This window comes from Parambassis ranga, chromosome 19 (genome assembly GCF_900634625.1).
Source record: "Parambassis ranga chromosome 19, fParRan2.1, whole genome shotgun sequence".
In the NCBI taxonomy this organism is placed as follows: Eukaryota; Metazoa; Chordata; class Actinopteri; family Ambassidae; genus Parambassis; species Parambassis ranga.
In genome coordinates, this window is record NC_041039.1 from 11,697,399 (window position 1) to 11,963,007 (window position 265,609).

General features: G+C 42.2%; 36 protein-coding genes across 56 annotated transcripts; 20 read left to right on the plus strand and 16 right to left on the minus strand.

The window, feature by feature from the left end:
* The first annotated feature begins 2,257 nt into the window (after positions 1-2,257).
* On the plus strand, positions 2,258-8,946 carry LOC114451636 (carbonic anhydrase-like). The gene is made up of 15 exons (XM_028430407.1): positions 2,258-2,312; positions 2,504-2,674; positions 2,757-2,911; positions 2,997-3,041; positions 3,311-3,371; positions 3,660-3,826; positions 6,197-6,296; positions 6,408-6,437; positions 6,517-6,693; positions 6,770-6,918; positions 6,993-7,082; positions 7,635-7,682; positions 7,759-7,834; positions 7,946-8,109; positions 8,791-8,946. Exons 1-15 carry the CDS (start codon positions 2,258-2,260, stop codon positions 8,944-8,946), a joined length of 1,644 nt encoding a protein of 547 aa, XP_028286208.1.
* A 1,809-nt stretch (positions 8,947-10,755) lies between these two features.
* LOC114452000 (carbonic anhydrase 4-like) lies at positions 10,756-13,131 on the plus strand. 2 transcript variants are annotated; one of them, XM_028431054.1, is made up of 9 exons: positions 10,756-10,849; positions 11,020-11,095; positions 11,187-11,213; positions 11,303-11,473; positions 11,586-11,734; positions 11,824-11,919; positions 12,005-12,080; positions 12,173-12,336; positions 12,413-13,131. In XM_028431054.1, exons 1-9 carry the CDS (start codon positions 10,808-10,810, stop codon positions 12,593-12,595), a joined length of 984 nt encoding a protein of 327 aa, XP_028286855.1. In that variant the 5' UTR covers positions 10,756-10,807; the 3' UTR covers positions 12,596-13,131. The 2 variants fall into 2 exon arrangements, with proteins under 2 accessions (XP_028286855.1, XP_028286856.1); XM_028431055.1 differs by lacking the exon at positions 10,756-10,849 and adding an exon at positions 10,854-10,921.
* A 1,595-nt stretch (positions 13,132-14,726) lies between these two features.
* mmp25b (matrix metallopeptidase 25b) lies at positions 14,727-18,861 on the minus strand. The gene is made up of 11 exons (XM_028431343.1): positions 18,759-18,861; positions 18,542-18,633; positions 17,592-17,724; positions 17,358-17,502; positions 16,861-17,168; positions 16,599-16,778; positions 16,384-16,447; positions 16,106-16,188; positions 15,817-15,969; positions 15,310-15,606; positions 14,727-15,230 (listed from the first exon to the last, which is right to left on the minus strand). Exons 2-11 carry the CDS (start codon positions 18,623-18,625, stop codon positions 14,983-14,985), a joined length of 1,695 nt encoding a protein of 564 aa, XP_028287144.1. The 5' UTR covers positions 18,626-18,633; positions 18,759-18,861; the 3' UTR covers positions 14,727-14,982.
* A 2,677-nt stretch (positions 18,862-21,538) lies between these two features.
* On the minus strand, positions 21,539-26,324 carry pax10 (paired box 10). Its single transcript, XM_028431806.1, has 8 exons — positions 26,216-26,324; positions 25,254-25,502; positions 24,873-25,070; positions 23,462-23,544; positions 23,226-23,382; positions 22,840-22,913; positions 21,753-21,885; positions 21,539-21,657 (listed from the first exon to the last, which is right to left on the minus strand). Exons 2-8 carry the CDS (start codon positions 25,357-25,359, stop codon positions 21,557-21,559), a joined length of 852 nt encoding a protein of 283 aa, XP_028287607.1. The 5' UTR covers positions 25,360-25,502; positions 26,216-26,324; the 3' UTR covers positions 21,539-21,556.
* A 3,994-nt stretch (positions 26,325-30,318) lies between these two features.
* LOC114452419 (serine protease 27) lies at positions 30,319-32,976 on the plus strand. Its single transcript, XM_028431732.1, has 6 exons — positions 30,319-30,618; positions 30,788-30,900; positions 31,076-31,155; positions 31,563-31,834; positions 32,241-32,401; positions 32,535-32,976. The coding sequence occupies exons 1-6, from the start codon at positions 30,573-30,575 to the stop codon at positions 32,787-32,789; spliced, it is 927 nt and encodes a 308-aa protein (XP_028287533.1). The 5' UTR covers positions 30,319-30,572; the 3' UTR covers positions 32,790-32,976.
* A 230-nt stretch (positions 32,977-33,206) lies between these two features.
* Positions 33,207-38,259, minus strand: mapk7 (mitogen-activated protein kinase 7). Of its 2 annotated transcripts, none has more exons than XM_028431729.1 (7): positions 38,168-38,259; positions 37,129-37,403; positions 36,860-37,025; positions 35,204-36,717; positions 34,038-35,125; positions 33,748-33,878; positions 33,207-33,419 (listed from the first exon to the last, which is right to left on the minus strand). In XM_028431729.1, exons 2-7 carry the CDS (start codon positions 37,397-37,399, stop codon positions 33,272-33,274), a joined length of 3,318 nt encoding a protein of 1,105 aa, XP_028287530.1. In that variant the 5' UTR covers positions 37,400-37,403; positions 38,168-38,259; the 3' UTR covers positions 33,207-33,271. The 2 variants fall into 2 exon arrangements, with proteins under 2 accessions (XP_028287530.1, XP_028287532.1); XM_028431731.1 differs by having other exon boundaries at positions 38,162-38,259.
* A 696-nt stretch (positions 38,260-38,955) lies between these two features.
* On the plus strand, positions 38,956-40,314 carry vkorc1 (vitamin K epoxide reductase complex, subunit 1). The gene is made up of 3 exons (XM_028431733.1): positions 38,956-39,291; positions 39,558-39,667; positions 39,905-40,314. Exons 1-3 carry the CDS (start codon positions 39,110-39,112, stop codon positions 40,114-40,116), a joined length of 504 nt encoding a protein of 167 aa, XP_028287534.1. The 5' UTR covers positions 38,956-39,109; the 3' UTR covers positions 40,117-40,314.
* A 3,220-nt stretch (positions 40,315-43,534) lies between these two features.
* Positions 43,535-49,488, plus strand: LOC114452416 (transmembrane protease serine 9-like). 2 transcript variants are annotated; one of them, XM_028431726.1, is made up of 18 exons: positions 43,535-43,605; positions 44,010-44,030; positions 44,106-44,268; positions 44,516-44,790; positions 44,895-45,040; positions 45,112-45,421; positions 45,560-45,722; positions 45,808-46,082; positions 46,187-46,332; positions 46,404-46,713; positions 46,852-47,014; positions 47,100-47,374; positions 47,479-47,624; positions 47,696-47,918; positions 48,031-48,202; positions 48,279-48,544; positions 48,637-48,743; positions 48,841-49,488. In XM_028431726.1, exons 1-18 carry the CDS (start codon positions 43,551-43,553, stop codon positions 49,105-49,107), a joined length of 3,483 nt encoding a protein of 1,160 aa, XP_028287527.1. In that variant the 5' UTR covers positions 43,535-43,550; the 3' UTR covers positions 49,108-49,488. The 2 variants fall into 2 exon arrangements, with proteins under 2 accessions (XP_028287527.1, XP_028287528.1); XM_028431727.1 differs by having other exon boundaries at positions 48,034-48,202.
* Positions 49,422-58,006, minus strand: LOC114452417 (integrin alpha-M-like). The gene is made up of 30 exons (XM_028431728.1): positions 57,846-58,006; positions 56,756-56,858; positions 56,513-56,619; positions 56,270-56,340; positions 56,084-56,198; positions 55,497-55,624; positions 55,274-55,419; positions 54,798-54,948; positions 54,540-54,690; positions 54,338-54,411; positions 54,142-54,253; positions 53,934-54,067; positions 53,700-53,852; positions 53,397-53,612; positions 52,672-52,805; positions 52,446-52,588; positions 52,191-52,348; positions 51,966-52,091; positions 51,792-51,865; positions 51,501-51,639; positions 51,324-51,422; positions 51,163-51,242; positions 51,003-51,089; positions 50,855-50,924; positions 50,672-50,770; positions 50,519-50,599; positions 50,326-50,436; positions 50,081-50,194; positions 49,881-49,991; positions 49,422-49,795 (listed from the first exon to the last, which is right to left on the minus strand). The coding sequence occupies exons 1-30, from the start codon at positions 57,880-57,882 to the stop codon at positions 49,694-49,696; spliced, it is 3,426 nt and encodes a 1,141-aa protein (XP_028287529.1). The 5' UTR covers positions 57,883-58,006; the 3' UTR covers positions 49,422-49,693.
* A 1,372-nt stretch (positions 58,007-59,378) lies between these two features.
* aldoab (aldolase a, fructose-bisphosphate, b) lies at positions 59,379-62,645 on the plus strand. Its single transcript, XM_028431098.1, has 7 exons — positions 59,379-59,492; positions 60,626-60,744; positions 60,837-61,103; positions 61,191-61,351; positions 61,560-61,818; positions 61,915-62,114; positions 62,210-62,645. Exons 2-7 carry the CDS (start codon positions 60,633-60,635, stop codon positions 62,300-62,302), a joined length of 1,092 nt encoding a protein of 363 aa, XP_028286899.1. The 5' UTR covers positions 59,379-59,492; positions 60,626-60,632; the 3' UTR covers positions 62,303-62,645.
* Positions 62,646-63,231: 586 nt separating this feature from the next.
* On the minus strand, positions 63,232-67,523 carry LOC114451723 (mast cell tryptase). The gene is made up of 6 exons (XM_028430532.1): positions 67,462-67,523; positions 65,552-65,566; positions 65,288-65,456; positions 64,497-64,765; positions 64,275-64,420; positions 63,232-64,149 (listed from the first exon to the last, which is right to left on the minus strand). The coding sequence occupies exons 1-6, from the start codon at positions 67,514-67,516 to the stop codon at positions 63,829-63,831; spliced, it is 975 nt and encodes a 324-aa protein (XP_028286333.1). The 5' UTR covers positions 67,517-67,523; the 3' UTR covers positions 63,232-63,828.
* Positions 67,524-69,421: 1,898 nt separating this feature from the next.
* LOC114451722 (uncharacterized) lies at positions 69,422-75,541 on the plus strand. Of its 2 annotated transcripts, none has more exons than XM_028430530.1 (13): positions 69,422-69,769; positions 71,087-71,398; positions 71,483-71,776; positions 71,851-72,156; positions 72,340-72,450; positions 72,638-72,799; positions 73,087-73,401; positions 73,485-73,535; positions 73,618-73,872; positions 73,972-74,319; positions 74,398-74,670; positions 74,871-75,149; positions 75,288-75,541. In XM_028430530.1, the coding sequence occupies exons 1-13, from the start codon at positions 69,718-69,720 to the stop codon at positions 75,317-75,319; spliced, it is 2,790 nt and encodes a 929-aa protein (XP_028286331.1). In that variant the 5' UTR covers positions 69,422-69,717; the 3' UTR covers positions 75,320-75,541. The 2 variants fall into 2 exon arrangements, with proteins under 2 accessions (XP_028286331.1, XP_028286332.1); XM_028430531.1 differs by having other exon boundaries at positions 69,423-69,769; positions 73,171-73,401.
* An 800-nt stretch (positions 75,542-76,341) lies between these two features.
* Positions 76,342-81,705, plus strand: LOC114451720 (uncharacterized). 2 transcript variants are annotated; one of them, XM_028430528.1, is made up of 6 exons: positions 76,342-76,584; positions 77,947-80,739; positions 80,824-81,019; positions 81,129-81,205; positions 81,278-81,372; positions 81,455-81,705. In XM_028430528.1, exons 1-6 carry the CDS (start codon positions 76,531-76,533, stop codon positions 81,513-81,515), a joined length of 3,276 nt encoding a protein of 1,091 aa, XP_028286329.1. In that variant the 5' UTR covers positions 76,342-76,530; the 3' UTR covers positions 81,516-81,705. The 2 variants fall into 2 exon arrangements, with proteins under 2 accessions (XP_028286329.1, XP_028286330.1); XM_028430529.1 differs by having other exon boundaries at positions 81,281-81,372.
* Positions 81,706-85,171: 3,466 nt separating this feature from the next.
* Positions 85,172-87,490, plus strand: LOC114452047 (uncharacterized). Its single transcript, XM_028431130.1, has 8 exons — positions 85,172-85,313; positions 85,535-85,684; positions 85,846-85,935; positions 86,025-86,144; positions 86,228-86,347; positions 86,715-86,831; positions 86,981-87,052; positions 87,453-87,490. The coding sequence occupies exons 1-8, from the start codon at positions 85,277-85,279 to the stop codon at positions 87,488-87,490; spliced, it is 744 nt and encodes a 247-aa protein (XP_028286931.1). The 5' UTR covers positions 85,172-85,276.
* Positions 87,491-88,417: 927 nt separating this feature from the next.
* eif3c (eukaryotic translation initiation factor 3, subunit C) lies at positions 88,418-94,652 on the plus strand. 2 transcript variants are annotated; one of them, XM_028431848.1, is made up of 23 exons: positions 88,418-88,553; positions 89,377-89,491; positions 89,587-89,652; positions 89,733-89,922; positions 89,991-90,116; positions 90,235-90,286; positions 90,492-90,616; positions 90,707-90,837; positions 90,929-91,079; positions 91,164-91,267; positions 91,354-91,495; positions 91,598-91,723; positions 91,918-92,011; positions 92,150-92,337; positions 92,425-92,649; positions 92,749-92,940; positions 93,051-93,222; positions 93,304-93,463; positions 93,575-93,640; positions 93,726-93,813; positions 93,931-94,096; positions 94,201-94,242; positions 94,326-94,652. In XM_028431848.1, the coding sequence occupies exons 2-23, from the start codon at positions 89,394-89,396 to the stop codon at positions 94,403-94,405; spliced, it is 2,784 nt and encodes a 927-aa protein (XP_028287649.1). In that variant the 5' UTR covers positions 88,418-88,553; positions 89,377-89,393; the 3' UTR covers positions 94,406-94,652. The 2 variants fall into 2 exon arrangements, with proteins under 2 accessions (XP_028287649.1, XP_028287650.1); XM_028431849.1 differs by having other exon boundaries at positions 88,428-88,553; positions 89,362-89,491.
* A 407-nt stretch (positions 94,653-95,059) lies between these two features.
* Positions 95,060-96,328, plus strand: harbi2 (harbinger transposase derived 2). Its single transcript, XM_028431743.1, has 4 exons — positions 95,060-95,498; positions 95,563-95,678; positions 95,767-95,878; positions 95,953-96,328. Exons 1-4 carry the CDS (start codon positions 95,060-95,062, stop codon positions 96,324-96,326), a joined length of 1,041 nt encoding a protein of 346 aa, XP_028287544.1. The 3' UTR covers positions 96,327-96,328.
* Positions 96,329-96,912: 584 nt separating this feature from the next.
* On the minus strand, positions 96,913-99,922 carry prodh2 (proline dehydrogenase 2). Of its 2 annotated transcripts, none has more exons than XM_028431895.1 (11): positions 99,872-99,922; positions 99,431-99,788; positions 99,148-99,338; positions 98,857-98,983; positions 98,444-98,518; positions 98,285-98,365; positions 98,057-98,200; positions 97,809-97,975; positions 97,621-97,731; positions 97,391-97,479; positions 96,913-97,285 (listed from the first exon to the last, which is right to left on the minus strand). In XM_028431895.1, the coding sequence occupies exons 2-11, from the start codon at positions 99,659-99,661 to the stop codon at positions 97,104-97,106; spliced, it is 1,398 nt and encodes a 465-aa protein (XP_028287696.1). In that variant the 5' UTR covers positions 99,662-99,788; positions 99,872-99,922; the 3' UTR covers positions 96,913-97,103. The 2 variants fall into 2 exon arrangements, with proteins under 2 accessions (XP_028287696.1, XP_028287697.1); XM_028431896.1 differs by having other exon boundaries at positions 99,867-99,902.
* Positions 99,923-100,869: 947 nt separating this feature from the next.
* Positions 100,870-106,331, minus strand: tbx6 (T-box transcription factor 6). The gene is made up of 9 exons (XM_028431894.1): positions 106,263-106,331; positions 103,912-104,089; positions 103,516-103,729; positions 103,165-103,432; positions 102,917-103,060; positions 102,690-102,760; positions 102,550-102,608; positions 102,178-102,457; positions 100,870-102,061 (listed from the first exon to the last, which is right to left on the minus strand). The coding sequence occupies exons 2-9, from the start codon at positions 103,979-103,981 to the stop codon at positions 100,870-100,872; spliced, it is 2,298 nt and encodes a 765-aa protein (XP_028287695.1). The 5' UTR covers positions 103,982-104,089; positions 106,263-106,331.
* On the minus strand, positions 105,987-108,886 carry nif3l1 (NIF3 NGG1 interacting factor 3-like 1 (S. cerevisiae)). 2 transcript variants are annotated; one of them, XM_028431898.1, is made up of 7 exons: positions 108,843-108,886; positions 107,543-108,141; positions 107,288-107,444; positions 107,068-107,191; positions 106,830-106,968; positions 106,412-106,495; positions 105,987-106,337 (listed from the first exon to the last, which is right to left on the minus strand). In XM_028431898.1, the coding sequence occupies exons 2-7, from the start codon at positions 108,129-108,131 to the stop codon at positions 106,153-106,155; spliced, it is 1,278 nt and encodes a 425-aa protein (XP_028287699.1). In that variant the 5' UTR covers positions 108,132-108,141; positions 108,843-108,886; the 3' UTR covers positions 105,987-106,152. The 2 variants fall into 2 exon arrangements, with proteins under 2 accessions (XP_028287699.1, XP_028287698.1); XM_028431897.1 differs by having other exon boundaries at positions 108,776-108,853.
* Positions 108,887-117,872: 8,986 nt separating this feature from the next.
* Positions 117,873-119,254, minus strand: cabp5a (calcium binding protein 5a). Its single transcript, XM_028430408.1, has 7 exons — positions 119,209-119,254; positions 118,891-118,940; positions 118,652-118,682; positions 118,427-118,570; positions 118,236-118,345; positions 117,996-118,143; positions 117,873-117,901 (listed from the first exon to the last, which is right to left on the minus strand). The coding sequence occupies exons 1-7, from the start codon at positions 119,252-119,254 to the stop codon at positions 117,873-117,875; spliced, it is 558 nt and encodes a 185-aa protein (XP_028286209.1).
* A 2,481-nt stretch (positions 119,255-121,735) lies between these two features.
* taok2b (TAO kinase 2b) lies at positions 121,736-138,833 on the plus strand. 2 transcript variants are annotated; one of them, XM_028430540.1, is made up of 20 exons: positions 121,736-122,272; positions 124,153-124,293; positions 125,119-125,190; positions 125,279-125,380; positions 125,840-125,885; positions 125,968-126,064; positions 126,352-126,465; positions 127,004-127,095; positions 127,224-127,317; positions 127,543-127,624; positions 127,714-127,881; positions 128,361-128,567; positions 128,845-129,047; positions 129,144-129,321; positions 129,493-129,621; positions 129,760-129,963; positions 130,087-130,326; positions 134,338-134,550; positions 135,471-135,653; positions 136,021-138,833. In XM_028430540.1, the coding sequence occupies exons 2-20, from the start codon at positions 124,162-124,164 to the stop codon at positions 136,954-136,956; spliced, it is 3,492 nt and encodes a 1,163-aa protein (XP_028286341.1). In that variant the 5' UTR covers positions 121,736-122,272; positions 124,153-124,161; the 3' UTR covers positions 136,957-138,833. The 2 variants fall into 2 exon arrangements, with proteins under 2 accessions (XP_028286341.1, XP_028286340.1); XM_028430539.1 differs by lacking the exons at positions 134,338-134,550; positions 135,471-135,653; positions 136,021-138,833 and having other exon boundaries at positions 130,087-133,860.
* Positions 138,834-141,083: 2,250 nt separating this feature from the next.
* Positions 141,084-146,375, plus strand: mazb (MYC-associated zinc finger protein b (purine-binding transcription factor)). The gene is made up of 7 exons (XM_028431744.1): positions 141,084-141,223; positions 141,413-141,563; positions 141,908-142,335; positions 142,841-143,088; positions 143,181-143,244; positions 143,821-143,992; positions 144,088-146,375. The coding sequence occupies exons 1-7, from the start codon at positions 141,191-141,193 to the stop codon at positions 144,429-144,431; spliced, it is 1,440 nt and encodes a 479-aa protein (XP_028287545.1). The 5' UTR covers positions 141,084-141,190; the 3' UTR covers positions 144,432-146,375.
* Positions 146,376-147,545: 1,170 nt separating this feature from the next.
* Positions 147,546-153,669, plus strand: tlcd3bb (TLC domain containing 3Bb). 2 transcript variants are annotated; one of them, XM_028431529.1, is made up of 7 exons: positions 147,546-147,944; positions 149,268-149,471; positions 149,642-149,725; positions 150,077-150,302; positions 150,488-150,583; positions 151,467-151,576; positions 151,711-153,669. In XM_028431529.1, exons 2-7 carry the CDS (start codon positions 149,347-149,349, stop codon positions 151,976-151,978), a joined length of 909 nt encoding a protein of 302 aa, XP_028287330.1. In that variant the 5' UTR covers positions 147,546-147,944; positions 149,268-149,346; the 3' UTR covers positions 151,979-153,669. The 2 variants fall into 2 exon arrangements, with proteins under 2 accessions (XP_028287330.1, XP_028287331.1); XM_028431530.1 differs by lacking the exon at positions 147,546-147,944 and adding an exon at positions 147,989-148,339.
* A 184-nt stretch (positions 153,670-153,853) lies between these two features.
* Positions 153,854-155,570, minus strand: pagr1 (PAXIP1 associated glutamate-rich protein 1). The gene is made up of 5 exons (XM_028431531.1): positions 155,346-155,570; positions 154,917-155,129; positions 154,511-154,844; positions 154,339-154,427; positions 153,854-154,229 (listed from the first exon to the last, which is right to left on the minus strand). The coding sequence occupies exons 2-5, from the start codon at positions 155,092-155,094 to the stop codon at positions 153,994-153,996; spliced, it is 837 nt and encodes a 278-aa protein (XP_028287332.1). The 5' UTR covers positions 155,095-155,129; positions 155,346-155,570; the 3' UTR covers positions 153,854-153,993.
* Positions 155,571-156,186: 616 nt separating this feature from the next.
* kif22 (kinesin family member 22) lies at positions 156,187-162,415 on the plus strand. Of its 2 annotated transcripts, none has more exons than XM_028431107.1 (13): positions 156,187-156,326; positions 156,621-156,815; positions 156,915-157,042; positions 157,255-157,406; positions 158,250-158,459; positions 158,815-159,211; positions 159,556-159,676; positions 159,949-160,069; positions 160,256-160,436; positions 160,887-160,981; positions 161,207-161,407; positions 161,493-161,552; positions 162,270-162,415. In XM_028431107.1, the coding sequence occupies exons 2-13, from the start codon at positions 156,628-156,630 to the stop codon at positions 162,297-162,299; spliced, it is 1,884 nt and encodes a 627-aa protein (XP_028286908.1). In that variant the 5' UTR covers positions 156,187-156,326; positions 156,621-156,627; the 3' UTR covers positions 162,300-162,415. The 2 variants fall into 2 exon arrangements, with proteins under 2 accessions (XP_028286908.1, XP_028286909.1); XM_028431108.1 differs by having other exon boundaries at positions 156,210-156,326; positions 156,601-156,815.
* A 441-nt stretch (positions 162,416-162,856) lies between these two features.
* Positions 162,857-167,331, plus strand: prrt2 (proline-rich transmembrane protein 2). Of its 2 annotated transcripts, none has more exons than XM_028431533.1 (5): positions 162,857-163,049; positions 164,271-164,563; positions 164,777-165,078; positions 165,167-165,296; positions 166,075-167,331. In XM_028431533.1, exons 2-5 carry the CDS (start codon positions 164,335-164,337, stop codon positions 166,089-166,091), a joined length of 678 nt encoding a protein of 225 aa, XP_028287334.1. In that variant the 5' UTR covers positions 162,857-163,049; positions 164,271-164,334; the 3' UTR covers positions 166,092-167,331. The 2 variants fall into 2 exon arrangements, with proteins under 2 accessions (XP_028287334.1, XP_028287335.1); XM_028431534.1 differs by having other exon boundaries at positions 164,783-165,078.
* A 4,887-nt stretch (positions 167,332-172,218) lies between these two features.
* Positions 172,219-189,576, minus strand: LOC114452212 (double C2-like domain-containing protein alpha). Its single transcript, XM_028431401.1, has 11 exons — positions 189,250-189,576; positions 185,325-185,684; positions 184,942-185,021; positions 184,513-184,587; positions 184,145-184,254; positions 181,071-181,197; positions 179,554-179,613; positions 177,424-177,623; positions 174,840-174,921; positions 174,467-174,563; positions 172,219-173,284 (listed from the first exon to the last, which is right to left on the minus strand). The coding sequence occupies exons 2-11, from the start codon at positions 185,677-185,679 to the stop codon at positions 173,151-173,153; spliced, it is 1,320 nt and encodes a 439-aa protein (XP_028287202.1). The 5' UTR covers positions 185,680-185,684; positions 189,250-189,576; the 3' UTR covers positions 172,219-173,150.
* A 10,403-nt stretch (positions 189,577-199,979) lies between these two features.
* On the plus strand, positions 199,980-204,493 carry adprh (ADP-ribosylarginine hydrolase). Its single transcript, XM_028430916.1, has 8 exons — positions 199,980-200,275; positions 200,501-200,615; positions 200,868-200,976; positions 201,302-201,400; positions 201,473-201,578; positions 202,551-202,817; positions 203,176-203,390; positions 203,853-204,493. The coding sequence occupies exons 1-8, from the start codon at positions 200,268-200,270 to the stop codon at positions 203,999-204,001; spliced, it is 1,068 nt and encodes a 355-aa protein (XP_028286717.1). The 5' UTR covers positions 199,980-200,267; the 3' UTR covers positions 204,002-204,493.
* Positions 204,494-204,511: 18 nt separating this feature from the next.
* On the minus strand, positions 204,512-213,041 carry LOC114451922 (ataxin-2-like protein). Of its 3 annotated transcripts, none has more exons than XM_028430915.1 (24): positions 212,961-213,041; positions 212,305-212,414; positions 211,499-211,538; positions 211,087-211,143; positions 210,782-210,853; positions 210,442-210,598; positions 210,139-210,260; positions 209,926-210,017; positions 209,492-209,740; positions 208,918-209,357; positions 208,749-208,835; positions 208,539-208,652; positions 208,354-208,434; positions 208,199-208,260; positions 207,715-208,076; positions 207,561-207,630; positions 207,308-207,442; positions 206,991-207,054; positions 206,274-206,455; positions 206,053-206,194; positions 205,861-205,970; positions 205,544-205,723; positions 205,264-205,432; positions 204,512-205,175 (listed from the first exon to the last, which is right to left on the minus strand). In XM_028430915.1, the coding sequence occupies exons 2-24, from the start codon at positions 212,355-212,357 to the stop codon at positions 205,126-205,128; spliced, it is 3,090 nt and encodes a 1,029-aa protein (XP_028286716.1). In that variant the 5' UTR covers positions 212,358-212,414; positions 212,961-213,041; the 3' UTR covers positions 204,512-205,125. The 3 variants fall into 3 exon arrangements, with proteins under 3 accessions (XP_028286716.1, XP_028286715.1, XP_028286714.1); XM_028430914.1 differs by having other exon boundaries at positions 212,817-213,039; XM_028430913.1 differs by having other exon boundaries at positions 212,305-213,039.
* A 366-nt stretch (positions 213,042-213,407) lies between these two features.
* On the plus strand, positions 213,408-217,081 carry mto1 (mitochondrial tRNA translation optimization 1). 4 transcript variants are annotated; one of them, XM_028431996.1, is made up of 13 exons: positions 213,408-213,554; positions 213,903-214,105; positions 214,187-214,386; positions 214,462-214,579; positions 214,666-214,961; positions 215,040-215,152; positions 215,233-215,423; positions 215,489-215,619; positions 215,812-216,016; positions 216,123-216,294; positions 216,381-216,490; positions 216,571-216,728; positions 216,804-217,081. In XM_028431996.1, the coding sequence occupies exons 2-13, from the start codon at positions 213,916-213,918 to the stop codon at positions 216,939-216,941; spliced, it is 2,022 nt and encodes a 673-aa protein (XP_028287797.1). In that variant the 5' UTR covers positions 213,408-213,554; positions 213,903-213,915; the 3' UTR covers positions 216,942-217,081. The 4 variants fall into 4 exon arrangements, with proteins under 4 accessions (XP_028287797.1, XP_028287798.1, XP_028287795.1 ...); XM_028431997.1 differs by having other exon boundaries at positions 213,946-214,105; positions 214,663-214,961; XM_028431994.1 differs by having other exon boundaries at positions 214,663-214,961; positions 216,804-216,941.
* Positions 217,032-220,719, minus strand: LOC114452609 (tectonic-3-like). Of its 2 annotated transcripts, none has more exons than XM_028431999.1 (14): positions 220,154-220,719; positions 219,934-220,048; positions 219,755-219,852; positions 219,534-219,646; positions 219,339-219,447; positions 219,077-219,189; positions 218,942-218,980; positions 218,725-218,799; positions 218,527-218,646; positions 218,348-218,446; positions 218,112-218,215; positions 217,885-218,032; positions 217,473-217,607; positions 217,032-217,400 (listed from the first exon to the last, which is right to left on the minus strand). In XM_028431999.1, the coding sequence occupies exons 1-14, from the start codon at positions 220,452-220,454 to the stop codon at positions 217,155-217,157; spliced, it is 1,815 nt and encodes a 604-aa protein (XP_028287800.1). In that variant the 5' UTR covers positions 220,455-220,719; the 3' UTR covers positions 217,032-217,154. The 2 variants fall into 2 exon arrangements, with proteins under 2 accessions (XP_028287800.1, XP_028287799.1); XM_028431998.1 differs by having other exon boundaries at positions 219,534-219,649.
* Positions 220,720-222,838: 2,119 nt separating this feature from the next.
* sult1st6 (sulfotransferase family 1, cytosolic sulfotransferase 6) lies at positions 222,839-226,081 on the plus strand. The gene is made up of 7 exons (XM_028431844.1): positions 222,839-223,563; positions 223,859-223,987; positions 224,378-224,475; positions 224,673-224,799; positions 225,176-225,270; positions 225,359-225,539; positions 225,761-226,081. The coding sequence occupies exons 1-7, from the start codon at positions 223,377-223,379 to the stop codon at positions 225,871-225,873; spliced, it is 930 nt and encodes a 309-aa protein (XP_028287645.1). The 5' UTR covers positions 222,839-223,376; the 3' UTR covers positions 225,874-226,081.
* A 357-nt stretch (positions 226,082-226,438) lies between these two features.
* atp2a1l (ATPase sarcoplasmic/endoplasmic reticulum Ca2+ transporting 1, like) lies at positions 226,439-235,008 on the minus strand. Of its 3 annotated transcripts, XM_028431843.1 has the most exons (24): positions 234,725-235,008; positions 234,001-234,018; positions 233,787-233,869; positions 232,884-232,988; positions 232,208-232,346; positions 231,651-231,731; positions 231,487-231,572; positions 231,101-231,398; positions 230,842-231,008; positions 230,674-230,762; positions 230,481-230,583; positions 230,270-230,401; positions 230,076-230,192; positions 229,775-229,993; positions 229,590-229,701; positions 229,254-229,477; positions 228,942-229,162; positions 228,648-228,850; positions 228,475-228,560; positions 228,253-228,386; positions 228,057-228,174; positions 227,832-227,949; positions 227,530-227,575; positions 226,439-226,743 (listed from the first exon to the last, which is right to left on the minus strand). In XM_028431843.1, exons 1-23 carry the CDS (start codon positions 234,840-234,842, stop codon positions 227,571-227,573), a joined length of 2,976 nt encoding a protein of 991 aa, XP_028287644.1. In that variant the 5' UTR covers positions 234,843-235,008; the 3' UTR covers positions 226,439-226,743; positions 227,530-227,570. The 3 variants fall into 3 exon arrangements, with proteins under 3 accessions (XP_028287644.1, XP_028287641.1, XP_028287643.1); XM_028431840.1 differs by lacking the exon at positions 227,530-227,575; XM_028431842.1 differs by lacking the exons at positions 226,439-226,743; positions 227,530-227,575 and having other exon boundaries at positions 227,824-227,949.
* Positions 235,009-240,552: 5,544 nt separating this feature from the next.
* On the minus strand, positions 240,553-245,575 carry LOC114451580 (serine/threonine-protein phosphatase alpha-2 isoform-like). The gene is made up of 7 exons (XM_028430320.1): positions 245,157-245,575; positions 244,148-244,279; positions 243,468-243,698; positions 242,936-243,040; positions 241,775-241,998; positions 241,507-241,641; positions 240,553-241,424 (listed from the first exon to the last, which is right to left on the minus strand). The coding sequence occupies exons 1-7, from the start codon at positions 245,209-245,211 to the stop codon at positions 241,329-241,331; spliced, it is 978 nt and encodes a 325-aa protein (XP_028286121.1). The 5' UTR covers positions 245,212-245,575; the 3' UTR covers positions 240,553-241,328.
* A 336-nt stretch (positions 245,576-245,911) lies between these two features.
* On the plus strand, positions 245,912-249,758 carry pelo (pelota mRNA surveillance and ribosome rescue factor). The gene is made up of 13 exons (XM_028430319.1): positions 245,912-246,130; positions 246,497-246,589; positions 246,691-246,841; positions 247,081-247,171; positions 247,423-247,586; positions 247,775-247,835; positions 248,001-248,162; positions 248,246-248,292; positions 248,565-248,638; positions 248,720-248,791; positions 248,911-248,985; positions 249,123-249,154; positions 249,304-249,758. The coding sequence occupies exons 1-13, from the start codon at positions 246,090-246,092 to the stop codon at positions 249,396-249,398; spliced, it is 1,158 nt and encodes a 385-aa protein (XP_028286120.1). The 5' UTR covers positions 245,912-246,089; the 3' UTR covers positions 249,399-249,758.
* Positions 249,759-249,835: 77 nt separating this feature from the next.
* Positions 249,836-252,341, minus strand: LOC114451581 (progestin and adipoQ receptor family member 4-like). The gene is made up of 3 exons (XM_028430321.1): positions 251,936-252,341; positions 250,842-251,060; positions 249,836-250,582 (listed from the first exon to the last, which is right to left on the minus strand). The coding sequence occupies exons 1-3, from the start codon at positions 252,099-252,101 to the stop codon at positions 250,152-250,154; spliced, it is 816 nt and encodes a 271-aa protein (XP_028286122.1). The 5' UTR covers positions 252,102-252,341; the 3' UTR covers positions 249,836-250,151.
* Between the last annotated feature and the right edge of the window lie 13,268 nt (positions 252,342-265,609).

Here is a 265,609-nt window from a genome sequence, read left to right on the forward strand (position 1 = left end):
GACGTCACCTCACGTCTAGCCTGAGGGGGGGGAAGCAGTGATGGCCCTGATTGACCCATAGCTGGCCATCAGTTTGATGTGCCTACATAAATACATAAGTATGTATTACTGCTCATGCATTTTTTTTTATGGTGTTTTTTTTTGTAGAGTTGATTTTTTATTGGTGGCATGAAATCAGAGCGCCAACTTCCCAGTAGAGAGGCATTCATGTGAGGTCTTGTGTCAAAGTAAAACAAAGTTCTTATTTATTTGTGAGTCAGTTGGCAAAATAAGATGGAAAAATCTCATGAGTGTATCAACACAGACAGAGCCAGGACTTTGTGTAGATGAGCTTTCACGCAGCGTCCTTCATATTTTTATGACTTGTTTTCGCTTTTTGTGCAAACAGTTCCTTCCCTCGTTCCTCCGTGCCTTGGGCTTGTGGTTATTTCGGAAGTGGCGGCACCGCTCTTTGTGGTTTTAAGTATTACTGATTTTTTCTTGCGTAGGATAAACAGAAAACTAATGATATGTGACGATGTACATGAGGACATGAGGACATGAGGTGAAGGACATGAAAATCTGTTGTGCTGGATCATTTACCGGGCCGATGTATGTATGTATAAACACAGGAGCCATCATATGCAACAGAACCTAGTACAAAGAAACAAGAAAGTGACTGTCTCATATTTAAGTGTCAATATATCCACAGTAAATACAGTCAGTATTGATTACAATTAATAGTTTTAGGTCAGTGGTCACAAAAGAAAGTAGAAAGGAGATACCAGGACATGTGGAGGGGGCCAAAGGGGGGCAACAACCCAACATCGTGCAGGGTGAGTGGCATTTGACCACCAAGATTGGCAGATTTACCATTGGTGCCCTGTGCTCTTCATGGATGAGAGCAGATTCACACTGAGCACATGTGACAGACGTGACAGAGTCTGGAGACGCCGTGGAGAACGTTCTGCTGCCTGCAACATCCTCCAGCATGAGCGGTTTGACAGTAGTAATGGTGTGGGGAGACATTTCTTCGGAGGGCCGCACAGCCCTCCATGTGCGAGCCAGAGGTACCCTGACTGCCATCAGGTACCGGAGTGAGATACTCAGACCCATTGTAAGACCATAGGCTGGTGCAGTGGGCCCTGGGTTCCTTCTGATGCATGACAGTGCTAGGTCTCATGTGGCTGAAGTGTGTCAGCAGTTCCTGCATGATGAAGGCATTGATGCTATGGACTGGCCTGCCCGTTCCCCCGACCTGAATCCAATCCACCACATCTGGGACATCATGTCGCGTTTCATCCACCAACACCACGTTGCACCACAGACTGGAATATTTCATTCATTGAGATCCAGGATGTGTTTTTAGTGTTACCACCAAACACCACTTTTTCTTCTCAGGGTTTAATACATTTTGTTTTGAGGGAGTGTGCAGTTTAAAATGAGATGTTTGCAGCTAATCTCATATCATTTTTTTCTAGCTTGTAAATCATGGCCAATTATTTCTACTCACACTTTGAATTAGCTCAGAGATCTACATTTCTATAACACCTCTATTTAGATGCAGATGTGTTTTCTCCATGAAGCTTTGTGTTGTATATACACTGGGCCCCCTCCCATTGCATGCCCCTCCTCATCTATATCACCACTGTCAAACACACATTTTTGTCCTTTCCTCATTGATGGGCTCATTTGGAAGTGGATGCGTGTGACACCTTAGACCTACAGTGAACCATTTTAGACTTTCTGGGGGACTCTGGGAAAGAAAGGTAGGATGATCTGTCAAAGATTGAGACCTGAACGCCAGGATTTGATGGATTCACTTGGGTTACGTTCAGATTACTAGGCTGAAACGAGTCATATCTGATTTATTTATTTTGGTTAAGGTGAGCCAGGTCTGATTTTTTTTTTAGTTCTGTATGGACATATGATGTCAGGATGTGGTTCCAAATTGGATATCTATATCCAATTAAATATATATAATTAAATATATATATTTAATTAATGGTAAAAAAACTGTCAAGATGGATTAATATGATATGATCAAAGAATAACATTTTATAACAAAGCTTGTGGTGGTGGTGTAATTAACTGAATTATTAGCAGGTTTGTCCAGATTTAGCTCAGCTCAGAGCAGAGAAAGAGAGAGAGAGAGAGAGAATGAGTGAAATCTTACAGCTTCTTAATTGAGGGCTACAATAGGCCAGCTCAAAGTCTGATGAAACCAACGAGCAGCTTGATGAAAGCAGGGTCACTACTATGTCTTTTCTTCCTGAAGATGCATTTCCCCCCTCTTGTGCCGTACCTGTGTCTGGGAGCTTTGGTGCAATATGGTGAGTAAAATCTTGTTGACCAAATCTTTCATTTTGTGTGTGGACACCACTCAGTGCTTCTGATATTTGCCTGTTTCAGCTGCTGCAGGTGATTGGTGCTACCAAGGCTGCTGTAAGTAGACTCAGTGAATGCTTTGGATCATTAGTCTGCATTAGACTGTGGTAATAAACACACCTGTTCATTCTCATAGATGAAACACCAAGCAGGTGGAAAGACTTTGCCACTGCTTGTGGAGCACAGCGGCAGTCTCCCATTGATATCATCACCAGCAACGTTGAAACTGATGAAACGCTGGTAAACTTTATTTTCAACTTCTCCTCTAAAAACGTCATAAAGTCTTTCAAGAACACCGGACACACGGGTATGTTTTTATTTTCGTTTTTTTAGGCCATGCATGTGTCACCATGCGTGCTGACTGTAGCTTCTTCTGCTTTACCATCTAGTGCAATACATGCTGGAAACAGATGGAGTTGAAGTGAGTGGAGGTGGACTTGATGGAACATATACTCCTATTCAGTTTCACTTTCACTGGGGAGGATCGACTGACCATCAACTGGGCTCGGAGCACACCATAGACGGAAACAGATATCCCATGGAGGTACGGCAGTGTTTATAATCATTTGAAATCTACATCTCTTTTTCATTGTGTTCCTTAGTTTTTCTGTTATCTTTTATTTTTGTAGATGCACATAGTCAGCTTGAAGAAAGGCCTTAATGTGACGGAAGCCGTGAATGAAACAGACGGAATAGCTGTTTTTGCATTCTTCATAAATGTATGTTCCAAACTACACACAAACTACAGACTGACACCTTTAACCAGTCATAACAAGCCATATTCCACACTGTAGCTTTAAATTGCATTGCAAACTCTACCTGAGGGCACCATTTTTACACCTATACTCCAAAATTCAGGGCTTTCTGAGCACATTAGATGGTTAGTATCTAACACAATATGCTGACTGTTACCACTGAAATGACAAATGCATTCTCCTTGAAGGCAGCCGAAGAAGTAAATATGTCACAACCATGGCACTACCTCACAGAAAAACTCCCCAAAGGTAAGATTGCTATTTGTGTTACACACACAAACACACACTCGGCCAGTCATCTGCTATAAACAGACATATTTTGCCCTGGGTCACACATGCATAGTTTCTTAGTATCACACTATGGTAAGTTGCCAGTCTTGTTAGTGAGAAGCATTGTTGTCATACCTGATCATGGATGGATCATGGGAGGGAAGTTTTGTAACGCCAATCCTCAGATTATCATCTTTTATGGCACTTCCTGTAGCTTTTTTTTTTGTTTTGTTTAAATGTTACTACAGCGTTTACATCTCTCCACAGATGATGAAAAGTATACACTAAACCATAACATCTCTATCGATGAGCTGATCGGAGGTGTAGATCTCACAAAGTTTTATCGCTACAATGGCTCCCTGACCACTCCTGACTGCAATGAAGCAGTTGTGTGGACTGTCTTTCATGAGCCAATCATCGTCAGCAAGGAGCTGGTGAGTTTTTCTTTCAAGAAGGGGGGGCGGGGGGGGGGGGGGTGTTTGGTAAAGGACTGTAAAGGACTTGCATGTATTTTTGAAATACAAATAAAAAGTCTCTTCTTGCATTTACCACACAGGCTGACTGGATAAGAAGTGTAACCAGTCTGAGCTGTGGGAGGAAATGGAAAGTGCTTCCTTCTGTTCTTTAGGATGAGGGTTCATTGTATCGTAGTCTTCAGGAAATGACCCGTGATCACTGAATTGCAACAAAATGTTACACAAGCAGACACAGATGTGTCACCAGATAACAGACAGTGGCAATGACAGTGCATGCTGGTGTCTGGTTTGATAACCAGCCTTCTTTTACTTTCTGTTGACTGTAACAACAGGTGGAAAAATGTTGTTTTCTTTTAGACTGTGCTGTCCCTTGTCTATCCATCAGCACCCTGCATGTATGTAAGGGGCATGTGTTTTTTGCATGTGACCTCTGGTTGTTGTTTTTACCTCAGCATGTGCATAACATGTTTGACAGGTGCATGTCTGCCTGGATCCAGAAGAACAGCAGCCTTTATGATGGATTTTTGTAACCAAACTGGTTGGTGGGTTTAAACAATGCTATATACAGAGTCCAATTTTTGTCATAGGCTGGAAATAAAGGGGGACAAATTTTCCCATAAGCGTAGAGAAGATTGAAGCAAGGCATCTGGACTTGTAGAGTTTTCTTGAAGATGTTTCGCTGCTCATCCAAGCAGCTTCATCAGTTCTAACTGTTTGGTGGGAAACAGTTTTTATGTGGTTGCAGACCTCAGTGGGTGGGTCTGGGTAAAAATCACAAACAATAGTACTAAATGTTTCTGTAATTAGGGCTGGGGGGGACTGGTAGACAGCCATTTGTTCTTGCTGTGAGTATGTGCAAACTTACTGGGAACCTAGGAATGGATGGAAGATGCATTGTATGTGGTAGAAAGATGATGTCTGATGCCACCACCTCTGTTTAGGTTTTCCAGTAAAACCTTCCTCTGGAGCTTATGGCTGACACTATAAAAGGATGTCCTCCACTGTGATTTCTTTTCTTGTTTTTATTGAACTCATGAACAAAACGCGGATCCAACAAAGCCCAAAAAACCATAACTTGCTGCTTGCCAGCTCCACAAAAATGTAACGAAAACTTAATGGTATCACATCCCACCACACGGTCAGAAAACCATGCGCTCCTCTCGGCTCCTAAAGCCACACTCTTCCTCCTGCCTGAATCTCCTCAACTCCTATGCCATCCGCCCCCCCTTCCCCTCGTTAACCTACACGCCCTATTTTCTTCTGACCATGTAACTAATAACAATCGTATAAATTTGACTAAATTATAATCATGCACATTGCTTACTTCTTACTTAAATAATATCAAACCCAAATTACTAGTCTTAAATGTCAATGTCAAATCACATTACCATAAAATATATGGCTCCTACAACCTCTGTTAAGGGAAGGTTTTTCCAGCTTAACATAGATGGCTTCCTTGACTCCTCTTTCAAACCGCCTTTCCTCTCTAAGATGTAAACATTGTTGTCCTTAAAGGAGTGTCCTTTCTCTGTTTGAGGTGGAGGTGAACAGCTGAGTCTTGTCCTGAGGAGGCGGCTCTCCTGTGCTGAGCCATTCTTCTGTGGAGTGGTTGTTTAGTTTCTCCAATGTACAGATCAGAGCATTCCTCACTGCACTGGACTGCATATATCACATTGCTGTGTTTCTCCCTGGGAATCTTGTCCTTTGGGTGAACCAGTCTCTGTCTCAGTGTTGTCATCGGTTTGAAATAGACCGGGATGATTGGATGAGCAGTGAAATGTCTTCAAGAAAACTCTACAAGTCCAGACGCCTTGCTTCAATCTTCTCTATGTATTATGACCTGGATGACTGAGAATCTTCATCAAAATGTTTCCCATAAGCCTGTTTCTAATCTCTGCTTAGGGACACTGGTCATCACACCCACTACATTAGACTGAACATTCCAGTTTAGTGCAAGTAATGTAGGACAAACTAATTATCCATCTGTAGTTCTGCTGCAAGCAGTCTTTCTGTCCACCCTATCATTGTACGCTTTAAATCTAACTGAGAAATGTTGTTGAAACGTCACACAGAGCAGAAGGGCTATAGCTGGAGGAAAACGACACAAAAGGTGTCATGGGAACAAAAGGAGTTTTAAAGTGAGTGTGTAGGTTATCTTTACAGCCTGTAGAGCTGACATCAAAGAGTGACCCTGTTTGAATCTGCTACCGGCGGTTGTCATGATCACTTAACTGCTGTAGGCATGGTAACGAGCATGAGTAACTTTGCTTTCATTAATCAGCTGATTTAAAATGTGTGATTCATTCATTCATTTATTGATTTTTTTAGATCAAACTTTTTCCTGAAAGGACAGACATCTCTGACACCTATCGACCTACACAAGATCTCAATGGCCGTAAAGTGCTGGCCTCCCCTGCACTTCTACCTAGTGAGTCAAAATGTCCAACAGACATGATTCATATGATTTATTTATCATTCATTTATCATTCATTTATCTCTTGAGTTAATGTTAAATATGACAGTTTTTTCTTCTTCTCAGACCATCATTGGTGCTACGATGATCACTGTGGTATGTATCTGTAACCTTTTCAAAACTCAAGAGTGATAGTGAGCCTCATCATGTAAACAGTTCCCTTTCTGCCCCCCAGAGTACAGTCCAAACCTTTGGCCATCTCTGCCCGACTCTAAATGTGGAGGTCAGAGTCAGTCACCCATCATCATCACCACAGACGATGTTCAGGAGGACAGCAGCCTCAATTCTTTCACATTTACCAACTTTAATGACAAGCATGCCATCGAGTCCATCATCAACACAGGCCACACAGGTTTAAAGGTTTTACCAGAGTAGGTAGACCAACCAGTTTCTCTTTATATTATATTACGTTGTGATTCATTTCTCAGTGATGTGTGTGCTGAAGGCTGACACGGTGGAGGTGTCAGGGGGCGCTTTGGGCCACATCTACTCCACCTTGCAGTTCCACTTCCATTGGGGCTCACGTAGCTCAGATGGCTCAGAGCACATGGTGAATTCAAAGAGATATCCCATGGAGGTAGTTACAACCTGCTGGAGGTGCATTTTTTTATTTGCCAGCCTTCACTAAATGCTGTTAATTGTGTCTTTCAGATTCACATAGTGAGCAAGAGGAAAGATTTAACCCTGGAAGACGCAATACAGATAGCTGATGGTCTTGCAGTGCTGGGATTCTTTATTGAGGTAACGTTTAGAAGTGGAACAATATATGTGGCATTGATTCAAGTATCCATAGGTTCACATCTCATGACATTTAGAGACCAGAAGAGAAACATTCTGACGTGATGTTCTCGAGATATCAAAGAAAAAAGGCTTATTTTAAGTGCAGGCCCTAAAGGAATGATGCACAGTATAATGTACAGCAGCACAGACAGAGGGAGAAGCAGAGCTGAAAATGACAAGTTTGTTACGTCCCAGGTTTAGGGGCAACAAGGATGCAGGTAGTGACGGGTTCTTACATAACAAGCACCTTCCCTCACTATCGGCTTTTCATCTACAGAAGTAGCAAGAATGTCACGAGCTCATCTATCATTGGGCATTCTAGCCATTTACTTGCATGTCATAAGGTTTATGTCTAGATGGCACATCTCGCCCCTATAAATAACATTCTTTTAGTTTATCAGATTTTCAGAGAGTTGAGGCATACGCCCGATGTCTGCTAATGAAAATGGAATGAAAACCTTTGAAACCTGTAACTTGTAACAGTGAGTTTTCTTTTTAACGTCCATTTTGCAGTCTACAGAAACGACCAAAGGCAGCGCTAACAGCTCAGGATTTGGCGGCGTAAGTTGCTAAAATGTTTTCAATTTGTTTACAGTCAGTTGAGTTCAGTTCTAATTATCCAAAGTTGTTCCAATAGACAAGTTCCCTGTCAAACTCAACATCTGATGCCTGGAATAAACTGACTGCATATCTCACACGAATTAAAGATATCAGTGAGTGCATGTCTGCGTTGATATAAAATGATAAATACTTCAACACAAACGAAATTGTGTTTAGTGAAATTCTTCAACAGTTGCTACATTTACATTTCTGCTTCGTCATAGATGACAAAGCTAACTTCACAGATGAGATATCTATCGACGACTTGCTTGGCATCGTGAACCGACACGAATACTACCGCTACAATGGCTCCCTGACCACCCCAACGTGCAATGAAGCTGTGGTTTGGACAGTCTTTAAAGAGCCTATCAAGGTGGACAACAACCTGGTATGCGCAGAATCATCCTATTCACCAGATAGCTCTTTGTATCGATGAAAAATAAGTTACTTTGAGATGAGGTTGGATAACATTCCACGTGATGAACAGATAGCTGAGATTATACTGAAAGGCACGTGTCATCATATTTCTGTGATGCTTCTGTCAGTTTGGAATCTGTTACACACACATGGTTGCACGTCACTGGATTTGAAGTGATACAATGAACGGGATCAAATTTGAGTCAACCTTGCAATGTTGTTTACATTAACAAAGAAAATGACGTACACTCACTTTCAAATAAGTATTTTTATGCAGTTTTGCTTTTATAGAAGTTTTACAGCTTGGCGTCTGAGGAAGTTTTTTGTTGTTTTTAAAGATGGCTACATCACATGCCTTCATGCCTTTGTGTAGTCTGTCTGCTGTCATCCAGAGACATTTTGGTTTGCAATAATCTAAAAATCAGCTGTTCCCATTTTTTTTCTTTTATCACCACTCGATAAGGAACAATGCAACGCAGCACAGCACACTCATTACCATCTGGAAGGTAATCACCCACATTATAACCTCGATGTGATGGGTGATTGCTCGTGGTCACCCACATTGTACATACTGTACATGACGTCATAACAGGTTACACTGTGTATGTGTTTATTTATTTTTTTAATGGTGCTTACATTTTCCCCCTGCCAGATAATGATGTTTCCGGATGAGCTCAAATACCACGATGTGTTCAGACCCACACAACCTCACAATGACAGAAAAATATACTCCACATCAGCATCCTGCAGCCCTGCACCCGTCTTATGGCCTCTGCTGCTGACGAGTCTCTGTGCCTTCTGGCTGTAACATATATATGTGTGTGTGTGTGTTATAGAATTATAACAAAGAGAAGTGCTTTAGTGAAATTAAACAATCACATCTGCTTTTTGCTGGCAAATGTTTTCTGATAATTGAAATAAAATTGCAACACATTGATGGTTCTTTAGAAAAATGCCTCTGAATTATATAGAGAGCCAACAGATCACATTTATCCTGAATGGATCACCAAATTTGACTTCATAACCTGAATGTTTACTTTCCTCTATCACATGATCTGTTTCATGGTCTCATGTCAACTGTATGCTGCCTGCCGAGCAAAAACAGATAGTAAACTGTACACCTACCGGGGAAACTTGTACGTTTATATAACTCTGGTGCACTTATGTGGTTTTAAGAACAACATTTATGAGTCGATCACTCATATTTTGTGTGTTAAAAAATGTAACATTTTAAACAGTGTAGAATCTTCATGATAAGTATAAAACAAACAAACAGAATAAAAAGTTATGATGTGAGAAGGAGCCAGGACCAGAATGGGTTCTTCAATTCTTGCTTTGACCTGTGATGACTTTCCTATTTGTGTCACACAGGCTTTGATCACAAGACTCATATTTCAGTGATATATGAGTCCTGTGTGACAGGAAGGTGTGACACACCTTCGACATGCCACTGAGGTTGAAACACATATACACTTACCTTCCAGATTTGGAGCTAGAGGCAATTAAGCTGGCATATTATGCACATAAAAGCTTGAGGGTCCTTTGCAGAATCTTTTGATTTAACTCTTTCTTCTCTGTTTACTGGTAACTGCAACACTGCAGATATGACTGATAAAGCTGGCATTATGTGCCCAACAGTTTACGTGGCATTATAGTATTATGGCACAGTGCCTGTCAATAAAACTGTCACTATGTAATTAAGAAAATGAAAGAAAGAAGAAGACACACTTGAAGCAGGTCCTCCTGGGTGTTGTCACTGAAACCATTATCTATAACAATTAAATACATAACAAATGTGGGTCATTACAAATGGTACTCACCTCTATGAAGAATGTAGTCTGACACTAAGAAACAGCTCGTGCTGAAGCAATTAGAGCATTTAAATGTCCAAAATAAGATAATCAGTTGAATCTTACTACCATATTTGTGTATGCTGTTACCATGAACAAACACTAATACATATTTTTAGCCCTAAGGTGGCATTTAGACACTCATTTTTGTTTTTTGTATATATTATCAGAGGCGTGGCTGCACTTTGAAGAGAATACCACTTTTGCTTATGGGTAAACTGAGACACAAAAGAAGAAAACAGCCTGTTTTCCAGAAAGATCTGATGTACTATTGTAGTAATTTCCTAGAAATTAACATATTAACATACATACATGGCCCACAGGCAGAATTCCCTGAATGTCACTGAAGCTCTGAACTTTTTAAAATATTTTGATGATGCTGGTGTCCACTTTAACTTGAGTGATATATAGCTTAACAGCAGTTGTGTAAAAGAATGTTATGACCGAGTGTAAATATGCCTCTGCTTCTGTATGGCTATCTGTACATATGTATATTTTTGTAATCATTATTTTAACTAATAAATCTCTTTACACTGTTTCAAAGTGAAGTTCCAAACTTAGCATAGGAATGTTTGTGATCGATTGGCCAACAATTTTACAGTTTGACACTTTATTTAATTATTGCCTTTTAGTTTGAATCCACCTGTATGTGGTCGTTTACCTGGGCTAATCTGTGGCTTTAAATAGCTTTGAACAATTTAATGCAACCACGTGACCTAAAGTATGTGACAGGGTTACAACATCCTCAGCCACACATGTCAGGTGGAGGCGGATTCAGATCAGCTGCTGCTGGACTCGGTGGATATAAAGGGAGGGGGGATGCCACAGCTGTTAGCTGATAGAGGCACAGGTGCGTCAAAGGTAAGGCACTCAGATCAGCTGGACTCAGCTGCTGCATCGGACTTTTCCGGAGCAGACAATTTTTTTTCTTGAGTATAATTTTTTTTTCCTTATCCTTATTTTCATTTGGAGGATTTAGTATTTTTCTTCCTTTAACGTGTTAACTGTTAACTGAGTTTTGTCTGTTGCAGATGAACTGGCTTGCTGCAGCTGCATATGCTCTGTGCGTCCTCGCGCACAGCGCGCACTGTGCCACTAACTCCATCGGTATGTATGTGTGGAATCCTTTCATTTCTACATTTGAAGTCGTAGCTACTCTTTAAGTTTAACACTTCTCGCTTTTCTTTCATGCATCCAGCCTGGTGTTATCACAACCCAAACTGCAGTAAGTGAGCAGGAATGTTCTCTTCATCCATTATCTGAGCTTCTTGATACTTCTTCAGCAGCTAAAAAGCCTCCATTCTGTTTTTAAAGATGACAATACCTGGCCATCCATTGCGCCTAAACAATGCAATGGCACCCGCCAGTCACCCATTGACATCGTCACGGCAAACGTAGCGGTCAACCCCAACCTGACTGCCTTCACCTTTAATAACTTCAGCAGCACCTCCGCTATGAAGGAGATCAAAAACACGGGCAATACAGGTGAGGAGAGGAGAGGAGTGGCCAGAAATTTACTTCAAATATATATTTATATATCATTTTTAATTCAGCATGTAGCTGCACTGATTTGTGTTTTTTTTCTTCCCTCTTTCAGTCCAAGTGACATTTGATAGCGGTATTAGAGTTTCAGGAGGAGATCTCTCCGAGGCTTATGACAGCCTGCAGTTCCACTTGCACTGGGGTAATGGTACCACCATCCCCGGCTCTGAACACACTGTGGATGGCAAGCGCTATCCCATGGAGGTACACAAGCAAACAGTTTGTTTAATGATGGATCTCTAAATTTATCTTTCTTTAGTATGTTTTTTTTTAAAAATCTTAATTTCCTGTAGCTGCACATTGTAAACATCAAGTCATCCCACAATGGGAACATAACTCAAGCTCTTGGAGACCCCACAGGTCTTGCTGCTCTGGGTTTCTTCATTGAGGTAAGGAGGAAATGCAGATAAATCCACTAACACACTGACTTCAGCCTAATTTATGACTTTAAATAAATCAATTGTACATTTGTAGGAGTTGCCAGGTACAACAGACCAACCTGCAAGCTGGAAAAACTTGACCTCGTATTTGGCACACATCACAAATGCCAGTAAGACTTGCTCCTCCTTGTTTTTGTGGAAAAATGAATCTGATCCATTTAAATGAAGCGTGCCAGCTACAATTAATATTTCTGTTCTGTAGGCAGCTCTGTGGATATAGCACCTGGGTATTCATTGGATGATCTCCTGGCTGGGGTGAATCGTACCAGATACTACCGATACCTAGGCTCCTTGACCACCCCCACTTGTAATGAGGCCGTGGTTTGGACTGTGTTCAAGGAACCCATTAAAGTCAGCAAAAATCTGGTGAGTTTGTTGTGCTCGTCAATCACAGATGTCCAGCTTTTACAGCGCTTCTAATATTACACCATTTCTTTTCCAGATTGACCTCTTTAGCAACACAGTACGCCTCACCAACAGCACGTCACCTCTTATGATTAACGTCTACAGAAACATCCAGCCGGCGCAAGCGGTCTCGACACAGGTCGCAACCGCCAGCTCTGCCTCTAAAACCTGCTTCTCTCTGGGTCTGATGGGACTCGGTGTACTGCTGGGAAGGCATTAAAAACAAAATAAGACTGCCGCTGCTGTGATTTGCCATAACAAGCTGGTCAACCTGTTTGGCAATGAGCAGCACCATTTTTTTACATAACGCCTTTCTATCCCTAATCCGTTTAGGTATGCACTGATATAATGTGTCTTTTGCAGTCTTCAAACATCACACATTGAGCCACTTTATCATGTATGTAGGCTGCTGCCTATGATTTAATAATGTCTCTGATTTCTTTTTAGGGTTCTGATTTAGTAATACAGATGTATTCTTCTACACCATTTATAAGGACACACTTGTAGATGTTTACTAATATAAATAATAATAAAATCCAGCAACCTAAAATGGTTGTTGGATGCATTGATATGCCTTAATATTTGGCATGTATAAAGTGAAATGTATACATAATATATCAAATGTTATATTGTCTGATGCTACAGAACTGCAGCCTGTTGGTGTAATTAACTTTTTAATAGAAGGAACACCATTCTTTATCACAACCCCACACGTGCACCTGTATCTCTTGATTAAATTAAATTATTCTGAAATTACTTGGTGTTGGATCACCTTTTTTCTGCAGAACAAAAAATGAATCCTTGTTCTGTGACGTGCAAGATCTTTGACTCATACTTCACAAAACATTAGGTAACTTTAAGGCCTCCCTTATCAGGTCTGCTTTCTTACAACTCGAGGCAACAGAATAAACACTTTTGTGCAAACTTCCTTGAATGTATTGACCTTGTCCTTAAACAAAATGGTAATGGTTAACTAGAAAAGTAAACATACAACAACAATACAACATACAATCGACAGTTCAATCAGAAGAGACCAGTAACAGAACATACAAGTTTATTCGATTATCTACAATAAGAATGTGCTTTGGCGTATACATAGACCCCGACGTGACATAATCCGAGGAGGGAGAAGAAAGGGAGGTGAAGCCGAAGAAAGATACGTTCCACCTGTGTGTCCTTAATGAAACAATCACTCAGAGATCTTGGTCTACACATAGGGGAATGTCACTGTAGAATGATAAGCATCTGTTCTATTGTTAAAAAAAAAATACAAAAAAAATTGGCACCATATGTGAGTAGTATGACAGGAGACACGTGAGCACTGAAACAACGTAGGTTCACTTTAGATGAGGAGATAAAACTTTTTGAATGTGAAGTCCAGGACACAAAAGAAACTTATGTCAAGACATTTTAATATTATGTTTGGATTGTCCCTTTTTGTCGCACTAAAGCAGTATATCATACTTGTATAGTGACTGAAACATTACATTTTGATAGAAATCATGATAAAGTGTTTGTTTGGTATCCAAATAAAACATGACAACACTCAAAAACACAAAATAAAGATATCAAATAAATGATTGATATGATTTACAATACAGAGACCAACACTGTTTTTGTACCATGGCTGCAGATTTGCAGCCAAACTCTAAAAGGCAGCACCATCTGGAAGTACCTGAGCAATAAAATTATTATTTATTTTTATATTATAAAAAGAAGTGCAACATTTGCAATTGAAAAATAGAATGCAAAACAATCCTCACTCTTGAAAATGAGCTGCTCTTAACCAGGAAGTTGCTTTGAAAATTTGCATCACTCCTCATTTTTCATTTCATTATTTGCAAGACAATGACTCACATTTAACTACATGCACAATTCTATAGTAAGGAGTCTGCTTTACCACCCAAAGGTTCATCGGAGGGTTGTACACTGATCAATAAAACATAAAGGGAACACTTAAAGAACACAATGTAACTCCAAGTCAGTCACACTTCTGTGAAATCAGCCTGTCCAGTTAGGAAGCAACACTGATTGTGAATCATTTGCTGTTGTGCAAATGGAACAGACAACAGGTGGAAATGAGAGGCAGTTATCAAGACAAGCCCTATAAAGCCAGACTATTTCTCTGTCTCTCATCCTTTCTGCCTGATGTTTTGCTCACTTTTGCATTTTGTCAGTGCTCTCACCCCTAGAGGTCGCATGAGGCGGTGTCTACAACCCACAGAAGCTGCTCAGGCAGTGCAATCCAGGATGGCACATCAATGAGAGCTGTGGCAAGAAGGCTTGCTGTGTCTGTCAGCACAGTGTCCAGAGCATGGAGGAGATAACAGGAGACAGGCCAGTACACCAGGAGACGTGGAGGGGGCTGTAGGTGGGCAACAACCCAGCAGCAGGACTGCTACCTCCTCCTTTGTGCAATGGAGGAGCAGGAGGAGCACTGCCAGATCTAATACTTTGATATGAATATGAATGAATATGAGAAGGCACAAAAGCTACGAATTTAACCAAAAAAATAGAAGTATTTACATTAAAAGTATGGATTTGGAGTTTAACACTGGTTGAAATTCTGTGTGTATACAATACAAAGCCTTTCTGTAATATAAAAACTCACAAACTTCTAACAAACTCACGAGTTACAAGCATAAGAGAGATGAGGAGGAGCCAGCTGCTCATCACCAGTGCTGACGCTCCCCCTAAGTTACAGCTGCATTTTGGGGAATCAGGAACCACCGGAGTGCTTGCAGGAGGACATCTGAGCCAGTCCACTGCAATGGATTTAGGAGTGGAGAATGCTTGGTTGAGGCTTCCTTTCTGGATCACCCAGTAGAAGTTGTCTTTAAAAAAATAGGCGTCTCCTGAGGAGGAACAGCAGCAACAATCAATACAATGTCAAAGATTTCACACTTTAAGTCTTATAAAGAAATAAAGTGTCACCTTCTCCCCAGCTCATGATGTCGTCCACGTGGTACGGCATTCCTTCCCAGAGGCTGTTGTCCTTTGGGTAGCCCGTGTCGGGCTGCCTGACCATCACCCCTGCATCTTTGCGGCTCTCGTCAAACCTCCAGAACTCGCCTTCGCTGAACAAGTAGGTCTTGCCATTGTGGGCCCAGATGAAGGCTGCGTCCACCCTGTTCACCAGCGCCCCGCTCTTTGTTCTCATGCCCCAGTCAGAGAGGGGCCGAGGGTACCCGCTCATGGCCACTGTGTCTTTAAAGACCCAGTACTGAGGCCCTGCACAGGTGGAGCGTTCAAGAGGAAGTTCAATAATATTATTATATATATACTTGTCATGTTGATTCTGATACCAATTTAGCAACTTTTTTTCTTCTACCACCCACACAACCACCACCACTTTCAAAAATAAACCCTGTTCACACCTTTTATTCTGACTCACAGCTGCTAAAGTTACACAAAATGACATATAAGCACACAGTTTCATACCAATGAAGAAGATAATGTGGCTGTCACTCTTCCGCTCGTACACAGCGTCTATCTTGTTCGTGCCCGGTGGAAGGCCCATCCAGAAGTTTTTGATCTTTGCAGGATTAAAAGACACCAAAGAGCCGTCGCGTTTAGTTCTCCAGAAATGTTCGCCTTTCCGGGAAAAGAGAGCAAATGAACTGTTTGTTCAGAAACACTGCAGCTGATGAGGGGGATTACTGAGAGTATTTGACAACAATGTTTTTATATCAACAACAATTAACGTGTTTTTTTTTTTAATTCTTTTTACCTTTAAAAAAGAAGACCTCTCCCCTGATGTTTGCGATTGCATCAAAACCTCCCTGACACCTCTCATGGAACGAGGGCTCAGAGCTGGGACAGAGAAGACTTCATGTCAAAGCTTTACTCTAATTGTAGTTTGAAGAAATGCTCACTAGAGGGTGCAACAAGACTACCAAGACCAGGCTTCCATACAAGGCTTTTATCTTTGTGTTAATGCCTGAGCCTTGTCATTCATTTGCCCATAAATAAAGAGAGTAAACTGAACAAATTTATAGTTCAACTCACGGCTGTGTTGGTCTCGGTGGAGGCGGGCTGGGCAGGTGTGGGGGATAAGATGCTTCTTTCTCTCCTATAATAAAACAGTGACATGATACACGTCGAGGAAACAGTGGGAGTTGATGAATGCAGAAATATGTTTTCCCCCAGATATAATTACAGTTTCCGTATGTCTCATATTTAAACTGAGGTGAAGCTCTGAAGGCGGATTGGTGGTGACTGACCGTAAAGCTGCTGGATGGCCTGTATGTCATCCAGGGCCATCCTAAACTTTCTGATGTCCCCCACAGAACCCTGGTAGTACGGCCTCATGATGGACGGATCAGAGGAGGAGTGAGAAAGGCCCAGTGCGTGGCCAAACTCATGCACTGCAACTGTGAACAAGTCTGTGCTGCTGCTGTCACCTGACGAAGTGTGAAGCAGAAATGTTACCAAAATAAATAAAAAAAAACAGCTAGCACTCGTCCATCCAATCAATAAATATACCTTCAAAGCTCCAGATCTCATCATTATCGAAGTGTGTGTCACCCGCCACTTCGTCCCTGCCGGGAAAAAAGGCGTGTGCCAGGGTGCCGCCTTGCCCGTCAAATGGGTACCCATCATCATGGAGCGAGCGGGCAAAAGACACTCTGATGTCGCCCTCGGCTGCACCTGCCCCCCTGTCGTCACTCTGCAGCCGACGGAAATTTAAGGGGGCCACATCACTCCAGGCTTTAAAGGCATGAACCAGGATGTTGTCCACCAAACTGTTAGGCAGGCGGGGTGAGATCGACGGGTTTGGATAGCTGTCGACACTGCATGAAAACAAAACAATTCAGGGCTTATTATTCTTCACTACATCACATTTGATCTAATTTTCAATTCTTACACTATGTTGAAATCTTGTTTGGCATGTCTGAATGGTAAATAACTAATGCAATCATGGATCATGATGCTATGAGTTATCCAGACACATGACAAAACCACAATGACAGGAAACACACCTCCATGTGAGGTCTGTCTTATGCCACTTAAGGCCTGACAGCGCATATCTCCTCCTCCTCTTCCTCTTCCTCAGCATGTCCTCACTTCCAACAATATCAGGCAGAGAGCACCGAGGGGTGGACATGAGCTTTAACGTTTCACTGTCTGGAAGAGAAGTAAGTCACACATGTTAAAACATAAGACCAGCTCATGGAAAGTCTGAGTCCTCATGTGACATGTGAAGTGTGATGTACCAAGCACGCCAGTTTCCTGGACGCCCCCGAATCTCTGCATGACACGGATGGCTTTCTCAATCCCCTCTGTGGTTTGCAGTTTACTTGTGCGGGGATCGGCAGGAGGAAGATAGCCATATCTGCTCAACCAGTCCTGAAATACAGAGACAGAACCAACAGGGCTTTGATGTCATGGAGGCTACACCCCTGCATTTATGACTATGGTGTATCATCCGGACCCTCTGTGTCCCTCACAAGGCCGTGTGTGTGTCAGCCACTCTTTTCTCATTTATATTGCATGACCCTGCTTGACAGAGTGAAGGCTGTGCATCGCTGATTGATAGACTCACATACACAACAAGCTGTTTCTTAAAAACTTTTGAAACATGCACATCTTCCTGTTTCCACCCTGAAAGCCACAGAAAAAGGTGTTGGCCCATCAACAGACTGTTTTGTGAGTTTTTACACTGTAAACACACTTTAAGTTCACTGTCTCGTACATCTAAGAAAAACACATTTATTTGCTGTTGTTTTGTTTAATTTTTTCATTATTATTTTTTGCCACACAAATACACTGTATTTGTTAAGCTTCAGCTACCAGCAATATAGGATAGCTTTTTGTGGTTAGGGAAGTGAAACAATTTAGTTTTTTTTCCCATGAATCACTCATAATCAGACCTAGCACTATAGGCCCTCGCTTCACCATATGTTTCCTCTGCACTGTGACAACATATGGATGTGCACTCTGTAAAGAGGCCACATCTATATGTACAATATGAAAAAGTATTCAAATAAATTGTGATTTGTGAATATAGGCTATACAAAAATGTAACTAAAAATGTACAAGATACAAGATATGATGCTAATTAAAAATGGCACCTAATTACCCACCACTGCCTGACGCCAAACATTAAAGCTTATATAATATAAAATATAATATATAATATAAAAGCATTGTAACACTAACTCACCACCGCTTTGCTGTATTGCTCAGGCGCTGCTGATGTTCTCCTCAACAGGGTAAAACTCACACACAGCAGAAGAACCAGCTCCATTCCAGACACTGCAAGAGAACGCTCCATAATTAACAGGATGTTTATCAGGCGGAGTAAACACAGACATTTCTCGGTTCTTGTTGCAGAAGCTTCTTTTTTTTCTCAAATTCAAGAGAAAGCAGACAAAGCTCACCGTTGTTTCTCCTCTGAAGCGTCAATCTCTCCTGAGACCAGACTGGGAGGATCGATTATATCTCTGCTCTCTCTCTCTCTCTCTCTCTCTCGCTCTAACGGATCTATACATGTGCGTAATGCAGCCAATGCGCACGGTGAGCAGAGGGGAAATGACTCTATATAGAAACTGAAAAGATAGTTTCTGAGAAACAATATATATAGTCTACTATATATGGTCATTATTCTAGTGGCACCTATTACACTCTAATCATAGTTGCATATGTAACCGTGCAGCCAAATATGGGAGCTGATCAGTGCCAAAAATAGATAGAAAAATAGTGATTCATTTTATCATATTTTAATGAACAGTTGAAAACAAGTTAAACTTGGTCGTCAATGCGACTAATTATGAATGAGAGCTTTTTTGCTTGTGTTGTTGGGCACAAATAAAAATGTTTGAAGGGAACAGATGCATTAAGCTGAGTGAATCAAAGTGCTCTGGCATCTCACATCCCATCTTCCCATTATGTTTGTGGGTCTACATTTTCATTCTCCCTGGGAAGCTTCACTGTATCATCTTTCCCTCCTCCCCCTTCTTCCTCTCTTCTCGTCTTTAATTTCTGCTCATCCTCCTGGGTCCCAGTGAGTCATGCCATTAGCACAAAACGCAACTCTCCTAACAGCTGACCAGTTTCCATTGTGTCCACTTCATGTCGCTGCTTTGTGGGAAATGAACATGTCTTTTAGCTGCTCAGCATTATTATGAGATAATGATGACTCTGTTGCCCCTCTACCTAACTGTTGTATCATATTTGATATCATAAACATCACCTTTAGATATTCATTTACTTTTTTTCTGTGAGTAAAAAAATGCAGACCTTTGACTTTATATTCATTACACACAGTTTTATTTTCATTAAAGGGATCCAAGGCCTTCACAAAAAGGGTTGACTCTTGGTAGCTATACAGTACTAACACAACACACAACAACAACAAAAACAACACAAAGGACTTATGTGAACGAGTGAAAAGACAAATAAATAAGAGCTTAAAGACATTTCATATGAGATGCATCAACAAAACCAGCAGTCAGAGGAAAAAAAAGTGAGCAGAGGTGAAAACTCTCTCTGCAAAGTACAGTAACAGCTTCTGTACAATATTTGATGTTTTATTGATTGTCTACAGCGGTTTGTTTTGGTCATGCACAGTAGTGTTGCAGTTAATTCACAGTTTATCCATTTTGATCTTCTCCTACACCCAGTTTGATTGTCAGTCTCTTTGAAGGCAGCCTCTTTTCATTTGGCGTGTAAGGACCATTGATTGTCACGGGGTGAAAAGTGTCGTTTAGTGATGAAAAAAAAATAATCCCTGCCAATCCACGTATGTCATATAATCCATATGGAATTGTCTGATTGTATATATAAAAAATGTCCACGCATATATACATATAAAATAAAGAGAAATTTTGGTTTTTAGTCAAACCTGTAATGTATTTATTCATATTTATATTAATTCTTATGATCAGCCTAGTGTTGGACGTTATATTAATTATACCAATAATGACAAATTAAACTTGTGCTTCAAGGATTATTTGAGTCCACAGAGTGCTACATTCTTCCCCCATAACATCTGACAATATTCCACAGTTTATCCTTATCGTACACGGACATCTGTACAAAAATATGCAGTCTCAGTGTAACGTTGCTGGCAGGATATACGCAGGATTTACACTTTTTATGGTAAGTTTTTTTTTCATACAAGTGATTGCCATAAGCAAAAATCCTCACAGTAGCCTCACACAGCTTAACGCTTAGGGAACAACCTATAGCTCATAATCATAATATCATAGAGCTGCTCAAGTAACAAGAAACTATGGTTACACTTCACAATACACCCGACATCCGCTGGCATTTACTTAGTGCTGCTGCTTGACTGCAGCTAAAACTGTACGCTCAAGAGCTAAAAAAAAAACATGGCAGGTTGTTTTGATGTCATCAAAATACACAGACATAACATTGTAAATAATTCATTTAGGTGGCAATAATTTAGTTTTAATGCTTACTTGCCAAATACTTGCAGACGAATAAAAAGCAGTAAACAGCTGGATATATCCTCCAGCACCGTGTTTGGCTACTACTTCTGAGAACATGTTGGAGGATAATGGTTAGCTCACCCCCAGTGTCACCAGAGAATTTGGCATTCTGCAATTTAAAAAAAGACAGTGTGCAGGAAACACCATCAACCTGCTCCTCCATCACCCTTCAGACTTCTACCGTTATCGAAGTCATAATACTGTGATAATCCTGTAATATTTTAGAGATTATGCTTCAAGCCAGGATGTCAGATTAAACTACCTCTGTCCTTTATAATTTAAACCCCAAAACAATCTTCTACTTATCTTGAGCTTTAGATAGACATGTATCGTTCCATTTTTTAAAACAACACGTTAAAATATGATAAAAGGCTAATCAATTCTGACTCTACTTTAATCCTAAACAAACCTCAAACTGATCCTCCTAACCCTGACCTCAGCCCTATCATTAAAAAAACTGTGCAACCTGATAATACTAAGACGACACCAGTATGAGCAGAGTACTGTTAAGTGCAACCAAAGCTGCTTTTGGCTGAATTTGTAAACATTTAATGCATTTCAGGGTATTCCACCCACAAAGCCAGTCTGAAGCTCAGCCCTGTGCCTCCTTAAAGCCTGTATCCCAATATTGTTTGTTTTGTTTTTTTTACATACCCTTACCCCCCCCCCCCCCCCCCCCCCCCCCCCTCCCCTTCATCCTCTATTATGCCGTGATTGTCTGTTGTTCACTGTAATCTGGCCCAGTATTGACCCAGGTTCTGACTCATGCTCTGCGGCTCAGCTCCTGGGACCTGGACTGGCACTGACACCCCAGGCGATATGAGCCCTGCACAGCAGAGAAAAGAAAATTACTCAGTTTACACTCCAACTTCAGTAATCAGTCACACACACACACAAACGTAAAGACAAACAGGCACTCACCTGTGTTAGAATTTGCTGAGGGCGGACTCTGCAGATGAGGCGAGGAATACGCAGAAGAGTCAAAGCTGCGCGGTGCAGAGGGGGATGGAGGTAACATGCAGGAGTAGGATGAAGCTGACTGGGGAGGAATTGACTGAGAGCGGACACAGAAAAGAGGGCCAGTTACACTCATATGAAGGCATCATAGTGCACCACAGTAAAGGCAATTAGAAGCAGTAACACTAGAGTGACCACAAGGGGGTGCTAGAGCAGTTTAAGAGCATAAGCATAGTAGTGGGAGCACCAGCTACACATTCTTTGTATCACATATGCTACATCATCTATACCTTAACTTACTCTTAAATCCAATACATTGCACAAAATAATACTTTCTGCATGACTAGCCTCCATGAAAATATGTGTACAATAGTGCTGAAATAATCATTTGTTACAATGTCAAAGCAACATGAATAATGCGAAGTGCTGCATCTCTCACAGAGTAACCCCAGGAAAAATATCTGTCACTCTGATCATACAGGGTTTTAAAAATGTATTTTAATTAAGTGCTGCTTTTGTCAAAAAATGCCTCCAGGACGTGCAGAACTCTGCAAACCAATACAATTCCGAACATTGGGAACGACTGCCACGACCTTGGATCCCACAAAGCATTTGCATTAACAGCATCATGTTTAATCAACACTACAAGCAGTCAGATATGATCGGATTGATAAATAAGAGGCTGTTGGGGGGTTCATTTGCACATGTTTGTTTTGGTTGCCTTGCATCAGCAAATAGTAATCAAACTGTTTGATTATCAGTTAATTTTCCATTATTGTATCTTTACATTTCTTTTTTTAATTATTATTGTTATTGTTATTATTAGTAGTAGTAGTACTAATTTGACGGGACAGCAGCCAAATATAATAGCTATAGAAATAATAAGAATAAATATGTGTAAATTAGTGTTTAATCATTAATATCAGACGTTGTATTTATTATTTACATGTTTACAATAATTATCAGAGTTTTTAGGGCCTACACAGGTCAAGCTTGCTGTGGTATGGTTTGGATGGTGCTGATGATGAATGATTGATGATGAATATCCAACCTGGACTCCAGATGAGAAAACTGACAGGGAGCTGTAGCTGGGCAGGGACGACTCAGCCTGACTCAACATGGACCCTGGAGAGAGAGAGAGACACACACACACACATTCACAGAGCAGAGCGAGACATTGAACAGACACACACACACACAGACAGACATTTACTCACATGAGATGGAAGCATCTCACAGTGGAAATGCTTTAATATAGATGCGCTCTAATGGAGAAACTCTAATGGTTTGGCTTCCTGCAAAATGTCAAGCAGGGGACCTCTGAGGGTGGTAATTATAAACTAGTAAAATATATCAATCAGAGGGGAGCAAATGTAAACTCATGAGTGGAGGCTAACAAATATAATTAAAGAGAGTAATTGTAATGAAGCTGTTTACCTGAACTGCTGCCGTGCTGCTGATGATAGACAGACGTGTTGAAGGAAGTGCTCAGAGGCGCTTGGCTTTGTGAACAGGAAGTCACACCACCTGACCTCCTTTGATTGCGCAGCTTCTCCTCCCTCCTCCACTTAGCTCTTCGGTTTGAAAACCACACCTGTCAATCAAATTATCCTGTTAGGCCTGTTCATCAATTCATGCTGCATTTGTGCATCATGTGTGTGACTCGTCCCTACCTGTATCCTGGCCTCAGGTAGATCGATCTTGTTTGCCAATCTCTCCCTTGCAAAAACATCTGGATAGTGCGTCCTTTCAAACTCTAGGAAAGATAATGTCAAACACACAATGTTAGTAGGATGACGGGGCTACAGCAGAAAGCAGCTTGTCTGGTCGGCCTCGCTGTGCCCTGTTCACATCAGAATTCATTTGTACATTTCTGTAGATATTGAGAGCTGATTACTGCTTAATATCAGCATCGCTAATTATGGTTCCATGTAACATATAAATCCAGGAAGCCAAGCTGTACCCTTACAACTATATTTGAAATATTTATCTGTTGCACTTTGTATAAATTATTTATCATTATGGAACAGGCAGAAAGTTCAAATGAAAGGATTCAAGTTGAGAAGCTGCCTAAGCACTTTATTTCAAAGAAGGCTGACTAAACCTTAAGTGAAGAAACATCCATGTAGGTTTTTACTCTGTCATTATGTATGGTGGTTGCTTTTGTATCGTGTCTCACTTACTAGTGCTCTGAACTCATCAATGAGACTTTCTCAATCATGGCAGTTAATTTATCGTTGACAAACTGCTGACATTTTTGCAGCTGACAGGTTGAAATGACAACATGCCTCATCCTGTGTGTGACAGTCTGAGTCATCCTGATGAACTCTAAAGGTTTCAGGTCTAGCAACGGAGACGTCTCAATAGATCAAAGTGTCTGCACTTATAAAACCAGTGCATCTGTAACGATGGTGCACATGGCTAGCAGATTCTTATTTCACAGAGATACTCAGGGCTCTTTAAATTAACTCACAAATTGTTATAATTGGCTTGGTTATAATTGGCGTCTGTGTCAACACATGATTGTTATTGTGCCTTGGCTGTGCACTGAGGTCACTGTACCTCATTAATGTCATTTGCACAGACTGACCACAGTGATACATTTCCACTCGGCTGCACAGTGGACATTGCGTCCTTATTTAGCTCAAGGGCCTTCTTCAGCCATATCCAGTCAAGGATGGCTTTCTGATCCCTCCCAGTGGATATCTGGCAACAAGGGCCACATCACTGTGCATAATACAACCATAGTAATGATGCATTATCAAAAGCCATGCTGCCAGAGGCTGTTTGGAGCAGTTTAGGAATATTTGTGAAGTTAAGACTGTGGATAATTTGCCTCTGGAAGTGATTGTGCTCTCTGGTGCAGGGATTAATTAAAAAAAACCTAAATAAAAACATTCATGTTTCATGTTTATGCTCCCTAACAAGGTGTAAAGACTATGATCCAATAACAAAGATGTTGGCAGGGGAGTAAAGCAGCAGGACAAGCTGCGTCATGACACACTCTGTTCTGGCTTGCGCCCACGGAGGCCGGCTATTGGCTGAAAAGCGAGGAGAGAGCTGTGCGTGCTTGCACGGCCTGACCTTTCTCCAGAGCCTCGATCTGCTCCTGCGTGAAGCTGGTCCTGTTCCTCTGTAGCTTCCTCTTGAGCTGCAGCCTCAGCTGAGACTCCTCACCCTCGTCCCTCTCCACGGGGACTCCTCCCCCTCTGCCCGCTCCTCCGCCTCCCCCTGCCTCTCCTCCCATGCTGCCCTCAGTGTCCAGCAGACAGCCCTCAGACACTGGCAGCCAGGAAGGTGACAAAACATATGTGTGTGTGTGTGTCAAGAAAATTCCTTCAACAGGGAGTTTAAGGTTGCACAATAGGAATAAGCAGAGGGTTGGTGAAAAGCCACAAGTGTTCATATACTTTTAATTTCTATGTGCTGACATTTATCTGATGATGGTGTGTTCGTTTGCGTTACCTGTGCTGTGTTGCGTCTGAACACCGGTGGGGTCATGGTACCAGTTGTTAGGCCCACTCCAGTTTGAGCCGCTCTGCAGGTTCAGCATGGTTAACTTCTCATACATACTACGAGTGTCCAGACCACCATGAAGAGAAATGAAGGAGTCCTGTCCGCTGTGCGTGTGTTTGTGTGTAAGTGTGTGAGTTCGCCCCTGTTTACTGTCACCTTGGCTCTTCGCTCCTTCCTTCAAACCCCCAATCCTTCCTCCTGTGGGGTGGGTGGGGGTTTAGGGGGGTAGGGAGGAAGAAGAAGGAGGGGTTCATATCGCACGAGTTCACACATGGTTGGCATTGTGGTGAATTAGCCTCACGATGACAGACAGAAATGGAGTTAGTTACATGCTCGCTGCCATAACGTGTGTGTTATACATTGCAATGCTAGTATACCATGGGGACATAAGGCACATTAGAACCCACTCTGAAAGCCATGATATCCATGATGCTACTTGCTTTTAGCTGTTTTTTTTTTAAACCCAACCTTGCATTAACAACGATTGCGTGAGGAGACGTTGAATTCTATCTGCACACACAGCGGCTTCACGAGCAAGCTCTCCTATAAAACAACCTAATTCACTTTAAGTACTTCCACAAGTGCACTCTGTTTTTATCTGAATAAACACGAGCCCAACTGTGACATGAATGAAAGCTATTTTCTCCGTATCTCATGTCAAATTCCTCCAAAGGTATGTCGAGACTGAGCCAAATCTCACAAGGTTCCACAGCGACACAATGTCAAAGGTCAAACATGATTTAGTTAGATGAAGAAGCCTCGGGACAACAATCCATTCATACAATTTTCAGCTAAATTTCCAGAAAATACTGATGACGTTCATCTCAGAGCCTGCATTAAAGTCCCTATTAAATACCAGCAGCACCAAAACACACAAACTCACATTGAAGGCAGAATTTTGGCAAACTTACCAAGTGTCCAGGTGAAATGGGCTCCAGTGTGTTACTCTCCTCCTCTGTGGACCTTTATTCCCCTGTTCCCCACACGTCCCTTGTTCTCCAGCTTTGTTGACAATACTGTGTGTGCGTAAAGGAGAGAGTAGGAGAGAGATGGAGAGAGTTAGACAGGGTGAGAGAGAGTGAAAGAGGGAGAGGGGGGGCTCTGGAGAGAAATGCGTCTGCGGGCACTCTTGTCCTCCAAGCGATGGGGAGAGAGAGAGAGAGAGAGAGAGGGAGAGAGGGAGAGAGAGAGAGAGAGAGAATGAGGGAGAGAGGGAGAGGGAGCCACCGAGGGGTGACAAAGTGAGTCAACATCAGTGTCAAGTTTGAACTTAATGCCAGAGAGAGGAGGAGGGGAGGCCGAGAGAGTAGAGCATAAAGCACAGATAATGGAAAGATAGTGGATGATAAATAGATGATGGAATTCAATTTTAGCCATAAATTACACATAAATGTTGAGGACGATTGGCAGTCAAGTGTGTTGTAAGCAGACAACCGACATTATCAGATCAAAGTCACTTTTCACAGGACTAATTTTTAATCATTGGATACATAAAAGATGGGATCAATAAAACTTTGATAAAGCTTAGACACCTACTGTGTCACAGCTTTCTGTGAAATCTGTGCAATATTACACAATCTGACAGATTATTGATTAATATAATTCAATAAAATGTGATAAATCTGTTAGAAAAACTTAAGTGATCTTTTGTTTTACGATCTTTACAGTAGGACGAATGTTCTGTATATAATTAACAGAGCTCTTTGTGACTAACTGTATTCTCTAATGTCGTGTTAAACCAAATAAAATAAAACAATAAATGACATGACTAGATAATGATTAGTCATATTACAATAAAGAACTCAATCTTTGAGACCCAATATTGGGTAATTGTGAACAACAGATTTTTGTCTGTACTAATTTTTTGTATTATCACCTGATAATTGATTTTAAAAATCATATTTTTAACTGTTTTAACAGATATTTTTTAGATTAATTTTCTGAGTAATGTATACAGTGAAAAGTTAGGTTACAGCTTTATTTTACCTGATAATTTCTTTAATAATCTGCTATTTTCTCCTCTAAGTGAACTGATTCTTTTTTTTATTTGAAATTTATAGCAGGACAATGAAAAATCATACAAATTGACCCTCTTCAGTGGGTATTTAACACCATGTAAATATAAAAATGCTGAGTTATTTCATCTTGGAGCAGAGTTTGAGGCCTGTGTGTGTGATGTGAAGGTGGGCAGGAGCTGAAATCTGAGTTATAGCCTCACTGAGAACACACAGGTATTGTTCTCCTGCTTCAAGCTATGGAGCAGTAAACAAAGGCATTGTCTGGGCCTAGAGCAGCTTAGAGGGGAACCATACAGAAACCTCTGGCCATAGGCACACAAGGTCTGATGTGAGGCGCAAGTACTGACGCAGGTATGACGGTATGTATGGTTGAGTCAAAGAGCGAGAGCAGAGTAGAACCGGGGGTTTAAATTTATCTCTTTGCAAGCGGAAGAGAGAGCTGGAAGATGGAAGCAGGGAGAGATAGAGGGAGTGAAGAGGAAGTATGTGACTTTGGGGTGGGTGTAGGGGCTTGGGGATGGGGAGGGTGCCAGCTTGTTTTATTTCCGGTTGACAAGACTTTGCGCTCCCTTTCTCTCTGTCGCTCCCTCTCTCTTTCATACTCTGCTATTCTTTCTCCGCTGCCCCCATTGCTCCGTCCTCCCCTCCAACCCACCCACCCGCCCGCCTGCCTGCCGCCCTCTTTCTCTGTTACTTTCCTCCAAGATGTGCCTTGGAGAAAGGAAAGGACTTGACAAGTTCAAAGGTAAAAACAAGCAGGAACGGTAGTGGAGGAAGCATTTAGATGTCATGTTTTTATTTCTACTTTTTTTTTTAAGATTTTCACTAAAGACTAAAAGTATCAAATTACACATTAAGCACAAAATTTGCATACATTACATTTTGTATATCATGTTGGTAGATGTGGGTGTCATTTAGGCTACTTTGTATGATATTGGTGGCTTTAATAGTTTTACAGTTCTAAATGTAGGTTAATAAATTCATGTGTTGTGTCTTGAATTTAGGGTAACACCAGAACAAATGTACAACATATACAACCATGTGTGTTGTTTGAATTTTTTCCCTACTGTGTACAGAATGAGATACAAAGTTGAGTCATAAAACTGCTTTGTCAATTTTGAAAGTAAATCTAAAAGCATGCTATTAACACACACTAACACACACACACTGCTGTTTCTGATCGGTCACCCTTTTGTTTTCCCCTAATTCCGAAGTCATAGTCTCTTCTTATTGTGTTCCAGTTGTCGGAATGTGGCTCAACCTATGTGATACCTATGCACACCGAGTGCAGTGTGTGTGTATGTGTGTGTGTGTGAGCATGTGAGTTTGCGTGTGTGTGTGAGACGGCGCGTGCTTCACTGCAAAGATTCATGTAGCTCCAGGACATGCATTTTTTTAGTGCATCTTGTTAGTTCATTCCTGTCACCTCTCTCTCTCTCTCTCTCTCTCTCACCATCCCTTGCTTTTTCAGCGCTGAAGGGGGGATGGGGAAGGGGGGTGGTGGTGGTGGGGGTGGTGGTGGTGGTTAGAAGCGGACGGGGCTTGGAGGGGAGGGAAAGGGGAGGCGGTGGCGGTGGAGGCAGTCACCATGGTTACAATGCCACGACAAATATTCATCAAGTTGTTAAAATAAAAACAAACGGGAGTGCATTATAATTGCTCTTACTGACTGGATCCAATAATGCGTTCATATATTATGAGTGAGGGGAGCAGAGTGGAAGAGCTCACACACACTCACACAAAAAGGCTCATAAGAAAAAGTGAATAAGTGTCGGCCTGCTGGCAAACTTATGTGACACCCTTGCACACATTTCAGCTCTTTCTGTGAAACTTTGTTTTCCTATTTACCTGCTTATGGAATTCCCTATGAGTACTTTCGTGAGACTCTCCTCTCTTTTCTCTTTGTCCCTCCATCTCTCGCTCTTCCTCTACTGTTGTGTAGCCTCAGGCGATACTGTGATGTGTCCTCCCTCTGTCCCTCCCTCCCTCTCCCTCTCTCTCTGTCCCTGTCACCTTCAATTGCTCTGTGAAACTAGACACACTGCCTGGGGCAGGGAGAGAGGAAGGGAGGGAGGGAGGGATACAGGGAGGGAAGAGAGGAAAAGAGAGAGAGAGAGACAGACAGACAGCTTTATAGACACACGGAAGGAATAAACATTTGGTGTCATGAGAAAAAAAAGAAAGACAAATAGAGCTGCTTTCGGTGTAGATGTGTGGATAAATATAATCAATTGACGTTTATAGTCACAAATGATGCAGTGGTGCAAAGAACAGGAAGAAACATCTGCCCAAATTAGGGCAGCGTTTGACCTTTGACCTGACTGTGTGGATTTTTAATCAGCGCATCTGCATATTACGTTATTTGTCCTCAGACAGGCACCTGTTAAACATGTTTCAACTTAACACCTCACATCCACAATCAATATAAACACACTGCAAAAGATTCCTATACGGAACATCCACATGAACCAGTTTGTGAGTTGTTTTGTTTAGACAGGCTGTTTATCCTGCATGTTTTCAGCTTGTTGTGTGGACCGGGCCTGTGTCCCTCAGCAGCACCTAATGCTGGAGGCCTGGTGAGCAAAATACCAGGAAATGAAAAGCCAAGGAAGAATGTAGTGTGTACACAGTTAAAAACAAATAAACAACCCTGACAAAGTGCTTTTTAAAGTACATAAAACAATGAGTAGATGCTGTTTACATTCATCAATCAAAACCAACATAATGATGTACCAAATGTAGCCTCTTAAAACCCAAAAAGTGCACAACAAACATTTGAATTGTTTACATCTGTGTCCGAGTATTTAGAAAAAGTAGGAAAATGCAAACCTGAAAAGCCAACTTCTTTGTATATTCTTAGAATTCAAGGAATCATCTTATTCGAAGAAAACCTGTAACCTTACACTGAGGAGAGCGTGATTGGTCGGCTGCTGCATTTCTTTAATTTCATTGGCTCAGGTGAAGCCGGAGTCGGGATCAGACCTCGGTTAGGGTGTGTTAGTGTTGAGCACACAGGTAGGCAGCTGATGGATAGCGAAACGTTAGTCAAGAATTTAATCGATACAGCTGTTTGGCAAATACCTGAGCGCGGTGGCAGAGTTTGTCGACGAGAATACTCCTAATGCTTTTAATTTAATGTACAGAGCAAGTAAGGTTAGAAGTGCAACTAGAATATATTCTTTTTTTAACATTTAGTTTATCGACTATTAGTAGTGCTTAAAAACACTGCTGCGCACGCGAAACCGTTCAAATGTTGCCGGAATTACGATTTTGTGCCGTTTTTCTGTGCGTAACAGGTGAGTATCGCTTCCCATGTGTCCTCTCCTCCGCTCGCCATTTTTCTTTGTCAACACGAAAATCACAATTTCTGAACTATAAGCTGATGAAATCAATTCAAATGTTTGTTTCGTGTTGTAAAAAAACAATGTGCTTTGACAATGTAATGTAATTTGTATTTATGTTTAGGTATTTTGCCCTCTTACGCACAAAAATGTGGTCGACCTCCTCTAAAGGAGGACAGGATTGTGGGAGGGACGGAAGCCGCAGATGGTGTTTGGCCGTGGCAGGTGGATATACAGGTATGCCCCCTCTGTAACAAGCCTCTCCAATGTTTGGTTCCACTGTTCGACCCTGTGGGTGGTTATACAATGCGTGGTTTAAGTCTGTGTTGTGTTTATCAGACTGACCTGCTGAGATAGGGGTTTGCCTGTGATGCTGAGGTGACTCACTCCTTTTCTCCCCCATGGCATCCAGATACGCTCTCAGGGTCATATCTGTGGTGGCTCCATCATCACGGAGAGCTGGGTCCTATCAGCCGCACATTGTTTTCCCAAGTAAGAAAGCTCTCCTCAGACACAAATCAGCAGGTAAACTCACAGCCTAGATCCTGTCTGCAGGGGCTGTGGGTCCGTGTGAGTCACTTTATTTGAATTCTTGGCTCAACACACTCCCATTTTATTCAAAGCCTTCAGAATATGTTAAATATTCATGATATGTATCTAATATATTCAGTTAAGAAGAGATTTATAAACAGATAACACTTCCAAAGTGCACCGTTCACTCCAGGCACAAATGTCTCAGATTACTTCTCCAAATTCAAACTATATTTCACCTAGAATATGATCATAGTTCCTATTTGGGTTATAACATGTAGTATTACCTGCCTCTTAGTCACCACAAAATGATCAGGTTTTACATTTCCAGTCTTGCAGGTTTCATTTGGTGCTCTTCCTTCTTTCAGTCCGTCTGACGTCAGCTTTTACGTCATCTACATTGGCCGGTATCAGCTGAATGGCAAGAACCCACATGAGTCGAGTCACAATGTAAGGCAAGTGGTGATACCGCACGGTTATGACGGGCCTCACAATGGAAAAGATGTGGCTCTGGTGGAGCTGTCCAGCCCAATAACCTGGTCGGAATATGTCCATCCTGTCTGCTTGCCCGCCTCTGGCACCCTGTTCCCAAGTGACTTGATGTGCTATGTCACCGGCTGGGGTAACACCCGGGAAAATGGTAAGGCTTATAATTATTATTTAGCAGCTATATGTTCAACAATCAGTCTGTTTATTCAAATGAGCACAACTGACTTCTCAAATTATGTAAAAGACAAATCTTGTGCTTCTTTTGAAGTTATAATAATAAGTGTAGGCCCAAGTGTCAGAAAGTATTCTGAAAACTAAACTTGGGTTTCCTTGGGTTTAAATTACTGTCCATTGCCTGAATAACAATGTGGAACAGATGATAAAATGATCATTTTCACTTTATTGGAGGCAGTTATTTGAGATTGAAACCCTGTTTTCTAAAGAGTGCATTTTTGCAGACAAATTATTTGACTGAAAACCAAACATTTTTTTCACTGGATACGCACTTATTTTGTTGCTTTTTGCTCCTCCTCTGTCTGTCCTCGTTTCCCCTTCAGTCCAACTGACAGGACCAGGAACTCTGCGGCAAGTGCAGGTGCCAATCATCTCCCAGAGTTCATGTCAGGAGATGTACCAAATAGACCCACTGGAGCAGGTGGACATCCTGTATGACATGATCTGCGCTGGATACCAGGATGGTGGCAAGGACTCCTGCCAGGTACTGTTGGATCAGCTGTTTGTGCTGTTTACATTCACAAAAAAAGCCCCTGCATTGGAAATAACTCTAGTTTGTAAGGCTTTGATACCTCCCAGGGGTGAAAGCTGAATGAGTCTGTTGTCGTCCTTCTCAGGGTGATTCAGGAGGACCCCTTGTCTGCCAGATGGTAAACGGGACGTGGGTCCAGGCTGGGGTGGTGAGTTTTGGACAGGGCTGTGCTGAAAAAAACAAGCCAGGTGTGTATGCCAGGGTGACCAGCTACTCACACTTCATCAGCAACACTATACCAGAGATCCGACTGTACGGCCGAGCGGATCAGAACTGGAGTGTGTGGGTTGTTGTGTCGGTCAGCTGTCTGTCTTCTCTACTGACACTGCTTCAGAGATGAAAGACTGTGAGGAAGTGAAGGAGACTGAAGTCCAAAGTGATCCACAGATCCAAATCTGTAATTTGTGCACAAGAAGCCATACTGAACTATATCTTGAATTTTAGAATTGGTACTCTGTGCTCTGATTCAAAGTAGTTTTGATAAATAATGTATTTTGTATTTTGAATAAAATAATTGATTCTTAAAATCTGCTTTTTAAATTGCTTCCTTTAGATGAAATTAAGTGTACCACAAACTTGCACTTAAGTACAGTACTTGAGTAAATATACTTGTATAAAGATACTATAGTTCAAATATCCAGAGGCAAGACGGGCAATGACAGTTTCCTTTATTATAAAGAAAGCACAGCATGTCATTATGGTGAAAAACAGCTTTCTAATACCTTTTAAAGAAGCTAGCATTAAATTAATTCGATGAGTCTTTAATGATAAAAAACAGAACAATTACTCAAATCCAAGAGTTGTTTTCCAGTACAGGGTGGGTCAGGCGTCTGGGGGAATGCTATCGGAGAGAATCATGGGAGAGCCAAGCTGCAGCTCCTGCTGCAAAGACTCTAGATCAGCTGGAGTCATGCGGTGAACCTCATTCCAATCAGATAAGAGGGAGGCCGAGAGGGGTGCCGAGTCATAACTGATGGAGAAGACGAAAAGGATAAGCCAAGAGCCTGGAATTCTCATTAAATGCAGAGTATTTAGTCGTATTTTAAGCCAAAAAGTTTAAAGTTAACCCAGTTGTTTTCCAGTATTTGGTTACAGTTAAATACTCAAATTTGCTGCTTTGACACTTGCAGAGGGGTAACATTAGCTAAATCATTTACTAAAATGAAACAAAAAGACTTGATTAACTTTTACTTTTGAATTCTGTTTGCAGATCAAGATCGTTTACACTTGTATATAACACGCGGTACATTGTATACAGTGGAATGGTGACTTTGTTGTCTTGTTGCATTACACCTCACCTGTCTCGGTCACAATGTTGCAGGTCTGTAAGAGACTGGTCCAAAAGGTCGTCAAGGTCAAAGCCCACGCCGTAGCCAGCTCCACTGCCTTTAGGGGTTACAGAGAACACAGGAGGTAAAACGTCCTCTACCTGATGGAGGAAAAGTAAAAAACAATGGGTCAAGTTAACGATATGTTCTTTAAATCATTTCACAGCAAGCAGGAGATTGTGAGTTTTACATGTTTAGTAAAAATTTACAAGATCATATTTTATGTAGTTAGTTTTAGAGAAAAAAATACAGATGCACACCTGGGACTTTGACAGCTGCAGTGTTACTGTGTGGATATCAGGGGCAGTGGAGGGTCCTTGCTGTCCAGTATCAGTGAAGCCTAAGCTGGGATGAGGCTGAGCGGGGACCCCTAAAGCCCCGCAGAGAGGGTTTGTGGTCTGTGGTCCACTTTTCTCTCCTACAGAGGGACAAAGCTTCTCCATTGGTCCAGCACCTGAGGTCAAAGGGTTCGGGTGGGAGTTGAGGCTATTCTGACCTCTAATATCCACATTCCCATTGGTTTCTCTGGCTTTTGACAAAAAACTATCCAGAGGAAGCAGCTGTGCCTGAGGCTGAGGATCAGACTGGGTTTGACTCTGAGGTTGAAGGAAGGTGGACGGTGGAGGCTGTGATGTTCTGTTTGGTTGTTGACCTGGCCTTGTCTCTAACTGCTGCCCGCTCCAGTTCCCCAAACAGTTGAATCCGCTTTGCCCATTGCTCTCATTGTGAGGTTTAAGTGTGTTGTTTTTAACAAAGCCGCTTGTGACAGTCATTATATCTATGCCTCCGCTTACAGCAACAACAATATCAGCTGGAGTCTTCCTCTGGCTCATGGAGAAAAGTAATGAAGGTTGCTGGGCACTGGGAGGCTGAAACAACCCCGGCTGGTTAGGTTTAACTTGAGAGATTAACGGTTCATTAGACTGAATCTTCCTTGCCTCTTTGTCTGTTTTATTGTTCTGTGCTCCTATGTTATTGTCACCAATAATCACACCTCTGTGTGAGTTCACATTACAGTCCTTATTCTTAGCTCCTTCATTATTAGATGTCTGGGACTTCTCGTTGCGGCTGTCCATCATCTTTGTCCAGCGCTGCAGAAGGCTTTTATCGTTGTCACTCAGAAGAACCCCACCCAGCGAATCCCCCTGTTTTCCCTCCCTTCTTTCCTTTTCCTTCATTTTTCTCTCCCTCTCTCTCGCTCGTTCCTGCCTCTTTCTTCTTTTCTCCTCCCGTTCTCTTTGACGCTCCTGGGCTGTGACAGGCCGACGAGACTCTGGCACAGAAGACAGGTGGGATGACACACTTCCTCCTGCACCAGTGTCCATTCCCAGAGTAGAGGCACTCCCATCTGCAAACAAGATATCAAATTCAGATGAAGGCTATTGAGTTATTGTTGGGGATAAAAGCAGAAAACAATAAGACTTACCACCCCTGGCTTTATGTCTGAGTGCTGATTTCATCAAAGCCGCTTTAAGTGCAGCTTTAGTGTCCTCTGAAATGGCTCCTTCTTTTCGGGTACCCTCTGCTGTACATGGAGGAGGCCTGGCATTCTTGGACAGTGACTGTGAAAGGGACTGAGAAAGTGACTGGGCCTGTGCCACAGAGAGAGAAAGAGAAGGCACAGTGGTGGGTAGGGGCGTCATGGTCTGTGCTGGTGTTGCAGGAATGGAGGTGGGGGCCTGGCTCATGGACTGGCTCTGGGTGTTTTGAGGCTGACTCCTTGTTAGCTGCTCCTGTGTGTCGCTGTCTCTCATCATTTCTGATGAAGCGTCCTGACTAGACACTGGTGTTGTTAAGTCTATAGTCTCTGGTTGACCATTGTCGGAGTTGGCACTGGGCATGTCCACATCAAGTGGTCCACTTTCACTTTTAGAGAGAAGAGGCAAATTATGGGTCACATGAGGCGGGGCTACTTCTAAAAGGGATTCAGGTTTACTAAAGGTCTTTATCTGATTTGTAAACCCATGGTTCAAATCTGCTGGTGTGTGCTCTTGTGATTTCACTTCTTGTTGTGCCTGTGCTGGCTGAGGATGTTGTGCTATGGGAACCAAGGTTGACTTGGTGAGGTTGACAGTCACATTACACTGGTTACTGCTTTGTGCTGCAGCTCCACCATTCATCCTTGCCAAGGGCTTGAACTGCAGTCTCTGACGACAGGTCTGTTTCTTTCTGTGAAAGTCCTGGATCTCCATCAGTATTGCCTCTTTTATTTGTTCCCTGTTCATGGGGAGTTTGTCAAACTCAAAGTCAAAAGCTGGCACACAAATTGGCTCATCATCTGGATCATGGTACTTTGAAAGGTAAGGGTGCTCCAATGCTTCTGTGACACCGATTCGTTCCCGAGGGTCAAAGCGCAACATGGCTGCCAGCAGGTCTAAAGCCTCTGGTTCAGCTTGTGGGTACAGTTTGGCCAAAGGTACAGCAGATCGTGATGGAAGACTCTGAACATAGGAGCGCACCCTGTCTGCCCTAATAGCACCAATTAACCCCTCAGGAGGAGTGCCTAACACGCTCAAAATAAGCTGGAGCTGGTGAACATAGTGCTTCCCAGGAAAAATCTGCTTTCGCCCTAACATCTCTGCAAAGATGCAGCCCACAGACCACAAGTCAATAGCCAGACTGTAGTGGTTCAGAGATAGCAGGAGCTCAGGAGCACGGTACCATCGAGTTGCCACATATTCCGTCATGAAAGAATGAGACTCCTCTGGGTGTGAGCTGAGACCCCTCGCCATGCCAAAGTCTCCAATTTTTAGCTCACAGTTTTCGTTTACTAACAGGTTGGAGGGTTTGAGGTCACGGTGGATGACGTTGGCAGAGTGCACATACTTAAGGCCGCGGAGGAGCTGATATAGAAAGTACCGCGTGTGCTCTGGGGTCAGCATCTGGACAGAATGAATGATCTGATGCAAGTCACTCTCCATGAGGTCCAACACCACATACCTGCAGTTAGACAAAGACGAAAGGTGAGATTTAAAAGCTATCTTAATTTACATGGTTTTATAATGAATTGGCTCAGGCACTATAAAGCAATGCCTAAAAAGATGTGATGCACACATGTCTATTGCCACTAAGTTATACATACACAGACTTGAAGGCAGAATGAGGAAGGTTGGGCTGCAGGATGTCTTTGATAGCAATAATGTTGTCATGTTTAAAGTGCTTCAGAATCTTCAGCTCTCGTAACGTGCGTTTGGCATTTGTCACCACTTCAAAAGCATTGGAGATCTTCTTTATTGCCACCTGCTGGCCTGTGAAGAATAGAACAGAGATTTAAAGCCATTGAGAAGAGTTTAAAAGAAAAATTCAGATTTAAAAATGACTCAAAATGGTAGAACACACAGAATGACTTACCATTGTCCCGTCTCCTGGCAGATGAAACAACACCATAGGCCCCTGTGCCAATGGTCTCTATAATGTCGTACTCCTCTCCGACATCAAACTTCACATCCAGGGAGTGTGCTTTAAGCAAAGCCAGGTTTTTTGCTGCAGTGCTGGTGTCTGTATTGCTGCCCGTTGCCTCAACTTCATGCTGGTTCTGGTTTTCTCTGCTTTTATCAGTGGCCATTCTTTCAGGGGATGCCACAGGTTGACCATTTTTACCCTCTCCTACCTCCTTGGACATTTCTCTGTGAAGAATCAAAAATAGTTAAAGATACTTGTTTGTATTGTTTAGAATGTGTTTATTACAGCTAAAGTTATTATCAGTATGTACAGTGTCAACACATTCTTTATCTTGATATTATACAGATTTAGTCCAATGTTATAAAATAATGTAGACCAAAACTGAAAATAAAAAACAGGATGTAAAAGTACGAAATGTCTTCAAAATGTGTTTGTTAATTCACATTATGCATTTTTTAGTTTTAGTTTATTAGAAAAAGAATAAGAACCTGCCCCTTCACTATCAGATCAGCTATCAGTGCCTAGGGGCCCCCTAGAAGCCACACTTTTTAAGGTAAACCAGTTTTTAACAGATAACACTTAGCTTGTGTCATCAAAATAACATTTTACGTTTGCATACCGTTACACTGATTGTGTGACTAAAAACTAGGCGTGACCAACACGCTGCCCAGCAACTTCATACTTGTGAGGCCTGGCAATCAAGTGACCAAAACCTGTGGCTCGCTGGCGTCTTTGTGTAAATGGCTGGACAATCCGGCGAGAAGCCTTCTACAAGAACACGCTACTTTTATGCTAAACATTGATCATGAACCAACTATATGATACAGACGCTGTCTTACACACCTCTGACGCATGGGCGTATGCTAGTTATCGTTACCTGAATTTCTCTTTCTAGAAACCTAAATCTCTTAAAGCCTGCCTTCCTCGGTTATATGAGCAAACGGGACAACCCAGAAACATGTTTAGAGATTAAGCAACATACTTTTACCTTTCAGGCCAACCACAACATCTGTAGTTTTGCTTTTAATCCCCGGCACGTATATCTCTTGTTTTTGTCTGCAGCTTCCTCGTGCACTTCCGTATTGGGTTTGAGTGAAAAGCGAGGGACCAATGAGGTGAAGGAACGGCCAAGGCGATGTCCAATAGGAGCAGAGGACTTGGGGAGTGAGGCGGGACTTGCACATAGTAGGGTCTCTGTTTTATTGTTTGTTTATTTATTTTTGGGTGGCGCCGTATTTCCACAGTTTAATTGCCATAAAAGGAGCCAGATTTGGGGAAAATTGCCTCTACTTGATGCATACGTTACACCAATAAGAACCACTACAACTACTGTTAATAGATTTTTAATAACATTAAATCATGATGTTTCAAAATAGGATGAAAAAATGCGCACAACCAAAACGTTACAATCCAACTTCATAATAATACAAACATAACTGCTCAAACATTAAACACACATTATTATTGATTCTTAATCATGTTTTCTTATCTGAGAAGTGAACATTTTTCACATTATCATATAAGTAATATAAGTAATGAGCTAATCATGACTATTAAAATCAAACAAAAGAGTAGATTATAAAGAGATTATTATTAAATCGAGTTGTTTCTAATATTGTCTAAATCAAAGTTCTTCCTTACTGCCAGCAAATTGTACAGAAAAAGACCTGCAGTGGCGTGGAGTGAACACTGAGGGCGGTTGCTGCATTTTCCCCAAAAGACTGAAGTCCACAGTAAACACACAGATATCTGGATGGCTCCACATCGGTTCCCCGCTGTCCAATGACAGGCAGTCACAAAACTGGACCAGACCAATCAAAAGTAAGACCTTGACTTTTAACACGTCACCTTGAGGAGGTGGGACAGTTCAGTGAAGTTTGTCAGGAAACCGACGCGTCTTGAAGAGATTTAAGCAAAAAAAGTGTCCACAATGGCTGCAGCTCAAGGTTTGCCAACATGGGAGCGAAAGGTGCGCGTATTTTTGTGTGTTTTCGGTTTGTTTTTGTCAGTTTACGCGCTTCACGTGGAGCTGTCCCGAGAGAGAAACCCAGATTACAGAGCGATGTGCGACCTGGGGGAGTCTGTGAGCTGCTCCAAAGTTTTCACATCCAGGTATGATGTTATTCCTCCTCATGTGCAGAGTCAATACCTGTACTCAAGCCACCATTAACGCATTATCCACCATTAGTTCTCAGTTTGAATGTAAACAGAAACTGGCATCTTTTATGGAAAATCCCATTTCTTTTCTTTGCCACGTGTTCTAAATTCCTCTGGAAATAGCTGTAGGCTATATTTTACATTTGGGATACAGTGCCTGATTTTTTTCCTCTCATTTTCTTTTCAGGAATGTAATTGTTACCATTTTTTCTTTTTGGCAGATGGGGACGTGGTTTTGGTTTGCTGGAGTTCTTTGTGGACAAACATAGCCCTCTGAACCAACCCAACAGCGTGCTTGGAATCATATTTTACACTCTGCAGATGGGCACTGGTTAGTCTGCTGTCTTCTGTAAATTGCAGTGCAATTTTAAGTGAATTAAAGCAGAATATTCTTCTGAACAACTGCAAAGCTTGGAGTTTAGCTATACCAGGGCTTTTGTCTGTAAAACAGTTATTTTTACACAATTATCTCTGATTATGTATGTATTTGTGTATGTATTTAATTGAATCATTTTATGCTAATCCAATTTTATCATCCAGGGACTGACATCCACTGTCTTCATTGCAGGCCTGTCCCTGTCTAAAAAAGCTGCTTTGTTTTTGGTCTTCTCCTCGTGGGTGTCTGTGGCCGGATCACTCTATTTGGCATCGATCCTGGCATTTGTGCTGGGAGATTTCTGCATGGTTTGTGTGTCAACATACATCATCAACTTTGCATTGCTCTACACGAACCTGAAACGAAGGAGAGCGATCGAGGGAATGAAGGAAAAGGCAGGATAAAGTGTTGAGTGTTACTTGTAAAATGTAACACCTCCACCTGCTGTGAACACTGGGCATGTCCCCATCTCCCTCCACAGTATTTTACCATTGTTTACATTGGTCTTATTTAGTATCACCAAAAAAATGTCTGAAGATTTATAAAGGTATTTTTATTAGAAATACACAGTTAAATAAACCGTTTTATGTATGTAACAGTAACTGTGGTGCTGACTACATTTGTTTTAATACTAACTATTGTCTGATATGATTTAATTCCAATCTGGGAGGAAAAAAAGCATCATTTAGGTCTGGAGTAAAAAATACTCTGCTTTAGTGGTGTAGTGATGTGCTATGCAGTTACTCAGTCCTTCCAGCAGATGGAGCTAAATGCCCCAAAATGTCACAATCAGAATCAGAATTTTATTTTTTAACTTGGGGGAGAAATGTTAAACAGCATGAGCTTTCCAAAATGAAAGTTTGATCCTCCTAATTCAATTCAAAAAAACTACAAGGAAACCTGGACATACAGTTAGTACCATGAAATAATGAATCATATGTCGGCCTGATGAGGGGGGAGAAGGTGGGGGGATAGAGATGGTGGTGGTGTTGAAGAGGTGGGGGAACTGCTCGGTAGATTATGTTAGTCAGCCTGTTCTACCTGTGGTTGGATGTCAAGAAGTGACTATAGACAAGAAGTGACTAAACCCATCAGCCTGAAAGCTAAAGGCTCCTCCCATTGTACTTTGATGAATTCTAGGAACTACAAGTAAACCTGCACTCTGAGATCTGAGTGTTCTATTAGGTACATATGGTACTATCATATGTACTTGCCTTGTAAGCAAGGAGAAGGATTTTAAAGTCTATTCTGAATTTTACTGGGAGCCAGTGAAGAAAAGCTCAGATGGGGGATGTATGATCCCTTTTGCTGCCTCCTGTTAGAACTCTCACTGCTGCGTTCTGGATCAGCTGTTGATGGAGTAATGTGGACATCCTTAATATTAGGGAGTTGCAGTAGTCCAGTCTACAAGTAACAAAAGCAATGACGAGTTTTTCAGCATCACTCTGAGAGAGGATGCTCCTGACCTTAGCAATATTACAGAGGTGAAAGAAGGCGGTCTGATGTGACATGTCCTGATCAAAGATAATTCTGAGGTTCCTCACAGTCGTACTGGAGGCCAAAGTAAAGTTTAATAGTAAAGAATTGGAGGTCATTCAGTCCTTTATGTCCTTAACTCATGCCTGTAGTCTGACTAGCGGCTCTGTTTTTTCAAGCTTGATGGATAAATGGTCCTGGGTCATCATCAGCATAACAGGAGTAATATTTAAGTTGTCCGCCAAGCTTCAGTGCTACAAAATATATCAATGTGATGATCTATGATTAAATCATTAACTAGGAGTGATTTCAAGTGGAGGGATGGTATCTTAACCAATCCATACCAGATTGTTCTATTTCCTGGTTCTGAGTATTTGCTAGTGTGTAGAATAGAATAGAATAGAATAGAATAGAATAGAATAGAATAGAATAGAATAGAATATACTTTATTAATCCCTTATTTTTAGGTGTTATTTTCATTAACATGTCTTAATGTTGTTTCTGCACTGCAACACTGCACAATGTCTACTAAAGGGGTTTTGTTAATATGTACAGTGTATTAGCTTTGGCTTGTTTTTATTTCCTCTTTAGTGGGTTAATTTTTGTGATACCTAACCATTCTCACAGACCAAGTTTCAGAGACTGTCCCCGTGCTGGTTGTTGGTGCATCTGATACTCACATTGTTCCAATGCCCACAGTACTGTTCTATCTAGAATTTCTAAGACTCCAAATATTTGGTCTATACACCACCTGCATATAAATGTTTCTTTTGCAAACTAAGGCCTTAAGGATACTTTAAAAAATAAGGTGTTTTCTGTTTTTAGTTATTTTTTTAGTGATTTTTCTTCAACATTATAGCCCTGAAGATGATGACTTTGCACCACGTCGACCTCAGACCACAAACCTATCACCCCTCTTACTATGCTCTCTATTTTTGTCGTCGTAATCCCAGTCTCTCACTTCATTACACTCCCTGTCAGCCACCTCACTGAGTACATTTCCACTAAATGTGACAGATTCATTCAATTCATCTCACAGCTCGTGACAAGGTTCCTTCTCCATCATTCGAGTGATTACCAAAGACAATGACTAAGAAAACATCATTTTAGCATGATTTATTCAAACCTCAGATTTTAAGCACAGGGGTTACAATTTGTCAGCATTTCGACTGTTAGCAAGTTGCATTGTGTAAGATCAAAAAAGCTCTATCAACGTCATTATTCCAAATGTTTGACAGCACTGTTTGAACTTGCAATCATTTCAGGAAGAAGCCTTTAATCTACAATGGTTGTTTCCTTCAGTTAATGTCCAACACAGCACTGGGGTAATGTGTAATGTATATTATTCTTTAACAAAACTCACAATTTTCCAGTAATAAAATGAAATACCATAGAAGCAGCAGTAAGTTTTGCATATAAAACAATATTTATTAATGGTTATAGAAGCATTTCGATCAAACAGCATGTGTGTTTCTGAAGTCATGTGTCATCAACATTTCAGCACTAAATTCCTCATCTTTGTGTGTGCTTGAGACAGCAGTATGCTCTATTAAAAGGGCCTACATTATGATCATGATCATGGTGATAATTATTATTGTTGAAATACCATTCATTAATGACTATTGAATATTATGACTGCTATAATAACATTAGTGAAGCTTATTACCGGTGTAGTAACTGAAGCCGATGGAATATAAAGTAAAAAGTAGCGTACAGAGGCAATCATTGTGTATAAGTACGCAAAATTGAACACAATACTTGAGTAAGTACTTTCCACCACTGTAAGTATGCAAATGCCACGTGTTTGGCTTAATATGTGTAAAAAAAATGTAAAATGATGCAGCTGCAGCTGATCATCAATGTCCTGCACACACACACACCTCATTGTCTGATAGCTGTTTTATTATGATGCCAGTGGTTTGTGAGTAAATATGAATGAACTCAAATATTGACGCCATACTCTAATAATGTTATTGGAATGTATTTTAAGAAAACACGTTATAGATAGACGTTACAACATCCTGCCAGTTCACCACGGTGTGCTGATAGCTTGTCCATGAGACACCAGTGACATAACCATGATGCATTTTGTCTCTTTTTTATGTTCACAAGGCGAAATAAGGTGATGAAACATCTAATTGTCCCACACACAATGACAGCAGATTCCTTTGTATTGTGTATACGGATCAGTGCATTTCTGTTTTTTTTTTGTTTTGTTTTTTTGTCCCTAAAATGATACATAAGGAACAAGGAAACTGTTCTGCCTATTGGCTGTGGGTCGCCTGGTGGGAGGGACACATCTTTTGGCAGGTAAAACTGCATGCATATAAGGATTGACACACAAGAAGTGAGCAGTCACACAATGGCTGTGAGTAGATGGACGTGCACATTAACTCTGGTGACCCTTCTCTCTGCAGGTAAGTCTCTCTTTACCAAGAATGCGGGGGCATGCAAGTGTTAAAATGACAACATGACAAGTCGCTTTACCAGCATGGAGACAAAACATGGCGACTTTCTGTGTAACCTCCTAATTTTAGTTGTGTGAAACAAAAAATCATTTCCCATTTAGGTTGAGTGAGTTTTAGAACTTTGCTACTTGTTTTTTGAGAGTGTGACTGAGTGAACTTTAACAAGTTTTCAGGTTTTGACTTCACTCATAGTGGAATCTATATTGTATTTCCACACATACTATAAATATGAAGCTACATTTACTTACCTTTTTAATAAAAATTGCCTATTAATCTCAGAGACTGACATAAAACTGAAAAAACTAGTGGTCAGTGAACAGATTCATATTGATCTATTGTTCTCTCTCTTTCAGAACTACATGCTCAGCTTGATGGTGGGTAAACACAAAAAAAACTAAATCTACACTTTGACTTGCTGCAATAAATGATGACTTATTGGTTTCGTACAGTATGTGGGACTGTTCTGCTGAACACCAGGATAGTTGGAGGTGAAGATGCTCCACCTGGAAGGTGGCCTTGGCAGGTTAGTCTGCAGTGGTTTGGCAGCCATGTTTGTGGGGGTTCCCTCATTAACAAAGAGTGGGTGATGTCTGCTGCTCACTGCTTCGCCAGGTGAGTGGCACAAAACACTGTCATTAACAAAACAGTTAGTCAGTCACAAAAAGGTTTGACTAATATTTAACTTAAGTTGGCTGTTATCAGGATGGAGACACACTAAAGGCAGAAATTTCTGACGTTCCTGCAGAACCTCAAACAAATATTAATATAATACTCATTCCTGTAACAGTACAATGAATACTTCTGATTTTATGAATAAATAATAAGGTCTGGGTTATTTAAAATGTTAATTTTATTTTAGAATTAGCACAAGTACCTTTGGATGGCAGCTTTCTATGGGTCGTCAGAACCTGCAGGGTGAAAACCCAAATGAAGTGTCCAGAACTGTTTCCAGGATCATTTTACATCCAGACTATGACAGCAGAACCGACAACAATGACATTGCTCTGCTCAGACTGACCTCAGCAGTCAGTTTCACAGACTATATCAGACCTGTGTGTCTGGCAGCGAGTGGCAGTGTGTTCAACAATGGCACTGAATGCTGGGTCACTGGCTGGGGAGCGGTCAATGAGGGAGGTGAGTCTGGATGTTGCTGAGTGTGAGGATTGGTTGACTTCAGCCTTGATGTGTCCTGTAATCTATAGTTTTATTTGTTGTCTCTGGGCTTGTGTCTCCCTCAGTGTCCTTACCCTTCCCTGAAACTCTACAAGAAGTGAAGGTTCCTGTTGTGGGAAACAGACAGTGTGACTGTCTGTATGGAGCAGGCTTTGTCAACGACAACGTGATCTGTGCTGGTGTTCTGGCAGGAGGCAAAGACTCGTGTCAGGTAGGCTGCTTCGTTTCATCTTTCTGTTAAACAGGAGTCTATAGTTCTCAGTGTTCTGTTTGTCTTTACAGGGAGACTCAGGAGGTCCAATGGTTAGTCAGCAGGGCCTGGTCTGGGTCCAGTCTGGAATTGTTAGTTTTGGTTTTGGCTGTGCCCGGCCCAATCTGCCCGGAGTCTACTCCAGAGTGTCCAGCTACCAGTCCTGGATCAACTCCCAAATCCACTATGATAAGCCAGGCTTTGTCCAGTTCACATCCAGGGGTCCAGATACTGACAGCAGCTACACCTGTCCTAGTCTGCCACCTATTGATACTACTGGTGCTACTACAACTGGTAGTGTAAAATCTACAACTACAGAATCCTCTACATCAAGTGCTGAAGGTAAGAATGCATACTGTCACAGAATAAAGAACCTACTATACAGGCCAGGCTTCCAATTATACTATCTACAAATAAAGACCTAGTTACAGTCAGAAATGTAAACAAATGCTTAAATATGGTCTGTGTCCCTTTTTGCAGTTTGTGGCATCGCTCCTGTGAACACCAGGATAGTTGGAGGTGAAGATGCTCCACCTGGAAGGTGGCCTTGGCAGGTTAGTTTGCAGTGGTTTGACAGCCATGTTTGTGGTGGTTCCCTCATCAACAGAGAGTGGGTGATGTCTGCTGCTCACTGCTTCGCCAGGTGGGCCATCCAAATATTTTTTGTGGACTCTATTTCCAAGCAAAGTGTTAATATGTCATTAACAATGATGTATATTATCTTGTAGCATTAGCACAAGTACATTTGGATGGCAGCTTTCTCTGGGTCGTCAGAACCTGCAGGGTGAAAACCCAAATGAAGTGTCCAGAACTGTTTCCAGGATCATTTTACATCCAGACTATGACAGCAGAACCGACAACAATGACATTGCTCTGCTCAGACTGACCTCACCAGTCGAGTTTACAGACTACATCAGACCTGTGTGTCTGGCAGCGAGTGGCAGTGTGTTCAACAACGGCACTGAATGCTGGGTCACTGGCTGGGGAGCGGTCAATGAGGGAGGTGAGTCTGGATGTTGCTGAGTGTGAGGATTGGTTGACTTCAGCCTTGATGTGTCCTGTAATCTATAGTTTTATTTGTTGTCTCTGGTCTTGTGTCTCCCTCAGTGTCCTTACCCTTCCCTGAAACTCTACAAGAAGTGAAGGTTCCTGTTGTGGGAAACAGACAGTGTGACTGTCTGTATGGAGCAGGCTTTGTCAACGACAACATGATCTGTGCTGGTGTTCTGGCAGGAGGCAAAGACTCGTGTCAGGTAGGCTGCTTCGTTTCATCTTTCTGTTAAACAGGAGTCTATAGTTCTCAGTGTTCTGTTTGTCTTTACAGGGAGACTCAGGAGGTCCAATGGTTAGTCAGCAGGGCCTGGTCTGGGTCCAATCTGGAATTGTTAGTTTTGGTTTTGGCTGTGCCCGGCCCAATCTGCCCGGAGTCTACTCCAGAGTGTCCAGCTACCAGTCCTGGATCAACTCCCAAATCCACTATGATAAGCCAGGCTTTGTCCGGTTCACCACTAGGGGTCCAGATACTGACAGCAGCTACACCTGTCCTAGTCTGCCACCTATTGATACTACTGGTGCTACTACAACTGGTAGTGTAAAATCTACAACTACAGAATCCTCTACATCAAGTGCTGAAGGTAAGAATGTATACTGTCACAGAATAAAGAACCTACTATACAGGCCAGGCTTCCAATTATACTATCTACAAATAAAGACCTAGTTACAGTCAGAAATGTAAACAAATGCTTAAATATGGTCTGTGTCCCTTTTTGCAGTTTGTGGCATCGCTCCTGTGAACACCAGGATAGTTGGAGGTGAAGATGCTCCACCTGGAAGGTGGCCTTGGCAGGTTAGTTTGCAGTGGTTTGACAGCCATGTTTGTGGTGGTTCCCTCATCAACAGAGAGTGGGTGATGTCTGCTGCTCACTGCTTCGCCAGGTGGGCCATCCAAATATTTTTTGTGGACTCTATTTCCAAGCAAAGTGTTAATATGTCATTAACAATGATGTATATTATCTTGTAGCATTAGCACGAGTACATTTGGATGGCAGCTTTCTCTGGGTCGTCAGAACCTGCAGGGTGAAAACCTAAACGAAGTGTCCAGAACTGTTTCCAGGATCATTTTACATCCAGACTATGACAGCAGAACCAACAACAATGACATTGCTCTGCTCAGACTGACCTCACCAGTCGAGTTTACAGACTACATCAGACCTGTGTGTCTGGCAGCGAGTGGCAGTGTGTTCAACAATGACACTGAATGCTGGGTCACTGGCTGGGGAGCGGTCAATGAGGGAGGTGAGTCTGGATGTTGCTGAGTGTGAGGATTGGTTGACTTCAGCCTTGATGTGTCCTGTAAGCTATAGTTTTATTTGTTGTCTCTGGTCTTGTGTCTCCCTCAGTGTCCTTACCCTTCCCTGAAACTCTACAAGAAGTGAAGGTTCCTGTTGTGGGAAACAGACAGTGTGACTGTCTATATGGAGCAGGCTTTGTCAACGACAACATGATCTGTGCTGGTGTTCTGGCAGGAGGCAAAGACTCGTGTCAGGTAGGCTGCTTCGTTTCATCTTTCTATTAAACAGGAGTCTATAGTTCTCAGTGTTGTGTTTGTCTTTACAGGGAGACTCAGGAGGTCCAATGGTTAGTCAGCAGGGCCTGGTCTGGGTCCAGTCTGGAATTGTTAGTTTTGGTTTTGGCTGTGCCCGGCCCAATCTGCCAGGAGTCTACTCCAGAGTGTCCAGCTACCAGTCCTGGATCAACTCCCAAATCCACTATGATAAGCCAGGCTTTGTCCGGTTCACCACCAGGGGTCCAGATACTGACAGCAGCTACACTTGTCATGGTCTCCTACCACCTCAAACAACCTCAATGACAACATTAACAAGTACTGTTCCTGTAACCAGTCCTGCCAGTGAGTGTCTGTGAGTGTTTTCTGCTTTTCTCCTCTCATCTAGGAGCAGTTTGTGGTGAAGCTCCCATGAACATTCATGCAGTAGGAGATAGTACCACTGTGCCTGGAGGAACATGGCCATGGATGGTGAGTCTCTACAACAATGGGACCTTTACATGCAGAGGGACCTTAATATCTGACAGCTTTGTACTCACTGCTGCTGATTGCTTTGCTGGGTAAGTATACAAGCAACACAAGTATATTGTCAACAAAGAGCTTTATGTCTAATGATATCCTCTGTTCTCCTCGAAGCTCCATCCCAGATGTCCGTGAGTGGAGTGTGTTTCTGGGCCAGCACCTTGTCAACGGTGCTGAAGAATTTGAGATGAATTTGGGTGTTGCTAATATTATCGTGAGTAAAATGTCTGGCCCCAGTATTGCAGTGGTGCAGCTGGCCGAATCAGTGAGCTACAAAGACTACATCCTGCCTGTGTGTGTGGACATTACCAATACCAGGTCATTCCCTCCTGGGACTCCGTGTTGGGTGGCAGGATGGGAGCAGGGGAGCAAAAACAGAGGTAAGGATTTTGTAGCTTTTGTGGCTGATGTAAAGTTTACCCTTACATATGATGAAGATTCACAGAAACTCATTTCAATATGTTTCTTGCAGGAATTGAAGCTGCCTCATGTCTTCGAGACCTTGAAACTCAAGTAGTAAATTGTGCAAATACTTCTGATTCAGAGAGTATTTGCACTTTAAACATGAATCTTCAACAGGTAAAACACAATCTCACCTCACATTTTTTATTCGAATCTGTTTTTTGATTCAGTGTCAGGATCATAACTCATGATGAGTCCTGCTTTACATCCACAGGGGGATCAGGGCAGTCCTCTGCTGTGCAACTCTGACTCAGGATGGTTTCAGGTAGCTGTCGTCACAGTGAATGAGAGTAAATCTACACATGCAGACATTCAGGTCTTTGCCAAAACTTCAAGATTTGGATCATTCTTAAAGGAGACAGTGTATGACTTACCTTCTCCTCCTCCTCCTCCTCCTCCGACTGGAAATTCGCCAGGTTCCTTAGTTTCCCTACTCCTGTCTTTTATTGTCCCAGTTTTTTCAGTGTTTCTGATGTCATGATCTTTCTTTTGCATTGAAACATAAAGCTGACGGACAGCTGTGCACACCAATATATAGTCAATAAATGCACTTACAATACTCATGTTAAAAAAAAAACAATATGAAGCACTTCCCAAGAAGTTTACATATTTATGACAAGTCTACTACACTGTAATATGATTATACGATTATACAAAATAATTATTCTGGAAAATGTGTTCAACTGAAGGATGGGTTCTGTTTCATATTCTGTGCAATTTTGCATCTGTTTCTTTCTTTCTTGTAATGCAATACACACATATATTTGCACATATAATATATTAAATACCAAAGCATAACACAAATGTCTTTATTATGTACATTCACAAAAGGCAACTAACTTTATTAAAGCATGCACGCTGTATCTCAGAAAGTTTACATAAAGAGTAAAAATAATTGCAGCGGATTTGGGATGGGACCACCTTAGATGCCAGGATGTTGGCACTGTGCCCATATAAAGATGTAAACACATGGTGCACACACACACAATATCTCACATCTCACTTCAGGTCTTAGGTGTGTAGGCAGCAGGCAAATATTACACATCTATATGAAAAAACATTTTTATTTATTCTCCCAGGGGGGTGTCTGTGTTTACCTCCGGACCTGCTCCTTCTCCTTCTGCACTTTCATTGATCATTTCTTGGTATTTACTCTTAAAAAATCCAGCCTGAGACAAAAGGAGATTAAATTTATTAACGTGCCTATGATTTCTCTTATTTCACATTAAGTTGTGTATAAAATGGTGTATGTACCTTATACAGGCCAGCAGTGAGTAAAGCCAGGAAGGCCAGTCCTCCCAGGGATCCTCCGACGATCTCTTTGGTGAAATCTGGCTCAGGATACACTTCAACCTCAGCCTCAACCTGGCAAGTTAAGTGACAGAATGAAGATAAAATTCAGGCTTATTTATCACTCAAATAATAAAACATAATAGTATATAATATATAATCACCTTGCGGACAGGAGGATTGTTATTAGACCCAGTTGAGAAGAAGATGTACTTGCTCCTGTCGTACTCCAGACTGACCGTGCTAGTCAAGAGGAACTTGGCAGATTGAAGTCCAATCTGAAAAGAAAACATTTACCTTTTATCGGTGTACACATCATATAAAAACACTTTAAGAATGTAACCAGAAGGAGAGTGAAATGCAAGACTTGAACTAAAAACCAATTCTTTCCTAACATTAGCTACATTACCTGTTCTATCCACCCTGAGCTGAGGTTGGCAGAGATAACGTATGTCTTGCTCTCCAGTCTGGCCATGAACCTCGTACACCTGAACACACCACATGTGGCTACAGAGCAGTCCTGTAGGATGCATGCAAGAAAAGCTGTGATTCAACAACATGTGTATTAACCACAACACTTAAGTTGTAGAGGCAACACTTACCACTGACTTATTTTTCTGTATCTGTGAAACAAAGTCCGTGATAGCAGGGGCTTCAACTTGGCCTTTTATACAGTCTTGAATCTAAAACAACAGATTTATGTCAACTAAGATGCTACGTTGAAGTCAGGAGATTTGATTTTTAACATACTTTACCTGAAAACTATCCCCATCTGCCCAAATGTCTTTACCGCCAAGCTTTACTGGGATCTTGATAACTACAGTGAGACTCAGTGCCCTGATATCATTTGTAACCTGAGAGATGGGGAGACATAAAATAATGTTTTATTGGAGGATAACTGTTAATATTAACTTAAAACATATAAAGTGAAATGTCACCTTGATTGATTGTTGAAATGGTTTCTTCAAGTTATTCTTTCCAAAAGTGAAATTGTTGTAGCTGAGGGAACTAAAGAAACATTTTAAACATCATAAATAGCTGAGATTAAAATTCTTTTACAAGAATGTAACGTGCAGTTACACAAACCTCTCAGTCGTGACAAAAATGCTGTACTTCACATCGATCCCCATCTGTTTATACAGTCGACTTGAAGGGAGATGATCCTGATTCCCACTAGAGGGCAGACGTCAGTTAAATCACCTGATACTTGTATAAACAAACAGCACCTGTAGCAGGTGAACAGTACCTGGTGGCATTTGCAGTGACAACTATTCGATTTGCAAGTTGTGTGTTGATGTCAATCCCATAGGAGACAATGAACAAAGCCTGGAATAAAGCAGAGGAGACAAATCAGAGCAACTCCTTCTCAGACTCAACAGTCTATATGCAGCAGTGACAACAACAAACCTTTGTGTTGCCCTTAAAAATAGGCCTGTCAACCGTGCACTCTGTCTTTCCTCGTGTTGAGCCATCCTCACTGTCCAAGGAGCTGCACACAATTCTTCCCTAAACAGAACAAAGTAGTAAATTGCTGTGTGGCTTGACAGGGAAGCTGATCATAGAGGAGATGACATGATGTCTTACCTTACTTGTGACCTTTCTGTAGGAGAGGCCAGCTGGGTATGTGAGAATAACATGGCTGTTGTAAGAGTTTTCACCTGCGTTCTCCACGAAAACTGTGACATCCAAGAGCTCGTCAATGCCCACTTTAACTTCTGAGGAGCTGAGAGATCGCAGGGAAATTAAACAATGACAAGCGAACTACAGGGACAGTGTTGTGGTGTTCTTTTGGTGATATTGATAGCTGTCAGTCAGGTGTCTGTTGCCTAAAGATGTGGAACAATCACAGCCTGAAATGTGATAAGCAGAACTCACCCGGTGAAGTTGAAGTCCAAATTCAGGTTATCCACACATTTGTTGTCTGTGCCACAGTTGATCTCAAACCCTAACTGTAAAGGAGAGAAATAAAATGTTTTTTTGTTTCATTCTCATCTTCATTAGGTCTATAGGCTTTGATTTCCAGTTTATAATAATAATAATGTTTCTTACAGGATAAGTGGTTGTTGTTTGAGCCTGCTGGGCGAGACTTGGTTTGAGGTTTGTTTCCAATGGACGACTGTCAAAGGTGAATCTGAGCTCATTAGAAAGTGGATTCAAAGCATCTTCTTGACAAGCCTGCCAGGAGAGGGCGCTGTTATAATATAGTTCTTCTCACATTTGGCTTCACTTCAACCTCAAACGGTATACTTCTCTTTACAATTTGAAACACTTTACCTCAATGAAGAATTTCACAGTAGAGCACTGACGTGTATTTAAATCAATTATAACTGTCTTTGTTATATCTCTCTTCTGCTTTTCACTGAAGTATGCTCGGTTGTTTGGAACCTTGCGGTTGGAATCCAGGGTTAGATTAAAATGAATGTTTGCAGTAGCTGGAATTGAGCAGAGAGAATCATTGTTACTGTTGACTCACATAAAAGAATTGGAATGGGCTCTGGGGTTTAGAAAACATGGAGCTGAGTGAGAAACCTCTGTATATTGCAGTGTGTGGGGTCATGGTAATGCAGATTTCAGCTGTGTGCTCCAATGTTTTTGAACAATCTGAAATTTGTGTTGGGATTTGTTTTGGACTGTATGACACCAAAGCTTCTACCATTACTATAGGTCTTGATCTGTAAACAGAAAAACAGTAAAAACAATTTTAAACAAACATTTTTACACATAATGCAAAGTTATTCGAGTATCTTGAAATTACCTTAGTAAGACAACTTTGCCCTTTGAACCCACCGCCAAGTCAGGCAGTTGATCACCACTTAGATCAAATGTTGATTGACTGATCGACGTGCCAAAGAACTTCAGTCCTGGCTGGACTTCAGAGGCAGCAATCCTCTGTGTGAACAGAAACATTTTAATTACAGCAAATTACACTATCAACAGCCAGGTTTCTGTAGGTAGCAAAACTACTTGCACCCAGGGGTACAGCATGAGAGAGATGATCACCAAATCAACTTCCAAGTTCTTAACTAAGCTGCAAATTTTAAATACGATGAAAAACCTGAGGCTTTAGCAAGGGCGTAGATTTGCTTTTGACATTGGTGGGGACCTAAGATTCTAACAACTGTCTCGCACTCGCTGTCCCGCATGTGTTTTGGCGCTGCCAACTAAAGTAGCTACCCGTGTGACAGCAGGAAATCAAATGGGCATGTGTGTTACAGTAGGAACAGAGCCATTGATATAACCAAATCAGAATCTGAATATCACAGGCTTGTAGGACCAATGATAGGAGGATCTCTATTGGTAGGACGCCAGAAAAGAACAGAATTTAACCCTTCCTGCACTCAATGAGAATCTGTTTTTTGGTGGGGGATGGTGACAATTAAGTAATTGCTGGACATTGGTGGGGACGCGTCGCGTACGTCCATGCTAAACCTACACCCTTGGGCCGATAGGCGGCCTTCTTTGTGTTTTACTATTTCTCACCTGTGAGAAGGTAGGACTGATTCTTATCCCTCCCTCGCCTTGAAAAATGTATATGCTGCCTTGACCATCATTTTCCAGAGGTGCTCCAACTGCCAAATCACTGAATCCGTCTGCGTTTAGATCTGGCAGTACAGCAAGAGATGATCCAAACCTGCCATTTTCAGATGCCTGTCCTCTCAGTACTAATGGGTTGGAGTCCAGATGACACTCAACATTCTGGGGGGAAGTAGGAAGATATGAATGAATGATTCTTGGTCATTAAACGACAGGCCTGTTTAATTGTTCTTCTGATCTGACATTTACCACATTGTTTAATGTGCACACATAAACTCTTCCCTCTCTGTCAGGTTCTTTGTACATGGGGGCAGATATGAGGATTAGATCGGTGTAAATGTCGTAATCCAAGTGCATGGCACATACCACTGCCCCAAAATACGCGCCAGTCGGAAACTGTGACTGCAAAAAAAGAAAAAAAGAAAAACATCAATGGAAGCAGAAATAACATTCACGCTGAATTTCAGGACCTTAAATACACACCTGCAATTGATTGGGATCAATTGTTTGGGTATTTTCTTTGAAAATAACCCTGACAGCTCCCCTGTGTTGATATCTGGGAGCTCCAACAATTACCGTAGAGCCTTGCCTGGACCGAGCCACCGCCATGGAGTAACCTACAATTACATAGACAAGTAGTCAAAAAGGATTGCAGAGTTCCAAAGACACACGCAGACACATGCACTCTTACCAAGATAACTGTCAGGCTCCATATATTCAGGTGCATATGTTGGTGGGTCACTGCCGTATCGTCTGTAGCCTCCCCTCCATCCATTTGCACCAACAATACCCAACTGATATCCCTGCAAAGTACACAGAAATGTAAAGAAACATTTAAAATATGAACGTTGTTCCTAAAGAGGGATTGTGTGACTGTATGAATTTACCCCAGGCACAAAAGCAGCACTGAATCCCTGTTGAGACATTTCCATTTTCAGCGACTCTCCGCTACTTTGAGATCCTGAAACAGGAAGGTAAATGATCCAACACAATAAATCTACTTCCATTTGCACAATTATGGCTAAACTGACACATTGTGTAAATCTATCCCAGCATTAACATAAAGTGACAGGATGTGCAACTTTATACCTTCAATAGAAAATATTCTGTCCTGCAGATTTGTTTTTATTTCATCAAGTGCAGCAAAGTTGCTCACTTGAAACACATGTTTGTCAGAAGGGTTAGATGCGATGGTGTGAAGTTCTTGTTTTGCATCTGCAACATTAAATGCTCTCCCTACCTGCAGAATTGATCGAGATGAAAAAAACATCAGGTGTTTTTGCAGGTAAATTAATTAAACACCAAGTGATTTTAAAACTACTAATGTGACTAAAACAGTTTACTCACCCCAATAGCAAATCGAACAATTTTTTGCTGCTCAGCGAATCGTGCTGCATCCCACAAATCGAAACGGTCGTGAGACTCTCCATCAGTAATTACTATCAGCACCTTCTTCACATTTGGCCTAGAACCTCTCCATTGTACAAAAACGTTGTTACTGTCAAAACATAAGCAAATACAGGTTCTTGAATTATTATAAGAAGGATTTTTCTTTCAGATGTACTTAATATTTATATTAAATAAATATCCATACAGTATCTCAGGTTGTCCGTCAGTTTCCGTCAACATTAAAGAGAATTTCAAATTTCTGTAGTCTTTTTTTAATATTTATATGTTCAGTAATGAAAGTGTCCAAAGTTATTGCTGTCTCAGGTGTGGACGACTCTAGTAACACACATTTCTCAAAGACAATTCTGTCTTTTGTCAGACATAAACTCTAAAGGACAGACACAGAGTATTTACAATATCACGATATCACTTACACAACGTATTTGATGGCCATTGCTGTGTAAGTTCCTCCACTTAATTGTGCTATGTTGTCAATGTTAGACTCCCATGATGGAGACCGGAAAAAGTCATTGAAGTAATAATGGACTGTACGCCTATCAGAGAACTGAGAAACAGAAAACTGACAAAAAAAAGAAAAAAGTGTATTTTTGAAATTGTTAAAATATTTTTGACTTTTGACTGTGTGATAACCCTTACCTGTGTGTCCCCTGCCAGGAATGACTTGATCAGATCTTTCACAAATGTCTTCATTCTTTGAAAATCTGCTCTATTCACACTGCCTGAACCGTCCAGAAGAAAGGCTATGTCTGCTTGTACACGGCACTCTGTCAAAAAGAGAGGTCCGAAAGTAATGTATTACACTGGCTAATTACACTTGTAGTGATGAAGAAATGCAAGTGATAAGCTAAAAATAACTCATTGTCAGTCAGAAAGGTGTCATAAACGACACATTTAGTTCACTGTAATGCTATGTTTGGGGTACTTTGTCTCAAACCTAAATGTATAATCAAACTAGAAGAGGTGATGGAAGAAAAGCTCAGGACTGCAGCCAAGATCATGGTCATGAAGGAGAGGGCTGCATAGGAAAGTGAGAGACAGCAAGGAACTCCACACAAGTTGCTTGGCAGCTTGTTGGTTCAAAGGCACCTCTCCAACCTTCCTCACTCCTCATCCTCTACTCTAACCCTCCTCAACACCTCATCGTAACCCTGCCGATCCCACCTCTTCCTGACTGCAGCTCTAACTGGTTTCATTCTTGTTTGTTTTTCACTCAGTTCAGTTACCTTCAAGAGAGGGAGGTATTGGAGATCCAAATCTGTTACTGTTGTCAATCTGAAAACACATTCCGTTGTACATGGTGATACTTTTGCAGTCCTTGGGGATGGTTGGACCACAAGCCTGAAAAGAGGTCGAGACCGATTAAAATCTTTTTAACTGTACTTGTTAATCTTTGCAGTGCACTAACTCACCAAGGTGTTTTTATATGTGGGATCATATGCCATTGTCAGACCAAGGGACATGTTGACTGCAAAGTCTGGCACTACATAGAAAACATTCCACAGTTGTTAATACACTGATTAAAGATGCAGAGAGAGCATTGGTACAGTGTGGTGTGGATCACAGGAGGACTGACACTGATAGTTTCTCATTAGAAGTCTGTTATGTCATCCATAACAGATACAGACTTTTACCTGTTTTACATTAACACTTGCCTGTTAATGGTTGTATCTTCTGGCAGTTTGCATTGGAGATGGTGCAACTATAAATTTCCCCCTTTCCATTTGCTGAATACTGTGCAAGCGGGGCACTGATGAGCAAACTGAGGAAACAAAACCAGACGCGTATGTATGATAAGCAGTCTGGTAAACGCTTTGGATTTAAATAGAACCCACATTTTTTTTAGAAGCCTGTGTTTTATCTCCAAACTCTTCACAAGAGCGTGTGCTGTCACTCACTTAGTTTGCCTTTGCACCACCTGGTAGCCAAAACCTGCAGCAGAGTTGCTCAAGGTCTTCCAAGCCACAGGTTCGATGTTGAAACAAAGGGCAGCTTTTAACACTGATGGATGAAGGACAAAGAATCACAAGCTAATTTATGTGTAAAAATGATGTTCAAGCCACGATCATGTGTCATTTTATTACGATTTAAAAGCCACAATATTTCATCTCTAAACATATTGGCTAAAAGAAATCATACTTTTTTACATCTCTGTCTTAAATATGTGCAATATATAAGTAGAACAGGGTGGCTGGTAGAGTGAGTGTGATGGTTGTGTAGTTTCAGATAACATCCAGTCTCTGCTGTAATCTAATGACAACGGACAAATTGTACATGATGATATTACTTGACTCATAAATGGTTACCATACTTGTAGCTCCTAGTTAGTCCAAATAAGGCCAAACCAGCTGTGCGTGGGTGGAGCTGAGTGGGAGCAGTCATTGTACCAGGCATTCACACTGGTCACACCTTTTATTAAGCTAACCTAAGCCCTGATATAATTCAAACAGCTGTCATAAAAGAGGAAAAAAATGACAACTAGGACATTTGTCTTGGAGGTCTGCAGGGATTGACTCACTTTAAGTGTCTATTTGAGGAACTTAAGTTGGAATTATCATATCACTGTATGCTGCCTGCACTTCCTGATGGCCCACTGAGACAAATTCTTAAATTCCTGCAGACAGCAAGAAATTAAATAGACGTCCTTCCATCCTGCTGCTGTCAGACTTTATAATCAAGCCTGCTGACAGCAGTTGAAATACAAATACACCAGAATTAATCAATTACACACAACTGTGCATCATCATGTACGGTATTAATCCATGAACATGTACACATAAGAGTTTCAAATAACTGTGGCACAATAATAAGTATTTAAAGTATTTTTATTTCGTTATCTCTCTGTCACTTCAATTATATTGTTTACATTTGTTTGACATAATCTCATTTTTCAAGTATGAGGGACACAATTAATAATAAATTAATATAGTTAATAATAATTAAATGAAATGATCATTCATATTTAGACAATACTCAAGCTTGACTTACCTGACGAGAGCAGTGTAGCTGCAATTATCCACGTCATTGTTTCTCTCCCATGGAAAACAGCTAAAAATGCAGTGTGCTGTCTGGGCTCATACGATTATATTTGGAAACGGTGTGCAGTACGTGCTGCTGACAGAGACAGTGAGGCAGATGTTGAAATGTTAGGGTGAACGCAGATCAGTTAGAGGAACTCTTGTGTAGGAGGAGTGTTACAACACCAGCGTGATGTGATGCTGTTGTCACTTACATCTGTACGGTTTAATTTGATCTCCAAAACATTTATAATTTTTATTGAGAGGAAGTGAGGAAGAGATGAAGTTTAAGTTAAAGCAACCGCAAGAAGGAACGTGGTGAGAGCACAACAACAACCCTTATGTACCATAAACATGAAACACTGTTGCTGAAAAAAGGGAAGTACTAAACACTTTAAATTACAGCTATGAACTATCCACGGCACAATAAGAAACTTATTTTGCATTTAATACCCAAAACGCTTTCCTTGAGGTGTCAGTGGTGTTCCTTTTTTTCCAAGCAGTCGCCACCTCCTCATAAGTCTACTTCTTCTTTTTTGCGTGTGTCTTCCTCTGATTTGTCAAACAATTTTTTGGTGTGTTGGTACTTGATTCCATATTTGGTTGTGTCTATTGTCTATTATTTTTACATTTCAGAACTCTTTTGTGATCAAGTGTACCTTCTTAAATAATAAAATAATAAAATATGTATACATTTAGGATCGTTTAATTTTAATATTGTGTGTTTCTCTGCTTCTTTCATCTCCTTGTCTCCTTTCCTTTCCTTTTACAGCTTCTGTTCAGAAAGTGTCCTTTTACTGCTCACTACTGATAAAGTGCACTCTTGACAAACCCAGTGCATGGACCACCTCCACACTGTGAATGGCTAATTTCACATTCTCTCATAAACTCTATGAGAGAGAAAAAGAAACGGATGTGGCGTGCTGCACAACCTGAGTGCATGAAACCTGCATGAGTTTGTCAGCTGACCTTGTCCTGCCACGCAAAGACATCTACGAAAGGTTGCTGAAAGGTCAAGGATCAGAGCACGGTGCTGCTGTGTCTGGTTTGGATTTCTAAGGGCAGGTTTGCAATGTTGTCACATGCTGTTTAAGCCAGTGTGTATGTGTGTGTGCTATTACATATACACCAAAGTTATCTTCCTCCACACATACCCTTTAAAATGACCTCTTGGGGATGATGGGTGAGGCAGCAGATTTGATACAACATACTGTCATAAAATTGCTTTGAATGAGGTGTGAAAGATTCACATGAATCTTTTGCATCATAGGAGATAAATATCTTCTGCTCATCCACCTATCATTTTTTACTCTTCATTACACCACAATATTCGTCTTTTCTCCTCTACATCCCAGCCTAACTGCACCTTTCTGTTGCCATTCACTGAACCACTTTCTGCCCTTTCTCTGGCTGACCACCAACAAGTTAGTCCAGCCCCTGCGCTGCTGAATGTCACAAGGCGTCTCTGGTTGCATCCTGATCTTTTTTTAGCAGTGCAGCTGAAATGTGAGGGGTCACAATGGGAGGATAAATACAAGGGCCAGTGGGGTGGAAGGGGTGTCGCAGACGCCGGATCTTCTCTCTCTCTTTTCTCTCAGCTCTCCTTCCAAACTCTAAGGTAAAAGACCTGAAAATGTAAGATAAATGCACTGTTTAAACTTGTTTTGTATGTAGGAGGTACTCACAACAGCTTTCAAAAGTGCATGCATGTGGTGTATATGTGTGTGTGGTTAGCCTTAACAAAACAGACTCGTCTCTGTGTGGTAAATGAAACTGTGTGAGAACAGATCAGACATGAAAATAGTCTGTTCGCTTTTTCTCTAATGCATGAGATGTTGCTTCACTTTACACTTCAGCCTAGGCTGTGCTCAGTAATTCACCCCTTGACACATATTTTCACATTTGCCACATAGTGATCACATTTAGCACATCTTTACAGGTCATTGCCACAAATTTCCAATGATGCAAAGTTTCCATTGTCATAGAATTCAGCTGGTTCTAACTATGTCTAAGCTTGTATTTAAAAAAAAACTACACACACGCTGTGTTTGTTAAACTTCCTGCAGGGTGGATGTGGCTCCTTAACAGCTGTGCCTAAAGCTGCACAATTCCCCTTTCAAGTAACACTTACTCACCATTACCCTCTGCACTGTAGTTGTATATTTAGTCTGGCCTATTGATAGTGGAGGCACAGAAGGCGGGGGAGGAAGAAGAGTGTCAGGGTGTGTGTGTGTGTGAGTGAGGACGGGGGCAGTAAAGGGGAAAGAAAAGGTCAGGGATAAGAGGATAGAAGATGGAATAAGTCGCCCACATGCTTGGGGGGGGGTGGTCTGATACATGGAGGGTCGGGCAGAGGGAGGGTGTGAAGGGCTCTCTGACACTGGATCCCTTGTGCTGCTGTGTATTGTGCCTGGGGAATAGTGTGTAACAGCAGATCCCACCTGCTGCTAGAGCTGCAACAACTGCACACATAGCTTTGGGAACCAGCTGATTCGATCTTTCAAAGGACAGACACGAAAACCTAATAAAAAACGTGTAGTCTGACTCTGAAGCCCAAGTCATTCTTCACCACTTCCTGCACACACACAGCCCTGAGCTGTACACCAAAACTCACATGCTAGAAAAACCATGACCTGAACTGCTGTTTTGCAATTAGGTTGAACTTTTCCCCTTTAGATAGCTGCATCTCAGTCATCATTAGCAAACTAAATGTCTGATTACTCTCTTCCTCCTCCTCCTCTTCTTCTCCAGAGTCAGGATGCCTCACGCATACCCTTTCCTCACTCCTGAGCAGAAGAAGGAGCTCAGTGACATTGCTCAGAAGATTGTTGCTACCGGCAAGGGAATCCTTGCTGCAGACGAGTCCACTGGTAAACATTTTCTTCAGTAAAATTTAAGTTTCTTAAACCTGAAATGAGAGTTTTCAGGTTGAGAATACATTGTGTCTTAATCTTACTTCCAGGCAGTGTAGCTAAGCGCTTCCAGAGCATTAATGCTGAGAACACTGAGGAAAACAGGAGGCTGTACCGCCAGCTCCTCTTCACTGCTGACGACCGCATTGTCCCCTGCATCGGTGGAGTCATCCTCTTCCATGAGACGATGTACCAGAAGACCGATGACGGCAAGCCCTTCACACAGTACCTGAAAGAAAGAGGCATGGTGGTGGGCATCAAGGTCGACAAAGGTGTTGTCCCTCTGGCTGGAACCAACGGCGAGACAACCACCCAGGGTGAGTGCAGAAACTATCTGGACATGAACAGTGCAGGTTTTAATAACATGGTCTGTCTCATCTAGTTTTTGCCGTCTATCCTAACAGGTCTGGATGGATTGTATGAGCGTTGTGCTCAGTACAAGAAGGATGGTGCTGACTTCGCCAAGTGGCGTTGTGTTTTGAAGATCACCCCCACTACTCCCTCAAGACTGGCCATCATTGAGAACGCCAATGTCCTGGCTCGCTATGCTAGCATCTGCCAGATGGTAAGAAGCAGCAGATAGATGTTGTAGTCAGGGTGGAGGCACAAACCAAATACCACAGTCTGTGTTCTTCTGATAACTTTGCATGACATGCATTCGATGTTATCGTAGCACTTACTTCCTGTATTTGTTTTAGTGTACTACAAAAATACATAGATAAACAGTGCACTGCTTGTCAGCATGACTGTCCTTGTGACTCTGCCTTCCTCAGCACGGCATCGTCCCCATTGTTGAGCCTGAGATTCTGCCTGATGGCGACCACGACCTGAAGCGCTGTCAGTATGTCACTGAGAAGGTCCTGGCTGCCGTCTACAAGGCCCTGTCTGACCACCACGTCTACCTGGAGGGCACCCTCCTCAAACCCAACATGGTTACCGCCGGACACTCTTGCTCACACAAATACAGCAACCAGGAGATTGCCATGGCAACTGTGACCGCCCTGCGTCGCACCGTGCCACCCGCAGTCCCAGGTAAAACACACATACAAAGACGTGCATGTGTGTGCAAACCGCTTGATTACACAATCAGCAAGAAGCACACTGCTAGACTCTGGTTTTTCTGTGCAGGTATTACCTTCCTGTCTGGTGGCCAGAGTGAGGAGGAGGCCTCCGTCAACCTGAACGCCATGAACCAGTGCCCTCTGCACAGACCCTGGGCCCTGACCTTCTCTTATGGCCGTGCCCTGCAGGCTTCTGCCCTCAAAGCCTGGGGTGGCAAGAAGGAGAATGGAAAGGCATGCCAGGAAGAGTTTGTCAAGAGAGCTCTGGTGTGTGTGAATGATGATAAAGATGTAATGTGAACATATCGCTTTAGTGCCCTGTGGTGCATTCATTAATATGGTCCTTTTTTCACCTTTTCCAGGCTAACAACCAGGCTTGCCAGGGCAAATATGCTTCTTCCGGAAGCAGCGCTGCTGGTGGAGAGTCACTGTTTGTGGCTAATCATGCTTATTAAGCATGGACACCCCCACCACCTTCTTCCCACTACTATTACATCACAAAAGGCACTGCCTATGAAATTTTCCTGTATTTACCACAGCAACAGTTACAATAGCACTTTGACAGCACCTTGGTAGAAAAGCCGGATGGAAGTTTTCTTTGGGTTGTTGCTGCTGCAGTTTTAGGAGATCCTGAAAAATGTTCTGCCTCCATTCCCTAACCTTTTATTTTTTAACACCTTTTTTCAAGTGTAGACTCCCACATGTTTTTACACAACTTGTACGATGTTCCTTGGTCTGTTTCCACCCTGTGCAGTGTATGACCTATACTGCAACCATGGAATAAAGTATCTACCCCAATGTGTTGCTTCACTTCCTTTTTTATTTTAAGGTCAGATGAAACCAAAAGTGAGAAATGTTGATCATATCTAAAATGTTTTTTGTTGCCATATTTTTCATTCCATTAGTAATTCTGGATATAAATGTTTCTGAGCAAAGGGAATATAATCACAGTAAAATAAACTAACACTAAATCACAAAACATCACAAAATCCCACCTGATTCTCATCCAGGTCAGAATGAAATGTGAAAGAACTCACAGTTTCACTTCCGCCTAATTAAATCCTGCCGAGGCAAAATAACAGCGTTTCAGTATTAGTTCCTGATGTTGTTGAATCTTTTGAAATGCTCAACCAAAATAAAGACAAACAAACTCTACACACATTTTAGTTATAGCCTACTTTCCCCACTGTCATGAGTTTTAAAAGAGGAACCTCAAAGTGAAAGAGGTTTGTTAGGATGTGTGTGTTGTGTTGCCTGCTGGCAGGTCTTCCTCCACTTCTGTGTGTGTCTGTGTGTGCATGTGTGTATGCATGTAAAAGATTGAAACCAGGAACAGGTGGGGCCCAGTGATTGGTCCAGTTCCTAATTGCGGTGCCATTGTGGTGACCCTAGAAAAGGAGGCCTTCATAAACAGCAGCTGAGGAGGCTCTGTCTCTCTCTTCTCCTCTACTCTCAGCAGTTGTGTGTAGCCATGTGTTAGACCTTTGTGTGGCTTGTAGCCTTTTTCTGAGCTTTAATTGTTGTACAGCAGTACAGCAGCCACATGTTGTGTTTTGTTTTGTTTTTTTATTATTATCACTTTTGAATGTCTCTCCAAAAGGTGGGACCAGTGCAATATGCTTACCCACATCAAAATTATCAGGTGACTGGGAAGAGGATAATGGTTCTGGAGAAGGACCAGTAGCTTGCCGATCCAGCTCCAGGACTCTGACTTTTTATTTGTAAGGTTTCAACCTCCAGTTCATTTTCTCTAACCCCAGCCTCTTTTATATGCAGGGTTAGCCAAACTTTGGTGGCCACTTTCCTTTTGGAGTGTGAGTGCGAGTGGAGCAATCTAGGGGGCCCCTAGACCTGGGACGTAACACACGTAACACATTTTGATTAAAAGTGCAACTTCATGCAAAGTCAAGCATGACAATGAGTTTGTTTTAATTTTTGAAAATGATTGAAAAGGTAACAACAGATAAAGTGCTGAATTGTTCTATGGAGCTAAAATGTGATGCGGCAACACTGTCACCAAAACAACAGCAAATGTAAGCTGACTGTAATTTGAATTGGATGCTCCTGAGGTCGTTGTGTTGCGACACACAAAGCCACTGTCAGGGTCGGTGCCCGTAGAAGTGAACGTCACAAATCCAACATTGGCCCCTGCAACTTGATCTGTTACCCAGGTCTGGAATTGAGACACTCTGGCATAGACTTCAGGAATACCAGCAGTGGCACAAGGTATTCCATAACTAGTAATGCCTGCCTGGATCCACACTGAGCCTTGTTTACATTGCAAAGGTCCACCAGAGTCCCCCTAAAGATGGCAGAACGCAGTCAATGAGTTAAACATCTAGCCTAACAATCTGACAGAAACATTAAAAATAGCTGTTACACAGGAAAAACAGCTGCTGCTGCAAGAAAAAAAGAACTTGTCATTGCCTGGCATGCTCCTTTGTGCTCCTGCCCCGCACAAATCATATTGCCAGTGATGTTTGCTTCAATTGAGGCGTAACTACAGGTGCACTGTTTGTTTCCAATGACAGGAATCTTAACCTGTTGTAGTGCATAACTAGCTGGCAAGGAGACTGTAAAACAGAGATCAGTGTAAGTATGATTTTATCAGCGTATTTGTTTTTGAATTCTAATGCTGCCCGAACTCACCATCCTTTCCAATCCGGCCCCAGCCAGTGGCCCAACAGGAAGTGGAGTTATGGAACTGGCTGGAATTAGCTGCCAGGCAGATGGGTTTGATGTAGTTGCTGAAAGCGACAGGGCTGCTGAGCTTCATCAGGGCGATGTCATTGTTGAAGAGCGTATCGTTGTACTTAGGATGCATGATGATCTCAGACACAGCACTTTTCACCTCATTATTATTGGGGCCAGACTGAGTCTCTCTCCCTAAGTAGAGAGTCCATGCACTGGTGGTTTTTCTGAAAATAAAGACTTGTTTAGTATTATACTGATAGACATAACTGCCTAATCATATTAGGCATGGAGCGTATAAACTTTTGACTTTGGTTTAGTTGAACTTCAGACTTTTAGAAAGAATAAGCAGAATTAACAGCTCGGTTTATTTGTAAACCACGTACGTGTTGTGTAGCTTTAGAATGAAGAAGTGCCTCTTTAAGAACAGCTGGTAATTTCACTTCCTCAAGTAAAAGCAACTAAATGTGATGTTATAACAAGTGGTCTAGGGCACACATAGAGCAGTTTAGTTTTGTTTTTTTTATTAGCTTGGGTAGTGTAGCTCATCATGCTGTTTGTACCCAAAGGTAAGTATCGAATTGTGCTCAGTGTGTTGATCAATTTCAAGGTTTTCCTAAGGAAGGAAGGGCATTTAGAGACTTCTGCATTTTCACACCCCTTGTTCAATTTGCCCACATTTCCTGTTTGAATACTGTAGTGCACAGATCACCAAGTCGACTCACTAACGGCAGGAGTGTGTGTCTTACGTTAGGATGCAGTGGGCTGCTGTGAGTACCCACTGGTTACTGATGAGGGTCCCACCACAGATGTGAGCATTGAAATCTTTGAGGTGTATGCTGACCTGCCATGGCCATGATCCAGCTGTGGCATTCTCACCTCCCACAATTCTGGTGTTCAGCGGTGCCACACCACAGTCTGACGGAGCATAGACAACATAATACTATATATATCCAGACAAATGTTACACTAAAAACTGTTGACCTGAGCATGTACAATGTAAGAGCACTTACCCTGAGCATTTGATCCTGTAGGAAGAAAAGATGAAAACATTAAAGCTGCAAGCAGCATTGCGGGCCCTCGCGCACCTTGCGATCCACAGGGCCATCGCAGTCTTCTCTCCTATGCTCTTGTCTCCTATACTCTCCTGTCCTATGCTCTCCTCTCCTCTCATTTGCAGAGATGTACAACAAACACATGTTTACAACCAAACTTTCCTGCTACCAGTAGGTGGCGCTATGACCATATAATCCTATTAGCATATATATTTGTTCAGACTCGGGTCCATAGCAGTACTGTAAGATTTTGTCCACATTGCATAAAGTATATGGGTAGTACTGCATAAAACACAGCGAGTTTCTTTGTAGTGGCGAATGGTCAACTTTGAGGCCACTCCCCCACCACACGGTAATACTTTTGAAAGAGTTCTGGAATGCGTCTATTCCCTATGGTGTCCTGAGTGGACACAGTGAATTTCAGCTCAATTGCATGAAGTATGTGAGGCATGAAAAGTTTTGAAGCAGGGTCACAAATAGGCAAAAAATGGCCACAAAAGTCAAAATGGCGGACTTCCTGTTGGGTTTGGAGCGGGGGTCCAAGAGACTTTTTTGTGCATCTTGGGGTGATACACATGTGTGCCAATTTTCATGACCCTACTCAAAACAGGCCAGGGGGGCAGGCAGAAAAACCTATGAAAACACAACATTTTGTGTAGCCAGTAGGTGGCGCTCTGTCAAAGCCTCAATATTGTTGTGTAGATGTGTTTAGGGTCAGACTCTGATCATACATGTGACATTTGGTACAGATCGGACAGAAAACGAAGAAGTTATAGCGACTTCCTGTTTCCTCTGAAATGGTCAAACTTTGAGGCCACGCCCGGCCACACCGTCAGACTTTTGTAAGAGTTTTGGAATGCGTCTATTCCCTATGGTGTGGACACGGTGACTTTCAGCTCAATCCGATGAAGTATGCGAGGCGTGAAAAGTTTTGCAGCAGGGTCACACATCGCCAAAAATGGCCACAAACTTTCAAATGGTGGACTTCCTGTTGGGTTTGGAGGGGGGGTCCAAGAGACTTTTTTGTGCGTCTTGAGGTGATACATATGTGTGCCAATTTTCATAATCCTGTGTCAAACCGGCCAGAGGGGCTATGCGTTGGGGGCACTATAGAGCCATTTTTCTATGTGCATTTCAAAACTCAGCAAATTTCAAAATTTTTCAGGCAAATGAATTTTTCTACCAAGTTTGGTGAGTTTTTGGGCATGTTAAGGCCCCCAAAAATGCGATCTAAGGGGGGGGGGAGGGGGATAATAATCCTAAGGGTTTCAATAGGGCTCTTGCACCACTCGGTGCTCGGGCCCTAATAATAATCCTAAGGGTTTCAATAGGGCTCTTGCACCATTCGGTGCTCGGGCCCTAATTAATGGCCTTTGTATACATGTAAGGGTGAGTCTATTCACACAGGTGTGTGTCACTACAACCACAAGGCAGCACTGTACTTCTGTATTCTGACTACACACACACACACACACGGCACACACAACACTGCAAGTTATTTGTTCAGATTGGATCCTGTCACTGACAGAGACTCTGTCAAACTGATTAGGAGGATTTCTGTACACACATAATCACCGTACTTCAATCTTACATGATATTTTAAATGCAAAGGGTGAATTTTAGACATTATACCAAACAAACTTCTTTATTGTAGCTGAAGCACCTGCTTGACGGTAAGTCCAGTCTTTATATATAAATACGATCTATGCAATATAATGTAACACATTCTGAAAAGCAGCAACAAAGACTACAAACACTCATTTAACACTGATGGAATAATAATAACAGTGATCTTCCAGTGAAAAGAATGAATGGTTTTCTAAGAAACTGTACATAACAGGAATAAACTGGTCAGTGTAAAAGCTCACCTTGCTCAGTAAGGATCACACACAGCAACAGGCTCCATACAGCCCAGGCTGCCATTCTGTACCATCTGTCTTCAATGTTCAGAAACAGAGGATTTAACAATGAACACACCCTGCCCAAACCCGTTTCTCTTCATGCCAGTGAAAACCGGCAAAATTCCAGATTTAAATTGACAACTACGATCAGCAGTTTGTTTGAAGCTGAATGTGAGAGATATCAGACGTTTTCTTCTCCTTTGTGTGTTACTGTTAAAGCTGTGATTAAAAAAAGGGTCATATACACTGAAAGACAATATTGACTTAGTATTTTTAGACGTAGTTGCCACAATAATGCTCCACTCTCAGCCAGGCTTTCAGGGTGCAAATGTGTTTTTCCACGACAGGGATTTGATGGTGTGAGGTGGCATAATTGTTGCCCTGTCATTGGTTCTTTTTGGGTTGATCCAATCAGCAGTAAGCCCTGTCATGCAGAAAGTGGTCTTACTGGGAACGTTCCAGTGGCAGAAACACACAGACTGGGAGTTTAGACTGGTGTAAGGTCTCAAAGAAAGTACCAGTGGAAAAACACCTAATGTTTACTGTATGCACCTGGGTGTTTATCTTTGCCACACTCATTTCCATTAAAGCAGGAAAACAGGACTTGTTAGAGTTCCTTGTGGAGAACAAGTTATGTTTGCTGTTGCAGCCCTCAAATAGCATTCAATAGTTTGATGTACTGGACCGACTGCAATCACAACAAGCATCTATTATGATTGTTATCGTAATTACAAAAGATTTCGGTGATGTCATGGCTACATGTCTTTCAGCGCCTGATGAAAGCAACAAGACTGGCACATAAAGAAAGGAGGGAAAACACAAGGGTGACTCAGAAAAGAGTCCAGTTTGAGTACACATAGAGACATGCACATCGCTTTGAAGCCTCAAAGTCTTGTATCATCCTAAAGCAAACCAACAGAGACACTGCTTGTCCCTGGAGACACTGATGCACTTCATGATCACCAAACTCTGACTGATGCAGGCTCAGACCTATTAAAATGCAGGGACAAACAACTTAAAGAGCTAATCAAGTTAATGAATATTCAGAGGGCCACACCCTTTCCTTCATGCACCTCTTGTTCTGACTAAATATTAACCATCAAAGAGAGACTGCAGCAGGAGCGCTGCTGAATGAGACAGGGAAAAGAAAGGAGCTTCTTTTCTCAAAATGTAACTTTTCCTCGGACAGAAAGGAGTTGTGGTCTCGCCTGAATGTTTGCCCACATAAGACACAGCGGGATTACTCTCTCCGTTTGTTCATGGCAACACTGCACCAATGTAAAGTAGCTCCAAAACCTTGGCCAGAGGCCCGTCTGAATTTTAAGTGACCTCTTTCTTTACTTGTGTGTCCAAACACATCTCTCTTCTCTCGCCTTCTCACTTAGAGCTTATTTTAACCCCTGGGAGGGTTAAATATATAGCCACCTTGCCTGATATTCTTTATATATTATTGCTCATAAAATCTTGTAATGCACAAGCATGTAAAGTTTTTAGTTTCCAGGACAACCTGGGCTTTAATAGCACATCTAAATGTTACCCTTTGTATTTATACCACGTCATTATACTGCAAAATAACCCTAATTTCAGACAAAATGCTGTTGTCGTATGCATAATGACAATAAAAAATTCCTGATTCATAATGTCCAGGCTGTAGTAATAAAAGGTCCTGCATCAGAAAGAGAAAGAAAAAATTCACACATATTTATTGAAAACACACAGACACTATAAACATGTTGTTTGGGGTGGTAGAGATAAGGGTGTAAAAAAATGAACTATAATACAAATGTACATTTGTGTTGTCAGAAGTTGCGCACTATCCACTGAGCGTCAAGTGAAAGAAATACCTCCTCTGTTCACCCGGAACGTCTTCGCCGTAATTTCCGGTTCAGCGCTGTATAAAACACCAATGTGTAAAGTTGTCCTAAAACCTTGGCCGGAGTCCCGTCTGAATTTTAAGTGGCTTGTTTTCCTCACTTGTGTGTCCAAGCACATCTCCTTCCTTTCCCTCTCTCGCTTTGTCACTCTGTTACTCTTCGGAGCCTGTTGAAGGAGCGCACCCAACATATCAAGGGCCTCCTTTCACTCCTGTGAGGCCCGGGAGCAATATTTCTTATTTCCCAACAAACAGGACAAACCCGCCCACCATCGCCTCATAGGTCTATATAAGAAGGCGACAAAAGGAGCCAGTGATAAGAACATTGGTCTCAAGACTAAAGCGCGGGCATGCAGTGTAAAGTCCTCGTCTGTGCTGCGCTTCTGACGCTCATAAAGCATGGTGAGTATTGAGTCATTACGCTCACACACAGGACACTTGCAGAGGCTGCAGGGCGAGCTGAGCAGGTGTGAATGGAAGTATTGATGATGATGCTGTTTGACATGAACACAGAACAAGGGATTAGTTAGTGTTATCTGACAGCGGTTCACTGAGAGGTGGAGAAACTGCAAAATCATGCTGATGAAGCATGCTGATCATATGTAAATAATATTTCGGACCCTTATACCAGTGTGTGTCAGGACATGAAGGCTCATAAAGTGACACATTAGTGACTTTTGTGTCATAATATTGTGTTACATTATCAAATAAATCAATAAATAAGACTCTGTAGCTTTAAATTATTAATAGATTATTGTATGTGCAGCATAAAGTGGGTAATATACATACGATTTCTTGATTTGATCACTTAAAATATGCTTAATTATGTGTACACTGGTTGTTATTCAGACTGAGAACTTGCAATAGAAAGAAAGAAATGTCATTTGTTCATAAAGATTTCTTTGTACACTTTCTGATCAGATGATATAAATCACCATGGTTACAAGTTTGGATGTTGTTTGCTGACCGTGTTTCCTGTTAAATGTGGTTTAGGTTTCAACTATTTTTAATTTTGTGGTGTGAAAAGCATTAGTCATATACTCTGACCATTATTCATCGGCTTCCTGTCAACCTGCTTTGAGCGACACATCTGTCACACTTCACATAAGGTGTGACACAATACTTCCACCTGTCATAGAAAGTTTCCATTGCTCTGTGCAAAGTATTTATTGTACTGGTTACTAATTAAGCTGATTGGAAGGTGAGACCTGTTTGAAAGGCTTTTATATTTACGCCGATTTTAATGAGCTATGCTGAGATTACTGATTTACCAGTGAGAGAGAGGAAAAGAAGGAGAACCTTGATGACACTCAGGGTTGTGACATGTGTCAACATAAATACACAAACAAGTCACATTTGAGCTGTATGAGATGGTATGTTCTTTGTGTGTGTGTGTTTAGGTGATGACATTGTGGCTCCAGTAATGTCAGTTACAGAGCAGTATTTTAGTTGCGTTACTTCTTCCGAAATGGTTTCACAACATGGTACGCTTACTTAAAAAAAGCAGTTCAAGTGTGATATTTATCACATTCTGACAAGAAATTTCATTGGAACATTACGTAAATCATCCAATGTCCTCATTTATTTTACAGCCCTATGATAAAACAGGACAGTTCGCTCACAAAATCCAATATTCATGATGACACTGTGCTGACAGTATGATTGACTTTTTCTGTAAAGTAATCTACTTCCTCCTTTTCTGTCTTTTTCTGTTTATAGTGTCTTCAAGTGAAATTCAAGCCAGTCCAAACACAAATGCAACACTCCCCTGCAATGTGACACTCCCTGCTCCTGTAAATGTGGACAACATCACAGTCAGTTGGATAAATAATGGCTCTGATATCGCCTCGTTTGGAAAAGTGACGGTACAAATAAAGGAAGGCTTCAGTTGGGATACCAAGGACTTTGTGAATGGAGACTTCTCACTAACCGCCCTCAAAGCCAGTCTTGACCTGCAGGGGGTGTACGAATGCACGGTCCGCTACAACGCTGCGATTGTGCACTCCAATAACGTTACATTCAGCATCGTCGGTATGTTTGGTGCATGTGTTTTGTATACTTCAGATGTTCATGACGTGCAAAGCTGAAATGTTTCCCTTGGTTTGTTCTCTCCAGCTCCCCCCGCCCTCTCTGTCCCTCAGCAGTGGGTGTTGTTAGAAACAGAGACCCAGCTCAAATGCCAAGCAGCTGCTTTCTATCCTCCGCCTGTCTTCTTCTCCTGGACCAGAGAAGGACAAGAGATTCAGTCTCTGTACCAGCTTGAAGGTGAACCAACGTCAGATGGGTACTACACAGCTCTGGGGAACCTGACCATCTACCCTTCCCGTGAAGACCAGAATGCAACCTTTGGCTGCAGAGTGACACACAGTGGCTCTGATTATGAGCTGGATTTCCAGCTTAATGTCACCTGTGAGTGACTCATCACGTTCTTCCTTGTATAACTGTCATTACAGTAGACGATAAGTGTTTGTGTCTGTCCTCAGATATGTCTTCTGTTAGACTGTCTGCGGTGCCGTCAAGCTCCAAAAACACTCCTCTCACACTTTGCTGTGACGTAGACAGCTTCTACCCAGACCAAGTGTCTGTGTCCTGGTTTCAAAATGGCACTGCCCTTCCTGACCCACCTGTCACTCAGCAGAACCCAGATGGAACCTACAGAACCAGGCGCTATTATATTTTGAGCCCTGAGCAGAGGGGGCAGAGCGGGGAAGTTGGCTGTGCAGTAAATCAACCTGGGTTAGTGCATCCTGTGCGTGCCTCAACAAACCTGGACAAACTGGATCCCCAGGGTAAGAAGCTGAAACGAGATCATTAACTTACCCACATCAGAATGTTAGATAAAGGCTTTGACCTTTTGTTTTAACTTTTGGATTGTCTTTCTTTTGTGTGAGGGATAAGGCTCTAAATCTAGCATCATTTTTGAGGGTGTGATTTTCTTTCAGCAGTCTTTTATTCTTTCTTTTTCCTGTTAGGTGAGGTCCCAGTGTTGACCAAGTCTGCCAAAGCATCTGTGGCTATGATGTGTATCTCCATAGTGCTGATCTTCCTGCTTTGCTTTGGCTTCTCTTGGAGGAGGAGGGACGGTAAGTCAGAACCTGCTAAATGTAAATAAAGCAATAGTGCAATGTTTGTGATCTTTATCATTGGTCACATTAGTTAGTTTCAACAAATCTCAGCCTATAAACTAAAAGACACTTTCATGTTTAGAGCCCCACCCATACACCTTCCTCACTATCTCTTTTGATTTCTCCTTTATCTCACCCAATTTAGAGAAGCACAAGTCTCTCAATGTGTCTGGGATCATCCTCCCTCCACGCGTGATTGTAGGTCAAAAGGGCAGGGTGTCCGTGAGCATTGAAGGCAGGAGGGTGGACCGAGTCCAGACTAACTGGTTTCTTAATGACATGCCTATCTCTGACACCTCACTCACAGGTGAGAAAGATCATATTCGACTTCTTCTTCTCCGCTGCTGACTGAAGCCAGTCACACTATATAATGTCATGCTGTACAGATAAGAGAGTGGTAAATATTCCTTTATAAGTTAACTTATGAAACAGATTTAATTGTGAGTAATTTTGTGGTTAATTATGTGCTTCTGGAGGCCAACATGAACAACAGCACAATAAATCTTTAATGTGTTGTTTTAACTGCCCCTAAAACGTATCATGTCTTCTCTTTTACTCTGATTCTGCTAACAATGTACAACCTTACACACATAGGGACTCCCAAATCTAACTTTAACTGCCTTTACACCCCACTAACCACCATCCATCTGCCCTACGGTCTAACTCTCACCTCCACAGATTCAGAAAAAGGTCCTCTCCTGCCCTCCAGAGGCGAGATGGGTTACTACAAGCTACACACTCAGGGGCCACTGCATTCCTCCAAACATGGCACTCAGCAGCTGATCTCCTCGCTCACCTTCATCCCCCAGATTTCACTTCACAAGAGCGCGGTATTTAAGTGCCAGGTGTCCTATGCAGGAAAGGACAAGATCGTGGAGGAGAGGGTGTCAGAGAAGTTTACTATTCTGTGTAGGTTTTTTTTTTTTTTTTTTACATTTACGTTCAGATTATTTTTGATCATTTCTGCAACAGACGCTTTCTTTGTCCCTCAGCTGCTCCTGAAGTATCAGAGATACAGCTGGCAGAGACACAAAATGACTCAGGTAAGGTAGACAGGTTCCTTCAGTACATTTAAAACATCTCCTGATGAAGGAGGCTACATCCTTGCATGTTTCTGTCTTCCAGATGTCATCAGTCTGACAGTCCAAGCGTCACATTTCCATCCAGATGTCATCACCTTTCGTTGGTTCTGTCAGGGCGGTGAGCTCAGCCCTGTGGCATCTCAGGCCTCATCGTCCCCTCGGCCAAATTCTGAGGGGTTCTTTTCAGCCTCCAGCCAGTGTAAGCTTCCCCGGAGCGAACTGGAGAAGGGGGTCACAAAAGTGTGGGTCACTGTGCACCATATTGCCCTGAAGCAGCCAATCACCCGAGAGACCAGAGGTGAGAGGAATGAGGGAGAGAATAAGTGTATATGTATATAATATTTAAAATAATGTACTAAAAGATCGAAGATTGATTGTCAAATGTACTGTCTAACAGGCTTTATCAAGAGGCCATGTGTGTCTGAGATTGTCAGCACCCCATATTCTCCCGATCAGACTTCAACTCTGGGGTGTGAAATCACAGATTTTTACCCTCCGGACATTTCGGTCAGCTGGTTGAAGCTGAGAGAGGGAGAGGTAGATGACAGGGAGGAGGAAGTGATAGAGGGAGGAGAGATGTGGGGCCCTATACAGACACAACACAGACTTTACCGGGCAACAGCCACTCTGAAGAGAAGGCCAACAAACCGGGAGAAAAAGGACCGAAGAGGAGGGATCATTTGTCGAGTGGAGCACTGTTCTCTGCCCGAGCCCATTGAGAGACACTGGAAAAACACTGACATTGGTATGAATCTTTACCAAACCTCTCACAAACCTGCTTTCTTCTACTGATATTTACTTCTTTACTTTTCCTCTCCTCCAGTTGCTCCTGCCATCCCTCCATCAATCTCAGTCTGCTGGAGCAGCGAAGGTGTCGGCGTGTTCTCTCTCTTGTTGAAAGGGGGTCACCCAAAGGTTAAACTACTGTGGTCGGCAGGAGGAGCCACTCTCTTGCCGCTGGTGTCCTGTGAGACGGAGGAGATGGGAGATGATGGACAGAGAGAGCTGAAAAGTGTGTGCGCCCTGGAGAGGTCCACAAGCGTCCCAAGTCAGCCAAACAAACAGCCGGAGACACAGAAGAACAGACACGCAATAAGTACTTATCAATAATATAAATGTATTTACATACAAGTGTACGATTGAAACAACAATGCTGTCACTATGTGAAACTCGTCACCATGACAACCAAAAAATGGCAGCGAATCTTGTTCGCTGCTACCTAACCAAGTACCATTTGTGCGTCTGCTGTTGTCCACTGAAAGGTCTCACATGTTTATTTTTTGTGTTACTTTACAGAAACAAAAGCAGCAGTCACAGACCCACACACTGAAGGAATACAGTACATCGATGATAAAGTAGACGGAGAGAATAATAACATTGTCAGGGATTTTGAAACCATGTCAGAAGTGGACGAGGACAGTGACAAAGAAAGAGAGGACGACCCGGGAGCGCTGCACATCAACAGGGTCAACCCGAGTGGCCGGACCTCCAGAGAAAACGAGAAGGCTCGTTTAAGAGTGTGTGTGGAGGTCACACATCCGGCACTCAGGCTTCCTGTTTATCGCATGTGGACAGGTGAGAGGTTTTTAAATGGTTCCACAGAAAGCAGAACAAACAGGTCATATGTTGTTTCTCATGTATGCACGTCAGTGGTAAAATAACTGACACTCAGCAGCAGGTTTTACTCACCTGACGTCATGTCCTCTCTTTTAGAGTCCAATGAGGAAATGTCATCTTCTTCATGAAAGCAGGATTGCCTGTCTATTTTACTGTATCCCTTGTCTAATATATAAATATCTATGTAAACTAGCAATCATGTTTTAAGTTTAGTATCCACCTGTGGTTTTGCTTCCAACATTTTTGCTCTTTATTTATATTTTTAGTCTGTCATACATTGTATTTTTGTACAAAATATTTTACAATAAACTACTTTTGTGGATCTACATTAAAAAAAATGTTAAAAAGAAGCGGGGGCCAAGTTTTTTGTGTAGCTTTAACTGTGTGAAACAGAGGTGTGTGTGTCGCTGCTAGTCAACCTCCGCAAGTTCTCATTTCAAAATAATACTTCTGTTTTTTTTTCTTGACCACAAAGAGTCACTGCAATGTGTTCCGAAGAGGAGGTACTGCGTGGTCTGACTGAGTAATATACTTTGCAACTTCCTCATGTTGAATTTTCAAAGCACACAGAACACACTTTACTTCTGCAAAGCTAGTGCATAATAGGTTGTTGTATATTTGAAGCATTTTTATTACTAAGTCAGACATTAAATTCAGGAAAGTTAGAGCCACCAGTTAAGTGTCAGTAATGTTACAACAAACATTTATTTAACATAACACACAGGGTTTTATTTCTCACATCAGGCACATCCTCCACAGAGAACAGGAGGAACATATTTTAAGTGGAGTTCCTCATTATGAATGATTCACATTTTCTGTTTTTAGCAAACTGATGCACCAATCATTTAACTTTTATCAGTGGAAAACTAACTACACAGTCTACACACACCCTGCATTGTGCATATTTTCATCTGTTATTTTACACAAACTAACTACGTTGCACTTATTCTGTGATGGATACATTTGTGTTTTTCCCCACGATTGTCACTTTGGTGCTAATGACTCTTCGTGCGTTTAGGCAAACTATTTTTATATCTTGGTCACATCTACGCACAGTTTTGTGGCCAGACTTATCAGAAGCTCTGTTAACATCCGCAAACTGTGCGACACGTCGACTTGATGCGCTCAGCTGTGTTAATCAGACTCTTCCTCATCGTGACACACTGCGCAGCGAGAGAGGAACTGCGCCAACAGCTGATGTGTTTCTCCTCTGGTCGCTTTTAGATGCTGTCTGAGTGTTTAAGGTAAAAATCAATCCAACACGGTGGTCCGTTTGTTAACATCCAGACCACTTGAAATCAGATGATTACAAAGACAACGAGGAGGACGCATAAAGAAGATGGACCCCGAAAGCACCTTTGCCAGGGTGGAGAGGACTTGGTGGACAGTTTGGGTGAGCTCCTGCGTCCTTTACACCCGCACGTGTTACGCAACAAGAGCAGTAAACGTATAGTCTGTCTCTTCTTGTGTACCATTTTCTCACATAGGCTACATACACACTTATGGATGCCACTCCCCCACACCGGCCTCCTCTGACTCAATTCAAACTCAAATTCAGATCTCAACTTGACCACCACATAAACACCATCAATGTTTAGCTACTGTAGCCAAGGAGACAAGTTGGACATCAAAACATATTGTTTCTGGTAACAATCAGGAAGCAGAATATTGTGTCACCAGATATTGGCCAATATGGATGCAGAATGATATCTGCAGATAAGCTGACACTGACTAAAACTCTGTGTCTGCAATGTGCACCTGTTGGTCAATCTATAAAATTGTCTTCAACACTGTACAGATGACACAATTTAATAAGGTAATTTCACTATAGGAAAGGCTTGAGTGTATATGTATATAATGAAAAAAAATGAAAAGTATTATATGTAAAGACGTAAAATAATGACAAGACGGAGGAGAGGAGAGATGTAAGGCCCCATACAGACACAAACACAGACTTCACAGGGCTACTCGGTCAAAGGTGGATCACCCTGCATCCCTGGAAATAATTTATCGAAAAGAACCAGAATGATGACAATGGGATGGAATGGGAAGAACAAAAAGTTGAATTTCAGAGTCTGATTCAGTTGGATTATTTGGCTAAAATGTACTTTAGGAAAGCATTCCAAAGCAATCCAAGTGCTCTAAACAATGTCTTGTTTTAAATATTTGCTGACTATGTTCAAGGCTTCACAGCTGCAGTAAATGATATGGTCACACAGTTCTCATCACCTCTGCTGACTTTTCAGCTCATTGTTTTTGGATCCACAGCTGCACCTTAACTCTTTTTCACTCTCACTGCTCACATGTCAGATCCTGATTGCAGACCCAGGTAAAATATATGCTCAGCAAACAAACTGCAACTGAGCTGGTGAACACACATTATGCACGCAAGGAAAGAGGAAGCAACATTGACCCTTCATTCACCAGCACCCATAAATCCATTAAATACTAATGTTGCCATACATCACCTGAATGTTTGTCCTGCTAAATTCAGAGACTGTATAGTTACATTCCTCCTGAAAGTTTCCATGGAGCGATCAGTTGGTCTTAGCTAGCTGGTCTTGGGGGGGGGGGGTTGTTGTGCTGCAGCAGGAAAGGGCTTTCCCAAAACTTGTTGCAAAGCTGGAAGGAGGCTATTATGTAATCAGGTATGTAAGGCCTTTCCCACATAAGAGCCCTGTACACAGTAGTATACATAATTTTAACTAGATGTTTGATCATGTAAATAAAATGCCATTTCTCTATCTTTTCTCAGTACTACATAACAGGAGCTGTGAACAGATTCCTCAGGCCATCACCTGCTGACACCGAAGACATCGATCCAAACTCCTTCCACGAATCTACAGAACACAGAGACCCTCCTGACCGTAGCCATGAGGAGGAGGATGACTCGGTTGGACGTGTACTCGATGAGGAGCAGTCTTTTGCAAAAGCCTCTGAGCACGGTTCATTTTGTTCTGTTGTGGCCTCAAACATTTGCACCGCAGATATACATTTAAGACCCGACAACAAAAGCACGGAGTGCAAAAAACAGCTGAGCGGAGGCACTGAGGATGGTGAGGGCACGAGAGAGGAACGGCTCGACCTAACAGGAAATGATGACACAGGGCCTCCGGCCGCTGAAGGTGTTGCTGAGATCATAACCTTGTACACTTGCAGACAGGATGAGAAGAATGAAGGACGAGCTGAACATAAATCAGATGACGTAGAGAAAAGTGAAGGAAACACTGGTACTGAGGAGGAGGAGGTGAAGGTGGTGCCTACAGTGATGCTGGATAATGGTCAAAAAGTGGATGAAACAATAACTGAGGAACAAGAGGATATAATGCTCCATGAAGATGAGCAGTGTTTGGAAGAAGAAGGTATTGACATCATAGAATTGAGGCCAGAAGAGGAGGAAAGCATACACAGAGGGGAGACGGGGGCTCAGATGGATGATGAAGTTGCAGTGGTGACAGCGGTAGACACAGATGTTGTGTTACATGAAAGTGAGGTAACAGAAGAAGATGTAAAGCAGCCGTCTGTCTGTGAAGAGTTGCTGGTTATGTCAGAGGATGAGTCAGCTGTAACTGGACAGGAGCGTCCGATGGCTCGTTGTAGTGAAATTGAGGATGAAGGTGAGCAAGAGGAAGAAAAGATCAGTGATGCTGCAAACAACCAACAGACAGATGAGGTGCCTGAACAGGGAAAGGACACGACTACAGAAAAACACATGTTAATGGAATGTGTTCCATGCAGCGAAGAAGGTGTGCAGAATGCAGAACAAGATGATGTTGCGGTCACAGAAATGCAAACCAAAACAAGAGACACCGCAGTTACAGTATCACCCGAGACTGGACAGGAAATCAGAGAGTTTAAAAATATTTCCCCTGGGACAAGTGAAAGCCCGGTTGTTATGCTGCAGGAGGTAAATACTCCAACATGTGAGGAAACACAAGAGGGAGTTCCTGAATACAACAATGAGCTCAGGCCAGATGAAAACCTGACACAAAAGATCCTGGAAGTAGAAGACTGCGAGGAAATCCAGACTTTTCAATTACCAGAAGAGGAGGGGGAGAGCCTACAAAAGGGTGGCTCTTTGCTGGTGAGGGAGCCTATGGAGGAGAACCAAGAAAGCATAACAGGAGATATCAGTTGGTCAGTTGGAACAGCCAGTCAAGAATCGGGACGCTTGTGTGAGGAAGAAGAAGGAAAGTTACAGGAAAGCTCAATGAAGACAGAATTTCAGACAACAGAAGAGCTGCAGGGTGAGACTGAAGAGCTGTTGGTCCACTTTGGAACAGATGAAGTCTTATATGACTCCAAAGATGCTGCTGAAGAGGTTTGTGACATGAAAGGAGACACAGCAGTGGAGGAAGAAGTCAGAGACCCTAATGAGAAATTCCAGAAAATGCCAGAAAATAGCTTCTTTGATGAATCAGGACAAGCTTTGGCTACAGAGCAAAACAACATCAGGACTCTTTTTAAAGGAGACATAACTGACTCTGGGTTCTTGAGACACTCAGGTGAGACTGAGCGTGAATTACTTGAGGAAATGCAAGAGGAAAGGGATCATGTAGGTGAAATGCAGAAGAAAAACCAGCAGGTAGTAGTTTCAGAAGTATCTCTACACTTGGAGAGACAAGATAATCAATCACCAGGCATGACAGTTGAGATGAGTGAAAAGGAGGAGATGATAAAAGATGCTGAAACAGCTGATGAATCCAACACAAGCCAGTCCATTATAGAAGAACATGTTACAGAGACAGAAGCAAGCCCAAGACACCAGGATGTGATTGATGAAGAACTCCTGGACCTGTGGATAGAGACGGCTATGTCAGAGGACACTGATAACATCAGACAACAAGAAGGGCCTGAGCAAGAACAACAAATGGATACAGAAGCAGACCTATCACCGGATAAAGTATCACCTAAGAAGGAGATGGAGCAGCTGATGGAGTCACATTCAGGTGAATCTGCATTCATAAGTGACACAGAAATATCTTCATCAACTGTAGAGTCTGAGAGTTTGGACCAGTCTTTAGGTGAATGGGGTACTCAAAACTTGAATGAAGCTCAGCTACAGAAGCCAACTAGCTCCCTTCAAGGCATAGATGACATGTTACTGGTCTCTGCACCACAATCTAACTCTGAATCTCACGTTGATCTGATGGAGGGAAGAGCAACGACAGAGCAGTACCCTGATTCAGGAGTGTCATCACCACAGATGACACATCTAAATGAGGAATCTGATAAATCACAAGGAAGCACAGAAGAAACTGGATCACAGAGGGACATGGAGGTGACAGACATGGCAGGTGTGTCAGAGTGGAAGGACACTGAACAAGCAGAGGTGACCAAAATGAGATCTCCTTTCCAAGTTGAGGAAAAAGAAGTGAATGATGAGCCTCTGGTGTCAGACTCACCAGATGAAATCACACACACTGAGTTCATAAGTGACTCGGTAGAGGAAGAAATCATACTAAACGAAGCCACTTCACAAAGCAAGGAGATGTTGGAGGGGCCACAGCCAGGATGGCTAGGAAAAATGTCTCAGGATCTGAACGAGGTACACATTTAAAGAATCCTCAATAAAATAAGATAATGCTTCACAGATGTGGTGTGTATCCAGACTTTTCTTTTATCTTTGCAGGTGGATGCCCCTTTGCTGGATTTTACTGTGCAAAAGTCACGGATTGCAGTCAAAAACCCTCTTATAAGGCCACCAAAAGATCCCCGCTCTTTGCTGAACATGCCCTCTGCAGATCCCACTCCCTCTCCACGTGTGCCAATCAAAGCTGCTGCAGGTGTGCCCTTAGGAGGCTTGGGTATAGGCATAAAACTGCCTGGTAGGTCACTTATAGCACACGGGGAACCACTATCTCAGGTTCAGCTGTTCTTTAATATTTCATTTTTCATTTCATCAAAATAATGTTTTGTTTGCTTGTTACCTTTCAGGGATTGGTGCAGGTTTTCCTGTTTTAAAAAAGACAAAAGTGGAGAAAGATGATAACAAACAGGAGTTAATCTCACAGGTATGACTCATAATTTTCCATTAGATGATTTCTTATATTTATTATGTGTATATTTAAATAACATAATATCAGCAGGAAACTGAGAAAAAGCCACAAGAGACCAGTGAAGCTCCCCAACAAGATGAGGTGCAGCACAAACCAAAATGGATGCCACCAAGACATCCAGGGTATAACAGCAACACAAAGCAGTTTCAGAACACTTAAATGACTCTGTTCTCATTATTATTTACCTTTTTCATGTCTCCCTAGGTTTGGAAATCCACTCATGTCTGAGCTGAAGACCAAACTGAAGAAGACCACAAAAGAATAATGGAACTAATTGTGCTTTATGTGTGAATGTATGGATATAATGGAAAGAAACAGATGTATTCCTTTGGAGAAAATGTCCCCCATTTCAGCTGTCCAATGTTTAATTTTTATAATAAAGCATAAATGAAAAAAGTGTTTTCTTTCATGCAAAAATGATCATACACTTGACTTTTTACAATCAAAACAACAAATAACAGACAAAAATGTAGATGATATATCTTGTATGTGTAAAACATGTCCTCAAATAAAACGTTCACACACAAAAAGAACCTACATGCAGAATCTGAATTCCTCAAAATGTATATTACAGAGACACTAGGTGGCAGTGTTGCTCCGTCGCTTTAACAACACGAAGAAGAATCCCTCACCTGTGACTGGCTGGAATTATCCAATGATCGTTGAGGGAACTGACATTTGAACAAGAGCGGCAGTGCAGTGGTTGAGATTTTAGCAACTTTTAGTTGTTGTTCTGGCATTGTTTTGAAGACGTCAGTGGCAAAGTGTGTTTTATACCAGATTTTAGTCTGTTTGGGATATTTTCACAAACATAAACATCCGCCAGGAAGTGCCTGTTGTCAGGTAAATGAACACTGTTTTCTCTCTGCTAACGTTAATGTTACCACGCTAGCATTCGCACAGCCTCGTTCTGAACTGTTGCATATTTCGGGCATAACAACGATAAAATCTCGTATTGGCATGTGTTATGTGATGATTGCGGCGGTATTATATTCTTACTTTACAGTTGTGTACTTTCGAGTTACCTTACAGCGAGAGCAAATTAATAACGTTAACGTCAACCATTTTGATGTCAAGTGTTTTTATATTAATTGAAACTTCTCATATACAGGCTGCGGACACCGCGATTCAGAGAAGACACTTGAAAGTATGTATGAAGAAGTCTGATTAGTGTGCTAGTTTGCAAAAGAAAAACCATGTCCAGTGAGACTGCAACACAATCTGCACATATTCAGGAAAATATAAACGATGGTGAAGGGCAGGAAAACATTCCACCTGCAGACACATCTACAACTTCAAAGGGCAAAGCCCAGATGGAGGATGTAATGGGAGCTTCTTCTACACAGACACGTGAAGAAAACAAGCCTCTCTCTGACAGCTGCCCCTTTTCAACCCCAGCTCCAACAAGCAGCAGTGCTATCAAGACACGGATTTCTGGTTTCCAGTCGGCTCTTACACCTATTTTAAAATGCTTAAATATTGGAAGCAAACGTCAGTCTCCCGCAAAACATGGAAACGATCCTAGTCTGACCGTTTCTCTTTTCCCTTTTGGCCAAAAATCATCAAGAGATTCTATCCAGCATCCTATCTCTGATTTCTTCAACAGCCATTCTGGCCTGTCAATGCGTGGTAGGAATGATCCTGTGTGCTGTCTGCAGGCCGAGTCATTGCCAGAAGTTACTGTACTCGATGTAACATGTGATTCCACACTGCAGATGAGTAGAAATGATTCAGCTCTTCCTGACAGTGCACCTGCAACGCCTATAATACGCAGGTGTGTCAACAACACTTTCTCTGATCTCCACCCCTCACAGAATAACATAGTGGATCGTTTTCCAGAGGAGAGTGGGGCTACAGATCAGACTACTTCGCTCTGCAAAAACAACACTGAAACTTCTCTTATTGTGAATCACAGTAGCTCAGCTGGAAAGGCAAGTTGTACCTCTGTGCAGGATAGCACTTTGGAGAGCCATTCTATGAAAACAGCCACTACAGTGGAAGCTGTCAATACAACCTTTAACCTCCAGAACAACACTGCCGATCATACAGTTTCCTTTAAACAAACTGAAACAAGTTTAAGTGAAAGTCACCAGAGTACTGAAGTCAGACCATGTCCTCTTATTGTCTCTAATGCAACCTCAAGTGCTAAACTGCATAATTCTGAAGTCCTTCCTTCAGAACTAGAAAAATGTGCGAAGAAAAGAAGCAATAAAGACCCTAAGATCAAGCTGGTTGACCACCTGGAGAGCAAGTATGTTCTGGGGGGTGACGTTACTCTTCTTGACGTTACACGTGATTCAGAGCCATCACCAGGAATACCAACCATGAATATCTCACAACATGATTGTCTGAAAGACGGACAGATTGTGGCAGAGTCTTGCCAAACACTCGTGATCCAGAAAGAAGAACTGCCAGTGGCACAGTCTGACGTAATTAAATCATCCTTAGATATAACTTCGGATATTACCATGGGCAGTGTTTCGGAAGGCAGCAGGTCTTCATCAGAAGGAAGTGGACAAAATATGGAGAAGGTTCAATCTGCTAATGCTACTTATGACTTAAGCATGTCTAGTGACACAACTTCCCAAAATTCACATGCCTCTTACGATATGGAGTGTAGCACTAGTTCAAAGAAGGCCGAACTGCATGTTGAGCCTACAGCTGATGCTATGAAAGATAACGATGAGGAGTTACTTACCAGCCATGACACCGAGTTGACCAGCACGGTGTCACCAAGCCCACAAACAGCTGGGTTTGTGATTGTGCAGCCCTCCAATCTGAGTGCCTCCACAGGTTTAAACACTACAGTTCCAATTTCCTGCCCTCAAAACAGGATGCTTGATCTTTCTACGTCCAACGTAAATGGTCCCAAAGTGGAGCATGAATGTACAGGGCAGGCTACTTCAGTCACCATACATCAAGAAATCTCTAATGTGCAGGACAGTGCTCCTTGTGGCGTGCAGGACAGTGCTCCTTGTGGCGTGCAGGACAGTGCTCCTTGTGGCGTGCAGGACAGTGCTCCTTGTGGCGTGCAGGACAGTGCTCCTTGTGGCGTGCAGGACAGTGCTCCTTGTGGCGTGCAGGACAGTGCTCCTTGTGGCGTGCAGAACACCACATTTGATAGACATTCTCTTCAAAAATCTAGTGACAACACTGTAGAAGATGCCGGTGTAACAACCTTTCAGGTCCAAAATAATACATTTGATTATAAACCTCCTTCTAAACAGAATGGTACAATATCTTTGCCAGAAACAAGCTTAAGTGACAGCCACCAGAATACTGTTAACAAGCCAGCCTCTCCTGAAGTCTGCAATCTAACCACGGACCTTAAGGAGGAAACTTCTGAAGGCCTACCGCCTGCCACAGAGCCTAATGCCAATATGGTAGAAACCCCTAATGGCACATTTGAAGCACAGCCTGTTTTGCAGGGAGATTCTGCAGCTGGAGGACATGACACTAAAGATCTTTCAGCATCAGAAGGACATTGCAACACTTCAAAACATCAAGTCATGGATACAGAGAATAACACAGCAAACACCTTCAATTTAGATGACACACTAGATTTGAGAGCAGACCCCTTGATCACTTCAACACCAATGATTCACTGTAAACTGTTCACTTTGACCACCAAGTCAGAGGATGGCAAACTCTCAGGACCACAGAAAGACCTGCATGGAGATGGTCCCATTCACCCAGCTGTCCAAGTGCCATCAGATGTGCCATCAAACATCATCTCTGACAGGAAAACTTTCTTGACTCAACCTGCGGTCAAATCTCTTTGGCCTTCGTCAACAGCAACATCCCGGCTGTTGAAGTTTAAACCAGCCTCCACCCTTCCAGGACGGTTTGACCCACACTCACTGACATCAGGCCTGCCCATGACGAGACAACGAACCCAAGCCAAGGCTTTGAAAGACGCTTCTAGTTGTGATGCATCGCAGGGGGTAGGATTTATTACCTCTGTGTTATGAACTCTGTAACAGCCTCTCTGTAATATCTGTGTTTTTGTGTATTAAGACTACAGGAATGTCAAGCTCCTACAACTTGCGTGCTACGACAACAGGTAGGCGGCATCTCTTGCAGAGATTAGTTTGATTCTTCTACTTCTTCAGCTTTGAAAATGTTATTAGAATGTCATGCAACAATGTATTTTATTAAGTAAAAGTTCTTTCATGTCTCTTTAGACACTTGATCGTTTGTATATGCTTGCTTGCTTTTGTCCTTATTTTAGTTCTGTAAAGTAAAAGAGGTGAGGTTGTATCCACATGGTCTTTGCTCTGTTAGGATCCAGGCAGCCCTGTTCTGGCTTGCGGAAGCCCCAGATGAGCGGTATCCCAACAGGCATCCAGAGAGCTGCACCAGGTCTGAAGCTGCCATCAGGAAGAACTAATGTAGCATCCTCATCAAGTACAGAGAAACTCTGTGGACCTACAGGTAACAGTCTACTGTTTTGTTACAAATGTATTTGTGTAGTAGTTTTTTGTGTTGCAATTAATGATGATAATGAGGACAATGGTTAAGAAATACTGGCCTAGAAAATGCTGAAATTCAATGTTTAATTTTTAATGTTATGTGTTTTTTTTTCCACACATCAGTCCCTAACCCTGTTATAAAGCCTTCACAAGCAAGTAAGCACACTTTATCCAGAGGTGACAACTTACCAGTATCAAAGAGGAAGAAAATGGGTAAGTTGCTGCAAAGGCAAACAAAAATGTGTGACAACACAAGTGGTTAGAGTTGTCACAAAGACGTGTGGTTTTATGTATCCTTTCAGACCTTCCTGTATCATCTGATAGTGTTGAAGCACCAACATCTGATACTACAAAAGGAACCAGAAATTTAAAACAGCCTGCAGCTAGTCGGAAAGCTGTGCCTGCTAAAACCCAAAGAGATGGTGGGCTTGGACTGTGTCTTCCTGTTCTGTTTACTGTTATTTTGGACCTGCTTGTCCTTATTTTCTTTTTCATATGCTTTCAGATGCTGCAGTGGCCAAAAGTACCTTGGAAACCTCAACATCATGTGATGCTGCCAAAGGAGCCAGAGCTCTGAAGCCTCCGTCAAGTCAGAGAGCTCTCCCAGGAAAACAACAAGCTCATGGTGAGCTGGGATGCCTGTCATGTCAATGATATGAGGAGTAAATCACAGACTGTGAAACAGCTCTGCCACAGGTGTCTTATAACTGCACAATTAAGCATTACTTATGCAGTGGTGTTCACCAAGTGGACATAACTTGCAGGTTAGTTGTTCCTGCCTTATGTTCATCATCCTCACAGATGCTTCTATGCCATCCACTAATAATGAGCTTTAGCATCTAACTCTACAAACAGAATCAAAACCTTCAAACAGCCCACAGGCAGTTGAAGAGCTGTGCCAGACAAAAAAGATGGTAGATTGTGAGCTGTGCCATGTGAGCTGTGTTTCTGGAGAGTGAAATGAGTTTATTAACTGCTGTCCATGTTTTTAGAAGCTGCAGGACCAGCAAATACTGTGGAAAGCTCAACCTTGTGTGATGCTGCCAGCCGAGCCAGACCTCTGAAAATGCCTGCAACCACCTGCCAAGGAGCTCTGCAGGCTAAACATGGTAAGCTAGGGCTGAGATTCCCAGTGGCATTAGCTGATAAAAGCAGGAACAATTGAGGGACGTCTGTTGGTCTGATAAAGTAGCAGTAAGACAACATTTGAAAAGTAAAGGATTACTTTTGTAATGTAATGTTTTCAAATGTGTTGCAGGTTGTGCCAAATGTGTTGAACTTGAAGAGGATCTCAAAACAAAATCAGAAGAAATAAGAAGGCTGAAAAAAGGTATAACTCGTTATTGAGGCACCGTTCACATTGTAAGCCACAGTGTACAGATTGGATTGTGTTGAGCAGCTCAGACTTGTCTAACTTCATCACATTCATAATGCAATGTATCTTGCATCTGACTTCAGTGTGAATGTCACTGTTGAAATGGCCCACACATGCATACTGATGCTTTTGCACGTGTCATCTAAAAAAATCCTTATGCGTCAGACTGCGCTGCCAGTGCAGGTAACTGTATCTGATTTAGGATATCCTGAAGTCCCATTTAAAAAAAATAAATAAAAATAAAATAAAAAATCAGATCTGTGGTCCTGTAGAAACATAAAAAATAGCCTGGTAGTGAAAACATAGCCTTAGAGGTCACAGTTAATGTTTTGGTTTTCTTTTTTTTTCTCCCCAGAGCTGCTGAAGTATAGGACTCAAGCGGAAGAATGCTGAAAGCTCCAATTAAAAATATTACTTTCTAAAGTTTTAATAAAATGTAAATACCTTCTCAATAAACAAATTTTAATAAACATGACTTAACTGCTGACACTGCTTTAATCACATATGTCTTCCGTTTACATATTATACAGTTCACATTATATCAAAAAACAGAAGTGGGAGGATTGTTTTATCTCTTATAAACTAAGTGACACATAACCGGTACTGCTAATTGCTGCTAATACACTAGAGAATCAGAGAAATTCAGAGCTGTGTATGCCTCTGTGTGTCAACCTGTCACCATGGTAATAGCAGAGGAGACCTCAAAAACCACTCCAACTTTGAGAGCCTGGCGTGCGGAAACGATTCGGAATTAGAAAATTCTGAATAAAAGTTTGATAGAGCAGCATCTAATGAGCGTTTTAAGACAAGAGTCTAGCTTGAAATTTGTAGGAGGAGAAACATTTGGCAGATGACCCTCCTTGAAGGGCTCTCTCATAGACTCCTATGTTAAAAAAGACACCGAAATTGCCTGCTATTTGAAAAACTATAATTTTTTGAAAAAACTTGACCCGGAATGTTGTCTGTGAGATGAACATTTTGATAGTTGATTGGCTGAAATCGGTCAATGTATGCTGAAGATACGCTGCGCCAAAAAACATACGGAAGAATAAAAAGAAGAGGGTGAAGAACAATAGTTTGATTGCCTAGCAACGGCAATGACAACAGAATGTTGAAAGGTTGTAGTGTAAATGTGATTGTGTTTTCAAGTGTATTAATACTTTATAGTATAATAATAAACATGCTAAACAAACACGTTTTAGTATTATGCATGTGTTGAATTAAAGTCTTTATCCGCTAGGTGGCAGAATAACCCGGAAACTGCGGTCAGTGTGTGAGCAGATCTGCTGCAGACCATCCGTATGTTTTTTTGATCTAATACGTACTTCCTTTCCTGACGCAAGTGCCCGGCAAGGCTGTCGCACGCTTTATCTGTGGTCACCCTGCAGCAAAACTGGATTTTATAACTATTCCAAGACGACAGACGTACAATAGAATTATTTCTCAGAGGACATAGGTGAGTTTAGGCATTATTTGATAAAACTGCGCGCTATTATTCCCTGTTGTGACACGTGTATTTACTTGTTACTGTATGCAGGGAGGTTATCGGTTGGTGCTAGCTTTAGCTTAGCAACAACACTGGGCCACGTTATCATGGTTCACCATTATATGGTTATAAATCACTGTAAGCTTGTTAAATATTGATTGTTATCGTGTTTTTACATGATGTGAGTCTTGCTTCAATATTTTATGTGAACCCTGTAGCTGCAGCTAAATGATTTCAGATGTCCAGTCGCAATCCATCTGTCAAAGCTACATAGTGTTAGCTAAGGGTTGGCTCGCGTTACGTCGTACGTTAAAAGCCATTGTACCGACGTCAACGAAGAAAAAAGGAAAAACATCAGCAACTAAAATCATGTCCTTTAAGTTATGTCGGAATTTTTGCATTTCAGTACCACAGTAAAGACATAAAAGCAAACGCTACCCCTGACAAAAATGATGCTGTATTCAGCATTATATTTCTCGTTAGTGTCATCTGGAAATATATCTATATATATATATATATACAGCCACAATAATTTAAATCGGTGTGAACATCCACCTCTTTGTATTTATACGGTTTAGAATTATCTAAATGTCTAATAATTTAAAGACTTTTCATTTATTGGTACACATCATGATGGAAATGCCTGCAAAATTAAAAATAGAAAAAAAATATGACATGACTGTATATCATAGGAGCAAATATGTGTTTGTACATATATAATTTAGAAACAAAGAGCGGAATAAATTCTATGTTGATTGTTGCCATTCCTTACACACAGGTTTTTTATTTACAGATTGACAGCCTTCAGCAATGTCTCGTTTCTTTGCCACCGGGTCTGACAGTGAGTCAGAGGAGTCCTCATCCGCCGATGAGATCACCCCTAAAGCACCCGGGACAACTTTTAAGCAGTCAGTGCAATATATCATACACCTTATAATCATCATAATCAGGACTGAAGTGCTTCTTCTTGTAGAGATCTTAAACATCCTTGTTGCTTTTGCAGGTCGTTGCTTCTTAGTGATGATGAGGAGGACACCAAAAGAGTGGTGCGCAGCGCCAAAGATAAAAGGTTGGTGTTGTATCTCTGTAAATATCATACCTTATAAACTATACAAGGTGGCAGTTTTTAATGCCATTTGTACTTCTTAGGTTTGAAGAGCTGACCAACCTCATAAAGACTATCCGCAATGCTATGAAGATTCGTGACATGGCAAAATGTTTGGAGGAGTTTGAACAGTTATGTCGAGCCTTCCTCAAAAGCAAAAACATAGTGGACAAAGAGGGCGTTCCCCCTTTTTACATCCGTCTTCTGGCTGACTTGGAGGACTATCTGAATCAGGTCAGCATCCCAGCATTGCAGCATTGATTAGATTAAAACTATTTTACTAAAACTTTTTTACTTTCCAGTTATGGGAGGACAAAGAGGGAAAAAAGAAGATGAACAAAAACAATGCAAAAGCCCTTAGCACTCTGCGCCAGAAGATCCGCAAGTACAACAGAGATTATGAATCAGAAATATCTGCATATAAGGAGGTAATTGTTTCTCACCGTGGTCCTGTACTTAAGCACAGGCTCATGCTTCATTACTACAATGATGCTGATCATTGTATGTAAGTAAAGTGGACCCCATCCCTTGATCTTTTTTTTTTAGAACCCACATGAGTCAGTAGATGAAGAGGACGATAAGGAGCCTGAAGATTCTGGTAAGCTTGCTGCTTATGTTGATGTTGATAATGGTTTTTGTTTTAGCTGGGTTTTTTTTATCAGCAGAGTTTGAAGATATTGCTACATTCGACAATTGACTTTTCCTATGATTTTGTGACATCAATAGTGAAATGAAATTTTGGTTCTAAAAGGGCTTTTTTCTCATCTTTGTAATGGTTAAATTTGCTGTTTCCTCTCTGCAAGGCTCTTCTTCTGAAAGTGACGGAGAGGGTGGTGATGAGGTAGTTACAGCCAAGTCCTTCTTAAAGAAGAAGCCAGAAGTTGCCCCAGAGGCCAGCAAGTTCCTCAAGTCTGCCAAGGGATCTGGGGTAGGAGACCAGCAGACCAGATGGATCAAGAACCTGGTGCTTGAAGGCATACCTGAGCTAATTTGATGGCGTGTCTTCTCCTCCCTATAGGATGAATCTTCTTCTAGTGATGATGATGATGATGATGAAGACTGGGGCTCGGACACCGTCGACAGTGGTAGTGAAAGTTCAGATGATGGTGAAGGAAGGGGTGCCTCCCTGGCTGTGGTCTTCCTGAAGAAGTTGGTCTTTTTCTTCTTTAAGATATGAAAAGAGCATCCTGCAGTAGCATGTAGACTGTAAATGTCTGACCACCACATTCTTTATCCTCAGAACCGGGGACGAGAAGCCAGGTGGTGTGAAGGGTTCAAAAAAGAAGAAGATCAAAAAGAAAGAGCGAATTGAGGAGGAGGCTGAGGAGGAGGCCGGAGAGGAGGTTGAAGGAGGCTGGGAGAAGGTTAAGGGAGGCGTCCCTCTGGTTAAGGTAAAGCAAAGCGTTTTCCTCATATGGTGTAAAGCAAAATTCTGTTAATACTAATAATGATCTGCGACTTTTTAAATCTATCAGGAGAAGCCCAAGATGTTTGCTAAGGGCACAGAGATCAACACAGCAGTAGTGTTGAAGAAGCTGAATGAGATCCTGCAAGCGAGAGGAAAAAAGGGCACAGACAGGTAACTCTACACTTTTCAATTAAAGCACATTCAGCGAGGTCTGTTGTATCACCATCAGATCTAATCCAGTCTTCTCCTGCTGACAGGGCTGCTCAGATTGAACTGCTCCATGCTCTGGCAGCCATTGCTGCTGAGAATAACTTGGGTCAAGGCATCATTGTGAAGATTAAGTTCAACATCATTGCCTCCTTGTATGACTACAACCCCAACCTGGCAGCCTTCATGAAGGTTTCAGATGCTTCAGTGTTAACTTAAATTCATGCACTGACTCTCTTCATAATGTCAGTTGTTTTAAACAATATAAATTACAATGGTTTTATTTTCTTTTAGGCTGACATGTGGAAGAAGTGCCTGGATTGCATTGATGAGCTGCTGGACATCCTCTTTGATAACAACAACATCTTCATTGGGGAGAACATTGCAGAGGACAGTGAGAATCTGGGCGTCTCTGACCAGGTAGGTTCTTACTTCAGGGTTGGATTAAGAATATGCTTTATCCCTGTAGTCCCTGTAGATGTTTATTTTTATATTATCTGTTTTGTGTATCACAGGAGTATTTTTGTATTCACGGATGCAGTGTTGCTTGTTTTTTTTTTAATTCTAAACTGCCTATGGCATTGTAATAAAAAATGTTTTGTTTATGTTTTTAGCCCTTCAGGGTGCGTGGGTGTGTGTTGACACTGGTAGAAAGGATGGATGAAGAGTTTACCAAGATCATGCAGAACACCGATCCACATTCACAGGGTGAGTGGGGCAATAAATCGTTTTTCTTTTAATTGTTAATATTAAAACAGGAGTCACATTTTAATTTTAAGGTTAAGAGTCTGCTTGCATTTTGTCCTTTCTGCTTGCTTATTGTTTTATTCTCCATATTTTCTGCAGAGTATGTTGATAATCTCAAAGATGAGGGGAGAGTTTGTGGCATTGTTGACCGGCTGCTGACCTACCTGGAGAACAAAGGCAGCACTGAAGAGATTTGCCGCATCTACTTGCGCAGGATCATGCACACCTATTACAAGTTTGACTACAAAGCTCATAGGCGCAGCCTCGGCCTCCAGGGAGAGTCCAAGGTGAACAAAAGCAAATGATTGTTAAAGCCTTCTTTGCAAGAGAGAGAGTATCTATTTTTATATTAAAGAGTGGTGTCTGCTGTTTAGTCTGAGCAGGACCAGGAAGAGAGTGAGGGTGAGGACAGCGCTGTGATCATGGACCGCCTCTGCAAGTTCATCTATGCCAAGGATCGCACCGATCGTATCCGTACCTGCGCTATCCTCTGTCACATCTACCACCATGCTCTGCACTCACGTTGGTACCAGGCGCGGGACCTGATGTTGATGAGCCACCTGCAGGACAACATTCAACATGCTGATCCACCTGTACAGGTAAGCAGGCACATGTAAACCCAAAGATACTCAGCCCACATTGATGGACAGTAGTAGTGCTGTTGAACACTGAGCACTTGTTTTTTTTTTTTTTTTTAGATCCTCTACAACAGAACCATGGTCCAGCTGGGCATTTGCGCTTTTAGGCAGGGCATGATTAAAGATGCCCACAATGCACTGTTGGACATTCAGTCATCAGGCCGTGCCAAGGAGCTCCTTGGTCAAGGTTTGCTCATGAGGAACATGCAGGAGAGAAATGCTGAGCAGGAAAAGATTGAAAAGAGAAGACAGGTAAGTTCTACATAAGCAATAAACTCCTGTTCACAATCATATCACCTTGAATACACAAGTTATCAGTGTTAGCCTGGCAGCATGATTGTAACATTTGACCTCTATCTTAGGTGCCATTCCACATGCACATCAACCTGGAGCTGCTGGAGTGTGTGTACTTGGTGTCAGCTATGCTGTTGGAGATCCCCTACATGGCTGCCCATGAGTTTGATGCTCGCCGCAGGATGATCAGCAAGCAGTTCCACCACCAGCTCAGAGTGGGAGAAAGGCAACCACTGCTAGGTATGAAACGCAAAAATTCTTTAATGTTCAATCCACAGAAAATCCAGAAAGGAAAGCAGTATCTCTCCTTTTGACCTCTAGGACCCCCAGAGAGCATGAGGGAGCATGTGGTAGCTGCAAGCAAGGCCATGAAGATGGGAGACTGGCGCACCTGCCATTCATTCATCATCAATGAGAAGATGAACAGTAAGGTCTGGGATCTGTTTCCTGAGACGCAGAGAGTTCGCGAGATGCTTGTCAGGTTAGCATTCACTACTCTCATTCATTCCGTTTTTGAAATTCAGTGTTCAGTTACTTGCGTTTTGTGTGAAAGACCCAGAGGTTTAATGTGGCTTTAAATTTCTTTTTACAGGAAGATCCAAGAGGAATCACTGAGGACCTACCTGTTCACATACAGCAGCGTATATGACTCCATCAGGTGAGCACAACATGCAGCATTGTAACTCTCTATGTATCCAACAAGACAGGAAGTGGTTGTTAAAACTTTTGTGTCTGTCCTCCAGTATGGAGACACTGTCCGAGATGTTTGAATTGGAGATGCCCACAGTTCACAGCATTATCAGCAAGATGATCATCAACGAGGAGCTGATGGTGAGTTTCAACAGTTCACTGTAGATGCCACAAAATGACAGTGGCAGGATTTCGGTTTGGTTTTTATGTTCACAGATTTAGAAGTCCTCTAAATGCTTCCTTTTCTACTCCCAACAGGCTTCACTGGACCAGCCCACACAGACTGTGGTGATGCACCGCACAGAGCCCACCTCTCTGCAGAATATGGCTCTGCAGCTTGCAGAGAAACTGGGCAGCTTGGTGGAGAACAATGAGCGTGTGTTCGACCTTAAGCAAGGTGTCTACGGAAGCTACTTCAACAGAGGTATGTTCAGACAACATCATTGTAAGACATATTCGTGTACTTTACTAAGGATATTCGTGTTTGTATGTAGAAATGGTGCTAACCGTTTAATATTTGCATTACAGATCAGAAAGGCGGCTACCAACAGAAGCAATCCTACCAGAGAGGTATGTTACTTATTAGGTCTGTTGCTCATTAGGCTTGTTTGGATTTAACCAATAACTGTGTTTACGTTTCTTTGTGATCACAGATCAGAAAGGTGGTTACCAGCAGAAGCAGTCGGGCTACCAGCGAGGCGGCTACAGAAATCAAAACCAAAGTAACTACTGAGCTTAGAATATGTGGAATTCAGTTTTGCCATCTGAACCTAGTCTTCATTCCATAACCTCAACAACCTTTCTGCGCTTGGCTGTTCTCCTTCATCAAAGCTGTTTTCAGCTGTCACTGTCACAGCAGCAGTGTGTGGGTTTGATTATTACTAACAGAAAATAAAGGCATTTGAAGTGTGGCAGTACAGTCAGGAGACAGACATGTCAAGTGTTATTTCAAATAGTAAATAAACAATATTAAACTTTGACTTGAGTTTTTTCTGTTTTATTTTGACAAAAATGTGATTATGTGGGGAAAAACATTCTGAGTTTAAAGTTTGAGTAAACAGAAGAAGGATCCCATTACTTAATATGCAGGAAAAAAATACAAAGGAATACATCCATAAACATTATGATATGATATAATATAAAATCAATGACTAGTTACTATGACAACAGCAACACTGTAAATTAACTAAAACACATTTTGGTAAATAAACAGAAGTGTGAAGAAAGCCTGAATTGGAAATATAAAATTTAAAAACTACATATGCATGTTCTCTGTATGTTAATTATGGTTTTACCTGGTTTAGTATTTGATGGTTTAGTTGTCATAGCAACACATATGCCGGAAAAGGGTTCGATGACGGCGTTGTTTCCGGAAGTCTGTCTAAACATGGCTTCTCCGTTCTTGGATGAGGAGCCGGTTGCCATTGATGCTTTGATAATAAGAAGAGCGTTTCAAGTTGGGAAGAAATTGCGCGATCGTCAAGATCCCTTAGCGTACCCGGAGTCGTTACTGTTACAGAGGTACCGCTTCAGTCGGGACGGAATAATCCACATATGTAATTTATTAGCGCCTCATATCGAGTGCCCGACGCGGCGAAATCGTGCTCTAACGACCACGCAGACCGTTTGTATTGCCCTGAGATTTTTTGCAAGTGGCAGGTTTTTGTACACTGTCGGCGACGCAGAAAACTTGGTAAAGAGCTCCGTGTCGCGGTCAATACGAAAAGTGTACCTGGCCCTGAAGACGTTCCTCAGCGTCTACATAGTTTTTCCTAAACACTCGCCTCGGGTGCAAGGGATTAAAGATGCGTTTCTTGCGATTGCAGGTATGGACTGATACATCTGTTAGGCATATCGAGCTTGTTAACTTCAGGGTAATGTGGTTTTCAGGATTTCCAGATGTGCTGGGAGCGCTGGACTGCGCGCATTTCCACATCAAGGCTCCATCTGGTCCAGGTGCAGGTGCTTTCTTGAACAGAAAAGGCTCACACAGTTTAAACGTCCAGGTAAATGAATGTATTGCATTTTATACACTTAAATGTGAGTAGTAACCGAGTAATCGTGCATTTTATGTATGTCTTAATGCATTCTTAGATGGTCTGTGATGCATCATGTGTCATCACAAATGTGGAGACAAAGTGGCCAGGGTCCATCCATGACTCAAACGCTTTCAGGAAGTCTGAACTGTACCAGGAGCTTGATCAAGGTAACATAATCTGTGTACACGTGTAACGTAGGTGAAGAGGCCTTTCTGTCAAAAAATGAATATGTGTTCAACAGGTCAGCACGATGGGGTCCTGGTTGGAGATGGAGCCTACGCCTGCACGCAGTTTTTGATGACCCCATTCCTCAACCCTGACCCCGGCCCACAAACACAATATAACGCAGCTCTGGCTAAGACGAGGGCTCCCATTGACATTACAATTGGGCAACTGAAGGAGAGATTTCAGTGCCTGAAGATGCTGAGGGTTGCACCTGATAGGGCACAAGATATAGTTGCTGCATGCACTGTCCTACATAACATAGCTACCATGAGGAAAGAAAGGGCTCCTGATATAGTAGTGCAGTCTGATGACAACTTGGAGCCACTGCACACGGACCTCCCCCATGACGCCGCTGGCAGGGAACACATCGTCAACCAGTACTTCAGCTGAAAACACACAATCATTCCGACATGTCTGGACTCAACAAAACGTGTAAATGACATATTTATTTGGCAGCTGCTTCTGTTGATCTACGTCTATGTCCAGCTGTCTGTTCACTTTAAAGGGATTCCATACATGAAGACATCTACCTCAACATCTGGAGAAGATTTCCTTTTGTGCACTGCTCACATTTGTAAATAAAAGCTAGATTTTTTTTAATATCTGTAGCATTGTGTCTCTTTAGAAATGTCTGCTCACCTCCCTGCTTTTCATTTGCAAAGAGTAGATTTGCAGCAGCAGGCCTGAGCGTGCTGCCAGTGGGATCCATCAAGAGTTACTACACCTACCTGGTTGCACAAGGTAAGATCAGTCAAGTTAACACTAACCAGCAAATATCAGACTCTGTCAATGTGTTACTGCTGTTGTCATATTCTCTTGTTACATATTAGTTGTTTGTGTGATTTGTATTTTAGAAATAGTGCTGATTAACTGTTCTGTTGTTGTTCTGAGTGTTTTTACTCTTGACCATAAGACAAAAAAGAAATTGAGCTTTTATATATTTTTGGTTTTATTACACAAACACCATGATAATGATCATTTTGCTGCAGCACTGCAATATTATATGTATTCAAAATGCATATTTCTAGCCACGTGTGAAGCTACACAGCAAGGTAAATGAAAAATGTATCGGTATACATTAGTTTAAAGTTCATAATGACATCTTCTGCTCCTGACTGAGAGTGTTCAATGGTTCTTTATGTTCCCTCTGTTGGTGCAGGTGGCCTGTTAACTGCCTCTTCTCACACTCAGTTTGAGTCTCCGCTTGAGCTCTTGCCTCAGAAGGTCCCTCTCTTTGCGGATCCCCTGTAACACGGTGCGATTCTCCTGAGCCCGGCGCACCAGGTAGGGGAGTGTGTCATCCACCGAACCGTAAGGTACTGACTTGTAAACAGCATAACCCTCCTTAGCTGCAGAGTAAAGAAGATGTTAATGGGGGATATGAATGAGAATAAGAAAATCTGCATATTTAGCAGGAATCCTGTTTTGCTACAGGAGGTAAAAAGTCAACCCACCAAGTGTGAGGGAGACATGATCACACATGCCCAGCAGCTGCCCAAAACACACCGAGCCTCCATCTTTGTCTATCCCCAACTCTTCTATCCTGAAGGTGTCAAACACAATATTTACATCTTAAATGGTAGTAGTACCCAACCTAAGGAGTGTATGATGAGACTGGTGTGACAAATATTTCATTTTGTTTATCAGCTGACATTGCGTGACCCTAAATAGTGTGCCATCTAACCGTTTGGCTGCTCGCCTCACTGACTCCTCGTTGTGAGTGGCAACTATGATCCGGTAGCGCTCAGGCTTCTGGGCTATGACGTCTAGGATCACATTCATGCAGCCGTTGTAACTGCACAAAGACACGTGTGATATATCAGAGCTGGTTCATGGTCAGAAATCATCTGTGTTTGTTATCCAGTTGCTGACCTGTCATTGGTGTCCTCCCAGCACTGGTGGATGGGGTCCGGACAACCCTCCTTCTCTGCTAGCATTCTTTCTTTGTCCATGTAGGCTCCTCGTACTAGCTTGACACCCAGACAGAAACCTTCACTGTTGGACAGACGTAAGGCCTCTAAGAGGAGAGACCTGGACTCCTGAAAAACAGAAAGGTGGCTATCTATCTGATCTGCAATTTGCACTCAGTGTATATAACCGATGTATATTTATGTATTTGCCTTGAGGTAGCATTGATATGTGTTCCAAATCCAGGCGCCATCTTTATTAAACTTCTTCATCATTGCCATGGTGACAAGAGACAGGGCAGGGTTCATGTAGGTGTACTCAGCATCAACCAGGACTCTTACTTTGTTTACACTTGCCTAAAAAAACCATCTTGATTGATTTAAATCCAATATAGATGCAACCATACAACACAAATATGACATCATCGTTCACATCTGTACCTCAGCAATCTTGTTAAGTCTCTGCAGGCCACACAGGAAGTGTGCAGCCTCCCTTTCATCTAAACCAGAGAAGGTGATTGGCTAAAAGAGTATAAATAATAAGGTAAATACACTATACAGTATGGAAATTGAAGGAAGCCATTGTGAATTTAGACTGACCTCTCCATCCATGGCTCTGATAAGGAGATCCAGATCGTATGGTTGTTGTTGTGTGATAAGTGTTGTGAGTTTCACCTTTGACACAAGAAGTGTATTCTCATTAGAAAAATAAATATAACATACATAAAAGAGAGTATACATGCTGAAAAATAAGTGCAGGCCAGTGGAGGGAGGCGGGACTGTGCATTCTGACACAGCTGTGGACACATCAAACAGTAAAAGGTGTGTTCTTATCTGTTATTCCCACATACAGTATGTTGTGTTTAAACAGTCAGATATTGTGTAATGTTCTTATATGACCCAGAAATTTTTACAAATGACTGAATTTATTACCAAAATAGAAATGTAATGTGTCCTAAAAAAGTAAAAATAAGGGTTTATTATCTGTAAACACAAGATGTGGTACATCTTACACACAACTCCGGTCTTAGCAGGGCTGTCACTTTCAGCTGCATCATTGGATCTTTGCTCCAAGCATTACTGTGGGACATCCGTACACATTCCAACATGGCCTCCATGTTGTCATCGTATCTTTTCTCTCTGGAGGTGACAAACCGTAACATAAGTGTGGAATGGACTATAACATGCACACAACTATAAACAAAGGCTGTATAGATATGGGTGGTGTTGAAATGTGGGATGTCAAATTAGGATGATATGAAGCACTTAGCTTAGAATATTAAAACAAAAAAACTGAGCCATACCCAGTGCTCTGTCCCAGATCCTCCTCAATAGGCACAGCAAGCATTGGCCTCATTCCCAACATGCTCATCTTCTCCATGGACTGAGAGATCTCACTCTCATTCTCTCCAGCCACAAACTGGGCATACACCGTGGGCTTTAGGAACAAGGACAGCCCCCTCCTCCCCAGGATGGTGCGTGCCACCATCATCAGCTGAAACACAAGTAAAGAAGAAGATGAGACCTGCAGTCCTGCTTACTTAAATTTTGTCATGTATTCACACTCATGTGTAACTTTGCTCTTACCTTTCCACAGTTGTTAACCAGCACAGGGAAGGAGCAGAAGTTAAAGACCCCCAGAGCACGAAGCAGCTCATACAGACTTTTAACCCTGAAGGCACTAGGATCCTCAAAGGCCAGAGACTCCGAGAGAAGTTTTGGCTGTTTGACGGCAACCGTCCTGGAGGCTGCAGTACTCAAGAGCCTCAGTGACAACAAGTGACGGAGCGAGGGGCGTAAATGAAAGCTTGACATCATCTCAGCAGTAAGAGTGTAAGTATGTCACTGGTATAAAGTGTCCTTTTTGTGACCTTATTTGAATAAAAAACTAAACTAAAAAAAATAATCCTCTCACATCAGAGCAGCATACATGCCTTACTGCATGCTGCAAGAATAAACAACAAACAAAAACATTTAGTAGAATAAAGCAGAATTGTAATTGGAAAAAGAAAACCTTACCCACCCTACCCTCGGTCTGAGTGCCACGATCCAAATGAAGACCAACAAGCAAGTGCAATTTGAGGGGTTTGAATATTGACCAGTATACAAATCATCATCATTGGCTTACTCACTGGTTAATAAATGACTGCTTTGAAATTTAAGTAAACATCAGGTGGACCCTTACCCTTTGGCTACACAGACAGCAGTAAGTGGTGAGAATGGGTCAGTAATTCGATATTACAACAAACCGCACAATTGTTCCTCAGCATGGAAAAGAAAGAAAGTTATTTGTTTAAAACATCATTTGTGATAAACCTGGCTTTCCTTGCCAGATTTTTTTAAAAACTCCTAACTTAGGATGCACTCAGATGTCCCATCAAAGTAGGCTAAATACAAGGAGCAGGCTTTAAAGCAGTTTAGGTGTGATCCACTAGGATATTGTTTTATGAAAACTAATCCTTTGGTGACCCAGATGTGGAAATGTGGGTAGCTGGGTTTTATATTAAGGAGGGCTGTGTAAATCCCCCCCCCCCCCCCCCGAAAAAAAAAAACAAAGCAGTAAAGGAAATGATTAACTGATGCATGTTGTCATAAATGTCATTTATCTCTGACCTTATAAACAGGAAGTCATTAGATGTCCCAAGTCTTTCCTGGTCATACATCAGAGTAATAATAACTGATGGCAAATAGACAATTAGAGCAAAAAGGCACTGTTAACTGGGTAACAGTAAAAATGCTACATTAATTATCTGGTGCTAATTATGTGTTTTAAAGGAACTGATTACAAAACAAAAATCGAGGAAACATGAAACTTTTTATTTTGTCACACTGGAATGAGTATTTGAAAACAAAATATTCCACAAATATATACAAATTATTCTTAATTTCATAAATCTGTTCATCAGCATAGCTACAGAAAGAAAGGCACTCACACACAGTATACTACACTACATCTTGCATAAAACTCTATACATTGCTAACTCCCCTAAAAGCGCTATAAAATCAAGACATTTTGTCAGTATTGCTTAAAACACTGCTCTTGTGCTCATATCCAGGTAGGACCCCTGCGGGTGGGGGTGGCCATGCTGGTGTTGTCTGTATAGGTGCCTGAATGGAATGGAGAGGGATGAGTGAGGGTCCTGACGCAGCCTAAGAGGGTAGGACGGAAAGGCAGGGTAAAGAGCTTGGGGAGCTGTGGAGGAAGGAAGTGATGGATCCAGCTGTGGTAGGAGAGTTGGGTGGTGCAGAATCATCTCTGGGCGATAGGGTGGAGCAGGGTTGAACTGAGGGATGGCACCTAACTCAACTTGAGGATATGAGGAGGTGGCGGAGGAAGAGGAGGGGTTGGGTAGGTTCTGAGCAGGCTGTTGGAAGGAAGACACACCAAGGCACGAGGAGGGTTGGAAAGGAAGAGAGGATGGTGGATGGGCGAACGATGAGGGGGGGAAGCCAGCAGAGAGGGAGGGAGTTTGGGCTTGGTGGCTCATATTTGGGAGGTGCAGAGTAGGGTGGGCAGTGTTTGGAGACATGCTGGAAAATGAGAGATTCTGCATGTGTGGAGGAACAGAGGGGAAAGTGAAAGATGTGGAGGAAGCAGGAGCAGGTAGGGAGCATGGAGGTTGGTTTTGATTTGGGAGAGGCTGAGCGATAACTGGAGTAGGATCAGGATTTATAGGCTGGATATTTGGATAGATAAAAGCTGCTGAGCTTTGATCAGTGGGCGAATTGTTTGCACTGGTGAGAGGTTCCACATGCAGCTGCTGGCTGGCTTGAGTGAGCAGAGAATGAGCAGATATCTGGTCCTGCAGACCTGACTGACAGGTGGAGGATGAGATACGGAAAGAGTCATTGGTTGGAGTGTGGGGGCTGATTGTCTCTGGGATGGTGTGATAGGTGTTGGAGGAAGGAGAGGAGGATGAGAGGAGTGGCTGTGGAGAGGAGGAGCTGGAAGGAGGTGGGGTGGGGAAGGTAAAGGAGGTCTGCTGCAGCGAGGGGGTGGTGGAGCTGGTAGAGAGTGTGGGGGATGAGGAGTGGAGGGGGGGATAGTCGATAGGGGGAATGGAGGTCTGAGAATCAGGTGTGCCTGAAGATTCAGAAACAGGGAGGGAGGAAAAGGAGGAAGATGACTGAGGAAGAGGAGCTGAAGGGAAAGAGGAAGAGTTGGGTTGAGAAGCAGGGAAGCTGGAGGTGTAGGGTGGTTCAGTCATGGTGTCTGATCTGTGGAGGAGAAATGAGAAAGGTTCATTAAGTGCACATGCAAGAACAATATTAATCCTCCTCTCAGCAGGAGAACAAGTAATAGTGGAAAACATCATTAACTTCTGCACACATACCTTCCAATCATCGTATTTGCAACTTCACTTCCTGGTGTGTCCTGCATCCCATTGGCCATCGTCATGCCAATGTCAGACATCTGGGATGCCATGAATGCCTGGCCGAGGTCTAGCGTCTGCTCTGGCACCAGCGTGTTCTGATAGGAAGCCTGCTCGGGTCTGAACCCACAGGAGGGGTCAGGCAGTGGAGGCAGAGGGGCCAGAGTTAGGGCTTGCAGGTCTGTGCTGGTGGGTGGGGACTGTGACAGAAGCTCAGCAGAGTCGCATGGATCACAGTTCACTGATGGAGGCAGACGAGGGGAAAAATGTAAGAGACAATTACTACAAAGAAATCATTTAAATGGGGATAAATGTGGTTATCAGTTAGCATACCGATATCTAATGGTTCTGTCAGGACGGACATTTTGCGCTTCTGCCTTGCATCTCTTTGTCTGTGGTGGAAAAAACAGAGTTTAGTTACTAAGCTCTCATTTGAAGTGCGTGTGCTTGTATGTAGGTCTGTTGTGAATTACTTTTTGCTGTTCATGCCGTCCTCTCTGAAGCCTTTGGCGAAGGGGTTGGAGTTAATCTTCAGCTCTGTGATCTGAAAACAACAAAAAAACATTTTAGTTTGTTTACTGTCTGCTTCTTTTATTTTTAGAATGTTGCACTAAACCTTTGACACTACAACTGACTTGTATATGCAAGGAAGTGACAAGTCAAAATGTCTACTATGCAACAGATGTGTTACAAGTCTCACCTTGTTGTTCTGGTAGGCGGTGACGGTGATGAACTGAGTCTCTGGGAAAACGAAGGAGTGCTGTCCTCCACCCCACCTCAACACATCTCTGGCTTCAATTACGTGGATTCTGGGCTGGTAGCGGTGCAGCGAGTGAAGGATGATCTGAAAATGTGAGAAACAAATTGATTCAATGTGCAGCTCACAAACCAATGTTATAAATGTTGTATTCTGTATCCATAGTGACTGGTCTAATCTACAACACTTACATGTCCTTGTGTGTCTAGCGTGTTGTTGGTGAGCTTGGCGTAATGAAAGGAGATGGTGCGGCTCTGCCAGTGTGCACCTGTGGCAGGTGAGTCTGGGTGGATGAACACCCGGTCTGGTAACCTTGCCTCTGCGCCGCCGACAGCCTGCCAGCCGCCACCTTGGAAGCGATAGCGGGAGTTATCCACTGGAACAATGTCCAGGAGAATGATGTAACGGAGGGAAGGATTTAAGCCTGACAGCTTCAACCTCAACCCAGGAAACATCCGTCTAGAAAGGTAAAAAGAGCAGTGCTGAGTGCTGAGAATGGGGAAAAGTGTGCGTGAAGTGAAAGGTCATCAGTATTGTCTCACCTGCCCTTCTTTGTGATAATCATCTCTGTGCCGACTGAGCTGAACTGTTTCCATAGAGACGCATTCTCCAGCTCCATCTTCACCTCATCTTTTTGGGGTTTGGAGGAAGGCTCAGTGGGGACAGGAGGAGGCGCCAGCAGCCTTGGGGGCAAAGCTTTGGCAGCCACATCACAGGCAGAAGGGAACAGTGGTAAGTGTGCAGGAGCCTCCCTTTCTGTGGAAATAAAGACATCCAAGGTTTAAAAAAACATGTCCAAATATAAGTATTTTAATCCATCTTCATTTTAGGCTAAATTCAATGCAGGTTAAGTCAAGTAACTTGAGGCATAATAATAAAACACACTCAAAAATAATTTTCACACAAGTCCAGTGTCTCATGCATGAACTCCTTCTCACCTCTGTAAAAGCAGTCCCCGATCCGCTGTGGTCCCAGAGCCAAACTGGGATACATATCCACACTCAGCATTCTCCTCGTCTGTATGTGTTCCTTTTACCCGTCCTTTTCACCTACTGCAAAATAACATGTCACTCTTCAGCTCCTTCTTGGCTCCTTGTGCAGACTTCACTCTGTTGTCTTCAACAAAAAAAAATCAAAGTAGTTGCACTGGAAGTCTCTTCTTTAAAGCTGTGCTGATTTTCAGTTCCTATCCCTTTGCTGTCTTTTGCCATAAGAGCCCACAGCACTGGCCGGCTCTATTAAATAGGTGTGTGGAACTTCACACATAAGGCCAAATGGCCCCATTTTCACATAGTTCTTCATTCTCTCCACCCTATTCCAACAACTTCCCTTCTGTCCCTGCTTGACAAAACACAAACAACGCTGGAGGTGACTGGGAAAATCAGGGATTCTTTTATGGCAAAAAAACTAAACTTTACTGTTGCTTTAACTCATTTCACTCAAATATATTGATCAGCAAATGTCACTAAATGACAAGAATTAAATTCAATTTTGTACCTAGAACTATACAAGATCAGTATGGAAGTTAAAATGTGCTTCATCTCAATCAGTGTATATTAATGCACCAGAATTTGTTAAGGTTAGAGTAATATATGCAATATTCTCTGACCTTGTTATACAATCAATCATCAAAGATCTTACTTTCTTGATTTCCTGTGATTAAATTAAAAACTCTAGGAAACACAGAGCCTCGTATACATGCTCTAAACCCCAGTAGTTCACTGGCAGGTCCCCTGTGGGGTTTTGATGACTTGATGACATGTTCCTTCCTCTCAGCAGTCAGCCTGTTAGGCTGTCTCAGCAGGGAGTCAGGCCCTGCATGTAGGTAGGAAGTGGAGAAGAGTTTGGCCCATGGCTGCAATTTGGCCACACTACATAAACATGGGTGTCTGAATTTGCTTGGTATTGCGTCTGAATCCTCCAAAAACACTGGCATAAACTCAGATGTGTTCACTGCAGATCTCTGTTTAAAGCAGTTGTCAGCATGTTCCCCATTCTGCTTTTTTTATAGCCAAAACCTCCTTGAGATGGCAAAGGTCACGGGAAATTTTAATGCACCATTAATATGCATGTATGTACTTTTATTTTGGAAAAGCAGCTAAAAGCCTTATCACACATACTTATTTGTTATTTGTAGTAGTTGACTGTCTGAGGTGCAATGGGGAAAACTGTGACAAGATCCAAGCCAACCTGCTAGCAGACATCCTAGCCAGCATAAAAGTGACAGCTGGAGTCCGATTTCAGGAGTGAAATGTATACATGTTGTTGTAGTTGTTGTTTACCTTCTCCATTTGTGTGTTGCTGGGATAAAAGCTACTGAGAATTGAGGGGAAGTGGAGGTGTGAACTCCATGCTGAGAAAAAGGTCATTATCTTGATGGGGGCAGCGAGGTGTGCATGACGTCTCCTAATGTTTTTACGAACTGACAGGTGTGCTGCAGGCTCTGCAGCCACAAGACTCTGTAAAGGCCAATAATGAGGACTGTTACTTGTTGTGTTTTATTGCTACAGTGGGGCAGGTGGTGTGTGTTGTTTACAGTGTATTAATGGGTCTGCTCCTCGACATGTATGTGCTAATTTGTTTGATGTGCACCTACGTTTGCTCATTGAGGTCTAAAGGTCATCTTATTGAGACTACTTAATCTCAATCTCTCAACATTAGATAATTTGGCTTTAAATTCAGTTCCTGCAGAACAGGAGATTTCCTACACAGCAGGTTTAATATGGAACAACAAGCATTTAATCTGATGAGGATTATTTTATCTTTATTCCTGTGCACGATACCATAAAGTCTTCCTTTTAGGGAAACCATGTGGTCAGAAATTCTTTCCACCTTGAAACCAAAGACAAATTTGAGGTCACTGATTATCAGGATTAAAACACACAATGTGTCATCTGTAAATAGATCCAATGCATGTACAAGCCACATGCATTTATATTACAGATTACATCCTTTATCTTCATCTCCTCCTGCATTGATTATATTGTGTTTTATCTAACGCAAGGACAGCCCATCTGATCAACCCATTTTTATTAAGACCCTGCCAGAAATACATGACAAACAGTACAATATGTACCAAGGAAGCACTTTTCATCACAAAATGGGACACGGCTTTTTTTAGGTAGTCGATAGTTTATGCAAACATTTTAGGTTATCCCACAAACTAGTCCAGCTGCAAATCAAACGACCTCCAGTGGGTCTCTGTCAGCCTTTGAAACCACCACTGTTACGTTGTCAGGCAGGCTCACGGCTAGTCTCTCTTTGAAAACAGACAGAAACCCTCGCTCACTGTTGCTGTGGTCACTGAGGATGACACTGGTTCCCCTCGCTACTGCGTCCAGCACTTCGTGGTGAGACATTTCCCCTGAAAAAAGGCACAATTATATCAAGCAAATTGTCTTAACAATAAAGTAAAAACATACAGTGGTTTCTTCTTACCTGTGACGTAGAGATCTGCCTTGACTCCATTCAGTACTGAAGCCCCAGAGCCAGCACACACAGCCATAGAGCACACAGAGGACTCTGAAATATCAAAATAGTCCCTTACCAATAAGACCTTTTCACCTATGAAAAGTATTAAGTTTTTGTCTAAATAAGCAAGTTAGTTGGTTAGTTTACATTTTTAACTAAACTACTACTACTAACTAAATTAATATGTAACAAAATAATGGCATCTACAAAGATTCCATGTATTCAGGCTAAAGACTTGAATCCCATGCATGTGTGAAGATTAAAATCAGTTTTGTTGTATGGAAAAGATTAGTTTGTTTTTCCCATGAAAATAATTTGTGGATAAAAACACCCCATGGCATTGAATAAATGTACTCTGTTAAGGTAAGTGTCCACTGTCTCTCACCCAGGGTCTGCCCTAAACCCAGAGCCAAACGGAGGTGACTCAAACCCAAGTGAGACTTCATTTTCTGGATGGCTGTTGCCACAGATATTGGCTGGTCCAAAACACTGAGTCGGCCTTGTCCATGTCCCAGGAGAGGCGGCTGCAGGGAGCAACAGGTCAAAATCAGTTCTTGTTAAACTGCTGTAAAGGAAATTGAAGCTGCTTGTTTTAATTATCTTGTGATGTGTTAATGCTGTACGTTCTCCAACTTCAGGATGCTGAGAGACCGGCTGGGAGTGCTGTGCTGTAACAGAGTCTGAACACTTGGGGTCAGTGCTGAGTCACAGCAGGTTACACTGACATGGATACCACTGCTATCCGGCCTATTATGGGAGGAGGTAAATATTGATGTTACATGTTGCATTGCTGAACACAAAACAAGCATCCTTAAACATTATGCCTTCATCCGATCACACAACCTGCTGACTGAATGCTGAAGCGTTGTTCCACCATCACAAGATCTTAGTTCCTCCATGACAGTGTTAAGGTCCTCCGTGCTCCTGACCATGAATTCCAGTTTGTGACAGTGGGAGGCGCCACCAAGGGCCTGACTCAGCACAGACACCTGACCGCTGCCTGACATCAGAGATGGAAAAAGCACTCAGAGAATGAGCCTTTACCTTCATTAATATGCAATTACGGCAACATATTTTTCCATTCATAAAACCTCTTACCGAGTCCCGCCACCAGCCAGTCGTTTACTCCTCCCTTAACACTATCCCATGAAGTATGGGGGGAGAAGACCGCTATTCCTGCCTCCACAGCACGGATGGCCAAACGCTGCTTCCAGTCTTTCTGAACCAGACGTTTGATTGGACGGAACAATGGAGGGTGATACGATATAATGAGGTCGCAGCTCATGGCCTCTGCTTCCTCCATGACAGCAGCTGTAAGGTCATTGGTCAATAGGATGGTCTTCACAGGCCGAGGTTTGCTAGGTTCGACCAGCAAGCCAACATTATCCCATGACTCGGCAAGAGACAAAGGAGCAAGCTGCTCCAACACCTGCAGAACTTCATGCAAGTCCATCAGTCCAGAACCACAAGCAAAACGAGAGAGGCAGCGGCTGGAAGACAAACCAACAGATGGGGGGACTTGAGCTGAGGTTTGCCTGGTGGTAAAAAGGCTGTGACTGAGAACAGGCGAAGGAGGAGATGGTCGGACAGACAAGGCAGTGTGTGAAGTTAAAATCCTCCTACTCCAAAGTCTTCTATTGATAAATGACAAAAATGTGCAGGACAGATTTCTACATCCAGTCAACATCAGTGGGGATCTGTGTGAACAAAACAGAACTGTATAACACACCCATCAGACCATGACAATGTCTTCATATGGCTTATCTGGCTAATGACATTAAATTAACAAGAATCAATTATCAAAACAGCTCTAGATAGACTAATCAATTGTTCTACATCAAAAGTCAAAAAAATCACTACATTTCCTTACTTTTCCTACATTTCACATGTTAATTCCACAATAAAAAATACTAATCTGTCATTGCTTACATTGTCATCAGCCGATAGGTAGGCAGCAAAACCAGTTGGTCAAAATGGGACTAATTTAATTTATATGAATGAACCACCCTGGTCCCACTTAATAAGCGTCAGTCCAAACATGCGTAGGTAGGTAGCCCTAAACTTTGTGACGTCTGTCCATTTTAGTATAAAGAGGACTTCTGGGCTGGAACCCTTATGTGTACACAAATATATATATACAACCTGAAGTACCATATGGAGAGAGTTTGTAGTCATTACGAGTATTATTTATAGCTTCATGCGGCTAACAGCTCAGCTAGCTAGCAGGCTAGCTAACACTTGGTACACAGCAAACCTCTACAAACAAATAACAGTAGCGACATATAAACATATATGCATCAGCGCTAACTTATCACATGTCGGTTGACATACATAGATGAAGGCATCTAATAACAGAACTCATTACTGTCAGATTGACAGAAGCTGGAGCGGAACTTACAGGAAATCTCGAATGTCCCATTTCGGCTTCCGTCTGCTGACACTTTTTTCACGCAAAGCAGCGTTGTAATTTGTTACGGTCTATTGTTTTATTACAGTAAAACGACAATTTCTTTTTGTTACCTACTAGTTGCATCTAACTTTGTGGTTACAAGTTGACAGATATTAGAAAATATTTTTATGAGGAGAAAAAATATATATTTTAAACAAAGGATAAAGCAAAAGATTATTAGGGCCCGAGCACCGAATGGTGCAAGAGCCCTATTGAAACCCTTAGGATTATTATTTTTTTTTTTTTTTTTCCCCCTCCGAGATCGCATTTTTGGAGGCCTTAACATGCCCAAAAACTCACCAAACTTGGTAGAAAAATTCATTCGCCCGAAAAATTTTTAAATTTGCTGACTTTTGAAATGCACATATAAAAATGGCTCTATAGCGCCCCCAACGCGTAGCCCCTCTGGCCGGTTTGACACAGGATTATGAAAATTGGCACACATATGTATCACCTCAAGACGCACAAAAAAGTCTCTTGGACCCCCCCTCCAAACCCAACAGGAAGTCCGCCATTTGAAGGTTTGTGGCCATTTTTGGCGATGTGTGACCCTGCTGCCAAACTTTTCACGCCTCGCATACTTCAACGGATTGAGCTGAAATTCGCCGTGTCCACTCAGGACACCATAGGGAATAGACGCATTCCAAAACTCTTACAAAAGTCTGACGGTGTGGCCGGGGCGTGGCCTCAAAGTTTGACCATTTCTGAGGACACAGAAAGTCTCTATAACTTCTTCGTTTTCTGTCCGATCTGTACGAAATGTCACATGTATGATCAGAGTCTGACCCTAAACATATCTATACAACAATATTGAGGCTTTGACAGAGCGCCACCTACTGGCTACACAAAATGTTGTGTTTTCATAGGTTTTTCTGCCTGCCCCCCTGGCCTGTTTTGAGTAGGGGCATGAAAATTGGTACACATGTGCATCACCCCAAGATGCACAAAAAAGTCTCTTGGACCCCCCCTCCAAACCCAACAGGAAGTCAGCAATTTTGAAATTTCTGTTAATTTTTGGCGATTTGTGACCCTCCTACAAAACTTTTCATGCCTTGCATACTTCATCCAAATGAGCTAAAACTCACTGTGTCCACTCAGGACACCATAGGGAATAGACGCATTCAAAAACTCTTACAAAAGTCTGACGGTGTGGCGGGGGCGTGGCCTCAAAGTTGACCATTCGCCATTACAAAGGAACTCCCTGTATTTGTTGCCCTAACGCGTAGCCCCGCTGGCCAGTTTGACACAGGATCATGAAAATTAGCACACATGTGTATCACCCCAAGACGCACAAAAAAGTCTCTTGGACCCCCCCTCCAAACCCAACAGGAAGTCCGCCATTTTGACTTTTGTGGCCATTTTTTGCCTATTTGTGACCCTGCTTCAAAACTTTTCACGCCTCACATACTTCATGGAATTGAGCTGAAATTCACTGTGTCCACTCAGGACACCATAGGGAATAGACGCATTCCAAAACTCTTTCAAAAGTATTACCGTGTGGCAGGGGAGTGGCCTCAAAGTTGACCATTCGCCATTACAAAGGAACTCGCTGTGTTTTATGCAGTACTACCCATATACTTTATGCAATGTGGACAAAATCTTACAGTACTGCTATGGACCCGGGTCTGAACAGATATATATGCTAATAGGATGATTCGGTCATAGCGCCACCTACTGATAGCAGGAAAGTTTGGTTGTAAACATGTGTTTGTTGTATATCTGTGGAAATGAGAGGAGGAGAGCATAGCACAGGACAGTATAGGAGACGAGAGCATAGGAGAGAAGACTGCGATGACCCTGCGGATCGCAAGGTGCGCGAGGGCCCGCAATGCTGCTTGCAGCTTTAATTTTTAGGGCCCGAGCACCGAATGGTGCAAGAGCCCTATTGAAACCCTTAGGATTATTATTTTTTTTTTTTTTTTTCCCCCTCCGAGATCGCATTTTTGGAGGCCTTAACATGCCCAAAAACTCACCAAACTTGGTAGAAAAATTCATTCGCCCGAAAAATTTTGAAATTTGCTGACTTTTGAAATGCACATATAAAAATGGCTCTATAGCGCCCCCAACGCGTAGCCCCTCTGGCCGGTTTGACACAGGATTATGAAAATTGGCACACATATGTATCACCTCAAGACGCACAAAAAAGTCTCTTGGACCCCCCCTCCAAACCCAACAGGAAGTCCGCCATTTGAAGGTTTGTGGCCATTTTTGGCGATGTGTGACCCTGCTGCCAAACTTTTCACGCCTCGCATACTTCAACGGATTGAGCTGAAATTCGCCGTGTCCACTCAGGACACCATAGGGAATAGACGCATTCCAAAACTCTTACAAAAGTCTGACGGTGTGGCCGGGGCGTGGCCTCAAAGTTTGACCATTTCTGAGGACACAGAAAGTCTCTATAACTTCTTCGTTTTCTGTCCGATCTGTACGAAATGTCACATGTATGATCAGAGTCTGACCCTAAACACATCTATACAACAATATTGAGGCTTTGACAGAGCGCCACCTACTGGCTACACAAAATGTTGTGTTTTCATAGGTTTTTCTGCCTGCCCCCCTGGCCTGTTTTGAGTAGGGGCATGAAAATTGGTACACATGTGTATCACCCCAAGATGCACAAAAAAGTCTCTTGGACCCCCCCTCCAAACCCAACAGGAAGTCTGCAATTTTGAAATTTCTGTTAATTTTTGGCGATTTGTGACCCTCCTACAAAACTTTTCATGCCTCGCATACTTCATCCAAATGAGCTAAAACTCACTGTGTCCACTCAGGACACCATAGGGAATAGACGCATTCAAAAACTCTTACAAAAGTCTGACGGTGTGGCGGGGGCGTGGCCTCAAAGTTGACCATTCGCCATTACAAAGGAACTCACTGTATTTACTGCCCTAATGCGTAGCCCCGCTGGCCAGTTTGACACAGGATCATGAGAATTAGCACACATGTGTATCACCCCAAGACGCACAAAAAAGTCTCTTGGACCCCCCCTCCAAACCCAACAGGACGTCCACCATTTTGACTTTTTTTTTGTAATTTTTACCGTTTTCTGACCCTGCTATAAAACTTTTCCTGCCTCGCATACTTCATGCAATTCAGCTGAAATTCACTGTGTCCACTCAGGACACCATAGGGAATAGACGCATTCCAAAACTCTTTCAAAAGTATTACCGTGTGGTGGGGGAGTGGCCTCAAAGTTGACCATTCGCCATTACAAAGGAACTCGCTGTGTTTTATGCAGTACTACCCATATACTTTATGCAATGTGGACAAAGTCTTACAGTACTGCCATGGAGCCGAGTCTAAACAGATATATATGCTAATAGGATGATACGGTCATAGCGCCACCTACTGGTAGCAGGAAAGTTTGGTTATAAACATGTGTTTGTTGTATATCTGTGGAAATGAGAGGAGGAGAGAATAGCACAGGAGAGTATAGGAGACGAGAGCATAGGAGAGAAGACTGCGATGACCCCGCGGATCGCAAGGTGCGCGAGGGCCCGCAATGCTGCTTGCAGCTTTAATTTTTTTTTTTTTTTTTTTTTTTTTTTTTTTTTTTTTTTTTTTTTTTTTTTCCCCCTCCGAGATCGCATTTTTGGAGGCCTTAACATGCCCAAAAACTCACCAAACTTGGTAGAAAAATTCATTCGCCCGAAAAATTTTGAAATTTGCTGACTTTTGAAATGCACATATAAAAATGGCTCTATAGCGCCCCCAACGCGTAGCCCCTCTGGCCGGTTTGACACAGGATTATGAAAATTGGCACACATATGTATCACCTCAAGACGCACAAAAAAGTCTCTTGGACCCCCCCTCCAAACCCAACAGGAAGTCCGCCATTTGAAGGTTTGTGGCCATTTTTGGCGATGTGTGACCCTGCTGCCAAACTTTTCACGCCTCGCATACTTCAACGGATTGAGCTGAAATTCGCCGTGTCCACTCAGGACACCATAGGGAATAGACGCATTCCAAAACTCTTACAAAAGTCTTACGGTGTGGCCGGGGCGTGGCCTCAAAGTTTGACCATTTCTGAGGACACAGAAAGTCTCTATAACTTCTTCGTTTTCTGTCCGATCTGTACGAAATGTCACATGTATGATCAGAGTCTGACCCTAAACACATCTATACAACAATATTGAGGCTTTGACAGAGCGCCACCTACTGGCTACACAAAATGTTGTGTTTTCATAGGTTTTTCTGCCTGCCCCCCTGGCCTGTTTTGAGTAGGGTCATGAAAATTGGTACACATGTGTATCACCCCAAGATGCACAAAAAAGTCTCTTGGACCCCCCCTCCAAACCCAACAGGAAGTCCGCAATTTTGAAATTTCTGTTAATTTTTGGCGATTTGTGACCCTCCTACAAAACTTTTCACGCCTCGCATACTTCCTCCAAATGAGCTAAAACTCACTGTGTCCACTCAGGACACCATAGGGAATAGACGCATTCAAAAACTCTTACAAAAGTCTGACGGTGTGGCGGGGGCGTGGCCTCAAAGTTGACCATTCGCCATTACAAAGGAACTCACTGTATTTATTGCCCTAATGCGTAGCCCCGCTGGCCAGTTTGACACAGGTTCATGAAAATTAGCACACATGTGTATCACCCCAAGACGCACAAAAAAGTCTCTTGGACCCCGCCTCCAAACCCAACAGGAAGTCCGCCATTTTGACTTTTGTGGCCATTTTTTGCCTATTTTTGACCCTGCTTCAAAACTTTTCACGCCTCACATACTTCATGCAATTGAGCTGAAATTCACTGTGTCTACTCAGGACACCATAGGGAATAGATGCATTCCAAAACTCTTTCAAAAGTATTACCGTGTGGCAGGGGAGTGGCCTCAAAGTTGACCGTTCGCCATTACAAAGGAACTCGCTGTGTTTTATGCAGTACTACCCATATACTTTATGCAATGTGGACAAAATCTTACAGTACTGCTATGGACCTGAGTCTGAACAGATATATATGCTAATAGGATGATACGGTCATAGCGCCACCTACTGGTAGCAGGAAAGTTTGGTTGTAAACATGTGTTCGTTGTATCTCTGTGGAAATAAGAGGAGAGCATAGGACAGGAGAGTATAGGAGACAAGAGCATAGGAGAGAAGAGTGCGATGACCCCGCGGATCGCAAGGTGCGCGAGGGCCCGCAATGCTGCTTGCAGCTTTAATTTGATAAAGTTATCATAGCAGCCAATACATTGTCACAATAGTGATAATTTTTAGGGCCCGAGCACCGAATGGTGCAAGAGCCCTATTGAAACCCTTAGGATTATTATTTTTCATTTTTTTTTTTCCTTCCCCCCCTAAGATCGCATTTTTGGGGGCCTTAACATGCCCAAAAACTCACCAAACTTGGTAGAAAAATTCATTCGCCCGAAAAATTTTGAAATTTGCTGACTTTTAAAATGCACATATAAAAATGGCTCTATAGCGCCCCCAACGCGTAGCCCCTCTGGCCGGTTTGACACAGGATTATGAAAATTGGCACACATATGTATCACATCAAGACGCACAAAAAAGTCTCTTGGACCCCCCCTCCAAACCCAACAGGAAGTCCGCCATTTGAAGGTTTGTGGCCATTTTTGGCGATGTGTGACCCTGCTGCCAAACTTTTCACGCCTCGCATACGTCATCGGATTGAGCTGAAATTCGCCGTGTCCACTCAGGACACCATAGGGAATAGACGCATTCCAAAACTCTTACAAAAGTCTGACGGTGTGGCCGGGGCGTGGCCTCAAAGTTTGACCATTTCTGAGGACACAGAAAGTCTCTATAACTTCTTCGTTTTCTGTCCGATCTGTACGAAATGTCACATGTATGATCAGAGTCTGACCCTAAACACATCTATACAACAATATTGAGGCTTTGACAGAGCGCCACCTACTGGCTACACAAAATGTTGTGTTTTCATAGGTTTTTCTGCCTGCCCCCCTGGCCTGTTTTGAGTAGGGTCACGAAAATTGGCACACATGTTTATCACCCCAAGACGCACAAAAAAGTCTCTTGGACCCCCCCTCCAAACCCAACAGGAAGTCCGCCATTTTGAAATGTCTGTTAATTTGTGGCGATTTGTGACCCTGCTACAAAACTTTTCACGCCTCGCATACTTCATCCAATCAAGCTGAAAATCACTGTGTCCACTCAGGACACCATACAGAATAGACGCATTCCAAAACTCTTACAAAAGTATTACGGTGTGGTGGGGGTGTGGCCTCAAAGTTGACCATTCGCCATTACAAAGGAACTCCCTGTATTTTTTGCCCTAACACGTAGCCCCGCTGGCCAGTTTGACACAGGATCATGAAAATTAGCACACATGTGTATCACCCCAAGATGCACAAAAAAGTCTCTTGGACCCCCGCTCCAAACCCAACAGGAAGTCCGCCATTTTGACTTTTGTGGCCATTTTTTGCCTATTTGTGACCCTGCTTCAAAACTTTTCACGCCTCACATACTTCATGCAATTGAGCTGAAAATCACTGTGTCCACTCAGGACACCATACGGAATAGACGCATTCCAAAACTCTTTCAAAAGTATTACCGTGTGGTGGGGGCGTGGCCTCAAATTTGACCATTCGCCATTACAAAGGAACTTGCTCTATTCTATGTAGTACTACCCATATACTTCATGCAATGTGGACAAAATCTTACACTACTGCTATGGACCCGAGTCTGAACAGATATATATGCTAATAGGATGATACGGTCATAGCGCCACCTACTGGTAGCAGGAAAGTTTGGTTGTAAACATGTGTTTGTTGTATATCTGTGGAAATGAGAGGAGGAGAGCATAGGACAGGATAGTATAAGAGACGAGAGCATAGGAGAGAAGACTGCGATGACCCCGCGGATCGCCAGGTGCGCGAGGGCCCGCAATGCTGCTTGCAGCTTTAATTTCTTTTTGCAACTTTCATTTCCAGTGATCATCTATATATCAGTTCAGATTTTCTGATGTACAACCCTAGTTAAAATGTTACATTACTTAAGTGTCCATTTGGAATTGGCTGAATTGGGGATTCTACACAGAAAGCAAATATTAGTAGTTGGCATTGCATAATTCAGTTTCTATGTAATGTTATAAAACAAATTCACAGATTAATTTGAACATCACTAGATGACTTTGATAAACTGAAATGACTCCCACTGGGCAGGTGGTCAGCAGAAGATAGGCCTACCCGGGTTGCATCTGGCTCTTCTCAGAAAGATTACCCGGAGTTTGACAACAAACAAATTAAATCCGCAAACCAAAACAAAGACGGAGCAGAGAGCTATCCATGCTGGGTGGATGATTGCAAAGTACGAGGGGTTAAAACCACAGTTCTCATTATGCACATGACAACAAGTTGCTGAGCACAGTGGTTATAACTCGGAGTCAGAGAGTGACCAAGAGGGGGAGAGATTAATCTGGATTAATGCAATAAAGGTCGATGCTGGATGTTAGAGGGATCAGAGAAGGATCGAGGCAAAAGGCCGGCCAGCCGGGCATTACATCATCTGATTCTTCCTCTGGCCTCATCAATTCTCTTTGCTCTACATCTATAACGTCAAAGTGTTCAAACATTCACTAATATTTACAGTAGTGCTGCAATAAAGATAAAAACTAACAAAAAATAACATGCAAATCCTTCCTCTCAACACAAAAAAAACACAAAATTCTGTTCCATTAAACATATTGGCACAGCTGCCACCCCTTTCTGTGGACTGCCACTAACAGATGTGTGTTTGGTTATTAGGTGTTCAGCAGGAGAACAGCTTCACTTTTGTTAATTGGTACTATAAGCCCTCATGTGCCGTCTGTCTGTTTATTTGAAGTTCTGCCCGGGTTGTCATGTAGCTAACATCTGTCTGGATGCTGTGGCCCGAATATGAGGGCACACTATGTCCCCGTCTGCTTCCCTGAAATTCAAAACACAGGTGTTTAATATCAGCTGTGCTGGCTTTTGATCCATTTGCCAGAGTATTTCAGAGATTATTATCATTCCAAAGGTCAGGGTTGGAAGTGAAATTTGAGTATGTTGAAGTGTAAATCTTTTAATTATTTAAATGTTGAGAGGTTAAATTTGCACAAACTGTCTTTTCTGACCAGCTGAAATGATCTGCAGTACTTTTTATTTGGATCTAAAAGCATGAATTCTAGGATATCTCCCTCCATTTTTTTATTTATTTATTTGCATGTAGACTCCACAAATCTGTTACGCACGCTCTAGGATTTTGATATTTTATAAGCAGCAGTCCTTTTCCATTTTTGGCCATGCAATCTCTTTATCCTAATGCCATGGCACAGACATCACTCAATCCTCCACAATTCCACCCTCAGCCTCTGCTGAGAGAGCATCACTGATGTTTTTGGTTCCCAAATCCCCTCTTTTTGTTTCATAGATCATATATTATACAAGCTGCAGGTTGTTTGTGATTATGTAAGTATGTAAGTCACGTTTACTTTTTTCTTTTCTTTTTTTAATCTTTCAGGTGTCTCACAGGAACACATAAAAACAATACTCCTAAAACATATTTAGAGATATTTTTTTATTTATTTGCCATACAGAGGCTGAATTTCTTTTTCTCTGTTGAATTCCATTTAGAATGTGTGCTGACCAACAGGTTCTAAGCCAAGGGTAAATACTGTACATGTAGCTTAACTGTAAATGCTGTAAATAAGAATGAATACAGAATAATTTATTTAGAGAGAATAAATATGTTCCCATAGCAATACATAAAATCACAAAATACAGTTTATCAGTCTTCCTGTACATACAATACAATGTTACATCAAATAACAGCGCTCTTACATTACAAAAAAAAAATCAGTTCTTATGATCAATCTTTGCATAGTTAAAACTTCAGGGAACAGCTTGATATTGCTTCTCTTCACAGTATTTATAGAATTTGTACTTTATTCTGAATGTGTTATAGAGCATCAGCCTCAGTGCATGTTTGTAGAGGTGCAAATAATGCCTCTTGATTGGCATTGTCATAGACTGTCATTGATGGGACATCATTCTGACGAATTCTGCAAGTGAAAAGAAGTGCATGTCATATTTATGAGTACATAACCGTGGGTAACAACTGAGCACTGAGCTAATTTTAGGTGTATTCCACCATACCTTCGAAGTCTACGGTGCCATCCCCATTGTCATCTGCTTCCTTCACTATGGCATCGATCTCTCTGCGGCTCATGTGCTCTCCCATTAGCTTGATCATGGCTGACCGCAGCTCCTCTGTTGTAATCTCTCCATCTCCGTCCATGTCGAACTAATCGGAGAAGAATGAAAAATCAAAGGTCAGAGAGTGTGAGACCATAAAACCTTATAATGAAGAGTAGCCTAGAAGTGCTTCACTCTTACTTCTTTAAAGGCGTCTTTCAGCTCCTTCACGCCGATCATCCCAGCAGTCTCTGCCAAAAGCTTCGGAGTCATCAGTTCCACAAAATCCTCAAAGTCAACTCTGCCACCAACTATTCAGAAAGAAAGATGCATTAATTAAGAAAAACACAGCAGTGTTGCATTTCTGTGGTGTCTGTTCACTGAGGACTCACGATTCATGTTGATATTCTGGCTCAGCTCGATCAGCTCCATCTCAGTGGGCATGTAACCCATTGTCCTCATCAGATTCCCCAGGTCCTTACAGCTGATCAGCCCATCTTTGTCTTTGTCAAACTCATTGAATGCTTCACGCAGCTCTGCAGATGTGAACAGAAACTTATTTAGGAAGATTTGCAACAAGTACAGGCACAAAAATGCAAATATTGTTTCTGACTTACCATCAATCTCATCATCAGCCAGCTCCCTGGACTGCAAAAAGGAAAATAAAATGCTTAGGTCCCAACAAAGACTACAACAATCCCATTAGATATGATAGTAAAGAGCCTACACAGGCCGTGTCTAATTTCATCCTGTTGTTTGTCGAGCCATAATCCAATCAGATTTTCACAGCAACATTTGCAAACATTTGCACAAACCTATCACAAAACAGCTTAGGTCATTTAATGCTGATACTTACAATGTTCTTCCCTCCTCGCAAGAAAATGCACGCTGCACCATAGCTCATTTCTGCAAGAAGAAATACATAGTGTTATGAAATGTTAGGAAATAAGTTTTAACATTAGACTCTTGACACTAAGTAGGATGTCATTAAATAGTCAGAAAGTCGGGATTAGGATTGTAGCCTGTAACTCTCTCTGGGGATTGAACACTATGTCCTGAGTCAACACAAACACAATTCTCAGAGTAGTAGAATTCAATTGAACAGAAAAGACATTACTTCTAAAAGTAAACATTTTAACTAACTGATTATAAAGAGTTGTCTTTTTCTGCTCACCTTCTTCTGGTGATTTTTGTTCATCAGCCAAATGATTTTTCTTCATCCGCAAACCTCCTGTTCTTTAGTCTCCACACCTCTGAAGCTCAGACTCTGTAGCTGACCCGTGCAGTGCAACAACCCCTCTGTCTTCCTTCTGTTTCTTAATCTTCTCCTAAGTATTAGTCCCGCCTCCCCCTCCCCTCCTCAGTCACAGCAGCCTCTCAACCTGTGGCGACCCCGTCTGCCCAGCCGGCTAGGATGCTGAGAGGTTGTATGAGGGAAGGAGTGGCTGCATCCTGGGGTCGTATATGCTGCTGGGGAGGAGTCAGCTGTGTGGCCAGAGGACAGCGGGATGAGCTGGAGAGGATGCCCTTGTTTCCAGCTGAAAGTTATACTGCTATCTGAACCTACAGCTGACACAAAAAATACAGCAGGATCATTTAACAGGTTAGAGGCTACGGTTGCTTGTTTACAAGCTCTTTTGCTTGCTGTTAATTAATGACAGTCTCCTGATCACCCAAGTTTCATACAGCAGGTCCAAAAAAAAGAATAAAATATAAATTATTAAACAAATAAAACTATACTGCAGCCCCTGACATATGTCATGTAGTTAAACTTCTTTTATAATCTAAAATATTTGTTTTTATGAAAACCAGCATAACTTTATATTTCTAAATTATTTTTTTGGTTTATAAATGAATAAAGATTTGACTTATTAAATGTTTTTGTTGCCGAAATCATATTCTGGTTTAAAAGGTTTAAAAGGCTGTATTGTTTTCAGAATATGCTTGATTTTTCTAGTTTAGATTTATTTTTTGTTTTAAATTTTGTTAGTTTAATCAGTTTTTGCTTGTTTTATTGCAACATGGAAGGTATTGTATTGAAATTAGAATTCAAAAACACTTTGTGAGATCATCAGACATCCAAGTCTTAAAAAACATGCCTAGAATTTCAAATATTTATTTATTTTTTTTTTTTATTTTAGATACTGTATTAATCCCAGAGGGAAATTCTTTACGGCTGCTGCCAAGCAGTGTCATACAATGACTAGCAAGGCGCGCCACAGGCTAGGGTGAAGTGTCTTGCCCAAGAACACACAACAGTGACTAGGGAGGAGTTGGGATCGAACCTAGTCGAACATTAGTCTCATTATTATTTAAAAAAGCTGCTCCTCTTACGAGTGACAAACTCGTTTTTATTGTACTTTTAATAATACAGAAAACATAACTGAGTGCTGTAAATTGGCTTATGTCAGTGACAGTGATGCACTTTAAAGGAATAGAGGCTCATTGCTATTGTTTTCAAAGGGTAAATCAGATTTTGGCCTCAGGCAGATTACAGCTATTATCCCATTGTATGATAATCTGTGAAAGTTATGGTTGCATTTACGAGGGAAAAAAAGGACTATTCCATGAAATCCACAGGGCCAATCTTCACTTCCTACAGCAAGGATGCAAATGTAGACTCTGAATTAACTGGCTGAGGTCTTATGTTGCGTGCCTGGGTGCGTATCCTCTGCTCTGACCTTTTCTCCTCTGTTTACTTCCCTGTTATGTAAATTCATCAAAAATCTGTTTGCGTAAGAAGCATAATCCACTGGGCTGTGCAATGGGAACTAATAATGATTTATTATCTTTTTATACCCCCCCCCCCCTCGCAGTTGTCCAGCTGGGGTTATGCAATATCACATCCACAACTGTTAAAAGAAATGTGGGTGAACAGAATTTGAATGAAAACTATCTAAATATATCACAATAATAAAGGGTAATGTAATGTAACAGTGGATGAGAAATGTCTCTGTCATTTATTATGTGTTTTGTGTGTATGTGGTGTGTTGGCTAAAACTGCACAACACAACAACAACAACAACAGATTATGCTGAGTGGATTAAGAGCAGAAACACTGGACCAGACAAGCCATATGTGTGATTGCAATGATGTCTATGAGTGTGTGCAGGATCATTTTCCAATAAATCAGCCTGACAGAAGGAAAAATCCAAAATGCACTCACATAAAAACTCAAGTTTTAAAACACACACACACACACAAGAACATCTAGATGTTAAACTTTACCAAGTTTTAGACATTAAATTCAAATTGTTGATCTGACATCATAGTCTTACTCTATAATATCTTTTTTTCCTGGTAAATGTTGCATAATAAATCAACTCAAACATGGGTGATGCCTGAACCTTCTGTGTGGATCCCGATTTGGGCAGTGGCAGTAATCATTAAATGTGTGTAATTGATAGGCTATTTGTCCAATTCGTTTATTCAAGTAAAACATCATGCACAACTTTAATTAGCCTATATTGCAGGCATTACGGTAATCTTATGTGGGGAAAAAACAAAGGCTGCTTGTGAAAACAAAGCCTGCTTATAGCGTATAATAAAGAAAATTACTTTTACTTTAAATGAAATTTAAATTTACCACTATGGTAAATATAAAGACCTCTTTGGCCACCTGGGATTGTGCCCGTGCTCACGTGCCTCTCTCTAAAGCGTCGAAGAAGAGCACTTCCGTTTTCCTTTCGGCTCCCGCCCCGCTCCGCCATCATGAAGTCCTGAACAAAAACGGATGAGAGTCGAGCAAAATGGGGATAACACGAACTGGGGATGAAATCAGCAGACAGCACTAACGTAATGACAGTGCAGAGTGAGGAGCGAAGCGGAGCCGTGGATTTTAATAAGTCAGTTTCCTGCTGAAAACGTCTCGGGCAGCTCCTGGCGTTACGTTATTTAGTTAGCACTGTTGCTAACAGCAGCCAGAGCTAGCCTCTGATTTTCTTTGGAAGACAGCTGCTAGCTTGCTGGCTAGGTTAGCTGGCAGGCGTCAGTCAGCTAGCTGTCACTTTAACAGACTGGTACTTGACTCATGTCAAGTAGCACAGACGTGCTAGCGGTCCATTTGACTGGGAGCATCAGGATGGCGAGGGGTTTAAGTAAAAGCATCGACAGACAGAATGTGGATTGTTCGTGTTGAATAGGCATCAGTGACGAGGAAAGGGGAGTGAGACCAATATTTTCCAGCCAGGCCAGTTAGCTAGCTCCAGAGCTAGCTACAGTGGATCCCAAAAGCCACGGTAAGACGTGTTATAAATCATTCAACACGCTAAAGCAGCCGAAAGCGCATCTCTGACTCTGGTTGCAGGGGAGAGACCAGCTAGCATCATTAGCTACTCAATTTTCAGATCGTGGAGACGTTGACATTGACAAGCAAGCTGTTGTTGGCCTGCAGCATGAACACCCAGTCAGCCTGGAGTTGTTGATGTTGAATACATTGCATGAATTTCTTTGGTGAGCAAAGCAAAGATAGCCTAATTGACCAGCCAAGTGCAAATCCCATCTAGCTGTCTGAGCTGAGATGCACACTGAACAGGGTGGTGATGCTAGGCCTATATCTGGAACAATTATTTCTCTGACTAATCCATTTAGAGCAATATGTATTTTGCTTTCTATTATTTTCCGAGCATTCACAAAAGATTTAGGTGAACAATGTCGTTATTGGATAAGGACATATGTTTGTGGCAGGTTGACTGCTCTTAAAATATACAAGAGCTTGGTTTGGGTTTTGTTGCAAGATGTGAAGAACTTCTCAGTTTCAAAGGGAACCAAATGTTTCCTCTTTGCCAGCAGCAAAATGAAAGAAATGTTTCAACTCTGCCTGTTTTTATAATGTTTAAAAAAAGGCTTGGTTTCTGGGTTACCCATCAGTAAAAAAAAACAAGTTGTTGGCCACATAAACCTACTGGAAATATCCTTACGACCCTTGATTTAAGATGTTCCAGGTTGTCAAGCTGAAAAACCGTGTACAAAGAAGCTACTGCACTGCAGCTACAAACAAGCATTCACTGGTGGTCTGTTAAAAGTGCTGTTTTATGTTGGCGTCTGGATAGCATACTGTTGTATAAGTGGAGTGCAGGAAATTATTCATTTATAATGATTGTGAAATGCTTCTAATCATTTAAATGATCAAATTGACGATACAGTCAAACCCTGTAGTGGCAGTATGGTTGAAAAACAGATAAATCTTGTGGTCACAGTGTTTCTAACCAGCAGGCAATTAACTGTGCAGTTTAATTTTGTCTTGTCAAATTATTTGTCATCTTTTGTATTCAGAAATGTTGCTGCACCAGAGCAAGACCAAAAATAATCCAGACTTCAGGAGAAATAGTCTTGTCTGTTAAATATAAAAGTAAACAAACACAGACTGTTTGTTTGTCTCTACTGTATACAGACTCATACATATTGCCATGCATTGTCCTAGCCCCAAAGGCCCATTCTAAAATAGGAAAAACCCTGTCAGTCCCCCAGGTTATTCAGACTTCACTCTGTTTTGTCCTCTGGCTTCTTGCGCATGCACGGAGGCTGCCTAATGCACATGTTGTTAAGTGTTCCAACATGTCAAGAACCACTGAAAGACCTGTCCAAAGTATTGTAAGAGAGCAATGCTTTGTTCAGCACTGAAGATATCTAGAAAAAAATATGTGGTCAAAGGTGTTTGGTCAAGGGACTCATGATGATGATGATGGGTGAATGATAAGGAGGCTGGACTAATAGCCACTCTATATGTAATAGACATTACATATTATTTGTATTAGGACACACATCGATTGCAGTTGTAGTACAGGATATGTGTTTATCCTTGAACCAAAGTGACTTGCTCAATGGAACTGCAGACTAGTGTGTTAGTCAATGGCTGGAGTTACAGATGTTGTTCATTGTTAATATTAAAATACATTTTAATAATGTATGTATAAAGTCCTCACTCTTATTGTTTGATACACCCTGGAGTGCAGTGCATGTATTTCCTTCTAATGTAGTTACAATGCATAGGTTGGACAAGTATAGATTTTCTCACAGAGCCAAGTGTGTTGCCTGTATGTGACAAAGGCAACACGAATGTTGGTAATGCTTCCATATAACAGATGCTCACCCAGTGTGTTTCCTCCCTGCTCACAAGGCGCTGGCCATGCCGTCGAGTGTGCGGGCCGGGAACCTGAAGGACCCGGAGGTGGCTGAGTTGTTCTGCAGGGAGGATCCTGAGAAGCTCTTCACAGACCTGAGGGAGATCGGCCATGGGAGCTTTGGAGCAGTCTACTTCGTGAGTTACTTTTCTGGGTGTTAGAATCGGTGATGCTAAAAAGATATTAGTAGCTAGTAGCTACACTATAGCATGCACACTTGTTAGTTCCCATAACTTTCTTTGTGTGTCTTACTGGCCTGAAACTTTACTATGGGGTCCTGCAGAGTATAAGAAAAGTCTGAAATAATATAACACGGTTATTGTTGCAGTGGTGATATACCTTAATATAAATCAACAGATATTGAATGATGCCTAATTTTCCAAGCTTCTTCTGCTATCCTGCTAGTACAGATAAAACAAAACGTTAATTTCCTATTTGTTGTATTTTATTATTGAAGTGATTGCACAGCACAGAAGAATAGCTGACAGGTGATATTGATGGGGTGTGATATTGCTAAGAGATGTCTGTCATAAAGTCAAGCACATAATGGTGGTACTCCCACTAATAGTAATATAAGGTAGATGTTAGGTGGCATTAGAGAAGCAAAAAGTAAAAGCATGGTGTGAGTCACAGGCAAGAACAACTTGCCAGCGGTGGATAAAAACCCCTGCTTAATGAAGGGTGAAAAACTGTAGTCATAGAGGAGAGGAGAGGAGAGGAGAGGAGAGGAGAGGAGAGGAGAGGAGAGGCTCTGCAGAAATTCTTGTTTTATGTAATAGTTTTTTCTTTGTTGTGTCCAGTGTAAAAATGGCTGATGATTCACAGTGCTCTCAAGAGCTCTCTGTGGGGGAAAAAAATTATGCATTGGTGTCTCAGCCAACTCTCATCAGTTGATGCTTGCTAACTGTGTATGGAGAAGCTCCACAGCTTCAAAGGAATGTAATGTCTGTAATTTACATTAGGCCCATGACATCCGCACAAATGAGGTGGTGGCCATCAAGAAGATGTCCTACAGTGGCAAGCAGTCCAATGAGGTGAGAACTGTCAAACTGTCAAACATTTGATCAGCAGTAGATGTTATAAGTTTGCATATCAGTGACTATGGCTCTTTCCCTATGTCAGAAATGGCAGGATATCATCAAGGAAGTCAAGTTCCTTCAGAAACTGCGCCACCCAAATACTGTCGAGTACCGTGGCTGCTACCTGAGAGAGCACACGGCATGGGTGAGTCTTTGTAAAAGCATTGTGCAGCACATATTAACGTTATGTGGCACACAAAAAATACATTAAAAATATATTTCTAAAAAAAAAGTATATTTATTATCTAACAGTGATACTAGTGGTGTCTAGCACTTCCTTATTTTTGTTGTGAGGCAGCACAAAAGAAGTTGTTGCAGATTCTCTGTTTCAGTAATCACTGTCAACCCTGAACCCTCATGAACCAACAGAACGTGGAACTAGGAAATACATTTAGTCTCTGTTCTCTACATGTAAAACACATCTGATGCATACTCTGGGATGCACTCCAGCTCACATCTCATACCTCCATTTTGGAGGAATTTGATGGACTTTACTAGGCTGCACCTTAGTTTGACAACAACTTAATGAAAATCTACTGGAGTCTCTGCTGGTACACAAACTGTCTGCTCAGAATAAGGTTAACACCCCCTGTCTCTTCTCTAGCTGGTGATGGAGTATTGCTTGGGTTCAGCGTCTGACCTCTTAGAAGGTAAATATGCAACAAATGAGTAATTGTGAATCAATAACGGGTTAATTGCATGCAAAGTAATTTCTGATGTCTTTTCACCCAGTCCACAAGAAACCCCTCCAGGAAGTAGAAATAGCTGCCATAATACATGGTGCATTGCAGGGATTGGTGTATCTTCACTCTCACAACATGATTCACAGGTAACCCTCATTTCTTTTCTCACTATCTGGATCTATTTTGCTCTCCTCCCCCACACTTCTGACAAGAGACAAAACAAATACATGGGAGAAGGCACAAACTGTGCTGCCTGAGATAAGCTTATGCAATGGTGTTTGTGCTGCCACACAGTGTGGCAGCAACACATTTTAAGTGCAACTCTCCAGCTTCCACCAATACATTTTCTCTGTTTGTTTTATCTTCTTTCTATTTTTCCAGACCTGCCATTTTCTCTTATCTAATCATGTCTCTCTCTCTCACTCTTTGTTAGGGATGTGAAGGCAGGAAACATCTTGCTAACAGAACCAGGCCAGGTCAAACTGGGAGACTTTGGTTCTGCCTCTATAGTTGCCCCAGCCAACTCCTTCGTGGGAACACCTTACTGGTAAAACATTTTTACACACAACAGTGTCGTCCTTATCAATAAATTAATGTTTAGATCAAGGCTGTGTGGTTTTTTGTGATGCGGTGAACTTCATATAGTTGACTATTCTGTTGTCTATCCTGCTGACTTTGCTTCATTTATCATCATACAATAGAAGTGAAAAGGCTTCATCAGGGTGTGGCCACCTGGAAGTCACAGTCAAATTCATCCTTTGAAATTTGGTCCACACTCTGCATGTATGTTGGTTTGCAAGTTAGCTGTGCCTTCACTTGTAGAATTCAAAGGCATTCATTTTTATTGACATATACACACACACACAGCACTTACACAAATCTCTTCCAAGGGCTTCTAATTCCCTGGTCAGTAGCTATTTGTAACTGTTCCTGTACAGCAGGCAGCCTTATAATGTCTGCTTGCGTGGTGCGGATGTTGGAAACAACATTGAGCCCTGAGGTGGTATTCTCTGTTGGTCCAGGATCAAAGACACAAAGCTGGAAATGGCTGAAACTTGGCTTTTCTTGTCATTTCCTCTATACAGGATGGCCCCCGAGGTGATCCTAGCCATGGATGAGGGTCAGTACGATGGGAAGGTGGATGTGTGGTCACTTGGCATTACCTGCATAGAGCTGGGTAAGAGATGGCTTTTAAAATGGTGTTCAAAAAGCTGAAAGCATCCAACCATGTCTTTTGCTTTCTCATGTGTCTTTTTTTTTCATCTGCCTCTCTGGCATGCTCTGTCCTGCTTTGTCACTCTCTAGCGGAAAGGAAGCCTCCTCTGTTCAACATGAATGCTATGAGTGCCTTATACCACATCGCCCAGAACGAGAGCCCTGTTTTGCAGTCTAATCACTGGTGAGAAATGATGAAACGTCTTTTCTTTTGTTACAGTGGATGATGTTATAAGTGTTAATAGCTGTAAAAATAGCTTCTATGTTATTAAGGCTGGACATGCAGGGATTTTGAATATTCTTAAGGGGTTTGAAGTTTGTTCTTTTGATGTTTCAGCTGAACAACCTGTCTTTCATTCATGATTATGTATGAACGTGAAAAAAAGGTGCCTTTTAATTCATTTTTCAGGTCGGATTATTTCCGCAACTTTGTGGACTCCAGTTTGCAGAAGATCGCCCAGGACAGACCTACCTCTGATGTGCTGCTCAAGGTACAAGCAGGGTTGTAGCTGTTAATATTATCAATGTGCAACTAGTTCTTGTCTATATCTCTCGTTCTCATGTTCCATCCATACCACAGCACCAATTCCTATGCAGAGAGCGTCCCATGACAGTTGTGATGGACCTGATTGCACGCACCAAGGATGCTGTCCGTGAGCTAGACAACCTTCAGTACCGGAAGATGAAGAAAATCCTTTTTCATGAGGCACACAATGGTCCTGCGCCAGAGGGAGGCGATGAGGAAGAGGTAAAAATGAGGCAGAAGGAGCTGAAAAAGGGCAGGGGGGCGTGATAGGACGCATGAACTGATGGAATAAATGCCAACCATTAGCACTGAATTCATATTGAGTGAATAGAGTTGCTAGCTGCTTCAAAGAAAGGCGCTGCTAATCTAGAACTTACAGCTGGGTTTTTGCATCCATCCTGTTTCTGTATTGTACTTGTTGTGTATTGTGGTTGCGCTTTGTTTCTATACACAGGCTTTTGTTTCTATTTAAAACTTGTTGGCGTTTCCCTAAAAGGAAATCCAGAGAATGCAGGGCTGCACATTGTCAGACTTATTATGCTACACGTTGTTTTGTGTGTCTGCTTAGAAGTTTTTTTAATACAGTGAATGTGTTCATGTGTGCTATGCACCGATCAATGCAATATGAATCAAAGAAAATATTAATCTTCTGTCATTTACTGTAGCCAGTGAAGCAACCCTTTCTTTTGCTCATTCCACAGGATGTGGAGCAGTATATGCTGCGCACCGGCACAGTCAACAGCATGGAGAGCTCCCACTCTCTACCATCAATGTCAATCAGTGCCAGCTCCCAGAGTAGCTCAGTCAACAGTCTGGCAGACGGCTCCGACGACAGTGGGGAGATGGCCATGATGCAGGAAGGAGAGCACACCGTCACCTCCAACAGCTCTGTCCTGCACAAGCCACTGGTTAGTCCAAATCAGTCAAACATTAGTCTGTGGGTGGATATGTTAGGTGCTGTTCTCCCAAAGTCCATTGTGAAAATGTGTCCTTGTTAAACTGGGTTTACCCATGAGCACTTGCACCACCTACAGGAAAAGGAAAGTAAAAGCAGCAGCACTAATTTGAATCTGCAGATGAACGTTAGTTTAAAACAGAAAATAGTTATACTTTCTGGTTGTAGACCAGATCAGTTAAAAATCCCTTTTTGTAACCCACAATGTGTTTTTCTTTTTCCTCTTCTAGAGCCATGACAATATCTATGATGATCCATATCAGCCAGAGGTCGACTCACAACGAGAATCTACATCTGCTGGCGGTGGTGGAGGAGGAGGGGGTAGACGTCGACGCGGTCGAGACCATTTTGCAACCATCAGGACTGCTTCACTGGTCACCCGTCAGATCCAGGAACATGAGCAGGGCTCAGCCCTTAGAGAGCAAATGTCTGGGTAAGGTTATAACATAAAGGAGTGCAAAGAAAAGTTATAGTCACAGATTACCCCCTTTACTGTGACTAAGTTATTTCCTTGTGTGTGTCTTCACAGGTACAAGCGAATGCGGCGACAGCACCAGAAGCAGCTCATGGGCCTGGAGAATAAGCTAAAGGCAGAGATGGATGAGCATCAGCTGAGGTTGGATAAAGAGCTGGAGAATCAGAGGAACAACTTCTCAATGGAAGGAGAGAAACTGACTAAGAAGCATCAGGCTATCCTGGAAAAAGAGGTGAGACCTAGAGTCCTAAAGCATATGGGGTAACAGAAGAATGATGAAGGGTTAAAACCCCCAGTGTATTTACCGTTTAAGACTCACCTGAAGGTTCCATGTTATTTTATTTACTTATTTTTATTTGCCATACCTAATTACCTGATGTTAAAGAAATTACATTTTTTACAGACAAAGGGAGTTCTAGCTGAGGAGAAGAAGTTTCAACAGCACATACTCGCTCAGCAAAAGAAGGAGCTGACCAGTTTGCTGGAATCCCAGAAGCGTCAGTATCGTCAACGCAAAGAGCAGCTGAAAGAGGTGCTTCAAAGTTTTATCCCAAATTTCACACAACTGTCGATTTATTTAGCATTATTCTGAAACTAACAATGAGATACATCTCAATAACACTACAAAAGTCTTGATTTAATGTTTTAACTATTGTCTTACCCTCTGAAGGAGCTAAATGAGAACCAGTCGACACCAAAGCGGGAGAAACAGGAGTGGTTGGTGCACCAGAAGGAGTGTCTACAGCAGCTGCAGGCAGAGGAGGAGGCAGGCCTGCTGCGAAGGCAGAGGCAGTATTATGAGCTACAGTCCCGCCAGTACAAGAGGAAGATGCTGCTGGCACGCCATAACCTGGAACAGGATCTGCTCAGAGAGGTACTGTTTTGTCACTTAATTTGATAAAAAGAAGTCTTAAATTCAGGTCATAGACTTCAACGCAAGTTTGCTGCAGCATATCTCTTGTCTTCACAATGTAACAACATCCTTCCTGCTCTCAAGGACCTGAACAAAAAGCAGACTCTGAAGGACCTGGAGTGTGCCATGCTGCTGCGTCACCACGAGTCCACCCAGGAGCTAGAGTTCCGCCAGCTAGGTTTGGTGCAACGAACACGGGCCGAACTGATCCGCACGCAGCACCAGACAGAGCTTACAAACCAGATGGAGTACAACAAGAGGCGTGAGCAAGAGCTGCGTCAGAAACATGCCATGGAGGTCCGCCAACAGCCCAAGAGCCTCAAAGTGAGTGAGAGCACCCAAAGCCAGGGGTCTCCTGAGAAGGGAACAAACCAGTCGACAGAGGGGCCAAGAGGCAGCTGGGACAGTGAGGCAGGGCAGGTAGAGGTGGAGGATGAGGGTGATGGCGAGTTAGAAAAGGAGAACAGTGTGGTGGGAAAGGAGGTGTATGATGTTGAGGATGAGCTTGATGGAGCTATTGTGAAATTCAGAGATGAAGATGAAGAATTTAGAGGAGAACCTGAAGAGATTGAAGGAGTGTCTGTGGTTGAAAGACAGGACAAAGAAGACAGAGAAGATGAGTGGAAAATTGATGAGGAGCAGACAGAGGTGAGGGAAGTAGAAGGAGTGCAGTGGGAGTACGAGGAGGATCACAGTAGAGCTGCAAATGTAGAAACTGATGAAGAGGAAGAAGAGGGTAGGGGTGTGGCTGATGGTTGTCCATCAGAGCTCATGTCATCCCTCTCCCCAGAAAAGAGGCGTCTACGTGAACGAGACATTGATGAGCTATCAGAGTTTTACTTTCCTGATGCCTCTGAAGAGCTAGAGGCCATACCTGCCTCACCCCCTCCTGTCCCTCCCCCCAAACCGACTTCTTTTCCTTCACTTTTCTCTCACGCCATCTGCCTCCTCCTCTCCCTCTCTGTTGCTGCCCAACCCTCCATTCTCACGTTGCTGCTGCTCTCCATCTTCCTCCTTTCCCTGCGTCGCTCACCTCCGCTGCCCTCTGTATCGTCAGTTCTCCTCTCTGCTGAGCTTGCCTTTTTGGCACTCTTCTTCTCGTACCTCTTCCTTCGGTCCTGCTGCTCTCTGTCTTTTTCCACCTACCTGTCACTCACTCTGTGGGCCAGCGGCCTCTTCAGTTTAGGACTCTCACTCAGTTTAGGGATTTACTATATCCCCATGATTTTAATCTCAGCATCTTTCCTCAGTTCTCCCTCCCTCTTCCTTTCTCTCTACTTGGTTGTGGTGCTGATTGTTAGGCCAGCCCGTGACTTCCTCCAGCATGCACCTCGCAAAGTCAACCGCCTTTGCATGAGAATCCTTTTCCGGCTGCCTCGACCCCTGTTTGCCATGTGCCAGTCACTTCTGGGCGGTATGGCTGAGCGTAGCCTGTATGAGATGTTTCCGAAGGCTGGGCGCAACTGGGGTGTGCGCCAGTCAAAAATTCCTGTTCCCCTGAGGAGCCTGCCATTAGAGCATCAGGCTCGCTGCAGAAACACCTCCCCCATGGCCAAGGGCCTGCTCTGGGTGAAGCGTTTCAGTAGACGCCCCCTTGGGGTTCTGGCTGACCTTACTAACTCCATTATGCTGAAGCTAGCCAGGCAGGTCCTTAAAAAGCTGCCACCTAATGTTCGGGTCAAACTCCAAGTTCTGGGCCTCTTAAAAAGGGAGATCCCAAGCAGGTTGCCCCAACTGCTGCCTTTGGAGGTCAGAGAAAGGAGACAGAGGGAGAGAAGGAGGAGAGAGCGGGAGAGGCAGAGGAGGGTAGAGAGGGAGAGGACCTTTCGTGAGGAAGGGAGGTGGGAGTGTGGGCTGAGACGAACTTCATCAGGAAGGTTTGTCAGGGGGAAAATTCGTCCATGGAGATAGCAAGAGACAAACCAAGGACAATGTGTGCTGGTGATATGTGTGTGAGCGTGGTGTTAATCATGCTCTGTGTTCCATTGTTCACAGTGTTTGTGTGTCTCTTTGGTTTGGGCCCACATGTCTCTTGTTTGATTAATTCCTGAACTGGGTTTTGGTCACATTTTAGCAAGATGAGCCATATTTTACCCTGCACACACATAAAATCTGCACAATGTGTGTGCACTGCCTGAAAGTGATTTTGGCTCAAGAAGCTGTGTACATGTATGCACACAAGCCATACCAGTGAATCAGTGGGGTCTGCAGATTCAAATCAAAGCAGCTGAAACCACAGCTGTACCAAACCCAGTGAAGTTTAAACATTTCATTATTGTGCTTTTTGTAAAAGTTCCTTAAAGTTTCTTTAATTTTATTATGTTGCTCTTAATTTGTAAGACAATTATTTTTTTATGGTTATTTTTGAGACCATTTTTGTGCAATCATTTGTTTTTCTTTATAGTGGTCTTATTTCACAGGGTGCACTGTTTTGTCAGTGCTTAGAACAAATATTACAGTGTTACATAGCTCGATTTCACCCCCAAAAACTAAATACTGTGAAAAAGAAAACAGATGTTCCATAATTTCACTTAACATCACCCTGAACACTAGCCTGTAGTTATTGTAAAAGTGCAATAAACATAAGATATATGTAATATCTTGGACCACTGTGAGACTTTTAAGCAAAGTGGTTAGTAAAAGGTCTTAAAATGAAAGAGTAAGGGGCCATTGAGCTGGAGCTTAAAACATTCACTAACTACAGTAAGTGTTCCTGCTGTAGTTGGGATCAACACTTAGTGTTAAGATACGATTGGATATAGTTTAAACATACAGCTGGAGGAACCATATTCCTGCTGGAAATAGACGGTCACAACAACACTTACATTACCTTTCCATAAGATTTTCATTCTGTGACCTTTCTGGGACTTCCAGTTTTTTTTTGTTCTTGTTAAATGTGTTTTTTATTGCACCTAATGCAATAATCTTGTTATCATTTACCATGTAAACATTTCCCCTAATGATACAATGAGAATAGTGCCTTAGTTTGAACTGTTTGCACAAATGTTTAAAATCTCTTGAAGTGGCATATCCACAAGTTATAGAAGAGTCATTAGCACAGAGAACAGGAAAGTGCCTTGTTTGGAGTAGGAAACTTATATTATAATAGAAAACTATTTAATATTTTAATCTAATTTATATGAAGCCATATAGACAATCTTTTAAGACACAAAATCATAAAAAAAAACTACTGAAAGACTGTGGAGCTCACTATCAAATGAAAAGGAGACAGACACTCCAATATTTTTTGCACTGTCACAAAGGCTTTTTTTTTTTTATTAAGACTTAGCAAATGAAACGTAAAATATTTGTGACTGATTGATGCCTTCAACATAAGCCAAAGAATCGTCCAAATTTCTTCAGTCAGTCAAAGAGAAACCTCACAGTTGTCTTTCCTGAACACCAATGTGTATTTAATTTGAGTAAAATGAGCCAAATATCAGTTGCAGTTGTGAAGATGAGACGTAAAATTAATTCAATGCAAAGAGCCTTAGAGCTGGGGATATGGAGGAATGTTACTGGGTAAAAGAACTCAGGCTTAGCTGTAATCTATGACCCAAGGGAAACAAAAATAGTAGAGCCTTGTTTTATACCTAGCAGTTGGGAAGTCTAGCTTTTAAAGAGAAGTTGTGTTAATTGAATGTAACTTATTTGCCATCTATTTACGTTTTTGTGTTATCTCCTGTTCCTCTGTGTATGTTTACATGTTCTGTTTTGTTGTGACGGTGTCTTGAGTGTTTTCCGCAGAGTTATATCACTTTGAGTTTTTATATATATATATTTAATTGATGCAGTATTTATAAGTCTAGTACTGCATTTTTGTTAGGCGGACATTTTGTCGCCATTTTTATTTCCATTTTTGCTGCATGATTGTTGGCATACTGTATGGCTGTTTGCTCACAAGCATAGAGAAACATTTTGTCATACTTAAACATTTTCTTTACACAAAAATAAATTCTTTTGTGTTGAATCATTGTCCTGTTTGTTTTTATGATTTTGTTGTTTCCATTTTTTTACCATGTCCTCATTTATTATTATCTTCCCTTATTTGTCAACAAATCTTATTTATATAGAACAGTTCCTTTTGTCATTGTGTTCCTCCTGTATTGTCACATGTACCTGTCATTTAGTGTGGCATTTAGTTAGACCTTTGGCCTTATTGGTTATTCCAAAAAATACATCCTGACCTGTATAGGCCAGTGTACTCACTGTGAAACAGGTTTTAATTTTATATATTCCTTATATTTCTGTGTTGAAATCATCATCACTGTCTTTTTACGAAACCACAGGAGCACTTTAGCCCAGCTGCTTCCATCTCTCTTCTCTCCCCTCCAGTCAAAAGAGCTTCAGATAAAGCGTCAGTTCCAGGACACCTGCAAGATCCAAACCCGTCAGTACAAGGCCCTCCGCAACCACCTGCTAGAGAACACTCCTAAGTCCGACCACAAGGCTGTGCTGAAGCGGCTGAAGGATGAGCAGACCCGTAAGCTGGCCATCCTGGCCGAGCAGTATGACCACTCCATCAATGATATGCTGTCCACACAGGCTGTGAGTAAGGCAAGGAGACGTCTTTCACTTCACACTCGCACCACACCACCACTGCCGTGCCCGTGCCTGGCTCTGGGGGGGCCATCCTGCCCGCTCACCTGTCTGCCTGCCTGCCTTTCCTGCCCACCTGCCAACCGGCATCTTCCTCTAGACCCCTCAGTGTTAATCCACACCTAAACTCACATTTCCCAGCAGTATATCCAATCCTGTTTCACCCTTTAGTTTAGTACCAGCTTTTTCCTTTAAACCATCCTTTTACCCTGAACATGCTCCCTGCATGTTAGGCTGACCAAGTAAGGGTACCACTCCAACTTGTTATCAGAACATTTATATATACTCGAAAAAAGAATATAAGGTAAAGGCCCATCTGTGCCCTACAGTGTCCTTCATTAAACGATTCCCTGACTGATTCACATCCAAATCCCAGGATTTTAAATGAACAAATCATAGTTGGATGAGAGGACTAGATGTAACAAAATGTCCCATTCTCTTCAATGACATAACCCCCTGTGCTGCTTTAATTACCTCACATGGCAGCATGCCACGTAAGCCCAGTAAGCCAAATCCCTGCTGCCCTTGTTTGTGCACACATCTACTACTGCTGTGCTTAAAGGTTTCCCACACACAAAATAAACTCTTCAGGTCATGAAAATCTAAGGTCACATTTGAAACAAATATAATACTCAAAATACAACATATATGTCAGCATAAACCGACCACACTCACATATAACACTGATTTCAACTGCTCATACACCTGACTCCTCTCTGCTCTCTCCTGCATCTCCCTCTCTTTTTTTTGTCTGCCTTTCTAAACCTGTCCTCTTCTGACCCTCTCAACACTAACAGCAGAAATAATTGATACATATCATGCCCCATTCAAATTCATCACATGCCCTTTTCCTTTTTTCTGCCTCTCAGCTGCGATTGGATGAGACCCAGGAAGCTGAGTACAAGGTGTTGCGGATGCAGCTGCAGCAGGAGCTGGAGCTGCTGAACGCCTACCAGAGCAAGATCAAGATCCACACCGACTCGCAGCACGAGAGAGAGGTCAAGGACCTGGAACAGAGGGTGTCCATCCGCCGGGCCCTGCTGGAGCAGAGGGTTAGAGTCAATTTGGCACTTCTATGAACACAAAGCTTCTTAAAATGTAGTGCAACCACTTTAGTTAGTTTTAGCAATTCATTTAAGATAATAGAGAAGATAACAAACATGCTTCCACTGGATGTTGGGTACTTTATACTTGCAGCGCTTTACGTGGTGTCTTATAGCAACATTGCAAAGTACACTGCAAAGTCCACTTACAAGCTGTTCTGGAACTTTCCTGAGTTCCCATGACACAGTCATTGTTCTGCTACTGTTTCAAAGGAAAAGAATGATTTTTCCATCCACTGAAACTTTTGTAAACTTCACAATAATGATTTGTGTTTAATAATCAAACTTATATGTGTTTTATGCTGTTTTTTCATAGATTGAAGAGGAGATGTTGTCGCTGCAGAATGAGCGCTCAGAACGCATTCGCACCCTCCTCGAGCGACAGGCCAGCGAGATTGAGGCCTTTGATTCAGAGAGCATGCGTTTGGGATTCAGCAACATGGCACTGGCAGGCATCCCTGGTGAAGCCTACCCGAAGCAGGGCTACCCCAATGCTCCACCCCCTAGCTCCCGCTCTGCCGGCCACTGGAGCCACGGCCTCCACCCACAGAACGTCCCCTCGCAGCAGCTCTCCCGCCGCAGCCACAACAGCAGCAGCAGCAGTGGCATTGGTAGTGTGGCCGGGGACCGCAGGAGTGAGTCCTCCTCCTCTTCCTCACACGCCTTGGGTATGGCCCTGGGACTGGGGCGGGACGGGAGGGAAGTGCACCATTCATCACGCTCTTCCGCTTCCTCCTCTTCCTCCTCTTCTTCATCTTCCTCCCACCACCAGCGCCACCACCTGCCCCAGCACTACCACCACCAGAGCACACCACAGCTCTACCGCGAGCGGGAGAGGGATCGAGATAGGGAGCGGGAGAAGGAGAGGGAGCGGGAGTGGGCTGGAGTGCGAGGCTCCGGCGGTGACCTGGCCCACCCACACCCCCTGCCCTTCTCCCATCACCTGCCCTCGCGCTCCTCCTCTCAGTCCCTGGCCATGTTACCTCCCCCACCACCTGCTCCTCCCTCCATCTCAGGCCCGTCATCCTCCTCCTCTTCCTCCTCCTCCTCTCAGGGGGGGATATATGGAGGTAGCGGGCTGGGCGTGCGTGGGGCCCCTAACCTGATGGCCCTGAGGAACAGCCCCCAGCCTCTGAGGAGGACGGCGTCCGGTGGCGGGCCTGGAGGTGCCGGGGGCAGCGACGGTGTCCTGAGCCGAAGCACCTCAGTCACTTCGCACATCTCCAATGGCTCTCACCTCTCCTATTCTTAGGCAGCAGGATGGAGAGGGCAGACAGGGTGGTAGTGATTTGGGAAGGTAGCTGTCACAGACTGCATCTCAATACTCTCAGCTTGCCACCTTTTTTCTTTCTTTCTTTCCTGGACTCTGTGAATAGGTGAGGATTTACACTTGCACTGCACTTTGCACAGAAAGAGATCGGCTGACATCAAAAGCAAAAAGAGGACAAGCTGACACTATTGAGCTGCATCCTGCCTCTTCAGACTCAGGGTGGGTAAAAAAAAAATTCTCCCATTGTCACAGGTAGAAAAAAGGGACGGAGGAATGTAACCACCTGTAACACCACTGGATTAAGTTAGATTAAGAAAAAGAGGTTTCTGTTTTTATCTTTGTTACCACCTGTATAAAAGTGAGAATGTGTTAAAGAAGGACGCCTTGTTTTTCCTCCTAGAGCTGCAGAGAGAGGGGACGGCAGCCATGTCTTCTTCTATGATGTTCTATGCTGGAATGGAGAAAGAGAGAGGATGAGGGAGGGAAAAAAAGGGAAGATGCTGATTTGTTGCATAGTGTACGTACGTGTATGTAGTCTGTAGTGTCCAGATATTATCTAGCAAGCACTCGTAAATTGGACTCTGTAAAAGAGGTGGAGGGGGAGAAAAAAAACTCCTGCTGGAGTTTGAAGAACACTTTTTATTTGATGTTTTTGTTGACTTTTTTGTATTAAGTGTATAAAAAAAAACACAAAAACAAGTGGCTTGGAACGTCACCAATGCCTTTAAGGGGTTCTTAAAGGGATGCCGTGCCATCAAAGTTTTTATTTGATGACTGCAAGAGGATTTAAAACTGAATACAAATACACAGAATGTTTGTAAAGTCAAAGAGACTCTCTTCTAAAAATGCAGCTGGGATGAGGAGACATACTGTGTTTTGTGTGGACATGTACAAATAGGAAGAAAAAAAAAGCTTTCCATGACATATTGAGTATCTAAACAACATAGGTGTCTACAGGAGTCACTCTAATGCATGAGATAGATGTACAAGGAAAAAAAAACAACAAAAAAACATTTGTAAACATGACCAAACACATTTGAGATGTACCGTATCTGTCCAAGTTTCACTGGCATTTAAGATCACTCGTCCCACATTTTCTGATCTTTACTGTACATATTTATGGGAATATACAAAAAAAACCAAAACAAACAAAAACAAATCATTTGGTTTTATAGAGTAACAAAGATACTGATAGTAATTTTGATATATTCAAATGAGTATTGACTTCAAGATTTAGAGCGACAACTCCAACTGCATTTTCTATAGGTGTCAATATTACCATAACTAATCCTGATGTAATTGTTGTTGTAATCATGTTCACGTTTTTCTTGCGAAAAGCAAAAGGGCCCACTTTTGACTGTAAACAAAAAAAAACTAGCTGATAAAAACTGTTGCATTGTCAGGTGTGGTGTGTGTTCAAGGTCTTAACGATGATTAATAATTCTTATTAATCATTGTTAATGATTAATGTATGTGTGTCGAGCGGTAAAGTCTAGTTATATTGCCACTTTTTTAGACAGCAAAACGATTAAAAAAAAAAAAAAGACACTTCTACAGTACAGAAACACCCCCAACCATCTACGTGAACTCTGACCTCCTCCTATGGACTCTGTAAAAAGGATTCAACAATTGGCCACTGGAATGTAAAGGCGGGTTTTCTTTTGTTTTAAATTGAGGATTAAGCTGATAATCTGACTGCTCCAGGTGCAATCAAATGTTGGAGAAGAAGAAGAAGAAGGAGTGAAAGGACGGGCATTGATTGAGCTGCTGTGATCATGCACCCTCTTGTGCCGACACAGCAGCAGTGACAGCAGCAGCCCGTCCAAACACACGAAAGACACCAATCAGTGTTCATGAGCATGATGCTTCTTACTTGAAGGATATCACAAACAACTGGACTTTTTTTGTTGCTGTTTTTGTATTATTATTATTATTATTAATATTTTAATTTAGGAGAAAAAAAGACAAAAGATAATCATCCTGCTGTTTGTATGACTCAGAAACACCAGCTCAAGACAATTCCCTGTATAACCTACTACTTTATGCTTGGTTGGAATCTCAGTGCATGCATAAACTCCTTATATAAACTAAGACTGGTGGGTTCGGGATGGCCCTTGTGTGTGGGGAATCGGTGTGGTTGTGTTGTTGTCGGTGTCTGAAGTGGTTTGGCGAGGACAGGGAATCCTGCGTCACGTCTGGATGATGAAGGATGAAGGACGCAGCAGCACAGGCTCCTCTGTGTTTTGCCTAGACTTCTTTTATCTTTTTTTGTTGGGGGGGTGTTGAAATACTTATCCTACATATTCAAATCAAGCAATTCAAAGCTTGAGGAGGGGAAGTAAGACATGTATTGGAAGAGAATGGGGTGTTTTAAAAAAGTAATTTAAACAAAAAAAAGATAATAAATTGATATTAACACATTAAATTATCTTGATTTGATGTGATTTACTCTGATTATTATTAATTATTTAGGTCTGTTTTTTACAGCTTTCAGTACTAACTTTACAATGTGAACATTTGGAGTATTATATTGGGTCTTTATTAGTATCATTGAGCTCATTGTTTAAATGACCTTTTAAGTTTTTATCTATCTTAATGCCTACTTGCCTTAAAATATTTTTAATTTTTATACAGAAAACACTTAGGTATTTACATTAGTGAAGCTGAAATCAGAAAATATTTGAGAATCTTTATACAAATTAACTCAAATGTTGTGATGTGCATATTCTTTTTCTAGGTTAATTAGCTTAATATTATTACCTTTTCTTCTCTAATTCACATTCAAAAACTACATAAACATGGCTTGATGAAATGAAAATAAGTACTTATATTTGAAAATAGAAAATACTCACATGTTTGCTAGGTTGAAAAATATGTAAAAAATTCCCATGACAATGTACAGGTTATCAATTTGTCTTTATTTGTCAAATTAACAGTAAATCCTTAGAAAACAACACAACACAAAAATATTCAACTTTAAAAAGCTGGAATTAAAAATAAATATACAGTTTTGCTGTGAGACTACTTGGATATGATATGCTTTGACTATTTATAGACTATTTATATGCGTTGCTGGTTATTATTGTCATCCATTGTGTGAGTATCCTGAGCTGCTATTCGTCCTGTACTGTATCTGACTCTGACATCATCATTATTATAGGCTGACTGGGAGGATCTGTGCGCACTGCCCTTTAAGATGCGTCTGTCATCTCTCCGTTAATGGAAAGTCATTCTGGCTGTTTTTCTGCGGCGCAGATCTGTGCAGCGCGACCCGACTAAGGAAGGGAAAAAAAATAAAAGGAGTGCAATTTGTGTCGGCCGAAAAATCCAGGAAGGAGAGGGCAGGCTCTGACGAGAGGAGACGGAAATGAGAGGGGGGTGTCCGAAGAGGAAATACTATCCCTTTAAGAGCAAGTGGGACATAGCGGTGCGAGAAAAGGAGAGGAGGGGTAGAAGAAAGAGGAATTAAAAAAGAAAAGGAAGAAAGAGACAGGGAGGGAGGAGGGAGAGCGGGCGATAAAAAAAGAAAGATGACATCCTCGCAGCTGAACGGCCGAGGTGGAGCGATAGGCTGCGGCCCGGCGAGAGCGCCGCTCGCCGGGGTCAGGGCTTGAATCCAACAACGAGGCTTCGACAAACACCCGATTGGCCTATTGGGGGAAAATCGGAAAAATAGATTTATAAATTAAAAACAAAGCATGACCTGCTGTGCTACCAGATACGTGTGTTATAACCCATATTTGTTACCTAGCGTAAAAATGCCTTTATTTCACGTAAGATTGTTTACTTTTATTGCTAAAGTCTAATACTGTAAGATGCGATTTTTTTTGCTTTTTGAGAACAGTTTGGTTGTTTAATGTTGCGTTTTAGTAAGATTAACGTTAAATGAATTAAAGTTAGAAACCAAAGTCAAAGAGAAACGGGCCATTATTGGAGCTGGCCTGCTCCACCACTGCCTGTGTACTGCAGCCTGCATTAGTCAACAGCTGCGTGCATTTTAATTGACAGCACCAGGCTACCTCAATGAGAAAAACATATTTTTGCAGACGACTTTATTCACGTTTTTCAAGAGAATCCAGGAGCCCGTCGTTTCTGCTGCAGGAAAGGCGACTGTCTGCGCCTCGATCGTCGGTGAGCTGATCAACACCATGCAAAGGCTGCTCGCCTCGATCTCAATCAGGAGCTGACTTCATAATCTCCATCGCCGTGGCGCAAAATGGATGCTGCTTGGAGCAATTTTCTCTTCCAGGTAGGCTCGCTGAGCAGCCATTGCCGGCCCTCTTTATTGAATGACTTTGTTGTTGTTAGCGCGCATTTTCTCGCAGCAGGCCTGTCAGCGTGCGCCCTGCAGTCCTCACTGCTGGCATTTTGCACCTCTACAAGATAATGCTGTGACTTGTGTTTACATTTGGTGATGGCCTTCTTCTTGCTCCTCCAGAGTACTCCCACCCAAAACCAAGTGGAGGGGAGCCTCCAATCAGAGCTCATGCCAGTGCATACGAGTTCTCCCCAGACCCCACCCCCAGAGCACATAGCACAGCCTCCTTCAACTGTGGACACCACTGCTCTCAATGAGGAACCCCTGCCTGGTAAGGGACACTGCACTCCACACCTGTGGAGCTCTTAAGGAAACTTCAATCAATATTTATATACTATTGGAATGGTATAATATTCACCATGTTTGCATTGCATTGCGATTATATGAGATTAAAGTAACGCCACGAACATCACCTGCTGGTTAACTGATAAAACTAGTTGCTATAATAACAACCGTGCACATAAACTATAATTTTCAATCAAACAACAATATTACTTGATAATTCTACAGTTTTTTTATTAGTAATCCAACCATTTGCCTAATATTATTAATATAGTCTTTAAATCTAACGTATTTCTTTCCTTGTCTTTTGTCCTGCTTCTCCGTTGGGTCCAGTGAAGCCAGTGTCCCGGCCGACCCGCGTGCAACACATCTGTGCCATCTGCAACAAGCAGTTCAAGAACAACTACAACCTGCGGCGCCACCAGTCGGTCCACACTGGGGTACGCATGAAGGACAGGGCCAGAGAGCAGGCGGAGGGAGCAAAGGAGGGAGCGGCCGGCCAGGTGGTGGTGGCAGCAGCCCCGTCTGTGATGGCGGTAGGGGTCGGAGGGAGGGCGGAGAGGACCACTGTTCCCCTCTCGCTGCTGCAGCTCTCCGTGCCTCCCCCTCTCGCCCCTCCCGGCCTGCTGGCGGGTGCTCAGCAGCCTCCTCTGGGTGGTCAGGATGGTGAAGGGGTTGCCATGCCAAACGTAATGGCTAGTGTTAACCCTCATGCTCCGCCTCCTGCTGCTGTCGTCATGGCCACAGGGGCGACAGTACAGGTGGGTCAGGGCCTTGTGGAGATGGCTGTCGTCAACCCCAGACCTTCAAGCATGTTGTTTCTTAAGCTGCCTGGCCACAGGGATGGTTACGCCATCATCTTACTGTTTGGGACTTGCGAGCAGTTGCTGTGTGTCAGCTGCTTCATATTAAACTGTGTGTTCAATTTTTAAGAGCTCAGGGACCAGCGAATTCCATCCTAGGGTTTGGCACTGGTCCCCAGTTTGAGAAACACTGTGCTCGAAGCCCCCCCACGCTCCCCTGCATGTTCTCTGTAACACAAAGCAGATAAGTCCAGCAGGAAGTAACACCTAACGGAAGCCCTCAGAAATGACACACAACTTCAGTACAAATCATACTAACCAGTTCACTGAAATAGGAATATGAATGTGTATGTGCATGGTTTCAACAAAGGCGGTTGACAGTGAATGTATTTCTTTTGTGTATTTTAAATACTTTGCATCTTAACTCTGTAGTGTGTTTATCTACTTGTTTGTTTTGCCACAGCGACCCACAAATCCCAACCCCAACCCCGTGAAGAAGAACCATGCCTGTGAGACGTGCGGAAAGGCCTTCCGAGACGTTTACCACCTGAACCGCCACCGTCTGTCCCACTCTGATGAGAAGCCCTTCTCTTGTCCCATCTGCCAGCAACGCTTCAAGAGGAAGGACCGCATGAGCCACCACGTGCGCTCCCATCAAGGCGGAGTGGAAAAACCCTACATCTGCCCCCACTGCGGCAAAGCTTTCTCCAGGTGACTCCACAGAACAAATGTTCCCAACGATCATACACACGAAACTGAAGTGTAACCTGTTCTAATATGTTCTCCTGCCTTTCCATCCCAAGGCCAGACCACCTCAATAGTCATGTCAGACAGGTGCACTCCTCGGAGCGACCCTTCAAATGCCCCGTACGTTTACCTTTGCTTGATGTCCTCACTCACTAGCATCTTGTTTTAGTTTATTCATGTTAACAAAGGCCACGTTCAAATGATCCACACGACTCCAGGTTAATGACCTATACATTTTAAGCTCAGCTGGTTCACAGAGATGCACACAGGCACAAGTAGATGAACACTGAGTATATTACCATGGAAACTGATGTGGATAAAGTGCTTTGAGAGCATGCAGCCAGACTCTCATTGTGATGTTTGCATGCAGCATACTTCATTACATACTGTGTATGTGAAGCATATACTTAATGCTGTTTATTTGCATGCATATGTTAAGTCTTACAAACATTTGATTTCACTGTGCCAAAGTATTCTTTTAGCAAATGTTAGCTCTATGTTAGCAATTTATTGTAGTTAGCTAAGGCATTAAGGCAGCACAGACCAAATCTTCCTCAAAGAATTAGCAGCGACCAAGGTCCTGCAGAAGTGGAACATAATATCAAAGACACTATATGATATATAAACGTCCTGCTCTGTGGAAGAATCGTGCACACCTTTTTTGTTGACCGTCATTTCTTGTTTACCTGTTTTCAGACCTGTGAGTCAAGCTTTGCTACAAAGGATCGTTTGCGTGCGCATATGATTCGCCATGAAGAGAAGGTGCCCTGCCACATCTGTGGAAAGCTCCTGTCCGCTGCCTACATCACCGATCACATGAGGGTGCACAACCAGTCGCAGCACCACGCCTGCCACCTCTGTAACCGCAGTAAGTGTAAAAACTGGAATCTGTTTGAGACATCAGTTCATCACTGAATATATCACATATGTGAATTGACTCCCGGCTTTCCTCTCATCTACCAGGCTTCACCACGCTGACATACCTTCGTGTCCACGCCCAGAAGCACCACGGCCAGGAGTGGAAGGACAGCCCAGGGGGTTTTGGTGGCACAACTTCTGGCGGCGTACTCGTCTGCCACTTATGTGGCGTCCATTGCAAAACACCGACCCAGCTCCAGGGGCACATGGGCACCCATAGCAACAGCCAGGGCGTCCCAAGCCCTGTCACTTCTAATGTGGCTGCCAGCAGCTCAGTCTCCCTTAGCAACATGGTGACAGCTCCCACTGTCTATGTCACTGGTAACACAGTGGTGGACCTGCTTGTCACAGACTGCTCTAGCATCGCAGCACCGCAGCCCCACAGTTAGCAGCAGAGGGCACAGCAGTAACAACCTCAGTCCCTGAGCAAGAGAGCAAGGTTAGAGAAGGTGGATGTTACTCGTAGATGCTGATCCGGTTTCAGTTTCGTTGCCTACAGGTAAAGTTCAGATTAAGGGTGAGGGAGACTAACAGAAGTCAGTGCTCAAGGGCAGCCTCGCCTCAGAGCTGCAAAGCTGGGGGAACAGGAGGAGTTATATTAACTGAGGACTGAGGTCATGTAGAAGAAGGACCTTTGTGGCAGGTTCATTGACACTAACGACAAATATGGATGTGTTGTCCAAATGCCCCTGAATGCCCTGGTGCATTTAAGACTCTACTTTAATGAAACTGTGGTATCGTGAGCATCTACTGTATTACTCTTCCCTCTCTGTCCTCTCTCTTCTCTCTCTCTCTCTCCCCTCAACCCCCAACCCTGGCATTGGCTGCTCTCTGCAAGTGCACCAAGTACTGTATATCTCACACCAGCTCTGATCTTACCTCCATTTTGCAGCTCACTTACTGAGAATCCAAATGGCTTTGCGTTAAGAAGTAGCAGTGAAGACAATAGCTCTCAGAAAACAAAACATTAGAAGGGAAGTCGTGCGTTTGTGAGTGTGCTCCTCTCGCATGTTAGCTTGTTTGTTCACAAAGATTTGAAGCTGTAACGCTAGTTGATTAGGTCCCTAGTTAGTGGGACATTTATAGATCAGGACAGAAGACCATACATGATGAGGTCAGTATGGAAACGTGGGATGTACTCGTTTGATTTGTGTTCTAAAGGTACAGAGACGAGAAGAAGCGTAGTGTTCAGGAGCATCAAGCACCTTAAATTATCGCAGGATTTAGTGAGGATCAAACTTGGTTTTTGGATTTTCTTGCTCTGAGTCTTCCTCTCTGGCCTTTAACAAAAAAAAGACAATAGCTAATCAACACTTCAGCTTCTGACATGGCGACTCTTGCACCTGAGAACTACCTTTTGCATGAAAACAAGCTAGCTCAGTCATGCTTATTGTTAGGGAGCTGTCATGACAAAAGAAACCTTTTAGCAGTTCCACTAAGTTAGTTAGCTGTAAACAATAATATTTATGAAAACGTTGATTTTTATTCAGACATTTTTTTTTAACATTTTTGGCCATTCTTTTGATTGTAACAGTCATTGCCATAGACCTTTGTTTTCTCTATGTGAAACTTATGCATTAGTTAGTTAATGATCTCTCTGTATAGCACATAATGTTTTCAACACAAGTCATTATCATTCTACATTTAACCTTTGGAAGAATGGCCCCATGTTCGCCTGGGAGGGAGGGGAGGGGGGGCAGCGTGGTTGCTTTGAGTTGTATCGTGAGTGACGCGTGGTATCGAAAGGGCTTAAAAAGTCGCAAACTGAGGAGTTAAAAACGGGAGTCGGCAACACCACTCGCTGTAAACAAATCCTGGTTGTGTACTGGTGTGTGTGTTTTTTCAGTTTTGTGTTAATATGTTACCTTGAAATCTGTAGAGTTCTTTCTTTCTTTTCTTTGCTTTTTTTAAAAAAAATGTGTTCTTCCTGTTGAGAAAATTAGTGATTTATAACCAGTTATTTTTTTTTAGGTTTTCTCCATTTACACTAAGAAAAAAAATAATAATAATACCTCCACTCTATAGGATTCTGTACAGCTCTTGTGATACATCTTAATGCCTTATCGTACTCAACTGCATTTTAATTCTTTTATGATAAAACAAATATTTCAAATCTTAGTCATGGATTCATTAAGAATATTAATGGGATGTATTTATATTTATATTTTTATATTTCTCAACAGTATGCATGTCTAAAAGGTCGTTAGAGCAAAAAAAAAAAAAAATCAATGATGCTTACAGTCATAAATATTCTGTTATTTTGTAGATGAAGTAGAAATCATGTTATTATTTTGTAATTTGGACAATTTAAAGTAAAAAGAGTAAACAGGCATGTGTGTGTGTGTGTGTGTGTGCGCACTGATCTTTTCACCTGATTATACACACATAAGACAGACAATGGTAATTATTAATCATATAACAGACCCCAGTTAAAATGTTTTAACATACTTTTACATTCACTAACGTGATCATTTTTGGTATTCACTGACTGTCAGTGGTCTTTTATGTCAATACCTATATTTAATTGATCACTCTTTGGTGATTGTGTGCAGATAGCATCAAAAGAAAGTTCCTCCAGAATCTTTTTTTCTAGATATAATAATCAATCATCACACAATCAATGCCCGATAAAGCTTGATTGATTCAAGCAGAGCTGATGAACACGCGTGTTGACAGTGCAGCAGGATCAGATACACTCTACATCATGTACATTGGTGGTGTTTCAGAGACAAACCTTCTTTTCATGCACAAATATACCAAATGATCATTTGATTTTAGACTAAAGATAAGACCCAGCACAAGTCATATGTTTGCTGACTGCATCTAATCTGTTTGTCTTGATGACATCAGGTTTGACCTCTGCACTGCTCTTTATTGTTCAAATATTATTATTATTGGAAACATCTTGAAAACTAAAGTTCATAGCCTTTATGGGATTTAGGTCTTATTTAGGTGTATTTGCATGAACACTGGCCCCCTCTGCTTGAGTATGAATATTACAGAGACGGTCACGGGGGTGGGTTGGGGAGGACGTATAAATAAATGGTGTGATGATCTTACTAGAAGAAGATAGTGTTCCAGATTTTTCCATTTGCTGAATCAGTGCGGGCCACTGCTCCAGTTTGACTGGTTCTTTTACCGATGCAAAGCTTGAACAGAGTTGCAGCCTATAAACACACCTGATAATAGCAGCTATGATCTAAATTAATCAATTTATTTGCACAAGTCTTTATTAACAGTCTCATGCATCTGGTTGTCTCGGTTTAATTACCGTGTATTCAGTGATTTTCTGAATTAAACAGTGGATGCTCCTTGTACATCAGCGTATTTTGAGCGGATAAAATAGGCGGATTATTCCATGTTATCCTTTCGTCTCTATAGAGAAACAATATATGAATTTACGAACATGCAGAGCCGTGACTGGCGCACGTTTCTCGTCATGACATGATCCGTCTGAACCTGTAGGAACTAGCTGGCGCAGCAGTGCACACTGTTGAGTCAACGTTGCATCTGGGAGGCTGAGGCAGCGGCATCTCTGCTCCGCTGTTGCGAGACAGATGAGATGACATAGCGACTGAGGGAGCTAGCGTTGCCGTGACACCTGGACTAGACTGTGTCTTTTTTTCGGTTTAACTTGTTTTAATTAGACGACGCTGTTTACTGGTATTGCTTAGATTGCAAACTGTTCGCTAATGCTCCCAGTGAGGTTTCCTCACACCGATTTTGACCCAAGTTGCTGCCTGCTAGCGTTAGCTCGCTACTGCTACCATCCAGACAGTGAAGTGGCCACATAAACATGCGGATCATCGAGGCGGAGACCCCTGGGATATCTCTCATGTTAAACGTTTTCTGCAGGACACGACTCTCCTCCGGCCGCTGACTGGACTCTGCAAAGTCCCCGTGTAAGTGTTGCATAAGATTCTTAATCTATTCCAGACATGTGTAAACTCCGATACGTTAGCCGTAGTTAGCTTTCACTGGGTCGGTTAGCTTAGTCGCTAAAGCTAAGTGCTACAAACAAATAACTAAGCTAACAAAACAGTTTAGCGTCAACGCATCGTCTTTAGGGTTGTGTAACCAAACATTGCTAGTGACACATTTAGTCATTAGTTGTCCTGTTTGGGGGTCAGTGTCTTGCTAACTGTTGTTATTTCAATATAGCATGAACGAAATGGGTGCTAAGTGTTAAACCAGTGCAATAGCGGCTTTAAGGGGACATGCTAACATTAGCTAACGTTTCTAGCGTCATTGTTAGCAGGCGATTCAGCAACGCAGACAGTTGGTCATGCCTACCAAGGTGAGGGGATGGCTTTGAATGTTTAATGTTCACTGAGCATATGTACAATACACACTGGTTGACCTATTTTCAAAAGCACGACAAAGCATGTTAATTTTTATAAAGCTATAGCTGTCTTGTCGTCAGTTAGCTTAACTAGCTGCTGAATTTGTTATGAAAACCTACTGTACCCAATAAGTTAGCGTCATATCAGGACAAAATAAATATGACATAGATGTTTTCGGACCCTTCATCCTTTGAATCAGCTTCACTTGCTCAACCTAACAGTTAAATAACTGCATTGGTTTTAGCTACCAGTAACGTTACGATGGTAGTTAAATAATGTCTCGACCTGCAGTTGTTCATAATAATAATTATTCTTTGATTATCTGCCTACCTAAACTTGAACAATAGCCGGTTTTCTGGACAGGTAATAGAAAATATAAGCATAAGCAGCGTGTGCACTGTCGATATTTTCGATGTTCAGGATTTTAAAATAGCGCAATGCGTATTTTGCTAATGGACTTCAACTTTTTAATGAGTCAGCTAGTCTAGTGTAAGCAAACTGCAAACCCGCATGGATGGTAGTAGCACATGGTTGCCCTAGGAATAAATGGGCGAGTGAATAACGCTCACAATGTCATCAGATGAACAGGGCAGCAGCATGGTGCACAAAGGGGCCTTCTATCTGACATCCTGTCTCTGACACTGTACTCAGCAGTTATGTAGTCCTCCGCTCTCAGTCCAGAGCACTGTCCCTTTTCACCTTTAATATGAATCTGTTTACACATCTTGCCTCACTCTTCTACATTTTAAGAGTAGCTAGGATAATACGTTACCACATATGTTGGACTTTGATAATGTACTTTGTTATCTATGTAAGCGCATGCAAGAGGGAGTTGCCAGTAGTCAGATCAATATGAACTGTTTACTGTTTTCTGCCTTTCAGAGAGGTGGAGAGAGCGACGGATTTCAAGGACCAGATTGCCTGCTGAACTTTTTGCCTCTCAGACAGATCACCAGGGACCATGCTGACCATCCTAGCTGCTGGGTCTGTGTTCTTCCCAGGCCTTTTCCTCCTATCCAAACAATGCCTGAAGTCCATCCCAGCACTAAGATGGAGTGAGGGTGATGCAGTCATTGTATCAGCCAGGTTAGACCTCAAACTTTTTATTATTTTTAGACATATGAGTGCCTTATTTAGCTAGTTTTTGAGAGACAAATATAGCTGGTTGTTATGGTTGTAGTTATGTCATTTATTTTTCTGCAAAATCTTTAGTACTTTCACTACTTTGGCAACAAGAAATACATTATTTGTTGCAGATTGGTGTCCTCAGTTCAGGCAGTCATGGCTTCTTCAGCTGGCTATATTATTTCTTCTTCCTGTGAGGACATCATTGAGGACCAGTAAGTACAGAAACCAGCCTTTTCTGGTATTTTAACATAGCTGTTAAGTTAGTTGTCAGAATATGTGATTGCTAAGTTTTAGGATCAGTTGTTGTGAGAAAGTGGGTTTTACTCAGGCAGAAAATGTATTTTTCTTTAAATGGCCTTAAGCAGATGGGCTGTTCAGGTGAGATGGGATCCACTGAGATTTTTCTAGATTGCAAAGGGCACAAGCTCTTCTTTATTGCTCTGGATTTCTTTAATTGGGATTAAGCTACAACTTAGCAGGCATACATGACGTTAGAGAAGTTGTGCTTTGGCGCTCTCACACTATTTAATTAACATATCCATCCTCTTCCTCTCTCCACACAGGCACTGGCTTACCAGCTCCTATATCATGTTCGCTGTTCCCTACTTCGTTTATGACATCTACGCAATGTTCATGTGCTACTGGTATAAGCTCCGGGTCAAAGGGCATGAGGAGGCCTCGGCAGCACCCCAGCACATGAGCTCCGCACTGACCAGCTACTTGCGCCGCGAGTTCCTCATGGTGCTGCACCATGTTGTCATGGTCACCGTCTGTTTCCCTGTCTCTGTGGTAACTGTCACACGCTGCTCTTTCTTTTGGGCTTAGATTTGAGTGAGTCCAGAAAAGTATAGCACTAAATCATCTATGTACAACCACCCACACAAAAACAATCACTGTATTTTTCTTCAAATGTTAATGTCAAATGTTAAATAATCAGCATCTTTTTTTCTCTTCTCTCTCTTCTCTTTGTGTAGTTTTGGCGACAAGGGAAGGGAGATTATTTCCAGGGTATAATGTTCATGGCTGAGCTCAGCACTCCATCTGTCTGCTTAGGAAAAATACTCATCCAGGTAAGTGTCCTGGCTCAGCTTGATTTTAAGATTACGGAGCATAGTTGCATGCGCACGTGTCACAGTAAAGTTCTTCTGCACTTTATTTCCACCTTTTAATTCTTTGGAGAGTGTATTTCCATCAGTCCCAGCATGCAGCTCGGTCATGCCCAGTCAGCTGAGCACCACTGTCAGAAACAGCATTAATTGGTAACACGTTTTGCTTGAATACACACTGTAGAGCTTGCATCCTGCTGTGTTTGGTTTAGGTTTGTGTGGAAGTACTTACAGTAGTTTTCCCCGTTGCTTTATACTTGTCACCCCACCACCACCACCACCACCACCTCTACCACATCACAAGTTCCTGCAGCTGTAAGCCTCTGATCATAGCCACTAGTATTGAGACTGGATATTCAGCAGATACATTATCAGCTTGTCCTTCTAAACTCTATCACTCTAACACCCTGCCCCTCCTATCCCTGACAACAGTGCATGGAGCCATTTGATAAACAACAATGGCTGTGGGCTTTGTTTAGGTCCCGCTCATAGAATGAAAAATAATCAGACACAAAAGAGCATTTAGGAGCCAGGTAATTCCAGGACAGGAAAATGGGCAAGAAGAAAAGCTCTATAAAGAAATGTTCTTTTGTGTTGGTTATCTCACTGAAGCAGGTTGGCTGAACAAATGAGTACAGCACTGACACGCTGTCCCACCATCCTGTAGAAATTAGACGGTGTCCAACCCGCACCAACTGCACTTTCCACCACTTGTGCGATCCATGCAGATAGTATCAAATGTAGAATTGACAATATAGCGATGACAACAACAAGATTAACATCTTCAGCTTTCACCAAACTGTACTGCTTGCCTTTTTTCTCCCTCTCTCTCTGTTTCCACTCTCAGTACAAACAGCAACACACTCTCCTGCACAAAGTGAATGGGGCTTTAATGCTGATCACTTTTTTCGTCTGTCGAGTCCTACTCTTCCCTTACCTCTACTACGTCTATGGAAGGTATGTCTTTCTTTCCACCTCTGTTCTGCTTGTGTCTCTGAGCTGGAGTCAGTAACTTGCATAGTGTCTCATCATGGAAGTAATAACCAAGGCATGTGTTTACAGTCATTCATGTGTGCTCTGTTTGGATCCAGGTATGCATCGATTCCCTTCCACATGGTTCCTTTCTCTGTGCCCTGGCACTGTAACCTTGGTGCTGCTCTGCTCATGGCACCCCAGCTCTACTGGTTCTCCCTAATCTGCAGGGGTGCTCTGCGACTGTTCACCGGCACTTCGCGCTCTCAGAGGCCATGTGCGGCCATACCCGCTGCTAAGGAGCCCCAGACAGATGGCGACGCACTGCCCCAGCCTGCCAATGGCTACAGCACGCGCTCCACAGAGCCCGAGCTGACCACTCACTGAGAGAAGTGGAGTGAAGGGGGAGGGAAGGAAGGCGAATGTACCAATGAGTTTGTAAAGGAAAGAAAGCTGAAGGAAAAAGAGAGACTTAAATGAAGTCGTAACAATGGCCTCAAATACAGCTGAAGTATTTGAAGCCAGCAACTGGCTGAATAATGCAGTGGCTGGCCTTCAAGTACTTCAGCTTCTTAGTTTGTAGGAAACGGAGTGTTAGAGCGCTCAGTATTTAAGATGTCATCGGGCACTGTGACAGATAGGAACATGCACTGACCTGAGTGGAATTTGCCTGGATGTATAGCGAGCATAGGTGGCTATTTCCCTCATGTAGATCAAATTCAGTCCTCTCTGCCTCAAGGTATAGGAAGAGCAGGAGAATAGGAATGTATTATATTGTATGTTAGTATGTTTGCTGTAGATGGAAGGCCTTTTCAGTTTAGTAATGAAGAAGACCTTCAAAAAAAGAAAAAAAATCCCGGCTAAGCAGTATTTTGACTTGTTAGTGTTTATTATCTGTATCCTCTATGTAGTCACTGTCACTCTTAACAAAATGTAACCAGACTGACTCATCTTTAGAAGGGAGATAACCTCATCAGACTGTATTCAGCTGCCTTATCCCTTTTCCACTGTCCTCTGCAGTTCCATCACCCTATTTATTTCCACCCTCTACGCTTACTTGGACAGAAAATGTGACGGTTGTACATAGCAGGTGTAAAATTGTCCTTACCACAACAGTATTAGTTCTATGTTGGTTTTATTTAAATTTCTTTGGTCTAATTTCTGCATCTGATGTTTGTACTGAACAACATTTCAGCATTAAGATAAAATCATTTCAGAGTTTTAAGGCTTAGTGAATGCAGACTTACCCTCTCAAATGTTGTAGCAGTGTTTCTTGTTTCAGTGTAGATATGACTTCATTCCATTCACCAGTATCACTTTTTTTGGTTGTTTTGCTTAGAAGGAAGTGATGCACTGTAGCAGAGGCTTTGAATTGAATCAACATGTTTTTTTTTTAAGTTTGGTGCTGATGTCTAAATGTCCAAATACTCATTCACACGAAAGGGATCCATGAGATTTGAGTATTTTTAGCTGTGTTGGGGACTTGTAACTTGAAGGGAAGCACCCCCTTGTGACTGACATGCAGCACATTTGTCCATGGCTTTAATGTTTTTTTTTAACCATTATTGGCAAAGCCTTTTTAACATTGTGTGAAAAGCTCTGATCATTGAGCCGTTAATTTCAGCCACTGGTTCTATGAACCATCTTGGAACAAACATGCTTGTTTTTATCATGTTTTTGTTAGTTTTAAACAATTACACTGTCCTGGGGGGAAAAAAAACTTAGCTTAACATAGCTTAACATAGCTCAAAAAAAAAAATCATAAAGATGGGGTAGCCTGTGCCAAAACATCTGGACAACTGTGGGCATGTTGAACACAGAACACCTCCATTCCCCTGTTCTGTGAATTCATAAGGTACTGCTTATATAGACAATATGAAAAAAAAACATTTCAACTGACTGTACTGTATATTCCACAAATGCTTGTTATTTATTTGTAAGTATTTATTTATTTATTTATTTGGTTTGTGGTTTTGAATGCATATTTATGCATACATATTATACTCTATGCTTCTGAGCCTTGTGTGAAGGCTGTATTGTTACTCAAACTTAGCTACAAATATACTTCTCTGTCCTGAGCCTGCCTTGAGCTTTTTTTTTTTTTAAATTGGTGTTGAAAATATTTTTTTTAAAAAAAACAACTTTTCATTTCTACATCGATGCTGCTCAACAAAACAAAAGTGCGTCAGTAAAGCTTGCTACCTGTAAGTTTAGGGCTGTGTTTTTGTATCTTGACCTTGCCTGATGTCAACATTCATGCCATTTTCTATTGGTTAAAACCTTTATTGCCATCATATAAAACACACAACTTACAAAACTAGTTAGGTTAAAAAATTCAAGTTTTTTTTTTTTTTTTTTAGAAAACCTTGGAACGTTTGTGGTCTGATTTCCCTCTGAATGCTTCAGTATCTCCTCTGTCTCGGGGAGAAGATGGTGTTGGGGTTGCTGTCTCGTTCCCTCTCCTTCTCCCGCTCCTTCTGGCTGTTGGGAGAGAGGGCTTCCTCTAACTTCTTTTCATTCTTGAAGAGGTCACGGCCTGTGCGCATGATGTGCTCTTCAATTTTGCGGTGCCGTTTCATGTCTGACAATACTTTATCCAGGCGAGCTTCCCTCTTTACTGAGGAGCGGGCAGAAGATCCTGGGAGAGAAGGAAAAACAGAATTAGTTTATTTACTCTTACTGTTGTTTATGGAGTCCAACGGTGTCGGAGCTTTGTGACTACATGTGTGTAACTCCGAATGTCACACCTGGTGTTCGCCGTCTGTTGATGAAGGAATTTTTTGGAGTACATAGCATTTGCTCCTCATCAAAGTCAAACTCAGTTGGAGATGGAGGTCTGGAAAAAAACACAATTATGTTTAAATAGAGTGCGCAAACTAAAGTCCTCAAGATTAAAATCAGTGAGAGAAGAATACTGACTTGCGTTCTCGCTCTTGCCTCTCCCTTTCCTTGGCTGCCTCGTCCTCATCGTCTCTCTCAGGAGACGGAGTGCGTTCAGGTGTGGGGGGCCTTCTAGGAAGGGGCACAAAGTTCAATTCTAGCGTCTCCCCTTTGGCTAGGAGCTCATACAGTCTTTTGATCTCTGCAGGTGGGGGCATCCAGTTTTTAGGATCTTCTAATTCCTCATCACTGTATGCAAGCTCCCATTCACCGTCCACTTCTGTGGACTGCTTTCCATCTTCAGCATCCTCCTCATTGTCAGCCTGAGTTTCATCCTTCTGTGTCTCTGTTTCCGCCGCATCTGCATTCCCATCTAATAAGTGGAGTAAACAGGGGTAAGGAATGCGTCTTGCCAACTACATGAGCTTTCAGACAATGCAGATACCTGTTTCATCCTTGGCTGCTGTGTCCTCTTCATCCTCCTCTGTGGCAGCTGTCATCTCGGTGTCCTGTTGCTCTGTGCTGGCATCTTCCTCCTTAACTGCTGCAGGTGTTTCTGACTCCTTCACGCCCAGAGCCTCAATGCCCTCTCTCAGTGAAGAGTCTGTGGCTTCAGCCTGCATGCTTCGTGCTGCTGAACTTTACAGCCACAGATCAGCTTAATATAAACAGAAACAGGTTAGAATATCATAAAAGCATGTGATTAAAAAATGACTTGTCAGAGTCTATAGGTTTAAGGCAGCATAACGACAGATGCTGTCATAAACAGACAAAGTAGCCACCACCAAATCATAGTTTTACCATTATTTAAAAAGCAAGCTAACGCCAGGCCCAGCCGCCAGTTTCTTCTAAACATTTATAAACACAATCTTACCACAGTCTTAAATTGTAGGCTGCCGGCTAGCCGTGGATCGGCGTTGCTGTGATAAAATGTTGGGTTAAAATATTTTCCAGCCGGTACAATCACCAAAGCTCTCCATTAGGTTTGCTAAGTATAATAAACGATTATGCAGAGACGTAAACATGGCGCCATTTTGACCGGAGGAACAACTGTGTGACGATCTGCAGGTCTTTATTGGACCTCACAACCCCACAGATCTAACAGCATGTGAATAATCCGGTTAACGCTAGCATCACCATCACAGTTTACATGGTTAAAGTGGAGATCTACGCTTTGCATAACTTCCGGTGTGACGCACAACCGCAAACAGGAATCCAGCCGCTTCTTCTTCCTCTTCTTTTGTGCTGGGCAGACTAAGCAGTGTTTAACGCATTGCTGCCCCCAGCCGATGAAAATGCGATACTACATTTGTAACGATTATAATTATAATGGCCTATATCCAGTCACAGTAAGAACTGATACAGACCAGTGCAGTGCTATAGAGAAAGTCAAGCAGTAACAGCACACGTAAGAAGAAATAGAAAATAGATAAATAGAATGAAAACAGGGTGAATTAATGCTTGATTGAAAGCTTGAATGCTTGAAAGAAAAAATTGTAACTTTTGGCATTTGTAAAGTATTTTAAAAATCCACTCTGATAATCTGATATTCGGTGTTTTATAAAAATCATAGAAGAACGCGACGGCGAGACGTCCCCACACTCCAGTATGGTATAGGTGGCGGTAATGCACCTAATGCCACAAGAAGAAGACGGCGAGACGTCATGGTCCAAGTGAGTTTTGATTGGTTGTTGTGTGTTTCCGGTTGCAGCGCTCCTCATTTGAAAGTTTTTTTGTTAGGAGCTGTTGTTGGGGGAGCTCGGTCGCCATTGTTAAAATTATGATTTCGTAATGTTACTACAAGAGGACTTTAGTGAATAACAAGTTTTGTTTCAGCAGTTCGTAAGTAATATCGGTAAGTAAAACTTTAGTAATACACTTAAAAAGGGGTTGCTAAATTGCTTCAGGCTAGTTGCGTTCGTTCCTGAATAATGTAGCATTTAGCTTTTAGGAGCCCAAATAAGCCACGTCAGAAGGGGAAACTGAGTTTATTTGCCAATGGTTTGTGTAGAAAAAAATGTTGTTACTCTCCTCGGTGCTAATTCGAAGGATTACAATTTCGCATGTGGCTACACCAGTGTAGAATAGTGTTTATGTGGCTAACTTGTTAGCTTGGTAAAGTTACGTAGGCCGTTGTTGTTTTTGATAGTTCAAACATGGCTCAGCGTGTGGCCGTATCAGATGGAGGAAACAAGAAGACGTCCAGGGTTCGTGTAGCTGTCCGTCTACGACCCTACATGAGCATCCCCGATGAGAAAGACGAGGGACCGTGTGTACGAGGCCTGGACTCCCAGAACCTGGAAATAATTAACTGGAGGAACGCCACAGAAACAGTGAAATACCAGTCAGTGTCCCCATCGTGTTTTAATTTCTAAAGTTCTGTAAGATTTGTAGTTATTGTACGACAGTAATGAGCGTGATGTTGTGGTTGTTATTTTTTCAGCTTTGATGTTTTTCATGGTGAGCAAACGACTCAGCAAGAGGTTTTTCTGACATCAGTGAAGCCCATACTGCCCCACATCCTGAACGGACAAAATGCCAGCGTGTTTGCTTATGGGCCAACAGGAGCTGGTATGTAAAGTCATCTCTAAATTGTATACATCAGTCTGTTAACAATGTGCTTTTAGTTGTGTACAGGCAGTAGAAGCTCTTAATTTTATTTGAATGTTCAAATGTTTTTATTTATCACAAGGGCATGTAAAGATAGTTTGGTTTGCTGTTTTGTATTTCTGGTTTTTGTATTTTACGGCTTCTTTGTATAAACTTTGCTGTGACTTTTGCAGGTAAAACTCACACCATGCTGGGTAGTGCCAAGGAGCCAGGTGTGATCCCCCGAGCTGTTCGTGAGGTCTTTAATCTGGTCAAAGCCAAGGATGAGGGTGAAGAGTGGGACTATAAGATTGGCATGTCTTATTTGGAAATTTACAATGAGAAGGTATGTATGATTGGCTGCATACACAATATTGTGTGACCCAGCAATGTCTGGTTTTCTGTCCAGAAAACAAACACACATTAGGCCTATATCATGGTCTAAATCAATCAGAGATAGTGAAGGGTGGGACCCCCTGTGTGTATGTTTGAAAATGTGTCTGCTGGAAAACCATAAGAAGAAGAACAAGGTTAAATGGCTAACCCCCATTTAAAAAGTATTTTTATTATTCTGCTAGTGCGGAGCATTGTCTGCCAGTATGATGTTTACATACAGTATACCAGCTAAAACTGTTTATCCTCCTGTAACAGACAAAATGAAAAGGTTCTGTTAGCTGAAGCTCAGCTTTAGAAAGAGAGGAGAAACAAAGGGAAAGAAAGGTGGGGAGGATGAGAGAAGAGAATAGGTATATATATGATGAGATGAGATAAGTGAGGAGAGACAACCAGAAAGTACAGAGAGCGAAAGGAAACAGAGAAATGAAGAATGCTGTATTAACGTTGAATCTTCATTATGGATTTCTGCTGATGGCCTGCAGGATAGAGGAAAAGAAAATGGGGTACATAAGACATGTGGCATACATCAAACATTACAGAGGACAAACATGGTCGGTTATTGTTCTTATCAAGCCAGCTGAAAGATTAGGTATGTGTATTTGTTTATGTTACAGCTGATATCGATAGTAATAAATTAATAACACTAGTGAAACAGAGGTAACACAGATTAACAACATAGGCTGCTGTTGGCATGGATGTCATTGGATATGGCTGTCATTCCTTTTTGTGTCTTTGAGGTATGCATTTATATCATGTGCACAATGACTCCATGTAATCATTCTCCTGTTTTTAGGTGCTAGATCTTCTGTCACCAAACTCACAGGATTTACCAATCAGAGAGGACAAAGACAAAAACATCCTCATCCCTGGCCTCACCCACACTATCATCACCTCCTTCTTAGATTTTGACAAACACTTTGTCCCTGCCACCCTCAATCGTACAACAGCTTCTACCAAACTAAACCAGCGCTCCAGCCGCAGCCACGCAATCCTGCTTATTAAGGTTTGACATGTAAATAGATCATGTTTGCTGATTTTGGTTTTTAAGTGGTTGTTTTGTTCATTAAGTAGCATCTTAAACAGGTCGTGGTCTCTGAGCAGTAGACCAGGATTTGGTAGCAGGTGCTTAAATCAATCCTCTCTTGCAACACTCCCATTAGCCAACAGGGGCTTTCTGGGATTACCATAAGAGAGATACAAGCAGTGACTGTTATCCTTTTTATTTTCTCCTATATTTTTACATGCCATGTTTGTGCACTTCATATGCAGTTTGCCGTACCTTATCTCACCTGCCTTTAACTTGCGTCACTCTACATCTGACCCTTCTGTCATTGCTCCTTCTCAAATCTTTGATCTAGGTTGTACGGACTCGGCGTGTCCCACCTCAACGACAACAGACAGGCAAACTGTATTTGGTAGACTTGGCAGGGTCTGAGGACAACCGCCGCACAGGCAACCAGGGCATCCGTTTGAAGGAGAGTGGCGCCATCAACCTGTCTCTCTTCACGCTCAGCAAAGTGGTGGACTCTCTAAACTCTGGCTCTGCTGTCCGTGTGCCATACAGAGACAGTAAACTGACACGGCTGCTGCAGGACTCCCTGGGAGGCTCGGCACACTCTGTCATGATCACAAACATTGCACCGGAGTACAAATATTATTTTGATACTTTCAGTGCACTGAACTTTGCAGCAAAATCAAAGCTTATTGTAAACAAACCCTTCACCCGTGAAACTGTGGCCGTGCCTGTGCTGCCAGGTAGGTGACACTGATAAAGCAATGCATTCACTTTTTCAGGCAGTGTAAAAGAAATTGAATTTGATCTAAAGGCCAATAGGGGGCACCCATGTCGCTTCCCAGAGGATGATGACTTGCTGGGCCAATGTCTGTGGGCAAGATGGATATGACTTTAGAATTCTACACACATTTTTTTCCTGCCCTTTCTATCTTATTTTTGTCTTTTATCCACTTCTGGTGGTAACAATTTCTGGTTCTTTCTTTCTGGCTTTAATTTAGGCTTTGCAATACATGTTCTTCACCCCCTACAGATCCTGTTGTTATAGTACTTAACTGTTAATTTTCCCTCCTTCTTTCATCTCCAGTGAAGCGGGCCAGGGAGGAACACGAGGCAACTGGGTCTGGCACTGAGCCACAGAAGAAAAGGCAGAAAGAGGAGAAGAAAGATGAGCAAGATGGCTCCTCACCCTCTGCACATTACCACAGGTAAAAGACCGCTCGCATGCTGTCTTATTTGTCTGGCTTTTTAGAGATTCTCTAGCTAGTTGTGAAAGCAAGTCTTTGATTTGCTCCCATTGGCTGCAGCTGCTGTGTCTACTGGGAGAGACAAGCACTGCTTTCCTGCCATCTGTTATGTGAGGGGTACAAGTCTGTCTAGCAGGGATACTTGTGAACATGACATTTTGATCTGAGTCTCAATCTATCCTCATATCCACCCACCTTTCTCCGTCTTGATTTCATTTATGTGCCTTTTTCAGTCTGTCAGAACCATCAGTGATGGACAGACTAATAGCCCTGGAGAAGCTGATGATGGGCTGTCAGGACAAAGATAGACTCAGCGTGCTGAAAGATGTAGCTCAGTCTCGCAAGGAGATCCAGGTGAGAGACTTCATCCACCTTTCAACCTGCTGCTTCAACCTTTTTCTCTTGTGTGTCCGAATTCCAGTCTGGATGTGATTTTAGCAGATGCTGCTGATACTGTCAGATCTTAATACTGATCGATCAGCTCTTCTTCGAGGTTATTTGATAGCGAACCTTGGTGTCCTTTTTGTTTTTTTTCCACAGGAACTCAAAGAGAAGCAAAGGGAGTTTGAGAGCAAGGCCAAACTGTTCAGTCAGCTGGCTGGAGAGAAGTCGATGTCAAAACAAGAGCCTTCCTTCAAGAACAACATAGCTCCCCTGCAGAGAAAACAGACAAACGCATCAAAACCCAATAAGCAGCAGGCCGTAGTCCAACCTCTGCAAGGTGTGTGTAAAAATGACAAATTCATTATAAATGATTAAACTAAAACTGTAAGTGTGTCAGATATTGTCTTTTTAGTGTTAAATGGAAAAAATGACCTTGGATAACCTTTCCTGTTATGTGAACCTCTATTATTCATGTTTCTTTATAGAGTTGTTACTCACTAATTCTGTCATGTTGGATCACTACAGCTATTGATGAGCAGCAATGTGATACAAAAGCTTGATGTACAATATCTGAGCCAGAAAATGTATTGAATAACGATGAAGGGGAATTATTTTTTCACCCCTCAGCAACCTAGAGAGTAAGCCAGTTTGCTCTCCTGCCAAACTTTTGGCTTTAAAGTAGCCAAAACATGACCTCGTTGTTGATACTTTTCTGTAGAAAATAGTATTTCAATGCAGCAGTAAATAAATTTAATGTTTGTACTGTGTGTGGTTTCCTTCCCGTCAGTGTCCCGGCTCCAGCCTCTTCAGCAGCCGGCAGTTGTCAAGAAACAGAGTGTCTGCGTCAAGAAGAAAGAGAAGAAGCTTTCAAACCTGGTTGAGGTCAGCATCCGAGCCGTGACTGTGCTTGTGCTTGGCTTGACACATCTGCAGAGTTGCAAGCATCAGATACACGCTGACGTAGTGCATTAGCTCCAGTTTGTTTTTTGACTCGGCAGATACTGCAGGATCTCAGGTTTATTAGGTCAAAATTGACCTCTAGACACAAGTACACAAATAAATGTTGGTTGGTTCTCATGAATTGCATTTGTATATTTTTGTACTTAGTCTCCAGAAGGTAAAGAGAACATGCAGGAGAATGCGTGGGAGTCTCAGCTTGATACATCTCTACTGGAGCAATCCAGACAAAAAATCCTTCACATTCTGAACTCCGGCTGCCTCAAAGAGTTGAAAGCTCTGCAGCAGATTGGCGACAAGAAGGCAAAGCTCATCCTTGGTTGGAGGGAGATCCATGGTCACTTCACAAAGGTTAGGAAATGTCACATTAGATTTGTTATACGATCTTATTTAGCATATTCTGTATTGACTTGATGTGATTTGTGTAATTTTCCAGTTGGAAGATCTTATAAAAGTTGAAGGCATGACGGAGAAGAGATTTTCCTCGTTCATGAAGGTGAGTCCTTAGGAACCTGCGTTTAAGCCATGCTGGCAGTCGAGCTGTACAAGTATACCTGTGTACAGTTCCACCGTAGTTTGCTGTTATCGTGAAATGTCTCAAATACAAAAAAATCATCACTACATGAGTCCTTGGCCTCTTTTATCTTCACACCACATGCAAATCCTGATAATATATTAGAAATAAATGACTTTCTATAGACCCAGCGTTCACCACAATTTCAAGCTTAATACTGTAGGTACTGCTCCAGAATACTGCTCCAGAATACTGCTCCAGAACTGGGCGGGCATGCACCATTGTTACCCACGAACATGGAAAAAGCTTTGTTATAAATTTATGAGGTTATTACTTATTCTGCTTGGAGCTGAGAAGGAGAATGGCTTGTTTACTGGCACAAGGAAATAGGCATCTGGTGTGAATATCCAGGCTGATGATCTCATCAGAATTGACACATGGTGTTTCGGCCTCCTGTCTGAACCCAGAGCAGCTGTAGATTCATCCAGTCATACCACCATGTTAAAGTGTAGTTTTCCTCCTTTACCTAGAGGGCAATCGGAAGCAGGCACTTTAAAATGTGGATTTTCTATCTGCTCTGTAGATCACATTGAGGCGGTTTTGATGGTTATATATATAAAATTTAATATCTGGAAAAGACGGCATTATTACTGTATGGTGTCAGTGTTCATTCATTGCTTGATCTCTTTTTTTTTGCAGGCAAACATCGTGAGCGCCATGGGAAACTGATTTTTATTTATCAAACCCACTGTACATATTTTTTTTAATTTTTTTATTCTGAATTTCTTTATTGATACTTTTATGCTTGACTGATGTTTTTGTAGTTACTGCTGCACTCCAGCTGGTGGCGCACCATTGCTTTTAATAAAGATCTGTTATCATTATAAATGTTTTTACGTATTTATTTCATGTTGGCAAATGAATGTGATGGTCAGCTTCACCTCTGGGGTTAATGTTACCCTCCCTGATGGACTCAGGGACTGTTTCACTGACTGTTTCCAGTTTTTAAAGCTAATTAATTTGAACGGTGTAGAGGCTGGAGGACACCGTATTCAATGCTGCATCACTGGATTAATATTGAATGTTGGAAGATGTTTTTGGGTGATGAGATGAGGATGCTATAATCCACCCCCTCTTCCTCCTCCTCCTCTTTCTCCCACAGCACGTAGTCTGGTGGATTTCACTTTTCATTTCACACACACACACACACACCCTCCTCTCCGATCCACCCTGCCTTCCTGGAGACTCCGTCCATCCCAGCATCACACTGCACCCGAGCAAAGCTACACACACACGCGGATTTTTAGACACACGTTTGTGGAGATACGCTGGGTTTACAGAGGACATGCTTGGTCGATTCTGATTTTTTTTTTTTTTAATTTATTTTCTTTTTTTTTCTTCCACACCTGAGAATTTTCACGATGCCAAAGCCAGGGACGACCCGGCTGTGATGTGACAAAGGCTGGAATAAAGAAAAAGGTCAGTTTGCAGTAGTTTCTTCTGTAAATGTGATAAATGCAGAAATAATCATGCATTTGTGTTGGGATTGCTTTCAATGCAAGAAGCCAACGCGTGCATTTTTTTCTTTTTCTGCTTATCATTGCAATTTAGCAGGCTAATTAATGAGCAGCCTCCCGGCCCCGTCTATCCTCCAGTATTTTTCCTTTGTCCTCATCCCTCGTTTTTTACTGCTTTGTCCTTTTCAAGCTTTTGTTCTGCGCCTAACAACAGCCACCCTATGCCTTTTTAGCGGGTTGTGTACACACACACGATGAAACGAAGCTATGTACACACCTGCTCTGTGAGACCATGGCTGCTGTCGTTTCAACCTGCTTCCATCCGCCGTGCCTTTGTGCTGCTGTGCGTGTCATTGTGACCTGAGAAAGGCTCCTCTGCTATTTTTCCATGTGTATTTATAAAGCAGCAGCGTGAGAAGTGATCAAAAATACGGATAAATGTCAAGTGGTTGATTTAAGCGGATTATCCTGATAGTGAGCCTGCATCCCAACTCTGAAGCTGCAAAAACAGAATTTATTTAGAGACTGGACACAAAAAATACATCTAAACTAGCAGTCATGTGTTATTAATAAATTATGCATATGTGCAAAATTGTTATTGGACCTGTGAATGGTTTCCTGGAAAATAATTAACTTAAATAATAACCCACTATCCTCTGGCTATTGTCAGTAATGGAAAGGGGAACACTGAACACTGTCCTAGGTCAAGCTGACTCTGCAGTTATATCTTTTTGGCACTAGTGTAAACGCAACACCTGACCTGATGGACACATTTTTATCCTGTTTGTCCATCTGAGTCATTATTATAACCAGTCTCCTTTAAAACAGAGCTTGAACGTTGTTTCCTCGGTGTCGAGTGAGGTAAAAGATGTAAAAGCGTCACCATGGTAACACAATTACATGTTTTTCTGCTGTTTACTAAACCTGTCCCAAATAAAGGATGTTTTTCTTACCCACCAGTATATCTGCTGTATTAATTTCTAATAATAATAACAATGCATGGATAATCAGTAAAAACAGTGTATTCAAATAGCAGAATTCTTTATTTTTAGTGTATTTTAATATAAGAATTCACCTTTATTTTCACACATTCCTCCCCTTGTAATTTTTGTACAATCCCTAAGGAGCTTCTTTTTATAACTAAGGTTAAAACCACTTTCCTGCCCCCTCTTCCTCTTCCCAGGTGTACGTACAGGCAGCTCACACAGGACTGGACCACAAATAGAGGCTTGATTTTTGCCATCAGCATGGCTGTGAACATGATTCCAGCTCCAGCCATTTGGCCCGGGGAAGAACAACCATCGCTGCTGGACCAGGAGGCCTCTCTGTCGAGCCAAGCCCCCGTCTCTGTGCCATGTCAATCAGTCAGAGGCGAAGAACTCATCAACAGCAGCAGCAGCCCGACCATCACGCGGCCTCCCCGCAGCAAATCCAAAGGAGAGCTGGTCATAGTCATCAACGAGAAACTGAAGAACAGTAAGTGGCTGACTTTGACCTCACGTTGAGGCAGCAGGAGGGTGGAGGCCCGGTCGTGCAGCTGCTTAGTCAGCTCACTCAGCGAAAGTCACATTCTAGTGCATGAATGAACTCCTGAGAGATTACACACACACACACACACACAAACAGTCATACACACACGTTTACCTCTCCCACCGTTTCAAACTTTCCCCGTCCTTTTACACCCTTCATGTGTAGGTAATGGGATCCACCCAGTGCCTGCCGAGTGCACGTCTCCAGTCATCTGCTCACCCCCAAAAAGACAACACTCCATCTCCTACCCACATCACGGCAAAACCAGGAAGGGAAGCAGGGCGAGCTCCATAGGCTACACCGCATTCTCGCCAAGGCCATCGCTTTCTCGTCACTCCAGCATCGCCACCAACCCACCCCTGGACCGGACCAAGGTCAAAGACTACCTCCTCTTGTCTGTGCTGGCCTGCTTCTGCCCTGTGTGGCCCATCAACATCGTTGGATTTGTCTACTCCATCATGGTAAGAACAGGGTGGTTCTATCTCATGAGCTTCCTGTTTAAATCTGTGTCACACAGACGCTAACTGATGGTTTGATCTCCTCCTTCAGTCCAAGAACAGTCTCGAGCAGGGAAACCTGGACGGCGCCGTGCGTCTGGGACGTGTGGCCAAGATGCTCTCTGTGGTGTCGCTAGTAGGAGGGACGGTCATTATCATCGCCTGCATTGTCAACCTGGCCAGTGAGTGTCCCAAATCTGACCTTTAAACCCTTAACCTCACCTTTTTACCTCCCGTGCAGCCGTCCACAGTTCCTCCCGCTGAACTGAGGGTTCATAGCAGTAGAACTGTTTAATCCAGCATATAGAACATTTAGGTCCAATCTGAGCATCTGAACAGTCCCAACGTCTGCACACATCTTTATACACTGCGTCACTTTAGAAACCATGTCCAGCTCCACACAAAGCGCACAACATTAAGTGCTCGGACCATATTTGCACGGGTCGGCCTCCACCTATAAAGCGACTGCATGCCTCAGTTTGTCATGTGAAATGTGTAGTCCACCATGTACAATATGTGAAGTCTTGTTGTTGCTGTATGTACATATGCTGTATGTCAGTGTGTGAGCTGGTGACAGACTCACACGTCAAATCTATGTGGATTTATTGTACCTTTGGAAAAAATAAAGGGATTTCTGATAAGGGACTAGTATTTGTCTTGTACAGTATTTAAAGGTCAGACAGTTAAATTTTCATTTCAGTTCAAGCAGATACTTATCTGTACTTTGCTTCTGAATGCACACAGCCAGTTGGGTCTCATTAAGCCAAGAGATGCCCTAATTAGCTCAATGACTGGAAGAGCAATTGTAGGCACAACTTGAGTTTAAGAGCTCGGGGACTCGGCAAACCTTGTTTTTCCTCATTATGTAACTGTCCTCTGTGGTCTGTGAAAGTTTATACATCCATATTGAGTTGCAGAATATATAGCTATAACTAATACGCTTCCCTTTTCTTTTTTTAGTAAATGTGAAAACCTGAGTTTCATACCACGATGAAACTGGATAAGGCAACTGACCGTCTGGCTCTCACCTGCACCACCATCTTTACCGCCTAGTCATTACCTGGATGTGTGACAAATATGCACCCGATATACAGCGCTTACTTATATTTCTGTAATCTACTTACATCCCTTTTTGCTAATGGAGGAAAAATACAATATGCAAATGCTGCTGCTGCTCTCCGTCTGGGGAAAGGGGTGGGTGGAGATGTTAGATGAGAGGGGCAGTCAGGCTAATCAGTTCCTTCATATTCTGGCCAACACCTTCAGAACGATTTTTAAGAAAGACACTTTGAAAAAATCCCATCACTGCTGGACTGGAAAACAAAAAAAGGGGGGGGGGGTACCAAAGTAGGTGGTTAGAGGAGGATTGGCACATCCAACAGAAATGACCGCCAAAGCCCACCCTTCATTGCACCACCAACGTCAGCTTAAATCCCCACAGACACACAGAGAGAGAGAGAGCGAGAGAGAGAGAGAGGCTCTGGAGTTTTGTAATCACACCAGAAATTCATCCGTTTTCCTCACAGAAGACGAAAACCCCGCTCTGTCCTCTCGCTTCAGACTGTTCTCTGCAGGGCTCTCATGATGCCCTACATCCTGTGTTTGACAGTGAGGTGGCAGAAGAGGATGAGAGGGAGAGGCTTACCATGGACTAATAGCTATGGGTGCTAAAAAAGGAAGGAAGGAAGGAAAGAATATGGAAAGTCTCTCGCATGAAGGCACAGTCACCACAGCGAGGAAAAAAAAATGTGCCAAATAAAAGAATTTAGAGGAAAACTTTCCAATTGTTTTTACTCAACTGTATATCTGCTCAGTACTGCTGACCACTGTGAGCCAGGAAACACACAAACACACAACAACACAACCCCCCCCCCCACCCCCTCTGCAACGTAGCAACACAAACACAATGAATCATTTTACAGTGAAGCTGATTGTGCTACATCATCTGTATTTTGATAATGTTTGTAAAAGATCATTTTGAAACAGGAAAAACATTTGACGTGCAGTGACAGATGGTGGTTGTATTGTATAATCGAGCGTGGGCATTAATATTTGTTTAACAAATGAAATAGCTCTCAGTCAAAGATGTGGCTGCACCCACAGGTAGCCCACGCCCTGTGACCACAACCTTTATTTAAACCTGGATGTGTCGGCCCATTTATATACTGTATTTGTTGTTGTATGCGATAGTATGGTTTGTTTGTTTGTTTTGCCTTTCTTTGGGGGGGGGGGGGGTGGATTTGGTAGCAGCTTAGTAGCAACTCGTTTTTACAATCTGGTTTCTAATGATTATAATAGTTAAAGAGTCTCCTGTGTAACCTTAACTAACCTCTGATCTTTATCTACCTGTGGTTCTCACTGTGATCTGAAACGAGCTGGTTTCATTCAAGAAACAGATACAATCTTTCTGTAAGCATTTATTTCCTTTGTTATAATCTTGTAAATTTAATTGTCGATGTATTCTGCAGATATAAACCTCAATATTGTGATAACTCTCTAGATGATATGAGTTAGCATTGATTAGTGAAATGTAGGCACAGAAACAGCCTCCTGACAGTCATTGTACTCCCACCGAGCTTCTATAATCTTTGTGGTTATTGGCATGTTGTGGATTTTTATTAATTGTATGATGATAGAAATTGACAAAGGTGAGCTGACACTTGGATTATTATACTTCTGCAGCACATTCATAATAAAGACACAGTGCATGTAACGGTGGTTCTCGGTCTTGTTTTGAAAAGCAGATTAGAAGTGAGAGGGATTGTTTGCAATTTAGCAGATGAGAGTGAAAATAAAAGAGCAAGTATTAATGTGTTTCTCTCCGTGTTGTGATAGTGTGTAAGCCGCCTGCCTGGCTGCTGTTGTCAGGCGGTGAAGCAGCAGACAGCAGGAAGAGCAACATGCTGAAGGGAGGAGGCCTGGAGCACAAACACAGAAACACAGTCAGATGGGTTGTAATGAGACTTTAAGCCTCAGATGACTTCAACAAAAAATTATTTTTTTAAACCCTAAAAGATGGTGCTCTCCTGCTTAATGTGCTCATAACAGTAACAGTGACTCAGCTTAAATGTTTGTTATAACAAAACATGGGAGTAAAAGTGTGGGCTTCGGGGTTCTTCCCATTTGCTACGCATCATGTAGTATTTTCTTGTATTTTTAATTGTTATCATTATTTTTTTGTGCAGCAGTTTGGCACCAAACCGATGCTGCTCCATTGAACAGTGTTTAACCGAGAGCTCAAAACAACACGAAGGGCCAAAAACAACATTTGGATTGAGCGCCGTGGGCCAAATTCTGCCGTTTACACCATTTCCACAACAGTGCTCTTAGATCAAAATGGTAATGAAACAGGCCAAAGAGATTGTGGCTGATTTCAGTAGACTTCAACAGTCAGGTGGGAGACTGTATGTCAGTATGTTTTAGTAAAGGATTTCATTTTGTGCCGAATATAACACAGTGGCCGTCACCTCGACACATATTATCAGCAGAGTCTAGAGGATGTTTTTCTCCAAATCATAAAAATGCGTCGTGATAGAGAAAAATACAGGGGATGAAAAATTACATGAAAACATCACACTATTCACACAAAAATAAAAAATGGCCACCTTCAGTTTACGAATGTCACATCTCTCCACACAAACTCCCTGACTTCACAGATAGAGAAAAAAACAACCACATTAACAGAAACACTGACAACATCATCTGACAGCAGCACATTTCTGGTCACCAGCGTTCACATTCTGACAGCTAAAGGTATTTTTCTTCACACTCAGCTAATTTGAGAGTAGGTGTTCAGTACAGTACTTGCTCGGAAAGGGATCAGTGTACCAGACAGAGGCACATCCAGATGCAATAAGTGGGTCAGGGATTATCCTGCTGGGTCACATAAACACTGAGGCTGTGAGTCAGCTTGGCAGCGTTCGGATGCATCATGATCATCCTGTCAGTCTGCATGGGAAAACACACGCACTGACCTGTGGCGATGCTGTTCTCTTACTGCCTGCTGCAGAGAGAAAGACAGGCAGAGCACTAGGGCTGAAAACTAAATCATTTAAATCAAGTGTGAATTAATCCTCAAATAAACTGGTGTAGAAGAAGGCGTCCCAGTGAGCTTCAACAGTGCAACTGTACACACAATACTGAAGCAGCTACACAGAATCCAGTCATCATTATTTTTTTAATCATTTACACCTAGTTAAATTAACCTCAGGAGAAAATGAAGACTTTCATCATTTTCCTCTGGCTCAGATCATTTACATCCTGTCTCCATCCCCACAGACAGACTTAATAATTAATGCAACATATCAACAATGATTAATTGCACACGTCAGATGTCCTCAAAATGAGACATAAATGAATTATTAATTATGTATTTCTATTTAAACAGTCCTAATACATTATAACTACATGTATGATTATTATTACTTCTTTGTGGATTTTGATATGCATAATCCAATCTAATCTGAAATCTAATCTAATCTAATCTAATCTAATCTAATCTAATCTGATGATCAGACTTATTCTGTGACTTTTTGATGCCTGTTTAAAGGCTGTGTTTAAAGTTTTTGTTAAATTTGTTAAATCTGTACAAGCCTTCTAATGAACTGGTGTATAAGTGAGCACCTTTTATAAAATGTAGTTTAATTGAAAAGCAATGAGAGCTTCAGGCAGTTGTTTGGCCTGTTATTACTCTATAGCACAGCTGCTGTCCTTCCTGCCATCACGCTGCCACTAGGTGGCAGTAATGCACTCATTATAGATCTGCGATGGTGACTTATCACTGAGGGATCCCTGTAATAATTCTCCTGGTAGTGTGACTCCACTAGTCAATGGGAGGTCATGGAGGCTCTTTTTATCTTTATGCTTTCATGTTTATTGTGACGCCAGCTTTATATTGATTAATGATTCGTATGATTAGTTCTTGTGAAGCAAATCAAATTTTAAACAGATGTTTTAAAACTTGTCTGCATCCCTCGAGGGTCTGTTTGTTATTCTTTCTTCTGTTTAAAGGTCATGTTATCCATTTAGAGTGATCATTTTTTTGCTGTTATCGGAGCTTCTGACACTGATGGTCATTTGTTTTTAATTAAACATCTTCATCAGTGGCTGTTATTGCTTCTCCACAGAGACTGGAAAGAGAGCGTGTGCTGTCCTCTGCTTTTACTTCTGCAGTAATCTCAGGCTTGATCTTAAAATCCAGTCTTGTCGAGTCTTTTCCCCTGCAGATTCATAAAGTGTGTAAAAGGAGATCTTTTCTTCTCTTTTTATCTGCAAACACTCATGTATGTTTTATTACAAATGGACTGAGTGTTCTGAATCTTTAATGTTTTAAGAACACCTGAGGTGAATCTTAAAGGATTCAACAGAAAAAGTTGCACTGTTTAATTTATATTACAGCATCACATTGGATTAGTATGAGACTGAGTGCAGTTCTTGTTGCTGTCTGTGTTTCACAGTGCCTCTGTTTGCACCCGGACAATGATCATTTGGTGTAATAACTCTTGACACCAGCAGGTGGCAGTATTCTGTATCTTTTTTTTAAGAAAAGTGGAAAAAGTCTGTACTTTTGCTCTGCAGCGTCGGACTACATGCTTTTAAAACCCAAGGTGCAATCTGCAGTCTCACCACTAGATGACACAAATGCCTACATACTGGCCCTTTAAAATAATATACTGTAAATTAAGATTTCATATTGAAAATGTATTCTGTTTTTGTCCAGTTTTTTATTTTGATTGCATTCACGTTATTGTTCCCTTTAATAAATGAATGAACATTAGTATATGTGATACTGCTGTGGCAGAAGGACAGACAGACGGTGTTGCAGTGTAGCACAGCCTGGAACAAACAGAGACAAAGGTGAAACCGTAGCAGCCGTCTCTCATTTCTCACAGGGCTTGTTCCCCCCTCAGGATGCTGGAGAAAATGCATGATAATCACAAATGGAACACCTGCAAAAAAAAAAAAAGATCCTCACGTGGTCTTCTGAGTGCACTTCTGACTCTGCCTCTGAGTCAGTCAGTCACAGCCGGCGGTGAGCCTCACTGCCAGACAATCTGTCCATGTAAACTCTGGGATGCTGAGCAGCAGCAGAGTGTTTATCAAAACATGAAGATGCCCCGACACTGACCTCTGACCTCCGTGGCAAATATAACACGAAAGTTTAAACATCTCTGAAAAACAGTGGAATATTATAAGAAGTATCTTGTATACAGTGACAATTGCTTAAAAAATGTAAATGTATGAAGCAATTATATCACAGAGAGGACAAGCCGTGCTTGTAGACATGGCTACAGCACACAACAACAACCCTGCAGCATGGTCTGCTTGGTAAGTGACACAATCTCCACTTCCTGCAGGGACCAGTTGTCCCGGCAGGATGCCAAGAGCTTCAGCGATTGCTGGATTTGTTGTTTCACCCACATGTCCATTAATAAGACCGGCAAATGATTAGAAATGCAGACTACAAGAGAGAAAATACCTCCCAATACTAGATGACAAGATGCTAAATAGACTCTGTTTCCCATCTTGTGGTAATAAGAGGTATTGCTATCTGCTTAGTGTGCTAACTTTGGTAGCATAGTTGACATTGTTAACTATTATAATAAAAGCTATCGTTAACTTTTATCTTATTGTTTACTGAGAAGCCGAGTCAAAGCTCTTATAATTCATATGTAATCACAGAATCATAGTGTTCTGTGCGCCCCTGTCCGGACAGAGAGGAAGCTGCAGTTGAAGATCCAGAAGTCTGGGTGGCAGTACTGGCTTTATTGGCTGTGCGTAAACATGAGAGATTCAAAAGAGGCCACTTTGGAACCAGGGGGCAGTGATAATAGAAAGTCAGGAGAGAACACAGGAACTCAATCTGAATGTTTTATGAAATTAAATAAAAAAATATATATAGAGAGAGAAACTAACAAACAATCATGCACACGTTCCAAAAGACAAAGCAAGTAAAACACCATCTATATTTACATATGAACAGCACTGGTACGTTCAGCATGCCTCGTTTACCACATGAGACCGAGCACAGATAAAAACCTGCAACTTGCTTAAAGCATGGAGAGTTACCAGACAACACTGTGCTCTATACACCAGTCATATATATGCAATTCAGCTATTAGACAAAGGCTGATTTACTGTGTCAGAATACGACCATGCACAGCTTGCTGCGAAACACTTACCGCCTTCCTCTTTACAAGTTTAGGGATTGTGAAGCGTAATTAGGTCAACGTGCCATCAACAAGAAACTGACACAAGGATATCAGAGCTGACACATCAAACAACATTTAAAATAAAAATTCAATCAAATCAAACTAGAAGTTGTCTTTAGTTAGTCGGAGCAACACCAACACAATGATGAACATTTTTTGTCCTGCAGCAGAGCCTGGCATGTCTCTTTTTAGTTTGCTTCATCAACACCGAACATGCAATTGACTCACACAGACCATTGACATGGAAGAACCAATTATCTGTTGCCCTGCCTGCAAGCGAGCCGATGACCATCTGATCGATAGATGCAAAAAACATCCGACTATATTAAGACCACTTGGAAATTTTCGGAAGCATTTAGGCAAAACATTATTGCAAAGGGAGAGGTATGTGCGCCGTGAGGCGGGTGGAGTTTTAATGTCAGTGAGTAAATGAAAAAAAAAGTGGTCAGATTTAATAAGAGCAAGCAAACTGGACATGAGTCTGAATAATCAAACCTCTTCCCTTCATCATGAGGTCACTTTCTCTTGTTGACATCAGGGCAACATCTGGCCCTCAAACAGGACGTGAATGTCTATGTTTTAACTCTGTGGTAGGGGACAAAGATTTGTGTTCTTAGAACTTTATTAATCAATGGGGGATCCCCCCCCCATCCCCCTTTGGGTATGCTGTTGTTGCTGTTGAATGGTGAACAAATTTAATGACACAAAGTAAGGAGCCATCACAGTCATGCAGAAAATCCTCAGAGCATGCGATGAAACTTCTCTGGTCCCGCAGCCTTCAGGCAGTCGCCTCCCCCTCCCCCTGTCAGCACAGTGGCACAGAGTTCACTCCTGTGTGGATCCAGGCAGCTCGTTGGTCAGAGTGTGCCAGCGCTCCACCTTCTGGCCCTTGTTCTTCAGACAGTCTATCCAGTGCTGCAGAGTTTCGCCCTGTGAGTGACACCCTAAAGACACCCCCCCTTTAGAAACAGAAAAAGCATAATTGTGTTGAAAATTATACAACAACATGTTTCACAATAAACAAATATTTGTGATAGTTTAGCATGCTTTTGTCTGAGATGTGGGCGTAATTAGCTGCAGCTTCAAACTACACCTTTTCAGCCTATAGAGGATCGTCCGCATTGTGTTGTTTGTTTGTTTGCTGCTTTATTTTATTGTTATTGTTCCCTTTATGGTTCCTTTAATTACTTTCAGACAGGAATACATTTCCCAGATCTATTTCAAAAAGAATCAAGACACAAAAACTACACTGCAAAAAAACATGTTGTTGTTCTCATTCTGAGACATTTCAGTATACAAACCGGAGGGAGAAATTAATGGATGCAGACAAAAAAAAACAAAAAAACACCACTAACATCAGTCTTTTGTCTTCAGCGGTAAAGAGCATTATTGGCACACATTCCTGCACTAGATGACGCACATTTCAAGTCCATCACATTTTACCAGCATTCAGAAAACCTCCCTATATGCTAATTGTGGAGGAAATTATGTTGAAAAGAGTATTACCACAGTGGTGCTGGAGTGATTGATAATAAGTATCTTATAGGCATAATAACAGTGGGATTGTTCACTGGCTCACTGGCTCACAGTGTGCATGTTCATGGACGTTTGCTAACGCTTTCATTACATCACATTAATGCAATTTCGGCTCAGATGTGAACTGTAGTTACTGCATCTCATGTTTACTTAGGGTAAAAAAAATGTGCATTTCAAATTAATCCTCAGAGAGAAAATTCCACGTTTGAGTAACAGAGGTGAAAATTAGAATTGATTAGGAAAATTAAATCATTTTTTTTCACCCTGTAACAAATTATAAGGTCTAAACAAAGAGTTTGCTTATAACAATGTTTACTAATCAATAATATAGATGAAAAGTTATCAAGTGGAATAACAGAAGTATTTCTCTCACACAGACCAAATTGCCAAAATGTCACTGACACCCTTTTGGCATCTAAACCCTGCAAATTACGCAGAGTGCTGCTCTTTGGATGATAGCAGATAATAGAGAACATCTTAAAATATCTTGGGCAACATCTGCCTTGTGTACAGCTACACGTACTTACACTCTGAATAAAGAATCTAGCTGAAGTAATCAGATCAAAAAATCACTGGCTGGAAATTATGAACTGACGTCGACTCACCTATGAAGTCATTGGACTTTCCCAGGTCGTAGTCCCAGACCGTGACCTCCAGTGTCTTGGTGGCTAACTCTGAGAAAGAGATTTCATAGAAGAACTCCTGGGAGAAAAACAAAAAGGTCAGTAGATCACACAAACACACACATGCACACATGTGTATTAAAATACAGCTTTCACTAATGAGGCAGCAGATAATAAAATGAACTCTGTAATTGGCTGTCTTACAGAAACTTTGCATGCAGAACAGGGGGAGTCTCTGTGGACTCTATAAGTCTAAATGAGCTGCCTCTTTACATTGAACCACTGCAAAGGTGCTTCTCTCTCTCTCTCTCTCTCTCTCTCTCTCTCACACACACACACACACATGGATGTCTACCTCGTTAAACTCTGGGTTCAGAGTTTTTTTTATGACCGCTGTTTTGTGCTTGGATTTCTTCTTAATGTCTGGCTTCAGGTACCTGAGACAGAGGAATGTGATACCATCATGTATGAGTCAGGTCATTATTTCATTGACCAGTCAGAAGGGAAAAGTGAGGATGACTGCAAATACCAGGGGAGGCTGCAGAGGTCAGAGTACGTTCATACATGAAGGAAATCATTTTATTCTATTAGGAATTACAGGCTAATTGGTTCTTGATTCTTACGTCATTCTTCACTTGGGGATGATTCAGAGGAAGTGCGTGACAGTCTGTGACATTTTGGAAGCTACAATTATATGTATATGTGGCATATCATTAATTTCACCGTGAAGTGTTTTTATTAATGCAAACATTTTCCTAACTTGTCACACAATGGGAGCCTTATCTTCATGCCTGAGGTTTCGATCACAGTCGGTTAATTTTTTTTTTGGCATAAAATAACTGCAGGTTTTAGATAAAGACCGTGTTTTGGTCTCGGTTGCTGTGGTAACATCTGGTCTAAAATATAATTCGCTGCCTGAAAAGGGGACAAAATTAAAACCAGATCAGGCATCCGTTTCTAATTTGTTAGGACTTCTATCGAAGTATATTTGAAAGCTTACACCTCCCAGACAATTATTGAATTCCATAAATGAAGGAGTGAGGACTGATATCTAAAGGTTTGGTATAAAAGTAAAATAGTGTTCGTCCTCCTGAGGGTTGATCTGGATCTACTGGATATGATATGATATGATATGATATGATATGATATGATATGATATGATATGATATGATATGATATGATATGATATGATATGATATGATATGATATGATATGAGGAGGACAAAGCGGGTTCAGATGATGGATGGATGATGATTATACGATACGATACGATACGATACGATACGATACGATACGATACGATACGATACGATACGATACGATACATTTCCATGTTTTTTGGGGAGTATTTCCTGCTGTGTTCCCCCTGTAGCTCCTGTGTGTTTCAGTTGTCTGGGCTCTTTTGGATTACCTTTGCATTTGGTTTGGTTGGGTTTGTTGTTCCCTTAGGCTCTTTTGTTTTTTGTATTTTTGTGTTTATTGGATTTAAACGGCTGATTAAAGCTCTCCCTTAGTTGACCCAAACGCCTTAAGTTTGTCTGTGTTTGGGCCCCCCTTTAACTGAACACAAACTTAATAAATGGCTAGAGATGTTTTTTATTTCTTGTTTTGTATTTTGCAGCTTTTTCTCTTTAGCTGAACTAGCCTGCAGCTGTTTGCAGCTTCATTTTAAACAATTTTCACTCCTCTAACTCACTACTAAACAATCCCCACAAGGTTTAATGTATTATTTGTGAAGCCCCATGTGAGGGCCCATCAGTAATTCCTTCACCAGCAGAGGCACAGCTTCTCTTCACGAGCTGTCATTAAATTCTCAGGATATTTTTAAGCCAGCTGGAAGGAGCAAAATCTCTATTCACATTTGCTTTCCACCCACCACCCACTGCTCGGAGAGCGTATGTTCCCACACGCTCTCAGACACAACAAAGCATCTGGAAAGAAGCTCCCGCCAAAGGGCAAAGATGTGAGCATGCATCCAAAATGAAATGAGGTGCATGATGTATTGCTGTGTACGCGTGAGCGATGTGCGTAGGTTTGGTGGATGCAAAAGAGAAAACTTGAGTTTTAAGCATGACAGGGAAGAAGGAGGGAGATTAGTGTGTAGTGAGGTGAGCATGGTGGTGCATGATGGGTGGTTTGTGTGGTGTGTTTTAGTCATTCCACAAACAACCTTCAAGCCAGAACCAGCACTCAGGAGGAAAGGGATTTTAAAGCTCATTTGTCCACTCTCTGTCAGTTTGCATCATTCAGCTCAGGGACCTTCTTGCCCTCGCCGGTACAGACACACACAGTGACACACACACAGCATTGCTTTTCTATCATCAGTGAGTAATGAAACTCCAGAGCACCTCCATGACACTAATAATAGCGCCCAAATCTGCTTTCCTCACTCCTCCATGACACAATACCCCCATAACATTAGATCATGTCACTGTCTCACAGTCAGTTTTGAAGGCTGTCAATACAAACACACCCGGTTATAATTATCTTGATGAATGGGTGGCTTTTTGTGTGAAAAGCTGCCCTCATCAGTCACCATTACTTTATGTGAGGTTAACCGAAGCCATCTATCGCTCATAGGAGGCGACAAACATGTGATTCATGAGGTCAATATAAGCCGAGAACCCCTTAAGACCAGGTATTGAGGTGTTAAGGAGTGACTGGAGAGGTCATCCTGAAATGAACGTGTTCAAATGTCAGTCTGTCATTCTGAGCTGTGTGCATCACTTAGAATATGCTGCTTATCTTACACGGTGCTTTCCTCATCACCACTGCCACTGCCAGGACCATCCCCTGTGATGATATACATTCTGCTGGGTTCTAAGCTCACTTCCACTTCTGTTGTTTTTTGTTCGTAAAGTCCTGGTAAACCACAGCCTACACTACTACCACCAACAGTATAGAAACGGACGTGTCTTAGTGGATAGTGTCGTCCTTACGTTTTAACATAGGGGTCTGAGAAGCCGTTGACATCCATGGCTGCCAGGTGGGCACAGCGTTTGACGCCCACGCACAGCCCACCACGAGCTTTCTCCTTGGACTCGCCCTTCACATCACAGTCGCTGGCCGGGGGGAGGTACTGAAGGCAGAGCAGCAAGCGGCCCCTCTCCTCCAGACTTCTCTGCTGCTCAGTCTCCCACTGAAGTATGGACGGCATTCAACAGACAGAAATACAATCAGGGAAAAAAGGGCTGTACTAATCAATATTTTTTCATACAACACTGTGTAAACAGAGCTAACAGATGTTTGTTTTTATCAGCACCATGTTGAGGAGAGAGAGCATCATTTCCAGCTGCTTCATTGCAGCCTTTTTATTAAAGGCTGCAATGAAGCAGCTCCCTGGAGCACCAAACGACACACAAAGTCAGCCGCTAACTGTTGAACGTAGCAGAGCATTTAGCAGCTAAAAAGCCACATGCTCCCCTCAGGAGCTAGTGGTGAGCAAAGCAAAGCTAAAATAAGTGTTAGCGCTGGTCTGGTGGGCTGTAAAAGGTTCATTAGTGTTTTTGTTACCTGGGGCAGACACAGACAGGCTGGTGCCCGCTACTTTTTTTGTGCTAAGCTAAGCTAAAAATGCTATATGTTTGTTCTATGTGCAACAAAAAAGGACCAGTGCAGATTTTACCTTCATCATGATAAGCTGGAGTAAAGCGACCGCCTGCCTTTATATTTAGGGTTGTTTTATGTGTCACCTGTTTCCTCATCTTGCGAACCACCCACAAATTCATCTCCCTTCCCGTTCATCTGACACTCTGTGTGAGTAGCTGGCTCCACACTGATGCCTGTTTATTCCCACCTCCCTAATGAGTCCCCCTCTATCGATCTGTGAAGGTCTGAGCTGTTTTATTACCAGATACCTGGTGCAAATTATCCTCACTAATTGCAAACTGCAAAGTCTCCCTCTCATTGAGGACAGATGGTGAACTGGCTGTTGGCAGTAATGATGATTCCCGAAGAAAAATACAGACAGAGAGAGAGGAAAGACAGAATTAGGAAAAAGCTGTTGAGACAATTAGGGGACGGAAAAAAACAGGGATTGGAGGAACGTGTTGGAGAGCCGGGCGTGTGGCATATTGATCGTGGTGGCTGTGTCCACCTCTCGCCTGAAGATAAGATTTAATGAGAGATGGAGAGATATAAAAGCAGAGGAGAGACATTCGGTTGAAATACTGCTGTGATGGAGCAGACTTTTTTTTTTTTATATCCATCACGGTAACTCGTGAAATCATGCAACTGATGCAAATCCTGAAATAGCAGACTTGCGTCTTTCCTATAAATAACATACATGTATTGGTGCTGTTGGCCATGAGGGTGAGTCACGGGCCTGTGAGAACATCTTCCTCCCCCTCCTCACCCTCTGTGGCTGCTTCCTTGCTTACTTTCATCTGTCACTTTGAATCTAGTCTGTTGTTCCGCTTGTTGTCAAATGCTTTGGTAACAGTTTGATGTTGTCCATAGAAAATACAAAAGCCAGCAGCGACAAAGTGCATTAGAATTACTGAAGAAAGCTACGGTCCAACGACAGGTCTTTGCCATTGGACTGACTGCGCTCCTGTTTATTGTTTGTTTTCAATGACATTGATATTTGGGTTTATCTCTGAGCTGTGGCAGATGATCTCTAATGTTGTATGAAAGTCACAAAGAACATTTTAGAGCAACACAAAGAGGCGAAAATGTTTGAAAATAAGACTTTAGTGTGTAAGACACACATTCTCTTACTGTCACAATGTCAGATTTTTATTATTCTTCAACTATTGGGGCAAAATAGATTTGTTAGAAATCAATAAAGATGACATTAAACTAGGCTGACATCCCAGCAGCGTGCAGTGAGCTGGTGTACAGTAGACCTGGGTGCAGTGCATACATGCATTAAATGATTTGGACACTGATACACAGCGGATGTGAAACATATTAATAAATGACTCAAGAAAAAAGCATAAAAATAGGAATCAATTCCTCCCCAACACAATGGACAAGGTGACCTAACCTCTCTAAAAACCAGGTGAGGACCTTTGAGGCAGACTGAAAGATGGACTGAACCAATCAGACAGAGGAGTAATGGTGTTCACCTCTCTCAGGTAGCAGGAGATTCCTCTCAGGGCTGTGCTCATCGCAGTCGGTGAAGGCAGCTGGAGGCATAGCGGAGCAAAAAAGAAGAGAAAGATAATAAACAATCAGTGTGGATGATTGACAGGAAAGCTATACAGATGAGCAGAGAGGGGCAGATATGTTGAGTCGAGGGTGAAACCACTCTGAAAATTACAGGCCTGACACAGCGTCTGCTTTGTAGGATGACAGAGGAGCTTTAGCGTTTGATCGCAGAGTGGCCACCGGCCTCAGAGGGCCAATCTAATACCAGCAGCTCTTACCAACCCATAAAGAACAAAAACGCAGTGGCCTCCCACCTCTTCACACACACATGCCCCCTGCTCTCTTTGCTTTTATTTTTTAATCCATTTGTTTCTCATCGCTTTCTCACTGACACCCCCCCCTCCACACCCCTGCCTTTTATTCTCCCAGTCCATTTTCCCACGTGTGACCCAGCTGACATTTAGACTGCACAAAAAGCTATTTGTGGGTTATTAGAGGAGATGTGATACTTTCTTCTCTCTTTACCTAATATTTGTAATCCTAAGGAGGGCAAACATAATCTTAGAGGGTTAATATGACGAGATGATACTGGCATGAGAGGCAGAATAATACATTATAAGGCCAAATGTATGTGAACATCCCTGGTCTGTGTGTGCATTTTGTCAAATAAGTGGCTTGGTTGCACATAACTCTCGCAAAAACACACAGTTTCTCCTTCAGCTTGCATTTTAGGGAGCTCAAAATGGTTGCTTGGAAAGATAAACGTCACCATATACTTTGCATCTTTATCTGCATCTCTTATGATATTGAAGAGGTTGTTGCTTTAAATTTCTGTTAAAGTTGCACCTGTTTACTCTCTGTTTATGGCTGTTTCCATTAGCCATTCCATAATCTCGGCTGCAGACCACTCTTTGGAACAAACTCCCCGGGGAGATCAGACTAGTGATCCCCTTATCCTCTTTCAAATCCCTCTTCAAAACCTATTTTTATAAGAGTGCTTCCACAGGTTTTGCAATAGAAAAACTGTGAAATAAATAGATATGAGTGATCATTTGGAAATATTTCTATTTTGAATCATTTATCAGCACCATGTTGAGGACCCTCTTTCTTCCCTGAAAAGCAGATGTGTGCTGAGTGTGTCCACCTGTTTTTGGGAAGCATTTAGCTCTTTCGTTAACAATGCTGCAGAGATTACAGACACGTTGGTGTTTGATACATAATGAGACCCAGGTGTGTGGTCAGCATCACAATAGATTGTGTTATGTCTGCTAAATATCGATGCTTTAACGCCTCCCTGTTGGCGTGTAAACAATTTGCTGCATCCTCTCCACCCTGGTTCTGTTTTTCTCCACAGTTTTACTTTAAAAGGTGAAGCTGTGAGTGGAGACACAAAGCTTTTATATATTGAATACTACAGTGCCCTCCAGTCATTTCTCTTTTTCATTGCACATTCCTTTAAAGCCCCCCCACCCCTCCCAGTCCCCTTTCTTCTCACAGGAGGTGGATGCTCCAGACAGATGTTAAAGTGTTTGGTCTGGTCAGGCTTCACGCGGCGCAGGGCCACCCGCGACTCCCCGATGAACTCATTATGTGTCAGCTTGTCTTCATCGCACACGGACACCCTGGGAGTGAGAGACAGTGGTGGGGAGGGGATCATGGAGGGGGGAGGTAAAAGAAAAAAGAAAAATAGTGAGAGATGAAGGCGAGGAGAGCGTGAAGCATGAATAAAAATAAGACGAGCTGATTAACAAAGGCAAAGACAGAGGATGTAAAGATGAAGAGTGCCTTTGTGTGTGTCAAACAACATAACACATTATGAGTCATTATAATGTTGTGGCAGCAACATAATGAGGGAGGGAAACTGTTGACAGACACCAGATCTGAATTCAAGAGTACACACTCACTGACAGAACATATACCACAAGCAGTGCACACACAAGTAATTAGCATTTTTTTCCAACCGTGGGAATTCAGTTGGTGTGAAAGTGCATCATGCTAGGTTAAGCTGATCCATATTTATGGGCCTGGCAAACCTTTACACCAGCTATAATAACACCCGAAATGCACTGCAGCATCAGCGGCGAGGAGTGCTGCTGTGGGTGAGGGACAGAGTGACGTGGGTGACAAAAACAGAAGAATTTATTTAAATCTGAGCGCGTGAATCAGAATGCTACGGGCTAACGGGATGTTTTTTTTTCTTTATGCAAATGTGGATGAAATACATGAAATGAGAGGAAGGAAATTAAGAAGCCAGAGGAGAGAATCCGTTATGAACGTGCACTCTTCTGTTTTATTTGACTTCTGAATAAAAATCATAACTGCTGGGATGAAATGTTGCAGTCACCTGCTTCCATTAGTTTCTGGTAATAAAACACAGTAATGCAGAAAAATGGAAGGTCTGATGGCCCAGTTGCCTGGAGACACCAGATATGGGCTGAAACATCCAAAGGTAATTTCTGGTCTATATACTTATTAGGGGGGAAAAAAACACACCTGAACTCTTCAGAATCATAGAGTAACAATAACAGTAATAGTAACAAAACAGGTTGAAGATGGAAGAAAGATCAGGAGAGCAATGAGAAATGAAGTCAGTCTGAGCTGAGAGGCCAAAGATGGTGAGAGATAGACAGGCAAGGAAAAGACAGCTGTGATGAAAAGGGCTCGACGGAGTGGTGACTGAGAGCATGGAGTCACAGAGTCGAGTGTGGCTGAAGAAGCACATAGTCATTATAATGTGCGCAGGGTGTAAGATTATACTTAAACAGCAATATAAACATTTTACTGTGACAGCTCCTAATTTGTTCACATGTATACTGAGCTGACACCATGGAGTCCTATGACATCATGGTTTTATCCTGTCAATCAATTATTTGTGGTATGAGGGCAGAAATAACCACAAGTTTGTGCAAAATTTAAAGAACTTCCCCGCAGTGTTGCACACTCTCTGTCATGCAACATATTTACAGCAGCCATTTTTTTTCTCACATGCTGTCACCAACTCCTGGCTTTGACTAAACCCATACATCATTTTTTTTGCAATGAAATAATCCCTTTATGTCTTAGAATGGCTTAGCTGTAACAGTACACCTTTGCCTCGTGTAGTATATGAATATGAAAATTAGTCCTCGCTTCCAACTCCACCCACCCCTCAGCTGTTCGCCTGCAGCTCCAGCTCCCTTTTGACTTTGCTCAAACTGTTATGATCTGTAGTCTTTTTCTGGTAGTCTTGGGTTTTCTGTACTCTTTGGTTATCTCTTTCTATTGTTTTTCTGTTGTTTTATAATCTGTAGTCCTAGTATTTCCTGTTTTATTTTGAAAGTATTTCCCTCCCTGTGTATTCCTGTGTGTTCTGCTTCCTCTTGTGTTTCCTTTCTTGTTGATTACGTACCCCGCCCTAATGTGTTTCACCTGTGTCTTGTTACTGCGTGTGTTTTAAGCCGGGCATACAGCATGCTTTTTTTTGTCACCCCTCGTGAGGGTATCGCAGTCTGTGTTTTCCACCACTAAGTTGGCTAACTTATCAACAAACACCACCAGAAGCTGTCACGTGCCTGAGCTATGGCTAAACTTTGATGTCAAGTGGGGGGCCACAAGTTTGAGACCCCTGAGCTAATAGGTCACAAAATCGTATCGTATAACAAAGACATTATATAGTCAAAAATGAATAGTTGCTTAATATCAAAAAGTGTTTATTAATAGTTTTTACACCTTGAAATCCTTTATAAAGTCCAGCAAGTCTTAAAGAAAAACAGTAGTATGATACAGTAGTATAAAAAGTATGAATTTGTTTAAAATAGAGCAAGGCTGAAATATGACTAGTGTAATTTTATTAAAGGGAACATGGTATTTTGGAATGGCTTGATCCTTTGAATTGTCTTCAATGCCATCTATTCTATCTTGGATTAAGAATAACCTGGCAGACATGTCTAAGTGTCGATGCAGTGTCAACATGTTTCCGTGTTTCCTAAACTTAAACTTCCTGCCTCCCTATGTTTAAAATGTCTCTGCAGAATTAACACTGTGCCGTCAGCCAGCAGTAGGGCCAGTTTCTCTAATTTCCCCCGAGAGCTCATCCGTCGATCCTATTTAAATCCCACTCCCACGTGTGCCGTGGCAAAGTTTTAGTCACAGGCAGAGACAATTCACAGCTTTCGTCACCTCTGGAGGGGGTCAATGAAATTAAAACACCCTGCAGTGTTTAGTCTGACCTCAATCTGTCACTGCAACTTGGAAAGAGAGGAAGCAAGGAGGCAGATATAAAGACAAAGGGATGTTTCGGAAGAGTGAGGGGAGATCTTTTCTGATCCTAGCGGACAGGAGAGATGTGAGGACGGGAAGAAACGGTGGAGAGGTGACAGAAGAGGATCTAAGGATCAGTGGAGATAGAGAGGGGGAACACGGTGAGATGGAGAAAAGGCCTTTTAAACTGAGAACAAAAACCCCCTGTGATTGAAATATAAGATAAGAAATCCTTTGTAAGCACAAGTCCGCTTTCTGATCGGGGGGAAAAAAACACAGAAGGGCTCGACGTGAAGGACAGAAATAGCCTTTAGCACAGCAGACATTTACCTGAGCGTTTTGCGGTACATGTCTTCCTCTGTGATTCCGCAGTAGGTGAGCGTCTCGTTCCACACAGGGTTCAGTGTGTTGCGAACAGTCTTGGTTTTCAGTTTATTGGCCTGTAAAGTCCCAGCAGAGAAAGAGAAACAACTGTTTCAATGATGAAGTTTCAACCCAGCTAATAGACAAATAAACTCAGCAGGCTACAAGGTCATTTGTTTCACTGCACATCCACTCATCTCGCACTTTCATTATACAACTCTGAGTCAGTAGCATGTGCGCACTAAAGAGTCCTTGGTGACAGATTACTGAAGTTTTCTTTCAATTACAGAAAAGCACAGGAACAAAAAACAGCACTAGTGATAATGAATTCAGACCTTGCAAGCTCCTGGCAGAAGGTGCAGCTTGACGTAGGGATCAGCCAACCCATTGAAATCCATTGGCTTCAAACCCTTTAAGAGAAAATATGAGACATAAGGCACGTAACTTTAGAAATTAAAGACCTGCTCAGAGGAAGAGGAGAGGAGGTGGGGAAGATTTAATTTGACAGTTAGTTTCAGAGCACCAGTGAGCCACAGTGTAAAGGGCAACAATTAAAGATGTATTCATCAATTAGATTGAAAAATTTAGCAGCCAACAGGTGCAAACCCCCTGATGTGCAGATCTTTTTAAACCACGAAGTACAAAACAAGCAAGATCTTAAATCGCAAAGATGCGAGGTACTCTGTTTTAAGCCCATAAACGCACACAACTCAGCATCTTCTGCTTGAGTGACCGATGACTTGTGAGTGAAGCAGTGGCTTTACCTTTGCTCTGAGCACAGTGCAGTGTAAGGAGCTGGTGGCTCGCTCATACAGTAGGTCGAACTCCAGTGTCCCCAAGGAAGCTGGAAAGAGGTTAATAAAATGTCACACACACACACACAAAAGAGATGTGTGCTCGTCACTTTGGTAATTGCTTTTGTAGTGATGACTTCATTAGTGGCAAAAGAGATGGAGACAAAGTCTGAGTCAGACCAAAGAGATTAAATCTTATTTCTAGTCTTTGTGCTAACTGTCTCCTGAATGGAGTCAAACAGGATTATCTCATTTAAGTTTGGCTACTGATATAACATCTGCGTATAACTGTGATCCATTCTGATCAGTTCTCCTGAACGCTCTAACCCGGCCATTACTTCCAGGTGACTCACTGTTATCGTCGCTGTCACAGCTGTCGATCTCAATGGAGGTGTCCATGCTGCTCATGGCTGACAGGGACCCCCCTCCGCCCCCAGCCCCAGGTAACAGCGGTGACAACAGGCCGCTGCTTCCTCCCCCTCCTCCTCCTCCAACAGCCCCTCCACCTTGACCTGCGCCGCCAGGGCTGAGTGAGGTGGGAGCTGCCACCTGATTCGGTGAGAGCGGCTCCGAGAAGGAGGATGTAGGTGAGAGACGTGGGAAGTAGGCAGAGATTTGACGGATGGGGCGGATGGGGCCCGGGCAGACGTCGATGGCCATGTGCTCCTGGATGGAGATGGCTAAACTTTTTCCTTTTCGCACAGTCATAAGGGCTAAAAGAGAGGATTAATAACATGTGTTAAAGATCATCATCATCATATACAACAAATATTTTACCTCAAACTGCAGTGAAAACTTCAATAATTTGAAAAGAAAGACATTACTGATAAGATGACAAAATAAAGCAGAGCATGTGCATACATTTGCATTTCAATTGAATATATCTGAATAAACCAAAGATTATCTGGGAGGATAAAAGATAATGGACACTTCCAGAATCCTAATCATGCTCAATGAAAGTGCAGTATGTGTGAGCAGCAGAAGCACATGTGTTATCTGAAAGGCTGAACAATCCTCCATAGACAGACAGGTAATTACAGAAGCCTGAAAGGCTCATTGGTACACTTGGATGGTAGAAAAGGTGATTATATAAAGTTGCGGTTGCAAGGAGTGGAGTTGACCACAAGGCTGATGTGTCTGCTCTCTTCCCGAAATAAAAGTGGGGGGGTGGATTACAAATATCTCACAGCTTTTGTTTTCTAAAGACAGCAGGGCTAGAGGGGGCGTTCTGTCCTCAATACTGAACAAATCCCCCCCCCCCCCCCCCCGGACTACCTTCTGCTCTCTCTCTGCATTAATCGATTGAAACTGAGAAGTTAATATTTGCACATCTCTCCTGTGTCTTTAACTTGAGTTCTGTGAGGTGTGGAAAATTGAAAAGGAGGAAAGCTGGTGGCCATTTTCACATGTTGGAAGACTGCAGTTTTACAAATGGCCACTTAGAAGTTAGTCAATCCCTTTAGACCTCCATGTTAAAATGCCCAAACAGAAATAAACTTATTTGCAGCTGTTACATAACCAGTTTTGGTAGGCTAATGGCTGCTGGATTCCTCATAGACACTATACATAGGCACTATATCACTCTGTGATTATGTTGGCCACATCAAAGTCTGCCTAAGTTCCAAATACAGGCAAAGAGGTAAAGTGTGAGTGTAGCTGAGGCAGGTGGGCATCCACAGTGATTTGGTACCAGCCCTTTATAATTATGTGTAAAGTCCTTGAAAAACAATTCAACAAGCTGTGAACATCTTTATGTCTGCTGTAAAGTTGGCCATTTTTACATGGGAGTCTATGAAGAAACTGGTCCTAAATATACAGTCTTTGTTGTTCATTTACATTAAATGTCAGTAATTCCAGAGCCTCCACTCATCAGTTTAATGTCAGTATGACCAATGGCAGCCTGACTCAAAGATTGCTTCAGACTGCGGAGCCTCAACAGAATTATGGTCAGTGAGGGTCATCTGTCGTGTATAGTTAAGCCTCTCTGCTGCCAGCACAACACCGAGTGATACACACCACAGCTCGTCCAGCTTCTTCTTGGCTGGCGATGAAAGGAGCCTCTGAAACACTACAGCGTGCCAGCCTGCGAACTTCCTTGACTCATTCGACTAAAAGGACTTTCACAGACTTCTGGCTTTGGGATAGGAGATTGAGGACATTTGGCCTTTTGATAAGCCATCAGCAGCCATTTTGATCCCACTGAAGACTACAATGGCACAAATTAATGAGTTCTGAAGCGCTGAACAACAGTCAGATGTCTGCTGCTCTCTATTACTGGTCAGTTAAGCAGCACAGAGATTACCTCAGACATTCACGGTTCTTCACATCTGAGGTGATGCAATGTAAAAGGAAGATGAACCAGACCCTATCACAGAGACAGTAAATCATTCCTGCCTGACACATCAATAACACAACACAAAAAAGCTTAAGAGGGAGATTGCGCCACATTAAAGTGAGGGTGAAAACAGGTTAATGAAGCTCCCTGCAACAAAGAAGATGATTATGGCTGGAATTGATTGAAAGATTAATTAACGTAGATGAGTTGGTAATGATTGTCTTTATGAGAAAAATTTAATTCGTGTGGGAACACACACACAAACAAGATTCAGACAAGCAGAGGTAGTGTAAAGTTTCCTCCCACATTGCTTCTTTGTGCATTTAACTAGGAAACTGAGGATAGCTTGTGATTTCAGACACTCTTTGGTTAAGTTTGGCCATCAATACTACTCATTTAGGTATAGGAAAATGTCGTATTTTGGGTTAAACACATTCCAAGTTAAACTTTTCCCATCAGCAGCATGTTTCTATGACTTCTCTCATTTTGACTACTATGATATTGAGTGAGTTTCCGTGCAATCATTTCCAGCACTGCTGGAGGGTGCATAGCTTTGGTTGTTTTGATCACCTTAAAAACTCAACTACTACCGTGGTTTCCCTGGTGAAGACAGGCTGCACACTTCTGTCAGATCATTAATTGATCTTTGCACACAAACACACACTATGCAGCGGGTGTTTGTTGATATAATGTGCGCAGTCAGTTGCCTCCCAGTACTGGCAGATGTGGCCGTAAGCTGGAGAAGCCTGAGAACCACCACCACCACCAGCAGCAGCAGCACACAACCAGGAGGCCTGGTGGCTTACAGCTCTCTGGGAAGCAGAAGCTCGAAGGGGGCTCATGATTGATCGCTCTCATGCTGCCAGCTGGAATCTCTCTCATCTTTTCTTTTCATCATCATCATCCTCACGTTGTTGCTTAGAAGTGCATGTGGCAGTGCCCATGCAACATAATAAGGTGCAGTTTGCACTCTCACACTTCACAGGTTTTTATGTGTTTATATACATGACTCTCAACCTTCAGGCGCACGGCTCAGCTACTATACATAATTTCTATAAGCTACAAGAAAATGCCACTAACTTCCCCTACAGCTACAAACAGGACCTTGTAACTATTAGTTATGCAACCATATACAGCTGAGTATATGAGCTTACATAGGTTTGAGAGGGAGGAATGAAGCTGCCACGGTCCAACAGTCAGGAACATTTCTATGCAACATGCGACCTCACCTCCTCCTCTTTTAGCTCCTTCACTTTTAATTAAAGTCATATCACAATCATGTGCACGCTCTCCCTCAACCTCCACCTTCCTGTCTCCACCTTCATAATTCAGCTCTCTACTTTATCTCTCCGTCGGTTTTTATTCCACCTGTAGGTATGTGAGGATTTCTTAGTCTCTCTCTCTCTCTCTCTCTGCCTCTGTCTGGTTGGTTTTCTTCTTTTCTTGTGTCCTACATACAATGGGCCCCTGCAGCGGGCTCTGTTCACCTTTAAATAACAAGCCGCTGGCTGACAGGCAGATGGTATAGTATGGTTCTGCACAATGTAGCTACTCATTAGAGCTTGATAGTCACCATCATTTATAGCAGACCGCAGTGACAGTGAGCACTTGTCAATTAGAGCTAAGTTATTTTCAGACAACCAGGCATGAGTAAACTTCACTTTGTGTGTGTGTGTGTGTGTTTGTGCATGTCTGTGCTGGAAGGTATAAAAGAGCGGTGAAAGATATTGTAAAAAAAAAAAAAATAGATGCCACATGTTGCACCTGTCTGCTCTGTGAAAGCTGATGTGTCTGTCTGTCTGCATGGAAAAATAGAGGATGCAATGATTGTCTAAAGATACATCAAGGAGGAACTTGTAATAATGATATAATTTATAATTAGCATTATTAACTGTTCAACCTGCCTGAATCTCAAGATAAATGTATGAAAAATTCTCACTTACCTCAGTGTCAGCACGAGTGTGAAACTCCTCATAAAAAACAGGGGATTCCAGTGCGGAGAGGAGAGGGAGACTAACTAACAGGTGGCGCAGAGGGGAGTAGAGAGTACGAGGAGGAAAGAGAGAAAAAGAGTGAGAGAGAGAGAGAAAGGGGAGAGACAGAAATACAGAGAGAGTGGGAATGAGCAAGCTCAACGTGTAGCATTAAAAAATTAAATGCGTGGATAGTTCAAATCAAGATGAAATCCAGAAACAAAAGGGGAGAGAGGAGGAGAGCGGCATGCTGCTGGAGGAAGAGGAGGAGGATGAAGGGAGTCAAAAGGAAGACAGATAAAGCGAGAAGGAGAGAGAGAAGAGAGAGAGAGAGAGAGAGGGAGGCAGCAGGAGTTATTCCTTGACAGCCTGTTGTGCATGTGACTGTTTTGCCTCACTCCCTCCTGCATCCCCTTCTATCATCACACACACACACACATACACACTCTCTCTCTCTCTCTCTCTCTCTCTCTCTCTCTCTCTCTCTCTCTCACACACACACACATATATTGGTTTTTGCATCTTAGGGGGGACACTGCATTGATTTGCATTCACTCCCTAAAGGCTCCCTGGGGCCTGGGTGAACACATCCTTAAATGACAGATTAAGACAATAGTCAATAAATGGCTCCCAAATAGTTTTAATGTGACAGGAAAAAGGCAAATTAAGTCTGCAAAGGCTTTACTTTCACCCTGGTGACCCCACTCTAGATCAAAGCAGATCCTTTGTTAAACATAAATGTCTCACATCAAGCTTCACTGTCATTTTTTTACTCTAGGAAAAGTCCTGAGCCTTTTCAAATTCACGACATGGTTAACAGACCTATCATTCCCCCTCAAAAATACAACCAGGGCTGATTATTAGCTGGTCAGGAAAGACTAAAGATCATGGACACAATCCATATGCTTTAATGGGCATTTCCAAGCTGTGTCTGTCTCCAAAGCCTTTAGCCTTTATGCTTAGCTAATCACAGTACAGACATAGGATGGTGCTCATTCTTTCCCTGTCAATCCAGCATTTCCACAATCTGACATAATATATACCTTCACTTGAACCAGGTCCACATGTAGTGACCGTGTCAGATCAGCAATGTCCCCGTAATGTCAGTAATATTGGAACCATTAACAATCGTATTTTGAACAGGGGGAAAATGCATCTAATTAAATCTCTCCATCGTTCTGTCCATGTTAATTCCAAACCAATACACTGTGTCCAAATCTCACTGTCTCCCTCGCAAACACACACACATGTGCACACAGACACACACTGTCTGTTCAGTCTCAGCTCCTCCATATAATTAGGCTAATAGTTCTTGAGTCAGTGATAGACAAGGGGAAACATGCTATTTCCCCCTTGCGTCTATTGAAAGGACAAAATTGGTGTTCTCTCCGTCTCTTTTTATCTGACTTGCCCTTCTTCTTTTGCTTCTTTCTTTCAGTTTCAAGTCCACACTCTGAAACTCTCCGTCTATCAAAAAGAAAAGCCAAGAAGATGTCACACAGCACCGGCTGCTGCTGAAAGGACTCATGGGTGCTTTTTGTATTATCTTCAAAAATTGCTTGATGTCTTTATTCGGCGGTGTTCTTCATGTCTCTCTTCTTTCTTATCTCATGCCCCCCCCCCTTTTTTGTCACACACTCAGTATGTACAGTATGTCCTCATACCATAAAATTGATGCCGTAGCTCAGACATGCATGTATGCATTAACATGGCAAAATGACGCACAGAGACTGATGACTCCTTCATGCCACAAACACACATTGCAATTTAGAGCCAGTTTTCTGCCAACGACATCTCAGTCCTTCATACCTATCATTTTTGTGTGTGTGTGTGTGTGTGTGTGTGGGGGGGGGGGGGGGGGGGTTATTTCACCCCCTCCTCCTCTTCCTTCTCCTCCTCTTCATTATATATCTGCTCCTCTGCCTCCTGTTTACTAGGACAGAAAATCTCCTTATTATAAATGCATACTCGTTACATGCTCTCTCCACACCAATTATGTCAGGGACGGGTGCTAGTGCTTCAGCGAAAACAGCTGACCATAACAGAGTCCACAATGGCTCTGACAAGAACAAGTGACATCAGCGAACCAGTTGGCCTTGTTACAAACAGATGACAAACACTGACGGGAATGGTTCCTCTAACCAATTATAGAGCGTGAGATGCTTAATGCAGTAGAAATAGACTGCAGTATAAACAATAAAAAGAACAGATTTCATTCTTAAATCTATTATACTAATGTAAGTCATGCACTCTGGCACATGGTTTTCACCTTCTTCAGAATACAGTCAGTCTGACATTTTTGTCTATTTCCCACAGCTTCCCATCAGACTGAAAACCACTACACAAGACAGGGAAAAAAATTCAATTCAGAGGCTGCATGCTTCAAAGAAGGCATGCCGTTTGTAGACAGAACAGAACATTCCTCAGCAGGTTGTTTTTGCATCTTCTTCCACACTCACATCTGCATCTCTCCAAGAGCCTTGTTGTCATATCCTTTCTTAGTTATTTCCCCTGGTTGTTATCATGTGCATGCCAAACAAGGTGCACTTTAAGAGGTGAAGCAGACCCACTCAAAGTTAATGGAATGGATGTACATCTTGTGCAAAAGCAGCTCATGCAATGCAAATAAATGCACTCTGTGAACACACCTATGGAGTGCATGACTCCAGTTAATCACGACAGGGAGCTACTAATAATGAAAGGATTCCAAACACTGCTGAGCCAAATGAAAGAAAAAGCCCAGCTCCAAGGTCGCCTTTTCTCTGACTCTCAGCCATGTGACTGCAAGGCTGCCATGTGCCGACTAGAAAGAAAAGCAGCAACAAGCTTCACGCAGCCCTCCAGTACGCTGCTTCTCAAGTATTAGTGCTCATTGAGACGAGCCACCCTGTGTGTCTGATTCACTGCCCCATAAACGTGTGAAATGTGAAAGCTAGCATTGTGCACCTTTATTTTCCAAATGAAAAGGAAAGAGTTCTATAGCAACACTGAATAAAAAGCTGTTGTGATTCCAGGCACGCTGCAGAACAGAGTGTGACAGACGTGAGAGGGAACAGCATCTAAATAACAAAGATTAAAGTCACAGAAGTGTCGAGAAAGAAGCTGAGAACATACGGTAAAAACACATTTATGACAACAAACTGGTTAAAAGCTTCAGCTGGTTCAGTGCATTTTTTGCAGACTGAAAAAAATAAACATGCAGTTTTTACAGCTAATAAATTCACTGTCAGCGCTACGTTTTCTAAATTTGGCAATCGACAGACGTCTGAAAATATAAATGTAAGTGTGTGTGTGTGTGTGGGGGGGGGGGGGGGGGTCAAAGGTCAACGCACATAATATGTTTTTAGCCATAACTCAGCTTGTTAACATGATATCTCAGGAATGCTAGAGGAAATTTCTTCAAATGTGACACAAACATTCAGAAAAGGTCAAAGGTCAGCTTCGCTGTGACATCACAATAATACGTAAGTCCTCATACATACAAATTCGGACAGGCAGGTGTGCAGCCATGCTGTGTTAACACACCTTGATGGATTATTATTATGGATAATTAAACACATCATATGGTTGTTTCCTGTTTTATTTTGAAATTCTTCAAAATGTTCCCATGTGTTTTACTTCCTCTTGTGTTACCTCCATGTGTGATCACCTGCCCCGCCCTGATTGTGTTCACCTGTGTCTTGTTCCCACTTGTGTGTATTGGAGTCTTGTGACCCCCTTTGTCCTTGTCAGTCTGTGCTGTGTCCATGCTGTGTTTATTTTCTCTTATGGCTGGGGTTAGGCATTGAAAAAACTAAAAGTCAAGGTTTTACAGGGCAAAATGTTTCATTCTGCTGCCACCATTTTCAGGTAACGGCTCACGCCCCTGGCGTGCAGTTAGGTAGTGGTCTCTTTCAAGGTCCGGAAATATTGACCTCAGATTACATATGTTTTCTTGGTGATGACAGGCAGAGCCTATTCCTTGAGATAATCAATATTTGATCAATGTTTTGTGTAATAGGATAAAAAACTACAATAATTCCTGAGTGCCTGAGGATCTTCCTTTGTACTCATTTCCTTATTTGAATGAATCCATAAAGAAAAAAAAAGCAGATGTATATGCTAATGTACCCACTAATATTACTCCATAAGTTTATTTTATGTGAGTGAAACACAGCACAAACTTTTAGCCCCAAGCATGAGCCTCTCTAAAAACGTCTGAAATGTGTTCCATCCGATGTGACTGCGTATAGGATGTACAAATCATCCTGGGTGCTGTTCCATTTACCTCTTCTATTTCTCCAACTCACCCCCTATGGAGCTTTACATCCGGAGACGAGCAGGAGTCTCTGACTAAGGTTCACATTATCAGATGCACACTCACGCACTCAAGTTAAGGCACATTTGTCATCTGTCAAAGTTGTTATTGGAGGAGTTTATTCGGCACTTTTATAAACAGTGAAGAGATGCTCAACGGAGGAGTCAGTCGGCAAGCGGCCTTGGTTGCCATATGGAGACGAGCCATGGAGGGCAAGAAGACAAGTTTACATGAGTGCACGTCTGACTGTGACATGTGCAGATGAGTGTACACTGGCTTGTGAACCCTACAGCCTAATGTGAACTTCCACATGGTTTAGTGTGTCATGACAAAGGGATGTATGTGCTCATCTCTCTCAGTCAGGTGCAAGAAGAAATGTCTGCCTAGGACTCATTTATTTTATTTATTTATCAAATGTAACAAACACCAATATCATGGAGAACTGTATTACACACAGGCCTTCGGGCAGCGACAGACAACATGAATAAATACAGCCTCTTAGGTTGTTTCAGCTCGCCAATTTTCCTATTGAATCGAGGAAACTGCTGAGGGGAGGCAGCTATTAAGGATTATTTCCATTACCCAGCCTTTGTAGACAGTAATGGCTTCTTACCTTCTGCACTTCACTGGAGTTCCAACCATTACTTATATATTTAGACACTTAAATTAAAATGGTAATCTGTCGCTTGTTTAATGATGTAAAACGTTATGTGGGTTTCACACACACTGAGGGGGTCACAAGACCATCCACACCTGACCCTCTCATACTAGCACCCTGTTCAACTAAAGGAAATTAGAGTTAATATACTGGAGTCCTTGTGGTCCATCAGTGATGATACTGTATATCTCACACATACAAATAAAAGCTGCATATGTCAGCATTGTTTGTGTGTATGTGTGCGTACAGTGGTGAAATGTTACTGGAGCACACTGTACATACAGCCTCAGGTGCTTGGCAGCCACATTGAAAACTGAATTCTATTACAATATATGCATATGCAAACAGCTTGAAAGGGTATTATGAAAATGATGGTGGTTTGATATTATTATTTAGACACTGTTTTTTCTGCATTGATTAAATGGCATCTTACACTGAAAAATCATGTGTCACCCTCTGCTTTTAACTTCAGTTTTTTTTAAGCTGGAGAATGTTTCAAGCGTATCAGTCGAAATCAGTGTCGAAGAGATTTCTGTTCAGATCAGAGAGCAACATCTGATAAAATGAATTACAAATTAGACACGTGTTTTGAGGCATTTTGAGGCAGTGACAGACAGAGGATGCAGGGAAGGACTCATGAAGCAAGCTCTTGATTATGTAAAACATGATTAATAAACATTAATAAAATGATGTTTTGACATTTTTTTTAATAATTAATTATTTGGCTGCTTTATTAAAAGACAAGCTCCAGGCTGTAATCAGTGAAGAAAGTACAGCATTAATGAATGATGAATTCACAAGAGAGGCAACCAGAGAATATGGAAGGGCAAAAACAAGCAGCACAGACAGGAAGAAGACTGACTGTCAGATATATGTTTCTGAAGCACAGAATAATCCAAATCATATCTGTGAATTTAAATTGTTTTTTTATTTCTATCTCCAGAAATATAGTAAAAAAAAACAGTCAAATAATCAAATCATCTAGAACAGGCAGCGCAGAGGAGACTGAGGTTATTGTGGCTCTGCTGAGATATTGATTTAACATATCAGGAACACCTTATTCTCACTCACAACGTGTAGAAAATGCCTCAGGGATTATTGAAAAAAAAGAGTGCTGTGCCTTTGCAGAGGAAAGACCAGAGTTATACAAACACACTCTTACATCCCAAAGAATAACACGTGAATTCCTCAGCAAACAACATACCTTTTCCTCCTCTTTATCAATTACTCAGCCGTGACTTAAAAATGTTTTAAATGTCAAACAAGAAAAATAGAGAGAATGAACATTATCTATTCAAAACAACCATTTCCAGGGGGGGGGGGGGGGGGGGGGGGCATTCCAGAAGAAGTACTGCAGTCAGTTGACAACATTCACTGATGCCTAGAACATTAACTTTAAGAGTAGCTTTTTTTTTATTCAGCAGTGCTCTTAAGCTTTTATAAGCTCACGGGACAACAGTGTGAGTCATACAAAGGACCGCTCGCCAACAAATTAACATTTTCTTTAATCTCTTATAGAAAAACAGCGCAGACTTGTTTTAATTCTTATTATATGATTGAGGTATGAGGTATGCAATAAATAAATGACCTAAGTGAGTGCTGGAAACATGTGACTATTTGTCATTTTGAAGGCCAATTCTGAGTCATTTCTTCACCTATGTGTGCGATTTCATTCGATTCACACGGAGTCTCTGGCTGTAATGAATGGCCTCTGTTTTCTGGGATGCAAAGGAATCCCTGCTGGAGAACTACAGAAAGTCTCTTCCTCTAAACAAAACTCAGCGATCATCATATTAAGCTACAATTCTCTGTGCAGAAAAAGGCAAATAAATCAAAAGATTAACCAGACAGATGACAGGAGATACCACATGATGTATGTCGATGTTTAGGTGCCGGTTATTGCCTGAAAGCTGAGGGGCAAACAAGGCAACTGTGACACATCCACACATAATGACGACATTATGAAATGATGAATCCACACACACACACACATGCATGCATGAACACACTGGCACCACTGTTACGCTATAACAGTGTAAAATCTCCACTATGTACAGCCCCAATTGTAATCCGCCAACCAGTTGCTAGGCAACACTGGAACCTGTAATAGCACTCGGGTATCAGGGTGTGGATGAGGGTGTCGGGTGAGGATGTTGAGAGGGTTTTTTTTTGAGAAGGAGCCTCAAAGGGAGAGCATGACGACGGTCATTCAAACTGATGCTCCACCTGTTCCAACTCAACCATCTCTCTGACTGTCATGGGACCACAGGGGCAAGCATTAATGCAATTTCTGACAGGAGCCGGTCGACAAGAGGGGTTATAATGTTAGATGAAGGGCAGAACTGCAGGGAGAGATGATGAGATAGCTCCTCTTTGCCTTCATTTTGCAGAATGTTCTAATAACAGTAAAGGTGGGAGACATGGGTAGTAGTGATAATTAAGAACTTTAGCCTATTTGTTTTTATTTACAGCAGTATAAGTCAGTGATAAGGCCACAGTAATCCATTTATGTAATCAATTGGTTTTAAAAGTGCAGCTGCTTAAATTATAGTTAAAATACTTTGGGTTCTAAATTTTAAGTCTATTTTATGTGTGGGTGAAAATGATATTGATAATTTGAGTATGTTTTTGTTGATGCACTGATCTGTGCTTACAAAGCTGCATCTCCCATCCTGTTTTCACACAGCCGATGCTGCCAACACTTCATCGCACCCATGTGATATCCCTCCATACCATCCCCTCATCCCTAAGAGGCAACCTGGGAGCCAGTTTGTCAGGCTTAGTCAAGCTGGTTGTACCTTCAGCCTGTCGCCAAGCAGAACTAAACCGACCACCCCAGCGGAGAAGCAGCGCTGCTTAGTGGAGCTCAACTGTGCCAAAGGGGGCAATTTAAAAAACATTATAATCACATGAGGAGAAATGTGTCTGGCTTGATAATTAGCAGGGGAATGTGGGGGGATCTTTGATGCTATTTGCTTTGGCCATAGTGCAACAACATCATGTGCTTCTTCATTATCCCCAGCTTTCTGTGAGGCAAGAAGGAAAGTGCATACATTCATAATTCATGCAGGTTTTAGGATAATGGTTTTACTGTCGAAGTGTAGCCCTAAATGTTGTTGTTTCTATACATTTCTAAACTAAATCTAGTATTTGTGGTCAGTGTAAACACAGCAACCAAAACAAACCAGAGCAGAGAGAACATAATGTTTCACATTGGACTTCAAAATGTGTTGTGTGTTTATTGGTAATAACAGATAACCCTGCAAATAAATGGCCTTCTGACTGACTCTGAGAGTCTGTAGCCTTTTCAATACCCTATATTTTCTGGAGGCCTCAAACACACTCTAAGATGGCACTACCCCCTTCCGCACAAACCAGTGAGTTAACAACGTCTAAAACTGTGTGCAGCCAGAAAACAGGACATATCTGGACACAAACCATTTCTTCCTATTTCACCACTGTGTATGTGCCATGCTCCTTTTTTATAATGGGTTATGGATAAGGTTAAAATTAGTTTTAGAAAGGAGGCTTGCTGTTGTGGTGTTGTGTTTATTGTAGGGTTAAGGTCAAAAATGTAGCTCTCAGCGTAAGTTCAATCAGGAAGACTCTGTTTCCCATCATTCTCTTCATCCTCATTCGCTTCCCAATCTCTTCTCCTTCCCACTCCTCTGCTCCCCTCTCTTCCGCTTTCTTAGTCAGGTGCTTAACAAGATAGCACCTCCCTCTCCAATCAGCCGTCACCTTCTGTCCCTCTCCCGACCAATCACAGCCTAGCACAGAATTTAAATGTCTCCATCTCCTCTCCAGCTGCCTTCTGATCAAACCTGGCAACCCTCCTCCTCCCCGTGCACCACCAGGCCCACGCCAGCTCCGACCTCCTATCTCCTGCCCTCCAGCTCCACTACCAACAGGTCTAGACCCCAGGGGGCTTTTTCCTGTTCAGCGGTCTCCCCTCCTGCGGTTTCTCCCTCCTTTCGGACGTGGTCTTCACATCGGGGTCTAGGACGCCAACGCACATTTATAAATTTATACAAAATAAATCTTTCTCATTCAGTTCGCTGAGTCTCTCATGATTGAACTATTGTTAGGGTTACAGCTAGGGTTAGGGTCAAAACTAGGGTTAGGTTTAGAGCTAGGAAGGTTGCAGAGTTCCCATCATTCACCATTTATCCCGATATGCTCCTAATCTCTCTCCTTCTATCCATCACTCCACTGCTCCCCCTCTCTTCCACTCACTTAGTCAGACACTTAATAGAAACCTCCCTCACCAATCAGCTGGCGCTTTCCGTCCCTCTCCTGACCAATCACAGCGTAGCATGAAATTTAAAAGTCTCCATCTCCTCTCCAGCTTTCTTCTAATTGAACAACCCTCCTCCACCAAGCACCACCAGATCCACGCCAGTTCAGGCCTCCTATCTTCTGCCCTCTAGCTCTCCACCACCACCAGGTCTAGACCCGGGGGGGGGGGGGGTCTTCTAATCCAGCGGCTTCTTCTCTTGCATTTTCCCCTCTTTTCAGATGTGGTCTTCACGACGGGGTCTAGGATGCCAATGCACATTCAAAACTTTGTACTCATTTGAGGCTCTACGCCTCACGATGGCTGAGATGCAAAAGGGTCAAAACTTGGGTTAAAATTATGGTTAGTGTTAGGGTTAAGTAACCTCTAGGCACCCTCTTTCTTTATACCTTAGCTCCTCAATCTGCACTTCCCCTTTGATGATAATCGTCTGCTAGTAAAAGTCTGACCATGTGCATCAGCCTTGGGAAATCACTGTCTGGCATCAGGACCCTCCAGCTGCCAGCGTCAATCATCCTGTCTGTTTCCACGCCACAGCTGATTGTTGTAGTGAAACTGCCCCATCCTGTGGCACAACGAGCATCAGAGCACATCAGTCTGATCAGATCAGAAAGCATTGCAGGCATATTCTATACATTAAGCTGGATTTAAAGACACAGAGCCTTGATTTTAATGTGATGTAATGTCTTATTGATCCCTGCAGGAGATTTCTTTTTTCACTATTCTCCCTGCACCTTAAGGTCAGAGCACTGGGTCAAATACAAAACAGCTCTTGGACATGTTAGCAGGATGCAGGATGCTTGCTGACACTGCAGCTTGGAGCTGAACCCTCTGGTGGAACAATGGTCTGCACAGTGACATCGCCAGTCACAGCAGGGTGCTGTAGAAACTGCAATCCTGATGTGATAATGTGTGTTTGTGTGTCACAGATGATCACAACTGAAACCCAAGGGGAAATAAAGTGATCACCTGCATTCCTGTACTATGTGTTCTAATATAAAATGTGTATACTTCTACATTTTCTCATTCAATTTGTAATTTTAATTTCATATTTATCTATTTTTTTATATTGTTGCTATTTGCATTTCTATTGTACACTAACACATAACACACCACCCTCTATACTTGTTCCCCTGACCTAGTCTTTGTGGTGGTTGGCACAAGAATGAGACCTATTGGTCTCTGGTTTGCACAGTAATTAATAACCTCGTCAGTGACAGGCAGATGGATCAATCATTACATGACAGTGGAGATGTGCAGGTCAACCTCAACTGTTTGTTATAGAACTGTAGTTGATTATTGTCCTCAGACAACATTTATTTACAGACACATATAAATAGGAATAAAAAAAGATTAAAAAAATTATATACAATATAATAATTCTAATTTATTTTTTGTAGGTGGTTTGTAGGTTTGTAGCAGGTGGTCAGTATACTCCGTCAATGATTATCCCCCTGCCTGGTTGTGTCCTCACTGTTCCTTTTGGAGAACAGGCTCTAAACTTGGTTTGACGCTGCGTCTTTTTTTAGCCCGCAGGACAGTTTTAAGACAGTCCACGCTGTTTGTGTGGAAGGTGGCGTGCATTAACGTTACTGAGTGGACGCTTGTGTTTGCAGTTTTGTTTGTACGCAGGGACTGAGCCGCGTCTGGGGGCAGCCTTAAAGTTTACCGCCGCGGTGTCGACTAACGAGTGCGGCCGCATTCTGAAGCCTGATCTCTGGGAGCGACGTGCCACGATGAACCGGTGAGGCTGCATCCGTCCACTTTACACTTACTTACTACTGTGCTTGATCGACTTAAGATCAATTACACTGTTAGATTCATAGAATGGAACTGGGTTTAGCTGTTCGAAATATGGATTTTAGAAATTAGGTTAAAATCATGAGTGCAGTCACTTAGAGGGGATGAAGTCGCTTTTATGATCTCTTTGGCGCCATCTGGTGTTCAAGTGTAAAATGTGTCCCTGCAGATGTGCCACTCTGGAGCACTACAGAGCAGCCATGTTGCTCAGTGGTGTTGGTGATGCTCTGGGCTACAGGAACCAGCTGTGGGAGTACAATGAATCAGGACCAGCCATTCACCAAGTCAGTGACGTCTCCACCAGTTTGGTTATTAAAATATGAAACAACCAATTCATCATTATTATTGTTTTGCCATCCAATCTGCCTATACTTTGATGCTCCCATTATATTGACATATTTGTTTTCCTGCTAAAACCTACCCTACTTGATCCTGCTGAATGAATCTCCAGAGACCTCCATGTTAAACTCCAACTCTATATCTAGAGCAGATCTACACAGACGACTCCTAAAGCTGTCAAATGTGTCTCTTTGCAGGAGCTGCAGGAGCTCGGTGGTCTGAAGAACATCAAAGTCGAGCTGCCCGATTGGCCGGTGAGCGACGATACCGTTTTGCATTTGGCAACAGCTGAAGGACTGGCTACTGGTGAGGCCCAAAACTCCCTCAAGTTGTCAGATTTGTGTCTCTCCTCTTTCAAACAAGGTGTTGATTGGATTGATCTGATAGTCAATGTTGTTCTGATGATGCCTCATCAGGACACACATCACACACTTCTCTTCAAGAGCCCCTAGCTAAAAGGTTAAATCTAATTTCTAGCCTTGCCTTGATTTGCTGCTCTATTAAAGCTCAGGAAAAGAGCAGAAATTCTACTTGACCTTTGCTGTGATGAGGCAAACAACTGGCCTTGTTAGCAGATCAATTACATCTTTATGGATCTGCAGTTTGAACAAGGTGTCTTTCTCCTTTGCAGGGAAGACAGGGGAGGACCTCCTGCATGAGGTGGCTGCTCGATACGTGGAGGCTATGAAAGACATGGACGGAAGGAAACCTGGGCCTTCAAGCATTTTAGGTGAATTATAAACCAGTAAGACATGTCTTGCTATAGATATGGCAGATATGTAACTCTTATTTACTCCCATAGGGGTTTCCCAATTGAGGCCTGGAGAGGAAGGAGGTTTCAGAGTGCCCTATAACCCAGAGGGAACAGGGTGTGGAGCCGCCATGAGGTCTATGTGCATTGGCCTGAGGTAAACCTGTGTATTTCAATGTTTCTTTTGCCTTAGTATGGATGGATTGGCTCTTTTTTCCAGGTTACTCACCATCAGTACTTTCTTTGCAACCCAGAATATTGGAGGCTGATTTGGCAACTCTTGGTTGACCCAAGTTTCCTCCTTGGTTACAAAATCATGGCAGCAGATTGTTGTCCAGGCTTTTCTTGGAGTTCTTGGTCAGTTCAGTTTGTTGTGGATAGACAAATTCTGAGCATATAGTATATAGTATAGTATCTAGGTTGCACATTTCATTAGATGTAAACTAGGCCTTTGCCCAAGCAAAGACAAAAAGAACACAAACATGCAGCAGCAGAGATAATTATAGTAGTCCGCACTGACAAAGATTAATAGTCTAAATAAACCTAATGGGGTTCAATGGGTTTTAGGCAAAGAAGAGGTGCCCTTCTTATATTTCACCATCCTGACTTTCAAGGTTAAAGATTCCCTGTGGAGTTTTCATCCACTTGCAGCCTCCTCCCTGTTTTGTTTATCTCATCCACAAACAAGAGGTCACATAAGCAATGCCACAGTGTTTCATGGCTCCACAGGTGGCCGTAGTGTTCCAGCAGCCAATACTTAACCAAGTCTCAACTCTCATTGATATTTTTCACTTAATCCTCCACCTGTTTCTGATTTACACACATAAAACCTAGTTATGTTACTACTTGTGTGTTATGATTAGTATTTAAATTTACATGACACAACAAGACACAAACCACTGAAATTCTTTGACCATTGAGCAGAAAACACAAATATTTCGGGGTGAAAGCATTAGCCAGCCAGAACATTTTGTGGACTCAATTAAAACGTAAAAAGACGTAATTATTGTGAAAAGAATTAGTACCCAAACATCTCACTCAACACATATCTTAGTGTGATAGACCTCATTATGGAAATGATGTCAGTGTCCTCCATAATAAATGCTGATCAGAACTTTGTGCACACCAGGTATCCAAAGCCTGACCAGCTGTTGTCATTGGTTGCGGTTGCTGTGGAGACAGGCAGGATGACCCACCCTCACCCCACTGGTTTCCTGGGAGCTGTAGCGTCAGCCCTTTTCACCTCGTATGCCGTCCAGCGCAGACCAATCACAACATGGGGTCTGGGCTTGATCAACGAGGCCTGTCCAATAGCGAAGAACTTTGTTGAGGGCAGAGGCTTCGCCGTGGAGGAGACAGAAAGAGACTGGGGCTACTTCTGTGACAAGTGGCAGTGGTAAGAGCACGCTGTCATGTTGCATTCAGATTCAGCTTTGCGACATCAGCAGCTTCTATTAACCTATTTCAGTCTCAAGGTTAATGCACAATGACATGACATTGTACTCAAATGTCACAGCTCAGGTTCAGTACGGCTACACGGACCTCATTTCTATTCTGAACTACTGCTTTTGACAGACAAAGGACAAATGGACAGACTAATTGATTACTTAGAATAATGTAGGATTAGATAATGCTTTGGGCATTTCTGCTAAAAAACACAGGCACAGTTTGACATTTCGGAGAAAATTGGCTTTCTTGTCACACACACTCGACACAATCGACATGATGTCAAGCTGTCTCTCTTACCCCAACAGGTACCTGGATCTGAGGGGCATCTCTCACGGTGTGGGCCCCGTGTTCTGGCCCTCTTCTTATGATCCAGCTGAGCGGGACCAGGCCTATAAAAGCTTCAGTCTGTCAGGATGGGCAGGACGCAGCGGCCATGATGCTCCAATGATAGCCTTGGATGCCTTGCTGGGGGCCGGTTCAAACTGGGAGGAGCTGATGAACAGAGCTGGCTTCCATGGAGGTCAGAGGTCCAAGCATAAATATGTCCCTGGAAATGTGTGTAGTGACATCTTTTACCATTATGGCAGCCTCCTGAGCATGTTACTGGCTTATGAATGTAACTGTCTATGTTCTTTCTTTAGATATGTTTAAGGGTGCTTTGTGCTTGTCATGTGCCGTAAAAGCACACACAATCTCAAACTTGGCTTGCATTAACTAGACAGCTGCTGCTCTGTATAGCAGACATGCATGAGACATAAAGGACATTAATATGACCTCTGTATTGGCATCAATATTAGCATTTTTGACAGCCTTGTGTCAGTACATTGTCCTCCTGGAGGCAAAATCCCATAATCCTTTGGTGCAAATGGGAACTTTTAAAAGAATTGTACAATGGTGAGATCCTGTCTCAATTGTGCCACACCTTAAGTTTGTATCATTAAATGCCAGAAATTTAAATCTGTTTCTTTTCAATCCCATCCAGGTGATAGTGACAGCACTGCAGTGATTGCATGCTGCTGTTGGGGTCTCCTCCATGGCACCCAAGGGGTTCCTGAAGGCAACTACTCCAACCTGGAGTACCGTGAGCGTTTGGAGCGCAGTGCCGAGCAGCTCTATGCCTTGTCACACTGAGATGGCTGACACACTGCACTCTGCAAACCAAGTGTATCCAAATATGTTGCAGCGTAGGGAGGAAGAACTAGGCCATGCACTCTGACACATTGATGTAGAACTAGGTGGTGTGCTTAGTAGCACATTGATCTAGAGCGCTGTCACTGAGCCACAAAGAGTGGTGTCATAGCTGCCTGAAGGGGAAGCATAGCGTCCCACTAACCCAAAGAGTCATCTCTGCCACAAGGACAGTGTGTTATGAAGTCAGAAAGGCTGCTGGTGTATAGAGGGGTCCCCCTAGTGACCATTTTAGCATGCAGAGTTGCTTCACTAATCAGAACGAATTCAAGCTAATGAGAATGTGAAGCAAATACCAAAATTCCCTTAGGAAGTAATTACTTCGTTTTGTCAGCCTGACATAATCTCAAATGCCCAGCTCTAATGAGAAATAAATTCTGTCTTATTATAATTGTAACTGCCATGCTCCAAACAAGTGCAATTAATGGTACAATAAATTAAATAAACAGAAGCTTTGTAGTTGAGTTGAAAACTTTATTTTTTGGTCATTGTTTTTTTTTATTTTTTTTGTCTTGTCCATTTTTTATTAATTATATTTTCCTACAGGAGAAGAAGGGCAAAGGAGTGGTTTTTACTACTGGATTGAGGTTTTTTAATGTTTGCTAAAAATCCTCTTGTCTTTAATCACTCTTTCATTCTGTATTCACTAGGATCCAACAGTCTGTGTTTTCCGTTTGTGTCATGGTACTTACAAAACCCCTCAAGGCTAAAAACACATTATTGGAAGATAAAGAGTCTGCTGCTGTTTTTCCATCTGTTTTTCCCCCTCTGATGGTCTGCCCAGCAAGGTGCCTTGTGTTTTTGAAAAGGAAGTAGGAGAGAAGAGCTGGAGAGCAGCAGGGGATGGATGCTGCTGCCTTCTTCTGTCACCTTCAAAATTAGAATTAAAAAGGTCCTTCTTGTCTGGGGCCAACACTGAGGTTGCACTGATGAAGAACATCACAGCAGAAGAATAAGGTGCTCTAAGACTTTTTGTCTTCATCAGTTTTTAGGAGTTGTGTTCATTCTGGGCCTCTCATCCAGCAGACGGGGGAGGGGGGGACAGTTTTGGAGGTTGTAGGAGGGTTTCAGTTTCCAGGTGGATGGAAGGAAGCAGGGTGTGTCTGTACCTGCATCGCTGTGGGAGGTAAACAAAACACAAAACTGTAATAACAGATTCACATTTATCCGAGTAGTCAAGGAGAGAGAGAAGGGGTGTCTCTTACGCTGTGGGTGACCTATGTAGAAGTGTTGGTGTGTTCCTTGTTGAGGTCCGTGCTGAGGATGCTGGGGTACTGCGCCGGGGCCCTGCTGAGGAGGCTGCAACATCACTAACTGAGGCTGACCATGGCTCCCCGAGTGGTGGGGGCCTGACATGGGTCCTTGTACGTGAGCCTGTGAGGGAGAGAAGATTAATGACAAATAAAAAGACAAAATTTAGAAGAGATTAACAAGAGGACAACAAAAATAGTGCAAGCAGTCACAGGTGGTAATATGAATCCATACCTGTGCTATCTGTCCCAGGGGGTAAGTGGGTGGGATGCCCTGGTGGCTGTGGATGCTGTAGCCCTGAAGGGGGTAAGAACCCTGTGGAGAAGTGTGGCCTGGTGGCATGTTGGGTGGGGTGGGTGCCGACAAGGGACCTGAGTGGTATAAGGACTGTGGCTGTGGGCCTGACTGGGCATTCTGAAAAGAGACATGGGACTGTTACAACATTGTGGTACATCATAAGTAAGTCACAATAGCCGTGCCCTAGAACTCTGAGGGTAAGCAGAACAATGTAGAAATTCTTCCTGGCAGGCCTACTGTAGGTCCTATCTTACCTGTCCAGGGCTAGGTGCTGCATGCTGGGGTGGGGGCTGGTTTCCTGTTGGGGTACTGGAGGGTTGAGGCTGATGAACTGCACCTGAGTGATGAGAGAACGACTGTGGAGCTACACAGAAAAGCAACATGTCAGTGGATGGTCCTTATCTTGCTTTTAGACAATTCCGTCTTTCACATCCATAAACACTTACCATAGATGCCCTGCTGTGGCCCTTGAGGTCCTTCTCCCTGTGTAGGGAACTGGGGACCTCCTGGTGGTCCAAGGGCTTGTGGGTGAGGACCCCCACCTTGACCTATCATCCTAGCTCCACCCTGCAGCATGGAGTACATTGGCTGTCGAGGACAGAACATTATTTGCATTAAACTTCTGTTTAATTTTTTTAATTAAAAAAAAAAAGATTTGATCTTTCACCTGTCCAGGGTACGGTGTCATGGCCTGAATGACCTGCTGCTGGCTGTACTGCTGTGGGTTGTACTGAAGGTAGGACTGTGGGTAAGGTGATGCCACCAGTGGAGCTCCAGCTGCTGATGCTGCAGCTTGCAGCATGGGTGGTCCTGAAGCACCATGGTCAGACCGTGGAGCCACAACTGAGCCTGGTGAAAGTAATGCATTATCTTATTTCCTGACCTTCAAAATTGCTTTGCATATTTGGTACCATGCACAGAGAGCTCAATGCACAGGGATGAAGAAACACTGGTAAGTTCATTCATGTGAGGCAGCACATTGTGAGCTGCATGTGTATTAGTGGAAGTGTGGTATTAGTGTTTCTGCATAACAAACATCTCATGTCTCGTACGATACTGTCAATCTACAGCCAGAAGTCAACAGCAGCAGACTTGTAGCATCCATTATTGACTACTGCTTGATTTTGTGTCAAAACATTACTTCAACACACTACAAGTTATCTTTTCACAAAAAGGACATTTATTGCTGCATGGTGTTTGCCTTTATAAATCACATGCAAGTGTACCAGTTTATTCTCTAAATAAAACAACTGTTGAAAGTTTCAGCAATCTGCCACCTTTGTCATGCTTCTTAGTAGAAGATATGTCATGATTGAAGTTTAACTGAAAGGCTTTAGTTTCAGTACCTAAAGTAATTTTTAATGGTTTAAAAAAAATGCATTACCTTTGGTCCTGGGGTATTTTCCCTGGTTTACTGTAGACATGGTGTACTGGTACATTGGTGGAGGCTGAAAACAAAACAGAAATGATCAAGAAGTCAAGGCCAAGAAGAACTTATAATAGAATTTATAATAAAGTAAAGATTAAAAGAAGTTTAATTGGCAGAATGTTTGATATGCAATTAATTGTTTATTCCTTTGATCTGATTCCCCCTGGCAAATATTAATATTTAATCATGTTTTTCGTATTCAATAAAAGCAATAGGACCTTTGGGTTTGGAAGATATCACTTTACAGAAGGGAAGGGTTTAGGTTCATGTACCTGCACAGAATGTATCTGTGAGACGTAGGAGAGGTAGGGAGCGTTGTAGAGCGGGCCCTGTCCGCCTGGGTGCTGCAGGACCACTGGACTTGGAGGAGTTGGCCGAGGCGGGGTGGGTGCAGTGTTAGGCTTTGTCTGTACAATAACAAAACCAAATGTACATGAATATGTGCACATCAGTTACACAACCCCCAATACATACTAGAGATATATCTAGTCTATAGAGAGTAGCAATGTGAATAAACCAGCTTACCATAGGCATTTGAGGTTTAATAGGGTTGAATTCTTTAGCATTCGGGTTTAAGGTTGATTTCTTCACTTGGCTAGAAGATATTAAAGTATTGTTACAGAAAATAATGATAACATAACCAAATAATTCACAATGACAAATCCTTTATGAAACTCACTCTGTCACTCCCTCTGCCCGCTCTGTCGTCTCAGACCTGCTCTCCTCACTTCCTGGGGTCCGGGAAGGCTGAGGGGCAGCAGGTGACTGCCGCTCTGAATGGGGTGCTGTGGCAGCCTGTGTTGTGGTAGCAGGGGTAGATGTGGTGTCCTTGAGGTCCTCTGTGAGAGCTGGTGATGGCTGAGGTTGGGGCTGGGATTGGGAAGGACTGGGGGCTGAAGGCTGGGGTTTGGACTCTGAAGCGGAGTGAGCTTCTGATGGCAGGGGCTTGGCTGCACTAGCCTGGGTAATCTCACCGACAGCAGGAGGGGTGGCTGCTGCAGGAGAACTGGGAGAGCTTGAGTTGCCACCACTCGGCTGGAGCTAGAAGGCAAAGAGATGCAGATGTCAAAGTCAGAGAAATTACTGTACTTATGTCTCTTAAGGCTTTTGAGTGGCCACCACTTCTTATCAATTCATTTTCTGTTAAAAAGAGACCAACTTACTCTAAATTCTTTGCCAAATTTCCGCAATTCCTCAATCTGTGACCTCTGCTGAACCGAAGGAGCTAGAGGGGATGGGAAAAGACAATGGTCAAAAAAATCTGAAAACTTTAAACTGAAATCAATTCCAATTAGTATTAAGTCTTTTAGTATTAAACCTTTACTGTTCTTGCTTTCCTCTGTGCCACCTGGGCTCTCTGCAGAGCGTTCTTTAGCAGCTGCACCAAGGATCTCATTCACTGTAAAGGCAACAATAGAAAAATAATATCATTATCTAACCCTAACCCCCCTAAAAAAATAACTTAGTGTCAATAAAAACAGGGGGTAAAAGGTGAGACAGTACCATCTACAGGGAAAAGAGGGGCTGGGCCAGATGTCTTCTGAGCAGGCAGGGAGACAGACGATGTGTCCAAATAAGGCGTGTCCTGGGAAGAACCTGACTTAGGGGAACGGGTGGCTGCACAGACACAAGTAAAATGATACTGAGGTCTTTTTGGTGAAATAAATCAATCAGTAATATTGGAAAGACTGTATTGTTGACTGCTGGCTGTACCTGTGGACTGAGAATGTGAGTTTGAAGTGCGACCTGTCCTGCTTGACTGAGGAGGTCTTTGGGCTTTGGGAGAAGTTCTGGCAGCAACTGAACGACACAGAAAAAAATGTTCCTAAGTAACATCTACAGATGACACATAGGGTAAAATAGTTTTGTACAAAACACTTACCTCCATTAACAGGCCTGCCAGCATCAGATAGTGAGTGTGGAAGTGAATGGGAATGTGGAACTGTGTGTCCATGTGGGGCAGGGGGGCTGGCTGAGGATGGGGCAGCTGCAGCAGGAGTTGGGGTGGGTACTGGTCCAGCAGAAGAGGTGGGTGTGTATGGGCTTGCAGGGCCGGATCCTGGACCTGGACTGGGGCTTCCCTGTGGATGGTGCGGAGCATAAGCTCCACCTCGTCCTGAGAGTGGGCTGCTTCTCTCTGAGGGTGAGACACCAGGCTGGGGTCCAGCAGCGGAGGGCAGAGGAGGTCGGGGAGATGAGGATGAAGAAGAAGGAGGAGTCGAGCGGTAACGATTGTGAGGTGGAGGCCCACCCGAACCTCTCTCAGCTCGCTCCCGGTTCATCTCTCTCTGGCGCTGAGGTAATGGAATGTACTTGCCCTCCCTGACAGAAAAAGATAATACATAAAACACATGTGGCAGCTCTAATACTTCACTACTAAACCCAGACTGTGAAAAGAAAATAGCTGACGGATCAGAAAGTAACTTGTCTCTACAGCAACACAAAATCCCCCTTACCTATTGCTGGCTCCAGGACTGTCTCGTCCCCTTTCACGCTCTCTGTCACGGGGGCTTTCACGACCCCTCTCCCGATCATTGCCATCCCGCAGTACAGCACTGTACTTGTCCTCCTCAGTTTTCCCTTCGTCATTTTCCAAGTTGACGCGATGTCGATACTGAGGACTCGATTCAATCTCGCTAGCCAGGCGGGCAGCACGTGCCTCCCTCTGACGGAAGACCTCAGAGTTGCCTCTCTCCAATGGCACACTGGATTATGAGATAATAGAAAAAAATATTTATGACGTGAAAAACATTTAACAGATAACAATCTTGTACCTCAAACATCTATTTTTAAAAAGGCAGAAACAATGTTTCCATGCTTCCAGTTGGTTCCAAACCACTTTAATTAACTCCCCCTATACTTCAGACAATGAATCCATACATTAACTTACGTATACATCGAGAGGCTGGAATCATATGTTGATGTGATTCCATATTTGACTTCATTGTAACGAAACATCTCATTGGCATCCCAACCATTGGACTGAGGAAACAAACAGAGATTATTAAAACAGTGAACTGCACAGGCTGCATGTTCTCAGTTCATTCCGGTATACTTTTTTTACTTAATGCTTTTTATTTGTCAATGCAAAAAAGCAACTCACTGCGTCATTTTCCAAATCGTAACTTTCTCCATTGCTGTCTCCTCCTTCCCATCTTTGCAAAACCTTCTCCTTATGTTCTCCATTGATACGGGTGGAGCTGATGGCTGTGTCTGTAAAGGTGTCTGTAATCAAAACACAAACAAGCTGTCATGGTTTGATGAAACAATTTTTTATTTACATAAACATGATGATTGCCTCGATGCAAAACGCACCGATCTTTTTCAACTTTCAACGACATGCGTACTGCAGGATTGTACAACACGTTAGTTTCTTTCTTGCCAATAAGTATGAATGGATTCGTACCTCTGGTGGCATAGTTAAGGTCGACATCCCTGCAGGTCATTGTGACTAAATCTGAGGGGCTGAAGATCATGGTGTCCGTAATATCCTCCCTCCGTGGTGGAGCTGATGTTGAGCCCTCTTCAGTGCGTTTGTGTACAGCATCCACAGCCAACTCACACTAAAAACGAGAGGGTGAGGGGGAGAAATATGAGGACCGTGTGAACTTGCATGACAGGCATTAAACAACTAAAGAATGGACCTGTTTTACTTTGACAGGAGGTTACTATTACACTTGCAGGATTATTGGCAGTGCTTCAAATGTGGAAGGAACTGTGTGACCGAGCAATCAACAGTTTCTTACCCGAGAGCTGAGAGTCTTGAATATGCCTTCGAACACACTGCCGTTCTTCACTCTAATATCACATGTGGACCCCTGACAGAAAAAGAAAATTAAAAAGTTGCCATTTAGATAAGTAATACACATCTAAAACAGAAACTACATTTTATACTCTGTATATAATGTTACAGTATGAGTATCTTTGGCAGTCAGATGCTAAAACAAGCTACCTGCTGGGCTATAGTTACTCTTAGACACTATAGTAAAAGTCATTTCTCTAGAATAAATCATAGTTAGGAAGGACACTGACAGTAAGCCGAATGACTCACCACAACAGCTGTGAGGAAATGAAGCATTCTGGCATTGTTGTACACACCCTCAAACACCTACACACAGGAAAACACAAACATCAGAACACAGTTTTACAAAATTGTAACCTAAATTATATTTTAGAGAATCTAAAATATCTCATAACCCAGATGTATTACTAGTTGTCACTTGTCAAACATCTGAACTGACTGCATTCACATGCACACACTATTGTTCTGCTATTTAAACAGCTTGCGTTTTACTTTTAATAGCTGTAATAATTGAAATAAATAAAACTATAATATCTTTAAGAATGGTAACTTCTTTATCTGCCAAATGTACACAGTGCAATTATTTTAAAATATCATAAAAACGGGACTAACTACCAACTACCTATATATTGCACCTTGGATTTTTAACAAGGATACATACCGGAGTTGACTGGAATGATGGCTTTGCAGAAGTCCGATTCCTGTAACAAATGGGACAGTTTGGTTGCTTAGAGAAAGTGTAACTTTAGTTTCGTTTTGAAATCCTGCCAAGGCAGTGTCACATTCCACATACACAACATCTTCTTAAGAAGTTGTCAAAGTCACGTAAGTTGCTTGACAAGTTCCTATATTATAAAACTCCCATGCTGCCCTGGAAATCTTTCCAGTGCATACAAAGGTTTGATATTGTGATTTTAACTCTCAGCTTCCACTTGCAGCTTGAACACTTGTCTTAAGATATCAATTTTAGTTTCTATTTTAATTTAAAATCATAAGAAAGGTTACAAAACAAAGACGAAGCCTAGAAGACCTCAGTAAATACACTCATCTCACATATGAATACCACAGTCGACCTTGTACAGGCCCTAAAATCTCTCCACTGTTAGTCATCACATTAATAACAAGTTTCTGCAATCAACAAAGGCAAGTAGTTTCATATTTAAATGTTTTTCGCTCATAATTGTCTCTTCTACACTACTGACAGGCCAGATAAACTTTACACCGCCTCTATAGCGCTTTGCTACTTAATGCTTTCAGCAACTTGGAACTACCTTACTGATTTGGTTCAGATTGAGGATTCTAGTTGGTCCACACACGCTGTCAATCTAAAATAAACGAATCTCATTGGCCTAGAGGTATGCTCTACTCCCGAATCACGCCCACTGGGCATATAGCACTTTAACCGGTAGGCCTCGGAGTCGTAGGACAATCCCCGGACTGTCCTGACAAAAAACCCCGACCCCTTACCTCCCAGCCGGTGTCCTGTTGACGCTGTTGATGCCGCTGACTGGCGAAGACATACCGGCGGGCCCCGATGTTCCGTTAGACGCCTTTCTCCCGCCTGAGCCGGGTTGCTGCTGTTGTTTCAGCATTGCGAAGCACAAGGCTTAGACAGTACCAAGTGTAAAAAACTTATCAACACTGATACCTGCCGATGTGAAGTTGCTTTGAAAGCGAACTATCTTTAGCAATATCACCTGTCCTAAGGAGCGCAGAGCCAGTGTAACCTCAGTAAGACCGGCTAATGTAGCTAATCTTGCTAAGTGACTACCAGTCGCTTGTGGCCTGAAATGTAAAGGCAAAACAACTCGATAATTAATTTAAAATGTAACGTATAACTTAAAATATGTCTTAGACTATCTACTCCACAACCACAGCGGCTATGTCAAAGCAAGCGACTTCTTAAATTACACCAGTTTCCGTGTAATTGTTTAGCAATGCCTGGCTAAATTAGCATTAGCTTTGATCCTTAAGCTCACATCGGGCGCTTTCCCTCCGGGATTTACTTTCTTCCCTCTGTCGCGTCGCCTTTAACTCCGGCACCGCTGACCGTCCCGTTAAAAATTAAGGACTTGGCGTTACTGTCAGTTGCCTTAAGAAGTTTAAATTTTCAGGTTTCTTACTGAAAACCTGCTGCGGTCGGTCAACACCACCTCTCGGTAGGCTCACTTGACTCAATCCGCGCGCGGCTGACTAGAAACCGGCTTGAAGGGGGAGGGGGGCGTTGACGTGCGCGTGCGTTTTTGACCTACTAATGAGCGCGCGTATGTGTGAATCGAATCTATATTTGATCGATACTGATATAATCAAGAATAGATTGTTTCTACAGTACACGTGGCAGTCAGCACACAAAACATCACCATTTTTGTAGTTTTTTTTCTCTCCCAACTATCGCCTCGATACTAACTAATTCAATCTCCCCCTTCATATTTTGATACACTCTCTTTTCATTTCATTCACGGATTTATGAATAGGACACAATAACATCTGAAGCACGGGCCAACTGAGTTGACAGTGTAACAACTTTAACAGTGCGCCTATTTACTTGTTATTACGGTTGAGAGCGTCAGACAATATGGCGGCTTCCATAAGGAGCGTTTGTGTCATGTAATAGACGATTGTTTGTTACGAATTGTACGAATTTTACATGTTTACGTGTATCTTGTCGTCAACTGGACATTATACAAAAACTTGATTTGTCTCCTGCAAAAGAAACTGTAAGTACCGCTCATACAGAAAAGTTTTTGTTTTTTAAAGTAGTATTGTATCTCGTGCTTGTAATCTCTTTCGCAATTACAATGACATTCGGTATATTTTTTAAACATTTATTATCATAATAATAATAATACTAGGATTATAGATTACTGACATAATCTTAACTATGAAACATGAGTGTTGTCAAATTGGTGGACTGTCTCAAGTCTTTCTCTGTGTGGCCATTCAACCCACCATCATTTTGATCATAATCATTTTGATCATTATAGTTTTATCCATATTATTTGATCATTTTGTTTGGACATTGCTAGCACTCATGCTATCTGATAGTATAACTTATATTTTGACAGGTGATCATCTCACATGTTGACAAAGAGGCTTCCCCCCCTGCAGAGTCTCCTGTTGCTGGTCTCCAGACCTCACAGTCACCATGCCAGACAGCAGTTTGATGTTATTGTGGTGGGTGGAGGTCATGCAGGGACAGAGGCTGCCGCTGCAGCTGCCAGAATGGGAGCTGAAACACTCCTGGTTACACAGAAAATACACACAGTTGGTAAGGTTTTGTTAATAGGAAGGTTTACCTACAAAAGAAACAATTTTTTTGATTCCTCTTGCTTCCATAACATTATCCCAGGTGCCCTGTCCTGTAATCCATCTTTGGGAGGAGTAGGGAAGGGCCAGCTTGTGAAGGAGGTAGATGCTCTGGATGGTCTGTGTGGCCGAGCAGGAGACTGGGCTGGGATTCATTTCTCCATCCTTAATCGCAGGAAAGGTCCTGCGGTGTGGGGTCCAAGAGCGCAGCTGGACCGCCAGCGCTACCGAGAATTTATTCAGGTATACACAGATGCAGTGAGTGAATTAACAATGTTTTTTTTGACTGTCTGTATCTGCCTGCTGTTTTATGTTCAGTCTGAGCTACTGTCCACTCCAAGGCTGACGGTGATGGAGGGCTCAGTGGAGGAGCTGCTGGTAACAGAACCAAACCCAGAGAAGCCTGGATGCCACAGAGTTACTGGGATATGTTTGGGTAAAACCAACCAACCAACACTACAGAATAATGTGTCCTCACTGGTTAATTAAAGCAGTCTGCTTTCACTTTATTTGTGACAGCAGGTAGCAACCAGCCGATCTCAGCCAGCTCAGTGGTACTTACCACTGGTACGTTCCTGTCTGGCTCCCTCTTTGTGGGCCAAACCACATCTCCCGGGGGGCGGATTGGAGATGCCCCATCAAGTGCAGGGCTGTCCTATACGCTGAGGGAGAGGCTGGGGCTGAGGATCGGCAGGCTGAGAACTGGTACCCCTCCCAGGATTGTGAAGGACTCAGTAGATCTGTCCTTGGTTAAGCTTCATCTTCCTGACAGTCACCCGTCTCCGTTCAGCTTCCTTAACACCCACACTCGCTGCAAGGTATGTATGCAACAATACTGGTTTAGAGTAAGTGTCGTGTTGTTTTCAGTGTTTTATTTTGAAACTGATACTTTGTAGCCAGAGGAGCAGCTGCCCTGCTATCTGACCTTCACTACACCTGGTGTAGAGAGAGTAGTAAGGGAGAGCCTTCATGTCAACTGCCACATACAGCAAGACACCAAAGGTCCCAGGTAAACACATGCACATACTTCATAGACTTCACACCGTTCTAAAGCCTAAAAGAAGTAACTCCAGTGCTCATCTCTCACAGGTACTGCCCTTCTATCGAGTCACGAGTGCTACGCTTTCCAGGCCGAAGTCACCAGGTGTGGCTGGAGCCTGAGGGCATGACCTCTGACCTTTTTTACCCACAGGGTCTGTCTATGACCATGCCCCCTGATATGCAGCTCCGCCTCATCAGGGAGATCCCTGCCATGCACAGAGCGGAGATCCACACACCTGGTAAGTTGCCCGAATCCTTGTAAAGTGATTTACAGCACATCTAAAATATCTGTCTTTTTCCGCAGGTTATGGTGTTCAGTATGACTTTGTGTGCCCCACTCAGCTGAGTCCTGCTCTGCAAGTGAAAAACACTCAAGGTCTGTTTCTGGCTGGTCAGATTAACGGAACAACGGGGTACGAGGAGGCGGCTGCACAGGTACCTGCTCGTACAATTATTGCGGGTCATTTAACACCTCCATTGTTCATCACAAACACAGGCTGAGGGAGCAAAAACTGTTGTATCATAATGCTTTTGTGGCAGTGAAAACCTGAAAGGATGAATTAGACTGACACAGATTTATATTTTTACAGAAGATAAAGCAGAAACATTTTTTTTTTGCCTGAGCAGGGCTTGTGGGCGGGAGTAAATGCTGCCCGCTGTGCACTCTCCTTGCCTACAATGGCATTGTCTCGAACAGAAAGCTACATCGGGGTTCTAATCGACGACTTGGTGAGTCGAGGCGTTACAGAGCCTTACCGCATGTTCACCAGCCGGGCGGAGTTTCGAACCTCTTTAAGACCAGACAACGCTGACCTCCGCCTTACTCTAAAAGGTAAGCACAGGGTCTGTGACTTATTTTATAGTATGATTTACAAAACTGATGTAAGTCAACCTCTGGAGTTATTTAATGTAACAGATATTTCTTGTTCCTCTGTCAGGGTTTGAGGAGGTGGGATGTGTGTCTTCAGTGCGCTACCAGGAGGCTGTAAGAGTGAAGAACACTCTCCAGGATGCACTGTTAGCCCTTCAGGCTCTCACTCTGTCTGCACCCAACTGGAAGAAAACCCTTCCAGACATCTGTATGAGTAAGGTGAAGAGCACCATACTGACGTAAGTGACAACTGTCTTGCTTACCATGTCAGGATACAGATTAAATAATATTTATGATCAATGGTTGGTCCTGTTTTCTTCTTCAGTGGTATGGATGTGCTGCAATACAACGACATGTCGTTTGAAATGCTGGCATCTGCCTTCCCAGAGTGCCTTTCCTCTTACAAGGAATTCTCACTAAGGCTCAAGATAGAGGGTAATCTGAACTTGTGTCTGTCATTGTAATCAAAAGCCTAGTTCATTCCTTCTCAAACATGTCTCCGATCTGTCTCACAGCTGTATATAAGCCTCACTGTGACTTGAACAAGAAGGAGATCGAGAGGATTCAGAAGGAGGAGAACATGTCTCTGCCACAGGACATTGACTATCTCTCTATTCCAGTGTCACTGTCTCAGGAGGTCAGGGAGATTCTTGACAGAGTTCGGCCAAGCACCGTAAGTCTGTATAGTTGGAGCATATTGTATTTACAAGAAATATCTTATTTCTTAAAATGTGGTTTTGTGTTCCAGTTGGGTGCTGCAACCCGTCTGGAAGGAATAACTCCTGCAGCCATTGTCAGTCTCTTCAACTATGTGCAGTTCACAAAAAGTCAAAGGATGAAGAGAGAAGAGGAGCTGTGTGCAAGGAATGTCTCTTTACCGCAGTGATGTAATGACTTGTAAAATGTCTTGTAAATGTGTATGTGTTTTTGTAAAATGTGCAAAATAAGTTATTTTAAGATGACACATATTCCAGTGTTACTTCCAATGAATGACTTTTATCTAATAAAAAAGTTCAACAAATTAAATACATTTATATAAAACATTTTCTCCATTAACAATCTCTTAAACTTTAAAACCGCTCCACTCTGAGCAATCCAGCTACCTAGTGAAGAATTCTAATCCTGTTAGCAACAAGACTGTGAACAGCATTAAACTCCATGTGACCTTCTCAGTGTCGCTGCCATTAATAACAACATAGCCATCCAGCTCAGCGGTGCCTCGAGTGAAGAAGCCAAATGGAAACTTCCAGTGAGGTTGTGGCGAGCCCCTGGGGGGTTCTGGGTAAACTGTGGTGTCAGCAAAGGTAACTGTGGTGGTCAGAGTGAGAGGGGACGACAGAGGACACTGAAAAAAAGGAGAATGTTGGAACACTTTGATAGAAGCTGACTTTGTTATTTGAATGAGAGAGAGTAGTACCTTGAAAGTTCGACACTGGAAACGATATTTGGCTCCTAAGATGTAACTTTGCGGAAGCTCAAGTAGACCCTGACGAGCCCAGAGCACTTGGATAAAGAGTGAGTGTGGGAGGACGCAGCCTGAGTCACATGTTTCCTGAAAAGGGGACAAAATATTTGAGTGAAAGAGTTCTTTTAATAAATCAAGCACACATGCAGAAGTAGCAGTTTTAAATGTATCTTCAAACAATCACTGGAGTGATTCAGTGGAAATATGAGCATGATGTGGCCAGAGAAATCAAAACCAACTTAATACAAGATGGGGTTCAAAGAGCACTGGGTACAGTAGCAGCACATAGTTTTTCAACATCAGCAAATTTGGTTGCAAATATACATCTTGTTTCTGCGTTGGCCCAGGATAAGAGAAAATGTACCTGTAGACTGACAGGACACTCATGAATAATGACTCTTGTCCAGTCTGGTTGGGGGCCTGAGTTCATGGCTACCACATCAGGAGAAGCAAGTCCCTGCAAGATCCCATAAATCTGTGAACGCAGTTCTGAGCAGTCACCAGAGGGGGAGCTAGAAAGCACACGAAAACAAAGCATACTGTCACTCATTTTTGTCCACAGTGCCAAAAAACTAAATAGTGTGGACCCACCTGAATGTGCAACCAGTGAGGGTGTTGTGTGTGAAGAGGATGGGTGCACGTCTGCTGGGGTCAAAAGAACACTCCCCACCTTGTGACACCCCCAGCGTTGTCAGCTGACCCAGTGTTAAGGAATGTGCAGTTTGTTGCTGTGATTTAGATTAATTTCCTTACTAGAAACTAATTTTACAAATCACTTGACATAAAGAACTTAATTTTTTTTTTTTAAAAATGATTAGTGAGGATACAGGACTCATTTCTCCCTCAAAGCGACCAATGACAGGAGATCCTACTTTCAGTCCAACCGCTGGGATTAGTCCACCTGGAGTGGGGCTGGGTGTGGCCAACTGCAAAATACAAATGGCATTAAATCATATTATTTTTCTTGTTACAGTTAATTTCATGTTTGAGATTTAAAAGAGTCTACCTGGAATTGTACAGAGTGAGTCTGCATCAACAACTGGTTAGGTTTCACATCAGCCAAGACTACATCAACCGTGGCATACATGAGTTCGCCTCTGCCTGTGTAACCTATTACAAACTCCACCTGCAGGACAGTCAGAAAAAGTAGAAGCAAATTTAATGTTTCATCATTAACCTATTAAAAACATTAATCATCACTCACCCTTTCTACTGCATTAACACAGGTGTTGTTCTGTTGGCTTGGTGCAGGCCAGTCAGACAGTGGAGTAACCGGGATCTGAAAGCAGAATTACAAAGCATTGCAGAACACACAGCACACCTTTAAAATATTAACAAGCAAGATTCAGTCATATTTTTTGCTGTAAATACAAATTTTATACTATTTAAATACATTGCTGCAGTCATAATCCATGACTCACAAGAAGGTCTGACTCAGGTGCCATCTCTGCTGCTGGAATCTGTAATACATAAAATGTTAATGTTTGTCTAACTGGTGAGCTATATATGAGCTTTATTATGTATTTAAAATCTCATAGTGAAATGAACTTTCTGACCTTGATCAGACTCATGCTAGAGAAGTAGGAGTGGGCGCTGAGATGTGGATCTGTGGCGCAGGACTGAGGAGTCACTAGGCGGCTGCAGGACAGAGACACGGACCTCAAGAACTCTATAAGCAGGGGGAAAACAGGAGTTGTGGTTATGAGATACAGAAACAGTGCAGCACAAAATGCTCTAAATATAAAAGAAATATGCAGAAATTGTACAGAGAAAGCAGGACTGTGTTTGCACTGTGATTTTTATGTGCTGTGAACTTACTTGCAGGGTTGTGGTTGATACAGAGCGCAGAAGCAACACCTGCTGCAGGCTGGCGGAGGAGACCCCGCACTGAAGAGCTGGAGAAATATGTCTGGATGACATCATCAACCTACAAAAATGTATTTTTAAGAATATTTAATTAAACAAACGTGCAGTATTTTAATAGAAAAAAAGCATAAAGGCGTATCGTTTTACCCTGTAAAAGTCTCTGCTGTAGCTGATGGTTGTATGTTCTGGTGCTGAGAAGTGGTATGAGTTTCCTAAAGCTGGATACTGAAGTAGTGCTGGGGGAGTCTGGGGAGATTTATCTGCTGGGAAGTTAAAATGAACAATTTACAAAAGAATAATCAGGGGATGCTTATGTGTGTGTGCTAATTTCAATCTCGGTTATGAAAATGATTATTTAAACTATTTACCTTGTAGCTGAACACAAAACAGAGAGTCAGTCACAGTGATGAGGGCTGAATCAACATTAGCCCTGAACATGAGCCATTTCTCGATGCAAACTCCTGATCTGTGAAATATATGGTTAAAGCTTTGTTTTTAATGTCATACTGGTGAAATGTAAGCCCTGTGGTCCAATATGTGCACTTACATAGCACTTTGTGGACATCCAGTGAAGACTGTACTTAAGTTAGCAACACCACAATCCACTGTGTCACAGCAGCAGCCAATGTCACAAAAATCAGGGGTTAGATCACAGAGGCAGCCTGGAATTCAACAAGACAGGGGATATATTATTTGTCAAAGGATTTTAAAGGTTATGTCTTTTTCCAGTCAACTCTTCATTAACCATTGTTACAGGAGTACGTTACCTTGCAGTGTCAATACAGGCTGAACCGTGCTTGAAAACGGAGCCTCAGTGACCACAGTGGCCGCTTTAAACAGTGTCGTGTTCATCGTGGAGTTCACAGTGGGCTGTGGGGTGACCTCCTCTGTAGCGTTGATATTTGTGGGGCTCATGACCACACTGCCGCCCGGAGTAGGGGTGGCTAAACTGAAAGCCTCGCCATTTATTGGAGTGGAATTGGCCCATGCCTCTGTGTCATTGTGAGCCAATCGTCCACACAATATGATAAGTATCTGGAGACAACGAAACCACCAGCGGGAATTCATTTCTTCAACACAGACATGGTGCGCTAAACACGGGGAGGTCTAGCTAATTAGCTAGCTAGCTAAAGTTAGCTACACGACTAACTTTTCGACTAAGTATTTCACATGCACTGCACGTTGCAACCACAAACTCTACACAAAGAATGCAATAGCACGTGTATAAATTACTTAAAACATTCCATAAACGTCACATGAGGAACTATTTAGCTACATGCTAAACATAAACATAAATAAACCCTGCGCGGAGCAAGCTTCTGGTTACCAAGGAAGCTGTATAGGCGACTTCCGTTTATAGGGTAACACTACCGTAAAGCATGTAAAATAGGAAAAGAGAAAAACATATGCTTCCGTAAAAACACGAGTTTATACACTTAGAAATAAATCTAATCTTAAAGGACGTAAGCTAATCTTTAAACTACTTAAATGTAAATTTAATAGGTAGAGGTATTGCATAAAATAGTCAAATATAGGTGTAACTTGTGACCATTGAGTCTGGCCCATCCAGGATATGTTCTATCCTCCCATCCATCCATTCAATCCCAGGTGTTTGTCTTGCATCTTAATCTTGTTGCTCAAAGTTATCCGGTTTCACATGCATAATACAATGCTCACATCAGATTACCTATTCTCTATTGTTTCTGTACCTTGCTTTCATCCTGGCATGCAATATGAAAGAATGTTTTTTTTTTTTCAGTGAGACACTACAGTATGCATGGGACAAGTTCATTTGAGGAGAATGTAATTGAAACATAATATTACAGTTTTTACAAAAGCTCCTGACCAGGTTAACTATATTGTGAAAAAAGGTAAAAAATTGTGAAAGTACAGCTTGAAAGTTCATGCATTGTCCTAATAAATTTCTTTAAAATGCTGTTACATTTTGATACGTTGCAAAACCTCTTGAGGAAGGGTATTTAAGGCTCTTTCTTCTTTTGTTCTTTTAACCCCTATTTATTGATTAGTTTTATAATGTTGCCTTGCTAATTTTACTGACTAGTGTACACTGCTGCCTTGCTGATTTTATGTAGCACTTTGAGATTTGTTCACAAATGTAAAGTGCATTACAAATAAAATGTATTATTATTATTGTATTTAAAGTTAATTCCCTTCCAAAGAAAAACCTTCAGCAAAACAGCAACCTAATTTATAATGTAGGTTTGGTGCCAAATATGCTGATGCTGGAGTGCAGACTTTCTCAGACTTCAGCATGGTCCCAAGCCACATAAAACATTACACAACTCTTTTTTACAGGCAAATTTTAAACTTGAGACAAGAAAAATAAAAAGCATGGTCCAAATGTTTATTCTGGCGTGCTGGGCTCAGAACAACATGTGCCCGGTTTACACTGAAATTATAGGTGATTTGGGTCTGCAATACAATGTATGGATTGTATAAATGTAGAGACACGGATACATAACAATAGCTCAAAGTGGCTTCTTAATATTGAAAAAAGTGTTTATGTAAAAAACATCACACTTGGGGAGAACTAACACAGCTGGTATGCATCCCAGGCTGTTTAGTTTAGTACTTCAACCAATTAAATGACTGAGGCCTATCTGTGGGGATTTTGGACAAACAATGTCCGTACATGAGTGCAAAGTCATCTGTTAGTCATTCTACTTATTATTATGGGAAGTTAACCCCTGTGTCTTCAAACAGGAATATTCTGTCTCCAAACTGAGAGCTAACTCTTCCCTTGTGATTCTCATAGATGTTTATACTGTTCTAAAATAGTGTGTTACTACATTGACAAGAGTTTGTTTTCAGAATCAGAATCGTGTTTATTGCCATGTAAGTGAAGGGGATTCACATTACTAGGAATTTGCCTTAGTGATTGGTGCATACATAGAACATATGTATGCATATACAGCCCTTGTGAAAAATAAAACAGAGAAAGTTAAAGGTTATTGACAAACTGCCTTGAACTCTACAGCAGACAGTGTGTGCTTTCAATATCCTGGCAGGATATTGAAAGTGGAAATCCTGGAATGCAAAATCTAAACAGTTGCCTCTGGGTGAAAGGACAAAGTGAGGCTCAGTGCGCTCTGTATAACTGACCATATATATGCACCCAACATGTTTCTACAGACCTGTTTTACTCGACTTAGCTCGGCATGTTGTTGACTTTTAAGTATGAAGGGTCCAAAGGTGTGTTTCAGCTGGAATGTGAGCTTTGTTTTTATTTGGACCAAAATCCAGTCCCCTCCCAGCTACACAAACTATTGTTTGCTTTGGTAGAAGTGGGTAAAATGAAATAACAAAAAGCATAAAATTAGTCAGCATACAGTTCATCTTTTTATGCACTGTGTGTGTTATTGTGGTTCACCTCTCTGTGGATTGGGCTGTTCTAAGACCCTCCCTTGTTCCTTCCTCAAATTACAGAGGAATCATAGTATTGTGAGCAAAAGTGGAATTCATACGTAACTGGGAATGTTACATAAGGGCACTTTAGTGTAGGTCTCCTGGTGCAAGTTCCAGTGATCGCAGACAGATAAGAACCTGGTACAAGCACTCAGACAGCCAGCTTACAAAGATAGAAAGAGGGAGTGAAGAAAATACATTTTAGTGTGACTAAGGCACTAGACTTCAGCTGGAAGGACTTTCTTTTGGAGAATCTACTGCTTTTGGACTCAGATGTTGGAGAGGACTCACGCTGGAAACAAGGGGACAAACAAAAAAAATCAAAAAACCTGGAAACACAAAGCAGGGATAAGGCTGTATACACACACGGCGTGCCTGAGAAGTAAGCAGACAGGAATCTGCAGCCAGGTGGAATTTATGGAGTGAAAAAGCCTCCCAGCAGTGAATGTTTGACAAAGCCAGTGGAGGGACAAACAGCTGAAGGCAGGACCTGAGGTCAGAACTGGCCTCACTCGAGACATTTCACAGTCAGATTTTTTGTTCTCCTGAAAACTGCTGTCAGTCATGTCAGAGAAGGAAGAGTTAACCTACAGCGAGGCCATTGAGAAGGCAGCATCCTCCATCGGTCGCTTCCCTCTTGTCCCGGTCAGAGGAGTACCTCTCATGAGCCACATCGCCAACAACTGGGACTCCGTTTGGGCTTTTAAACCTGACCCATCAGATATTCTCATCGCCACCTACCCCAAAGCAGGTACTCAAAGATAGATATTTAGTACTTTTGTAAATTTTGAAGCACATTGTCTCTTTTGTCTTCAGAGCATTACACACAAACGCTTTTCAAGTTTTTTTTGATGAGGTGTGAAGATTATCATTATTATATATATATTATTATTTTTTTATTTTACCACAAAAACAACACAGGAAGAACATTTTGTTTTCCACAGGGCTGAACATTTTATTTAGTCAGTTTGTTTTATGTGTGTCATACCTGTCAGTGTAAGCATCCCAGTTATTCAGTTAGTGCCTGTACTTTATGGGGACATTAGGGACCACATGGACCCAGGAGATAATTGACTTGCTTCTTCACAATGGAGATGCTGAGGCCTGCAAGCGAGCACCCACACCCGTCCGCAGTCCCTTCCTAGAGATCGCCTCCCCACCTCCCATCCCCTCAGGTGTGTATTTTTTCTCACTTATATTCCTCAAAGCTACTATTTTCTGTCACTCAAGCCAAACACATTCTCTCCAGCAACATTCGAATACAATGTGTCACAACCTACAAATCCCATTCCTGGAAGAATGTTTTCACAAGTGTTTGTTTCTTCTGCTATTAACCCATAATTCTTGAGCTCCAATCTGCCTAACTGCATAGGTGGCAGACTCCAATCATGTAAAGAGTGGAACGTCTGCTGGTGGAAGATAACTAAGTCTTTCTGCTGTAGTATTTGTAGCAGCACATCTGGCCTAGAGCTGCTCTTAGCTTTCAAGATACCAACTATCTCTGGATTATTCACTTTGACAATTATTCGTTTGACAAGTAATTTGTCTCTCTACGTGTTTGTCAGGTCTTGATCTTCTGAAGAAAATGAATCCTCCAAGACTCATCAAGACACACCTTCCTTTCCAGTTAGTGCCTCCAGGATTTTGGGAAAACAAATGCAAGGTAAGACTTGAAATGAGATAACAAACTGCTGTTTTATTTTATGTGTTTATACAGCATAGTAAATGTGCACTGTATTGGGTCAGAGTGATCCACAGCGTGTAATTGTGGTAAGAGATTAACAATGTCTTTAAAACAGCCAGCCTCATGAAATCACCTGTATCGCTGCTGTAAATCCATTTCATGTCCCTCCTGATCAGGTTATCTACGTGGCACGCAATGCCAAAGACAACTTGGTCAGCTACTACTTCTTTGACCAGATGAATAAGACGCAGCCTGAACCAGGACCTTTTGATGGATACATTCACAAGTTCATGCGAGGAGAACGTGAGTAGGTTTAATCACATTCCACTGTGTCGGACATCCTATCAAACTGGTTATTTTCTATGTCTATCTGATGCACAAACATGTTTGACCCTTGATGGTCTATGGTTTGTGACTTCTTAACTATTTTTTGCACTTGAGAAATTTTCCATAACACGCCTCAGTGGCTGTGATGAGATTAGGTGAAAATAGTTTTTCAGATCTACAGAGGAATTTGAGCTCATCTGCGGTGCAGCTGCATCAGATTCATTGAAACATTTTTGTGGCAATAAACAGCCAAAGGGATTCCTCACAGCCCAGCATCCTAAAAAATGAATGTCAGACTTTTATAGTCCGCCTGTGCTCAGTAAAACAACAGACTGCAGTCCTGTCTCTGCAGTGGGTTGGGGCTCCTGGTATGATCACGTGAAAGGTTACTGGCTGGAGAGAGAGAAGAAGAATATCCTTTACCTCTTCTATGAGGACATGAAAGAGGTGAGAACATACCTTATTAACTTCAGTTGTTTTGTAATGACAAACATTTGAAAATGTTTAAAAACCACGTATTCATTTATTTTCCCAGAATCCTCAGCGGGAAGTGGAACGCATCATGAGGTACCTAGACGTGTCAGTCTCTGATGAGGCTGTCAGGCAAATTGTGGAGCTTACGTCCTTTAAGAACATGAAGGAGAACCCGATGGCCAACTACTCCTGCATCCCATCGCCTGTTTTCGATCAATCCATCTCCCCCTTCATGAGAAAAGGTGCATCACAGTCAAAATTAAGTTGCTGATCCACATGGTTTAAAAAGTGTGGGTAAAAAAACATAATGAGTCTTTGTCACTGTATATGACACTACAATGGCACCCCCTACAGGTTCCTACGTTGCTTGTGGATTTTATTTACCATCTTAAAGTTGAAGATGTCAGCTTCTATTGGATATTTTTGTCTTTATATCTAACACTGTTGTGTTCTCTTCTTCCAGGTGAAGTAGGAGACTGGACAAATCATTTTACAGCTGAGCAGTCAAAGGTGTTTGATGAAGACTATGATAAGCAAATGAGAGATCTTGACATACCATTCAGGGTCATGCTCTGATTTGGGAATCTCAAATGCACCATGTATACCAAAGACTGACAGACGCACTAACAGCTAATTTGGCATGAGCTAAAGTTTTAAACAGGTCGACTCACTGTTCACATCTGGGTGTTAAACACTGTAGTCACTGCACCTTGGGATGTCTGTACAGAGGAAATCATCCAAATGTACTGTACGTGTGAGGGATGAATAAAAATGTTCTCAACAATACAAAGCACATAAGTGTGTAATCATCACTTTATTGCAGCTTATCACGTAAACAACATATAAGACCAAAAGTGTTGTGACTAAGTGGACGTGCCCATTTTTATGTCATGAGACCTCCAGCGGAGTCCACTGACCACATGGTGCCTATAGAGCGCTGGCAGCTGGAGGCATGTGGTGTTTTTTTTTCCTGCCCATATGAAGTCATTCTGCAACCCTACACCACACTGTACAGAGCCCAGCTAAAGCAGGGAGGCTGCACGAGACACGAGCAACAAAAGACTAGAATAAAAGTAATGCGATGGAAAAGTCAATCATATGAAAATGGACAGAGGACACAAAAACACAACAGCTGAGAATATTCAAGGTTAACAAAAAAATCACCTTTAATACATACTTTTCTTAGAATAAAATCTTAAATATTTTAATACTTTATCATCAAAGATTCCTCCCTTGATTTTAATTTAATCTCCCTTCTTATATTTAGGCTATTTTTATGTAGGTTTCGAAAAGTTTTTTTTTGTTTTTTTGTACATTTTCCTATTTTTTCCTCTCTCTTAGAGGATGGCTCACTATGGCTCCCCATTTTGGTTGTAATCTTCTCTTGCTTCTTCGCCTCTTTCTCTTAAGATCTTCTTCTTCTACATCTCTATTTAAGTTCTGTACCTGCCAGAGAGAAAAAAAAAGAAATCAGAGAGAGAAGAAGGAACTTTGGACAGAAAGGACATTAATCACACACAGACAAAGCCCTGATCAAAGAATAATGCAAAGATTAACAATGAGGATCAGGCCTAAAATTCTAGGTAGGACAAACCGTGCAAATTTGATTCCACATAAATGCTGCAAAATAAGAGAATTTAAAAAAAACATATCTGGCAAAAATGATTATCCAGAGCTGACACATGAACAATGATTGCAATCACATTTAAATTCTTCTTTAACCCACTTCCTGTTTCATTTATAAGCTATATATAAACATGTAATAAATGGTTTATAACTCATAATAGTGTAGGTCTGAGGCTGTGCTTGCATGCCCGTCTTCTCACAAATACACAAATGTTGTAAACCATTTATTAAATGTTTACACTGCTTATAAATGCATTATGGGCTTTGTGGGACACTTTTACTCTGACATAAACAACCAGACAGACTCTCTTGCTAACGCTGACAGCTCACCCGCATGATGTCAGGACCAGAAATAACAGCAAGCTGAGAGCTCAGAGGGGGACCTCACAAACACACAGCTGTACTCTGGGATCTCCCCACACACACACACACACACACATATATATATATATCAACTTTTAATTATCAAGATTTATTTAAGCAGCAGTAGGGAGACCTCAGAGATGCAGCCAACAGGTAGGTGACAAAATCTGCTCTAATGTAGCCTACTACAAACACATACACATACACAGAGAAAGAGCCACAAGCAGTGGAACTGTGGGATACCTTTCTTTAGTTACAGGCTAGTGATGGTGGATTGATTGAATTTAGCCTGTAAGTCAACAAAAACGGTTTAGTGAGTTAATGCTGAATAGATTATTAATGATGAAATGATCAGGAAGATGAAAACAGGTTTATGAAGGATTGATGTATATAGATGATATTATAGAACTTTGTTAAAATATTAATGAACAATTGATTACAAAAGATTAGCATTAATTAATAATCATGGAGAAGTTAAGTGTTATATCATGAAACAAGGTAAATCAACATTTACAGAATAAATGTACATGAAACGTGCTACTTACACTCAACGTAGTTGCGGGCGACGAACTTCAGCACCTCATCAATAAGGATGACAGGGAAGGAAAGCTTCAGGACCACCAGCCACTGTTCTGTGTTCAGATGGGTCAACTTGAAGATCATCTGGAGGAGAGCCACAAAAGAGTGGAAGTTAGAACAAAAACTGTGACATCTAATTGGTCAGCTACTGATTTAGGCTGCAGAGAGAGCGTGAATATGTGATATCTTACGGGCAGAGGGTCAACATAGATGATCATGAAGTGCAGAGACATGGACAGGGTCATGGCGGAAAGCAGCCAGAAGTTGCTCCATGGGGGCATGCGCACCAGAGACTGGTTCTCAGACAAGCTTAGAAAAGAAGGAGAATCATGAGAATAAAGACCTGCAGTAACAATCATAGGACACAGCTAATCTTTGCAGCAGTACCTGTTGAGAGCATTGCACATCTCAATTGTGACCAGCACAGACAGAGCCATGGTCATGGGAGGAGCGGCCTCAAAGATCTCGCAGTCCAGGCCAGCAAAGTCCTCGTTCTCATCATGGCACTGCATGAAATGAGACTGCACAGAGAAGAAGTTAGATCAGCAACCATCCATACTCAGGTGTCTAAATGTGACATAGGAACTTGAAACAGATGCAGTCACTTACCAGCTGGTAGTAGGTGACCCCGGGGCCAGACTCGTCGTACAGGAACCACCAGGCAGCACCACCAACAGTGGCTGCACCGACGTATCCTATTAGGGAGAGGTAACTGTCAGTGTTGGTAAGTGCAGTTCCTGCACTTGTACAAATCCAAACAAATACTCTGTAGTCCTACTTACCACCAATAGCCATGTATCTGAAGAACAGCCAGCCAGAGATCAGAGGCTCCTTGGGGGAACGTGGGGGCTTGCCCATGATGTCCAGATCAGGGGGGTTGAAGCCCAGAGCAGTGGCGGGCAGACCGTCAGTCACCAGGTTGACCCACAGAAGCTGGACAGGGATCAGAGCCTCAGGCAGACCCAGAGCAGCAGTCAGGAAAATACTGAGGGCGAAGAAAAGCTTCAGTTTGCCAAAGTCAAAGAGAAAATATGGCTGGCATTAAGAGTATGTTTGAGTTGAGTCAGGCCACTTACCAGACGACCTCACCAACGTTAGAGGAGATGAGGTAGCGGATGAACTGCTTCATGTTGTTGTAGATAGCTCTGCCCTCCTCAACAGCAGCCACAATGGAAGAGAAGTTGTCGTCAGCCAGGACCATCTCAGAGGCAGACTTGGCAACGGCAGTGCCAGAGCCCATGGCGATGCCGATCTCGGCCTTCTTCAGGGCAGGGGCATCGTTCACACCATCACCGGTCTGTGTTTGGAGGTGATACACATCTTTAATACCCTTTCTGAAATTTAACTTACATATAAACTGTGTATGTCTGATATTGCTGAACTCTTACCATGGCAGTAATCTCATCAAAACCTTGCAGGAACTCAACAATCTTGGACTTGTGGGATGGCTCCACACGGGCAAAGCAGCAAGCTCTGCGCACAGCCTCAGTCTGTTCCTGGTTGGGGAGATCGTCAAACTCACGTCCGGTGTAAGCCTTGCCAGAAACATCCTCATCCTCAGAGAAGATGCCAATACGACGGCAGATGGCGATGGCAGTGCCCTTGTTGTCACCTGAAATACAGAGAAAAAAGAAAGTTGAAATTTCCAAACTATCCAGGATTAAAACACTATGTAATAAGACACGGTGTAGATGTAGATGATAAGACCCATCCATAGTACTCACCAGTAATCATGATGACACGGATTCCAGCAGCTCTGCAAAGCTCGATGGAGCAAGTAACCTCCTTACGAGGGGGATCCAGCATACCCACGCAACCAACGAAGGTCAGGTCAGTCTGAAGGGAGAAGAGTTGTTTTTATGCATCCAAATATTCCATAATCAAGTCCATCATGTGGCTGTGCTCTCACCTCATAATCAGCAAACTTGGTGGAGTCCTCAAGGTTCATCTCCTCCACCTTCAGAGGGGTGTCACGGGTGGCCAGGGCCAAGCAACGCAGGGTGTCACGGCCGGTACCCCAGTCCCTGATGACAGCCATGATCTTTTCCTTGATAGCGTTGGTCAGAGGGACACGGGTTGTTCCAACACGCACATATGCGCACCTGTCAATCACACCCTCAGGGGCACCCTGTAAAGGAAACACGGTTATTTTGTGATTTTTATGTACACAGAATGCTGAGAGTGCATGAAGAAAACAACCTAGACCTCACCTTCACAAACATCTTGGCACCACCATCACCCTTAGCAGGGGTGCAGTACACAGACATGGACTTCCTGTCACGGGAGAACTCCAGAGTGAAGTTCTTCTTCATCAGCTGTTTGACCACCTGTTAAAAAAGAGGCGGGTTAAGACTAATTGTGCTTTTTGACAATTGTAGCATGTATAATGACTGAATAAACGTACGGCACAGCAAGCGTTGGCCCTCTCAATCTTGGTCAGGTTCTTCACGTTGCTGTTGAACACATTCATCTTCTCAACCAGGCAGCACAGGGCGGTCTCAGTAGCCTCACCAACCTTCTCATAGATCTTCTTGGACTGGAAATAAAAAATGAGGAGACTGTGTCATACCATGGAAGATGAGGAGGATGCAGCATGACTTAAGAATGATCTTTACCTCATTGTAGTCCAGAGAGGAGTCATTGCACAGGGCGCAGATGGTGGACAGCTCAACAAGGCCGTCATATGCACTGCAGTTGGTCTTGGCGCCACCCTGGGAACTGATGGACGAGGAGTGAATAAACACAGAAATTAGAAGTGATTCATAAAACAAAGACTGACTACAGTGAGTGATAATGAAGCTAACTTACACCTCGCCCTCGGGGGTGTATTTGGAGCCAGAGATGTCGAAGGCATCAAGGTCAACATGGTCACCATCAACAGTCTTGATAATGAACATCTGTGGAGGACAACAGCATTTATTATGTCTGAACCAGTATAAGTAGTTTTCACAAACTGTGTTTTGACTATTTACCCACCTTGGTCACACACATCTGGTTGGTGGTGAGGGTTCCAGTCTTGTCGGAGCAGATGACGGAGGTGCAGCCCAGGGTCTCCACAGAGGGCAGGCTTCTGACAATGGCGTTCTTCTTGGCCATACGGCGGGTACCAAGAGCCAGGCAGGTGGTGATGACAGCGGGCAGACCTACAAGAGTCATTAGAGAGAAATGTTAAGGGGAGAATATGCAAATTGTACAAAAGAAGCATGTTTTTTCCTCTTCTCTTTATTTTGCTCACCCTCAGGGATGGCAGCCACAGCCAGAGCAACAGCGATCTTGAAGTAGTAGACAGCACCACGGATCCATGAGCCTCCGTGGACGGGGTCATTGAAGTGGCCAATGTTGATGGCCCAGACAGCAACGCAGATCAGGGAGATAACCTTGGACAGCTGCTCGCCAAACTCATCCAGCTTGGCCTGCAGAGGAGTCTTCTCGGGCTCTGTGGCAGCCATCTGGTCACGGATCTTGCCAATCTCAGTGGAGACTCCAGTAGCAATAGCCACACCAATGGCCTTGCCAGCAGCGATGTTGGTGCCCTGCAGAAGACGGAAAAAATGTCAAGTGATGTAGAGAAAGGAGGTAAGGAAGAAGAGGAAAAACAAAGATTAGAGGTGCCATACTTACAGAGAAAAGCATGTTCTTCTTGTCCTGGTTGACGGCTCTGGGGTCGGGAACAGACTCGGTGTGCTTGATCACACTGACGGACTCACCTGAGATTGAAAAAGAGGATTAATTCAGAAATTATCCTGCAGGTAGAACAGAAAAACGTATTTTATAGCAAATCGTACCAGTAAGGATGGACTGGTCAACACGCAGGGTGGTGGACTTGATGGAAACAATCCTGATGTCAGCGGGGACTTTGTCACCAACTGTGGGAGTCACAGAGAAGTCATCATTAACACTGACTGAACTGTCACAATAATTAACAATAAGGCATGTTGGTGGTGTATATTTGTGGGCACTATGAGAAATGATACTACTTGTTATACAATTGATTATTCCCAAAATAAGCACCAGCTAGATTTCTGTATTTAATCCATGGATCTCATAATGATGCACAACTTGAACCGACACATTCTTTGACCAATGAGATTGAGCCACACATGTGTGGGGGTGAGGCTAGAGAGGCAACAGGTGTGCACTGACAAATGAACAGAGGCAGAGGGGGAGAAGAGGTGCGGCAGGTGCTGCTGAGGGTATTTATACTCATGATGTTGTTTTCCTACAGTCAGCATGTTTTCACAGCGGTGCTGCTCTGCCCGGCCTCTCTCATGTTGCCTTAAAGAGCCACCAGGCTTTGACATCCTGAATGTGTGTTGTTAATTAGACAGTGAACGTTTCTCACCAGACACCTCCACGATGTCACCGGGGACAATTTCTCTGGCCTTGATCCTCTGCACACTCTTTCTGTCAGAACGGTAGACTTTGCCCATCTCAGGCTCGTACTCCTTGAGAGCCTCGATGGCACTTTCAGCATTACGCTCCTGTGGGAGTCATAAATTATTATAAGAGGTGGAAGTAAACTGAAGTCTCTGTGTCACATTGATAGATGTAAGCACGCCCGCTTATCCTTGCCTGAATGTAAGTTATACTCATTTTGTCCTTGGTCAGGCGTTGGCAATGTCCTCTAAGAGGCTTTGAGTCATTATACACAGCAATTACAGAGCGCTACACAAGTTACTGATGATACATGAGTAGGTCACATCTGTTATCTGATGTGAACTATCTTGGGCTCTCACATATTCTTATAACAGCAGATAAACTGTGTGGAAATTGGTGCTTATAATTTAATAATAATCGGCAATATTTAGAGTGATAACATTTATCAGTTATTTATCGACGTAGATGCCCGCATTGGCACATTTGCAAGAAAAGTAAGTAATATTGTTTACTATAGATTTGCTCAATATAAAAACTATTCTGAGGGTAAATTGTGACATCAATTGAGCAACCGCTGGTCTGTAACTGACACCTGTGTACTGCGGATAGTGTTTCTTATTGCTCAATGCCTCGTCACTGACCTGCCACACTCCAACGACAGCATTAGCGATGAGGATAAGAAGGATGACGAAGGGTTCCACGAAGGCAGTGATGGTCTCCTCACCTTCCTCGAACCAGGCCAGCACCTGAGGGTCAAACATAAAGAAGAGTATGTCAGTGTAGTGGACACAAAATCACGTGTGTCTGATGTCTGGAAAACAGGCTTTTGGTGGTTTAACTATGAGTTGAAACACATGAAAATATGAAAAATGTACTCATTCCATTTTAATCATGTTTTATATCATGACTGCATGATTGTAATTAATTTGGCCTTGCACCGGCTCATCCCTCTTCCTGAGGAGGCCCTTCGTTCCTTCCTTCAGGCCTGACCTTTCCCGAAGGATTCAGTTTCTCTCTTCAGCTTGGAGGCTTTCTTAAAATAAACCCTTACCCCTTTAGCCCCCCTAGACTTCCCTGACCCCCCGTCTCTCACTGGCTCCTCAATATTCGCCTTCTAAGGCCACATCATGACAGCTGGCCGAAGGGGTGAAAACTGGTCGTAGGAATTAATACACCTCCTACAAGCCCATGCAATCTGTCTTCCCTCCTCTCAAGTTGTCGTCCTCAAAAATACACAGAGGGGGAGGAGGGGGAGCAGAAGTCGTCTTCACAAAGTGGCCATAAAGTAGTGATGGATTTGTTCATGTGATGAGGTTTAAATTAAATGCAATTAATGCCAATCAAGATTCCAATAAATCATGTAAAATTAGCTGATGGATACCTCATATCTGAAGGCTTTGCTTGAGTGAAAACCTGGAAGTTTGCTCCCACGTGACAGAGTCTCGAGGAATTTGTTGCTACTATTACGTCTGCTTGGGTTTAAAATGAACATGAGAGGAATGCCTGCAGTTTAAAATGGCTGCCGGGATTTAAGTTATACTTACAAAAGAGATGCAGGCAGCCAGCAGCAGGATCCTGACAAGCAAGTCCTCAAACTGCTCAATGATCAGCTCCCAGATGCTCTTACCTGATCAACATAAGGACAAATATTAGAGGAACCATAAGCAGTTTTTTTGTGTTTTTGCTGATGTCATTGTGGGATTAAACCAATCAAAATGCAGTAATGATTGTGTCTGGGGTGAATGTAGCTGCACTTACCCTCCTCAGCGGGCAGCTCTGGTGATGGACAAAGGTAAAGAGAAGAAGAAAAGAAAAAAAAGATAGTCGTCAGTTAACATTTTCAGAGAACATTTTTTGGTCTATGATGATAAATGTGACCACGAGCTTGATTAAAAATGGTCATTAAACTAAACAGTTGTAAGACCATTGTACTGTACCGATAGCCTCTGTTTGAGGCCTTCATGAAGCACTAAACCAAAAGCAGCTTGTCTCAAAGCAACATCACTATTGCAATATAATTTGCCATTCCAATTATTATTGATTAGCATTCAGATCATTTAGCCATAAGCCATCTAGGGACCTCCCCATGTTTCCCAGGCCTAAAATTATCCACCTTTTCTGTTAACGCCCACCCCATATATCACCCAGGAAGCTTCTTGAGCCGTCACCTGTCTCTCTCGCTCTCCAGCCATCTTCTTTGGCTATCTTTAAATAGCTTTTCAAAGCCCCCAAAGTCTCTGCTTCTCAGTGTCTCTGCATTTCTACCAGCTGTTGCAGCTCCTCTCTAAAAAAGCATCCCATGCAGAAGCTCAACCCACTGTGTGTTCCAGAAATGATCTTAGCAGAGATTGTTGCTCTTTATGGAGCTTTCTGAACACAAACACTGAGATGTTTCCTTGACAAGACAACTTGTGGCCTTCAGTTTCTTTCTGAGATGTTCCATCAGACCATCCCACCCCATCCCTGTTGCCCACTCTCTCACCATTGTAGCCATACTTGTCCAGGTTCTTCTTGAACTGGTCAGGAGAGAGGCCGGTGTTCTCGTTCACCCCGAAGTAAGCCAGGCATTCTGCCGGGGTCTTTGTGTGTGCGTTCTCCATCCTTTCTGAATGGACGATGGATTGGCCGACTAACCGTGCCTATCCGCGCTCTTTTTACTTCTTGTTGTTGTTCTCTGCAGTTTACACCCTTGGTCCACCACCCTTACCTAGAAGTGTGGCACCCTCCAATTCAGGAGTGCTGGTCTGACAGAAAGAGCGAATAAGCACATGCATGCTCAGGATTTTATACCACCAAAAGCTTCAGGATTGGTGGACACCCCACTGACCCACGCCTCCAAATTCCAGCATGGATGGGCATTGTGGGGAGGGGTTGGGGGGGAGTGTGAGGGTGGGGTTCGAGGTGGAGCAAAAGGGAGGTGAGATGGTGGACTTGGACAGGAACTGGGGGGACAAGGCTTGGATTTGGACAGGAGGTAAAGCAGTAGTGGAGAGGGTCTGGAGGGAGGGAGGGAGGGTCGGTGTACCATGGATGAAAATGAGATCTGTTTTTGGAACATGCATGGTCAGTGGAATAAGAAGAAGGGAGAAGGTGAGAGGGTGAGACAGGAGATCATCCAGAGGGGGGCGGGGGGCACATTGAGTGACGGCTCAACTGGTTTCTGCTGAGGAAGGTGGCCGAGCCAGAGACATAGAAAGAGAGAGAGAGATTGAGTGAATTATTTAGTACAAGAATTAGCTGGCATGTTTACATGCAGAATGTGGGTTTGACATGTCGGCACATTGACACATGAAGTTCTCCAAGAAAGACACTTTGCATCTTCTGCAGTTGCTGACATAAGTTCAGTTATTTTAAAGTTTCCCACAGACAATACCTCCTTATACCGGGCCTGATCAGAACCCAGGTTAAGTAAGACATAGGAATGATAAGAGGAAAGAGGAAAGTGAGTGAGTAGTAGAGGAATGATCGTTAGAGGACAGGAATGCCAAGAGCGTGACATACTATCGCACCACAGAGGAGAAGCCCCGGCTGCAGATACAGCCGGATCAGGTTTTATTTCTCTTTTTTTATGAGGAAGGGAAGGCAGCAGGGAGATATAGTGCAGCTTAAGTAGATCCTCTCTCAAACTGTTATTCAGTGAGGCACAATGGCCTCTTGTGGCTGAGTGTGTTATCAGCAACAGAACCCCTGAATCTACAATCTCTCAACTTAGTCTGTTTAATTTAAGTGTTTGAACATTTCTGGAAAAACAACAAGACAAACTTGTTGACTCAGCACAGATCCAGATTGATTTACTACTTGTTTTAACAGCAGTAAACAGGCTGCTGGGTGGTGCAGAGCTTTCTGTAGGCAGGAATTCAAGTTGCTGTTGCTAATCAATAAACCAACAGGTGTCCCTGCAGGAGCAGCAGTGGTCACTCCTCAGCACGTTTGACAGCCACTGCAGGTCACACTTTTTTTTTTACAGCAGTCTATTTATTTACCACATCATGTTTTTCACACATTGCATTCAGAATCTTTAAGGTATATCTTCGGCAGTTCAATGTCTGCAGAGTCATCAGGAGAGACAAGAAGTTTCATCACAAACGCCACAAAAAGTCAAACTGAATGATCAACAAAACAATACAAATAAAAATCAGGTCAAACAAACTGGACCTGAGTAGCTGAAGTCCTCAGAGAGCACCACCTGTGACTTCACATACTGTAAGGGTAATAAAACACTTCACTGCCACTGAAGTGACAAATGTTTTCAACTCAACTTAAGTTGATTTTCTACATTTTTATTGTTGCTACAAAACATTGCTATTGTAACGGTTTTCAAATTTCAGATGCTATCAACAAACAAGTAAAAATAATGCTATATATATATATATATATATAATACTATAAGATAAAAACAAACATACATAACTGTAACTTCAGTGTGACTTTTGCACCACCCTGGTTACATATACTATCTTTAATAGCTGCCTTCAAAAATCCTGCTTATTGTTATTTAAACAAATTAGTTGAAAAGAACCTTAATGTCATAATTAGGTCATAAAACCTGAAAATAAGATTTTAGTACCTCCTGTTCCCTTGTCCTAAAATAATTGATATGTTGGTTGAAAAGAGAAATAATCTTAGTGTTTCTGATTTCTGCAGGAATCCAAATGCATAAGGTACTGGCTAATCTCCGAGCCTAGAAGAATACATCATCCTAGTGACACACCTTAATTGCATATAATTATTAATGCTTTTTTAATGTACAGATTGTGGATAAAGAGGAGAAAACTGTGAAACAGTTTATCACTGACTTCCCCTGCTGATGATGAATCCCCCTAAATCACAGAGATCCTCATGTCTGGAAATAAAACGTATCTTATTTAAACCCTTTTTTTTGTTATTTGTGTTTTATAGTTAGTCATCAGTATGATTGTTTTATGGTTTGGAGCAATATTGTCCCATATTTCAAACCTTTTATAGACGTTTATAAATAAGACATTGTTTTACATAATGTACAGTACAACACAAACGTGAGCTGCTCCTGCTTCTCCACAGAGAATTTCTAAAAAAGGAAGTTGTTTTTGTGGCAGCTTTTGAGTTTCCACTCAGCAGCTGGTGACCACCTGCCATGGAACAAACACTGTATATTTTAAGTGGCAGCAGAATTAAAGGGTCTCTTTTCTTTCGTAAGCTGCATACACAGCTCCGTCAGATTTATTTTTTTATATGCAAAGGTTTGAGTCAGGTGATTTTCTTTTAGTTTTATGACAATAACATAAACCTACAATCACACAGCAGTGACAATCCATCCATCTCCACTAATGTCAAATATTACCCAGAATTTAAATAGACAAAAATGTTGGCACTAGCTTCACATTACATGAACTTTTTGTTGTTGTTAAAACATTTTATATTTGTTCTGCCCGTGTCCCATCTCCATTTCAGCCCGTCATTCTCCAGGCCTCAGCTGTCATACGGCCGTTCTGACCTCTGAGATTTGGGGACTGTGATAGGGGTCGGCCTGTCAGTGTCTCCCTCAGGGCTGAGCAGTGACATTTAACTCAATATCCCAGAAGGATAAGGTTTCTCCCTCGCTCCCCTCCATCTTCCGCCTCTGTCTAGCTCCGAAGTGTGCGTGTGGGGACTACTACAGCGTAAACCCCTGCAAGCTGGGACACCCATCACCTCCAGCACCCACTGTAGTGCTAACACACCACCACGCCCTTGTGCCAGGCTGAGGGATCACCATGTGCCGCCTCAACCCATCAAGCTCACGCTCCCTCCCTCTGCTTGTGAACTTTATTCGTGTTCCCTCTGTACAAGTGTTAAGCACCATGGTGGTGCAGCTGTACCGAGGGCTGCCTTACGCAACTAAGTCTGTCTCTGCTGACTTGCATGCCTGTAAGCAAAGCGAGAGGGACAAGCCGACGTTTGTCACTTAAAGACGAGGAGCGAGAGACTGACATATTTTTTAAAGAAGGTTATTGCCATTAACACCACATCCTGTGGGCTGTGCAGTGTGTGTGATGTATAGTTGATATGGGGCCATAATGGAGTGGAGGAAACCATAAAGCAGCCATAAAACAATGACTCAAAACTCATCCTCACTGCACATCCCTGCTTGCATCCATATGGACTGGACCTAACAGTATTAAATTTAATATCATGTTATGTTCATTGACAGTGAGGACATACAGTAATTACCACTGGGCAATAAGGCTATGGATAAAGGATCTGCAGAGTTGGTGTTAGCCGGGTACTTGTTACAGCATTAGCTAATAGTAATAATAGAAATGGCAGCTGAGTGTCTGAATCCAGAATTCCTGGCGAGATAAAAATAGAGCAGGTGACAGTGTGTTGCTCGGCACGGCACCACAACAGCTTTGCTGCTTTATTGATTTCAGAACGCAGGACTCGGCCTGGACTCGGACTTTCTAACATTTACTAGGAAAAAAGAAGAAGTGATGCTGCCGGAGGACACATTTGACTCCTCAGTGTCATCAGTATCCACTGTGGTACATTGGGCCCTGAGAGTTCCTGGTTGTTCACACCATTCCACACACTTAAGGCTGTACTATATAAGCCACAGGGGAGCCACCAGGAAAGTGAGCTGTTGATCAAAAGTAGATTTTACTAGAGTGTCCTTTACTTGGTTGGCTCTGCATTTTTAGAGGGCAATGTTAATTTATCTTTACTGTGGCTTAGACATCCCTAAATGCAGATGTACAGCAAGTCACTGTTCAATAAAAATATATTTTTTCCCAGGATTTGGAAGGTGTATAAAGCTTTGATATGTCATGAAGAGGGGAAAGATGCTTTAAAATACCTTTTTACATTTTTACGGCTCAGACACAAAATCTGTCTGTAGTTTTATAATAGTGGTCATAAATTAAACAGCTTACTGTGTCAGGCCAGCATAGCAGTGTGAACGAGTATGTACAGTATTTGGTATCAACTGAAAGATGAACTCTACAAAATATACTACATCTTCAGTGTCTTGTCTATTTTGAGTATGTCGCTCTTATCTAACCCGGACACTATTTCTGTGGTGATTGCTGTAGCTTATGGGAATGTCGTAGCCGTAAAAACAGACTTTAATCTGTGGTGTTTTATCTTTTTAAGTGTTATTGAACACAAGAAATCTGCACACACACACACACACACACATCAGGAAGAAGTTCACATTTCAGTTTTCAAGACTCACTGACACAGACTTTAGAAACATAATCCTACAGAAGCGCAGTGGTCAGAAGCTGAGACCATGCAGTCTCTGACAGATTGTGACCTAAAGTCCCCATCGCCTTGCTATAAATGTAGAGGATTGTACTCCTAAAGAGAAAGAGAGAGAGAGAGAGAGAGCGAGAGAGAGAGAGAGAGAGAGAGAAGGGATGGATGAATGTCTTTAAATGTTTCTGTCTGAAGCATCTTCATGAGCATCACTTTGCTGTTGTTTTTTTCAGGAAACAAACATTTTAATAATAAGTTTCTTTTTACATGATTGTTGCTTCAGTTTTCACATTATTGAATGTTGCAGTTATTTTAAATTTCACCGTATAGAACAGGATATGACCATTCAAAACGTGTTCTTTTTTGCCAGCCCTCTTAGCTACGCACTCTCTCCTCACCCGTCCTGTAAAAGGAGGGCAAAACGACAGACAGGGAGCCTTGTAGGTGTTAGTGACAGGAAGATGAACGAATGTAAAAAGAGCCTGAGAAATGCCTTAGAAAGAAACAAGATCCTTTTTTGATAAATATAGAATGAGCACCGAAGTGTTTTAGACACTGGCCCTGCACAAACACTGTCAATATTACTCATTAAAATATGTTTCATGTTTCCTAAATACCTCTACACACAAACAATACACTACCAGGTTTGTTTCAGCATGTGGTGCATAAGAAATGTTAACCTCCCCCCCAGGGGGTGGGGAGATGTAACTCATTTTTAGTTGTGAAGTTTTGTCTCAAAGGAACGTAACACTGCCTCCCTGTGGAGAACAACCAACACACCCAGACATACTGGACATAAAAAAAAAGAGTGACAGGAGCAATTTCTGTGACTAAAGGTCACTGTGCTCCAATTCAAACAGTACATGGGTTTGTGGTGTGAATATAGATGGTTAACAGAAATATTTTAGTCATGTATCTTTGCGTATAATAAACTACTTGTTCTTCATTCAGTTAAATCTTCAGGTTTTTTTTATATGAAATAGAACTTTATAACTATGTGACTGTGAATGTAATAAAGACAACACCTAACTCTGAGAAGATTGACTCATCATAAAGCTCTTATCATTTATGGAAAAAAAATGATTGGCGCAGACAGAGTTCAGATTATCGCTTTATTGGTCAACTTGATGAAAGACTACAAAACGAATTCACAAAAAATCTCTTTCAAGTAATCAAATCTGTACAAACCTAAACTGTATGGGGGTTTTTACAGCTCTGGCTCATGAATCTTGAGTTATCTGCATGTATGTATGTGTGTGTATGTGTGTGTTTGTGTGTGTCCATCCTTGCTCTGATAAGGTGACACACTTGGGCCCTGTTCAAAGACATTATCACACTCAAACAAGCAAGGCGCTGCATGCACACGCATACATGCACACACCTGTGTTTGAGATTTTACAGTACACAGGACAGGGAAAACAAAATACCCCTCCCACCCACCCTCTAAAAGTACACACACACCACCTGCTGGCAGGGGTTCGCTGTTAAATTCATCATTCAGCAATCACCCGCTGTCTCCCAAACCCTGCGTTTTCAGTCAAAGTACTGTACAGACAGACACTGTGGTTTCAACCTTTCCACGGGAAGAGTGGTCAGAGAAAAGGGAAAGTATAAATCTCTAATACTCTCACACGAAATGTACACGTGCACACATGATTTTAATGCTCACCTGCAGACTGACATGTTCGTCATGTCTGCACACGCACACACTCACTCAGACAATTCGTAACATTAAATGTTTTTAAGAAGTACAGATAAAAAAGGAAAAAAGCCCTGGGTATAGGTTTGATTTCTGGCTGTTTGGTGAAAGAAAGGAGAAGAGAGGTAGAGAGGGCAGGAGGGATGGGACAGAGGTCAAGGACAAACTACTGGTGTCATTTCTTAGCTTTCCTGGGAGGAGTGACTGGGCGGCCTGAGCCCATTCCCCCACCGCCACCATAGAACAGCTTCTTGTCTGCGGGTTTGAGAATCTGTAGAAAGGAAAACCGATAAATACAGCCATCTGACAGGACATCACATCTCAAGACAGTTTAGGCTGAGGGCTCTTTTTACCTGGAATGAACACATGAGAGTCTCATCTACACTCATCATGGCTCCGGCATTGTCGAACTCCCCGCAGTAGTTTGGGGCTGAGAACAGTGTCACCAGCTGCCTCTTAGCAAAGAATTCATATCCGTCCTCAACCACCTAAAACACAAACATCACATCTTTTTAAAAATATAAACAAATAAAACCCAATTGAAACATGAAATATGGGCAAATTAACAAAATGTTATAAAGCTAAATATCTTACATATAACCCATGAGTTTTCTCACTGACCTGATGGGCTCGACAAATGAGATCCATGTCATGTTTGTGGAGAAACTTTGTGACCACGTCGGCACCAAAAGTGAAGGAGACGCCACGGTCGTTCTCGCCCCAGCCCAGCACATCCTTATCCGGGTCAGCCCACAGAAGATCGCAGAGGAGGCCCTGGTCAGGTACATCAGTGGGGCGCATGACCCTTCGAATCTGCTCCATAGACTGGAGGTCTGGGGATAGGCCTGGAAAAGAGTTTAAGGTCAGACGGCAGGAAAAATAAATTTAGCATGTGACGTTACACAATGTGTTACTTTACAGCTTGCTTTCATTTCAGACTAGCTTGGCAAAAACAGAAAATTCTACAGGATGTTAGGAGCAACAGAAAAGCCCACATAGCTGCAGCAGATGCTTTAAGGATTGGCAAAGCTAAAGAATCTTATCTTGTTTAATGAAAAACTAAAATTGTTTGGGTTTTCTTGGTCTAATAAAACATCAACAAAATGTAAAAGGGGATTCTTTGGTACTGGAGATTTGTAGTCTTTTGTTGACTAAATGATAAACAAAAACAAACAAGCAACAAAAAAAAAAAAAAAAAATCACAACAATCACAACATTTACATGATAAAAACAACTCTGGCCTTTAGCCGCTACGTGCTCAATAAACAATTAACTCCAGGAAACACATAATATCCTTACTGTGTGTGCCCTCTCTTATGTAACCTTATACGCAGGAGGTGGAATTCACCCTCATGATTATCAGTGCCTGTTTACTTTTTTGTGTAGTGGCTCCCACAGACATGAGACAGTCATGACTGGCTGTTTGTGTCACATTGTCTGGATCCTTGGGGTCTCTTTGGTATTCTGATTGTAGTATACATAGTATACATACTGCATGGGTGTGAAGTTTTTAATCCAAAATTAAATCCTACATAATTAGACTTGAAAGACATCTGACAAACTTGGACATTCAGTCCAGCAGAGACACAGCTGGTTGTACCTGTGTACATCTAGAGCCATGTCTGTTGATAACAGGGTTTAAATATAGTCAAACAAGAATATGAAGATCCCACACAGATTTGCCATGGCCTTTGACCATTTTGTTGACAGAAACAACAGAACAGGGGCGAGCTTGTGTGTGAGCACGGGACAGAAGCCAAATGAACTGTTTGATGGGGATACCTCCATGGCAACAGAAAATCTTCTCATCAACAATGGCTGCAACAGGCAAACAGTTGAAGCAGTCAGTGAAGGTCTTCCACAGCTTTATGTTGTATCGCCTTTTACCTACAGGAGGAAAATAGAATTCACTTTAGTCACAATCTAATCTCAAGACTAATAAAATGAGTTGCACCTATTGCGTCACATTTTACATAATCCTGGCTATGTGAAAAGAAGAAAAAGCACATGGTTAATCACTGGTCTGATCCTGCTCCTCAGCCTGAAGCTAGGTGTGCTAAGAGGTCTTTAATATGTGCTTTGGTTACTATTAATATATCACCTTCACCATCTGGTTTAAAAGAGCTCAGATTCACAATTTACTGGAAATGTTGGGTAAATACTTTTCATAACAACCGATGCAGTGAGAAAGATGTTTAGTGTTCTCAACAATCATACAATGTAAATCTCTGTCTTCAATTTAGACATTCGGCTTGTAGTGGTCAACTGCCGGTAAATCGCTAGGATCAATATATGTGCACGTCATGTGACTTACACTCATCATAGAAGCCGTATATTCTGTTAATGGATGCGCACTCATGGTTTCCTCTCAGCAGAAAGAAGTTTTCTGGGTATTTGATCTTGTAAGCCAGGAGCAGGCAGATGGTCTCCAGGGACTGCTTGCCTCTGTCCACATAGTCCCCCAGGAACAGGTAGTTGCTCTCTGGTGGGAAACCTCCATATTCAAACAGTCGCAGCAGGTCATAGTACTGCCCATGAACATCACCTGGAGAGATGATCAGTATTAGAGTGGAAACACCAAGGTGTGATTATCACGCTGTGTGTATGTGCACAACAAAGGGTAGGGAAGCTCGATGGAGGTGGTAACACAACACTTCTGGTTAGTTTGGAAATGCATTGTTCTAATTAAAAGTTATTCAAGTTCACTGTCACTCTTCTTTAAAACAAAACACTAAAATGTTTGTGGGATCAGCAATATGACACAAGAAGGAAACTCCTCGGAAATTTTAAGAGGAAAACAGCACCGTACTGGCACCAGTTTCTCTTCACAGACAGTTTACAGTTAAGTGTGACAATGAAAATATGTAAGGTTCTTACATGAATACACAGCACTGAGTGAATGCAAGCCTTCTCATAGTCCAGCAATCTAAGCTAAATGCTGTGCGACCACAGTTGTGAATTTCCTCAACTCTAAAGAACACGACTAAGCCTCACCACAAATCTTGAGGGGCGCCTCAAGTTCGAGCAGGATTGGCTGGCTAAGGAAGATCTCCCGGGATTTGAGACAGAGACCACGAATTTCATTCTCTGTCAGCTGAACATTTTTGCCAGGTCTGGAGCCTTTCACTGTGGAGAACAGAAAAAGGTGATCAACAGTGCAACACAAACAAAAACCCATGGAAGGCAGATTTACATAGCTTTATAGGAAGTGGACCAATGATTTTAACCTTATGTTGTGGCAGGGGTATTCAAGAGTTATCTTTTTGGTTAGAAAATTGGGAAATTCATGCTGCAATGGATTTTTTTGTGCACAATAAATGTTTGTTTCCTCCGTGGAAGAAAAAAAACGACAACCCCCCCACAAGCCATGGATAAAATTCAACAAACATTAGTTGTATAGCTACAATTTTATTGATAATCCCAGATGACCCATTATTCTGCCAAAAAAGAATGATGAGGCTGCCCTCATAAATGATGGATATCAAAACAACTCATCTCTTTCTGGTAACACGCAGAGAGATTTTCTACATGGAGCTTTATTGCGATGTCGAGTAAAAAAAGCTTAAATATAACGACTTAATATACAGATCTGGAAAACTACATATAGGTTTAATGAATGCACACAATAACTAAATAGTATATTTTAAACAAACAAAATGCAAAACGTACATTACGTTAAAGAGACAATGCAAGGTTAAAGACACCAACTCTCACAAAGACAAACGTTTTTATGCCTTCTCGACCGGCGCCATACATTTGGATTAAACAATGTATTATGTGCCGTCAAATCTGAATAACACTTCATTTTCCTGCCAAATGGATTTTACCGAACATCCGTAAGCGATAACAAAGTCGCTGTACGAGTTAAATTCTATGCATCACTAGCAAGAAACAAGAGATGAAGTCAATTTGATAACAGAGCTTTGGCGGCTATCGTTGTCTAGCCCGTTAGCTAAAATGGCTACCTCGGTGAATAAATATCGAGCGAAATACGGAGTCTTACCTTCCAGCAGACGCTGTATGATAGAGTCGATGTTCAACTTATCGGCTTCTGCCATTCTATTCCCCTCTTCTGATCAGCTTTTAATTGGCTCCAACAAACACAAGAATTAATGACTGTAAACTAGACACCGAGTTCCCGTTAGCCAAACTAGTTTAGCGTTAATCGGCTATCCTTAGCCCGCTAGCTAGCTAACCTTGGGGCAGAATTGGCAACCTCAAAATTTGAGGCTGGAAGCTGAATTGTCAAAGATGTAAAGGCTGACATGTATTTCGGGAAATCGCATTAGTTAGATATTTCCCATTAGACGTCCAAATTCAGTCTCAACAAATCGTATTTTCTCGTGACAATGCTGCTCCTACCGTAGCTACTAGCACCATGCCATCGACAAAAAAAAGGCTAGACGAGCGTTAGCTGAAAGAGAGGCTGAACGGAAGTGGCTTGACTGTTGTCGTACCCTCATTGGTTAGTTTTACTTATAGGCGGGTCTTGGGGCACCCAATCTTCTCTTTTATTGGTTGTTTCCAACGTCAATAAGTATTTACTTATCTCAAACTACAACATAAAAATGGCCATCTTTCTCTGGTTTGTTAGGTGTTTTAATCGTTATGAATTGATCATTTGATGAAACAGTGTTCCATGAAGCACATTGTCCACATTTACTCAAATATTCGTGATTGTATTGCGTTGTATTTGTTGCGCAGTAAAGCGACACCCACGGAAGTGACCAAGATGGGAAGAATTGACGACGTATTTGGCATGACGCAATGTCCTAGCGCCTGGCAACATGCATCGAGTGATTCATTCTCAAGTTGAGAGATGGCTTAGCTAGTTTGATAGTTCAGTCTAAAGATAAACCATGTCTGGGACGAGGGTATTCGTTAACCTGTCTGTTTTACACTAATACTCCTATTGATATTATAAAATCATTCGACCATGAAGTTGATCCATAAAGACATTGAGAAAGATAATGCCGGGTAAGTGCTAACTTTAGCAAGCTAACCACCATGCTATTTTGTAGCCTTACTGTACATGTGTCAGCGTTGTTGTTGTAAATGTCCATATAGGAATGACAGACAAAGCTTTTGCGTTCCATATAACATTTTGGTATTTATCTATATTTATCAGAGTAGTAGTTTGGTGGGTTAAGAATGTACCACCTAAACTCTGTGGATAACTAACTGTTGACATAGCACAATAACAAGTGAATAAACAAAACTCCTTTGTGTTATAATTAATTTACACACACACACACACACACACACACACACTGATTGCCAAAACAACAAATGGCACCTATAGAGAAGTTGATGTAAACCTGTTTGTAAACCTTTTTTTTTCAGTCAGGTGACTCTGGTGCCAGAGGAGGCAGAGGACATGTGGCACACCTACAACCTGCTTCAAGTGGGGGACAGCTTAAGAGCCTCAACTATCAGGTAAACACTATCATCCATAAGGGTGACAGCTGACGAGGTGCTCAAACAACAAACCTCCTGTTAGGAGTCACGAGTAAAGCCCCTGTCCCCTGTTCCCTCAGAAAGGTGCAGACAGAGTCCACTACTGGAAGTGTGGGCAGCTCAAGAATTCGGACTACTCTCACATTATGTGTGGAGACCATTGACTTTGACTCGCAGGCCTGCCAGCTGAGGGTAAAGGGCACAAACATAGAGGAAAACCAGTATGTCAAGGTATGTTTTGATATTTTTTAATCTGCATAATTTTGTTAAAACATTTCCTTTTTCTTTGCAAAAATGTTTCGGACTAGGTGATTGATATTTGTCCTTCACTGCAAAACCTGGATGTTTTTTAAATTTCCTTTTTCCAAGCTTTAGGTATCTACTTATTTCAACAGTTATTATTACTCAGGCTAACTTCTGTGTAACATAAAACATGTTTGTGATTATATTTTTTTTTTATCGCTCTTCAGATGGGGGCTTACCACACTATTGAGCTTGAGCTTAACAGGAAATTCACTCTTGCAAAAAAGAACTGGGACAGCGTGGTGCTCGATAGAATTGGTAAGCAGGTGCTACTGTTTAACTGTCACCACTGCTACAGTTTGGGTTTGAGCAATCAATGTAAAAAGCAATCACATTGTTTTATTACTGGTTTGTTTAAGCATGCACTTCCCACTTATGTGTCAACCAGGACATGTAAACAGTAATCACATGAAGACTCAAGTAACTTGTTCAGCAGGTTGAATCTCACAGGCTTTAGCAACTGTTAACTTAGCTGTCAAGCTAATCATGTCATTTATTTTATTCTGCAGAGCAGGCATGTGATGCCACTCAAAAGGCAGATGTTGCAGCTGTGGTAATGCAGGAGGGTCTGGCCAACCTGGTGCTGGTGACCCCCGCCATGACTCTACTTCGTGCAAAAGTGGAACTCACCATTCCACGCAAGAGAAGGGGAAGCTGCACTCAACACGAGAAGGTAGCTTATGTTTTTGTAAATGCACAGCCGGTAATAAACTCACAAAGAAATAAATTGGAACCAGAAGTCAGCTTTTAAAGCACATATAATTTTGAAAGGTTGCAATCAGATGGACGAGCAACCCTGTAGAAAATATGTGAAACATTTAAATACACATTAAAGTTTACTGTGGCGTATTCTGTCTGCAGGCTCTGGAGAGGTTCTATGAGGCTGTGATGCAGGCGATTCTTCGTCATATCAATTTTGACGGTAAGGTGTTTTTTTTTTTGGTGACGTTTCCCTGTTTTTAAATTTGAATTTCGATCATCCTCATATCCGTTGTGCAGTATATCATGCATCTGGTTTATTCTAAATTATACTGCTGTTTCGGTCTGTGTCTATTTAAATACATTGAATGTTTTTGTTTCTCTTCAGTGGTGAAGTGCATCCTGGTGGCCAGTCCAGGGTTTGTAAGGGACCAGTTTATCACCTACCTCTTCAAAGAGGCAGTGCGACAGGACAACAAGATCCTGCTGGAGAATCGACCCAAGTTCATGCTGGTCCATTCATCATCAGGTCATAAGTATTCGCTCAAAGGTAGGAGTTGCCTCAGTCTGAGAGTAAAACGGTCACATCTCATCATGAGGTGAAGACTTAGTGAAATGTTGGTTGTTTTGCAGAAATCCTTTCTGACCCCACAGTGACAAGTAGGCTTTCTGATACTAAGGTGACTATACATCCTGTGACTTGTTATTATTACATAAAAAATGTGCAATAAAAAAAATATGTGTGTGAAAATCTGTCCCTCGGAAAAGAGAGATGAACAAAATTGCTTTAGATTCAAACCTTTGTGGGACAGGCAAAATTAATTGTCATGAATAAAACATAAATTATAAACATCATTATTAATTGGTATGCATTGATTTCCATGTATTGCTGTTTGACTGCCAGAGGCTCCATATTGTTATTGGCTAATCTGTTGATATGTGTAACCCTCAGGCAGCTGCAGAGGTGAAAGCCCTGGAAGACTTCTATAAGATGCTACAGCATGAGCCTGACAGAGCTTTCTATGGGTGAGTGACCAGAACAGTAATCTTGGTGACCCACAGGGGCCCGCATTCATTTCATGCTGTCATGTCCTCATGTGTTCACAGACTGGCTCATGTAGAGAAAGCTGCTGATGCCCTGGCCATTGACACCTTGTTGATAAGTGATAAGTTGTTCAGGTATGTTTTTGTTACATATCTTGAGCTCAGTCATTTCAAATTAGTTGGCAGATGTTTATTGATAAAATTATTGGGTAAACTGGTTAATGTGTGTTTTGTTTGTTTTTGGGTACATCCAGGCATCAGGATGTCCCCACAAGGGCCCGTTATGTTCGGCTAGTGGACAGCGTGAGAGACAATGGTGGCAACGTCAGGTACCTTTAGAAATACTGCTCACTGGAACTGACAAATAGAATAACTACATGTCATTTAATGAAATAATATATGTACATGTTTGTATTTAAATATATGTACCTGGTTCAAACAGCTGAATAGTTGTCTCCCCTTTCAGAATATTCTCAAGCCTTCATGTTTCTGGTGAACGTAAGTTATACACAGTTTTAATATAGTGAATGTTTTATTTACCGGTGTATTTCTAATGTTTTTTCCGTCCTGCTGTTTACATAGTGCATAGTTACAACAGTTTATAGTACCAAAATAAGGACATTTCATTGTCATTGATTTAACTTCAGAACTGACTCAGCTGAGCGGAGTGGCTGCCATTTTGAGGTTTCCCATCGCGGACCTATCAGAGCCCGAGGATGGCAGTAGCTCAGATGAAGACTAATCCACACAGCTGTGACTGGTAGAGGAGAAAGGGAGATCATCTGCTGCTGCGAATAACACACGACACTGTGTTTTACAACAAAAGAAAAAAAAGCTGCTGAGGTACTCAACCTCTGCAACATCCACACTTCTTTTACATCACATCGACACACCAGGTGTTCTTAAGTTGCCATAATTTCACATAAGTTCATGCAGTTTTAAGTGCTTTTGGTTTGAAGGTGGCAGTATCTTTGAAATGACAGGAATGTAACTTGTTGCCAAATCAGTTGGGTGAAATTTAGCATTTGCAAACTCAGCGATTTCTTTTTCAAAGTGTATATACAATATATCATTCTTGCAATTAAACAACACAAGCATGCGACTACTTGATTGATTTCACTTTGTCTTGTTAATAGTTCTCTTCTTTCATTTATTAAGTTCAAGTTGGTCCAAGATATAAAAAATATATAATTTTATTAGATAGTGTTTTTTATTTAAAAACTCTTTTGGTTACTGCATATCAACTACAACAAGTCAAGTATGGTCAGGATTTTAAATTGATACAGTGATATGAGGTCCACAGTTACAACACTGTAGGTTCCTCTTATTCTTCTATGGCAAATTGTCAAATTACAAACCTCCCCTGTGAAGAATTTCAGCAGCTAGGACTAAAGTGCATTTCAAACACCCTCCTCTCCCATATTACACGGCTCTTATTTCTATTAGTGTATCCCTGAGCGTGAATGTAGGTGTGAACCTGATGCACTTGGCATCATTAAGAAGGACACTGAAAGGTTTTAATCCAAGCTAAATCCTCCAGTGTGGCCCAGTGCAGGTAGATAATTGAGCAAATAACCATGACATGCATTATCTGGTGGCTGTTGCCCCAGTTATCAAACATGCCCGGACTGAAGCGTTCTGGGATCTGTATGATGTTCACCACACCTCCCAAAACAGCTAAAGAGTCCATGATGACGAAGAGGCGAAGGGAGTTTGGGCTTCCCACACCGCTGCCGTAAACCCGGAACAGGAAGAGGCTGAAGCGGAACAAAGCCTGCCAGATGAAGGCTCGTAGACGCAGAATGTTAGTGCGGGCCGTGGTGGCACAGTAGATCCCGTAGGCGGACAGGAGGACGTAGGCCAGCAAGGCAGTCTGTTGAATGGTTGGGTAGCACAGAAGGGTGATGTAGATGATGGGAAGTGCACCTGTGGAGAAAAGAGAAGTTATTGTTAGCATTTGTTGTTGGGGTTTTTTTTTTAGAATAGAAATTTCCGCCTGATGTTATTTAAAACCAGACATAACAAAACTGAGATTATGCATCATTTACATGTTTCAATCACTTCCATATAATCCTTCTAAGTAATTATTTTTGCATATTATCATTTTACATCACTTGTAATGTGACCTGGAAGCCTTAAAAACAGCTGGACTCATGTAAATTCACACACATTCACTCAGCATTACCCAGTGTGTTGACCAGACAGACACCAAACATGTCCAAGGATAGCAGGGTGTCGTACACATGTTCTCCTCCCACATGGTTCATAAAGACGTGGTATATCACTGATCCTATGGTGGGACTGAGGCAGGCCAGGTAGTGGACTACACATAACCAGGTGCTGTCCACCTCCATCCAGGGGATACTAAAAGGCAGCACTACCAAGAAAAGGAAGAAGGGAATGCCTGAAGGGATAGAAAGAGAGATGAGGAGTTAAAATGGGAAGAGGAGAGAATTAATTAGATTAATAGAACAATTTGTAGAAGAAATTTAATTTATAACCAACTTCTATGATGCATTGACATAAATAGAGATATTCTCGGAAGTTGGCATCTTTAAATTCTTATTTGTATACAATAAACATCAGTTAGTGCTGGACAATATGAGGAATTTAACAGATGGAAAGTGGTTCCTCTGTTTGTGTATGAGGAACAATGTTAATGACACATGGCTATGCAGGCATGGGGAAAGCCAAGCAACACTCTTAACTCCTAATACCGCTCATTCCTCTTTGTAAGAGTGTTAGCCTTAATGAACTTAGGGGATGGCTAACAAGAAAATGGGGCAAGAAGAAGGAAGTTCAAGGTTGAAAGTGTTGCAGGTGTGAATTCAAGGTGTGATTGTGTTGCACAACTGCAATCAGACTTCAATGTCAAATCTTACATCAGGCAGAAAGTTGACTTTGATTCTAAGACCATCATAGTCTGTCTCTCTAAATGCAAACTCCTGTCTCTTCAGAATTCATTGATGGAAGCACGTAATGAGCATTCACATCTGTAACCTTTCAAGATCTGGCGAACTATCGGATATATTCAGCACAGGGATTCCCAGAGCAGATTACAGAGCTAATACCCCATATCCCCATTACACGCTCCTGTCAAGTATGCCTGTAACGGCCTATAAGTGAGAGTAGTGTGACCCGTTTTCTTGTACAAGTCTTATGTGAGGAGAAAAACAGCCAATGTAAAGATATATTTGAATGCATAAAATCCTGACAAGAATGACTCTTATTAGGGTGACTGCAGAGTGAAGGCAATGCCAAGTTCATTTCTGCACTTACCATGAGTGTAGATGTTCCCCAGTTCATTGTGCATGTAGAAGAGGCTCCTGAGGCACTCTTGAGCTGTGGACACTGGCCGGTAACCCGTCAGGACATATCTGTTGAACTGAAGGTGACTAGGGGTCTTTGCAAAGTCCAAGAGCCGCGGTCCTTTGTAAAGCACCATAACGACTTCCTGCAGCCAGTGCCCTCACATTGAAGTTCCTCACCATTTACATCCTAACAGAGGCCAGAGTCAGGACCAGCCAGAGCCTCTGAGGTCCATGAAACCCATCACTGAACAGGTAATTCCAAGCAAGCGACCTGTTGAGCCAGCCAAGTGGCATGCTTACAGAGGACCAATCAGAAGACAGCTTTGTTTCCTAAGCTGGAGTAATCCTCATAAAAAGGCATGTCCGCTACAGCAGCTGCTCCTTCCCAGTAATAACTAGTGGTTTAACTAGGTGTGAGTTTAACTAACTCACACCTCAGCTTCCTGCTTTCTAATATACAGAAATACCAATACAGAAGTATTTCTCTTCAACTAGGAACTCCACCCAGACTGACAATAATTTGTTATCAAATTTAAACCCATTAAATATATTCAATACATTCATAATACACACATATTTGAGGATTCTTTAAGGGGTTTTATTCTATCAAATATTGTACAATAACAAACAGATTGTTGCCACAAGCAATAAAAAAATTCTTCACAGAAAATAAATTAGGCTAATTTATTATTATGTGGTTATATTTTGATATCCTGACATGACTGCCTGCTGTAACAAAACACTGAACATATCGGCAGGCACTTCTTCAACAATTTTTTTGCATACAGTGAACAGTAAGTGCAGGACATACGCAATAAAACCTAAGCTGAACATGTTTAAATATTTTAACCATATACTTACAAATGTGATTGCCAGCATTTGACAGACAACAAAGAAACCAACTTAACAGTGAAAAAAAGATATTTGTTCTTTATCAGCAGAGTTAACCTGTGAGGATTAAAACATAAAGCAGAAACATGAGTGGGATGTTTGAATACACATACAAATAAATATTGAGCATGTTCTTACCTTGATAGCCACTATTCCCAAAGAAGCCATTCAAATCATGTTTGCCATTTTTTGCACCTAAAGACAAATTATATTATGTTATGACTGACATGTTCAAAGTCACATATTTAACCTAAATATTTCCCATCATGACACTTTAAACTCATAGAACAATAACATCTTAAACTTCTCCCACACTTTATAAAGTGACACTAATATTTTAACACACACAGGTGTGTAGACCTTGCCTCTCTTGTCTTTTTCACCTGTCTTGGAGTCTATAGGATTGATCTATAAATGCTTTTATTGCCTCCTGGACTTGCCTTGTGGGTGGAAATGCAGCTTGAGTTGCTGCTGAATGCTTATCTGACGAGGCATCTGCTGCTGGATCAGGTCATCGTCGGGTTGCTCAGGCACCTGTGCCACACCCTGTGTCTCTGTAGCAGGTGCAGAGTCCAGGATGGGGCTGGCCGTGCCTGCTGGGTCGGGCAGGTCCTGAATGCCTGCTCCGGGCACCTCATCGAGTGTGAAGGAGGACTCTACTGGGAGATAGGAGGGGACAGATGGGTAGGCCAGCGTGGGGCCTGGAGTGGGAGCAGCAGGAAATGAAGCAACTAGGGACGAGAGCAGAAGTAACAGTTAGATACATGACATGTAAACATAGTCTATATTGATGTGATATTATTTATTGGATTACCTTCAGGCTGCACTTGTCCATTTATGTAGCCAACATTTACTGCAAGTGACAAACAACTTAAGGTTAAACTGAAATTAATACAGGGACAACAGATCAGCATGTATTATACTCACCATATCTATCAACGGGCATCCTCTCACCTTCAGCTGCAAGTGCTGCAGTTGGCACCTCCCCCTTCACTGGGAGACCAGAAGACAAAACATATTAGATAACTGAAGTTATGTTACTGAACTGAAACCTTCTTCTCTGACTTACCATAGGATTTTCCAGCTGAATCCGGCTGAAGAGGCAAAGTCTCATAAGGTAACCCAGCTGTTTTTGCAAAAAAAGGGAAAAAAAATATAAATGCACAGTTCATTTGTGAACTAACAGAATAATATAATCTCCTTCAATCATACCTGCAGCAGCAGACTCAGGAGGCGGCGGCTGGTGAGCTCCCTGCTTACCTGTTTAGAGATTTATCATTTAGTCTACATGCAAAAACAGATAGAAGGACCAGAAAGAGCACATATAAAGTCTCAGTACCGTATTTTCCGGATTTAGCTTCACCTCTAAAACCAAGAGTTTGTGGCGCATAGGGAACCTCACCTCCACCTTTGAGATCACATAGAGATGACAGATTAAAACATAAAACTATGAAAGTCATACTTTTTCATAGTTTAATAAGTGACACAATATCGATTATATTATTATTATTCAGTATTTGCAAAAATGTTTCCTGTTTTACCATATTGGCCAGCAGATTTTGCTCCAGGACTCAGTGCTGCTGGTTGAGCTTCATAAGGCAGTCTTCCATAACCTGCAGAGCATAAAGTGAAAAAAGAAAAATATTGCAACATAAGATCATGACTGACATTTTACTGGAGGAACTACAAAAACAGACTCACCATATTTACCAGCTGGATTTCCAAGAACTTGTCCACCATTCGGATACCCACCATATCCTGCTAGGAAGAGATGGACATATTTTTAACGCTAAATTATAAATATCTAAGACAGTGACAAAAAAGCCTTTATTATTGCATCACACTGACCATATTTTCCAGGTGCAGCCTCTCTTCCCATAGCAGTGCCCAGACCACCTGCAGATATGTTGAATTAATACTCCATTGTGGCACGTTATTTTGCAGACAGTCATATGCATTCTCACCATATTTTCCAGGTGATTCACCATAACCTGCAGGTCCATAAGGGCTTGGTCCATAACCTGCAGAGAAATTAGATAAATAGTGAGGAAGCAGATACACATGATAAAGATGTAAATTAAGTCAAATAAACAATAACAGATGTACCATACTGCCCAGCTCCATTTAGCCCTGTGTTGATCGGTTGTCCACCAAACTGCAGCCCACCAATGCCTGAATCAGAGAGTAAAATTCATTTAAATTAATGTCTGTTAAGAAATGTTAAGGTGATTTCATTAAAGCTGCTCACCATATTTAGCATTAGATTTCTCTGCACTCTTACCACGAGGCAAACCACCCATTCCTGTAACAGCGGACAAGTCAGGTTCATAAATATGTTACCATTGATATGTTACACCACAGTGGATTTAAAGTAAAACACTCAAGATGTAAACAAAGTCAGAAAGGGTTTTGACAAAAGTATGGCATAAATCAGTGTGGATTTATTGCCCGTTTTATTTACAAACAGTATTACAAACAGAAAAAAATGGCTGAATTGCAGCTGCTGTGGCCAGACTTGATTTTAATACATACCACCATACATGTTGCCTGATTTCCCATTTGGACCCAAACTGGCAGACTGAGGCTGGAATTGACTCATTCCTGAAAAACAAAAAAAAAACATCAGTTCACAGTCAGATGTGGAAAGTCACACAGTGACTGTGGATGAATCTACCACTGTGTTACACTTACCATCCAGTCCAACAGGAACCACTGGGGCACCGTTGTAAGGAGTCTGTTTGGCGCCACCTGCAGTGAATCATGATTAATTAACATGGCATTCTCTCTCTGTTTCACAGGCTGTTTCTTGTTGATTTGATTGACTGTAGTTGTATCTATACCCATCTTTATCACTCACCTGATTTGCCATTACCTGTAGGCTCACCTTGACCAAGACCTGGAAAAAATAAAAATGTTGAATTTTACTATAATTAAAACTAAATTAAAATGTAAAAAAATAAAACATTTTCAGAACTAAATATAATATTTAACATTCTTACCTGCATACTCAGGCTGGGCACCAGCACCATTCCCATATCCTGAAAAGAATTATAAACTCAAAGATAAATGGCTTACAAGAACAACTGGATTAGAACACAGACTCATAGCATTGAGGCTTACCTTTTGACATGCCTGCTTCACTCGGACCAACATTCCCTGAGAAAATGGCTAAATGTTAATAAAGCGCTGCAAGTTTCATGCATTTAAAGCTTGTTTCTCTAAATATGCACCTCCGTATGGATTTCCATATCCAGCTCCAGCTCCTAGATAGGCTCCTTGTCCATACCCTGATGGCACATGGAGCAATAATGAGAGAGAGCGTTCCACGTTTATATTAAAATGTCCACCGCTTCATCAGGCGGCGAAAAGAAAAGAAAAAAAAACCACTTACCAGGCTGATTAGTTTTCCCTGCATATGGATATCCAAGTCCTGCACGTAGAAGTCCAAACACACTTTAAAAGTCACATCTGAATGTTCTTAGAAGTGAAAAAGACAGCACATATTACCTGCTCCATAACCATTACTGAGTCCAGGAAAGGTGTAGCCTCCAGCACTATAACCTTTAGATAAACAGATTTCTATTCAGATGTATATATAAGGTTTTTACTTTCACAGAACTAAACAAGCTGTAGTGCACAATGTATTATATTCATATTATGTAGTAGTTTTCAGGTTCCATACTTGGTTTGTTTACTTTAGCTCCTCCTTGATTGGAATATCCTCGAGGACCAGCACCATAACCTAAACAGCGATTTAATCTACATTTATTTGCTCATTCTTTTTTATTTCCAATATCTCCATATTTAAAATGAAGCAGATTTACCATTGGATTTAGCACCAAATCTGTTTGGAGCACCAGCTCCTGCACCATAACCTAATCCTAGAGGCGAGGAATATAAATAGTTAATTGTTTAAAAAAACAAAAAAACATGTATTATTGTGCAAAATTATGCAAAATCTGTCTATACTGACCTTTGGTGTTTGTGCCAGCAGATGCTCCATTATAATCTGCAATGACAACAACAAATAATGTTACATTCGTTTTTATTCATGTTAATTGAACACACTGGAATCATCCTTCTGGTGGTTTAAGTGTTAAACTGCTTATTCACCAGGTCTGGGTATTTTCATCCATTGTCCATTTGGTCCACAGTCTAGAATGGCAACATACAAACATGTGTTGTTACCTCAGTTTTGGTTATGCTAACATAATGCTAATTGTAAACTCGATGATTGTTCAGAGACTAATGTTTACCAGGTTTAGCTCCCTGTCCTTTGGTGGTTGAAGCTCCTCCATTCCCTGAAAGGCAGAGACTGACAGGTCAGAGCATGTTTGGAAGAGATCCTTTCTGTTATAAGTCAGAGGGTTAAATTCAAAATACAACTCATGCAATGGATGCGTCTAGTGGAAAGAATTAAACTCAACAAAATGTAACAGTCACATGACGAAGAAACACAAGTGCAGGATGAGTCATCAATATGTAAATGTGCTGCAGGAAATACACAACTGTGACTGACAATTCTGCAACAGACTTTAGAGTTAGGACGAACAGCAGATTCAGTTGACATCTACACATGCAGTTCAGCTCTAGAAGGCACACCCAAACCAACATTTAGTTTACCCGCTGCCCCGCCTCCCCCTGCAGGGAGACTTTTGACCCCAGCCGTGTCAGGTTCTGCCACCGGCTGACTCTTGATGTTTGCTTCTCCCACGGCCCCTGTTTCTTCAGGGAAGATGCTCCCTGTGTTTTTAGCTGCAGCTGTTTCAGCTTCGGTTTTCAGGGCTGTGGTGCTTTCGGGGGCAGCATCCCCCTCACCAGTGCTGTCTACGCCAAAATCAATGTCTGCCTCAGCGGCTTTTTGCTCAGGCACAGCACTTCCAGTCACATAACCTAGAGGCCACAGATTTCATTAACATGTGTGTAGATGATTTTTTTAATGTCAGTGACCCCATTCTGTACAGCTTTGTTTTGTTTTTTGATAGAAAAATGGTGCCAAGGCATTGAACAGTTTTATTTTAAAGGTACTTGCCTTGAGGAAGGACTGATGCTGGTTCTGGTGCTGGATTACTTTGTGGAACCACTGCTGCAGGTCCAGAGGCAACAGCCCCCTGCCCCTTGTCCAGTGGGCCCAGGACCGCAGGTTCAGGGTGCAGTGCAGGGTTTGTGTATACATCCTCTGGAAGCACTGGTGCTAGTGTAGCCTCTGGGATTAGTGGTGTCTGTTTGTAGCTTTTTCCTTGCAGCACAGGAGCAGGCAGCTTCTGGTATTTCTCTTGCGTGACCATCACAAGGATTCCACTGGTGGGCTCAGGAGCGACAGGCACTATGCCTTGAGTTACGGCTTGCTGAGGTACAACACCATCAAGAGGTGCTGCACCTGGCTGCTCCGGGGACAGAACTCCACCTTTAAGGCCATGTCCATTGGATTCACCTGTACCCTTAACTTGGCCCTTCCCATTTGGGATCATGCCATAACCTGAGAACCAAGCAGACATGGATGAAACTAAACACTGACCTTGATTCAAAATAGCTGAAATCATATAAGATGGACACATATATAGATAGTAGAACCAAAGTATTTACCAGCTTTGGCAAAATGTCCATTAGGTACAGCAGCTGGGCCTCCATGGCCTGTGAAACATGGAAAGTATCTCCAATAAAGTCATTGTCCATTGTCCTTGCCTTGATGCCACTATCATGAGCACACGAGTGGGTCATACACACAGAAACAATGCAGACTGCTTACCGAGTGCTTTTGTACCTCCGCTGGGTGACACAGCCCCAACTCCTTTGGTTGCTTTTTGAGGTGTCGAGCCTCTGTTTGCTCCTCCATACCCTGCGAACAATGTTTCAACCTTGAAATTCTCCATCTCTATCTCTGAATACCAAATTACATTCAGAGCTGACACTCACCATGAGGTTTACCTCCATATCCATCCAGTGCTGCACCGTTTCTTGCTCCCTGACCTTTAAGAGAATGAAGAACACCTTCATTTCAAAAACAATGTTTTACTTTAACTGAAGCTTAAAGGTTTATAAAAGTGAATATCACCATTGGCTTTGGCTCCATATCCTTTGGGAACATTAGCACCAGCTCCAGCTGCAGCACCATAACCTGAGGTAGATTAGAACATTAAATAAAATTCACCACCATCATAAGAGTATTGTTAACACTAAATATAATGTCTTGCCATTGGGTTTAGTTCCATATCCACTGGGTAGAGCTCCATTTCCATAACCTTAAGTACAAATACATTATTATAGAAACACCTGAATTATGTTTACAAGTTTAATTTACAACACGAGTGTCACCTTGTTGGGGTCTCATTGCACCTCCTCCAAACGCTCCGTATCCTGTAAAACATTTATGAAGACAATTTTGTAATTCTGTTGGTGTTTTTGGTACCATGACCATTTGGAATATTACCAAATACTGAAAAAACAGGTCAGAATAAGAGAATTATGTGAAGCATTGTCCCAAATTTGAGCACATTCTTAAGAGATATTAATCAATGGCAACATGGCTGACATTCTTGTGCTAGTGATATATAAATGTGTGAGCTGGTACCTGGTTTTGCTGGCTTGGTAACTCCACCCCTTGGAACTCCATAACCTTTCACAAACAGAAAACCATTATATTAACATTAATTTCTGAATTTGATCATAATAATTAAACATTTCTTCCATCTTAACCCACCATTTGGCATGGCTCCATTCCCACTAGGTGCTTTGGCTCCTGCATATCCTTCACAATGATTTAGACTTAATTAATTTAACTGTATGTACACACATTCCAAAACGACTGATATTTACCATTGCCTTTTGTGTTTTGTCCGTTGGTGACACCTGCTGCTGCACCATAGCCTGGAACTTTGACACACAACAAAATGTGATGTGATGAAAGTTGAGAGGTGCATGATTTTTATCTGGGAATATGAATTGCCTTACATTGCTTTGGTCCCTTCATCCCTCCGTTTCCATACTGAGGACCCAATCCGGTGCTGCCATAACCACCGTTGTAGCCTACAAACAGAGGTACAGCCATATATTTACAGCTTTTACACTGTATACCTCATAAACAATGTCCACTACTGACTCACCTCCTGCAGGCTGGGCTCCATAACCATTACCGCCATATGCTAGAAGAACAAATGCACACTGTTACTGCTGAGAGATGTAGGTCAGTCGGTACACTGTGCCCGCGGCCGACACTTACCTTTGCCTTGGTTCCTGGCGAGCTGAGGGACTCCCAGGCCTCTGGAGGGCCCCATCCCTGCAGCTGGGCCTTAAATAAGAAAGATAGACACATATTTACAAGTTGTATCAAAGGTAGAGTTTTATTTTCTGGACAACAAAAAGAAGAATTACCTCCCCCATAAGGTGGTCGGCCATATCCCTTCATGGGTTTTGTTCCAGCTCCATTATGGCCTGTTTAATAAAGAGACGTGTTTATTGAGATACAAAGCAGAAAGAACACAAGTGCCCACATGATCCTTTCATGTTTTACCATTTGGTCCCGCTCCATTGCCACCAGATGGGCCGGTTGCAGCTCCTTGGCCTAAATCATGGGTTGATATTATTCAACAGTGTGATAAAGTTTACATTTGTGTTCACCTTAAAGGTGTATTACCATTGGTTTTAGCTCCATTTCCATTAGGTACAGCAGCTCCAGTACCATAACCTGGCAAATTACATGAGAGGACTTAAAGGCTGTTATGCTTTCATTACATATTATTTTATTTGCATCCAATTAATAAACAGGCATATTAAAACAAGTTGTTTCTAACACACCAATGCCTTTTGTTCCAAGTCCAGCTGCAGCACCATTACCTATGAACAGAAACCATAACTTAGTGAGAGAAATAACAGACAAGAGCAAGGCATTTGCTAATATGTGGGAAAATAAAATAAATTTAATCTGCTGTATCATCGCATAAATACCAATGCCTTTAGTTCCTTGTCCACCGTATCCACCAGACTGAGCACCATAGCCTGCAACAAGAGCAACATGAAGACTGAAACATGTTGTCGTTGTTTAGATTCTACACTTATAGCTCAATTACATTACCTTTAACTTGCTGTTGGGTTGGCCCGGCTTTGCCACCATATCCTGCAACAGGAATAATTCATGAAAAAATTACAGGAATTAGTCCTTAACAAGCATTTCAATCATTTCTTTCATCTTGTTTTGCTGAGTGTGAAGAAAAATCTACCATTTAATTTAGCTCCATTTCCAACTGCTGGATTTCCTCCTAGATTAGAACAACAAATCTGTGTTACCAAATATAGTTACACACCTAAAAATAAAGCCAGAAACTGCAGTTCCTCAAATGACCACTTGAGGGTGACACAAAACTCAGTCAATCTCTAAAGACCCACATTTTAAAGTGACTGCATTTACAGTAGAAAAAACACAAAAAGCATGTTTACATCAACACTCTTGGCACTCTCACCCTGCGGTCTGCCACCTTGTCCATTTGTTGCACCAAACGCTGCTCCATAGCCTTAAAAATCCACACACAAAAAAATCCCCTTTCAGCTTATTTATTCAACTCAAACTGACTTCACAGTCTGAACACTGGTGCATCATGGACTCACCTTTTGTCCCCACTCCTTTGGTCGCACCAGCTGCTGCACCATGGCCTTAAAAAGAGATTTAACATGTGCTCAGACAATTTTTAATAAAAAACAAAAACAGTACAAATATAATTACCATTTGATGCGATTCCGTTTGAAGCAGCAGCTGCTGGTCGATATCCTGAGTGAAGGAAAATGTCATGTTTCAGTTCAATGTGTCATCGAGATTTATTTCATGTTGACATTGTGTCTTCACTGACCTACTCCTTTTGTAGGATATCCAGTGTATCCACCCTGTGGTCCCAGTGACTGACCTACACCTTTTAAAAAAGATAATACATCTCATTTTTCTTGGTAACTTTGACACGGTTAAAGATCCTTGCTGCTGATTTACCTTTTGTTCCCATGCCTCCACCATTCTGAGGTTTCCTTCCTTAAAAATTAAAAGCAACTATGAACAACCATTGATGACTTATTTATAGACAGAGAATGTGATGGACTCACCATTTAGTTGTGGTCCTGCACCATTGGACACTCCAGATGCAGCACCATAACCTGAACACAACACATTTAGTGTGCATCAGTCATCAACAGTAACAATTAAACTTTAAAATGGCACAAATTCACAATGTGTTTATGATCTATGGTTGAATTTTTAAAGACAATAAAACAACAGGCATTCATGTATAACTGCTAATCACAAGGTGGAACTTGAGGAGAAATTTAAAGTAAGTTTGAAGTCACGTTTCCTAAATCTATTCCTAAATTTATCTACAGTGACAGAACACTAATGCTATTGATGCTTTGGCGAGAGACAGGGAAATAAGAATCAATTTTTTTTTATTCTATCACATAATCAGGCTTAAATATAAGTATATATCTTGCATAATAAAGAAAATCGGCAATCACATTTTTTGTTTTTTTAGGTGTGGTCTTATGGTGAATAAACACTGTGGTGAACATTTTCAGGAAGACTCTAACAGAGGTCAATGGAGGGACTGTGTAAAAGCAGTAAAACCATTCTCATCCCTCCTCACAGAGGGATGTTAAATTCAGACGACTGCTGCCACCGAAGCCGAGCTGCCTTTGATTTCACAAACGGAGAGAAAAAAGAACATATAGCTCCTTGGCATCATCACAAGAATACCTGGTAGAGTGCAGACGGAGTGCACGTATGAGCTTTACAGCTCACGTCGCAAAGGTTTCAGTTTAACATGATTGGTTGAAATTTGACAGGCAAACCCGACCATCTGAAAGGCAGGTCTCATTTGTCCTTCATGTCATTGGGACAATCAGGAGGTTGTACTGGGCTGTACGGGAAAAAGCCAACAAGGTTAAGGATACAAAAACTCAATATTTATCTACACACCATCAGATTTGTAATATAGACTGTTCAAAATGATGTATTTTAATTGCTTCATCAACATATTATGGATGTGGCATTCACACAATAGTGCTACCTGAAGTGGAGTGAACCCAGGACTAACTTTGATTCATGCAAAAAGGACAAAGACCAAATGTGTCTCTTACAGTCAATAAATCACAAAGAGACATTTAATCACTTGTGGTGTACAGATACATCACCATCATCCTGGCTGTGTGTTTCACCTGACCACAGACACACAACTGACTCCCCAGAGCAGAAAGGAAACATATTTCACCCCTAAAACCATTTTTTTTTAAACTCCCACAGCGGTGCCAGTGATTGAAAGTTTTGCGTGATGTGAATCCCATGCAAATGGATGTAAATATACTGTGTAAATGGTCATTTCATAATTTTAGATATGACCTCTGCACTTCAGACACTCACCCCCTGTGTGTGCCGTCTGCACCAGCCAAAGGATAACGGCACCCTGAAGAAGTAATCGACCTACCATCGTGGACCTGAAAGAAAGCGACACTTGAGGAAGATGTTCTGGAGTGGCCGAATCACCCCGATCATAAGGGTCTAATATACACTCTGGTCTGAGGAGCCCCTCCTCTGCTTTTAGGTGTTTCTGTAGATCCCACCCCGCCCCCACCCCCCTCTGCTTGTTGCCAGGGGGAATATGCACACTAACTGAATAATTGGCCACTTAAAGTATATTAACACTTAAGAGAGAGAAGCAAATAGAGGGAGAGCACCGGATAGGACATCGCCTGATGAACTGTGGACGGTGCATCAAACAAGGGAGACACAGCTGTTTTAGATTGATTTGTACAAACAGACATTAAATGTGTTTACATGTCTAGAAAACCAAATTCTCACAATTTCAAATACTAATAAATCATCTAAATTACCAGACCACTGAGATGCATGGACAGTTTTCATAGGCATATTAAATAAGTCAATATTTCCATAGACTAAAATGAATACAAAACATAAATATTGCATGTGTGCCAAAGGCTGAAAGTGTATTTAACGCCAAGCTCCACATGCAACCTGTCTGTAGCTGTATATTTGGACAAAAATGACATCACTGCAAGATGCAGGTAAGACAGCAAAAACTGCAGATAGAGTGAGCCTTGTCCTTCATTCACACCTCTCTAACTGCATAATGTCTCCATGGTCCCAGCCTATACACACACACACATGCTGGTAAAGTGAGAGTGGCCCCATATATGTAAAGAAAAAAGTGGGTAAAAAGAGAAATATATCTCACCTTTCACATAGATTCCTCACCTAAAGTCCAAATCCCCTTCTTATGGGGTCAAGGAGAGGTTAACCTCTCACTTCCCAGCCCACCCAGACCTCTCACATACTTGGCTTCCCAACAACCTGGTAACAGATGTGACTGTAGATTCATCACTGATCAATCAGCAGTGATTCCTTGATGTTTTTGAATCAGCACCAACACCAGATCCAAATTTCAGCATCATGTGTGATAATGAGAAATAAATGTTATAACTAAAAAATAGGACATATTCCAAACAGTGCTTAAGGTATTAAAGTATTTCCACTTTCTGCCTCCTCATCTCTGCGCACCGTAAAAAATGTGGGCTCAGTACCACAGAGCAACCACTGTCCGACCAGGACTCTAGTCTGTGTCCTCACTACACAGATGTGTGCAGCTGTTTGAGGCAGGCCGGCCAAACAGGATCTGAGTCAGTGCTTGGTTAACAGCCAGCAGAATCTGCCAACTGCTCAGTGTCAAGCCTGTTAGCTGGCACTGGAAATACAACCTCAACTGACGACACGGCTACCAGACGGACGTCTGAGCGTGAAAACACTGACTAAATTCAATGCACACCTAGAGCCAGAAGATCAGGACAAAGCAGGATGTTTAATAAAAAACATTTAATGCAAGCATAGCCAAGAGCGGACCATTATTTTACTGACCTCCTACACCCTGTTCTGTTTACACTTTGGTATTTCAGTCTCAGTTATTTTCAGACATGTGCGCCTACTACTACTAAACCACCTATTCTTTTCACAGTGCAAATATCAGATGAGCCAAATCCTAAAATGTGCCTCTTTACAACTGGATGAATGAAGCTGAATAAATTAGAAACCTACCAGTCCTCACTGATTTACACCTGCAGCATGTTTGAGTCCACATTAGGGCAAAGAAAATATCTGCCTACTCCCAGACATTGTATGTGGTGCATTCTCTGACAAACCAAAACACATTTCAGAATATAGACATTACACTACGTCAGAGAAACTGTGAAGTCACATTAAATGACAACCGATGGTTTTTGTGCCAAGTGTTACAGAGTTAGGACTCTTTCCATTTCATGTACTGTATAGTCTGACCAGGTCCTCCCTCGAGGAATCTCACACACTGGTGTTTTAGCACAGAACAGGATTATTAGTTTGGTTCAAACTTTGCTCCTTCCAGCAAAAAAACAAAAACAAAAAAAACTTTAAATTGTGATTATTTGTGCACCAAGAGTCCAGATTCAATGATGTCAATGGACGCTGCCTATAAAGGCTGCAGCTAAATCGCTAGAAGAATCACAGCAACATCATTTTTTCTATATATCACAACAAAATGGGGAAAATTTTAAATATCCGACTTCTTCTTACCCATAGCATACAAAATTGCAACCCCCTAGTCTCTTTTTGGGGTCTACTGCTGGACTTTAAATGTATTTACACCAAAATGGAGGATGCTAAGATGAACCACATGGTGCATGGCATCACTGTAACACTCACAGTATCGATTTACAACCTTATAGGAAGCCATTC

Excerpts from the sequence above, each read along its gene's own strand:
- LOC114451636 (XM_028430407.1), top strand. The coding sequence starts at position 2,258 with ATGCATTTCCCCCCTCTTGTGCCGTACCTGTGTCTGGGAGCTTTGGTG. Across the intron at positions 6,438-6,516 it reads GTGCTACGATGATCACTGTG|AGTACAGTCCAAACCTTTGG; the intron begins GTATGTATCTGT and ends TCTGCCCCCCAG. Across the intron at positions 8,110-8,790 it reads TCAAGGTGGACAACAACCTG|ATAATGATGTTTCCGGATGA; the intron begins GTATGCGCAGAA and ends TCCCCCTGCCAG.
- LOC114452000 (XM_028431054.1), top strand. The coding sequence starts at position 10,808 with ATGCCACAGCTGTTAGCTGATAGAGGCACAGGTGCGTCAAAG. Across the intron at positions 10,850-11,019 it reads GAGGCACAGGTGCGTCAAAG|ATGAACTGGCTTGCTGCAGC; the intron begins GTAAGGCACTCA and ends TGTCTGTTGCAG. Across the intron at positions 12,081-12,172 it reads GGCACACATCACAAATGCCA|GCAGCTCTGTGGATATAGCA; the intron begins GTAAGACTTGCT and ends TCTGTTCTGTAG.
- mmp25b (XM_028431343.1), bottom strand. The coding sequence starts at position 18,625 with ATGGAGCTGGTTCTTCTGCTGTGTGTGAGTTTTACCCTGTTGAGGAGA. Across the intron at positions 16,189-16,383 it reads CCACCGAGACCAACACAGCC|CTCTGAGCCCTCGTTCCATG; the intron begins GTGAGTTGAACT and ends TCTCTGTCCCAG. Across the intron at positions 15,970-16,105 it reads AGAGGTCTTCTTTTTTAAAG|GCGAACATTTCTGGAGAACT; the intron begins GTAAAAAGAATT and ends TTTCCCGGAAAG.
- pax10 (XM_028431806.1), bottom strand. The coding sequence starts at position 25,359 with ATGTATGAGAAGTTAACCATGCTGAACCTGCAGAGCGGCTCAAACTGG. Across the intron at positions 23,383-23,461 it reads TACCTGAGGCCAGGATACAG|GTGTGGTTTTCAAACCGAAG; the intron begins GTAGGGACGAGT and ends TTTGATTGACAG. Across the intron at positions 21,886-22,839 it reads TTTTCTCATCTGGAGTCCAG|TCAATTCCTCCCCAGTCAGC; the intron begins GTTGGATATTCA and ends GTCCGCTCTCAG.
- LOC114452419 (XM_028431732.1), top strand. The coding sequence starts at position 30,573 with ATGTTGCCGGAATTACGATTTTGTGCCGTTTTTCTGTGCGTAACAG. Across the intron at positions 30,619-30,787 it reads CGTTTTTCTGTGCGTAACAG|GTATTTTGCCCTCTTACGCA; the intron begins GTGAGTATCGCT and ends ATTTATGTTTAG. Across the intron at positions 32,402-32,534 it reads GTGGCAAGGACTCCTGCCAG|GGTGATTCAGGAGGACCCCT; the intron begins GTACTGTTGGAT and ends CGTCCTTCTCAG.
- mapk7 (XM_028431729.1), bottom strand. The coding sequence starts at position 37,399 with ATGTCCAAGGAGGTAGGAGAGGGTAAAAATGGTCAACCTGTGGCATCC. Across the intron at positions 37,026-37,128 it reads TGCCAGGAGACGGGACAATG|GCCAGCAGGTGGCAATAAAG; the intron begins GTAAGTCATTCT and ends TATTCTTCACAG. Across the intron at positions 36,718-36,859 it reads CATTCTGCCTTCAAGTCTGT|GTATGTGGTGTTGGACCTCA; the intron begins GTATGTATAACT and ends GTCTAACTGCAG.
- vkorc1 (XM_028431733.1), top strand. The coding sequence starts at position 39,110 with ATGGCTGCAGCTCAAGGTTTGCCAACATGGGAGCGAAAGGTGCGCGTA. Across the intron at positions 39,292-39,557 it reads TCCAAAGTTTTCACATCCAG|ATGGGGACGTGGTTTTGGTT; the intron begins GTATGATGTTAT and ends TCTTTTTGGCAG. Across the intron at positions 39,668-39,904 it reads CACTCTGCAGATGGGCACTG|GCCTGTCCCTGTCTAAAAAA; the intron begins GTTAGTCTGCTG and ends TCTTCATTGCAG.
- LOC114452416 (XM_028431726.1), top strand. The coding sequence starts at position 43,551 with ATGGCTGTGAGTAGATGGACGTGCACATTAACTCTGGTGACCCTTCTC. Across the intron at positions 46,333-46,403 it reads GAGGCAAAGACTCGTGTCAG|GGAGACTCAGGAGGTCCAAT; the intron begins GTAGGCTGCTTC and ends TTGTCTTTACAG. Across the intron at positions 47,919-48,030 it reads CAGCAGCTACACTTGTCATG|GAGCAGTTTGTGGTGAAGCT; the intron begins GTCTCCTACCAC and ends CCTCTCATCTAG.
- LOC114452417 (XM_028431728.1), bottom strand. The coding sequence starts at position 57,882 with ATGACGTGGATAATTGCAGCTACACTGCTCTCGTCAG. Across the intron at positions 54,691-54,797 it reads TTGTTCGATTTGCTATTGGG|GTAGGGAGAGCATTTAATGT; the intron begins GTGAGTAAACTG and ends TCAATTCTGCAG. Across the intron at positions 51,423-51,500 it reads ACAGAAAGGTCACAAGTAAG|GGAAGAATTGTGTGCAGCTC; the intron begins GTAAGACATCAT and ends TGTTCTGTTTAG.
- aldoab (XM_028431098.1), top strand. The coding sequence starts at position 60,633 with ATGCCTCACGCATACCCTTTCCTCACTCCTGAGCAGAAGAAGGAGCTC. Across the intron at positions 60,745-60,836 it reads TGCTGCAGACGAGTCCACTG|GCAGTGTAGCTAAGCGCTTC; the intron begins GTAAACATTTTC and ends TCTTACTTCCAG. Across the intron at positions 61,819-61,914 it reads CGTGCCACCCGCAGTCCCAG|GTATTACCTTCCTGTCTGGT; the intron begins GTAAAACACACA and ends TTTTCTGTGCAG.
- LOC114451723 (XM_028430532.1), bottom strand. The coding sequence starts at position 67,516 with ATGGCAGCCTGGGCTGTATGGAGCCTGTTGCTGTGTGTGATCCTTACT. Across the intron at positions 64,766-65,287 it reads GCAGCCCACTGCATCCTAAC|AAAAACCACCAGTGCATGGA; the intron begins GTAAGACACACA and ends CTTTATTTTCAG. Across the intron at positions 64,421-64,496 it reads GGGCCGGATTGGAAAGGATG|TCTCCTTGCCAGCTAGTTAT; the intron begins GTGAGTTCGGGC and ends TCTGTTTTACAG.
- LOC114451722 (XM_028430530.1), top strand. The coding sequence starts at position 69,718 with ATGCAGTGTAAAGTCCTCGTCTGTGCTGCGCTTCTGACGCTCATAAAG. Across the intron at positions 73,402-73,484 it reads AGAGAAGTTTACTATTCTGT|CTGCTCCTGAAGTATCAGAG; the intron begins GTAGGTTTTTTT and ends TTTGTCCCTCAG. Across the intron at positions 73,536-73,617 it reads AGAGACACAAAATGACTCAG|ATGTCATCAGTCTGACAGTC; the intron begins GTAAGGTAGACA and ends TCTGTCTTCCAG.
- LOC114451720 (XM_028430528.1), top strand. The coding sequence starts at position 76,531 with ATGGACCCCGAAAGCACCTTTGCCAGGGTGGAGAGGACTTGGTGGACA. Across the intron at positions 76,585-77,946 it reads GGACTTGGTGGACAGTTTGG|TACTACATAACAGGAGCTGT; the intron begins GTGAGCTCCTGC and ends ATCTTTTCTCAG. Across the intron at positions 81,206-81,277 it reads AACAGGAGTTAATCTCACAG|CAGGAAACTGAGAAAAAGCC; the intron begins GTATGACTCATA and ends ACATAATATCAG.
- LOC114452047 (XM_028431130.1), top strand. The coding sequence starts at position 85,277 with ATGTCAAGCTCCTACAACTTGCGTGCTACGACAACAG. Across the intron at positions 85,936-86,024 it reads ATCAAAGAGGAAGAAAATGG|ACCTTCCTGTATCATCTGAT; the intron begins GTAAGTTGCTGC and ends GTATCCTTTCAG. Across the intron at positions 87,053-87,452 it reads AATAAGAAGGCTGAAAAAAG|AGCTGCTGAAGTATAGGACT; the intron begins GTATAACTCGTT and ends TTTTCTCCCCAG.
- eif3c (XM_028431848.1), top strand. The coding sequence starts at position 89,394 with ATGTCTCGTTTCTTTGCCACCGGGTCTGACAGTGAGTCAGAGGAGTCC. Across the intron at positions 92,338-92,424 it reads GCCTCCAGGGAGAGTCCAAG|TCTGAGCAGGACCAGGAAGA; the intron begins GTGAACAAAAGC and ends TCTGCTGTTTAG. Across the intron at positions 93,641-93,725 it reads AGCGTATATGACTCCATCAG|TATGGAGACACTGTCCGAGA; the intron begins GTGAGCACAACA and ends TCTGTCCTCCAG.
- harbi2 (XM_028431743.1), top strand. The coding sequence starts at position 95,060 with ATGGCTTCTCCGTTCTTGGATGAGGAGCCGGTTGCCATTGATGCTTTG. Across the intron at positions 95,499-95,562 it reads TGCGTTTCTTGCGATTGCAG|GATTTCCAGATGTGCTGGGA; the intron begins GTATGGACTGAT and ends TGTGGTTTTCAG. Across the intron at positions 95,679-95,766 it reads CACACAGTTTAAACGTCCAG|ATGGTCTGTGATGCATCATG; the intron begins GTAAATGAATGT and ends ATGCATTCTTAG.
- prodh2 (XM_028431895.1), bottom strand. The coding sequence starts at position 99,661 with ATGATGTCAAGCTTTCATTTACGCCCCTCGCTCCGTCACTTGTTGTCA. Across the intron at positions 98,984-99,147 it reads GATCTGGGACAGAGCACTGG|AGAGAAAAGATACGATGACA; the intron begins GTATGGCTCAGT and ends TGTCACCTCCAG. Across the intron at positions 97,976-98,056 it reads CATATCAATGCTACCTCAAG|GAGTCCAGGTCTCTCCTCTT; the intron begins GCAAATACATAA and ends TCTGTTTTTCAG.
- tbx6 (XM_028431894.1), bottom strand. The coding sequence starts at position 103,981 with ATGCTGAGTGTGGATATGTATCCCAGTTTGGCTCTGGGACCACAGCGG. Across the intron at positions 103,730-103,911 it reads CGGGGACTGCTTTTACAGAG|AAAGGGAGGCTCCTGCACAC; the intron begins GTGAGAAGGAGT and ends TTATTTCCACAG. Across the intron at positions 102,062-102,177 it reads GCAAATACGATGATTGGAAG|ATCAGACACCATGACTGAAC; the intron begins GTATGTGTGCAG and ends TCTCCTCCACAG.
- nif3l1 (XM_028431897.1), bottom strand. Across the intron at positions 106,969-107,067 it reads GCATCCTGAAGTTGGAGAAC|CCGCCTCTCCTGGGACATGG; the intron begins GTACAGCATTAA and ends TGCTCCCTGCAG. Across the intron at positions 106,496-106,829 it reads GGGTTTAGGGCAGACCCTGG|AGTCCTCTGTGTGCTCTATG; the intron begins GTGAGAGACAGT and ends TTGATATTTCAG.
- cabp5a (XM_028430408.1), bottom strand. The coding sequence starts at position 119,254 with ATGAAGAAAAATCATTTGGCTGATGAACAAAAATCACCAGAAGAAG. Across the intron at positions 118,346-118,426 it reads CCAGAATATCAACATGAATC|TTGGTGGCAGAGTTGACTTT; the intron begins GTGAGTCCTCAG and ends CTTTCTGAATAG. Across the intron at positions 118,144-118,235 it reads TGAAAGACGCCTTTAAAGAA|TTCGACATGGACGGAGATGG; the intron begins GTAAGAGTGAAG and ends TTCTCCGATTAG.
- taok2b (XM_028430539.1), top strand. The coding sequence starts at position 124,162 with ATGCCGTCGAGTGTGCGGGCCGGGAACCTGAAGGACCCGGAGGTGGCT. Across the intron at positions 127,096-127,223 it reads CATTACCTGCATAGAGCTGG|CGGAAAGGAAGCCTCCTCTG; the intron begins GTAAGAGATGGC and ends GTCACTCTCTAG. Across the intron at positions 129,622-129,759 it reads GCAAAGAGCAGCTGAAAGAG|GAGCTAAATGAGAACCAGTC; the intron begins GTGCTTCAAAGT and ends TACCCTCTGAAG.
- mazb (XM_028431744.1), top strand. The coding sequence starts at position 141,191 with ATGGATGCTGCTTGGAGCAATTTTCTCTTCCAG. Across the intron at positions 141,224-141,412 it reads GGAGCAATTTTCTCTTCCAG|AGTACTCCCACCCAAAACCA; the intron begins GTAGGCTCGCTG and ends TTGCTCCTCCAG. Across the intron at positions 143,089-143,180 it reads TGCGGCAAAGCTTTCTCCAG|GCCAGACCACCTCAATAGTC; the intron begins GTGACTCCACAG and ends TTCCATCCCAAG.
- tlcd3bb (XM_028431529.1), top strand. The coding sequence starts at position 149,347 with ATGCTGACCATCCTAGCTGCTGGGTCTGTGTTCTTCCCAGGCCTTTTC. Across the intron at positions 149,726-150,076 it reads GAGGACATCATTGAGGACCA|GCACTGGCTTACCAGCTCCT; the intron begins GTAAGTACAGAA and ends CTCTCCACACAG. Across the intron at positions 150,303-150,487 it reads TCTGTTTCCCTGTCTCTGTG|TTTTGGCGACAAGGGAAGGG; the intron begins GTAACTGTCACA and ends CTCTTTGTGTAG.
- pagr1 (XM_028431531.1), bottom strand. The coding sequence starts at position 155,094 with ATGCAGGCTGAAGCCACAGACTCTTCACTGAGAGAGGGCATTGAGGCT. Across the intron at positions 154,428-154,510 it reads AGGCAAGAGCGAGAACGCAA|ACCTCCATCTCCAACTGAGT; the intron begins GTCAGTATTCTT and ends GTTTTTTTCCAG. Across the intron at positions 154,230-154,338 it reads CAACAGACGGCGAACACCAG|GATCTTCTGCCCGCTCCTCA; the intron begins GTGTGACATTCG and ends CTTCTCTCCCAG.
- kif22 (XM_028431107.1), top strand. The coding sequence starts at position 156,628 with ATGGCTCAGCGTGTGGCCGTATCAGATGGAGGAAACAAGAAGACGTCC. Across the intron at positions 157,043-157,254 it reads TTATGGGCCAACAGGAGCTG|GTAAAACTCACACCATGCTG; the intron begins GTATGTAAAGTC and ends TGACTTTTGCAG. Across the intron at positions 161,408-161,492 it reads TCCATGGTCACTTCACAAAG|TTGGAAGATCTTATAAAAGT; the intron begins GTTAGGAAATGT and ends GTAATTTTCCAG.
- prrt2 (XM_028431533.1), top strand. The coding sequence starts at position 164,335 with ATGGCTGTGAACATGATTCCAGCTCCAGCCATTTGGCCCGGGGAAGAA. Across the intron at positions 164,564-164,776 it reads CAACGAGAAACTGAAGAACA|GTGTAGGTAATGGGATCCAC; the intron begins GTAAGTGGCTGA and ends TACACCCTTCAT. Across the intron at positions 165,079-165,166 it reads GATTTGTCTACTCCATCATG|TCCAAGAACAGTCTCGAGCA; the intron begins GTAAGAACAGGG and ends CTCCTCCTTCAG.
- LOC114452212 (XM_028431401.1), bottom strand. The coding sequence starts at position 185,679 with ATGACTGTGCGAAAAGGAAAAAGTTTAGCCATCTCCATCCAGGAGCAC. Across the intron at positions 174,564-174,839 it reads TGAACCCAGAGTTTAACGAG|GAGTTCTTCTATGAAATCTC; the intron begins GTAGACATCCAT and ends TTTTTCTCCCAG. Across the intron at positions 173,285-174,466 it reads AAAGTCCAATGACTTCATAG|GGGGGGTGTCTTTAGGGTGT; the intron begins GTGAGTCGACGT and ends CTGTTTCTAAAG.
- adprh (XM_028430916.1), top strand. Across the intron at positions 201,401-201,472 it reads TGGGCCTTCAAGCATTTTAG|GGGTTTCCCAATTGAGGCCT; the intron begins GTGAATTATAAA and ends TTACTCCCATAG. Across the intron at positions 202,818-203,175 it reads TTCTGTGACAAGTGGCAGTG|GTACCTGGATCTGAGGGGCA; the intron begins GTAAGAGCACGC and ends TTACCCCAACAG.
- LOC114451922 (XM_028430913.1), bottom strand. The coding sequence starts at position 212,429 with ATGCTGAAACAACAGCAGCAACCCGGCTCAGGCGGGAGAAAGGCGTCT. Across the intron at positions 211,144-211,498 it reads CATCATTCCAGTCAACTCCG|GTGTTTGAGGGTGTGTACAA; the intron begins GTATGTATCCTT and ends TCCTGTGTGTAG. Across the intron at positions 209,741-209,925 it reads TCCAGCCTCTCGATGTATAC|TGTGCCATTGGAGAGAGGCA; the intron begins GTAAGTTAATGT and ends CTCATAATCCAG.
- mto1 (XM_028431994.1), top strand. The coding sequence starts at position 213,916 with ATGTTGACAAAGAGGCTTCCCCCCCTGCAGAGTCTCCTGTTGCTGGTC. Across the intron at positions 214,580-214,662 it reads AGTTACTGGGATATGTTTGG|CAGGTAGCAACCAGCCGATC; the intron begins GTAAAACCAACC and ends TATTTGTGACAG. Across the intron at positions 214,962-215,039 it reads ACACCCACACTCGCTGCAAG|CCAGAGGAGCAGCTGCCCTG; the intron begins GTATGTATGCAA and ends GATACTTTGTAG.
- LOC114452609 (XM_028431998.1), bottom strand. The coding sequence starts at position 220,454 with ATGAATTCCCGCTGGTGGTTTCGTTGTCTCCAGATACTTATCATATTG. Across the intron at positions 219,190-219,338 it reads TATCAACCACAACCCTGCAA|AGTTCTTGAGGTCCGTGTCT; the intron begins GTAAGTTCACAG and ends CCCTGCTTATAG. Across the intron at positions 218,647-218,724 it reads GTGTTAATGCAGTAGAAAGG|GTGGAGTTTGTAATAGGTTA; the intron begins GTGAGTGATGAT and ends ACTGTCCTGCAG.
- sult1st6 (XM_028431844.1), top strand. The coding sequence starts at position 223,377 with ATGTCAGAGAAGGAAGAGTTAACCTACAGCGAGGCCATTGAGAAGGCA. Across the intron at positions 225,271-225,358 it reads TCTATGAGGACATGAAAGAG|AATCCTCAGCGGGAAGTGGA; the intron begins GTGAGAACATAC and ends TTATTTTCCCAG. Across the intron at positions 225,540-225,760 it reads CTCCCCCTTCATGAGAAAAG|GTGAAGTAGGAGACTGGACA; the intron begins GTGCATCACAGT and ends CTCTTCTTCCAG.
- atp2a1l (XM_028431840.1), bottom strand. The coding sequence starts at position 234,842 with ATGGAGAACGCACACACAAAGACCCCGGCAGAATGCCTGGCTTACTTC. Across the intron at positions 229,994-230,075 it reads GTGCCAAGATGTTTGTGAAG|GGTGCCCCTGAGGGTGTGAT; the intron begins GTGAGGTCTAGG and ends TTTCCTTTACAG. Across the intron at positions 227,950-228,056 it reads TCTATGTTGACCCTCTGCCC|ATGATCTTCAAGTTGACCCA; the intron begins GTAAGATATCAC and ends GCTCTCCTCCAG.
- LOC114451580 (XM_028430320.1), bottom strand. The coding sequence starts at position 245,211 with ATGGCAGAAGCCGATAAGTTGAACATCGACTCTATCATACAGCGTCTG. Across the intron at positions 244,280-245,156 it reads CATACAGCGTCTGCTGGAAG|TGAAAGGCTCCAGACCTGGC; the intron begins GTAAGACTCCGT and ends TGTTCTCCACAG. Across the intron at positions 241,999-242,935 it reads GATTTTCTGTTGCCATGGAG|GCCTATCCCCAGACCTCCAG; the intron begins GTATCCCCATCA and ends ACTCTTTTCCAG.
- pelo (XM_028430319.1), top strand. The coding sequence starts at position 246,090 with ATGAAGTTGATCCATAAAGACATTGAGAAAGATAATGCCGG. Across the intron at positions 247,172-247,422 it reads CGTGGTGCTCGATAGAATTG|AGCAGGCATGTGATGCCACT; the intron begins GTAAGCAGGTGC and ends TTTATTCTGCAG. Across the intron at positions 247,836-248,000 it reads TCGTCATATCAATTTTGACG|TGGTGAAGTGCATCCTGGTG; the intron begins GTAAGGTGTTTT and ends GTTTCTCTTCAG.
- LOC114451581 (XM_028430321.1), bottom strand. The coding sequence starts at position 252,101 with ATGGTGCTTTACAAAGGACCGCGGCTCTTGGACTTTGCAAAGACCCCT. Across the intron at positions 251,061-251,935 it reads GGGGAACATCTACACTCATG|GCATTCCCTTCTTCCTTTTC; the intron begins GTAAGTGCAGAA and ends CTATCCCTTCAG. Across the intron at positions 250,583-250,841 it reads CTGTCTGGTCAACACACTGG|GTGCACTTCCCATCATCTAC; the intron begins GTAATGCTGAGT and ends TTTTCTCCACAG.